Source organism: Pongo pygmaeus, chromosome 10 (genome assembly GCF_028885625.2).
Source record: "Pongo pygmaeus isolate AG05252 chromosome 10, NHGRI_mPonPyg2-v2.0_pri, whole genome shotgun sequence".
Lineage (NCBI taxonomy): Eukaryota > Metazoa > Chordata > Mammalia > Primates > Hominidae > Pongo > Pongo pygmaeus.
In genome coordinates, this window is record NC_072383.2 from 48,558,904 (window position 1) to 48,826,058 (window position 267,155).

General features: G+C 43.6%; 7 protein-coding genes and 4 non-coding genes across 50 annotated transcripts; 6 read left to right on the plus strand and 5 right to left on the minus strand.

Annotated features, from left to right (window-relative positions):
• Positions 1-958: 958 nt before the first annotated feature.
• On the plus strand, positions 959-12,515 carry TMT1A (thiol methyltransferase 1A). 4 transcript variants are annotated; one of them, XM_054442825.2, is made up of 5 exons: positions 959-1,131; positions 2,382-2,481; positions 3,439-3,938; positions 8,352-8,552; positions 12,161-12,515. In XM_054442825.2, exons 1-5 carry the CDS (start codon positions 1,111-1,113, stop codon positions 12,239-12,241), a joined length of 903 nt encoding a protein of 300 aa, XP_054298800.1. In that variant the 5' UTR covers positions 959-1,110; the 3' UTR covers positions 12,242-12,515. The 4 variants fall into 4 exon arrangements, with proteins under 4 accessions (XP_054298800.1, XP_054298802.1, XP_054298801.1 ...); XM_054442827.2 differs by lacking the exon at positions 8,352-8,552; XM_054442826.1 differs by lacking the exon at positions 12,161-12,515 and having other exon boundaries at positions 8,352-10,954.
• Positions 12,516-30,341: 17,826 nt separating this feature from the next.
• On the plus strand, positions 30,342-47,666 carry HIGD1C (HIG1 hypoxia inducible domain family member 1C). The gene is made up of 4 exons (XM_054442834.2): positions 30,342-30,523; positions 31,260-31,361; positions 37,669-37,803; positions 47,095-47,666. Exons 2-4 carry the CDS (start codon positions 31,268-31,270, stop codon positions 47,157-47,159), a joined length of 294 nt encoding a protein of 97 aa, XP_054298809.1. The 5' UTR covers positions 30,342-30,523; positions 31,260-31,267; the 3' UTR covers positions 47,160-47,666.
• An 8,759-nt stretch (positions 47,667-56,425) lies between these two features.
• SLC11A2 (solute carrier family 11 member 2) lies at positions 56,426-127,666 on the minus strand. Of its 6 annotated transcripts, XM_054442832.2 has the most exons (18): positions 102,929-102,963; positions 100,972-101,234; positions 87,314-87,385; positions 85,113-85,261; positions 81,958-82,083; positions 81,435-81,554; positions 76,944-77,050; positions 75,974-76,044; positions 75,803-75,870; positions 73,440-73,595; positions 72,249-72,407; positions 71,234-71,320; positions 69,466-69,585; positions 68,854-69,003; positions 68,265-68,338; positions 67,450-67,603; positions 65,040-65,093; positions 56,426-58,436 (listed from the first exon to the last, which is right to left on the minus strand). In XM_054442832.2, the coding sequence occupies exons 3-18, from the start codon at positions 87,345-87,347 to the stop codon at positions 58,359-58,361; spliced, it is 1,707 nt and encodes a 568-aa protein (XP_054298807.1). In that variant the 5' UTR covers positions 87,348-87,385; positions 100,972-101,234; positions 102,929-102,963; the 3' UTR covers positions 56,426-58,358. The 6 variants fall into 6 exon arrangements, with proteins under 6 accessions (XP_054298807.1, XP_054298803.1, XP_054298805.1 ...); XM_054442828.2 differs by lacking the exons at positions 100,972-101,234; positions 102,929-102,963 and adding an exon at positions 104,785-105,014; XM_054442830.2 differs by lacking the exon at positions 100,972-101,234 and having other exon boundaries at positions 102,929-103,031.
• LOC129011039 (U7 small nuclear RNA) lies at positions 87,616-87,677 on the plus strand. The gene has a single exon (XR_008493173.1). It is a non-coding gene; the product is annotated as a U7 small nuclear RNA (small nuclear RNA).
• On the minus strand, positions 90,730-90,836 carry LOC129011005 (U6 spliceosomal RNA). The gene has a single exon (XR_008493151.1). It is a non-coding gene; the product is annotated as a U6 spliceosomal RNA (small nuclear RNA).
• LOC129010985 (U6 spliceosomal RNA) lies at positions 114,894-114,997 on the plus strand. Its single transcript, XR_008493134.1, has one exon. It is a non-coding gene; the product is annotated as a U6 spliceosomal RNA (small nuclear RNA).
• A 194-nt stretch (positions 127,667-127,860) lies between the features above and the next one.
• Positions 127,861-147,554, plus strand: LETMD1 (LETM1 domain containing 1). 17 transcript variants are annotated; one of them, XM_054442844.2, is made up of 9 exons: positions 127,861-128,044; positions 128,600-128,751; positions 131,662-131,816; positions 133,338-133,420; positions 135,397-135,583; positions 135,705-135,806; positions 135,911-136,063; positions 137,595-137,691; positions 138,910-139,976. In XM_054442844.2, exons 1-9 carry the CDS (start codon positions 127,923-127,925, stop codon positions 138,978-138,980), a joined length of 1,122 nt encoding a protein of 373 aa, XP_054298819.1. In that variant the 5' UTR covers positions 127,861-127,922; the 3' UTR covers positions 138,981-139,976. The 17 variants fall into 17 exon arrangements, with proteins under 17 accessions (XP_054298819.1, XP_054298822.1, XP_054298825.1 ...); XM_054442847.2 differs by having other exon boundaries at positions 127,865-128,044; positions 131,662-131,777; XM_054442850.1 differs by having other exon boundaries at positions 127,870-127,937.
• Positions 140,764-163,462, minus strand: CSRNP2 (cysteine and serine rich nuclear protein 2). 13 transcript variants are annotated; one of them, XM_063646947.1, is made up of 8 exons: positions 163,162-163,429; positions 162,345-162,518; positions 157,482-157,653; positions 156,744-156,897; positions 156,281-156,517; positions 153,689-153,948; positions 147,550-147,846; positions 140,764-144,227 (listed from the first exon to the last, which is right to left on the minus strand). In XM_063646947.1, the coding sequence occupies exons 5-8, from the start codon at positions 156,429-156,431 to the stop codon at positions 143,304-143,306; spliced, it is 1,632 nt and encodes a 543-aa protein (XP_063503017.1). In that variant the 5' UTR covers positions 156,432-156,517; positions 156,744-156,897; positions 157,482-157,653; positions 162,345-162,518; positions 163,162-163,429; the 3' UTR covers positions 140,764-143,303. The 13 variants fall into 13 exon arrangements, with proteins under 13 accessions (XP_063503017.1, XP_063503019.1, XP_063503016.1 ...); XM_063646949.1 differs by lacking the exon at positions 162,345-162,518; XM_063646946.1 differs by lacking the exon at positions 156,744-156,897 and having other exon boundaries at positions 163,052-163,429.
• Positions 163,463-173,468: 10,006 nt separating this feature from the next.
• TFCP2 (transcription factor CP2) lies at positions 173,469-252,528 on the minus strand. 4 transcript variants are annotated; one of them, XM_063646959.1, is made up of 16 exons: positions 251,689-252,502; positions 226,081-226,125; positions 198,309-198,460; positions 197,370-197,446; positions 196,014-196,119; positions 190,606-190,712; positions 188,849-189,001; positions 186,956-187,066; positions 186,247-186,335; positions 183,890-183,938; positions 183,409-183,502; positions 181,673-181,763; positions 179,391-179,515; positions 178,500-178,642; positions 175,722-175,773; positions 173,469-174,998 (listed from the first exon to the last, which is right to left on the minus strand). In XM_063646959.1, exons 1-16 carry the CDS (start codon positions 251,808-251,810, stop codon positions 174,964-174,966), a joined length of 1,551 nt encoding a protein of 516 aa, XP_063503029.1. In that variant the 5' UTR covers positions 251,811-252,502; the 3' UTR covers positions 173,469-174,963. The 4 variants fall into 4 exon arrangements, with proteins under 4 accessions (XP_063503029.1, XP_063503028.1, XP_054298830.1 ...); XM_063646958.1 differs by having other exon boundaries at positions 173,469-175,001; XM_054442855.2 differs by lacking the exon at positions 226,081-226,125 and having other exon boundaries at positions 173,469-175,001; positions 251,689-252,528.
• Positions 202,288-205,082, minus strand: LOC129009849 (prohibitin 1-like). Its single transcript, XM_054443433.2, is given in 1 exon segment — positions 202,288-205,082. A coding segment is annotated over 1 exon segment (720 nt). The 5' UTR covers positions 204,956-205,082; the 3' UTR covers positions 202,288-204,235.
• On the plus strand, positions 242,261-242,367 carry LOC129010968 (U6 spliceosomal RNA). Its single transcript, XR_008493119.1, has one exon. It is a non-coding gene; the product is annotated as a U6 spliceosomal RNA (small nuclear RNA).
• Positions 252,529-267,155: the final 14,627 nt, after the last annotated feature.

Sequence of the window (267,155 nt, forward strand, 5' to 3'; positions counted from 1 at the left end):
GCTCTCACATGCAGGTTTCTGATAACTTTGGAAATCGTGACATGGGAGTAAAGACATACATACTACCAGTTTCGATTCTTTAATGGCTGGTAGTTTAATCAGATATTCTATGTCTTCTTGAATCAATTATGGTATTTTCAATTTTGCAGAAAATTATTTAATTTATCCAACTCTTCAAACATATTAGCATAAAGTTGTGCCTAGTATTCTCATATAAATTTTTCTATATTATCTGTACATGTGCCCTTTTATTCCTAATATTACGTCCTTTTTTTCTTGAAGTCTTATTACTTTTCATTGAGATAAATTTACATATAATTAAAGTGCAAAAACTTTAAGTGTACAGCTTGATAAATTTTTACATATGTGTGTGTATATATATATCTGTTTAACTGCCAACAAAATCAAAATATAGAACATTTCCAATATCCCTAGAAGGCACCTTTGTGGCCTCTAAGTCAATAACCCCAAAATGTCTATATAAGTAAGTTTGCTTGAATTTCATGTAAATAAAATGCTACAGTATGTACTCTTTTCTTCCTTTAATCTGTAAGATTAATTTTTGTTGTATATATCAGTAGTACATTTGTTTTGTAGGGCTTTTTGAAAATTAAGTATTCCATTATTTGATTTGACCATTCAATTTCATTTTTATTTTTTATTTTTATTTTTTTGAGACTGTCTCATCTCACTCTGTCGCCCAGACTGGAGTGCATTGGCACAATCTCACTTCACTGCAACCTCTACCTCCCAGCTTCAAGCAATTCTCACGCCTCAGCCAGGCTGGTCTCAAACTCCTGGCCTCAAGTGATCTGCCTGTTTGACCTCCCAAAGTGCTGGGATTACAGGGTGTGAGCCACGGCACCCAGCCTGACAATTCAATTTCATCTGTCTCAACTGGGCTTTGTGACCCAGGTATTGTCCTTGGCTAAGAGTTCCAGAATGCTGTTTTGTTTTCACAATTCTGAAAAACAGTTTCAGGAACAACATTCAGGCTGTTTCCCTAAACAAAAACAAAAGATAAGTGCAACAGAAAAAAGAAGAGTGTGTCACCAGAAGGAAAATGAGGTTGTCTGATTTGTAAAAGGAAATATCTACAGCTGGAAATAAATGGCAAAGTTGTCCAGCCAGGTAGGTTCCCAAAAGTATTTTAATTTTGTTAATGATTATGTCTGGGGGTTACTTTGGTACTTTTCTTACAAGCAAACTTTGTGGCCATAGGCCTCTCCATTTTAAAAAGAATAATTAAATTCTCTACAAAATTACTTTCATTCTCCTTTGCTGAGGGCTTTAGAATCTTCCAGTCCTGTGGAGTTGCTCAGTTTCTTCCCTGGATCCCGTTTTCAAAAACAGACAGAAGGGCAACCCACTCGGGTCCCCTTCCACACTGTGGAAGCTTTGTTCTTTTGCTCTTCACGATAAATCTTGCTGCTGCTCACTTAAAAAAAAAAAAAAAAAAAAAAAAGACAGAAAACAGGCCACTGATTGCCTCAGGATTAGGAATGCAGAAGGGAGGATCACAATGGAGCAAGAGTAATATTTTAGGGGTGATGGATATGTTCATTTATCTTGGCTGAAGCGATGGGTTCATGGGTATATAGATATGTCAAAACTTATCAAACTGTACACATTAAATATGTAAAGTTTATTATATGTCAATTCCACCTCAAAAAAGCTGTTAAAAATGGAATGGATACAATATGTATAAAATACATGCAGGTTATAACAAATCATGAAACAACAGAACACTCCCTGTATCCATCACCCAGCTTTTTAAAGTAAATGTTTACTATTTTTTTAAAAAATCGTTTTTTTTCTGTGTTCCCTAGCCACCCTAAAGCTCAGGCTTTTTTCTTTTCTTTTCTTTTTTTTTAAAGAGAGAGAGTCTCACTATGTTGCCCAGACAGGATTTGAATTCCTGGGCTCGAGGTATGCTTCTGTCTTAGCTCCTCAGTAGCTGAGACCATGGGCACCCACCACTGTGCCCAGATTCGGGCTTTCTTGTAAAAAGCAGATGGATGCTTGAAACTATTTTCTGAATCCCTTTGGCTCCCAAATGTGAATATTCTGGGGAATATTTTTATCCAAATTAGCTGAGTAATCGAGTAGTTAGGCACATTTTGAAGACCGAGTCTTGTCCTTTAAAAGAAGGGCAGCCCACAAACTGACTTCCTTGAGGCAAAAATTGTTTTAAAAGGGGGAGTACAGCCCAAAACAGTGATTTCAAAATAGCAACAAAAAGAGTCAAACTCTGTAAAATATTTAAAGAGATTTATTCTGAGCCAAATATGAGTGACCATGTCCTGTGACACAGCCCTCAGGAAATCCTGAGAACATGTACCCAAGGTGGTCAGGGTGCAGCTTAGTTTTCTACATTTTAGGGAGACATGAGGCTTCAATCAAATACATTTAAGAAATACATTGGTTCGGTCCAGAAAGGCAGGACAACTCGATGCGAGGCAGGGAGCTTCCAGGTTATAGGTAGGTTTTAAATTTTTCTGGTTGACAATTGGTTGAGTTTATCTAAAGACCTGGGATCAATAGAAAGGAAATGTCTGGGTTGCAATAAGAGTTGTGAAGACTGAAGTTTTATTATGCAGATGAAGCCTCCAAGTAGCAGGCTTCAGAGAGAATAGATTGTAAATGTACTTAAGGTCTGCGTTGATGTTAATGCCGGAGAGGTATAATGAGGCATCTCTCACCCCCACTTCCCCTCATGGCCTGAAACAATCTCTCAGGTTAAATTTTAAAAGCGCCCTGGCCAAGGAGAAAGTCCATTCAGATGGTTAGGGGCCTTGGAACATTATTTTTGGTTTACAAAAATGTTGAGTTGTGAACACTGAGAGCCTCTGCCCAGAACGTAAAAGAGAGAATTCTTGCTGACTGTGGCCGGGCATGCGTGTCCTTTCACTTTCTTTTTTTTTAAAAAAAAAAAAACCAAAAAAACAGGGTTTGGGCGGGAGAAGTAAGGGGGATGTGTTATGATAAAGGGGCCTTGGCAGCAGTCTTCTGGTGTGGTTTGACCAGGCTCCACCCATGAATTCTGTTTTCTTTTAGAGGTCACTGGAGAGCCCGGTGGGGTGTAAGTACACTGTGCTTAAAGAACTCTAGCAGGAAGCTAGCAGTTGTCTCCAAACCCAGCAGAGACGGGGAAACGGGAATCGATTAGGAATAAAGGATTATAATCCACTTTCCTTCTGAGGAAAAGCTGGGAACCTTCTCATTTTGCCTCATGAAAACTAAGCTGAATCGACTGCTGCCAAACATCTATTAATTAGGCAAAATTGGCCTCTTGCCCATGATTTGACTTTCCAGCACAGCCAGTTCTTTTTCTCCTCTGCAGCTGATTGGCTCTGGAGTGTGGCCAGAAGCCTCTCTCCTGCAATTAAAGGAGTCGGGTCTCTAACTGTTGATCTGTTTGTTTTTTTCCTTTCTGAGCAATGGAGCTTACCATCTTTATCCTGAGACTGGCTATCTACATCCTGGCATTTCCCATGTACCTGCTGAACTTTCTGGGCTTGTGGAGCTGGATATGCAAAAAATGGTTCCCCTACTTCTTGGTGAGGTTCACTGTGATGTACAACGAACAGATGGCAAGCAAGAAGCAGGAGCTCTTCAGCAATCTGCAGGAGTTTGCAGGCCCCTCCGGGAAGCTCTCCCTGCTGGAAGTGGGCTGTGGCACGGGGGCCAACTTCAGGTTCTACCCACCTGGGTGCAGGGTGACCTGTATTGACCCCAACCCCAACTTTGAGAAGTTTTTGATCAAGAGCATTGCAGAGAACCGACACCTGCAGTTTGAGCGCTTTGTGGTAGCTGCCGGGGAGAACATGCACCAGGTGGCCGATGGCTCTGTGGATGTGGTGGTCTGCACCCTGGTGCTGTGCTCTGTGAAGAACCAAGAGCAGATTCTCCGTGAGGTGTGCAGAGTGCTGAGACCGGTGAGTGAAAGGGTGTGAGGAGAACTGGTTAGTAGCAGCTATTATCATAGAGGGCAGGCCTGTCAATTGCAGGTGGCTGAAACATTTTAACATAAAAAGTAAACTACTAGAAAAGACTGTAGAATTTTTTTAAAATCTTAGCGTGGGAGAGAAGCTATAAAGAGAAAGATTGATAAATCTGAATATAAAAACTTAAAACTGCTATAAAGAAAAAACCTCCTGGCCGGGCACAGTGGTTCACGTCTGTAATCCCAGCATTTTGGGAGGCCGAGACAGGCGGATCGCTTGAGGTCAGGAGTTCGAGACCAGACTGGCCAATATGGTGAAACCCCATCTCTATTAAAAATACAAAAATTAGCCAGGCATGGTGGCAGGTGCCTGTAGGCAGGAGAATCGCTTGAACCTGGTAGGGCAGAGGTTGCAGTGAGCCAAGATTGCGCCACAGCGCTCCAGCCTAGGCAACAGAGTGAGACTCCATCTCAAAAAAAAAAAAAGAAAAAGCTCCCAAAAACAAAGTTAAAGTACAAAACAAGCTTGGAAAAAATATTTGCCAGGGATGATAGACAAAGGGTTAACTTCCCTCACGTTAAAAGACATTACGTGTCAATAAGATCAATATTTTTTCAATAAGAAAAACAAAAGGGAAAATGGGCAAATAATAGGAACAGAAATATAAACCAATTATAGGACAAAAATGCTCAAACTTAAAGAGTTAATTAAAGGAAGATACTAATTTTACCTATTATACTGTTAGAGACTTATTTTAAGGTCAGTATAGGGTTGGGGTGGGTTTAGGGGACTGGACACCACCATACACATTAGAAGAGGTACACTGGTTGATATCTGATAATATCAAAATTTAAAGCACACATACTCTTTTTATCTACATGCAAAAACTTATCCCACATACAAAAACTTGTCCATACACAAGAATATTAAGCAGCATTTGTAATAGCACAAACTGGAAATAACTGAAATGTCTATCAATAGGATGCTATGTAAGTGAGTTGTCATATTGTATAAAGGAACACTGTGCAGCTGTCAGAAAGAACAAGAAGAGTTACCTGTGCTGATACTTAAAAATCTCCAAGGGATAATGTTTAATGAAAACAAAAAGCAATCAAGCCACAGAATGTTAGGTAGAGCATAGGCCCACCACGTGCCCACTGTGTGAGGCGGGGAGAGGACATACATGTATGTCTATAAGTTAATGGGAATGATAGACAAGTAACTATTAACAGTGGTTACCTTTTGGGAATGGGATTGGATTCAGGGAAAGAATTACTTTTCATTTTAAACCTTTCCCTAAAATCTGTAATTCTTTATACCTGTCTGTAGTTTTCACATATTACCCTTATTATTTTTAGCTAGTTTAAAATCGCTTTATATTCTGAACAAAGTTGAAGATATGGATATCTTAACATTTGAATTTACTCTTCTGGGGGAAAGGCATGTTTTGTAATCCCCAGTTTTTATTTTTTGTTGAGACAGGGTTTCCCTCTGTCACCCAGGCTGGAGTGCAGTGGCATGATCACGGCTCACTGCAGCATTGACCTGCTGGACTCAAGCAATCTTTCCATCTCAGCCTCCCCACCCTCCCAGGGAGGGGAGGTGGGGTACAGGGAGGGGAGGAGGGTAGCTGGGACTACAGGCATGCACCACCACACCCAGCTAGTTTTTGTATTTTTGTAGAGATGAGGTTTCGCCATGTTGCCCAGGCTGGTCTCAAACTCCTGGGCTCAAGTGGTCTGCCCACTTTGGCCTCTCAAAGTGTTGGGATTACAGATGTGAGCCACCACGCCCAACCCTCAGTTTTATTTTCTAATAGAGGAAGTTCCTCAGGAAGAAAAGAATTTGGAGATCGGGTTTAGGGACAATCATACAATCCTGTCTTGGGCTCAATATCAGAGTAGTAAATAAAAAAGGACTGATTGTTATACCCAAATGCTGGGTTCTTATATGCTAAGACTGGGCACCAACTGGCACATTAGTAGATGTTTGGCTTACAGTATTACTAATCTCCCATCACTGCTGCAAGGCAGGTAATTATTATCTCAGTTTGCCAGTGCCAAAAATCGATTGAACTCTTAAAGGTATCACATTCGTGATAGTCTTCCTTAGCTCCTGCCAAGCACCCACTCTCTGCTGGATATAACAAGGGAACTTTATTACATTTTCATTTAACCCTCTCAACAGTCCTCTAAAGTACATATCTTCATGTTAGGACAAAGAAACAGACTCAGAGAGATTAAGGAATTTGCCCAAAGTTACACAGCTAGTAGACACGGCTCTCTTTAATGCAAATGCAAATATTCCTTTTTTTTTTTTTTTGAAACAGAGTCTTGCTCTGTCACCCAGGCTGGTGTACAGTGGCATGATCTTGGCTAACTGCAGTCTCCACCTGCTGGGTTCAAGTGACTCTCCATGCCTCAGCCTCCCGAGTAGCTGGGTTTACAGGCACATGTCACCACGCTTGGCCAACTTTTATATTTTTAGTAGGGATGGGGTTTCACCATGTTGGCCGGGCTGGTGTCCACCTTCTGGCCTCAAGTGATCCACCCACCTTGGCCTCCCAAAGTGGTGGGATTACAGGTGTGAGCCACCACGCCCAGCCAAATGCAAATGCAAATATTCTTACCACTGTACCACAGTGCTTGTTATTGGGGTTTTCATCTTTCTGATTTCAACATTTCTATCACTTTTGCTGGCTCTTCTTCCTCTACCCATCTCCTACCACTGGGGTTCCTTTCTTGGTGACGCAGGATTTTTGCTCCTTAGCTCAGCTAGGTCCAGGTTCTTGTTTCACAATCAGGAAGAAATAGGCACGTGAACATGGAAGAGTGAGTGGAGTAGAATTTATCAAGCAAAACAGAAAGCTCTCAGCAAAAAGAGGGGTCCTGAAAACAGGTTGCTGGTTGCCCCCTTCGCAACTGAAAAGCTGATGGAGCTGGGTTCCCTGTCTGTAAAGGCATGAATTCCAGGTGGCTCCACCCCATTCCCCCGGCGTGCATGTGGGCCCTTAGTGCGCTGCAGGCACGTTTAGGCAAGCCCCTGTGCAAGTTCCCTTATCTGCACAAAACATCTCATGTAAGCATTTGTGGGACTGGTCAGAAGTTCTTCCAGGACCCTTCCCTACTGTCTGCCTAAAGCAAGCTGGCTAACTCCTTTCATTGGTTCATTTCACTTATACACACTCCCCAGCAATCTCATATACCTCCACAGTTCTCAAATACCAGATATACACAGATGATTTCCAAATCTAAACATCTATCCCAGGTCTCTCTTCTGACCCCAAACCTGCATATCCAGCCGTCTACTCAACAGTCTCCTGGAAAGCTCAGAGGCATCTCTTAACATATGTAAACCAGAGGGCAACACTGACCTCCCCAAACCTGCCTCTCCTCCTTTATGCTGCCCTATCCTATGAAAATTTTTTTAAAAATCAGGGCCGGGCACGGTGGCTCATGCCTGTAATCCCAGCACTTTGGGAGCCCTAGACAGCAGGATCACTTGAGCTCAGGAGTTCGAGACCAGCCTGGGCAATGCGGCGAAACTCTGTCTCTATTTAAAAAAAAAAAAAAAAAATTAGCTGGGTGTAGTGGTGTGCACCTGTTGTCCCAGCTGCTTGGGGGGCTGAGGCAGGAGGATTTCTTGAGCCCAGGAGGCAGAGGTTGCAGTGAGCTGAGACTGTGCCACTGCATTCCATCCTGGGTGACAGAGCCAGGCCCTGTCTCGAGAAATAATAAATGAATAAATAAATCAGGAAATTCCAATTTTTCTATTCCTAACATAGGTCTTACACTTACTCATATAATTTGGGGGAACTCCATCACTAAACTGAATTCTCTCTCTAAACTCTGCCTGAGGAGTCAAGACTAGGATAGCTAGAGGAGGCCAAGAAGAGTGGTGCAGTTACCACGATTTTGTGAGGTGACTGTCTGGTCCCTTGCTCCCTACTCCCCTCAGAGGTAGATAGGTAGAAAACTTCTGAAGATGCCCCCGCCCATAACATGTAATAACATCTATTGTGCCTGTACTTGACCAACATTTATAAAACTCCTCAATGAAAGCAGCAGTTGCTAATTCCCACAAGCAGTCATTTACATTTAGCATCCACTGACTGAATAAAATACCTAATGACAAAATGTTACCTTGAATTCACTAATGACTTTAGATGAATCAGAATTTTCATTAATCATATCACATACATATTTGTGAAGATGGCACAAAAATTAAAAACATGGTTATTCAGTCTCAAGGGTGTGCTTAGTGTGGAGTGACTCTCCTGCTCAGAACTCTACGGTTCTCTCACAGGTTTGCAAGGCAGTGCCAGAGAACAATTTTCAAAAAATAAATTAAAAAAGCAGAAATGAAAAAATCCTTGAAATGTTTTTTTCTTTCTTTCTTTCTCAGGGAGGGGCCTTTTATTTCATGGAGCATGTGGCAGCTGAGCGTTCGACTTGGAATTCCTTCTGGCAACAAGTCCTTGATCCTGCCTGGCACCTTCTGTTTGATGGGTGCAACCTGACCAGAGAGAGCTGGAAGGCCCTGGAGCGGGCCAGCTTCTCTAAGCTGAAGCTGCAGCACATCCAGGCCCCACTGTCCTGGGAATTGGTGCGCCCTCATATCTATGGATATGCTGTGAAATAGTGTGAGCTGGCAGTTAAGAACTGAATGGCCCAAAGAATTTAAAGCTTCAGTTTTACATTTAAAATGATAAGTGGGAGAAGAGAAACCTTTTTTTTTGGGGGGGGGGGCAGTTTTTTTGGTTTGTTGTTTTTTTTTTTTTTTTTTGGCGGGAAGAAAGAGTTTTGCTCTTGTTGCCCAGGCTGGAGTGTGATGGCGTGATCTCCGCTCACTGCAACCTCCGCCTCCCGTGTTTAAGCGATTCTCCTGCCTCAGCCTCCCTAGTAGCTGGGATTATAGGTGCCCACCACCATGCCCAGCTAATTTGTATTTTTAGTTGAGACAGGGTTTCACTACGTTGGCCAGGATGGTCTTGAACTCCTGATCTCAGGCAATCCACCTCAGCCTCCCAAAGTGCTGGGATGACAGGCGTGAGCAACCGCACCCAGCTCAAGGTTTTTTTGTTTTTTGTTTTGTTTTGAGACGGAGTTTTCGCTCTTGTTGTCCAGGCTGGAGTGCAATGCTGTGATCTCGGCTTACCACAACCTCCACCTCCGGGGTTCAAGCAATTCACCTGCCTCAGCCTCCTGAGTAGCTGGTATTACAGGCATGCATCACTACACCGGCTAATTTTGTACTTTTAGTAGAGACGGGGTTTCCCCATGTTGGTCAGTCTGGTCTCAAACTCCTGACCTCAGGTGATCTGCCTGCCTCAGCCTCCCAAAGTGCTGTGATTACAGCCGTGAGCCACCATGCCCGGCCTGAAACCTTTTTTAGGTAAAGTTGAAGTCCGTCCTTAAAAGTTTCTGTTATATCCTATTTAGCCATTTTCTATTGACTCCCAAAGAATTCACATCAAAAAAAAACAGCTTTGAACTCCCCCTTCAAAGGAAACAGTCGACTTTCATAATTAGCATCTACCATTATCCCCAAATCTTCTTTTATTCATTGACTTGAAATTTTTTCCAATTGCTTTTTTTTTTTTTTTTTTTTAAGGTTAAGAGCAGAGGTTTACTAGGCAAAAGAAAGAGAGTAGCTCTCTGCTGCAGAGAGGGGTCCTGGAGAAATGGGTTACCCCAGTTGTCTTATTTAAATGGTTACCCATCAGATTTTCATTTCATCTTCTCTTTGAGAGCTTGGTGTTAAGAAGCACTTAAATCACTCAAAAGAAGACTTTAAAAAGGAAGCAGTGAAAAGGTCTTAATAATTTATTGATTGAATTAAGAAATACTAGCTAATTAAGAATCCGAGTCTAAACAGCACAGATTTTTTCTTTTTGCTTTTAAATTGTGTTTTAAAAATAGAGACAGGGGGCTGGGCGTGGTGGCTCACGCCTGTAATCCTAGCACTTTGGGAGGCCGAGGCGGGCGGATCATGAGTTCAGGAGTTCAAGACCAGCCTGGCCAACATGGCAAAACCCTACTAAAGACACACACACAAAAAAAATTAGCCAGGCGTGGTGGTGGGTGCCTGTAATCCCAGGTACTTGGAAGGCTGAGGCAGGAGAATCTCTTGAACTCAGAAGGCGGAGGTTGCAGTGAACCGAGATCATGCCATTGTACTCTAGCCTGGGCGACAAGAGCAAGACTCCATCTCAAAAAAAAAAAAAAGAAGTAGAGACAGGGTCTCACTGTGTCGCCTAGGCTGGTCTTGAACTCCTGGGCTCAAGTGATTTTCCCACCTTGACCTCCTAAATTGCTGGGATTACAGGCGTGAGACAGTGCACCTGGCCAAAATAGCTCAAGTTTCTGAAAAACAAATCTCAGTCTATTTGTTATTCTTAGCATCACTGGTCTGGCTTTCAGAATTAACACACAAGGTTGCCACACCTAGTTCTGCCCAGCTTTATGTCTTTTATTCCAGTATTCCACCAAAGTTTGTTTTCCTGCATTCCAGTTCTCAAGTCTTAAGATAAAGATTGTACTTGACAGTTTAGTATATCCATAAAACTATTTGAGGTGGTTAAAATTCTTGGGTTCATCTTCCTTATTACATTTTCCTTAATACTTTGCTGAATATTGTAGATTGTAGGCAATGAAAAAGTCCACTAAATTAGGAAAACTTTGAATAATTAGGTATCCTAGGTAAGAGCCCCTAAACATCAAGCAGTCTGTGAGTCTGTAAAGAAATAAATATTTTTTGGATTATTCTTATCTAATTCCACCCCTGTTGGAAGATGATTTCTTTGTTCTTTGCAACTATGGAAGCTGTGAAAATCATCACAAGTGCCTCTGAAAGTGAGTGTTAGGTTGGTTAGAGGGTTTAATATTTTCTGCAATGGTTTGTAGGAATTTTAATAAATGTAGTCTATTTTCTGAGATGATTTTGTAAAAGTACTATTTTAAATATCAAATCAACCAATAAATTCACATTTGTGTTAAGAACAGAAATATGGTTTATATCTTTGCTGGCTTGGTTTCCTTTTTCTTAATGTCTCTAGGAGGCTTATTCCTTCATTGTGGAAATTTTAGCTGTTTAAACATGTAAATTTTTCTTTCTACAGCCAGGTAACTATAAACACAGCTAATAGATTTTACACAAAGCAATCCTAAAAGTATCAGAATGGGCTTTGAAAAGTTCAAGTCCAGCATGTGATCATGTTTGGCTACTTTAAAAAAGCAAAAAAGGTCAAGTCTAACGATCCCATTTGTGAAACCCACAGAGCAGAAAGAAAGGAAGCTTTTACTATTTTAACTATCTCTTGAACGTGAAAAGTTATTGATGCAGTGAGGTCGAATGCACACCTACTTCTTCCTAAGCTCTGGAACATGAATCTCCTTCCTCTGTCATCTCCCCGGAATAGGAACCCCCTTAATCCACCCATCTCACTATTGGTCAGTCTAGTGATTGAGAACTAGGAAAAGCCACAGGTTGAAATGGTGAAATGTCATTACACTGAAAGATAATACCAAAGTACTAAGTCCTAGGCACAGTCTTGTCAATTCCCTCTTGTTTAAGTGGTGTGGCAAATATTATCATCACTTTTCAGAGAAAACTGAGGTGTAGAGAAATAAATAAATGAAGTTTTTTATAGTCATTTCACAAGTCACTTAGCAAGTCTTAGAAGCCCTGACTCCCCAAACCACAAAATCTCCTTTGATAATCATTGCTGCCCTAACACCTTTTACTGCTTTCCTCCTTGAGCCCAGAGAACACATATTTATAATCATTTTAAGAGCCTGAGGAAATGACTTCAGCCTGTGCAAAAGGGAGAAAGAAAAAAAGGCAAAACATGTCCAATGTCTTTTAGGTCCTCTATTGGTTAGGAATCCTTTGATTCCAAGTGACAGAATCCCAATCCAAACAGACTTAAGCAGAAAAAGGACTATCAACTCAAATTAGTGAAAATCATACACACAGAAAGCCTCAGGCACAGCCTGAACAGGGCTCAGATAATGTTACCAGGAGCCACAGAATCTCTAGAGTCATGTCTGTCCTCCCCTCTGCTCTATTAGGTAGCAAGTTGGTAGAAATGGCTCTGACCTTCATGCTTCCAGGGCACAAGCCCAGTTAGAAAGAGCAAGCCTACTTTTTGTGGCCATACCAGACCAATCTGATTTAACCTTTATGTAACAAAGTTGTGAGTTGTTTTTCAGTTGCCAATGGACCCTCAGGTCATGTGCCCTGAGCACGCCCAGATGAACCAAGCCTGCAACCACAGGGGGAACCTAAGCTAAGTGCTCAGTCCAAGGATGGGGACTGAATTAAGAAGCAGACACATGGGAGGATCCATGACCAATCAAATCAAGCTGTGGTATCACCCCGTGGCAGCATCCAGTCAGATCATGCCTCTCGGCATCACCTCATTGCAAGATCCAATCAGATCATGCCTCATTACCCTATACTTATAAAACCTGACCAAACCCCCAGCTCTGGGAGATACTGCTTTGGGAATAATCCCTGGCGTTCTCCTTACTTGTTGCAAGTAATAAAATCCCCTTGCTAAATGCTCCTTGGTTGTGGTCATTGGGTTGAATTTGGAATGGATGCTAGGAAGGCACATAACAAATATCCATTATAAACCCATTGCTGGATTTCACCGGATTTGGATCAGACCCTGTCTGTCTTCCTATGGGAGATCATATAGTACAATGCTTAGAACACTAGATTTTCAGTGGGATAACTGCTTGCAACAAAGAAAGTAAAAGACAAAATGAAACACTGGCTTTGGCATCAAAGTGACATGGTCAAGTCCTGGTTGTGTCATTGGTTGAGTCTGTGACCTTGAGCAAGTTATGTTTTTTCATCTGTAAATGGGGGTATCTACCTAAAAGGTTATGCTGAGGAGTAAATGAAGCCATGCACTTGGCACTTAATATAGGTTGACTTCATTCAACAGATATTTATTGAGTGTCTACTGTGTGCTCTGCTCTTAGTGCCTGGCTTAGAGCCCTGAATAACTAGACATATCCCTGTCTGCATGGAGCATACAATGATGATAAATGTTTTCTATAGATGAGGAAGAAGCTCAGGGTGCCCAGCGAATGTAATCTGACCTACCCAGGAGGAGAAGCTCTGAGGCTTTCTTGAGGAAGTAATATCTGAGCTGAATTCCAAAGAATGAAAAAAGAATATTTCAGACAACTAGAATAGCTCATGCCACAGCCAAGTGAAAGGAGGAAACACACTATATTCAAGGAAATGAAAGAAAGCAGACAGGGCTGGGCACCACAGCCTCAAGTGCAGATTCTAGGATGGTTACTATTTCCATCAGTTTCTTCCTAAATCTTGTTAAGACCCTGGGACAATGAGCCAAATGCTTATTTTAATGGCTGACCCACACACACACACAAAGGCACATTAAAATGTCTTATATTCTGAAACATTTTTTATTCTCAAGTGTTCTAATATTTAAATTGTTTCATCTGAATTCCTACACAGTTCAAACTTGAATAGAAAGTAAAGCAGACATTGCCTAATAGTTCCCTTTGTACTCTTGATCATACCATAAGCCTTCCCCTTTGGTCTTGGTTTAGAAAACACAGAACTTAACATAACTGAAATTCTTGTTTATCTGTTGAAGTAATTAAAAGTCTGATGAATCATAGCAAACCAGTATCAACAAAAGCAAAAAAGCAAACTGTTCAGTATCACTTTAACTCTCTCTATATTTAAAACCAGAAGCATTAGGCTACATTAAAAAATAAGAAGAATTCCCTGTTGAACTGTGGAGCCACTGGTTAACCCCAGTGCCAGAGAAACGGAGCAGAAGCCACGTGAGCAAAGGGCAAAGTAAATAATGAACCAGGCAATGTGCAAGGTATTATTTTGTTTCTAAAGGAAACTATCTTGGGAACCTGCAGAGAACTACATGGTAACACGTATATGAACTAGGAAAATTACCATTCAGAATTTACCGTTTTTTGTTTTGTTGTTTTTTGAGACACGGTCTCCCTCTGTGGCCCAGGCTATAATGAGGTGGTGTGATCAGGGCTCACTGCAGCTTCAACCTCCCAGGCCCAAGTGATCATCCTGCCTCAGCCTCCTAAGTAGCTGGGACCACAGGCTTGCACCACCACACCCGGTTAATTTTTTTATCTTTAGTAGAGATAGGGTCTCACCGTGTTGCCCAGGCTGGTCTCAAACACCTAGGCTTAAGTGATCCTCCCTCCTCAGCCTCCCAAAGTTCTGGGATTACAGGCATTAGCCACCACACCCAGCCCCAGAATTTAACATTCTTAAAAGTAAAAAGCTTGATAGTCTTACTTGAGGCTGCATGTTTCTCAGTCTTTAAACATGTATCTGACACTGCTGGGCACAGTGGCTCGTGCCTGTAATCCCTGCACTTTGGGAGGCCAAGGTGGGCAGATTGCCCGAGGTCAAGAGTTCAAGACCAGCCTGGCCAACATGTTGAAACCTCGTCTCTACTAAAAATACAAAAAGTTAGCTGGGCGTGGTGGAGGCCACCTGTAATCCCAGCTACTTGGGAGGCTGAGGCAGGAGAATCGCTTGAACCTGGGAGGCGGAGGTTGCAGTGAGCCTAGACCACACCATTGCACTCCAGCCTGGGCAACAAGAGCAAAACACCGTCTCAAAAAAAAAAAAAATGTACCTCACACTGATGTCAATCTTGTCTTTGGAATAATCCTTTTATTCCATGTCCCAAATATCTAATAATTTCCATTTCTTAAGTATCTTCTTTACGCAAGGCACTATTTATTTATAGAGACAGGATCTTGCTATGTTGCCCAGACTGGTCTCAAACTCCTGGGCTCAAGCAATTCTCAAGTCTTAGCCTCCCAAAGTGCTGTGATTACAGGCATGAGCTATCACACTCAGCTGGCACTAACTTCTTAAACAATTATTTCACATAGTACTTATAACTCTACAAGACAGGGATAATTATCCCCATTTGACAAATGAGAAAACAGATTTGCAGATTTGCATATTTCTTGTCCAAGGCCATGCGGTGAGTGGCCACACCAGTGTTCCCATGCAGTTTGCCTGACTCAGAAGCCCAGGTCTCCCCCACTACACTGTATAGCTTCCCAAGATCATCTTCTGAGTCCAAGATCTCCATATTTGTCTCTTCCCTCCTCCACCATTTCACTGTGATGGTCTCGTGAGACTCATCTGTTCTGTATTATTCTATGTTCAATCCCTTGACCCTTTCTTCCACTCTTAGGTCATGAAAAATCACCTGTGTGAAGATTCCTAAACCTCATACTTTTGCCAATCCTTTGATATTTAGAATTTACCACAGCAAAACCAGAATACACTGTCTCCTTTCCTAAATAAATAACACTTTCTAACTTCTCTACTACCTGTGATTATTTCTGTATTATTTAAGGATCAGATAAAGTGATCCCCCTTCTACAAAGCATTCTCTAGCTATTTCAAGAAACTTCCTCTTTGAGAAATCTCTTATCACTAACACCCAGGGGTGTGATTTTGCACCAGCAATTTCTTCTTTGTTTCTCCTACATGTCAGACACATTGCTTATTACATAGCAGGTGCTCAAAAAATATTTACTGATTAAATCATCATAAGTACTGCCTGTTCTTCTGACAAGGATTTTTTTGGTGCTGCTTTGCCAGTCGCAGACCTCCATGGCTAGTGACACCCCTGCCCAGGGCCTTACTCCGCCCTGGGCTTGCCGCAGGAGACACCTGACCCCCTAAGCCCAGCAGGGCTGCACTTGGCTTGTGCTGTGGCTCAGATCCTGCAACTTTCTGTGGGATCTGTATTCAGCCCGCAGCTGGGCCAGGTATGCCATGACCTGCCTCCAGCTTGGGCGCTGGCATCTGGACGAGGGGAATGCGGTGACATCACAAAAACTTGGAGGCACCATTGACCCTGAAGCCTCAAAGTGGTGTTACAGCATGTCACAGCCCTGGCTTAGGGAGCCCTTAGATCTAGACTCCCAGAAGGGCCGCAGCTTTTCTTTCCTTCTCATTGCCTGCAACGTGGCGAGCGGGAAGGGTGGCAGAAGGGTGGTGTGTGCTTCAGTCCATTTGTGTTGCAGCTCTTTCAGTCCCACCATTCGGCGGGTCCCTCGGCGGGTCCCAAGTTCTTGTTCCATGTCCTGGAAGAATGAGGTACATAGACAGCTGCAGGGTGAAGAAGGGAGAAGGGAGCTTCACTGAGCCACAGAACAGCTCTCAGGAGACCTAAAGTGGGTAGCTCCTTTCCACAGGCAGGATATCCCACCAAGTGTGCAGCCCTCAGCAGAGAGGAGACCCAGAGTGGGTAGCTGCTATCTGCAGGCAGGTTGTCTCATTGAGTGTGTGAGTCTGGCTGAGTCTGGGGTTTTTATGTGCCAGAATGGAGGAAGTGCATGCTGATGGGTCCATGGGCAGCCATGCATGGGCCTGGAAAAAGCATTATCTGATTGGCCAAATGGTCATCAATGAAATTCTCACTCTGAGTTGTGGACTCTACCTGGAACTGGCAGCCTGGCCCCCCAACCTTCTGGCCATCCTGACTTGAAGATGGGGTTTCACTGGGTACCTGCCCCTTCCAGCCTAGGAAACTGATCTGCCTCCCTCCGCCATCAATATGCCCTCCACAGCACCCAGGCTGTCTGTGCCAAGGGGTGCCTGCAGGCCCCTTCCAAGCTTCCCTCTGCACCCCCCCACCCCCCCACACACTCCTCGGTGTCCAAAGTCTGGAAGGGGCCCAGGTGGCAGGGGGCTGGCAGAAGGCTGGCATGTCAGCACCGCCCTGAGTGCATGAACCCCCTGCTAGGTTGTGACAGTGCTGGGACTTGGGGCTACAACTTTGTTCCACACCAGAGCGAGTACTGGGAGTGGGTAGAGGCCAGGGAGCAGGCACTTCCAAGCCTGTGGGGGAAGGGGGCTTCCCAGACTTCTAAGAGCACAGGGATGCCCAGGTCCAGAGCCGTGGCTGGCCAGCTGCAGCTGTGCCCAGGAGTGCAGGGCTGGTGCCCCACCAACTCTGTAGGGCACAGGGCTCCTTCCTGTTCCCAGCCCCTGTGGGCTCTACAGAGTGTGCAGCCCTGGCCATGCCTCCCCTACTGTAGCTGGCATCCTTGTAGCAGCCGCTCCAGATGGCCTGCTACAACCATCACTTCTACATACCTCTCATTTGTCCCTTCCACTCCATTTCCACAGCTATCACCATCACCTTAGTTTGAGAACTAGTGTCTGGATAACTATTTGTATAAGTTGACCAGGGATGGCTGGAATGACAAATCATTTGTGAGAACTTGCCAGTTATTGCCTAGTTACTCAAAGGATATGACAGGAAAGTAAGGAAGACACTAAGTCTAGATAAAATAGTAGAAAAACACTCCTTTTGCAACTGACTCAATCATCCTTGCCCTTCTTTGTCCAATTCACCCCACTAACATAGCATGGCAAAAAGAGAAGCTTAGCAAGCAATTTTCCTGGGGTACAAAGAAGTGGCTTCCTAGATAAGCACCAATATCTGATCTAAAGCATAGTGTCTAATACCTAGCAATGCTACGTGTTGGTCTCCATACCTCCACACCTTCACTCCTCGTGTCTTCCTACTCATCATTTCCAGAATGAGGACAATCTTTCTTAACAGTTTATTTGTATTTATTTATTTTGAGATGGAGTCTTGCTCTGTTACCCAGGGTGGAAAGCAGTGGTGCGATCTTGGCTCACTGCAACTTCCACCTCCCAAGTTGAAGCAATTCTCCTTCCTCAGCCTCCTGGGTATCTGGGTTTACAGGCACCTGCCACCACACCCAGCTAATTTTTGTATTTTTAGTAAAGATGGGGTTTTGCCATATTGGCCAGGCTGGTCTCCAAAACCTGGCCTCAAGTGATCTGCCTACCTCGGCCTCCATAAGTGCTGGGATTAGAGGAGCCACTGCGCCTAGCCCTAAGTAACAGTTTAATTTGGCTATTCTCACAACTCAAAATTATGAAAGTACCTACTAATGATAAAATCGAATTTAAGCTGCTCGTCTCTGTATTTAGGGCTGTCAGTGCTGCCTCAACACTTTTACCTGCTTTGTGGTGCAGTGGAAAACCATGAGGTTTGGAGTCAGAATATTTGAATCCAGATCTCATCATTGCATCTAATATCATTATTAACTTAGTAAAAGAGGATACCACCACCTACATCTCCCAGGATTCTTATGAGGATGAAATGAGATAAACACAAAATGTGCTTCATAAACCATAAAACTGCCAGTGCTGAGCACTGGAACTTCTCCACACAGTCTCTCACTCTGGTCAAGGCCTGCTTCCTTAAGCATTTGTAAGAGGAACAGAATGATATTTATTTTTCTATCAGAAAATATATTTTACCTCTATAAATGTAGCCTTGAAATTCCAGTGATCTGGATTTTTTTTTTTTTTTTTTTAGCCTAGTCAATTGAAGCAGTGGGAGTGACGAAGGAACAAAAATCTGTAACTGGCTGTGATCAATTCACTGTAAACACCACTGCACTCAAACCAACCCATCTGGATTATTATACATTATAATGTTTTCTGAAGATCTGGTATATTTTAAAGGCTTCTGTCATAAAAAAATAGTTTGGCAAAATTCTTATTTTTGTACCTAACAAAAAGTTCAGCACCCTCATGAGAAGCACTTGCTTCAATTGCTACAGAAAAGTTCCAGACAGACTGCTTGTGGATATAAACATGGTTTTCTAAATCTCTCTAATCTTGGCTCCCATCTTATCTGTCAAGCTAAGCAGGTAGTATTAGAACTATAAAAGAAGCACCATCTAATTAATTCTATCTTGCCTATCGGGTTATGGGAACAGGTTACTAAATCTAATCCCAGAGGAAGAGCTTCTTTGATCTTATTGTCCACTGAAGTTTAGAAATAATCTAAAATCCTTACTAAAAAAGCAAAGTCTTGGCCAGGTTTAATGGCTCACACCTGAAAACCCAGCAGTATGGGAGGTCAAGGTGAGAGGATCACATGAGCCCAGAAGATTAAGACCCAGCTGGGCAACACGGTGAGATCTCATCTCTACAAAACATTGTTTTCAAAAATTAGCCGGGTCTAGTGGCACACGTCCATAGTCTCACTACTCAGGAGGCTGAGGTGGGAGGCTTGCTTGAGCCTGGGAAGTCGAGGCTGCAGTGAGCCGTGATTGCACCACGGCACTCCAGCCTGGGTGACAGAGTGAGACCCCATCTCAAAAAAAAAAAAAAAAAAAAAGACTGCAATATTAAAATAAACAGATGTACATCTATATATCTACAAATATAAATGATGCTGTATACCAAGTTGCTTGCCAATGCATACAATCCCATTTGCCCCAATTTTTCTTTTTTTTTTTTTGGAGATGGAGTCTCGCTCTGTCACCCAGACTGGAGTGCAGTGGTACGATCACAGCTCACTGCAGCCTCAACCTCCCAGGCTCAAGTGATCCTCCCACCTTAGCTTCCCAAGTAGCTGGGACCACAGGCATGTGCCACCATGCATGGCTAATTTATTTATTTTTATTTTATTTTATTTTATTTTTTTACAAAAAACCGAGATGAGGTCTCACTGTATTGCCCAGGCTGGGCTTGAACTCCTGGCCCTCAAGCAATCCTCCCTCTCGGGCTTCCCAAAGTGCTGAGCCACCAAGCTCAGCTGAATTTTTTCATTTTTAGTAGAGATGGGGTCTCCCTACGTTACCCAGGCTGGTCTCAAACTCCTGGGCTCAAGTGACTCCCCCGCCTCGATCTCCCAAAGTGCTGAGATTATAACCATGAGCCACTGCACTCAGCCTGCCCCAATTTTTTAAATGGGAGGAAACATTGGAGAAAGTGAACTATTAATAAATTGTTAACCTGTCAGCCCACATTTTTGCCACTGTGCTTTTATTTTTTTCCTTTCATGTTCTGGGCTCCTGAGTAAAATTCTATAAACATTGGCCTTACGTTCACACAACCTTTGGATGGCAGGTATGCCTAAAAATGTGAGAATTAGGTAAAAATGGTGCCATCTAATGCCAATTCTTAACTTTTATGGTGGGAGGGGCGGTATGGTCATCAACAACCTTGAGAACCTGATGAAAGGTATAGGTCCTCTCTCTACAAAAATGCTCCTACAAATAAACGTACCATTCCAGGAGGAAACAGATAAAGCAAACACTTCTTGAAGCATCTTGTCATCACTTCCAAAGCACCACGTATGAAATTTTAAACTCAAAAGTCCCATTCTCTAAACCTAGCCTCCTAGCCTTTTACATCTCCCACTAAACCTGATCCTTAACTTAGAGACTTCCAATGCCTCCACTCTACCTGGTCTGTTTCTGGCTATCAACCCGCACTGATTCCCTTCTCCCACCAGGCTCAAGTACAGAGTAAATCAATTCATTATCATTATCACTCTCCTATTCATGCTCCCTTGTTCCTTTTTTTCTTTTTTGAGACATAGTCTCACTCTGTCACTCAGATTGGAGTGCAGTGGTGCAATCTCGGCTAACTGCAACTACCATCCTCCAGGCTCAAGTGATGCTCCCACCTTAGCCTCCAGGGACCACAGATGTGTGCCACCATGCCAGGCTAATTTTTTTGAATTTTTGGTAGAGATGGGTTTCACCACGTTGCCCAGGCTGGTGTCAAACTCCTGAGCTCAAGCAATCCGCCCACCTCAGCCTCCCAAAGTCCTGGGATTACAGGCGTGAGCCACTGCACCCGGCCCATGTTCCCTTGTTCTATTGCCATACAAATCAGCCAATTTCTGAGCGAGGGGGACCTTTTACCCCAAATCTGCTCCTTACTCTATATTTTTTAACTTAGTGAATGACAAAACCATTTTTGTTACTGGAACTCAAACTGGAAACCAGGACATCATCCTAGCTCTCTTCCCTCTCACTTACTGCCCACAACCAGTCAGATGTGGTCTCATCCTTTCTTCCTCCACTGCTTCTGCACATATCACTCTTTACTTGGCTTAACTGGCCTCCAGTCTGACCCCTTCCAATCTATTTTTTATGCTGCTACCAGAACCTAAATAAAAAATCACTTCCTGCTTGAAATCCTTTGATGGCTTCCCATAGCTTTCAGATTAATTTTTAAAATCCTTAGTTTAAAATGCAAGGCTTGGCTGGGTGTAGTGGCTCATGCCTGTAATCCCAGCACTTTGGGAGGCCAAGGCAGGAGGACTGCCTGAGTTTGGGAGTTAGAGGCCAGCCTGGGCAACATGGTGAGACCTCATCTCTACAAATAAAAAATTAGCCGGGCTTGGTGTCACGCACCTGTGGTCCCAGCTACTCAGGAGGCTGAGGTGGGTGGATCAATTGAGCCCAGGAGGTTGAGGCTGCAGTGAGCCCTGATTGTGCTACAGCACTCCATCCTAGACAGAGCCAAATGCAGTTTCTTTTTTTTTTGAGATGCAGTTTCAGTTTCACTCTTGTTGCCCAGGCTGGAGTGCAATGGCATGATCTCGGCTCACTGCAACCTCAGCCTCCCAGGTTCAAGCAATTCTCCTGTCTCAGGCTCCCAAGTAGGTGGGATTACAGGTGCCCGCCAGCACGCCCACCTAATTTTTGTATTTTTAGTAGAGACGGGGTTTCACCATGTTGGCCAGGCTGGTCTCGAACTCCTGACCTCAGGTGATCACCCACCTCAGCCTCCCAAAGTGCTGGGATTACAGACATGAGCCACCACGCCCAATCAAGATGCAGTTTCAAGTACAAAATCAAATAAAATGCAAGTATCTTGTGATCTGGCCCTGTTGGTCCTCAAGCTCTATCTTCCACATGCCTCCCTCATGCCTGGTTCTATACATGATAATATTTGTGCTGCTTGCCTCTGTGCAGTTCCACAACAGCTATGCCCTCTGCCTGGAGTACCCATATCCTCCCTTCATCTGAAACTTACTAGTTCTCAAAAACATCCATAGTCTTCTCCAAAAATGCCTTTCTTAATTCTGCAGTTTAGGCCGGGCGCGGTGGCTCACGCCTGTAATCCCAGCACTTTGGGAGGCCAAGGGAGGCGGATCACGAGGTCAGGAGATTAAGACTATCCTGGCTAACACAGTGAAACCCCGTCTCTACTAAAAATACAAAAAATTAGCCAGGCGAGGTGGCAGGCGCCTGTAGTCCCAGCTACTCAGGAGGCTGAGGCAGGAGAATGGCGTGAACCCTGGGAGTGGAGCCTGCAGTGAGCCGAGATCGTGCCACTGCACTCCAGCCTGGGTGACAGCGAGACTCTGTCTCAAAAAAAAAAAAAAGCTGCAGTTTTATTAAGTGCTCTAGGTATACTTCCATAGGCCCATGCTTCTATCCCCTCACCTTTCCAGTGGGTTCTAATGTTGGTTTACTCATTTGTCTCTCTTACTTAACTCTAAGTGTCCTGATGGCAACACACTTGTTTTATATCCTTATATCATATCTACAGCACTCAATTCATCTTTGTTAAACGTACAAATAATCCCAGGCATCTCTGTTCCTACCCTCAGGAGAAAGTAAAATACCCTAGTTAGACTTTCAACGATGCTTATAAATCTTGTCATTTACCTTTAGCAGCCACAAAAGCCAAACCTTGACACTCTCAAGTCACCCTAGTCATGTCCATACTCCTCCCTCTCAGCAGATGACTTTACTTTTCACTTCATAGAACAAAAAAATGAGCCACTGAGACTGGAAATGTAAGAACCTCACAGATCCCTTCTCCTGACCTAAGGATGAGGTCTCCTCCCAGGATCTGCAACAATACCCCTGGGCTCTTGATTCCTCTCTCCAAGGTCTGTCTTTTGCTAAGTCACACTCATTTTGTATCTTCACTGTTGCCCTCTCCAGGAATTCCTTCCCCTGTGCTCAAATATCCTAAAATCCACAACTTCCTCCAGTAAAATCAAAACAAAACAACACACCAGGCCAGACACGGTGGTTCACTCACATCTGTAATCAATCCCAGCACTTTGGGAAGACAAAGAGGGCAAATCACTTGAGGTCGGGAGTTCAAGACCAGCCTGGGCAACATGGCGAAATCACATCTCTACAAAAAATACAAAAATTAGCAGGGCGTGGTGGCATGTGCCTGTAATCCCTGCTACTTGGGAGGCTGAGGTGGTAGGATTGCTTGAGCCTGGGAGGTTGAGGCTTCAATGAGCCATGACTGCACCACTGAACTCTAGCCTGGAAGACAGAGTAATACCCTGTCTCAAAAAGGGTGGGGGGAACACCCAAAAAACAAAATAACACACCACAGAAAACTTAGTTCTACCTTCCCCTCAAGTTACTGCCTTCTCATCCTCCCTTCACTGTCAAATCTTTAAAAATGTTAAATCCGGCCAGGTGCGGTGGCTCATGCTGGTAATCCCAGCATTTTGGGAAGCCGAGACAGGTGGATCACCTGAGGTCAGGAGTTTGAGACCAGCCTGGCCAACATGGTGAAATCCCATCTCTACTGAAAATATAAAAATTAGCTGGGCATGGTGGTGCACACCTGCAGTCCCAGCTACACAGGAGGCTGAGGCAGGAGAATCGCTTGAACCTGGGAGGCAGAGGTTGCAATGAGTCGAGATTGCACCACTGCACTCCAGCCTGGGTGACAGAGCAAGACTCTGTCTCAAAATAAATAAATAATTCATCCCTGGGATGCAAGGCTGGTTCAACATATGCAAATCAATCAATGTAATCCAGCGTATAAACAGAACCAAAGACAAAAACCACATGGTTATCTCAATAGATGTAGAAAACGCCTTTGACAAAATTCAACAGCCCTTCATGCTAAAAACTCTCAAACTAGGAGTTGATGGGATGTATCTCAAAATAATAAGAGCTATTTATGTCAAACCCACAGCCAATATCATACTGAATGGGCAAAAACTGGAAGCATTCCCTTTGAAAACTGGCACAAGACAGGGATACCCTGTCTCACCACTACTATTCAACATAGTGTTGGAAGTTCTGGCCAGGGCAATCAGGCAGGAGAAAGAAATAAAGGGTATTCAGTTAGGAAAAGAGGAAGTCAAATTGTCCCTCTTTGCAGATGACATGATTGTATATTTAGAAAACCCCATCGTCTCAGTCCAAAATCCCCTTAAGCTGATAAGCAACTTCAGCAAAGTCTCAGGATACAAAAATCAATGTGCAAAAATCACAAGCATTCCTATATACCAATAACAGACAAACAGAGAGCCAAATCATGAGTGAACTCCCATTCACAATTGCTTCAAAGAGAATAAAATACCTAGGAATCCAACTTACAAGGGATGTGAAAGACCTCTTCAAGGAGAACTACAAACCACTGCTCAACGAAATAAAAGAGGACACAAACAAATGGAAGAACATTCCATGCTCATGGATAGGAAAAATCAATATCATGAAAATGGCCATACTGCCCAAGGTAATTTATAGATTCAGTGCCATCCCCATCAAGCTACCAATGACTTTCTTCACAGAATTGGGAAAAACTACTTTAAAGCTCATATGGAACTAAAAAAGAGCCCACATTGCCAAGACAATCCTAAGCCAAAAGAACAAAGCTGGAGGCATCACGCTACCTGACTTCAAACTATACTACAAGGCTACAGTAACCAAAACAGCATGGTACTGGTACCCAAACAGAGATATAGACCAATGGAACATAACAGAGCCCTCAGAAATAATACCACACATCTACAATCATCTGATCTTTGACAAACCTGGCAAAAACAAGAAATGGGGAAAGGATTCCCTATTTAACAAATGGTGCTGGGAAAACTGGCTAGCCATATGTAGAAAGCTGAAACTGGATCCCTTCCTTACACCTTATACAAAAATTAATTCAAGATGGATTAAAGACTTACATGTTAGACCTAAAACCATAAAAACCCTAGAAGAAAACCTAGGCAATACCATTCAGGACATAGGCATGGGCAAGGACGTCATGTCTAAACCACCAAAAGCAATGGCAACAAAAGCCAAAATTGACAAATGGGATCTAATTAAACTAAAGAGCTTCTGCACAGCAAAAGAAACTACCATCAGAGTGAACAGGCAACCTACAGAATGGGAGAAAATTTTTGCAATCTACCCATCTGACAAAGGGCTAATATCCAGAATCTACAAAGAACTTAAATTTACAAGAAAAAATCAAACAACCCCATCAACAAGTGGGCAAAGGATATGAACAGACACTTCTCAAAAGAAGACATTTATGTAGCCAACAGACATATGAAAAAATGCTCATCATCACTGGCCATCAGAGAAATGCAAATCAAAACCACAATGAGATACCATCTCACACCAGTTAGAATGGCGATCATTAAAAAGTCAGGAAACAACAGGTGCTGGAGAGGATGTGGAGAAATAGGAACACTTTTACACTGTTGGTGGGACTGTAAACTAGTTCAACCATTGTGGAAGTCAGTGTGGCGATTCCTCAAGGATCTAGAACTAGAAATACCATTTGACCCAGCCATCCCATTACTGGGTATATACCCAAAGGATTATAAATCATGCTGCTATAAAGACACAGGGAGGGATAGCATTAGGAGATATACCTAATGTAAATGAGAAGTTAATGGGTGCAGCACACCAGCATGGCACATGTATACATATGTAACAAAACTGCATGTTGTGCACATGTACCCTAGAACTTAAAGTATAATAAAAAATAAAAACAAAAAATAAAGCCTTCATTTTATGTCTGATCTGTGTAATATCTGATTCTCATGTTCCTTCTTAAGATGTTCTTCCATTCCTATGGCTTCTGGACACCATTCTCTCATGGGTCTTTCAACCCTCTACATCTGCTCCGCTTCTACTTCACCAGTATTCCTTCCCTAGTCCTTGTTATTCCTGCAGACTTCTTTTTGTGGGAGTTCACTGGATCTATGACACGTCCACCCTTTCCTACCCTGTGGAGCAGACTGACCACACAGAAAAATATTGGGCACCTGTTACTTGTATTAGTTTACTACTGCTGCTCTAATGCATTACCATAACCTAAGTGGCTTAAAACAACACAAACTTTTCATGTGACAGCTCTGGAAGACAGAAGTCCAAAACGGGTCTCACTAGGCTACCGTCAAGGTGTCAGCAGGTCTGTGTTTCTTCTGGAGGCTCTGGGGGAGAATCTATTTCCTTTTCCAGTTTGTAGAAGCCACCTTCACTCCTTGGCACATGGTTCCTTCCTCCTTTTTTAAAGTCAGCAGCATAACATCTTCAAATCTCTCAACCTGTTCTCATCTTGATGGAATGTTGATTCTCCTACATTCCACCTTCTTGTAAAATCCGTTGTAATTACATTGGCCCCACCCAGATAGTCCAGGACAATCTCTCAACTCAAGGTCAGTTGATTATTAGCAACCTTAATTCCATCCAGAACCTTAATTTCCCTTTGCCATGTAATGTAACACATTCCCAGGTTCTGGAAATTAGGATGTGGACATTTCTGGGAGTGGTGAAGAGGCAATATTATTCTACCTGCCACATCAGCTAAACCAGCAAATATATAAAAGATAATGGGACCTTCAGTGAGGCATCAACTGGTCTAAAATAGACAAGATGAGCTTAGCATGGTGGCGGGTGCCTGTAATCTCAGCTACTTGGGAGGGTGAGGCAGGAGAATCACATGAGCCTGAGAGGCGGAGATTGCAGTGAGCCGAGACCACGTCACTGCACTCCAGCCTGGACAACACAGTGAGACTCTGTCTCAAATAAATATGAAAGACAAGATGAGAACAGTGTGAAATGGCAGCATAGTTGCAGGAAGTACTGAATGAGGACTATGAGGGAACAAAATACTGCCCTTACACTCTAGGTTTCAAAAAGAAAATTAGGCTGCATTTTATAGAATGGTTCACATTTGTCTCTGACACATCTCCCCATGCTAAAATTATAATTTCTATTTCTGGAACCTTCCCTACATGATCACTTGACTCAGAATCCTTTGATGACTCTAAGCATATCTTCTAATCCTCCGCCAATCTCTTCACAACTTTAAAATTATGAAACCTAACAAATAAGTCATTGAATATGCAAAATGACCATTATACATATGAAAATATGTTCAATTTCACTCATAATACAAGAAATGCTCATCAAAACTGCTGTAAGGTACCATTTCTTACACATCAGATTGGTGAAAACTTCTAAAGCCTGACAACACATTCTGTTGGGCAGGCTGTGGAGAAAGAGACACTTCTGTAGATTGCTGGTGGGAATGCCAATACATTAAAACCTTGTAGGGAAATCTGGCAATATCTAAAAAACTAAACTTTATTTTCCTTTGACCCAGCAATTCCACTTCTGGGAATTTACCCTGAAAATATACCTTCAATAATATGAAAACACTGCCAGGCGCAGTGACTCATGCCTGTAATCCCAGCACTTTGGGAGGCCGAGGAGGGTGGATCACTAGGTCAAGAGATTGAGACCATCCTGACCAACATGGTGAAACCCTGTCTCTACTAAAAATACAAAAATTATCTGGGCATGGTGGCATGTGCCTGTAGTTCCAGCTACTTGGGAGGCTGAGGCAGGAGAATCGCTGGAACTCAGGAGATAGAGGTTGCAGTGAGCCGAGATTGCGTCACTGCACTCCAGCCTGGTGATAGAGCAAGGAGGAGGGGGAGGGGGAGGAGGGGAGGGGGAGGGGGGATGGGGAGAAGGGGAGGGGGAGGGGGGATGGGGAGAAGGGGAGGGGGAGGGGGGATGGGGAGAAGGGGAGGGGGAGGGGGGATGGGGAGAAGGGGAGGGGGAGGGGGGATGGGGAGAAGGGGAGGGGGAGGGGGAGGGGGGAGGGGAGGGGGAGGAGGGGGAGGGGGAGGAGAGGACAACACATATGCACAAGGTTATTCCTTGCAACATTGTTTGCTGTAATGTCTCCAGCCTACATGCTCACTCACATCTAGGAGAGCACTTAAACTATGCTATACCCACACAGTGGAGGACCATGCAGCTATAAAACAGAATGAAGAAAAGATCCCTAGAATGTGAAGTCCTCCACTCTCTGCTTGTAGATTTCGGATGCTTTCTTCAGGATCCTTTCCATTTGACACTTCTCTTGCATCTTTCTAAGGCCATCTGGGCTGGGGTCCACTTGTCCAGGCTGTGTCGCTTCTCCCCCTTGTTCTTTTTGCTCATTGCCATGGCTTTCAGGAAATTTGCCTTGTCTTTGTCCTTCTTTTTCTTCTTCTGCTTGATCACACTGAGCTCTGCGATGCCTTTCAGCTAAAGGGGTCCCTTCTGGACCTGCTTATAGGCTGTCATGGCACCCGCCCGCAGTTTGGTAGGTAGACTGCCCTGGTTATTTTAATGATCAAATTGTCCCAGATTTTGCTATTGGAAGCCCCTTTAAGCTGGCTCCTGTTGTCTATTGACATGTCTCATTATTCTTTGAATCCTTTTTTTTTTTTTTTTTTTTTTTTGAGATGGAATCTCACTCTGTCACCCAGGCTGGAAAGCAGTGGAGTGACCTTGGCTCACTGCAACTTTCGTCTCCCAGGTTCAAGCTATTCTCCTGCCTCAGCCTCCTTAGTAGCTGGGATTACAGGCATGTGCCACCTCACCTGGCTAATTTTTGTATTTTTAGTAGAGACAGGGTTTCATCATGTTGATCAGGCTGGTCTCGAACTCCTGGCCTCAAGTGATTGGCCCACCTCGGCCTCCCAAAGTGCTGGGATTAAGGCGTGGGCAGTGAGACAACACAGCCTAGGTAGCAGAACCACCACCCAAGGCAGGGATGGAACATACACCTTGTCCCTTTCTGAGCCCATTCCCCCAAAATCCCACTTCCAGACACTTCTAACGTGTATTGCCAGGGCAGGTATTGCTAATCAATCACAGTTTTCTTTGTAATGGAACCCAGACACAGTCTGCCTCATAACTCTCATCTCTGGGCTCCAAGCAGCCTCTTGTATTTACTCAGAGTTAGCCCATCACCTGGAGCCTATTTGGCATTCCAGCCTTAAGGACACCTGACGGGTGACAGGACCAAGGCACAGCCCCAGTGTAAACAGACATGGGTGCAGTCAAATGGGAGGGTCCAGGTACCAGTGCTGATGGGCCAGGGTCTTCAAGGGCCTACTTGACCTAGATGAGGATCAAACTACATGTGCTGCTGGGAGAAACAGTCTCTGCTGATACAGATATTGAATGAATAACAAAGGCAGAAGAGAAAAATCAAGTATGGAGTTTGAGGTTGGCCCATGTAAACTACAGAATAAAGCAAAAACCAGTTATTTTAAAATAAAATAAAATATAAATAATCATAGTGATGGATTATAAGCCACTGAATAAAATAGGAATGCAAGAGTCCAAACTGATAAATGATTAAATAGAGAAGAAAGAAAAGCTATTCCTCATTAGAATGCCTACTAATAAATGGTTTTTTGTTTGTTTTTGAGATGGAGTTTCCCTCTGTCACCCAGACTGAGTGCAGTGGCGCAATCTTGGCTCATTGCAACCTCTACCTCCTGAGTTCAAGCGATTCTCCTGCCTCAGCCTCCCCGAGTAGCTGGGATTACAGGCACGCACCACCACGCCCAGCTAATTTTTTTTTTTTTTTTTTTTTTGAGATGGAGTCTCATTCTGTCACCCAGGCTGGAGTGCAGTGGCGCCATCTCAGCTCAGTGCAACCTCCGCCTCCCGGATTCATGCCATTCTCCTGCCTCAGCCTCCTGAGTAGCTGGGACTATAGGCGCTTGCCACCACGCCCAGCTAATTTTTTTTGTATTTTTAGTAGAGACGAGGTTTCACCATGTTAGCCCGGCTGGTCTTGAACTCTTGACTTCAGGTGATCCACCTGTGTTGGCTTCCCAAAGTGATGGGATTACAGACATGAGCCACCGCACCCGGCCATAAGTTTTTTTTTAAGGTGATATATTTAGAAAAACCACCATTTAGCAAACCACCATTTAGCAAACTAAAATTAATGGATTCAAGCAAGGATCATCAACAGACACTGAAATTAATGGGTAAAAGTCTGACAAATAACAGGGTATTTGTATAATATTAAAGTACCTATTCAGAAACTACTTATTAATTAAAAGGGAGAAAAAAAGTAACCACAGTGGAGAACCAGGCAGACACTACGTTAATCCACATGATCAAAGCAGTGGTGTGCTAGAGCCCACACCTACCAGCCCAGGAAAGGGACATTTCCCAACCCTGTGTTCCGTGATGACAGACTCTATTTAGAAATTGGGCGTGGGGGAATATATGGGGCAATGGCAAATGCCACAGAACAGGGCAATATCTCCCCCTCCAGAGCCAGGAGTCAGGTACTAAGACTCAATAGTCACAGAGGGAAGTCAGGAGCTCCCTTGTGAAGGCAGACTTAAGCAAATGCATCTTCTTCCAAAGCCTTCATGTTTTTCTTAATGTTGGCTTCGAAAGCCTAGTTTGTGGCCCAGGCTGCTACTGGTGAGTTTCTAGCAGGGTGCTGGAAATCTTGGCCAATACCAGCCGACCACTCCCCCAGCCCCATTGGGCGTGTTTCTGGGCTTTCCCATTATCAGTTAGTTGAAAATTGCACATCATTGTGTCCTGGCCTTACAACAAACACCTGTTCTGATCTACAGCCTCTTGCTGAAGGAACAACAGGAGACAGACAGCAGGTGGCGGGGTGTGCCACAGGTATTGTGCTTCTTATGCTTATGTTTTCTGATGAAGTCTCATTCATAGGATGAAGCCGCTGTATTTGAATTCTGGGGTGAACACAGTAAGTTGCACAGGGAACAGACTCAGGTGCTGCTAAATCTGTTGTGAATATAATTGCTTTTGCAAGTTTCTTCATTCATCCTATGTAGACAAGCCAGGCTAGACAAGGAATCCATTGTCTAGCATAGCAATTGGTACACAGTAGGTGCTTGGTAAATATCTGAATGATTTTATAATGCCCTGCACATTCTGCAGAGTTGGAGTGCTCATTCTCCCGATACCTGTAAATCTGGAAGTATTTTTGCCTATGTTGGCACTGCCATACTTCTTTAAAATGATACTTTAAAAAGAAAATGTGTTCTTCAAATATAGTGCTTGTGGAAGAAGTCCCGAGGTTCCCAGTGATCTCAAATGCTGAGCAGTGGAAAGGAGACTGAATAACAGCATTATGATCTGTGTTTTTACTCTGTATTCATGAAATCTGATTATCATTTCCTCTCTCTATGTATTTTTTTCTTATCCCCTTCCCCTGCAAAATGAAAAAATTCTGTAGTGAAAAGTGTGAAGAAAAGACAATTGTTTCAGTTGAGCAGATAGGCTTATCAAACAAATGAAAACAAAAAAAACACATAATCAAGAGTATGACGGGAGAGGAAAAACAAATTATTTTTAATGATTCACGGCAACCACATTTATATCCTATTGTTACTAGAGAAAAAAATGTCTTCAGATAACCAGTGGTCAGCAGATGAGGATGAAGGCCAATTATCCCGACTAATCAGGAAATCTAGAGACTCCCCCTTTGTCCCTATAGGTAAGTACAAGCCTTGACTGGATGCGGAAAACTGTAATAACACAATGATGCCTTACCCAGTGCCTTTGAGGATTGAAATGTTTCTTATAATTGAATTTTTTCAGATAATTGAAGCTAACCTCCTCTAAGCATGTGTTGAACTTTCAGAATAGTTCCTAGTACACGGTAAGCCCCCAGTAAATGTTAGCTGTTATTTGAGGCATCAAATTTTATTCTATTCTATCCATTTTGTTAGAAGTCTACCTAAAATTATTAGTTCCTAGCCAGTCAAATGGAACAGATTGAATGAATATTAACATTTCAGCCATAACTCAGGACCATCAACAGCAGCATCAGTTTATTATATTTAAAGCCTATTAGGGACTATTGAGATGCATATGTCTCTTTGTCTTGTAAGTAATCTAAACTTTAAGTTCTTACATCTTCTGTTTATAGATTTTTCTGTTTCTTTCTTACTATTGGGCACATTAAAAACTTCTGCTTCTAGGCCAGGTACGGTGGCTCATGCCTGTAATCCCAGCGCTTTGGGAGGCCGAGGTGGGAAGATTGCTTGAGCTCAGGAGGTGCAGGTTGCAGTGAGCCAAGATCACACCACTGCACTTCAGCCTGGGTGACGTAGTGGACCCTGTCTCAAAAACAAACAAACAAAAAACCAAAAACTTCTGCATCTAATGTTTTTAATGCTCTGTGGCACCAGAAGCTAGATACCCAAGCTTGAAAGAACTGTGGGTCAATTCACAGGAAAGCTCTGAGTAAAAGCCTGGACCTATCTGAACACTTGTGAGCATGAACTTTGGAGTGGTCATTTTGGCTGCTCAGTGGCCCTCTGTGCTGGCTTCCTGGTGTGCTCCAGATATTGAGTTTTATGGCAAAATAAATTCTGGACTAAAGAAGTGATACTATAATTAGACTGGGCACAGTGGCTCACTCCTATAATCCCAGCACTTTGAGAGGCCGAGGCAGGTGGATCACTTGAGGTCAGGAATTCAAGACCAGCCTGGCCAACATGGTGAAACCCCATCTCTACTAAAAATACAAAAAATTGGCTGGGCATTGTGGCACACACCTGTAATCCCAGCTACTCAGGAGGCTGAGGCACCAGAATCACTTGAACCCGGGAGGCGGAGGTTGGGTGCAGAGCAAGACTCCATCTCAAAAAATAAAAAAGAGAGATACTATAATTAGATCACCTAATAATCTGGACCCTTAGCCTCTTTATCCTTTCCCCACACGTATTTAGTATGTTTACATTTTCAACAAGTATTATGTGTATGTGGACTTAAAAAAACCCCACAAAACCTAAGCACCAATATTATGTTTTAAAGTCTGAGCTTTCTCTTTCTTCTCCATGGATGTATACTGCAGCCATGCCTGTTTCCTTGTGTTCATTTTTTCTGGAAACTATTAAAATAATTTACTTAAATCAGACTGACATAAGTTTGCAAAAATATTAATTCCATAAAAACTTCTAAATAGGTATGTCAGATGTTCCCACTAAGTGTTACTGTGACTCTAGCAACTTCCTAAATATCATTATTCACATATCAAGAAAGAATCAAATTTTACTTTACAGTAATATTCTGTTTAGAAGTTTTATTTAAGACTTGTAATAGCACCCATAAGAAATGGAAGCAAATAATTTAATAGTGAATTATCTTCCTTAGCATTTTTAACTAAAAAAAATTTAAAAACTCAATGCTACTTGAACAGATCACTATAATGAACAGAGATTAATTAATAAACAGAGACAAAGAGACATATGCACCACTGTGCCTGTTGTATATTAAATTATTTTTCCAGAGACATTTAGGGTGATTAAAGTGGAAAGATAAAAGTGTTTCCAGCTAAATTCAATTATAAACAAACTAGAGACACTATATGGAAAACAGTAAAGGTTCTGATTTTAATCTCTAAAAGAAACAAAACCAATTTAAGTAAGAACAGAACTTTCATTTGATTAAGGGAAGACAGATAAGTTTTTGCTAAAAAATAAATAATGATAAAATTTGGTAGGCTGGGCACAGTGGCTCATGCCTGTAATCCCAACACTTTGGCAGGCCAAGGTGGGTGGATCACTTGAAATCGGGAGTTTGAGACCAGCCTGGCTGATGTGGTGAAACCCTGTCTCTACTAAAAATACAAAAATTAGCTGGGCGTGGTGGCAGGCACCTGTAGTCCCAGCTCTTTGGGAGGCTGAGGTGGGAGAATCACTTGAACTCAGGAAGTGGAGGTTGCAGTGAGCCAAGATTGTGCCACTGCACTCCAGCCTGGGCAACAGAGCGAGACTCCATCTTAGAAAAAAAAAACTGGATATATATCATTGAATAATTTGTTTAGCTATTGTCATTTTAACAATATCTACTATGTATTTTCCTGCTACAGGATGGAGGGTCCTATGCAGGTAATTTACAAAACATTTTTTATTGGTTATCTTAAGCAACTTCCATCATTATAAATACATTTACACTGTTCAAAATCATCTTACAATCACTGTTAAGGTCTCTGCATGCATTACATCTATTTAAAGTATGTGTTGACAGATTATTTGGCTTTGCTTGTTTCACTTAACAGCTCATATGTGCATTTCTGTGTATTAATACTCCCTATTCTTATTTATTTTTATAGCAATGGCAGTTTTTCTTCTGTTTGGGTTATTTAGGTTTTCCTCAAACATAGTGTAGCCCTGAACATCTTTGTGTCATTTTCTTGATTTTTCTTTTGGTTATTTCCTTGGAGTACGTTCCCAGAAGTAGAATTTCCAGAGCAGGAATCATGTGCAGTTTAATATCATTTGTTATATATTTCCAGAGTTCTTTCTAGAAGGATTTGGCCAAACTTACAGAGCTTTCAGGGTTTTACCTGTTTCCTCATGTGTCTACCATCATCATTTTGTTATTTTTTTTGCTGTTTTTATGTCTGTAGCACGTTAGTCATTTTTATTTATTGTGGATCAGCCTATAAAATATACATGTAAATATAATGATTTACTGATTCTTATTTCCATTTATTAAATGGATCATGAAAGAATAAATATATCCTTACCCACCCATAGACACACATATGCCAACATAGTTATTCCAAACATGCTATCCACATAAAAATTACTTGCATTTTTTTTTTTTTTTTTTTTAAAGACAGTTTCCCTCTGTCGCCCAGGCTGGAGCACAATGGCACAATCCTGGCTCACTACAACCTCCACCCCCTGGGCTCAAGCGATTCTCGTGCTTCAGCTTCCTGAGTAAGCATGCGCCACCACACCTGGCTAATTTTTGTATTTTTAGTAGAGACAGGGTTTTACCATGTTGACCAGGCTGGTCTCAAACTCCTGACCTCAAGTGATCCACCAGTCTCAGCCTCCCAAAGTGCTGGGATTACAGGAATGAGCCACCATGCCCAGCCTGCATTTCTTCTTTTAATCGACCGTTACATTTAGATTAAAATTTGCATTTCTATATACTAACAAGAAGCATCTGGAAACTGAAACTAAAAACATAATACCAATCAGACGTGGTGGCTCATGCCTATAATCCCAGCATTTTGAGAGGCTGAGGTGGGCAGACCACATGAGGTCAGGAGTTCGAGACCAGCCTGGCCAACATGGCAAAACCCCGTGTCTACTAAAAATACAAAAATTAGCCAGGCATGGTGGCACGCACCTGTAATCCCAGCTACTCAAGAGGCTGAGACAGGAGAATCGCTTGAACCCTGGAGGTGGGGGTTGCAGTGAGCCGAGATCATGCCACTGCACTCCAGCCTGGGCAACAGAGTGAGACCCTGTCTGAAGAAAAAAAAAAAAAAATAGAGAGACTACTGTATTCATGAATTGGAGGGGTGTGTGTGTGTGTGTGTGTGTGTAGTAGAGGCAGGGTTTTACCATTTTGGGCCGGCTGGTCCCGAACTTCTGACCTCAAGTGATATGCCTGCCTTGGCCTCCCAAAGTGCTGGCATTACAGGCATGAGCTACCATGCCTGATCCTGTGTTCCTGAATTGGAAGGCACTGTATATTGGTAAAGATGTCAATTCTCCCCAAGTTTATCTACAGGCTTAATGTAATTCCTGTCCAAACCCCAGCAAGGTTTTTGGTAGACATAGACAAACTTATTCTAAATCTTATATGGAAAGTCACAAGTCCTAGAAAAGCTAAAATAATCTTTTTTTTTTTTTTTTTTTTTGAGACGGAGTCTTGCTCTGTTGCCCAGGCTGGAGTGCAGTGGCACTATCTTGGCTCACTGCAAGCTCCGCCTCCTGGGTTCATGCCATTCTCCTGTCTCAGCCTCCCGAGTAGCTGGGACTACAGGCGCCCACCACTACACCCGGCTAATTTTTTGTATTTTTAGTAGAGACGGGGTTTCTCCGTGTTAGCCAGGATGGTCTTCATCTCCTGACCTCGTGATCCGCCCGCCTCGGCCTCCCAAAGTGCTGGGATTACAGGCGTGAGCCACCGCGCCCGGCCTAAAATAATCTTTTTTAAAAAAAGATAAAAGTGGAATCACTCTGGCTGATATTAAGGCTTACTATATTGCTACAGTAATCAACACGGTGTGGTACTGATGGAAGGTCAGATGCATAGATTAATGGGAAAGAATAGAGAACCCAAAAAATAGGCTGGGCACAGTGGCTTACGCCTGTAATCCCAGCACTTCGGGAGGCTGTGGTGGGTGGATCACCTGGGGCCAGGAGTTCAAAGCCAGCCTGGCCAACATAGCGAGACATCATCTCTACTAAAAATACAAAAGTTGGCCAGGTGTGGTGGTGCATGCCTGTAATCCCAGCTACTAGGGAGGCTGAGGCACGAGAATCACTTGAACCCGGGAGGCAGAGGTTGCAGTGAGCTGAGATCGTACCACTGCACTCCAGCCTGGGTGACAGAGCAAGACTCCGTCTCAAAAGAAAAACAAACAAAAAAAAGACGCACATTTTACTGTGCAAATGTTTTCTTACTGTGCATTTTGTCCTTGTCATATTCTATTACGTCTACCATATCCTCTTTTTTATTTTTTTCTTGAGACGGAGTTTTGCTCTTGTTGCGCAGGCGAGAGTGCAATGGTGCAATCTCAGCTCACTGCAACTTCTGCCTCCCGGGTTCAAGCGATTCTCCTGCCTCAGCCTCCTGAGTAGCTGGGATTACAGGCATGCGCCACCACGCCTGGCTAATTTTGTATTTTTAGTAGAGACAGGGGTTTCTCCATGTTGGTCAGGCTGGTCTCAAACTCCTGACCTCAAGTGATCCACCCGCCTCAACCTCCCAAAATGCTGGAATTACAGGCATAAGCCACCACACCTGGCCCAGTATCTGTTATCTGGCTATTTTTGTTTTGTCATGGATTAAGTTTTCAGTGTTTTAAATCTTTTTCTAGAATCTTTCCTATTTAGTTGATAAGTTCTTTGTTTCAGAGCCAGTTACATAGAATCTTCGTTGTCACAGCAGTATATTCACCCCTTGACATTTGTAGGAAATACAGAAATATTTGTATGGGCTTCTGAACTTTTCTAGAATCACAGTTCTTGCCAGAGTTATGCTTCTCATGCATATATTCATACCTTTTCATCTCTCACTAAAGTTTATTGTTTCACTTTATACAGAAGAACAAATTTTTTCTCACTCTACTGGGTTTACTCCTTATTTGGTAACAGGAAGAGAAGAATAAAGCCAAACACTCAAAAGCTGTGGGCACTGAGATGTTGGGTTAGTTCACTTACTGGCTAAGTGACTTGCCACAGATAATAACCTTGTAGCATGCACAGTTTGAAATCATTCCTCAGGAAATTACAAATGACTAGACAAGTCACTACACTATATGGTTCTAATTTTTCTGGGAAGAGTCAAAACTGCAAATACTGGACTCAAGAATATTAAGGACTCATTTTAAAGTCTGGTAGATCAAATCCAGCTTGGTTCTTTGAAAAATGTTCTTTGCTGGAGTCTTTCCCGCTTATCTTTCAGGTTCTTATCCTGTAGACATTCTTTCATTTAACTCTCTAAGCACTTGAAAATTCTTGCCTGCTGTGTATTTAACCCATACATTTTTTTTTTCTAGAGACAGGGTCTCACTCTGTCACCCAGGCTGTAGTGCAGTGGTGCAATCATAGCTCACTGAAGCCCTGAACTCCTAGGCTCAAGGGATCCTCCTGCCTCAGCCTCCTGAGTAGCTGGGACTACAGACGTGTATCACCATGTGTGGCTTATTTTTTATTTTTTGTAGAGATGGGGTCTTGCTATGTTGCCCAGGCTGTTTTCAAACTCCTGGTCTCACACAATGCTCCTGCCTCAGCCTTCCAAATAACCCATACTTTTAAAATTCACAGGTATAGCAGGCTTTGTGACTGTGGTGTCCTGTGGTCTTTACAAGCTAAAGTACAGAAGAGATCAGAAAATGTCAATTCATCTTATTCACATGAGAGTTGCTGCCCAAGGATTTGTTGTCGGAGCTGTGACTCTAGGTAACCTGCTTAATTTGTATCTTATGTTCAGCTGTCTTTGAGAGTACATTTATTTATTTTATTTACTCATAGTAGAAGATGAATATTGGGTCACAATGATGTAATGAGAGAGGGGGAGGAAAGACTGATCTTCCCTTAGTTGAGGTTGTGGCCCAGTTGTGCGCTTAATTTTTTATGATTGCAGCTGACAAAAACCGACAAAACCTGTGGTAGAAAACTAGCGCAATGGGCTGTTCTTCTCTTTAGTGAAGGGAGTGGTGAATAGTTCCTGTCCTATAACTCAAGAGCAGCAGTTATGGATAGACCACAGCCTGTATTGTGGCTGTGATGCCCATCTCATGGCTAAGAGCAGCGGTCGTACTTCCCAGCCTATCTGAACAGCAAATGTAGTTATTAGTTTAGGAAGAAGACGTCTTTAGTGTCGACAGATCTCATCTGCCTTCTTCTTTCCTTCCAAGTTTCAGCAGTAGGCAAATATTTTTTTATTAGTCCATAAATTAAGCAAGACCTACCAGTCAAATCCAAAGAAAAGGTATAAAATTGTCTTCATTAATTCAGGTTATACCCACAGCTAAATCAGATAGTTCTAACAAGAAGTCCATTTTAGGACCTAAATTAATCTAAATTTGTTTGGTCTACATTAATGAGAACAGGTCACAACATTCTTAAGTCCCCTTCATGATGTGCAGAGTGGAGTCATCCTGCGTAGGTTGGAGATTATAGAATGATGGGCGTGGGGCTTGCAAGGAAAGTTATGTGGTAATAATCTTATTACTGTGAGCTGTAATGTGCTCCAAATACAGGAAGCCTTACTACAAAGTTACAGTCCTCATTTTCATCATTCAGCAAGCATTTATTGAATGCCTGCTATGTGCCAGACACTGTTTAGAAATATGACCCAGTCCCTACCCTTAAACAGTTTAGTCTCCTTAGGAAGACAGACCAAGAAAGAAAGAAGACAATATAAAGTTATAGATGCCTTGACAGAAATAGCACAGGCTGGCTGGGCACAGTGGCTTACACCTGTGATCCCACCACTTTGGGAGGCCGAGGCGGGCAGATCAACTGAGGTAAGGAGTTCGATACCAGCCTGGCCAACATGGCAAAACCCCATCTCTACTAAAAAATACACACACACACACACACACACACACACACACACACAAAACAGCTGGGTGTGGTGGCACATGCCTGTAATCCCAGCTACTTGGGGGAGGCTGCGGCGGGAGAATCGCTTGAATCTGGGAGATGGAGGTTGCAGTGAGCCGAGATCATGCCATTGCACTCCAGCCTGGGCAATAAGAGTGAAACTCCATCTAAGAAAAAGCCAGGTGCGGTAGCTCATGCCTGTAATCCCAGCACTTTGGGAGGCCAACGCAGGAGGATCACTTAAGGTCAGGAGTTCAAGACCAGCCTGGCCAATGTGGTGAAACCCCATCTCTACTAAAAATACAAAAATTAGCCAGGTATGGTGGCATGCGCCTGCAGTCACAGCTACTTGGGAGGCTGAGGCAGGAGAATTGCTTGAACCTGGGAGGCAGAGGTTGCAGTGAGTCGAAATCACGCCACTGCACTCCAGCCTGGGCATCAGAGCAAGACTACATCTCAAAAAAAGAAAAAAAATATTTTTGTGCTATGGAAGCACAAACACAAGGGAGTGGTATTTAACTAGATGTAAACCATGTACTGAGCCAAGAATAAGGAGGAATTAACTAAGCAGAGAAGGACCTCAGGATTCTAGGCAGAGGAAAAAACAAAGGCACAGAAGCATGGCATGTAAGTGGAACTCTACATAGCTTGGTAGGTGAATCAGTGTTTAATGAGAAAAGCAAAACTACTAGTAGTAATGTTTAATGAGGGGTTTATTACAGGTATTTGAACTTACATAATTATGAGGCTCTTGCTTATGAATCTGGAGCTGGGGCCTGAAGTGAGCAGGAAAAGGAATTAGAAAAGAAAGGAAAGTAGGCCAGGCATGGTGGCTCACACCTGTAATCCCAGCACTTTGGGAGGCCGAGGCAGGGGTATCACTTGAGGTCAGGAGTTTGAGACAAGCCTGCCCAACATGGTGAAACCCCATCTCTACTTAAAATACAAAAATCAGCTGGGAGTAGTGGCGCATGCCTGTAATCCCAGCTACTCAGGAGGCTGAAGCAGGAGAATTGCTTGAACCTGGGAAGCAGAGGCTGCAGTGAACCAAGACCACACCACTGCACTCCAGCCTGGGTGAAAGGGCAAGACTCCATCTCAAAAAAAAAGTAAAGTAGAAGCAAGGAAAATCCAGAACCTGCAAAGATGAGCTAGAAAAATACACAGGGCAGACTGGAACCCTTGTGGGTTTTCAGCCATCTCCAAGCCTCCACATTCACTGATGGAGGTGAAATATAGAAAATGCCAATGCCTTTCATCCTGGAGCTAAACATGGAGCTGGCAAAGGGGTCAGAGAAGGTGAAGGAGAAAATTCAGCAGGAGCCATGGTGGCTGTGCTCATGATTGCTGAACCCTGCCAATAAAGTGAGCCAGCAGAGAAGCAAAACTGTACTGCAACAGTGTCTTCCAGACATAAGAAGAATTCGACTGCTGCATCATTTCCACCTTCTAAATCTCATGCAGGATGTCTCTTTTGCACTAACCCTGGTAATAAAAGGAAAGGAATTCTGGAAAATGCAGTTACAGGCTACTTCAACTGACATAATACGAGCCTACCACTGTCCAGCCCTTGTCAACTTGACATCCATATATACCTCTATTAATTACTCTTAACTTCCAAATAAAGACAGTGTCAAAATCAGCCACCCCTTGTATATCCAAAAGCATGCTAGTTCTCTCCCAAAAGAGGATACAGAATCCCTTCATACATCTTTGGATGATGATGATTCCTCTTTGAGCTGAATCATATTCCCCTTTGATATCCTATGACTTAAATCCTGAGATATAAGGTTGAATCCTATTAACACTTCTTATGTTAGATGATAGGTAAATGGAAGTGGGGAGTCGAAAAAAATTTGGCTAATCTATACATAAATGCATTCATATCAAAATAAGGAAGAAACACTCCTAAATATCACAGTCTGTTTCTGCAGCTGGTCAGATGGCTATAGCTAGTATTATATCTATATTCATCCACTACACATTTCATATCCCCTTTGCTTTCAGTAAGTACCTTGGCTACTCATGGTTATTTGACTGGTGGGGTGACCCAAACCTTCATTCCTTCATGCCTAACCTGGATTATTAGGCATCCTGCCTGTGTTGGATTTAGTTTTCCATTGTCTTTAATCACAGGACATGGGAGTACCAAGAAGTGCCCGAAAAGATATAATGCATTCCAATTTCCCCTTGATATTCAGAACAAATTAATATAATGAACTAAAGCAATGTCCTGTATAATGAAGAGATGATCAAGGTCCCAGCAGACTAGATTATGACATAGGGCTGGAGAGTTCACACAGCCCTGAGATTAGGCAGTGAAAGCATACTGTGGGCCCTGCGAGGTGAAAGCAAATGCTTCTGATTATCTTTAGTAAAAGATATACAGAAAAAAGCACTCAACCAGATTAACAGCTGCATACCAAAAAGCAAATGTTATGTTGATTTGCTCCAGCAGCAAAACCACATCTGGATAGTAGAGTGACCACCTGATTAAGTTTATAGGAATAGTATCATTCGCCAAGATCCATCTGTCTTCTGCCAAACAGGCAAATTAAATGGGGATGTTTTAGGAATCACCACTCTGCTATCTTTTTTCAAAATCTTTTTGTAGAGACAGAGTCTCACTATGTTGCCCAAGTTCAAACTCCCGACCTCAAGCAATCCTGCCTTGGCCTCCCAAAGTGTTGGGATTACAGGCATGACCCACTGCATCTAGCCACTCTGACATCTCTGAAGTCCTTGATGATGGCACTAATCTCTACAGTCCCTCTAGGAATAGAGTAATGCTTTTGTTTTACATTTGTGGGTTTTTTTGTTTTTGTTTTTTGAGACAGGGTCTTGCTCTGTCACCCAAGTTGGAGTGTAGTGGCATGATCATGGCTCACTACAGCCCCAAACTGCTGGGTTCAAGCAGTCCACCCACCTCAGCCTCTTGAGTAGCTGGGACTACACTTGTGCACCGCCATGCCTGGCTAATTTTTAATTTTTTTTTTTTTGTAGAGGTAAAGTCTTGCTACGTTACCCAGGCTGATCTTCACCTGGTGGGCTCAAGCAATCCTCCCACCTCAGCCTCCCAAAGTCTGGGATTACAGATGTCAGCCACCGGTTTACTATTTTTCCTTCCACTTGGTATTTCCTACTATAATAGCCCTTACTTTGCAGGTCAGGGGACCAGTGTAAGAATTCTGACAGTTGATGAGTTTGTCTATTCCAATTACACATTCCAGAACTGAGGAATAACAGAGAGTGGGTTCAGTGACCCACCAGGCTTGACTATGGAACAGACCCACAGCAAAACTCCATTAACCACCTGACCTCCATAAACCCCTACTTTGACTGGTAGGCTACACTAATTCTACCAAAGTATGGATTAGTGTCAATTTAGAACCAGGATTCAAAAATCCCCCATAAATGTGATTCTTTTCCCTTCCTTGGTGAACAGGTACCCTGGTAAATGAGCACAGGTCCCCTTTGGGGAAGGCTAGAAGGAAGACTTATATATATTTTTGTCTGTCGAACAGGGTCTTTCCTTAAGGGGATCTGGCTCCCTCTTCATTCAAAGGATTTCTGGGCCTGTGAAAATGACTCAATTCTAGGAATTGGTCAAGGAGCCCTGGCTCTTTATTGTGGTGATTCAAGTTACACTTTTGTTCACCAAACCTAGAGCTTTTCTGCTTCTGCCCATAAGTTTCAGTTCTAGAGATACCATAATCAGTTAGCCAATGCCAAAGATCTCTGTGGCTTACTTAGACTATTCCGATGACCACTTAGGCCTTGCTGCCCATCACAACAATCATGCTTTCCTTGTCTTTGTCAGTCAAATGCTACCACTTGACCCCCATAGCCTCAGGATCCCGTCATCCCCATAGAATTTAGGGAGCCCAGCAGTTCGCACTGTCATTTCTGGCATACAGAGAACAGTCACCACAGGACTCTTGCCAGGGCTACCCTGACAAATGTCTTTCTCACAATCTTAGTTTAGGGAGTGGGTAAGCAGGATAAATTTACTCTAACATACCAATCTCCCTAATCCTTTGGATACCTACCTCTGTGGCAGTTTCTGAACCTCAGCACTACTGACATTTTGGGCTGGATTATTCTTTGTTGTGAAGGATTGTCCCATGCATTGCAAGATGCTTAGCAGCATCCCTGGTCTCCACCCACGAGATGCCAGTAGAATTTCCTCTCACCTCCACACCCTCAGTTGTGACAACCAAAAACATCTCCAGACACTACCATATTTCCCTGGGGAACAAAACTTCCCCTGGTTGAGAACCATTACTCTACCAAGAAAGTTCTGGCATTTCAATTTCATTTAGTGGAGATTACCTTTTAGTCCAAGTTTCAGTCATTCTCAGACAGGATGGAAGGACTGCTTCTATTGGCAAAGGAGTCTCACTAAAATATAAGTGTTCAAAGACCCATTTCATTTACGTCTGCCACATCTTCCCAATTTTCAGTGTCCCATTCCTTCTAAAGCAATGGTTTAACTTTAACATAAGTGACTTTGTGAGGTTGGGGATTGAATTTGTATTGTGATGAGCCACTCACAGGATTCGGGAGGCCAAGGTGGGTAGATCACTTGAGGTCAGGAGTTCGAGACCAGCCTGGCCAACATGGTGAAACCCCATCTCTGCTAAAAATCCAAAAATTAGGCAGGCGTGGTGGCATGTGCCTGTAATCCCAGCTACTCAGGAGGCTGAGGCAGAATCACTTGAACCCAGGAGGCAGAGGTTGCAGTAAGCCAAGATCACACCACTGCACTTCAGCTTGGGTGATAGAGTGAGACTCAGTCTCAAAAAAAAAAAAAAAAAGAAAGAGAAATAGGGTCTTGCTCTGTCATCCAGGCTGGAGTGCAGTGGTGCGATCATGGCTCACTGCAGCCTCAAACTCCTGGGCTCAAGATATCCTCCTGCCTCTTCTGGGCTTAAGAGATCCTCCTGCCTGCCTCATTCCCACATAGCTGGGACTACAGGTATGCATCATCGTGTCTGGCTAATTTTAAAATTTTTTTGTAGAGGTGGGATCTCCCTATGTTGCCCAGGCAAGTCTCAAATTCCTGGGCTCAAATGGTCCACTTGCCTCAGCCTCTCAAAGTGCTGGGATTATGGGCATAAGCTACCGGGCCTGGCCTTTATTTTTTGTAGAAATGAGGGTCTCACTTCATTGCCCAAGCTGGTCTCGAACTCCTGACCTCAAGCGAACTCCCACCTCAGCTTCCCAAAGTGCTGGGATGACAGGCATAAGCCACCATGCCTGGCCTAATGGGTGATAATTTAAGAAGCTATTTTGCTACTACATGCCATGGACTGTTAGCATCCTCTTTATAACTGAAAACATGGCCATTAATGCCTTTAAATCTAAACAGATCAGAGAACCAATTCCGAATAACCCAGAACCACTTCAGAGAAACTATCATGCTGGTTCTGTTCCTCTGGAAGCACTTCTAATTCCAAACTGTATTAGTCAAGATTCAGACAAGCAAAACTACCAGTAGTGATATATAAAAAGCGATTTAGGCTGGGTGTATTGGGAGTCCGAAGCAAGAGAATCACTTGAGCCCAGGAGTTTGAGACCAGTCTGGGCAACATGGCGAATACTCTGTCTCTACAAAAAATTAAAAAGTTAGCCAGGGAAGCTGCATGCACCTGTGGACCCAGCTACTCGGGAGGCTGACATAAGAGGATGGCTTGAGCCCAGGAGGTCGAGGCTGCAGTGAGCCTTGCTCATGCCACTGCACTCCAGCCTTGGCCACAGAGCGAGGCATTGTCTCAAATAATAATAAGAAGAAGAAGGAGGAGGAGGAGGAGGAAAAAGGGGAGGAGGAGGAGAATGAGGAGGAGGAGAAGAAGGGATTTATTACAGAGATATGACCTTAAAACATTTTTGGAGTTGGCTAAACAGTTTATGCGAAGCTGTTGCTTATGTTTCTAATACTGGGGACTGAAGTCAGTAAGGCAGCAGTTGGGAAGGAAAGATAAACTGGAATCTGCAAGGATGAGCTAGAACCCAAAAAGACAGATGAGAACTTGAGTCAGACTCACTGCCTCCCAACTTACCGTAATCTCCACTCCAGTTCCACCCTTTTTTTTTTTTTTTTTTTTTTTTTTTTGGGAGACAGGGTCTTGCTCTGTCATCCGGGCTGGAGTGCAGTGGCGTGATCACGGTTCACAGCAACTTCGAACTCCTAGGCTCAAGTGATCCTCCCACCTCAGCTTCCCTAGTAGCTGGGACTACAGGTGTGTGCCACCATGCCCAGCTAATTTTTGTTTGTTTTGAGATGGAGTCTCCCTCTGTCGCCCAGGCTGGAGTGCAATCTTAGCTCACTGCAACCTCCGCCTCCCAGGTTCAAGCAATTCTCCTCACTTAGCCTCCCAAGTAGCTGGGATTACAGGCACCCGCCACCACACCTGGCTAATTTTTGTATTTTTAGTAGAGATGGGGTTTCGCCATGTTGGCCAGGCTGGTCTCAAACTCCTGACCTCAAGTGATCCACCCACCTTGGCCTCCCAAAGTGCTGGGATTACAGGCATGAGCCACCGCGCCTGGCCCTAATTTTTTTATTTTTTTGTAGAAATGGGTCTCGCTATTTTGACTAGGCTGGTCTCTAACTCCTGGCCTCAAGTGATCCTCCTCCCTTGGCCTTCCAAAGTGGTGGGATTACAGGCATGAGCCCCCACCACACACCTGCATTTATATTGTTTATAAATAAATGCACAGTTTAGCTGGGCATGATGGCTCACGCCTATAATCCTAGCACTTTGGGAGGCCGAGGCGGGTGGATCACCTGAGGTCAGGAGTTCGAGACCAGCCTGGCCAACATGGTAAAACCCCATCTCTACTAAAAATACAAAATTAGCTGGGTGTGGTGGCGCATGCCTATAGTCCCAGCTACTAGGGAGGCTGAGACAGGAGAATTGCTTGAATCTGGGAGGCGGAGGCTGCAGTGAGCCAGATCGCCCCACTGCACTCCAGCCTGGGCAAGACAGAGAGACTCCATCTCAAAAAAATGAAATAAGTAAATAAATAAATCCACATTTTGAGAGGCACGCTCAAAATATTTACTTAGGTAAATCTGGAAAGTTTGGAGACCACCTACCTGTGCCATGTAGAAATCTCATATGTAAGGCCAGGCACAGTGGCTCATGCCTGTAATCCCAGCACTTTGGGAGGCCAAGGCAGGCAGACCACCTGAGGTCAGGAGTTCAAGACCGGCCTGGCCAACATTGCGAAACCCTGTCTGTACTAAAAATACAAAAATTAGCTGGGCATGGTGGTGGGTGCCTATAATCCCAGCTACTCGGGAGGTGGAGGCAGGAGAATCGCTTGAACCTGGGAAGCAGAGGTTGCAGTGAGCTAAGATCATGCCATTGTACCACTCCAGCCTGGGTGACAAGAGCGAGACTCTGTCTCAAAAAAAAAAAAAAAAAAAGTCATATGTACAATAATGAATATATGGGTTTCACACTCAGAAGAGGGATCTAATTTCAAGATCTGATGCCTTGATAACTGAGACAGGTATGGGCTGGTGGTGGTGGTATGTGAGTTGTAGTTTAAATCTGTGACTCCCTAACTTGCTTTTGGATGTGAACATTTGCTGACATCCTTGGAACTCACTAAAGCAGCTCCCCTCTTCCTTACCCTATTCCTCCTGGCTACTTCCCCCTTTCTGCAAGCCCTAGGACTCTGTGGAAGCCATATATATCATCCATCTAAACTCACAGGCCATTCACCCACTAGATCATAAATCCCTAGAAGCAGGAATTAGATCCACTCACCATTTGTTTTCCTTGGGATACTGAGCACAAGTAGAGACTGAATAAATGCTAATTGAGATGACTACTATTTTTATCTTCACATCTGGTCAAATTCGCCCACTTTCCTAACATTTCACCAATATTTTGGTGGCACTATAACATTATAAATTTAAGTTGATATTGATTTGAAAGGGCTCCTAGAGTTTTGTTTTTTGTTTTTTTCTAGAGTTACTTGTATGATCCAAACCAAAAACTAATAAGAAGGAGGGCCTTTGTTTCTGTTTAAATTGTGGGCTAGTTTCATAAAAATACAACAAGTGGAAGAAATTCAGTGTTTTGTTTCCCATGGATACTCAATTGATATACATCCTTCTTTTTCTAGGTGTTCTCTATTCTATGTATAAGGATTACATTAGACCACGATTCTTCAGTGAGTCCAAAAAATGAAGCTTATATGCTGGAAGCAAGAAAGACAAGAAGCTTCTGAAAACTATTTATTATGAAGAGTAAAGTTTCAATATGTAGCAAATTTTACTTCACAAGTGTCACAGAATGCTCACAGCCTTTGTATTTCAGTCTCAATGTTTTAAGAAGTTGATTTCCAGATCAACAATCATAAACAGTCAACTCAAAATATCCCGTGTTGATGTCTTTCAGAACCTAGGGCATGATTTTCTGACTTAATTTTTTCAAATTTTGTAGTTAGTGGCAGAAAATAATCTGCAACTAATCTGTCAAACTAATGATAATCTGCCAAACCAATCTGAAAAATTAATAATTATATAATGGTTACAGAAGACTTCTCTTTTCTTTCTTTCTTTTTTTTTTTTGAGATGGAGTCTTACTCTGTTGCCCAGGCTGGAGAGCAGTGGTATAATCTTGGCTCACCGCAACCTCTGCCTCTCAGGTTCAAGTGATTCTCCTGACTCAGCCTCCCGAGTAGCTGGCATTACAAGCACCCACCACCACACCCAGCTAATTTTTGTATTTTTAGTAGAGATGGGGTTTTACCATGTTGGTCAGGCTGGTCTCGAACTCCTGACCTCAGGTGATTCACCCACCTTGGCCTCCCAAAGTGCTGGGATTACAGGCGTGAGCCACTGCGCCCAGCCACAGACTTTTCTATATCCATGTTAAATGTGAGACCTTATCCATGACTTAATTCTCCCCAAATAGGGCAAAGTAATTACAGTTTCATAAACTCCTTTTTAGAATGGGTAATAATTACATCAGAGGAGAATGGTCATGTTGTTATATAAAGTTGGTTCACCACTTTACATCTCATTCTTATACAGAAACTTGACTATTTTACCGCAAACACATGTTTAACATTTAATTATTTGTTTATTCATTTTTAGACTTTAAAGTAGTTCTAGGAATACAAAGGTAAACTGCAAACAAATTTCTTTTTCCTGAGATGGCAAAAAGGATTTAATCCAGAAGTGCTACTGGTAATGTGGTACGACACTGTAGAAAACACAAGAAACCAAAGCAGATGTTAAAGGTTAAGTATACCGGTGGCCTTGAACTCCTCTCTAACTGCCCTCAGGGTCTAAAAAATTAACTAGGCTTCGCTGAAGACATAACTGCCTTGACTTAAGCTTCATCCCAAAGACTCCAAGCCTAGGAGAGAAAAAAATAGTCACTGAAATAAAATCAAGAATATATGCAATGTAAGATGATTTCTGGTGGGTACTTCCTTTTCCTCAGTGTTTCCTGTAATGGAGGTTTACACTGACAAAAAGGTGAAGTCCAGCATTTGGGGACAAGAAAGATGTAAGAATATATGAAAATATGTCTGCATTCTGGATATTAACCTACTGTTCTGTGTATTATATACATTTTTCCCCATTGGGACAGATAATTATTTTAAAAGTTGTCAACTGTATCTATCATGAAGCTCTTCTAGTGCTACCAACAAGTACATATGTTGGTCAACACTGTTCTCTTTGGAAAATAGGCAAGGAAAGAATCCAACTGCTTTATTCCATTACAGTAAATATTCCAGCAGCTGGATCTAGTATGTTCCATTAAGGTCAGGAAAACTGAGGACAGCTGGCATGGAAATAAGTCATCCTTTCATGTTGGTTGTGCAATGAAAAGTATTTCTAACCAGGCTACTGTAAATATTCTACCTTCTCAGTATGTACTCAGCACTAAAAATAGATTAAGGGTTTAATTAGAAACTAGCTTTTCTTACAAAACCCAATAAGTTCCACAATTTTGTAATCTTAATCTGAGAAAGCTAAAGTAATATATTTGTTGCTTGAAAAAAGCAATGCAAAGTATTCATTTGTTAAGAGTATCCATGCATGAGAATCTACAAACTATGTTTAAATTAAAATGTAAAATCATTTCCCGGAACCAGAACAGGAGCACTTAGAAGGAAAGTGGTCACAATCGAATCACTCGGTCTTACTGGTAGCCACTGCCATGTTCTGGGGTGGTTCCAAGATGGCCGAATAGGAACAGCTCCAGTCTACAGCTCCCAGCATGAGCGACGCCAAAGACGGGTGATTTCTCCATTTCCAACTGAGGTACCAGGTTCATCTCACTGGGGATTGTTGGACAGTGGATGCACGACAGTGGGTGCAGCGCACCGAGCGTGAGCCGAAGCAGGGCGAGGCATTGCCTCACCCGGGAACCGCAAGGGGTCAGGGAATTCCCTTTCCTAGCCAAGGGAGGGGGGACAAACGGCACCTGGAAAATCGGGTCACTCCGACCCTAATACTGCACTTTTCCGACAGTCTTAGCAAACAGCACACCAGGAGATTACATCCCGCGCCTGGCTCAGAGGGTCCTACGCCCACGGAGCCTCGCTGATTGCTAGCACAGCAGTCTGAGATCAAACTGCAACGTGGCAGCGAGGCTGGGGGAGGGGCGCCCGCCATTGCTGAGGGTTGAGTAGGTAAACAAAGCGGCTGTGAAGCTTGAACTGGGTGGAGATCACCTCAGCTCAAGGAGGCCTGCCTGTCTCTGTAGACTCCACCTCTGGGGGCAGGGCATAGGCGAACAAAAGGCAGCAGAAACCTCTGCAGACTTCAATGTCCCTGTCTGACAGCTTGGAAGAGAGCAGTGGTTCTCCCAGCATGGAGCCTGAGATCTGAGAATGGACAGACTGCCTCCTCAAGTGGGTCCCTGACCCCCGAGTAGCCTAACTGGGAGGCACCCCCCAGTAGGGGCAGATTGCCACCTCACACGGCCAAGTACCCCTCTGAGATGAAACTTCCAGAGGAACGATCAGGCAGCAACATTTGCTGTTCACCAATATTCGCTGTTCTGCAGCCTCCACTGCTGATACCCAGGCAAACAGGGTCTGGAGTGGACCTCCAGCAAACTCTAACAGACCTGCAGCTGAGGGTCCTGACTGTTAGAAGGAAAACTAACAAACAGAAACGACATCAACACCAAGACCCCATCTGTACGTCACCATCATCAAAACCAAAGGTAGATAAAACCACAAAGATGGGGAAAAAACAGAGCAGAAAAACTGAAAATTCTAAAAATCAGAGCGCCTCTCCTCCTCCAAAGGAACGCAGCTCCTTACCAGCAACAGAACAAAGCTGGATGGAGAATGACTTTGATGAGTTGAGAGAAGGCTACAGATGATCAAATTTCTCTGAGCTAAAGGAGGAAGTTTGAACCCAATGCAAAGAAGTTAAAAACCTTGAAAAAAGAATAGACGAATGGCTAACTAGAATAACCAATGCAGGTAAGTCCTTAAAGGACCTGATGGAGCTGAAAACCATGGCACAAGAACTACATGACGAATGCATAAGCTTCAGTAGCCGATTCGATCAATTGGAAGAAAGGGTATCAGTGATGGAATATCAAATGAATGAAATGAAGTGAGAAGAGAAGTTTAGAGAAAAGAATAAAAAGAAACGAACAAAGCCTCCAAGAAATATGGGACTATGTGAAAAGACCAAATCTACATCTGATTGGTGTACCTGAAAGTGACAGGGAGAATGGAACCAAGTTGGAAAACACTCTGCAGGATATTATCCAGGAGAACTTCCCCAACCTAGAAAGGCAGGCCAACATTCAAATTCAGGAAATACAGAGAACGCCACAAAGATACTCCTCGAGAAGAGCAACTCCAAGACACATAATTGTCAGATTCACCAAAGTTGAAATGAAGGAAAAAATGTTAAGGGCAGCCAGAGAGAAAGGTCGGGTTACCCACAAAGGGAAGCCCATCAGACTAACAGCTGATCTCTCAGCAGAAACTCTACAAGCCAGAAGAGAGAGGGGGTCAATATTCAACATTCTTAAAGAAAAGAATTTTCAACCCAGAATTTCATATCCAGCCAAACTAAGCTTCAAAAGTGAAGGAGAAATAAAATACTTTACAGACAAGCAAATGCTGAGAGATTCTGTCACCACCAGGCCTGCCCTACAAGAGCTCCTGAAGGAAGCAATAAACATGGAAAGGAACAACTGGTACCAGCCACTGCAAAAACATGCCAAATTGTAAAGACCATTGATGCTAGGAAGAAACTGCATCAACTAACGAGCAAAATAACCAGCTAACATCATAATGACAGGATCAAATTCACACATAACAATATTAGCCTTAAATGTAAATGGGCTAAATGCTCCAATTAAAAGACACAGACTGGCAAACTGGATGAAGAGTCGAGACCCATCAGTGTGCTGTATTCAGGAAATTCATCTCATGTGCAGAGACACATAGGCTCAAAACAAAGGGATGGAGGAAGATCTACCAAGCAAATGGAAAACAAAAAAAGGCAGGGGTTGCAATCCTAGTCTCTGATAAAACAGACTTTAAACCAACAAAGATCAAAAGAGACAAAGAAGGCCATTACATAATGGTAAAGGGATCAATTCAACAAGAAGAGCTAACTGTCTTAAATATATATGCACCCAATACAGGAGCACCCAGATTCATAAAGCAGGTCCTTAGAGACCTACAAAGAGACTTAGACTCCCACACAATAATAATGGGAGACTTTAACACCCCACTGTCAACATTAGACAGATCAACGAGACAGAAAGTCAACAAGGATATCCAGGAATTGAACTCAGCTCTGCACCAAATGGACCTAATAGACATCTACAGAACTCTCCACTCCAAATTAACAGAATATACATTCTTCTCAGCACCACACCGCACTTACTCCAAACTTGGCCACATAGTTGGAAGTAAAGCACTCCTCAGCAAATGTAAAAGAACAGAAATTATAAAACTTTCTTTCAGACCACAGTGCAATCAAACTAGAACTCAGGATTAAGAAACTCACTCAAAACCGCTCAACTACATGGAAACTGAACAACCTGCTCCTGAATGACTACTGGGTACATAATGAAATGAAGGCAGAAATAAAGATGTTCTTTGAAACCAATGAGAACAAAGACACAACATACCAGAATCTCTGGGACACATTTAAAGCAGTGTGTAGAGGGAAATTTATAGCACTGAATGCCCCCAAGAGAAAGCAGGAAAGATCTAAAATTGACACCCTAACATCACAATTAAAAGAACTAGAGAAGCAAGAGCAAACACATTCAAAAGCTAGCAGAAGGCAAGAAATAACTAAGATCAAAGCAGAACTGAAGAAGATAGAGACACAAAAAACCCTTCAAAAAATCAATGAATCCAGGAGCTGGTTTTTTGAAAAGATCAACAAAATTGATAGACCGCTAGCAAGACTAATAAAGAAGAAAAGAGAGAAGAATCAAATAGATGCAATAAAAAATGATAAAGGAGATATCACCACAGATCCCACAGAAATACAAACTACCATCAGAGAATACTATAAACACCTCTATGCAAATAAACTAGAAAATCTAGAAGAAATGGATAAATTCCTTGACACCTACACTCTCCCAAGACTAAAGCAGGAAGAAGCTGAACTCTGAATAGACCAAACAGGCTCTGAAATCGAGGCAATAATTAATAGTTTACCAACCAAAAAAAGTCCAGGACCAGAGGGATTCACAGCCGAATTCTACCAAAGGTACAAGGAGGAGCTGGTACCATTCCTTCTGAAACTATTTCAATCAATAGAAAAAGAGGGAATCCTCCCTAACTCATTTTATGAGGCCAACATCATCCTGATACCAAAGCCTGGCAGAGACACAACAAAAAAAGAGAATTTTAGACCAATATCCCTGATGAACATCGATGCAAAAATCCTCAATAAAATACTGGCAAACCGAATCCAGCAGCACATCAAAAAGCTTATCCACCACGATCAAGTGGGCTTCATCCCTGGGATGCAAGGCTGGTTCAACATACGCAAATCAATAAATGTAATCCAGCATATAAACAGAACCAATGACAAAAACTACATGATTATTTCAATAGATGCAGAAAAGGCCTTTGACAAAATTCAACAGCCCTTCATGCTAAAAACTCTCAATAAATTAGGTATTGATGGGGTGTATCTCAAAACAATAAGAGCTATTTATGACAAACCCACAGCCAATATCATACTGAATGGGCAAAAACTGGAAGCACTCCCTTTGAAAACTGGCACAAGACAGGGATGCCCTCTCTCACCACTACTATTCAACATAGTGTTGGAAGTTCTGGCCAGGGCAATTAGACAGGAGAAAGAAATAAAGGGTATTCAATTAGGAAAAGAGGAAGTCAAATTGTCCCTGTTTGCAGATAACATGATTGTATATCTAGAAAACCCCATTGTCTCAGCCCAAATCTCCTTAAGCTGATAAGCAACTTCAGCAAAGTCTCAGGATACAAAAATCAATGTGCAAAAATCACAAGCATTCTTATACACCAATAACAGACAAACAGAGAGCCAAATCATGAGTGAACTCCCATTCACAATTGCTTCAAAGAGAATAAAATACCTAGGAATCCAACTTACAAGGGATGTGAAGGACCTCTTCAAGGAGAACTACAAACCACTGCTCAACGAAATAGAAGAGGATACAAACAAATGGAAGAACATTCCATGCTCATGGATAGGAAGAATCAATATCGTGAAAATGGCCATACTGCCCAAGGTAATTTATAGATCCAATGCCATCCCCATCAAGCTACCAATGACTTTCTTCGCAGAATTGAAAAAAACTACTTTAAAGTTCATATGGAACCAAAAAAGAGCCCGCATTGCCAAGTCAATCCTAAGCCAAAAGAACAAAGCTGGAGGCATCACGGTACCTGACTTCAAACTACGCTACAAGGCTACAGTAACCAAAACAGCATGGTACTGGTACCAAAACAGAGATATAGACCAATGGAACCGAACAGAGCCCTCAGAAATAATACCACACATCTACAACCATCTGATCTTTGACAAACCTGGCAAAAACAAGAAATGGGGAAAGGATTCCCTATTTAACAAATGGTGCTGGGAAAACTGGCTAGCCATATGTAGAAAGCTGAAACTGGATCCCTTCCTTACACCTTATACAAAAATTAATTCAAGATGGATTAAAGACTTAAATGTTAGACCTAAAACCATAAAAACCCTAGAAGAAAACCTAGGCAATACCAGTCAGGACATAGGCATGGGCAAGGACTTCATGTCTAAACCACCTAAAGCAATGGCAACAAAAGCCAAAATTGACAAATGGGATCTAATTAAACTAAAGAGCTTCTGCACAGCAAAAGAAACTACCATCAGAGTGAACAGGCAACCTACAGAATGGGAGAAAATTTTTGCAATCTACTCATCTGACAAAGGGCTAATATCCAGAATCTACAAAGAACTCAAACAATTTCACAAGAAAAAAACAACCCCATCAACAAGTGGGCAAAGGATATGAACAGACACTTTTCAAAGGAAGACATTTATGCAGCCAACAGACACATGAAAAAATGCTCATCATCACTGGCCATCAGAGAAATGCAAATCAAAACCACAATGAGATACCATCTCACACCAGTTAGAATGGCAATCATTAGAAAGTCAGGAAACAACAGGTGCTGCAGAGGATGCGGAGAAATAGGAACACTTTTACACTGTTGGTGGGACTGTAAACTGGTTCAACCATTGTGGAAGACAGTGTGGTGATTCCTCAGGGATCTAGAACTAGAAATACCATTTGACCCAGCCATCTCATTACTGGGTATATACCCAGAGGATTATAAATCATGCTGCTATAAAGACACATGCACATGTATGTTTACTGCGGCAGTATTCACAATAGCAAAGACCTGGAACCAACCCAAATGTCCAACAATGATAGACTGGATTAAGAAAATGTGGCACATATACACCATGGAATACTATGCAGCCATAAAAAATGATAAGTTCATGTCCTTTGTAGGGACATGGATGAAGCTGGAAACCATCATTCTCAGCAAACTATCACAAGGACAAAAAACCAAACGTCACATGTTCCCACTCATAGGTAGGAATTGAACAATGAGAACATTTGGACACAGGAAGGGGGACATCACACACTGGGGCCTGTTTTGGGGTAGGGGGAGGGGGGAGGGATAGCATTAGGAGATATACCTAATGTAAATGAGGAGTTAATGGGTGCAGCACACCAACATGGCACATGTATACATATGTAACAAACCTGCACGTTGTACACATGTACCCTAGAACTTAAAGTATAATAATTAAAAAAATAAAAATGTAAAATCACATTTGGAGAAAAGTTAGGAAGTATGCAGGATGTGAATTTACCCACTTCAGCTTGGGTAAAGTGGGAGGGTCATTGCATGAAGACCCTATAGACAGATAACATAACAGTACTTGAATTTGCAAAAGACTTCCTGGGCGAAGTTTTAGTGGCGTCATGTTGTAATGTCTGAAATTGAGAAGGCTGTTTATATTAGCTACTAAAACCCCTGCCTCTGTTACTAATGAAACTACTTCATATACCTGGATACATTCTACCTGCCTTTTATATTAGGCTGGCACACAGTTATGTAGCAGTGACTGCTCAGTAACAATTAGTTAATTGCACTTTTTCTGACATTCTGTGTATACGTTGTCAGAGCATCCTTTTACAGATTGACTCCATAGTGTTGAACCCCAGGAATTAAGTGAACGCACTCAGGTTATTCTTAAGATTGAATATATTAATATATGCATAAGTACACTTATAGTAATCCAGATTTATATACCACAAATTGGAGTGATTAAATATTCTGAACTTAGAAAAAAGCTTACCCAAGACTCACTCTTAGTTATCAACCTCCTCTACTGGCTTTGACATGATTCAGTTTGCTTTATTATGACATTTTCTGATTACAGGACTTCTGTGACCTGAAGGGTACACTTGTAAACCTGTATTCTCTGTTCCTAGTAACATATAGTTAAGGACTGGAAAAGAGCTATAGAAATTCCATAAGTACTTAACCAACCACCTCACCTTTCTATGAGTTTCACAACAGGATGTTTTTATTTTTTACTTTCCTTTCCCCAACACTCTCTGGTAATGAAACAACTGAGAAATAAAACCACCCAGGGAGGCGGGGAAAATGCAACACACTGGTTCATCTAGAGTTGTTGTCCTGTATAAAGAAACCAAAACACTAAAACTTAAGAGCCTCTTGTTCAAGTAAAAGCGTAGAACTGATGTTAATTCAGTCTCAGTTTTAAGATCAGAAGGACTCTATAACCTGAGTTGCAGGGTTGGCTGCTCTCATTATCCGAAGTTTCAAGAGGCCCTGAAGTGGAAATGAGGAAATTTTAAAGTGTCATTTTAGAAAAATCCCTGCCTCTTTAAGGGCCAAACAATTATAAATGAAGATAGGCAATGTCTGGATTTTTAAAAAAGTTTTATTGAAAGGTAATAAGTTCTCAAATAAGGCAGAGAGGTCATATATTTAATGCTGAAAGGGGAAAGTAATGCTCAAAGTCACACAAAGGCTGCAGGATTTGCTGACTCAACACCTTTGGGGCTAGAAAGAAATGAGGAGTGGGCTGGATGCAGTGGCTCACGCCTATAATCTCAGCACTTTGGGAGGCCAAGGCCAGCAGATTACTTGAGCTCACGAGTTCAAGACCAGCCTGGGCAACGTGGTGAAATCCCGTCTCTACAAAAAATACAAAAATTAGCTTGGTGTGGTGGTGTGTGCCTGCAGTCCCAGCTATTTGGGATGCTGAAGTGGGAGGATGGCTTAAGCCCAGGAGGCAGAAGTTGCAGCAAGCTGAGATCACGCCACTGCACTCCAGCCTGGGTGACAGAGCAAGACCCTGTCTTAACAACAAAAAAAGGCTGGGTGCAGTGGCTCACACCTGTAATCCCAGCACTTTGGGAGGCTGAGGCAGGCAGATCACTTGAGGTCAAGAGTTTGAGACCAGCCTGGCCAACATGGTGAAACCCCGTCTCTACTAAAAATGTGGTGCCTGTAATCCCACCTATTCAGGAGGCTGAAGGAGGAGAATCGATTAAACCCGGGAGGTAGAGGTTACAGTGAACTGAGATCACGTCAATGCACTCCCGCCTCGGCGACAGGGCAAGACTCTTCTCAAAAAAATAACAACAAACAACAACAACAACAACAACAAAAAATTTAAGGAAACAAATTCCTGGTTAGGAAGGTGAGTGAAAAAAAAAAAATCTATACATGTAGGCGAGCAGTTTGTGATATGTGGACTAATCTTCCAAATCTCACTCTAGTACTAATCTCATGCTACTTGGTATAAATAGGTATTTTAAAGTGAAACATTTAGCATTCCCTAGGAGATTCAACAATACAAATATTGGCCACTCCTAGAAATAGACTTTGGACCTAGAAACGGTGTTTGGTATGTTAATGGGAATAGTGGGAAGAAAATACATTGGTAGACTATACAAATATTAGAAAGAAGATAAATATCTTCACTATCTTATGTCAGGACTTACAAGTTAAATGTTAGAAGTTTCCTCTTTTTCTGCCTAAAACTTGAATGCCAGAATGAGCTGAGTTACAATGCAGCAAGGAAAACTGATCACTGGTCAAAGTGTGGTTTCTGGATCTTGTTACTGGGTATTAAAGCTCTTTGGCAAATGCCTTCCTATCTGTTTAATGACTAGAAAACAATTCAAGAAAAGTGACGACAAAGACAATAATTACAAAATAGGCTGATAACCAGAGTTAATTATGATTGCCAAATAGAAGAAAATTTTTTTAAGAAATGATGTGTTAATATCAGTAGATACAAAGGATATAATCTGGTTGATTAAAATCAAACTGAAATTTCACTGACATAGTAAAGTATTACTTTACAAGATAGAAAATTTGACCGGTTCATTGTGAAAAAGAGCATTATTCTCTTTTCTTTCTCATTTGTGATCCAGACAAAACAAATATCTGATATATCGAAACAATATTTTAAAAAAATACAAAAGTTCTATCAGTTTCATATAACCTTAAAACTGTACCCAAACTGAGATGCTCAGGTTTACATAAATATATATACATATATATCTTTTAAATCCCAGAGTCCAAGACACAAGCCCATAGGGGTGTGTGGCCATCAGAGGCCAATCGTTTAACTCTGGGAGTGTATGACTGTTGTGAGGTGGGTGGGTCTCTGACCTACATTTATAGCTGTCAGTTTTGAACACCCTTCCCATGAGGAAATCTTTGCCTTTTGTTCAAAACGTCTGAACAAAACTCACCTCTGAACTAACAGAGATGTTAACAGGACACCTGGCACAAAAAGTGCTTAGAAAAACATGTTCTCATAGAGTCTCTCGGGCTGTCAGTCATCTAGACACAAGTGAGTCAGCATCCATGGTGTTCAGAAGATAGAGTTCAGGCTGAGCTGTCAATCCCAGATGGCACTAAGGAAAAAAAGATGGGAGAGGGTTAGACTGATTTTCACATATTTATTAAAATCAGCATTTAAGTACCTATAATTAGCACATCAATTTAGGCCTTTTTTTCTGTACTGCTATATTGATTTTTATTTCAGAAAAGAAATGGCTTACAGATACATACATGAATGGTTTCTGATATGCAAAATAACAGGTAAGAGCTGAAATAGTTAAGGACTGAGATGGTACCAAATGTCCTCAGCAAAATTAGCACTCTGACTGTTCTTGTGACACACTCTGCCTCAGGATGGGCGCTTCAAATCAGGATAAGAACAAACAAGCAGAATGCTTTTGTATTTTACTACTGTGGGAATTAGAAATCAAATTTCCAACGGTTTCAATCCTGAGCCCTATTATCCTTTGGCACTGGAGCAGAGAAAAGCCTTTCATTTAAAAAACAAAAACATGAAATGGCATATACTAAGAGGGAGAAAGATGACCTATGGGTCCCAAATGTTTGTCAGGCTGAATCAGAATCACCGAAGCTGCTTTTAAAACACAATTCCCAGCTGGGTGCGGTGGCTCACGCCTGTAATCCCAGCACTTTGGAAGGCCAAGGCAGGCAGATCATGAAGTCAGGAGATCGAGACCATCCTGGCCAATATGATGAAACTCCGTCTCTACTAAAAATACAAAAACATTAGCTGGGTGTGGTGGCGCACGCCTGTAATCCCAGCTACTTGGGAGGCTGAGGCAGGAGAATCACTTGAACCCAGGAGGCAGAGATTGCAGTGAGCCGAGATCGCACCACTGCACTCCAGCCTGGCGACAGAGCCAGACTCCGTCTCAAAAAACAAAACAGCAAACAAACAAAAAACACAATTCCTGCTGGGCACGGTGTCTCATGCCTGTAATCCCAGCACTGTGGGAGGCCGAGGCGCATGGATCACCTCAGGTCAGAAGTTCAAGACCAGCCTGACCAACATGGCGAAACCCCTCGACTAAAAATACAAAAATTAGCAGGACATGATGGCGCATGCCTGTAATCCCAGCTACTCATGAGGCTGAGGCAGGAGAATCACTTGAACCCGGGAGGCAGAGGTTGCAGTGAGCTGAGACCATGCCACTGCACTCCAGCCTGGGCGACACAGAGAGACTCCGTCTCAAAAAAAAAAAAAACCCACAATTGCAGACTCCACTCCTAAAGAACTGAGTCTAGATGGTTTGTGTTGGGACCTGTGAAGTTGTTATTTTTTTTTGTAGAGACAAGGCCTCACTATGTCACCCATGCTGGAGTGCCAATGACACGATCTTGGCTCACTGCCACCTCTACCTCCTGGGCTTCAGCCATCCTCCCATCTCAGCCTCCCAAGTAGCTGGGACTATAGGCGTGTGCCACCACACTCAGCTAATTTTTTTGTAGACGGGGTTTTGCCATGTTTCCTAGGCTGGCTATGAAGTTCTTTCTTTTTCTCTCCTCGAATACACCTTGAGACAACTTTGAGTCTCATTTTAGCCCTACTATTATTACGCAGAGCTTTTATTGTTATCCTTTGGCACCAACAGCCTCTGAGTTAATGCAGAATGCAGACTATAAATTTATTGGTAGCAACTATCCCTATTTTATTATAATAGAAAGGCACTGGAGTTGGGTTCAAGCCCTTAACTCTGCCACTTCCTATGGCCTTCAGCATGTCACATATACTTTTGGAGCCTTATTCTACTCATTTGTAAAATGTGAATAAATGCTACATTTGAAAATGCCAAGTACAGCCAGGCACAGTGGCTCACACCTGTAATCCCAGAACTTTGGGAGGCCGAGGCAGGCAGATCCACTTGAGGTCAGGAGTTCGAAAGCAGCCTGACCAACATGGTAAAACCCTGGCTCTACTGAAAATACAAAAATTAGCCAGGTGCAGTGGCTCATGCTTGTAATCCCAGCACTTAGGGAGGCTGAGGTGGGTGGATCACGAGGTCAGGAGTTCGAGACCAGCCTGGCCAACATGGTGAATCCCCATCTCTAAAAATACAAAAATTAGCTAGGCTTAGTGGTGTGTGCCTGTAGTCTCAGTTTCTTGGGAGGCAGAGGCAGGAGAATCGCTTGAACCTGGGAAGGGAAGGTTGCAGTGAGCTGAGATCACGCCACTGCACTCCAGCCTGGGCAACAGAGTGAGACTCCGTCTTAAAAAAAAAAAAAATTAGCCAGGCATGGTGGTGGGCACCTGTAATCCCAGCTACTCGGGAGGCTGAGGCAGGAGAATTGCTTGAACCTGGGAGGCAGAGGTGGAGTGAGCCGAGATCACACCACTGCACTCCAGCCTGGGTGACAAAGCTAGACTCCATCTCAGAAAAAAAAAAAAAAAAAAAAAAAAAGAAAATGCCAAGTACGCCAATATACTATCTGATGTGAGTCTTCAACACATATATTTAACACATGACAAACTGCCGTGTATAACCTCACAGGCTTGCTGTGATGACTGTGTGAAGACAGATTAGACCAAATGATGCCCAGGATAAAACTATTTCCAACTAGTGGGCTAGGAAAACACTGTATTACACTGGCTTTAGGACATGGAAACAGCTCCTCAGACATCAGCTTGCTTAATTTAGGCTTAAGTAAATAACAGCAATTAAATATACTGACAATTCATTGAAGCCTTTCCCAAGTGAGCAACGGTGGTAGACTTCTTCAATACGTAGTAAGCAAGGGTTGCAGTATTAGTCCTGTGATGCCCACAGAGTGTCACTTAGATGACTTAGTTGATAGACCACCTTCATTGGAGATGTTTGTTATATTGTTCTGAGACATTGAGAAATGAGACTAAATGGCCTGGAAATAGGCTAAAATACTTCCAGGGGCAGAGAGCTAATGCAAATGAGTGAACTTATTAACTAGTAACTCTTGGCTATTGCTGGGATAGGACCACAGAGGGCCCTGTCCATTCTCTACACTTGCCAAAAGCATTCAACCTTACTTTTAAAAATTCTGCACAGGGACCAAAATCTACCAGTTGGCAACTTCTGCCTAATGCATATTCTAGCACTAATCAGAGTATGAAACAAATGTTTCAGTGTGTTATGTTCCTTGTGCTGCTAAACAACAAAGCTTGGTGACAACCCTACATGAAGGGTATACTATATATTACACAGGATAGTCTGGGAATGAAAACGTGGGTTCTGGAGTTAAGCTATGCAAGTTCAAATGCCAACTGCACATTTCATTAGTAACGTAAATGTGGGCAAGTTACTTTTGGCCTTCCAGTTGACTCATCTACATAGAGGCTGGTCCTCTTGTTGTTACAAGAATTGAATGAGATAATACAAGTGTTCAGGCTAGGCCTTAGAATACAGTACTGAGTTAGCCATTTTTACATTCATAAGCTAAGGGGCTGAGAGAAGCTGACAGATTTAGATTCATTGGTCCTACCAATGAAGGAGCAGAAGGTATTCCAGAGGGCAGAGCTAAAGGAAATGTTTCAAAACAGGATCCTCACATTGTTTTGAATCCTATTTTAGTTCTGAAATTAAATCCAAAGTAGAGAGAGAGCACTAAATGAGGAAGGACAACATGGAGAACAAAATTCTTCCTAGATGAATTCCACTGTGTTACTTACAGGGAAGGCTTCCAACAGAGAAAGGGAAAATGAAGTTCTGGTGACACTCCTGGGACAAATCAAGTGCTGACTCAAGTTTTCCTGTCATGTGTCTAGTAAAGTTCACTGTGCCTGAGCTCTGCCTTTGTTTTTAATAAACGGTGTCAATATTTCCATTTATATCAGGTCTGCCAAAATGCTCCTTGGTCTTTAAGCTAAATGAGTTTGGTTTCTCTTCAAATACTAATTTTTCATTGGCAGCACATATAGAATGTAAAAGTGAAACAGTGAAATAAACTACAGGTAGAAAATATTCAGCTTAGAGAAAAGCAGAATAACATTTTTTTTCCCAAGTTTAAACATGGTAATGATGTGACCTTTAGCTATGGTAAAACTATTTGACTAAGTGGGTAAATGGAAATTAATGTCCTGGTATCTGCAATTAATCCAAGCCTTCTGAAGATTAAATCCATTTCTTTCTCTATCCTTTCTAAGGAGAAAATCCTAACAGTGTGGATTCAGTATGCCATTCCAGGTGGTAGTTGCTGTTTCAGTATTTTTGTATCAAAGTTGTTGTAACCCTATTAATAAATTATTTCAAGGTTAAAAAAATACCCAGGAAACCAAATTGGAAAAAGAAATTTTTTTTTAATTAGAAACCAAGTTTACATATGGTTAAATGGTTACTAAAAGCTCAGTTGTAACCACTCCTAACACCACTAGCAGAACCTCAAGGGAGCCAAGAGCTCTTCCCTTTTCCCCTGTTAATTTCCAGTATAATGTAGCAGCACAATTATTTCATATCACATTTAAGGAGAACAAGAACCAATTTATATAAAGTACAATTGTATATCCTTAAACATTCCACATAAACACACTGCCAAAACTCACTGGATATGCTGGAATTGGAGGACTTAAATTTCTACGTATTATTTATTGCACCCAGAGTACTGGTTAAAATGCACTTTCTCTCTGTGAGGATCAAATGCAATAAGGTATAAGGGTATTTTTAACACTGTGAAGTACACACATAATATTATAAAATGCCATTTAATTGGAAGGAGTTTTCCATCTTTGCAAGTCATAAACATAACTTTTAAAAGAATACTAGCAGCTTTTACCTAGGCTCCTAAATGTTTGTAAATCTGAGACTGACTGGACCCACCTAGACCCAGGGCAAAGACACATGTTACCATATCATCTTTATAAAGAATTTTTTTTTTTTTTGTCAGTTTGGCCTTTCCTACTGCAGCCAGGTGACAGCTTAAGATGTCAGTCCCCAATATCTTCACAGAGTGCCTTTATGACCAGTTTGGAGAATTACGATGGTAAGGGGAAGAGGCAGATATGAAGAGGAATGATTAGGGGAATTGTCATTCATGACTCTGTGCTATATTACTTGAGGGGCTAAGAAAAATGTATGGTCAGTGAAACACAGTAGTGTACCGTTAAATGCCTTATAAAAGACCATCCATCCAGTCTGCGCTTTTGACTGTGTGCAAGTATCAGTAATAATGCTTTTGGGGGCTCAGATGAACAGAGAACACCAATCAACCAGGACTCTGGAAGGAAAGCTCCAAAAATGAGAAGTCCTTCAACACCATTTTCCATTACTGTTCTCACCAAATCAACGGCTATAAAACAGTTTTGATTATTTATCTCCATCAAAGTGATTTGATTTAAGATAATTACACAATCTCAGGCTCGGTATGTAAAAATGTCAGAAGTGGCTGAAGTAAAAGCAGCAGCTTCGTGCTGAAGACACCCATTTCCTCTGACTCCAGAGCTCCACCATCTGGTCTCAAGATTTTTCCCTCTGAGGAAACAGCTGTAGAGAGGTAGCCCAGTTCAACCTTGCTGAGACAGTGAACTTTGCAACCATACTGACACCTACTGACTTGCGGAGAATGCTGAGAAAGACAGTGTGCTTTGCAATGGTTAAGTTCACAGCTGCTGAGATTGCCTCACAAGTCATCTCGGGCATGAAGCAGAGCGGTGCATCAGAAAAACATGACGATTCTGGTAAGAGGTGGCTTTTAGGAACAAAAGAGATGGCTCTCCTTCTCCCTTAAAGTCTTTTCTCCCCACCCTCAACATTTCATGAGAACATCAGTTCATAAATACTACCATCTTTTTCTATCACCACCCTCCTGAAGAAGGAAAGTTAAGGTTTTACAACCATATGTGCTCAAGAGTAAATATCATCAGGAAAGCTCTGTACCAACAAGCAGGTTATTAAGACTCCCAAGAAATCCTCATAAGCTTTTCAATCTGAGGAAAATCCTGAGAAGGTAATTAGTAAGCACCACCTAGCGATGTGGTGCTGGTTTTGCTAGTTGTCAGTTTTTCCCCTTCTTTGTTTTCTCACCCCTCTTAACTTCCACTGAGAAATTAAAGTGGAAATAAGTTCAAAGAATCCTAAGCCTGATAGAGCTAGGTGTCTCTTAATTTTATATTTCATATGGATGAAGCTATTCTAGTTGAGAATTTGGTATAATTAAAATAATTGAAAAGGTATATATAAGGAAAATTTCTCAGCCTTTAAAAATCCATTACATTTTGATAAATAAAACTTGCATACTCATTCTGTAGTTTGTATAATAAAAAATGTATTGCATTTTCCAATTTTTTTTTTTTAACATATAGCCTGGTTAAGAATCATGCATATCCTTGTCTCTCCGAAGGATAAACTGAGCTGGCCCTTGGGCAACTACTTAAGAATTTAGTGTTGGAATGATAGCAGCAAATGTCAGCTTTTCAAAGATCCCACCCTAATCCAGTTCCAAGGTTAGGAGGTCAGGAAGAAAAAAATAATTCCATCTTTCAAACACACATGAAACAAACGGTTTCTTTTCCAACCAATGGTTGAGTCATAAATGCAGTCTGTGCAACAGCACATACTTTTGGCTATGTTCACACAGTAAACCATAGAAACACACTGGCTCTGATGGCTACCTGCAGAAGACAGACTAATCCAGTGTTATTTAGTGTAGCCACGGGTGGCTTCTTCTGTCAGCAGGCCTTTAGAGATGCTTACCGTATGCCCACAGTCTAGGAAGGACATGCCCAGTGCAATCAGACATTGCCAACCCTGAAAGACAAAACACGGTCATCACTCACCAGGCTCTTTGAAGAGCCATGACTGCTCACACAGCACTTCTCAAATGCAAACCTGCTCCCTTCCTTGAACATCCAGCTGTGCCCATCTTCTACCACCAAGGGTTGCACAAGTTATTCCCCACTCCCCCTTCAAAAAATCATCTGCCTTCCTCAACCAAGTTTGTCCATACTATTTTTAATATTGAATTTCTCTGTTCTTACTGCTTTGTGTCTGTGGTTTTCCTTTTTTTTTTTAATCTTTATTATTATTTTATATTTTAGAGACAAGGTCTCCCTCTATTGTTCAGGCTGGAGTACAGTGGTGCAATCATAGCTCACTGAAGCCTCTAATTCCTGGGCTCAAGCAATCCTCCCTCCTCAGCCTCCTGAGTTGCCAGGATTACAGACGCACACCGCCATGCCCAGCTAATTTAATTTTTTTTGTAGAGACAGGGTGTCTTGCTATATTTCTCAAGCTGGTCTGCAACTCCTAACCTCAAGTAATCCTCCTGGCTCGGCCTCCCAAAGCACTGAAATTACAAACGTGAGCCACCTCATCCAGCCTGTTGTTTGTTTCTTTTATCTAACTGTAAGTTCTTGGAAGTCCACTTTTCCTCAGTCCTCCCCACGATGAGGAGAATGACTAACAGACTAATACAATTGGTATAGTCTCCTAAGCTGCTCTATGAAGTTCCTGTTTTGAAGCTAAACAGCAGTAACCCACTCTAGAATCAGCCCTCTCCTCTAAAAATGGGTCCTCAGGCCAGACGCAGTGGCTCAAGCCTGTAATCCCAACACTTTGGGAGGCTGAGGCAGGTGGATCACCTGAGGTCAAGAGTTTGAGACCAGCCTGGCCAACATGGCAAAACCCCATCTCTGCTAAAAATACAAAAATTAGCCAGGCATGGTAGCACATGGCTGTAGTCCCAACTACTCAGGAGGCTAAGACAGGAGAATCACTTGAACCCAGGAGGCAGAGGTTGCAGTGAGCTAAGATCGTGCCACTATACTCCAGCTTGGGCAACAGAGAAAAACTGTGTCTCAAAAACAATAATAAAAATGGGTCTTCGACAAGCTCATTAGCCTTAGGCTGACTGAAGACAAACTGGCACCTTCATATCCAATTTGCATTCTGCAAGGATCCCCCTAACTTCTATAGTGAATTTTTAAAAACAATTCCTGTCAAGGGCATATTCAGTTACTTGGTTTTCCTTGAAGTTAAGTTCCTAGATTATAGGGTCAGTAGTCTTTGTGTGCCCAAAGTTTATTGGGAAGAAAAAAAGAAGAGATCTATCAATCTAGGAAATAATTTTTCAACATTTACTGAAGTGATTTTCTCAATAAAGTATCTAATGTGTGGCACACTGGTGTGGGGAAGTGTTCTAGAGATTAATAGCAGGTTTCTAGCCTCCATCTTTAGCCATTCTCTGCAGCAAAAATGGTGTAAATTCTACTATTCCTTATCCCTAACCCCTGTGTCTTTTCAAAGAAACCTGTACAGAATAGGGAAATGGATCTGTTGTTATTTTGGCTGTTTTTCATTAATATAAGCAATGTTAAAGAAGATTTGGAAAATAGAGAAGAATATATCTATAATCCTAGTTTCCTACAACAACTATACTGCCATTTTTATATAATTCTAGACTTTTAAAAAATTTTTATAATTGGAATATAAATTTTACATACCTTTTTCATGTAGCCACAGTTTTATAACCATGATTTTTAAAAAATGACTCTAGAATGAGAGTCAAGGGGAGACTATCACTATTTACTTATTTCCTTGGACAGCTAGTAAGTGATGGAGCTGAGCAGGTTGTGCGCCACATGTGTCCCACCACGAATCTCTAAATCACACTGCATGCCCCATTCTCCACCTCTGTTTTGTACCATTCTCCACTCTCTGTACTGCTACCCTTCTTTTAGTTCCTCAAACATACTATACTCTCTTGTTAGGAATTACTAAGAATGGAAACTACAGAAGTGACAGAAATTGAAAAATGACAAATCTTAGTAACCAAAGTGAATTTTATGGTTAGAAATATTATTTTGTAAACAGCTGATTTGACAATTCCATATAAATTGTCTCAATCACCTGGAGGTAGATTGTTATGTGCTCTTTTGGGTCTGTTCATTTCTCTTTTTTTGTAGAGATGGAGTCTTACTATGTTGCCCAGATTGGTCTCTAACTCCTGGACTCAAGCAATCCTCCCGCCTCAGCCTCCCAAAGTACTGGGATTATAGGCATGAGCCACTGTGCCCGGCCTGGGTCTGTTCATTTCTGAATGTCAGTGAACCCCACCTCTACCATCCCTGATACCTATGCCCCTGCTCTTCCAGGCTGGACTTACCAAGTAGAACACAAAGCCCAGATAAGCCACGCTGACCACAGCAGCCACCACATATAATGCCACATGCCCTAGGTCCCGGACATAAACCACTACAAAGTACATATTGATGGAACAGATGATAAGGACCAAGATTCCTCCTGCAATCCGCCAGCCTCTGTAAAAGAAATCAGCACAGTCACTGGTGGAATAATCCAACTTGGCCACAGACAGAAAAGGAAACTGCATTCTGTGAGGTAAACAGGACGGGAATTAGAGGCAGTTCAAAATGAATGGAAAAATTATTCTTAATTTGAAAAAAAAAGTAAGTCTAAGTTAAATCATCCAAGGTTAGATACCGACAGACAGGGAGAAAGAGGTGGGAAAAGACACCAACAAATAATCCCTAATATTTAAGTCCCTAGAGACGCAACAAGGCCTAGAAATGCAATGAGCCATTTTATTAATGTTCCCAGAAATGCAACAAGTCACTTCAGATACCTCATATCCTTTAAATATATATATAAAAGGTACTAACTTATGCCTTTCTTGTTAAGATCATTTAACAAAGAATTAAGGTGCCTCAAACTTCAGTGGCTGAAGCTGAAGAGTTATGCCATAAAAGCTGAACTTTCTCTCCCCTCCAAATGAAAGACGTGCTTTCTCTTCCTTTACTATACTCACAGTTTCCATTCTCTAAGCCAAAGAGGAAGCAGCTAGCAATCACCTCTCAAAGCATATCGCTTCCCTCTGTGTCTCACGTCTGACTGGCCTACTGCATGAAGATACCCTTTCCCCATATCGGCATCCCCTTTGGGAACATAGGGGAGTACACTCACAGTCCATTGGCAAAGTCACTCATTACTGGCCGCAAGCTCGTAAATGTGAGGATAGGTATGAGAGCAAAGGGAAGCTGGAAAAGAAAGATCAGTGGGATTACTATGGGTCCTTGCATCACCCTAGAGAACAGCACAATTAATGAAAGGGAAACATAAATGCTGCCTCAACTACTCCATGAGAAATAATTATTCCTATTACCCCAACATGCTTGGGCATTATGCTGAATTCTACAGAGCTGTCATTAGCCTAGCATACAAACCTTTGTATGTGACTTGTCTCCTTAACCTCCACAGGACCTAGCACAGTGTCCTATATGTTCATTTAATGTTTGCTTGCATTAATGAACTATAATTTTGTGTTCCATATGTAAGTAAAGCTCATAGTTCCCATTCAACAGGTTTAAAAAACCAACCATTTCTAAAATCCTTTTAGATGCCAAGAATTTCATATACATTTACTGCAGACCACAACCATGCCTCTGTCTTCCTCTCAATATCCCCCCAGCACCCAACTAGCCTTGGTACCCAAGGGCAGTACATAATGCTACCTGAATAACTAGGATGTGAATTTCCTCAGCTTCCGCCTCACCTGTAAGCTCTGTAGAACATTCAGAAAGTCATTCATCCCTGTTAGATGCTCTACATCTTGGAACACAGCAACAAGCAGAGTGGGGATAATGGCAATAGAGCGCGTCAGAACCACTCGGGCAAAGCGTGACCACTTTAGGTTCAGGAATCCCTGGAAGAAAACACAGGAGCAGATGACTGTCTGCAACAAGAAACAAAAAAAAAGTTTTGGGGAGGTTCAGGAGAGACCTCAGAAGAATGGGATTAAGAAGTGACAAAAGGAGCCAGGCGCAGTGGCTCATGCCTGTAATCCCAGCACTTTGAGAGGCCAAGGCAGGTTGATCACTTGAGGTCAGGAGTTCAAGACCTGCCTGGCCAACAATGGTGAAACCCCATCTCTACTAAAAATACAAAAAATTAGCTGAGTGTGGTGGCCAGAGCCTGTAATCCTAGCTACTCGGGAGGCTGAGGCAGGAGAATCACTTGAACCTGGGAGGTGGAGGTTGCAGTGAGCCGAGATCGTGCCATTACACTCCAGCCTGGGCGACAAGAGTGAGACTCCATCTCAAAAAAAAAAAAAGAAGAAGTAACAAAAGGGTTGTGTTATATCCCTCTATCCTATACCAGCACATACCTCCATGACAAACTGGCCAGAATAGGTTCCTGTCATGGTGGAGCTCTGTCCTGCAGCCAGGATCCCCACTGCCCAAATGTAGAGTGCAGCAGGCCCAAAGTAACATCCCAGCACAACACCCTGTGAGAGGCCAAGAAGAAGGATATGATTGTGTCAATAATCTGCTCAGACAATATCCAAAACAGCAGTTCCCTGTGGCATTTCTCCCTTCTTTGCTATGCACCACCAACACCAAGTGCTGTGCTGGGCACTGTGCCAGAAGCTAGGCTCAAGCTCTGACCTCATTCTAGAAGCTTTCAATCTAAACCTTACTGGATGCTCCTTCGTTTCTCTGCCTAGTCCTTTCTCTTCTCCAAGCTCCTAAACCTCCATCTTAAAATATTTAAAAAAAAAAAAAAAAAGAAGAAGAGGTCTACACCACATTCCCTAAATTATACTCCTTTACACACTATTCTGGAAAATGGCAATAGAAGTACAGGAAAATATCAAATAAATTTGCGAAATGCTACACACTATATATTCTACTGTTGGAGGATCACAATGTAACCAGCATAAAAGAACTGAGATATTCCAGCAAAAACACTTTACTAAGAACACTTTCTTGGGGCTGGGTGGGGTGGCTCACACTTGTAATCCCAGCACTTTGGGAGGCCAGGATTGGAGAATCCCTTGAGCCCAGGAGTTCGAGACAAGCCTGGGCAAGATGGCAAACACCCCGATTCTACAAAAAAAAAAAAAAAAAAAAAAATACAAGGCCAGGCATGGTGGCTCACACCTGTAATCCCAGCACTTTGGGAGGGTGAGCAGGGGGGTGGATCACCTGAGGTCAGAAGTTCGAGACCAGCCTGACCAACATGGAGAAACCCCATCTCTACTAAAAATACAAAATTAGCTGGGTGTGGTGGCGCACACCTGTAATCCTAGCTACTTGGGAGGCTGAGGCAGGAGAACCGCTTGAACCCGGGAGGCAGAGATTGCAGTGAGCCAAGATCACGCCACTGCACTCCAGCCTGGACAACAAGAACAAAACTCCGTCTCAAAAAAAAAAAAAAAATTAGCCAAGCGTGGTGGTACTTGCCTGTAGTCCCACTACCCAAAAGACTGAGATGGGAAAATCACTTGGACCAGGTAGGTGGAGGCTGCAGTGAGCCGTGATCGAGCCACTGTACCCCAGCCTGGGCAACAGAGCAAGACCTTGTCTCAAAAAAAAAAAAAAAAAAAAAAAAAAAAAAAGCTGGGGTGTATACTGCATTTTTTTTTCTTTTCTTTTCTTTTTTTTTTTAAAGACAGAGTCTTACTCTGTCACCCAGGCTGGAGTGCAGTGGCCCAATCTCAGCTCACTGCAACCTCTGCCTTCCAGGTTCAAGCGATTCTTGTGTCTCAGCCTCCTGAGTAGCTGAGATTACAGGTGCCCACCACCACACCCAGCTAATTTTTGTATTTTTGTTCTTAGTAGAGACAGGGTTTCACCATGTTGGTCAGGCTGGTCTTGAACTCCTGAGCTCAATTGATCCACCCGCCTCAGCCTCCCAAAGTGCTGGGATTACAGGTGTGAACCACCGCACCCAGCCTGTATTATGTATCTTTTCAACTGATCCTCTATTCCTTCCCATTTAATCCAAAATGCTTGTCAGGTGTCCGGAACTCTGAAATAAATGACACTCCAGAGGAGATATGCTCATATCTGAAGTGAAGTCACAAAAAAGACCACAAACTATGCTAAAAATATTGATTCAGGAATAAAGATCACAAATCCAAACATGCTTACCCCTTTGTAGATGTCCACAGCCAGTGTTGAGTTATCTTTAGGAAAGAGGCCAGCATGAGGACTGCTGGTATTTGTACAGACTTCAACCTAGAACCCAAAGCAATTCAAGAGCAACTTTTGTTTCAGAAGCAAGGACCAAATAAGAGCTCTCCTACATATCATACACAATCATCTATGAGAGGTAGGCTGGAGGGAAAACACTGGATATATGCTGTGATGTGGGCAGAGACTGGCAGCAATGTCATCTAGGATTTTCCTCTATAATCCTTCTACACCCACAGGTCATCAAAAATCTTTACTGAGTTACAGTGTGCATGGTAATAATGTACAAACGCTGGGGTACTTTAAATGATGACAGGAGGAGAGGCTCTGAAGAAGGCTTCAGACATGAGAGAACACCCAGAATAGAATCTTCAGTCAAAGCAGACAGAGGAGTCAGAGGTTCCATAGATGGGAAACAAATGGTGATCAAAACTACATAGGCAGGCCAGGCACAGGAGCTCACGCCTGTAATCCCTGTACTTTGAGAGGCCGAGGTGGGCGGATCACTTGAGGTCAGGAGTTTGAGACCAGCCTGGCCAACATGGTGAAACCCCATCTCCACTAAAATTACAAAAAATTAGCTGGGTGTGTTGCAGTGAGCCAAGATTGTGCCACTGCAGTCCAGCTTGGATGACAGTGCAAGACTCCGTCTCAAAAAAAACACTACATAGGTAATCAGAAATCAAGACTGATACAGAATTCAAAATGACAAGACAAAGTCTGTCATCATCACAGTTTCTGTTTTCTGTTTGTTGACTACTCCCAAACAAAAGCTGAGAAAGAGGGTCTAGGCTTGGTCAGCCCCATACTGTAGACTCTGACTGGTGCACGGTGATTTCGGGGGGCAGAGGAGAAGCTAGAGATTATTTCTCCTGAACATTAACACTAGAATGAGGTATTTTCCTTCCCCATCCCATTGCAGTCTTCACTTTACCCTCATATTCACTACCACCCATAACCCTGGCTTACTCACCACCTGCTCGTTGGTTTTCCCAAAAAATGCTTCAGCAAAGACTGAGACAACAAAGACATTGATGATGAAGGAAACAAAGAGTGCAATGCAGGATTCAATGAAAAAGTACTTATTGGCTTCTCGAACTTCCTGCTTATTGTTCCGGTTTACCTGTCTAGACTAGAAAGATAACAACAGCAGTCACTTTTTGACCAGTTAGAACAAGTTTCCTTGTGACATTTCAGGAGTTTGGAGTCAGCTGAGAGATTTAGGGGACAAACAGTTGACCAGACGAAAAGTGAGAGCTCCAACACTCACCTACATCCTATTTCACTGAGGAATTAAGAACTTCATATGGGGAGAGAAAAAGAACTTCATGCCCTTTCGTTGAACTGTACATTCCCCAAATAGGGAACAGAGACTAAATGACTACTGAGCTCTCAGTTACTCTCAGTGGCTGGAAGGACCACTGACCTATAAAAATGACCTGATTTCAGTCCTAAGGTGCGCATACACCTATTTATAAAGGTTTCTGAAATCTCCCAGCAAACTATTACATAATACTGATGGTAAAAGCCTGTTTGGGCTCCTTTACTCCTGACCTCCATAAGGCCACTCGAGCTTTTGAAATTTAAACACAAGAGACTTGATGCACTTCCAACCTTTTATGAAGAACTTTAGTCCCAGCTGGGTGCAGTAGCTCACGCCTGTAATCCCAGCACTTTGGGAGGCCAACGTGAGTGGATTGCTTGAGCTCAGGAGTTCGAGACCAGCTTGGCCAACATCGTGAAACCACACCTCTACTAAAAATAGAAAAATTAGCCAGGCGTGGTGGTGCACGCCTGTAATCCCAGGTACTCGGGAGGCTGAGGCACGAGAAGTGCTTGAACCCGGGAGGCAGAGGTTTGCAGTGAGTAGAGATCACACCACTGCACTCCAGCCTGGGCAACAGAGTGAGATTCCATCTCAATTAAAAAAAAAAAAAAAAAAAAAGAACTTTAGCCCCACCTGCTTTATGCAGTTAGTAATCTCTGGTCAATTTGGTGATAAAAACAGCATCTAAGTATATGGAGTTTATAAATGTCCAGGCTTGGAAAATACCTTGCTCCTTCATGGTCCTAATAATTGTAAACTAACTTTGTGTCCCTTGCAATTGAAGGAAAAGATTCCATGAACTGTCTAGGAGGTGAAGGAGATAAGGGCCTTGCTCACCTTGACTAAGGCAGAATGCAGGTACATGTTGTGTGGCATGATGACAGCTCCCACGATGCCCACAGCCTGTTCAATCTGTGGAGTGCGACAGCCTGAACAGGATGGTACGAACATGCCCTTGAGTACCTGGCTCTGGCTGGGTTTCACTGTAACATACTACATACCAACATAACAATGATTAGCCTTTACAGGAACGTGAAACAGGGGAGTAACATAGTACTAGGGAACAGTTAGCATCCTTTATCCCTTACAATCCCTTCTTCTTTCTTTATTTTTATATTTTTTGAGATAGGATCTTGCTCTGTCACCCAGGCTGGAATGCAGTGGCGTGATCACAGCTCACTGAAACCTCAATCTCCCAAGTTCAAGCAATCTTCCCACCTCAGCCACCCAAAGTGCTGGGATTACAGGCCACCACACCTGGCCACAATCTTTTCTTCTGCCACTACCTAAGATAATGAGGAATATAGAATCATCATAGGACCAAGCAACATAAGGGGCTTACTACCAGGGGCCAGAGGATTCAAGACTGAGTATCCGGATAGTTTACAACACATCTTAGATATATGAAACAGATGTGCATGATACATAATTTCTAAAGAAAGGGCTGGGTGCGGTGGCTCACGCCTATAATCCCAGCACTTTGGGAGACCAAGGCAGGTGGATTGTTTGAGCCCAGGAATTCAAGAACAGCCTGGCAACACAACAAAACCTTATCTCTACAAAAATTACCTCGGTGTGGTGGTGCATACCTATAGTACTAGCTACTAGGGAGGCTGAGGTGGAAGGATCACTTGAGCCCAGGAGGTGAGCTGAGATCATGCCACTGAACTCCAGCATAGGCAATAGTGTGAGACTGTCTCAAAAAAAAAAAAAAAAAAAGGCCAGGCACGGTGGCTCACGCCTGTAATCCTAGCACTTCCGCAGGCCAAGGTGGGTTGATCACCTGAGGTCAGGAGTTCAAGACCAGCCTGGCAAACATAGTGAAACCTCATCTCTATGAAAAATACAAAAATTAACCAGGCATGGTGGTGGGCACCTGTAATCCCAGCTACGTGGGAGGCTGAGGCAGGAGAATCGCTTGAACCTGGGGGTGAAGTTGCAGTGACCCGAGATCGCGCCACTGCACTCCAGCCTGGGCGAAAGAGAGAGACTCCATCTCAAAAAAAAAAAAAAAAAAAGAAAAGAAAAGAAAAAAGAAAAAGCTGCTAAGGGACTTGTGGTTATTAGTAATTCCTATGAGATAGGCTCAAAAATATGCAACCAGGGCCAGGCACGGTGGCTCACATCTGAAATCCTAGCAATTTGGGAGGCCAAGATGGGCAGATCACTTGAGGTCAGCAGTTCAAGACCAGCCTGGCCAACATAGAGAAACCCCATCTCTACTAAAAATACAAAAAGTTAGCCAGGCATGGTGGTACACGCCAATAATCCCAGCTACTTGGGAGGCTGAGGCACAAGAACCACTTGAACCTGGGAGGTGGAGGTTGCAGTGAGCCAAGATCATACCCACTGCACTCTAGCCTGCATGACAGAGCAACACTCTGGCTCAAAAATAAATAAATAAAAATCTAAAAATTAAAAAATATAGAATCAATTTTTATTATCCATACTTACCATACTTCTGTTCACCCATGTTCATTTAAAAATCACTTGCTGTTTGCCACTAGTATGTGTGTAATGAGAGACTCATCCTTAAACACTCTCATATCTACTCTTCCCCGGTTCAGTATTTCTCTTGGAAGCCTTAGGCCAAGAGGCATAATTGACCCATAGATTACATATATTTTTTAAAGTTCAGCCAGACCAGTAAGCAGAAATCAGTTTATAAGAATTGTACAAAGAAAGGTGCTAGTACTGCAAATAATGTTAGTGACTCTAAGGAGTTTCCGGGTTGGGGCACAAACCAGGAAATATCCAGTATATTTCATATAATTCATTAACTGTTTTAATATTGGGAAAGTTCAAGCTGCAATTAATATAAACCAGGATGAGCAAAAGCAGAACTCCTCTAAGTTAACAGCCAAGAATAACCCTGCAACCCCCTCCTTAATTAACCCTATCCATGGCTGTTCTGTTGTCAGATGGTCAACTTGGGACCAAGGAATCTAGTCCGGAAAGTCCTAAAATATCTAGTCATTTTAAACCTGGGAGTCCCTGCAGGCCTTTCTGCATGCTAATCTTTGCTATGGATCATATTCCTTTAAAATTGGCCCAGGAAAAAATTGGCTTTTTGTTGATACACCCACTATAAGTGAACCATACTAGCATTATTACTGTCTTTTATAATAAAAGGCTAAAAAAAAAAAAAAAAACCACAAAAACTTATTTTAAGAAGCTAATGAATACCCTGTACCACTTGCCTCATATCCAAATGTTAGGGCCATAATAGTGATGAGAAAGCCAAAAAATGCTTCTAGCTTCCGCAAGCCTAAAGGAAAAAAGGCAGCAGTGAGCTCAGAGAAGGTAGACTTCCCCATCTGCCACATGACACAGAGCAGCTCCTTTGACCCTCCCATTCCCACTCTCCTTACCATATTTGTCCAAGAAGAGAAATACAAAAGTATCTGCAATGGTGATGAGAACGCCACCCCACAGAGGAACCCTAGGTCAGAGATGAGATATGGAAGTCACAGAGACGGAAAGGAAACATTGAAAAACACTCTCTTCCCAACAGCTCTCCAGATAAAGAACACTTGGAGAAGCTAGGACTTGAGGGAGGAGGGACAATGGCAGAAAACCAGGCCTTGGGTAAAGTAGGGTAACAGCATCAACTTAATTACATTCATTTAAACTTTGATTGAGAGTCCACTATGTCACTCTTAGGATACAAAGCTGAAAAGTTTGGGTCTTACCCTCATGGAGTTAGACAGACAGAATTTTATAGGATTAGACAGATAGTATCCAGTGGGGGCTGGGTGTAGTGGCTCACACCTGTAATACCAGCACTTTGGGAGGCTGAGGCAGGCATTCCTAGACCTGAGGTCAGGAGTTAGAGACCAGCCTGGCCAACATGGTGAAACCCCGTCTCTACTAAAAATACAAAAATTAGCTGGACATGGTGGCAGGTGCCTGTAATCCCAGCTACTCAGGAGACTGAGGCACAAGAATTGCTTGAACCTGGGAGGCGGAGGTTGCAGTGAGCCGAGATCATACCACTGCACTCCAGCCTGGGTGACAGAGAAAGACTCTGTCTCAAAAAATAAATAAATAAATAAAATTTAAAAAAAAAGATAATATCTAGTGGGATAAAACGACATACAAATCAATAATTGCGATATAAAACACCACATATTCTAATAAAGGTAAGCATAACCCACCATGGGAAATGGAAGATGTAGAGTCTACATCTACCAGGGGAGAAGAAATTGTTTCCAGAAAGGTTCCACAGAAGAAATAACAATTGAGTTGAGTCTTCAAAATTAAAAATGAATTGGGTTTTTGTTTTATCTCTGCTTGGAAATCCAGCAAACACTGATTAATTTCTAGAGGAAAACCCCTCACCTTCCTACAGACAGAAGATTGATGGCAATGGCTGAGCCAATGACTTCTTGCATATCTGAGCCGATGATAGCCAACTCCACCATCAGCCACAGGATGACTCGTGGGACCTAAACACCAAACAGTAGAAAGACATGGTTCTGATTAATCATTTCTAAAAAATTCCTCCACAATTTGGCATTCACATTTTGGCACTAAACCATAAACGGTCCTTTATAAGCCTCCAGACTAGAGAAGAAATACCAGAACGTGCCTCCACTTGGCCGATCACTGCACTGTGGCTCTCACTTGGAGAAGGAAAAGTGTGCTACCATGTGGTAGAGCCTGTGAACGAAGGTCAAGGCAGTAATTGATCTTACTTTTTTCTTTTTCCTTTCTACTTGAGAAGAATATAATTACCATTTACTAATTTCCACTTAATTTCCTAAAAACAATCCTAAAAATTTTAGAGGAGAATAAGGATGCTAATACGGTCCAAATATGGGTCAAGAAAGAATATTAAATGATTGCAGAAGAACATATCTATCCTGACCATAGCTGGGAAGACAAAACAAACATGAAAAGGTTGGGGTCAGGCCAGGCACGGTGGCTCACACCTGCAATCCCAGCACTTTGGGAGGCTGAGGCAGGTGGATCACCTGAGGTCAGGGTTCAAGATCAGCCTGGCCAACATGGCGAAACCCCGTCTCTACTAAAAATACAAAAATTAGCTGGGCATGGTGGCACATGCCTGTAATCCCAGCTACTCGGGGGGCTGAGGCAGGAGAACCGCTTGAACCTGGGAGGCAAAGGTTGCAGTGAGCCGAGATTGCGCCACTGCACTCCAGCCTGGACAACAAAGCGAGACTCCATCTCAAAAAAAAAAAAAAAAAAAAAGGTTGGGGTGGACCAGGCACAGTGGCTCATGCCTGTAATCTCAGCACTTTGGGATGCCAAGGTAGATCCCTTAAGCCCAGGAGTTTGAGACCAGCCTGGGCAACATGGCAAAACCCCATCTCTACAAAAAGTATAAAAATTGGGAGCAAAATGATAAGAACTTATGAACACACAGACAGAAACAACAGACACTGGGGTCTACTTGATGGGGGAGGGTGGAAGGAGAGAGAGAAGCAGAAAAGGTAACTATTGTGTATTGGGCTTAATATCGGGGTGATGTAATAATATGTAGAACAAACCCCCATGACACGTGTTTATCTATGTAACAAACCTTCACATGTGACTGCTCTGCCTACAGAATAGCCTTTCTTTATTCCTTTACGTTCTTAATAAACTTGCTTTCACAAAAAAAAAAAAGAAAGAAAAAAAAACCTTCACATGTATCCATCTCCAAACTTAAAATAAAAATTAAAGGAAAAAAAAAAGTACAAAAGTATTCAGGCCTGATGGCATATGCCTGTAGTCCCAACTACTTGGGAGGCTGAGGCAGGAGGACAGCCTGAGCCCCAGTGGTCAAGGCTGCAGTGAGCTATGATCATGCCACTGCACTCCAGAGTGGGCAACAGACAGAGCAAGACTGTCTCAACAAACCACCACCACAACAACAGAAAAGGTTGGAGTCACCTTTAATGTAATAATAATGCCCAGGTATGCAAAAGGACTCAAGGGAAGATGGTTGGAACTGGGTGGCATATAACAAAGTCAGAAACTTACCTGGCCAAACAATACAGCTGAAAATCAAATTTAGTTATGCTGACTCACTGAAGCCAGAAAAAAACACCTCCAGATAGCTAGCATCCAAAAACTTTGTCAGGTCACCCATGGTAGCTCCCACCTATAATCCCTGAACTTTGGGAGGCAGAGGTGGGAGGATTACTTGAGCCCAGGAGTTCAAGCCCAGCCTGGGCAACATGGCAAAACCCTGTCTCTACAAAAAATTTTAAAAATAGCTGGGTATCATGGTGCACGCCTGTGGTCCCAGCTATTCAAGACACAGAGGTAGCAAGGCTGCTTGCGCCTGGGAGGTCAAGGGTATAGTGAGCCATGATTGTGCCACTGAACTCTAGTCTGGGTAATAGAGCAAGATCCTATCTCAAAAAAACAACAGGCCAGGCACAGTATCTCACATCTGTAATCCCAGCACTTTGAGAGGCTGAGGCAAGTGGATCACTTGAGGTCTGGAGTTTGAGATCAGCCTGGCCAACATGGTAAAACCCTGTCTCTACTAAAAATACAAAAATTAGCTGGGTATGGTGGTGCGCACCTGTAATCCCAGCTACTCAGGAAGCTGAGACAGGAGAATCGCTTGAACCTGGGAGGTTGAGGTTACAGTAAGCCAAGATCACACCACTGTACCCGAGCCTGGGTGACAAAGTGAGACTTGGTCTCAAAAAAAAAAAAAAAAAAAGCAGGGCCAGGCGCAGTAGCTCACGCCTGTAATCCCAGCATTTTGGGAGGCCAAGACGGGCAGATCACAAGGTCAGGAGTTTGAGACCAGCCTGGCCAACATAGTGAAACCTCATCTCTACTAAAAATACAAAAATTGGCCAGGCGTGGTGGTGCACGCCTGTAGTCCCAGCTACTCAGGAGGCTGAGGCAGGAGAATAGCTTGAACCCGAGAGGCAGATGTTGTGGTGAGCTGAGATCACGCCACTGCACTCCAGGCTGGGCAACAGAGCGAGACTCCATCTCAAAAATACCAAAACAAGGCCAAGCGCAGTGGCTCACGTCTGTAATCCCAGCACTTTGGAAGGCTGAGGTGGGCGGATCACAAGGTCAGGAGTCCGAGACCAGCCTGGCCAACATGGTGAAACCCCGTCTCTACTAAAAATACAAAAATTAGCCAGGCATGGTGGCAGGCACCTGTAATCCCAGCTACTCGGGACGCTGAGGCAGGAGAATCGCTTGAAACCGAAGGCAGAAGTTGCAGTGAGCTGAGATCACGCCACTGCACTCCAGCCTGGGTGAAAGAGTGAAACTCCATCTCAAAAAAACAAACAAACAAACAAACAAAAAAGCAGGCTAGGCACGGTGGCTCATGCCTGTAATCCCAGCACTTTGGGAGGCCAAGGCTGGCAGATCACCTAAGGCCAGGAGTTCAAGACCAGCCTGACCAACATGGTGAAACCTCATCTCTACTAAAAATACAAAAATTAGCCAGGCATGGTGGCATGTGCCTGTAATCCAAGCTAGTCAGGAGGCTGAGGCAGGAGAATCACTGGAATTGCTTCACTGCAAGAGGCAGAGGCTGCAGTGAGCCGAGATCACACCACTGAACTCCAGCCTGGGCAACAGAGTGAGATTCTGTCTCAAAAAAAAAAAAAAAAAAAAAAATATATATATATATATATATATATATATATATATATATAAAATTATTATTACAAAATAAGTAACTATTAACAGGTATGAAGAAAGAGAAGCTAGGCTTGGTGCAGTGGCTCATGCCTGTTGTCCCAGAACTTTGAGAAGCTGTGGTGGGAGGACTGCCTGAGCCCAGGAGTTTGAGACCAGCCTAGACAACATAGCAATACCTCATCTCCACAAAAAAAAAAAAAAAAAATTTTAATTAGCTGGGTGTGGTCATGCTCGCCTGCAGTCCCAGCTACTTGGGAGGCTGAGGTAGAAGAATCGCTTGAGCCTGGGAGGTCAAGGCTGCAGTGAGCCACGATCACATCACTGTCGCCATGGGTGACAGAGTGAAACTCCATCTCAAAAAATAAAAAGAAAGAAAGAAAAAGAAGCTAGAAGGATTATAAATTACCAAGGTTTTGTTTTTTAAAAATTTTATGGGTACATAGTAGGTGTATATATTATGGGGCATATGGGATATTTTGATGTAGGCATAAAATGTGTAATAATCACATCAGAGTAAATGGGGATATTATCAAGATTTTTTTATTTTTTTGAAAAGCAGATAAGGATACTTTTTGCTCACACCCAGGAAAAGAAACAAAACAAAAGACAAAGGTAAGTTAAAAATATCTTCCAGACATAGTGTTCATTCTTGCCTTAGGCAACGGTAAGAAAGGCCCAAAATGTCCAGAAGAAGCTGCAGAGGACAGTGTAGCTCCCGGGGGGAGGGGAAACTGAAAAATAATTATTAGCAAATCCAAAGATCCTGCTACATATAGTTTGTAGTAAAAGGAAAAAAAATTACTTTTTCAAAGTGATGGCAAAGTGAAACAAAAAAAGAACATATATAAAATGCAAACTGATGGAGTAACGTGGAGGTATGAATAAAAGTGCTCAGAGAGAGTATCCTCCTCCCCTTGGGCTGGGCATTGCTAGACACTGGAAGCCAGAGTGAATGGTAACACAGTTTTTCTAAGAAAACCTTCTAGGAAATGCGAGTCTCAAGTTAGATTTTGAAGGAGGGGGAAAACATGGACTGGCAGCAGGAGGAGCTACAGTATTTCCGTTGGTACCATCCGTCTTCAGGGCCACTGACCCCCAAGTCCTTGACTGTCTCACTACAGAATGAGGCCAGCACATACTGCCAGACACACAGATTCCTATGGCATGGGTGAGAGACAAACAGGACAATACATTGCTCACCTTGGGATACTGACGGTGACATACTTCAGCAAGATGCAGCCCAGTGACCACTCCCAGTCTAGCTGCAAGCCGCTGGAGCAGCAGCCCCACAAGGGTGGCCAACAGAAGGATCCAGAGCAACTAAGAAGAACAAAATCTCCTGTAACACTCATTGAACAACTGAGTTTTTGTTTGTTTGTTTGTTCAGTTGTTTGGCAACATGAGTGGTAAATGCTGAATTCAGAAAAGAGCCCAGGTCAAGAATCAAATGACTTGAGTTCTATAACAGATTTTGCACATGACCTGCTAAGTCACCTTGTACCTTTCTGAGCCTCAGTTTCTCCTATATGTAGTTTCTCCTTTGTTCAAGGAAACTATGTGGATAAAAATAAGACCAAATGGAAAGTACTTTACACATAAGAGCCACTGCCAATGAAGTATCTGCATGTAGCCCCTGAGGCTACTATCCAACATGCAGGGCGGAGAAAAGGATGTGAGAGTGTATTGTGTGCTTAAAAGGACAGGGGTAGGACTAGATGTTCACCTTAAATCCAGCCACTGCTCCAGACTGCAAATCGGATTCAATATTTCCTGGATCCAGGTAGGCAATGCTCATTAGAAAGCCTGGTCCGGTGAAAGCCCAGAGTTTACGAAAGCTAAAACAAGAGTACTGTACAAGAGAGGAAAAGAGATTAAACTGAACATCACCATTGAACTACTGATATAATTGATCTGTTATCACATATGAAGCAACAAAATCCAGCCTCACAAGAAAAAAGGATTTACTATGTCAGATATTGCATGTGTCCAAGTTTCACTTCCATCTTACCCACTTTTTATTAAGAAGCCGGCCACTGCTCTGTCCAAGTCAAAGCCCTTCCCTTACCCGCAGGTTCCATCAGCCTCTTATTCTAAAACCAGAATAACAGTATCAGTACCTCTGTGCCCAAACACTTCCCAAAAAGGACAAGAGCCACCATTTTAAAAAGGAAACAAGCCAGGTGTGGTGCTGTGTGGTGTGTGCCTATAGTCCAACTACTCGGGACACTGAGGAGAGCAAACAAAAATAAAATTCTAAGCTCCCCCAACCAACTGAATGGATCCTCTTGTTGACCAAGGGCATTCCAAAGAAAACCTGAAAAACTAGTTCAGGCCATGATGGGAGGAAGGGGTCAGACAAACCTCATTATACCCCCTTCCCTTTGGAATTCAGACAAAAATGACCAGCATTAAAACAGAGATCTTGGCCAGGCACAGTGGTTCACACATGTAATCCCAGCACTTTGGGAGGCCGAGGCGGGCGGATCACCTGAGGTTGGGAGTTCGAGGCCAGTCTGACCAACATGGAGAAACCCTGTCTCTACTAAAAATACAAAATTAGGTGGGCGTAATGGCACATGCCTGTAATCCCAGCTACTCGGGAGGCTGAGGCAGGAGAATCACTTGCACGCGGGAGGAGGAGGTTGTGGTGAGCCAGGATTGCACCATTGTACTCTAGCCTGGGTGACAAGAGTGAAACTCCATCTCAAAAACAAACAAACAAACAAAAACCAGAGATCTTAAAACTGACAAAACAGATTCCTTGTAGCAATAACATGCCAAATTCCAACCTGACTCTAGCATAGCATCACATGACAGATAACAGGCCCTGAAAGAAATCAAAGTATTTTACTCCAAGATGTATTTATTTGTATATTTTGAAATGACCCTGCAAAGCTGTCTCTTATGAGCAAAACCTAGAATATGTAGAGAATCTCCTTCCCTTTTCAGGTCTTTTCCTGATCCAGGAGAGAATTAACTAGGAGTCTGGTACCTTTTTAAGTCTGATAAAAGACATTTACATCTATTTTCTCTGAAGCTTGTTACCTAGAGGCTTCACCTACATAATAAAAATCTTGGTCTTCACAACCCCTCATTTTAGACACTCCATAGCCCCTCATTTTAGACCTGGTCTTTAGAAAATAACTCTTTCAACCAATTTCTTTTTTTATTTATTTTTATTTTTGTAGAGACGGGGTTTTGCCATGTTGCCCAGGCTGGTCTTGAACTCCTGGGCTTAAGCAATCCTCCCACTTCAGCCTCCAAAGTACCTGGGACCACAGGTGTGCACCACCACACCCAACTAATTTTATTTTATTTTTTCACTTGGAGACAAGGTCTCATCACGTTGCCCAAGCTGGTTGGTCTCGAACTCCTGGGCTCAAGTAATCCACCCGCCTCAGCCTCCCAAAGTGCTGGGATTACATGCATGATCCACTGCACCCAGCCTCAATCAATTTCCAATCAGAAAATCTTTAAATCCACCTTTGACCTGAAAGGTGCCCCCTCCCCACTTCAAGTTGTCCCACCTTTCCTGATGGAACCAATATACATCTTACATATATTGGCTGATGTCTGCCTGTAACTTCTGACTCCTAAAACGTATAAAATCAAGCTGTATCCCAACCACCTTGGGCACATGTTCTCGGGACTTCCTGGGGCTGTGTCACGGGCCTTGGTCACTCATATTTGGCTCAGAATAAACCTCTTTAAACATTTTACAGAGTTTGACTCTTTTTTGTTTGTTTGTTTGTTTTGAGACAGAGTCTCACTCTGTCGCTCAGGCCGGAGTGCAGTGGCGCGATCTTGGCTCACTGCAGCCTCTGCCTCCCAGGTTCAAGTGATTCTCCTGCCTCAGTCTCCCAAGTAGCTGGGATTACAGGCACCCACCACTACGCCCAGCTAACTTTTGTATCTTTAGTAAAGACAGGGTTTCACCATGTTAATCAAGCTGGTCTTGAACTCCTAACCTCAGGTGATCTGCCCGTCTCGGCCTCCCAAAGTGCTGGGATTACAGGTGTGAGCCACTGCGCCCAGCCTGTTTTGTTTTGGTTTTCGTTTTTGTGAGGAGGTCTCATTCTGTTACCCAAAGTGGAGTGCCATCGCATGATCTTGGCTCACTGCAACTTCTGCCTCCTGGGCTCAAGTGATCCTCCCACCTCAGCCTCCCGAGTAGCTGGGACTACAGGTGCATACCACCATGCCCAGCTAATTTTTGTATTTGTTGTAGAGACAGGGTTTCGCCATATTGGCCAGGCTGGTCTTGAACTCCTGGGCTCAAGTGATCCTCCTGCCTTAGCCTCCCAAAGTGCTGGGGTTACAGGTGTGAGCCTGGGCAGCCAGAGTTTGACTCTTTTTCATCAACAAACAAGAGGAAGGACAGCTTGAGGCCAGGAGTTCAAGACCAGCCTGGGCAACATAGTGAGGCCCTGTCTCTAAAAATAAAAATAAAAATAATGAGCCTGGCATGGTGGCATGCCATCTATAGTCCCAGCTACTGGGGAGGCTGAAGTGGGAGAATCACTTGACCCCAGGAATTCAAGGCTACAGTGGGCTATGGTTGTGCACTGGAGCCTAGATGACAGAGCAAGACCCTGTCTGTAAAAAAGATAGATAGATAGACAGATAGATAGATAGATAGATAGATAGATAGATAGATAGATGGATAGACAGACAGACAGATAGACAGAGATAGATAGATATAGATAGGTGTGTGTGTGTGTGTGTGTGTGTGTATGTGTATATATATATATATACAGTCTTCAGAGATTGCCAGCCAAAATTAGACCTGAGGCTGCTGAACTTGAGCCATCCAGCAGATCTTTCACTCACAGGTTTTCCCCAGACAATAGTGTTCTCCTCCAAGGACCTGATACTAACCTCCTCCTCAGGAATGGAGATCTTCTCATTAAAGTAAGTGGCGAAGTACTCCTCTGAGTCCCCAGGGGACTGTGGAAGAGAGGGATTACTATAGGCAGGGTTGATGGTACCAAGACTGGCAGACTCCCCATGATCTCCAGAAACACTGTCTGAATTAACAGATTTGAAAATAAATTAGTAAAAAATGAACAAAATACACTAACAATTCATCCTTAGTATACTGAAATTAAAGTTTAATATCTAAATGCACAAGAGACCAACCTGACTCTAGCTCAATTTATTTTGAATAGTTTATTTTTAATGTACATTTTAGAATAAGTAATACATTCACATGGTTAAAAATTCAGGAAGTAAAAAACTTAGCCTACACTAAAAAAGTTATCTCCCTCCCCCTCCCCCCGTCACTCAATTCTCTAGATCAGTTTTAACTCACAATGGTTTTCCTACTTCCACACTTCTACTCCTACTTGGGAATTTTTAGAGCCATTTCATTTTCCTCTAAAAACACTGACATATGGGCTCAAAATATTACATTCCCAGACCAGCTCCTGGTAACCTAAAATCCTAGCTTTTAAAAGAAAAGAACTAGGCCCGTCTAGCGAAATGTCCTCCCCACCTCCTATATTTGGTAGGACTTACTCAAAGAATCGACCTTGGACATTATACCTCCGTCAGACTTTTCAAAAAATGTGCAAGTTACAAAATCCTGCCACAGTTCAGGCTAAACTCTGAAGCTGCAGCAAAACTGCCAAGCAGGAACCCTTTGTACTCTGACTAAGGCTTGCAGTAAAGTGCCGCTGGTCACGGGGTACTGGCACCCTCGTGATGGCAGGGCTCATCTCAGACTGATATCAGCGTTTCCCTGAGTTCTGCATTTTGCAGTCAATCTTAAATACTGGGAAGCAGAAGGTCTGGGAGAAAAGGGATACCCTGCCAGAAATACACAGAGCCTAGTTTGCTTCAGCCATCAAATGGCTATTTTGAATCACAAAGCTCTAATCTCTGTGTTTCCAATAAATCCTTACAACCTCTAATTTAAACAAATAAGAGCTTTCTTTCCATAGGGAGCTGACTCATATCATCTTAATTAAGCAAATTTGAATTACTGAAGAAATTTATAGAAAAGGAACAGGAATTCCAAAGAAGCTCAGATTTAGGAAGGAATAGTCAAAGCACTCAAGAAGCTCCAATCAAATACAGAGCGTAAGGTACTCGCCCTGTGTTTTACTGCTCCATACACATCTGAAACACCAGGAAGCATCATGAGCAGCCAAAACACTCCAGAGGTTTTTATCCTGGGTCTGGGAATAACATTGCCCTTGCAAGCATTACTGCCAGAAACCAAATTTCAGCTAACCTTGGCTCAACTCAGAATTGTAAAAAAGATATGAAGCAGGTCTCTGGTTAAAAATCTGTTTTCAGGGCCGGGCACAGTGGCTCACACCTGTAATCCCAGCATTTTGGGAGGCCGAGACGGGTGGATCACCTGAGGTCAGGAGTTCAAGACCAGCATGACCAACATAGCAAAACCCCATCTCTACTAAAAATACAAAAACATTAGCCGGGTGTGGTGGCAGGTGCCTGTAATTCCAGGTGCTTGTGATGCTGAGGCAGAAGAATCCCTTGAACCTGGGAGGCGGAGGTTGCAGTGAGCCGAGACCATGCCACTGAACACTAGCCTAGGCAACTACAGCAAAACTCCGCCTCGAAAAAAAAAAAAAAAAACCATTCTGTTTTCAGGATGGGCGCGGTAGCTCATGCTTGTAATCCCAGCACTTTGGGAGGCTGAGACGGGCAGATCACTTGAGGTCAGGCATTTGAAAACAGCCTGGCCAACATGGCGAAATCCTGTCTCTACTAAAAATACAAAAATTAGCCGGGCATCGTGGCGTGTGCCTTTAGTCCCAGCTACTCGGGAGGCTGAAGCAGGAGAATCACTTGAACCCAGGAGGCGGAGGTTGCAGTGAGCCGAGATTGTGCCACTGTACTCCAACCTGGGCGACAGAATGAGACTCCACCTCAAAAAAAAAAAAAAATCCATTTTCATTTACAGCCTAAGTCACCAGATGGTGACTTTTGAATGGAGTTGTTAGAATAGATGATGATAGATGATGACAAGAGGAAAAATATGATAAATTTCTGTTACCAACATCAACCTAATTACAAATAAAATTAGACAATAACACAAAGCGGTAAATTACCATCTGACATCTTCTGTTCAGGACCCAGCACCATGGTGGATACCTGAGTGGCTGAGTTCTTAGAATATGATTCTGGAAAGGAGAAAAGTGAGGGAGAAGAATTAGCAAGAACAAACTAACAAGTTCAGAACCAGCAGTTTGTTACTCTGTATGACTGAATCCTTACTATGAAAAGAGTAATTCTTCTACTGAATTAGGTAACCTTGAAAATAATTAGTTTTCAGAATATGACTGACAGATATTTAACAAAAAAAGAAAAGTCTTAGTCAAGATTTTGCTGGCAAGACTTCAAAACCAAATTGAAGTGTTACAGCTCTTTTAGAATGTGTCTAGCAGGCTTTCTGGTTTTCACTGTGAAACCCTTCACGGATGGCAGGGAGTGGTGGACAAATTGAACAGGAGGTATTTTAGTGAGACGGCAAATACCTTTTTTTTTTTTTTTTTGCATCTTTGAGTCGGAGTCTTGCTCTGTCGCCCAGGCTGGAGTGCAGTGATGCAATCTCAGCTCACTGCAACCTCTGCCTCCTGGGTTCAAGTGATTCTCCTGCCTCAGCCTCCCGAGTAGCTGGGATTACAGGTGCCCGCCACCACGCCCAGCTAATTTTTTGTATTTTTAGTAGAGACAGGGTTTCGCCGTGTTAGCCAGGATGGTCTCAATCTGCTGACCTCATGATCCACCCGCCTCAGCCTCCCATAGTGCTGGGATTATAGGCATGAGCCAACGCACCTGGCCAGGCAAATACTTTTTTAATAAGCATCTACACAGAGGCTGCTAGGCAAGTATCCATTCTCTGCATTTGCCTCCAAATTATCCCAAGTGTCTGAAGCCAGACACATTTCCCCCTATTTTATGAGTTGTTTTTTTTTTTTTTTTTTTGAGATGGAGTCTCACTCTGTTGTCCAGGCTGGAGTGCAGTGGCACGATCTCAGCTCGTTGCAACCTCCGCCTCCCGGGTTCAAGCAATTCCCCTGCCTCAGCCTCCAGAGTAGCTGAGATTACAGGCGTGTGCCACCATGCCCAGCTAATTTTTGTATTTTTAGTAGAGACAGGGTTTCACCATGTTGGCCAGGCTGGTCTCAAAGTCCTGACCTCATGATCCGCCCACCCCACTTCCCAAAGTGCTGGGATTACAGGCATGAGCCACCACGCCCAGCCTATTTTATGAGTTTTTAAGGACAGAAATCTGTAATTCTCTTTGGTCTAAAATATGTAATTTAAGCTCATGGTTCAATTTTCTAGAAAGGGTGGGAAAAAGCACCATACAAGCATACTGGTAGTGGAGGGCCACTATTTGGCAGCCTCAAATCTTCCTAAGAAAGTAAAGTCTACAGCCATAATGTTCTAGACCTCATTCCTCAACCCTCTGACAACTAGAAGAAAGTAGTCACCCGTGGCCCAGCCCCTCCCAAGCTCTCCAAGAGAGCTGAAGCACTAGCAGGATTAAGCATAGCGTGTGGGATGCCAGCCTTTGTCTACAGGTCCTGTACTAAGCAACCTGCAGTGGGGTGGGTGGAGTCGGGGGTGGGGTGGAAGTTCCAGATGTCCATCATCCTGTTAAGTTTAATTGGGAGGGAGGATTTTAGCAAGCTCACTTGGGCACAGATCTATGGCATATTCTCCATTGAGCCTCACCAATAAGGCTATTAAAAAAAAAAGTTTCAATCTTCTTCTTATCTACTTCTCAGTTGATTTCAAAGTTAGAAGGGGAAGGACAACATAGTATTCATTGATAAGCCCCTCTTTGAATCCCAATAATAACTATCCTACTGAAGAAGTGATGAAGCCTCGCTTAATGATCTTTTACTGCTTAAATCTAGTCTTTTTTCCACCCTTGTCCCTTATATGTTGTTCCTACATGAACAATCTTCTACTTGCTTTTTCGGGTTTTGGGTAATCTTTCTATCTACCAACATATTCTGTACTTATAGAATTACAGAATTCAGACCAGAAAGGAGCTTTTCTTTTCTTTTTAGGTTTCATCTGTCTTCTGGGGGATATATACCACCACCTGCTAATTTGGAAAACATAATCCTTCCTCTCTAGAGTCACCAATGCCAAGTATTATATTATAACGGACAACTAGCCATGTCTCTCCTGTCAGGTTTTAAGCCACCAGATGACTAAACATCAGCGAACAGCCCCCAATAATACTGACTAAATTCAACCCCTCTTTCAATCAATTACAATAGCACCTCACCTAAATGGGATTTAAATATTTGACCACTCAGAGTAGCAGTACTCACTTGGATTCCAATCACAGCACAGCCCCTTCATTCCCGGCAAAGCCTTTTTACTTTTGTTTTACATATAATTCTAACAAACTAATGTTATCAGATTGTCTTAACCCACAATAAATTGTAAACCACAAATCAGATCTGGAACTATGCATAGCTCTTCCAGGAAAAGAGGAACTTGGCACACTGAGGAATCAAAAAACTCAAGTACATCAATTAGTCTTGGGCTATTTGGTATGAGGCAAACAGTTCTTCCTTATGCGTCAATCAGTTCTGAGAATATTACTACAAGTATAATAACTCAAGTTTCCAATTGTAGCCCTGATCAAAATGAGGTGAATGAATTAAATTGCTTTTTTTTTTGAGACAGAGTTTCACTCTTGTCACCTAGGCTGGAGTGCAATGGCACGATCTCGGCTCGCTACAACCTCTGCTTCCCGGGTTCAAGTGATTCTCCTGCTTGAACTCCTTCGGGTTCAGCCTCCGAAGTAGCTAAGATTACAGGCGTCCACCACCGAGCCCGGCTAATTTTTGTATTTTTTTTTTTTTCAGTAGAGACAGGGTTTCATCATGTTGGCCAGGCTGTAAATCACTTTTGTAATGATGATTAATATCCTGTTTAAGGCACTGGAAAATCAGCTGGGCGTGGTAATGCATGTCTGTGGTGCCAGCTACTTGGGAGACTGAACTAGGAGAACTGCTTGAGCCCGGGGGTTAAGGCTGCGGTGAGCCATGATCACACCACTGCACTCCAGCTTGGGTGACACAGCGAGGCCTTGTCTAAAAAAGAAGAAGAAAAAGAAGACACAGAAATGTCTCGTCTACATCTGAGGAAGATTTTTATCCAAAATAGGCAAAACAGGCCTTAAAAGTTTTTATTTTTTTTTGAGATGGAGTCTCACTGTCACTCAGGCTGGAGTGCAGTGGTGCGCGATCTTGGCTCACTGCAACCTCCGCCTCCTGGGTTCAAGCGATTCTCCTACCTCAGCCTCCCAAGTAGCTGGGATTACAGGCACGTGCCACCACACCCAGCTAATTTTTCTATTTTTAGTAGAGATGGGGTTTTGCCACGTTGGCCAGGCTGGTCTCAAACTCCTGACCTCAGGTGATCCACCCACCACGGCCTCCCAAAGTGCTGGGATTATAGGCATGAGCCACTGCCCCTGGCCAAAAATTTTTCTTTTAATATGGAACACTTCACAAATTTGCATGTCATCCATGTGCAGAGAGGCCATGCTAATCTTCTCTTGATTGTTCCAATTTAGTATACGTGCTGCCGAAGCAAGCATCAAAATAGGCTTTTAAGTTATATTTTAAAAGCTAACAATTAAGGTAATAGTGTGATCTTCCCAAGATTGTAGTCTGCAAATATTTTTAGACAGAAATATTTCATGATAAAATTTTAAATAATTATTAGTGATATTCTAAGTTCATTCCTATACCAAGTACATACAGAGCCGTTCAAATACAAAAAGTTTCATCTTCTATCTGAAATCTCAAGAATGAATTATTTCAAGAAAGAAAACAAATTCTAGATTCCAGTCTCCAGCCTTTTCAACAAAGTTTTTAGTCAACAAACTACCTGTTTCATTACAGTTTCTACAGAATAAAACTTGGGGTCAGACAAGGTGGCTCACATATCTAATCCCACCACTTTGGGAGGCTGAAGTGGGCGGATCACCTGAGGTCAGAAATTCAAGACCAGCCTGGCCAACGTGGGTGAAACCCCGTCTCTACTAAAAATACAAACATTAGCCTGGCGTGGTGGCAGGTGCCTGTAATTCCAACTACTAGGGTGGCAGAAGCAGGAGAATCGTTTGAACCCAGGAGGTGGAGGTTGCAGTGAGCCGAGATCGTGCCACTGCACTCCAGCCTGGGTGACAGAGTAAAACTCCGTCTCAAAAATAAAATAAAATAAAATAAAAGAGGTCAGCCACGGTGGCTCACACCTGTAATCTCATCACTTCGGGAGGCTGAGGCAGGCAGATCACCTGAGGTCAGGAGTTCGAGACCAGCCTGGTCAACATGGTGAAACCCCGTCTCTACTAAAAATTCAAAAGTTAGCCAGCGTGGTGGCACATGCCTGTAATCCCAGCTACTCGGAAAGCTGAGGCAGGAGAATCACTTGAACCCGGGAGGCGGAGGTTGCAGTGAGCCAATATTGCACCACTGCACTCCAGCCTGGGCAACAGAGCAAGACTCCGTCTCATTAAAAAAGTAATAAGAATAATAAAACTAGGGAGGGGCCGGGCGCAGTGGCTCACACCTGTAATCCCAGCACTTTGGGAGGCTGAGGCAGGCGGATCACCTGAGGTCGGGAGTTGAAGACCAGCCTGACCAACATGGAGAAACCCCGCCTCTACTAAAAATACAAAATTAGTCAGGCATAGTGGTGCATGCCTGTAATCCCAGCTACTCAGGAGGCTGAGGCGGGAGAATCGCTTAAACCTGGGAGGTGGAGGTTGCAGTGAGCCGAGATTGCGCCACTGCACTCCAGCCTGGGCAACAGAGCAAGACTCCATCTCATAAAAAATAAATAATTAAATAATTAAAAAAAAAAAAAAAACCACTAGGGAGGCAATAGAAAGGGCCAGGCCGGTTATGCATAGCATTTAAGTCTCCATGAAAATTTATGACCCATATGGAAGCAGTAAGTTAATATTAAGACAGTTTTGCTCTCCAGGGCTGTAGCACCAGGGTGTTTCAGTTACTTCGTCACATTAAGGAAAAGATCCAGAGTTAGGACACAAGCAACTAGAATCAACCCAGCAATACTTTGATAAATAATCATCACAATTACGATTAATACTGCTTTGGTATTCTAGCTCACCCCTAACCATAAAGTGTCACCTTTTCTTAAACCCATTAAGTTTCTTCCTATCGAACAGCAATTGACAGAAAAAAAAATGGCACTCATGGTTAAATGTAATATGATTATTTTATCCCATTATCCTGCCTCAGCCTCCCTAGTAGCTGGGATTACAGGCGCATGCCACCACGCCTGGCTAATTTTTGTATTTTTAGTAAAGACGGGGTTTTACCGTGTTGGCCAGGATGGTCTCGATCTCCTGACCTCATGATCCGCCCGCCTCAGCCTCCCAAAGTGCTGGGATTACAGGCGTGAGCCACCATTCCCAGCCTATTTTATCCCATTCTCTAACAAAAGTTGTAAGACTGGCTGGCTGTAGTGGCTCATGCCTGTAATCCTAACACTTTGGGAGGCCAAGGCAAGCAGACTGCTTAAGCCCACGAGTTCAAGACCAGCCTGGGCAACATAGCGAAACCCCATCTCTACAAAATATACAAAAATTAGCTAGGTAGAGGCCGGACACGGTGGCTCACACCTGTAATCCCAGCACTTTCGGAGGCTGAGGCAGGTGGATCACCTGAGGTCAGGAGTTCGAGACCAGCCTGGCCAATATTGTGAAACCCCATCTCTACTAATAATACAAAAATTAAAGCTAGGTGCAGTGGCTCACGCCTGTAATCCCAGCACTTTGGGAGGCTGAGGCGGGTGGATCATGAGGGCGAGAGCTCGAGACCAGCCTGGCCAACATGGTGAAACCCCATCTCTACTAAAGATACAAAAAATTAGCCGGCGTAGTGGCGCATGCCTGTAATCCCAGCTACTCAGGAGACTGAGGCAGGAGATTCACTGGAACCTGGGAGGCAGAGGTTGCAGTGGGTTGAGATCGCACCATTGCACTCCAGCCTGGGTGGAAGGGCGAGACTCCGTCTCAAAAAAAAAAAAAAAAATTAGCTGGGTGTGGTGGTGAACACCTGTAATCCCAGCTACTCGGGAGGCTGAGGCAGGAGAATCGCTTGAACCCAGGAGGCGGAGGTTGCAGTAAGCTGAGATCGTGCCACTGCACTCCAGCCTGGGTGACAAGAGCAAAACTCTGTCTCAAAAAAAAAAAAAAAATTAGTTGGGTGTGGTGGTGGGTGTCTGTAGTCCCGGGAGGCTAAGGTAGGAGGATCACCTGAGTCTGGGAGGTCAAGGCTGCAGTGAGTGTTGATCAGGCCACTGCATTCCAGCCTGGGTGACAAAGCAAGACCCTGTCTCAAAAAAAAAATGTTGTAAGACTGTTTTACCAGATACAAATGCTAACAAAATTTTATTTTCTGTCTAAAATTTCAAAAGTCTACATATTCTTTGATCTAGCAATTTTACTCCTAAAAATGTATTCTTTAAAAAAAAAAGCAAAAAGTACTCATCAAGGAAATATGTACAAAGATATTTCCCACAGCATTGTTTGTAGTATGAAAAGACTGTAAACAACCTTGATATTAGCAGAGGACTGGTTGAATAAACTGTGCACATTCATTGGACAGAATACCATGCAACCACTATAAATAAGACGATCTATCATGTATTGATAGGAAACAATCTCTAAAATATTACATGTTGTCAAGTCAAAAAACCAATTTGTTGAGCAGCATGCTATCATGTATATAGGAAAAAGAAAAAAGAGAAAACACACACATGTACACATACAATCTCCAAAGGACACACCAAAAACTGGTAATAAAGGCCATCCCTGAGAGAAGGAAGGAGAGCCCAAATGAGGTAATGTGAAAGGAAAACCTCTCACTGAATATACACTGTAGACCTTTTGCACATAAAAAGAAGTTTTACCAGATACATGTATTATTTGCCTTATTAAAAATGTCAAGGTCATACACATTCACTCAGCTTCTCAACAAACATTTTAGGGATGTTCAGTTGAACTCTCTGTTAAAGCTTTTGGAATAGATAATCAGAAGTCTACAGCTGTCTAGTTGGCAGGTATTTATTGCCTTCAGCCTAACTTACTACTAGTTTGTCTTAGTGCCACCTAAATGCAAAATATTAAAAACCCCCTCTCAGGAAAGCATTCCTGACTCCCTAATTTGGCTTAAGTGGCTCCTCCGTGTTCCCTCAAGGCACCCACTGCTTACCACTGTCATTACTCTTACCACATTTTCTTGAAATCATCCATTCCCTGGTAGTACTCTTATAACTTTTCTGCAAGTTTGAAATTATATGAAAATTAAGTTATCCCCCAAAACACATACTAGCTATAATAAATTCTAATTTATGTTAAAAACATCTAATTAACAGTAATTCTGTATATTCTCTTAGCATTTATAAGAACTCTGGAAGAACGATTTGGATAGCCCAAACCTGTTTTAAAAACTGCCCCTGGCTGGGTGGGGTGGTTCACACCTGTAATCCCAGCACTTTGGGAAGCCAAAGTGGGTGGATCACTTGAGGTCAGGAGTTCGAGACCAGCCTGGCCAACATGACGAAACCCCGTCTCTACTAAAAATACAAAAATTAGCCGGGTGTGGTAGTGGGTGCCTGTAATCCCGGCTATTGGGAGGCTGAGGCAGGAGAAACGCTTGAACCTGGGAAGTGGAGGTTGCAGTGAGCCGAGATCATGCCACTGCACTCCAGCCTGGGCAACAGAGCAAGACTCCATCTCAAAAAAAAAAAACAAACAAACAAAAAAAACTGCCCCTAAGAAAGTTTGAAATACTGAGTATTAATATATACAACTTCAACATTTTTTTTTAATCTACGGTTAAAACAAAAGTTTGGGCCAAGTGCGGTGGCTCAAGCCTGTAATCCTAGCATTTTGGAAGGCCGAGGCGAGCAGAGTTCGATGCCAGCCTGGGCAACAGAGCAAAACCCCATCCCTACAAAAAAAATACAAAAATTAGCTGGATGTGGTAGTGCGTGCTACTTGGGAGACTGAGGTGGGCAGACTGCTTGAGCCTGGGAGGTTGTGGCTGCAGTGAGCCGTGATCAGGGCACCCCAGCCTGGGCTACAGAGCAAGACCCTGTCTGTCATAAATAAATAAATAAATAAATAGTTCGGGTTTGAAATCATTCATTTTCATATAAAATTCCCCTATAGAGAATAAAGGTACTCAAAACCATTTCACTAGTCTTACAGCTGAAAAGGTCTCCCTAAAATTAATTGTAAGGTTTAGAGAGGAATGTTTTTAAATACAGTCCCTTAATTCTTTCCTCCTTTTTTCATCACCTTCCTCATCTCAATAAAATCAAAGACAACATTAAATAGGAAGAAACTTTCATAGAAGCAGCCAGAAAGGTATCTGCATGGAGGTAATTGATGAACTAAATGCTAGCAAGAATGTGCTCAAGCTACATGGCAAAGCCACCTCTTCCTCTTGACACTGTTCAGTTCATTCTTCCTCAGGCACTGTTCAGTGCCAGAGACATGCTAGTGACAAAAGAGAAACTGCTAGGTGCACAGATCAAGGCTTAGCGACACCCAAGTGTTATTAGAGAATAACAAAGAATTCTGATTTTTTAAAAAAATTCTATTTGTCCTAAAGAAAATGAAAAGGTTACTAGATTCTTCTAAAATTCTCTTTTCCCTAATGGTCTACTTCAAGGCCAAAGTACTTGACAGTTCTACTAAACCATTACTGTATTATTAACACAACGCCTTGTTGTACCAGGCGCTCTTCATGAAGGTGGGCTCCTGCCATTTGGATGACTGACAGTCAACAAAACTTTCTGAAATATTCTAGCAGCTCAAACAGAGCTAATTATTTTCTGAACCCTGTGTATTTTAATGAGGAAGGTTATTAATCACTTTTTTAAAATAAGAGATTATTACTCTTCCTCTATTTTTCCATTCTAGGTCATGAAGAAGCAGCATTTTCTGAGTCTATCAAAAATATCCATCCAATTAGCTTTTTTTTTTTTTTTTTGAGATAGGGTCTTGCTCTGTCACCCAGGCTGGAGTGCAGTGGCGTGGTCTCAGCTCACTGTAGCTTCAACCTCCTAGGCTCAAGTGATCCTCCCGCCTCAGCCTCCGAAGTAGCTGGGACTAGAGGCGTGTGCCATGCCCTGCCAATTTTTGTATTTGTTGCAGAGACATGGTTTCACCATGTTGCCCAGGCTGGTTGTGAACTCCTGGGGTCAAAGGATCCATCCACCTCAGCCTTCCAAAGTGTTGAGATTACAGGTATGAGCTACCGTGCCCAGCTCAATTAGTTCTAAAACTCAATCTGCTCCCATTCGAGGTGTGGGGAAAGAAACAGCTTAGAATAGACATGTGAATTTCCAAATTGTTTTTGAAGGTGTAAAGTCTGGTATTGTTTTTTATTTTATTTTTTGAGACAGGGTCTTACAGAACAATTATTTACATATTTCTAGCCTCCCAGGCTAGAGTGCAGTTGCACAATCCCAGGCTCAAGTGATCCTCCCACCTCAGCCTCCCAAGTTCCCAAGTAGCTGAGACTACTGGCATGTACCACCACAGCTGGCTTTCTATTTTTTTTTGTAAAGGTGGGGTCTTGCTATGTTACCCAGGCTGGTCTCAAACTCCTGGGCTCAAGTGAGGTATTATTTTTCACACTGGAGTAAGTTTATCCTGTTTTTCTCTTATCAAAATGAATTTGATATAAAATGATACATAGAAAAAAAAGTCAGGTTGAAGACTGATTATGTGTACTTCATGGTAAACAGTGAAAAGCCCCTGTGGTAAGTATTCGTTTTAGAAAAAGGCCTCAAAACTCTAATCCCCTCTACTCAAGTGGGTAATATTAGAATGTCTTCAACCAAAAGCCACACAAACACACTCAGTTTATAAAGTACAAACAGAGCTGCTATTATACAATGCGCTTAACATGAACCAGTCTCTCTCTCTCTCTGGCATAATGGCCACTGAGATACAGTTAGGCCTCTGTAACCCTGGGTTCCACATTTGTGGTTTCAAACAAATGCAGATCAAAAAGATTTGGGGGAAAAAAACGGTTGCTTGTGCCTGCACTGAACATATACACCATTTTTTCTTGGTATTATTCCCTAAACAATACAGAACAATTATTTACATAGCAATTACATTGTATTAAGTATTATAGACCCAGCGCAGTTGCTCACACATGTAATCCCAGCACTTTGGGAGGCTGAGGCAGTCCAGAAATTTGAGACCAGCCTGGGCGACATAGTGAGACATTGTCTCTACAAAAAATTTAAGAATTAGCCATGTGTGATGGCCACACGCCTGTAGTCCCAACTACTCACGAGGCTAAGGTGGGAGGATCCCTTAAGCCCAGGAAGTCAAAGCTGCAGCGAACCATGATTGCACCACTACACTCCAGTCTGGATGACAAAGAGAGACCCTGTCTAGAAGAAAAAGAGGGGGATCATAATTGATACAACTAATCTAGAGGTGATTTTAAGTATACGGGATGATGTACATAAGTTAAATGCAAATACTACGCCATTTTATAGGGACTTAAGCATCATCCCAGGATTTTGGTATGCATGTGAGTGAGGTCCTGGAACCAATCCCCTACAGATACCAAACCATACTTTGCGTGTCCTAGTAATAATCTCAAAATTGGAGACATCCTATTTAACTTACAAAACCACAATTTCGGGCCAGGCGCAGTGGCTCACACCCACAATGCCAGCACTTTGGGAGGCTGAGGCAGGTGGATCATTTGAGGTCAGGAGTTCAAGACCAGCCTTGCCAACATGGCAAAACCCCATCTCTACTAAAAATACAATAATTAGCCAGGCAGTAGTGGCACACGCCTGTAATCCCAGCTACTTGGGAGGCTGAGGCAGGAGAATCGCTAGAGCCTGGGAGGCAGAGGTTGCGGTGAGCTGAGATCACACCACTGCTCTCTAGCTTGGGTGACATAGTGAGACCCTGTCTCAAAAAAAAAAAAAAGACAACCACAACTTCAACTTAACACCAAGTTTGCTGTTTCTCACCTGAGCTGGACTTTTAAGTCTGTTTTGTAGTTGAATGAAAAACCTGACATTGAGACCATCTTAAGATAAAGAAAAAAGAAAAAGAGAAAGTGGAGAAAATGTTAGGAAGCAAGAAGAGGAGGGGGGAGGAAGATGTAGGGAGGAAGAGTACAGCTGATAATGAAACCAGCTGCCTGGGTGTCAAAAACGATAACAGTTGGGAGAAATGTGGCCAGGCTGTCAAGGAGTACTTATCTTTTAAACAAAAATATCACACATCAACCAGAGACATCAGAATTAAAAGGGGCTGGTATCCATTAAATACAACTCTTCACCTTCTCCCATCAGCGCTCTTGAGGCTTAACCAGCTTCCAAATCTCCCTGAATGCTCACAAGTCAGGGTCACTAAAGTCTTACTTCCAGTGACTATAGCTTCGTCTTTGTTCTTTCCAACTCTCAGTGTGAGCTTCCTCTAAACTTCCTCCTAACCAGAAGTTTACAGCAGTGTGTTTCCTTTTGGGGGACAAACCTGGCCTCCTGATCTGACACCTCTATCATGGAACACAATGCCAAGCTCTGTGAACAATTTCAAAGACCCCTTTCTATTGGAATAAGAAAATTCCCTATTAGACTGGCTATGGTGGCTCACATCTGTAATCCCTTAGCACTTTGGGAGGCCGAGGCAGGAGGATTGCGTGAGCCCAAAAGCTTGAGACCAGCCTGGGCAACATAGCAAGAAACCCAGTCTCCATTAAAAAAAAAAAAAAAAAAATTACCTTTTTCAAAAAAAAAAAAAAAATCCCCTATTAAACCAGCCTATACCTACTTCTTGCGTCAGAAAATATGTTTTGCCCTCACACTTAAGTAGCTTTTCTCTGGCAAATATGAAGAATTTTCACTAGATTACATTCAACCCATTTTTCCTAATGATGGATATTGACTCCCAAATGATGTAGATTTACCTTAACAACTTTAAGTAAATATTGTCCTCCAAGTTTCTATTCCTAAAAGCAAAGAAAAATTAAGACACTATATACTACAAGATTCTCCAGCCTTTAACAAGCCTCTTTCTGCTCTTTGAAACCTGGTAAAGTTTTAATAATTAACTTGTAGCTTTCTTCTTTCATTTCCTAGGAGTTTTAACAGCTATCAGCTTAGTACAGATGAGACCAAAACAAACACAAACCTGATACAAAATGACTTATCGGCAATAAGCACCAAAACAAGACTAAAAACCCTAATTTGTTCCTTATGCCAAAAAATATAAATTACTTTAACCTGAAATTAAAAGTGGAACAGAAGTTAGGCAATAAATATATTTTGGTCATTCCTGGCCAATTGTTTTATATTCCATTATGATTTCATTAAAATATACTTTATTATATACATGTCATTTTATTGTATCTAGAATATTCCTGATGATGCCTTGAAGGCTCTTCTTTGTGTCTCAAGGGGCCAATTAATGTAAATTGCTCCATAAATGTTTGTTAAATTATAAAAATAATACATGGCAAGGCTGGGCGCAGTGGCTCATACCTGTAATCCCAGCACTTTGGGAGGCCAAGGCAGGAGGATTGCTTGAACCTAGGAGTTCAAGACCAGCCTGGGCAATATAGTGAGAACTCAACTCTACAAAAAAATTAAAAATTAGCTGAGCATGGTGGTGCAAGCCTGTAGTCCCAGCAATTCAGGAGGCTCTAGTGGGAGGATCGCTTAAGCCTGGAATGTGGAGGTTGCAGTGAACCAAGACTGAACCACTGTACTCCAGCCTGGGCAAGAGAGCGAGACCCTGTCTCAAAAAAATAAAAATAAAGAATAAATGGCAGCCAGTAAGTGAGACATGGTCTGCATCTTCTAATTCATTATATTCCGCTCATTCAAATGCCCCTACCTTTTTCCCAGAATGTTTTACTCAAACTACAGCGCCTCAGAGAGATGATAATAATGACAATATTAGGGCAGCAGACTTCCCTTTCTGCCTCAAATACACTCAGTTCTTTAAAGGTGTCATTCCCATGCCTCTCAGACAAAAACAAATTTCAAAGACATTGTCCTTCACTCTTACCAGGCCAACTTCCAACTTTAAATCCTAAAGAAGTATTAAACTGGTTGGGCACGGTGGCTGGCACCCAGGGGCTCAAGACAGCCTGGGCAACCTAGTGAGACTCCATCTCCACAAAAAAAATTTTAAAAATTAGGGGTGGTGGCATGCACTTGCACTCCCAGCTACTAGGGAGGCTGTGGCAAGAGGATCACTTGAGCCTGGGAGGTCAACCCTGCAGTGAGCTGTGATCATGCCACTGCACTCCAACCTGGGTTACAGAGCCAGACCTTGTCTTGTCGGCGGGGGAGTCTTGAACTCTCTTATTCCAAAACTAAACAACTAAACTTATACCATCTGCACTTCAACTAAATTTGGCCAGCATGCAGCTGAAGTAAGCAATGTTTTTTTCATAAACTTAAAGTTTCTCATTTTCTGACTAGTTCCTAATAATGCTATGTGTATAAATAGCAGCTTCCTTGAAGGGAAGAATTAGAAAACAAAGCAGTCTTCCACTGGAGTATCCCAGATAGCACCACGAGAATATGAGAGGGCTTTTTAAGGCCATAGGAAGGGCAGATATCTGTCAGCAAACATTTGTAAGTACGTGCATGGCGAGGAGGCAGAGAATAAAGATGTCTTTGACTCAACAACACTCACCCAAATTCTTAGCACTGAAAGTCAAACAAGAAAGATCCGGCAGGGCGCGGTGGCTCACGCCATCCCAGCACTTCGGAAGGCCGATGCAGGTGGATCACTTGAGGTCAGGAGTTCCAGACCAGCCTGGCCAACATGGTGAAACCCCGTCACTACTAAAAATACAAAAAAAATTAGCCGGGCATCAAGAGGCTGAGGCAGGAGAATCGCTTGAACCCGGGAGGCAGAGGTTGCAGTGAGCCGTGATCGCGCCATTACATTCCAGCCTGGGCAACAAGAGCGAAACTCCGTATCAAAAAACGAAAGAAAGAAAGAAAGAAAAAGATCCTACTTTGTAGATATAATTCTCTAACCTTCACTGAGTCATAACTGAACCAAAGCTGTCTACTAGCTTTGTAGAGTAATCCAAGGGACCACTGCTGATTTCCTAACATTAGAGTAAGATTAGATTCATAAGAAGCTTCCCCATTCCTTAACAAGAAGTGCTGCCAGGCTACCCAGAAATTCCCCTCCCGAGTCCCACTGCCATTCCGGAAACATGAGAAACCAAGTATGCTGCAATCATGGCCTTTTTAGTACTGGCTCCAAAATAAACTGCGTGGGCCAAGCAAGACTGTCAATGAAATACTGTCCAATGAAAAAATAAACAGCCGAAGGTTTCAGGTTTCATTTACCCAACACAGGCATCACAATAAATGACCTAGTATAATGATAGTTTCCAACCGTATTTAATAAAACAAACACGCAGCAGAAATCCTCTAGTCACATATAACTACACTATACCCTCAGATCAAAGTTAATGATGTCAATGGAAAGTATAGACCGGCGGGTTCACTGGTGATAGGTCATGAGACTCTGAGCTAAGAATAAGTAATAAGGTTAGAATTCTTTAGAAGTGTTAAGGGGAAAGAAGGTAACAACAACAAAAACTCCTCCACATCAAGAGTTCTAAGTACTTCGTTGTTTATTAACTAATTTCATATCAACAACTCTGTAAGATTGATATTATCAATCCCCATTTTAAGTACGTGGAACAAAAGAAGAAAGAGGCAAACAACTTGCTCAAAGATTTACAAAGCCAAGAAATCATGCGAACTGGTGGGGCTTCGGGTTCCAGAAGTCGATGTAAACATAGCTTCTCCATTTTTCACCAACAGTCACTAAAATTGAGGCCAGCAAGTTTTTAGAAGCCTATCTCCCCTTGCAAACTCTCCTTCCATATAATTTTTGTTTTTGCAAGAGATGTCACATTTAAGCGGTAGCTTTAAAAGTGGGGACATATGAAACGAACAGCTGGGAGAGCCATCCAGCCCACTTACATATGTGCAATATCCCCCTGCAGAAAAACCCTGCTCATTGGAGCCTGGAATCCAGAGGGTCCCTGAGAGCTGCACAAACAGCCTTAAAACCAATCTACGCACAACTACTGAGCCGCGTATGCAGGCTATTCACACAGAAAGCGCTCCCTGAAGTCGGTTAGGCTATAATGTGTCTTTGTTGAAGCGGGGCGACTGGAGGCCCCGAAGAGCAGCCCGGCCCCCGGAGGCGCCGACGAAGAGGCCGCGAGAGACCTTGCCCTGTGCCCGTCGGCCTCTTTCGCGGCGTCGAAGCAGGTCAGCGCACCCCAACACGGGCCCGGCGCGCCACCCGGTGCAGCTGGGAGTTGGGCCATCTGTCCTAGGCCGCGGCGGGGAAGGGGCAAGATCCCCGCGACCTCCGGCGTTCCCTCCCTGCCCCCATCTTTGGGTCTTTCTCTGAATGGCGCGACTCCATCAGTCCTGGACTCTGGGCCTGAGGCCCTCCCTGCCCACACCTCCCCTCACAGCCCCGCACGGAGAGCCGGTGTCGCATCCTAGCCCCGGAGCCTGACCCCCGACACAGGCCCTCGAGCCGCCCCGCGCCCCTCCCTGCCAGCGAGCGGAATGCCGTGACCCCTGATCTTGCCTTCCCCTCACCTTACCAGCTCCGTAACCACCTGACACGCCACCCCCGCGCCGAGGGCTCCATATTCCGGGAGCCAGCGCCAAGCTGGCCAACGCCCTCCCCTCCCCGCGATTGGCCGACAGGACGTCAGCCGCACATCCCTATTGGCTGGAGTCCCCGCAGCGGCCGGGATGCGTGGCCCGCCGACGGAGACCGAGACTCCGCCCACGCGGAGTCTGGATGCCGCGGCCCCTGGGGCCCGCGGCGGGAGCTGCATGCTGCATAGTTGCCGCTTGCGCTGGCCAGACCCACACAGCCCCTGGACTGGGGAGCTCCAGTCCGCTAGCAATCTGGGGACAGATAAGATTCCTGCTCTAGTTCGCCGTGGCGCCACGTTAGGTACTGACAATCAAGCTACGAGGTATAGCTCTATCCTGTAACGGGTAGCCAGGCCAGGCGCGGAGGCTCACACTTGTAATGCCCAGCACTTTGAGAGACCGAGGCGGGAGGATCACTTGAGTCCAAGAGTTCGAGACCAGCCTGGGCAACATAGTGAGACCCGGTCTCTACAAAAAATTTTAAAATTAGCCAAGCAAAGGCCGGGCGCGGTGGCTCACGCCTGTACTCCCAGCACTTTGGAAGGCCCAGGTGGGCGGATCACCTGAGGTCGGGAGTTTGAGACCAGCCTGACGAACATGGAGAAACACCGTCTCTACTAAAAATACAAAATTAGCCGGGCGTGGTGGCGCGTGCCTGTAATCCCAGCTACTCGGGAGGCTGAGGCAGGAGAATCGCTTGAACCCGGGAGGCGGAGGTGCGGTGAGCCGAGATCGCGCCATTGCACTCCAGCCTTGGAAACAAGAGCGAAAACTCCGTCTCAAAAAAAGAAAAAAAAAATTAGCCAGGCATCAGGGCGCCCGCCTGTGGTCCCAGCTACTCGGGAGCTGAGGTGGGAGGATCACTTGGGCCTGGGAGGTGGAGGCTGCGGTGAGACAAGATCGTGCCACTTCACTCCAGCCTGGGTGACAGAGCAAAACCCTGTCTCAAAAAAAAAGGATAGCCACCTGGCAGGAACATTTCCTCGCGCCCCCAGAGCCACATCATAGTATCTGCTGCCCCACCAAGAGCACCCCACACCTGGGAGGAACCACGAAACATCAGCTAGTGCAGCCAGTTCGACCGCCTTAGGTGTCCTCCCAAGCCTCCGTAGTGAATTGTTTTCCTCCTTCTCGCCCAGCTGCCTCGATTCTCCCCAGACTTTATCCTACCTACCCAAAAGCAATCCCACTCTATCGCCAGTTTCAGCCTCCCACCGTATCTTTTGCTCTGAAGATGAGACTGCTAGACTGGTGAAGAGGGAATAAATGGCCTAACAAATTACCGTAATTTTCTACAATGTCGTTTACGGCCACCAAAAACATTAGATCCTCCCGCCAACCTCACTCCCCGACCCCTCGCACTGCTTACAGCATTAAAGGTAATCGAGCTTCTTTATTCACGTAAAAACAGCTAGGAGAAAATTTCATTAGTAAGAGAGACCGAGCAATGAGGAAAGGAGCGTGAACTGCAAAGAGAAAAATCCAAATAAAGTGCAAAGTAAAAACAAACTCGGGGACCAAAAAAAAAAGGACGGGGGGGCCGGGGGCTTGGCTTCCTGGAGCAGGTTGGTTTTCTTAAAGAATTTCTCCTGGAGAAAAAAGAAAATGCACAAATTAGTTCTGAGATTCTCGCTACAAATACATCTGTGGAGTTTCAGAAAGGTTTGATGAAGTTCCTCCAGACCAGAACCTTTCCTTTGGGAACTTCTATTATAATTAGAAAATAAAATTTTTAGAGCTGTACTTGTCACCCTTTCAGGTATGCTCAGCTGGGTAGCTTCCCCGGGCTACTTACTTAGCTCACAGTGTGGCGCTGCCTCCGTCTTAAGCTGCTTCTTCCTCATGGTGCAGAACTAGTTTGAGTTTCCCAAAGCCAGCTCCTGCCTCTATATATGAAGACAAGTGCGCCTCCCTCAGTTAGATAAAGGGCACTTTTGGGTGCTCTAAGCAACACAGCTTTCTAAAGACGGGCAAGGAATTTCAAGAGGCAAACCACGCCCTCCAAAGCCTAATCAGATTTCATCTTTGACCTGTCGTGAAAAGAGAAGCATTATATATCTGCCACTCCTAGATATTAATTAACAATTTATTGAGTTCAAAAATTTCATTCTAAGATTTCATCTCTGTACCATTTGGCAGGAGCAAGAGCAGGTGGCAAGCCTGTGAGTGCCAGTGGTTGAAAGGGGTGGAGTAAGAAATTGCTTCCCTTCTCTGCTCCTCTTGGAGTACAGCTGGTTCAGGCTCCACAGGTGCACTAGGACTCTGCTCCTCTGAGACGTGAGGTGAAACCATTAACCCCAAGCCTGACAGTGCACTTGTATTTTCCATATAGGTACGTGCAGCACTGAGACAATTATGAGGAGTCTCAGAGCATGGGTGGAAATGCTGCCTGCTCTATTATCCCTCAGGATCTAAAGGACCCGCTGGCTTCAGCCTGGTCAATCAGTGATCCACGAGCAGACATCAGAGCCCTGCAAACTCCGGACTTGGTGCCTGATGGAAAAGAAAAAGAAAGGAAAAAAACCCAGAGACTACAAGAGAGAAGTCCAGGGCAAGCCTAGAATTTCTCAATCTGGGAGGAGGGGAGCTGAAAGAATGGGGAAATTTTGCCTCAGGGAAATAACTTAGATGACAAAGCTGCATAGGAGAAGCATTGGGGTGGCGTAAAATATAGGAGAGAAGAAAAGAGTTGCTGCTTTCAGGTAGCAGGCAGTTTTCTAGTAGTTTTCAAGAAAATCTGCTTAGTACCATAAAAACATAATAGCTTAGAATGGAAAAGAAAGAAAAGCAGTAATCGATTCAAATAAGTCAAGGCAGGCTTCCAGCAAGTGGTTCTGGTTCCTACCTAGAACAACCATTGAGTCAGGAGAAAGAATTATGGATCTCCTGACCAGGGACCCAGATGAAAGGTCTCTTTGCTTCAGGGCTCTCTTAATCACGAAAGTCAAATAACTACAACTTGACCTATCTCCTGTCCTTGTTCTACATCAGGTAACTTCCCCAAGGCAAAGCTGTCTCTGCAGACTGGGCTGGGGGCCAATTTGTTCCACTTGAAGGGAAAATAGAAGCACCTGTAAAATCACCCACGAACTAAAGTCTTGGAAGGAAAAGGCCTATTTGAGTTTAGGAATTCTTACCCTGGGCAACATAGGGAGACCCCCTCTCTACAAAAAATTTAAAAATTAGCTGGGTGTAGTGGAATGTGCCTGTGGAACATCCCAGCTTCTTGGGAGGCTGAGGTGGGAGGATCATTTGAGCCCAGGAGGTCAAGGCTGCAGTGCGTCGTGATCATGCCAGAGCACTCCAGCCTCTGCGACAGAGCAAGACCCTGTCTCAAAAAAGTGGGAGTGGAGAAGGGACAAAGAAATCTGTAACTGTTATGAGTGTCAGGTTTAGACAACGCCAAAGGTCATGTTGAGGTCCGGAGGTAGTGGGTGGATGAGCAGAAAGAACACTTGGGGAGCCGTAGACAGGTGAAAGATGATTTTATTCAGCAGCAGCTCTCATCAACAGCTTTCTCACCCTGTCTGCCCTGTCTTGGCTGCTTAGTCCGGCTCCCACACACAGTTGTGTGTCCCCTGCCTTCAGGGTCAGCAGCTTAACTCTCTGAGCATGAGCAAGCTGAGCTGTGTCCTGGCTCCCCTCTGTCCATCTGCAAAAAACACACTCCATTTTTGCCTTCCTTGTCCCCATTTTATACTTAAGAGTAACTGACAACATTAATTGAATTTTTATTGTGTACCAAACACTATATTTAACATTTCACAAGCATTAATCCTCATAGTAGGCTGGCACAAAAATTCACGCCTGCAATCCCAGCACTTTGGGAGGCGGAGGCAGGCAGATCACTTGAGGCCAGGAGTTTGAGAACAGCCTGGGCAACATAGCGAGACCATGTCTCTACCAAAAAAACAATCCTTATAATAAACTAATGGGGCAGGAACTATTATTTATTATTATTCTCATTTTGCAAATTAGGAATCTGAGACTTAGAGTATAATTTGCCTAAGGACACAGCTAGTTAGTGGCAAAGCCAGGCTTTGAACACAAATCTGTTAGACCCACGAGCCAAGACTCAACCACCACACCATATTGCCTCCATTTGTACACCTTAAACAATTCCCTTCCATTCAAAAATTGAGACAAGAATAACACGGGGTAGTCACAGAAGAAAAGAAAATTCCAGGAGTTCAAGACTGCAGTGAACTGTGATCATGCTAATGCACCCCAACTTGGGCAACAGAGCAAGACCCTGTCTCTAAAAAAAAAACAATTAAAAAAAAAACCAAAACCTGTGGATTGCGGCCAGGCACAGTGGTTCATGCCTGTAATCCCAGCACTTTGGGAGGCCAAGGCGGGAAGATCCCTTGAGCTCAGGAGTTTGGGACCAGCCTGGCCAACATGGTGAAACCCTGTGTCTACTAAAAATACAAAAGTTAGCTGGGTGTGGTGGTAGGCGCCTGTAGTCCCAGCTACTTGGGAGGCTCAGGCAGGAGAATCGCTTGAACCCGGCAGGGAGAGGTTGCAGTGAGCTGAGATGGCACCACTTCATTCCAGCAAAAAAAAAAAAAAAAAAAAAAACTGTAGGTTGCAACCAGAATATTTTTTCTTTTCTTTTCTTTTCTTTTCTTTTCTTTTTTTTTTTTTAAGAAAGCCCTGAAGCAAAGAGGCCTTTCATCTGGGCAGGATATCCATAATTCTTTCTCCTGACTCAATGGTTGTTCTAGGTAGTTGGACACAGCAAGAAAACAGGGTCTCCCTATATTGCCTAGGCTGGTTTCAAACTTCAGGACTCAAGGGATCCACCTGCCTTGGCCTTCCAAAGTGCTGAAATAAAACATATATATATTTTTTTTTTTCCGAGACAGAGTCTTGCTCTGTCACCCAGGCTAAAATGCAGTGGTGCAATCTCGGCTCACTGCAACCTCCGCCTCCCAGGTTCAAGCAATTCTCCTGCCTCAGCCTCCCAAGTAGCTGGGATTACAGACATCCGCCACCACACCCAGCTAATTTCTGTATTATTAGTAGAGTCGGGGGTTTCACCATGTTGGCCAGGCTGGTCTCGAACTCCTGACCTTGTGATCTGCCCGCCTCAGCCTCCCAAAGTGCTGGGATGACAGGCGTGAGCCACTGCGCCCAGCCAGAATTTTTAAAAAATAGAATTGAAAATATCAGAGAATGTCACAGGCACTAAGATAGGTATTGTTTTGTGCAACTTTAAGAGTGTGTGCGTGTCTGTACAGGGTTACTGTAACATATATTTCTTGGCTGGACACGGTGGCTCTCACCTATAATCTTAGCACTTTGGGAGGCCAAGGCAGAAGGATCACTTGAGCCCAGGAGTTCAAAACCAGCCAGGGCAACATAATGAGATCCTATCTTTACAAAAAATAAAATATTAGGCCAGATGCGGTGGCTCACACCTGTAATTCCAGCACTTTGGGAGGCTGAGGTGGGCCAATCACTTGAGCTCAGGAGTTTGAGACCAAGTGGGCAACATGGCAAGACCTCATCTCTAAAAAAATACAAAAATTAGCTGGGAGCAGTGACACATGCCTATAGTCCCAGCTACTAGGGAGGCTGAGGCAGGATAATCACTTGAGCCCAGAAGGCAGAGGTTGCAATGAGCTGAGATCACACCACTGCACTCTAGCCTGGGCAACAGGAGTGAAACCCTGTCTCAAAAAAGAAATAAATAAAAATAAAACTTAGCCAGGCATGGTGGTGCAAGACTGTAATCCCAGCTACTCAGGAGGCTGAGGAAGGAAAATCACTTGAACCCAGGAGGTGGGGGTTGCAGTGAGCCGAGATCATACCACTGCACTCCAGCCTGGGCGACAGAGCGAGACTCCATCTCAAAAAAAAAAAAAAAATTCAGCCAGGCATGGGTAGCCTGCTCCTGTAGTCCCAGCTACTCTGGAGGCTGAGGCAGGAGGATCCCTTGAGCCCAGGAGTTCAAGGCTGCAGTGTGCTATGATTGCATACTTCACTCCAGCCTGGGTGACAGGGTGAGACCACATCTCTTTTTTTTTTTTTTTTTGAGACAGAGTCTCACTCTGTCACCCAGGCTGGGGTGCAGTGGCGCGATCTTGGCTCACTGCAACCTCCACCTCCCGGATTCAAGCGATTCTCCTGCCTCAGCCTCCTAAGTAGCTGGGACTACAGTCTTGCACCACCACGCCTGGCTAATTTTTGTATTTTTAGTAGAGATGGGATTTCACCATATTGGCCAGGCTGGTCTCAAACTCCTGACCTTGTGATCCACCCCTCCTTGGCCTCCCAAAGTGCTGGGATTATAGGCGTGAGCCACCGCGCCCGGACTGAGACCCCATCTCTTAAAAAAAAAAAACAAATTAGCCAGGCTCAGTGGCTCACACCAATAATCCAAGCACTTTGGGAAGCTGAGGCAGGAGGATCCTTTGAGCCCAGGAATTCAAGGTTGCAGTGAGCTATGATTATACCTCTGCACTCCAGCCTGGGTAACAGAGTGAGACTGTGTTTCAAAAAAAAAAAAAAAAAAAAAATTACTAAATAAAAAAAATATGCCCTACCTTACATAATTGTGTTAAAATTAAGTGATATGTAAATACAAGATTATTTTATAAACTATAAAAATGTTCATAAGTCTTAGGTAAAAACCTGTATATAATATTAAGTAAACAAGTGAAATTCGATGTAGTAGAAATTATACAGCTAAATGTGCATTAGGTATGATTTTGTTTTGTTGTGTTTTGTGATTGTCAATGACAGAAACCCAATTCAAACTGCTTGTGCTCAAAAGGAGCTGAATCACTCACATAAACTGGGAAACCCAACAACACAGCTCACTGTAGGCAGGACTGAAACTGGGGACCCAGATATCACCAAGTCACTGTCCACCTGTCCCTTTCCTTTTTTTCCCTCCCCCACCCCTCCTCCGCCTCCTCCTTTTTTTTTTTTTTTTTTTTTGTAATAGGGACAGGGTCTCATTTTGTTGCCCAGGCTGATCTCACACTTCTGGTTTCAAGTGATCCTCCTGCCTCAACATCCCAAAATTCTGGGATTACAGGCTAGGGCCACTGCACCAGGCCCTGTCTCTTTCTTTCTATTTTTCACTCTCTAGTCTCTGCTTTAGAATCAGTGTGGTTTTGTTCTCAGGCAGGTTTCCCTGCATGATAGAACAGTGACCACCATCTGCACTGGGATGACTTGGTCCTTTTTCCTTTAGTTCCAGCAAAAGTCCCAGGGAAACTTACTCGGGAGGCTGAGGCAGGAGGAACACATGGGCCCAGGAAGCAGAGGCTGCAGTGAGATTGCACCACTGCACTCCAGCCTGGGCAACAGAGCAAGACTCTGTCTCAAAACAAAAACAAAAACAAAACAAAACAAAAAAGATGTGTAGTGTCTTAGCCTAGACTCCAAGTAGTCTTTCCAGACTAACACAGAAAGCTCTGCCTGCTACCTAGCTTGGGTCATGAGCCAGTCCCAAACCAAAAACAGTGGCCACGTGCCTGGGACACAAGCTGATCCTTGGAGGCAGGGGGTGGTGTCAGCCCTGCTTGAGTCACCTGAACTGAAAAAGAGGTTGGTGGGGGAGTCTTCTCAAGGGGTAGAGTGAGAGACTCAGAATGATTGCGCTTTTTTTTTTTTTTGAGACAGAGTCTCGTTCTATCACCCAGGCTGGAATGCAATGGCACGACCTAGGCTCACTGCAACCTCCACCTCCCAGATTCAAGCAATTCTCCTGCCTCAGCCTCCCAAGTAGCTGGGATTATAGGTGCCCGCCATCACGCCTGGCTAATTTTTGTTTTTTGTTTTGTTTTGTTTTGTTTTGTTTTTTGAGACGGAGTTTCACTCTTTCGCCCAGGCTGGAGTGCCGTGGCACAATCTTGGCTCACTGCAACCTCTGCCTTCTGGTTTCAAGTGATTCTCCTGCCTCAGCCTCCCAAGAAGCTGGGATTACAGGTGCCCACCACCACGCCCGTCTAATTTTTGTATTTTTAAGAGAGACAGGGCTTCACCATGTTGGCCAGGCTGGTCTCAAACTTCTGACCTCGTGATCCACCCGCCTTAACCTCCCAAAGTGCTGGGATGACAGGCGTGAGCCACCGTGCCGGGCCTAATTTTTGTATTTTTTTAGTAGAGACAGGGTTTTCGCCATGTTGGCCAGGCTGGTCTCGAACTCCTGACCTCAGGTGATCCGCCCACCTTGGCCTCCCAAAGTGCAGGCGAGAGCCACCCTGTCCGGGCTATGACTGTACTTCTAATGCTGAATAGGATTAGTCTGGAAAGACTTCTTGGAGTCTAGGACACTACTTATCTTGCTGTTAGTTTCTTCTGTTTAATTTTCTCATATGCCAATCAATGCAGTAAGGATACACAACATATATGTTCATTTAATTTAGTTTCATTCATTTAATAAGTGCACTATTTGTAGAGAATCTACTATGTTCCAAGCACTGATTCTGGGCAGTGGGATATAGCAATGATAAAGACATCAAAAGTTCCTGTTCTCTGAAAACCTGTATTCTGTGGGGCAGACAGATAACAACCAGTCAATAAATATACATCAATAAGTACAGATCATTAAATTTTATTAAAAAAAAATTTAAAAATCAGGAAATGGAGCAGCAAGAGCTGGGAGATCAGGACTATTTCAGAAGAGATGGTTAAAGACCTCGCTCAGTGACTTTTGCTTTTTTTTAAATTTATTTACCTTATTTTTTGAGACAGAGTTTAGCTCTGTCACCCAGGCTGGAGTGCAGGGGCGCCATCTTGGCTCACTGCAACCTCCGCCTTCTAGGTTCAAGCGATTCTCCTGCCTCAGCCTCCTGAGTAGCTGGGATTACAGGTGTGGGCCACCACACCAGACTAATTTTTATATATTTTTTATTTTAGAAGAGATGCGGTTTCACCATGTTGGCCAGGCTGGTCTCGAACTCCTGACCTCATGATCCGCCTGCCTCAGCCTCCCAAAGTGCTGGGATTACAGGCGTGAGCCACCGCGCCCGGCCACTTTTCGTTTCGTTTTTTTGAGACAGAGTCTCACTCTGTCACCCAGGCTGGAGGGCAGCGGTGCGATCTCAGCTCACTGCAACCTCTGCCTCCTGGGTTCAAGCAATTCTCCTGCCTCCCTGAGTAGCTGGGATTACAGGCACATGCCACCACGCCTGGGTAACTTTTGTATTTTTAGTAGAGATGGGGTTTCACCATGCTGCCCAGGGTGAGCCACTGCATCCAGCCCATGTACATTTCTTAATGATATGTATGAAATATGTTAACCTTTTTTTCTACATTGAAACAACTTTTATGACGGTGATATCAAACTGCAAAATCCTTGAGGCCTTTCTGATATTGATTCAGCTAGGTAAGACATTTATGAGTCTTGCTGAATGTGCAAATGCATTTAAATTGAGAGCACAGCCGGGTGCAGTAGCTCACGCCTGTAATCCCAGCACTTTGGAAGGCCGAGGTGGGGGATCACCTGAGGTCAGGAGTTGGAGACCAGCCTGACCAACATAGTGAAACCCCATCTCTACTAAAAATACAAAAATTAGCTGGGCGTGATGGCAGGCCCCTGTAATCCCGGCTTCTAGGGAGGCTGAGGCAGGAGAATCTCTTGAACCTGGGAGGTGGAGGTTGCAGTGAGCCGAGATCACACCATTGCACTCCAGCCTGGGGGACAGAGTGAGACTCCATCTCAAAAATTAAAAAATAGTAAAAATAAATAAATAAATTGAGAGCACTTTGAGGCAAGGGCTTCCTTTCTTTTATAGGAACTGAACACAGAGGAAGCTCAGTAAATGGTGCTAGTGGAACAAAGCGGGTACCACAGTGAATATCAATACTGATGAGAGGGCTCCCAGGTGACCCTGCCAAAGCTGGGTGGGGAAAATTTTCCTCAAAGAGTTTCCTTAACTCTGTCCTTTTGCTCTAATTGCTGTGGACGTGCCAGGCAGCACAAAGTGGCTCCTGAGGGTGGTTCCTGCTGATGCTGGGTAAAGGTCCACTTATTGAGAACTAAGTACTAACACAAAGTAAAAACTCCTCTGATTTCAAGCATTAGTGAGGCTTATGTTGCTTGGAAGAGAAAAAGCCTGGAGTGGGGCACATGTGTGGAGGATGGAAAAGGAGAGGATGAGAGAAGTCAGAAGAGACCCACCCTCCCTAGTTGACCGATGACAGTTTCCCTGAACTTGGAACCCCTATAACAAATACATACTAGGCACTGCTCGTCACCCAGTGATGCCTTTATCCTTGAATTGCACTGACTTTGATGTGTTTGATGTTAATTCTTTACTATATACAGTAGTTCTAGATTGCTCTTTTCTATTGTTATATGGTTTGTCCTTTGCTTATCTGTTTTATTAATTTTCAGAGTATAAATTCTTAGACTGAAGTTGTGAATAATACATTCTAAATTTAGTTCAGTGTCTACCTTAATTGCCCGTTGCAAGCAATCACTGATAAAAACTTTTCTGTTTTTTGTTTGTTTGTTTTTGAGACAGAGTCTCACTCTGTCACCCAGGATGGAATACAGCGGCATGATCTCGGCTAACTGCAACCTCCCGAGTTCAAGCAATTCTCCTGCCTCAGCCTCCCGAGTAGCTGGGATTACAGGTGCATGCCACCATGCCTGGCTAATTTTTGTATTTTTAGTAGAGACAGGCTTTCACCATGTTGGCCAGGCTGGTCTCGAACTTCTGACCTCAGGTGATCCGTCCGCCTTGGCCTCCCAAAGGGCTGGAATTACAGGCATGAGCCACCACACCCGGCCTGATAAAAGTTCTTTGATGATGCTTTTCGATGACTGCAATTACAAAAATCAAAGGCTACTTCTTGGCTAGGCGCGGTGACTCACGCCTGTAATCCCAACACTTTGGGAGGCCGAGGAGGGCGTATCCCCTGAGCCCAGGAGTTTGAGACCAGCCTGGGCAACATGGCGAAACTCCATCTCTACTAAAAATACAAAAATTAGCTGGGCATGGTGGTACACTCCTGTACTCTGTCTCTTAAAAAAAAAAAAGCTACTTCTTGTAAGTTTAGAATACTGCTCCTCCTCTGGAGATACTAGTCTCCTCTTCAAGTCGTCTCTCACAAACTGGTTTCAGGTGGACTCTCCTGAAACCTTTCAGTTTGATGGTCAGGAGACCTGGGTACTAATCTTAGATTCACCAACAACTTATGTGTAACTCTGCTTCAGTTTCACAATCTTCTGGAAAAAGATAGGGAAAAAAAGCACATAGGATTCTCTTTACCTCCTCTTTCCCACTTGCTTCTTTTTTGTTTGTTTCTTTGTTTTTTGAGATGGAGTCTCACTCTATCACCCAGGATGGAGTGCAGTGGCTCGATCTCCGGTCACTGCAACATCTGCCACCCAGGTTTAAGCAATTCTCCTGTCTCAGCCTCCCAAGTAGCTGGGATTCCAGGGGCCTGCCACCATGCCCGGCTAATTTTTCTATTTTTAGTAGAGACGGGAGTTTCACCATGTTGGCCAGGCTGGTCTTGAACTCCTGACCTCGTAATCCACCTGCCTCGGCCTCCCAAAGTGCTGGGATTACAGGCATGAGCCACTGTGCCCGGCCCTCCCACTTGCTTCTTTAAAGGCCTTCAGTGAGCCAAGATCGCCACTGTACTCCAGCCTGGTGACAGAGCGAGACTGTCTCAAAAAAAAAAAAAGGGCTTTGAAGAGCTATTCTAAGCCTGGGGCCTTTTATATTCCCATTCTCTTCAAGAAAAAGACTCTGAGGGAGGAGATGAGAAGCAGAGGGTCCCAAAGATGGTGAAGAATCATATAATGAGGCGCTGAAGTATCAGAAGACAGAAAAGGAACAGGCAAAAATAAACTCCAGGGCAATTAAATATCTAAAGTTGTAAAAACAAAACAAAACGAAACAAAACACCAACCAACTTCAAAATTATCTAGTGCTCACTTTGGGAGCACATATACTACAACTGGAATGATACAGAGATTAGCATGGACCCTGTGCAAGGATGACATGCAAATTCATGAAGCATTCCATATATATATTTTTTTAAATTTATTTTTAAAGCCTGAGCACAGTGGTTCACACCTGTAATCCCAGCACTTTGGGAGGCTGAGGCAGGCAGATCACTTGAGTCCAGGAGTGCGAGACCAGCCTGGGCAACATGGTGAAACCCCGTCTCTACAAAAAATACAGAAATTAGCCAGGCATGGTGGCGCATGCCTGTAGTCCCGGCTACCTGGGAGGCTGAGGCAGGAGGGCCGTTTGAGCCCAGGATGTGGAGGTTGCAGTGGGCTGAGATTGCACCATTGCAGTCCAGCTTAGGTGACAGAGTGAGACCTTGTCTCAAAAACAACAACAACAACAAAATTATTTGAAAAAATATATAGTATTTTTATACTCAAGATAAAATTTTAACAATAAAATTATGAAAAAGCAGAATAAAAATGGACCATTTTGATTAAATTGACTATCATAAATATTTAAAACTCCCATCTAAAAAACTTTTTTTCTTTTTTTTTTTGACACAAAGTCTCACTCTGTCGCCCAGGCTGGAGTGCAGTGGCCCAATTACAGCTCACTGCAGCCTTGACCTCCTGGGCTCAGGTGATCCTCCCACCTCAGCCTCCCAAGTAGCTGGGACTACAGGCACATGCCACCATGCCTGGCTAATTTTTTCCAAATTAAACTGACAATGATATTTGTTTCACATCTACAGGACCATCAATAATCTAAAATTCTGACCATTTTAAGTGTCAGTGAGGATACGGAAAAACTAGGACTCTGATATCTTGTAAACTGATACACCCACTTTGGAGAGCAACTTGATAATATCTACTCAAGTTGAAAATGCACTTATTCTTTGATCTAGAAAGTCTACTTACAGATAAATGCCTTAGAGCATTGTTTTTCAATCCATTAGTGAGTCATAAAATCAATGTAGTGAGTCATGTCCAGCATTTTACAAAAATGAAATAGGACAGAATGCAATACAGTAGGAAACAGAGTGCATATAGCAAGGGCAGGTATTATTTTGTTAAATTTTTATTTCATCTATGAACTGGGTCTTAATATAAAACATATTTCCATAGTGGTTTCAAAAAAAACTCTCATCCATTAGCACTAGGAGACCTGTTGGAGGATATTCCCTGAAATGTAGTGTTTGTAATAATGAAACACTAAAAACAATGTAAATGTCAATCAGTAGCAAATGGATAAGCAAATTGGGGTGTATTCATGTGATGGAACACCATTCAGCAAGCTAAATGAATGAACTTGCTGGGCCAGTGCTCACACACATAATCCCAGCACTTTGGGAGGCTGAGGTGGGTGGATCACCTGAGGTCAGGAGTTTGAGACCAGCCAGGTCAACATGGCAAAATCCTGTCTCTAATAAAAATACAAAAATTAGCCTGGTGTGGTGGCATGCGCCACCAGGAGGCTGAGGCAGAAGAATCGCTTGAACCCGGGAGGTGGAGGTTGCAGTGAGTGAAGATCGTGCCACTGCACTCCAGCCTGGGTGACAGAGCAAGACTCCATCTCAAAAAAAAAAGAATAAAAATTTTAAAAATTAAGAAAATAAATCAATGAACTTAATCTAGATGAACAAATTATGAAAACAAAGTTAAGGAAACAAAACAAGATACACGAAAATAAGTGCCACATGAAACAAATTACATGAATTTTTAAAACATTAAGAAATACCATATATAAATGTTCATATGTATGTATATGTATGTGTGTATAGATGTATGTATGTATATACGTATGTGTGTGTAAATACATCATAGATAGATAGATAGTCAAAGAATTAAAAGCAGACGAGGCTGGGCACAGTGGCTCATGCTTGTAATCCCAGCACTTTGAGAGGCCGAGGTGGGCGGACCACTTGAGGTCAGGAGTTTGAGACCAGCTTGGCCAACATGGCGAAACCCCGTCTCTACTAAAAATACAAAAATTAGCCAGGCATTGTGGCACGGGCCTGTAGTCCCAGCTACTCAGAGGCTGAGGCAGGAAAATCGCTGAAACCCAGGAGGCGGAGGTTGCAGTTAGCCGAGATTGCGCCACTGCACTCCAGCCTGAGAGACAGAGTGAGACTCTGTCTCAAAAAATAAAACAATTAAAAATTTAAAAAAAATGAAAGCAGGCTAATATAAAAGTGATGCCTAAAGGGAAGGAGAAAAGGAGGAGAATTGGATTTGGAAGGCGAAAATAGGTATGATGCTATTTATTCATTTTGGTTAGTGGATACATAGACGAATGTTACAGTATTCTTTGTTATTATCCTTTTAAAACATTTTTAATACATACAAAAGAAATAGGATTAGGTGGGTTTTTGGGAATTAGGTTTTACTCTTGCTCAGAGAGTATCATAAAACTGTATTAACCATTGGTTATTAAGACCCTTTGCCAGGGCTGGGTGCGGTGGCTCATGCCTGTAATCCCTGCAATTTGGGAGGCCAAGGTGGGTGGCTCACCTGAGGTCAGAAGTTCGAAACCAGCCTGGCCAACATGATGAAACACCATCTCTACTAAAAATACAAAAAATTAGCTGGGTGTGGTGGTGGGTGCCTGTAATCCCAGCTACTCCAGAGACTGAGGCAGAAGAATTGCTTGAACCCAGAGGGCGGAAGTTGCAGTGAGCCAAGATTGTGTCACTGCACCCAGCCTGGGCAACAAGAGTGAAACTCTGTCTCAAACAAAACAAAACAAAACCCTTGGCAGGGCTGGGCACAGCGGCTCAAGCCTGTAATCCCAGCACTTTGGGAGGCCAAGGCAGGTGGATCGCTTGAGGCCAGGAGTTCAACACCAGCCTGGACAACAGGCCAGGCTAGAAACCCTGTCTCTACTGAAACAAAATTAGCCAGTCAGGCACGGTGGTACATGACCTGTAGTCCTAGCTACTTGGGAGACTGAGGCACCAGAATCACTTGAACTCAGGAAGCGCAGGTTACAGTGAGCTGATATTCAGACACTGCACTCCAGCCTGAGCAACAGAGCGAGATGCTGTCTCAATAAATAAATAAATAAAACCCTTGGCCGGGTTTGGTGTGGTTCATGCCTGTAATCCTGGCAATTTGGGAGACTGAGGTAGGAGGGTTGCTTGAGGCCAGGAGTTTGAGACTGACCTGGGTAACATAGTGAGGCCCTGTCTCTACAAAAATATTAAAACTAACTTAAAAAAAAAAACCCTCTTTAAGGCTGGGCCCAGTGGTTCACACCTGTAATCCTAGTCCTCTGGGAGATCAAGGTGGAAGAATCCCTTGAGGCCAGGAGTTTAAGACCAACCTGGGCAACATGGCAAGACCTCCACTCTATAAACAGATTAAAATACAAACAAAAACTCTTTCATTCTGGTATTCTCCCCCCAGTTCCTTGGGAAGAATAACTGTCCCGAATCAGCTTGTCAAATTTAGTGAATTAGTAACTAAAAGTGGCAAATCACCGCAGTTATTACCTCGGCTACAAAAAGAAACTTTACCTTTCCCTAAGGTTTCATTCTTCCATATCTTTGCACATATTGTTCCTTCTTTCTTCCTAGAAATGATAATCCCAGTGATACTTGGGTTTGGGGGCTCCAATCTTGTGCCATTTATTCCTACTACTTGTCTGCCAAGCAATCTCCAATTGACTCTCCACAATCTACTTCAAATCTGACTTTTCTTCACCTGGAAGCACCACTACTGCCACCACCATCAGAATTTATAAATTTACAGCCAGGCACAGTGGCTCACACCTGTCATCCCAGCTACTCGAGAGGCTGAGGCAGGGAGAAGTGCTTGAACCCAGGAGGCAGAGGTTGCAGTGAGCCGAGATCACGTCACTGCACTCAAGCCTGGGTGACAGAGTGAGACTCTGTCTAAAAAAAAAAAAAAATTTATGAATTTACTACTCCTTCAACTTTTTTTTTTTTCGAGAAGAGTCTCACTCTGTTGCCCAGGCTGGAGTGAAGTGGTGTCATCTTGGCTCACTATAATCTCCACCTCCCGGGTTCAAGCGATCCTCCCACCTCAGCCTCTAGGGTAGCTGGGATTATGGGCAAGCACCACCACGCCTGGCTAATATTTGTATTTTTGGTAGAGACAGGGTTTCACCATGTTGGTCAGGCTGGTCTCGAAGTCCTGACCTCAAAAGATCTTCCCGCCTTGGCCTCCCAAAATGCCGAGATTACAGGTGTGAACCACGGCACCCAGCTGCACATTTTAATATGTAAGGCAATGCCTTATGTTTCCCAAGGAGAAGAACTAAAATATAGTTTTTGGCCAACCTTATATGAAGTAGTCAGATGTCTACTTTAAACATCTACTTAGTAGAAAATGTAAGTCTAATATTATTTAGCAACACATAGTTTAAATCACATATAAAACATTTATTTAGAAATAATGCTTTTTCAGTCAAATTTTATATCATAATTTTATTCAAATCATCAATGTCATCATCATTCACGCCACTTTTGTTGTTAACTAGCCCAATTTGCAGAGCAAGACATCCTTACATATATCTAAGTTGAAGACAGTTTTTTTTTTTTTAGTTCATGCTATGTTTGTATGTTCTTGGCTTATACAATATAATTTCTGTTTGTTTCTTTGTTTTTAAGATGGAGTTTTGCTCTTGTTGCCCAGGCTGGAGTGCAATGGCGTGATCTCGGCTCACTGCAACCTCCACCTCCCGGGTACAAGTGATTCTCCTGCCTCAGCCTACTGAGTAGCTGGGATTACAGGCATGCACCACCATGCCTGGCTAATTTTGTATTTTTAGTAGAGACAGGGGTTTCTCCATGTTGGTCAGGCTCGTCCCAAACTCCTGATCTCAGGTGATCCACCTGCCTCAGCCTCCCAAAGTGCTGAGATTACAGGCATGAGCCACCGCACCTGGCAAGATTTTTGTTTTTTGGGTTTTACTGAAATGGATTCTGGGTTTGTCACCCAGGCTGGAGTGCAGTGGTGCGATCTCAGCTCACTGCAACCTCCGTCTCCCGGGTTCAAGCGATTCTCCTGCCTCAGCCTCCCGAGTAGCCAGGATTACAGGTGCCTGCCACCTCACCCAGCTAATTTTTGTATTTTTAGTAGAGACGGGGTTTCACCATATTGGCCAGGCTGGTCTCGATCCACCCGCCTTGGCTTTTCAAAGTGCTGGTATTACAGCATGATCCACTGTGCCTAACCCTTTCTGGTTTTTTGTTTTGTTTTGTTTTGTTGAGATGGAGTCTCCCTCTGTCACCCAGGCTGGAGTGCAGTGGCGTGATCTCGGCTTACTGCAACCTCCCCTTCCCGGGTTCAAGTGATTCTCCTGCCTCAGCCTCCTGAGCAGCTGGGATTACAGGTGCACACCACCACGCCTGGCTAATTTTTGTATTTTTAGTAGAGATGGGATTTCACCATGTTGGTCAGGTCTCAAACTCCTGACCTCGTGATCTGCCCACCTTGGCCTCCCAAAGTGCTGGGATTACAGGCATGAGCCACTGTGCTCAGCCTCTGTAGTTTTTATTTTATTTTTGAGATGAAGTCTCACTCTGTCATCCAGGCTGGAGTACAGTGGCATGATCTCAGCTCACTGCAACCTCTGCCTCCCGGGTTCAAGCGATTCTCCTGCCTCAGCCTCCTAAATAGCTGGGATTACAGGCGTGTACCACCATGCCCAGCTAATTTTTGTATTTTTGGTAGAGACGTGGTTTCACTATCTTGCCCAGGCTGGTCTCGAACCCCCGACCTCAAGTGATCATCCTCCTCAGCCTCCCAAAGTGCTGGGATTACAAATGTGAGCCACCGCGCTTGGCCATATTCATTTAATAAATATTTAATGAGCCCCCTTGTGTGCCAGGGACTGGAATACAGTGAGCTTAGACTCCTGTGGGGAAGATAGCCATGAAATGTGTAATGACACAGCTAATTAGTTATGATAATGTTAAGTACTATGAAAAATAAGTATAGCTAGCTACAAAGTGAGTAACAGGAACCTCAGTCTGCGGGGTTAAGAGTTTCCTGTAACAGAGCTGTTTATATACAGTACAGCACTAACTCATATGCCCAGCCTGCCTAGGTTCAAATTCTGACTCAATCTTCAGCAGATTATTGAACTTCATTTTCCTCATGTATAAAGTGGAGATAGGTCTGGCTTAGTGACTCACACCTATGTGAACCCAAAATATCTGAGATAGGTCTCAATCAATTTAGAAAGTTTATTTTGCAAAGGTCAAGGACGTGACACAGCCTTAGGAGGTCCTGATGACATGTGCCCAAGGTGGTTGTGGCACAGCTTGGTTTTTCTTTTTTTTTTTTTGAGACAGAGTTTCGCTCTTGTTGCCCAGGCTGGAGTGCAATGGCGTGATCTCAGCTCACCACAACCTCTGCCTCCCGGGTTCAAGCAATTTTCCTGTCTCAGCCTCCTGAGTAGCTGGGATTACAGGTGTATGTCACCATGCCCAGCTAATTTTTGTATTTTTTTTTCCTTTTTGAGATGGAGTTCCATTCTCGTTGCCCAGGCTGGAGTGCAGTGGCGCAATCTCAGCTCACCACAACCTCCGCCTCCCAGGTTCAAGCAATTCTTCTGCCTCGGCCTCCTGAGTAGCTGGGATTACCGGCATATGCCACCAAGCCTGGCTAATTTTGTATTTTTAGTAGAAACGGGGTTTCTCCATGTTGGTCAGGCTGGTCTTGAACTCCCGACCTCAGGTGATCCACCTGCCTTGGCCTCCCAAAGTGCTGGGATTACAGGCATGGACCACTGCGCCCAGCCTAAGTTTTGTATTTTTAGTAGAGATGGGGTTTCATCATATTGGTCAGGCTGGTCTCGAACTCCTGACCTCAGGTGATTTGCCTGCCTCAGCTTCCCAAAGTGCTGGGATTACAGGTGTGAGCCACTGTGCCTGGCCCGCAGCTTTTTGTTTGTTTGTTTGTTTGTTTTTTGAGACACAGTCTCGCTCTGTTGCCCAGGCTGGAGTGCAATGGTGTGATCTCAGCTCACTGCAACCTCCGCCTCCCGAGTTAAAGCGATTCTCCTGCCTCAGCCTCCTGAGTAGCTGGGATTACCGGCACGCACCACCATGCCTGGCTAATTTTTGTATTTTTAGTAGAGACGGGGTTTCACCATGTTGGCCAGACTGGTCTCAAACTCCCGACCCTGTGATCTGCCCACCTCTGTCTCCCAACATGCTGGGATTAACAGCGTGAGCCACTGCACCCGGCCCACAGCTTGGTTTTATACATTTTAGGGAGACATAAGACATCAATATTTGTAAGATGTACATTGGCTCAGTCTGGAAAGGTGGAACAACTCGAGATGGGGGAGAAGGCTTCCATGTCATAGTTAAATAAGAGACAAACGGTTGCATTCTTTGGGGTCTCTGAATTAGCCTTCACTGAATACACATGTGAGAGGAGGGTGGAGGAAAGACTCACTTATGCTTTGGTCGGACATGGTGGCTCATGCCTATGATACCAACACTTTGGGAGGCCGAGGTGGGCAGATCACTTGAGGTCAGGAGTTTGAAACCAGCCTGGCAAACAAGGTGAAACCCCATCTCTACTAAAAATACAAAAACTAGCCAGGCATGGTGGTGAGCACCTGTAATCCCAGCTACTCAGGAGGCTGAGGTAGGAGAACTGCTTGAACCTGTGAGGTAGAGGTTGCAGTGAGCCAAGATTGGGCCACTGCACTCCAGCCTGGGTGACAGAGTGAGACTGTGTCTCGGGGAAAAAAAAAAAAAGAATCTCTTATGCCTTAATCTGGCTTGGTGAAGCAATAGGGCAAAGGAAGCAGTCAGATATGCATTTGTCTCATGCAAGCCTCAGAGGGATGATTTTGAGTTCTGTCTATTCTTTATGCACAAGGAATTTCCTTGTGGGCAGTTGCGAGGGAGCTTTTTAAAAATCTTTGTAGCTTTTTTAATCTTTGTAGCTAGCTTATTTAGGAATAAAATGGGAGGCAAGTTTGCCTGACATAGTCCCCAGCTTGACTTTCCCCTTGGTTTAGTGACTCTGGGGTCCTGAGATTTTTTTCACACCTATAATCTCAGCGCTTTGGGAGGCCAAGACACAAGAATCACTTGAAGCCAGGAGTTCGACACTAGCCTGAGCAACATAGTGAGACCCTGTCTTTACGAAAAATACAAAAATTTCAAGGGGCAGGAGTTGAAAAACTAACTATTGGGTACTATGCTCACCACCTGGGTAATGGGATCATTTGTACCCCAAACTTCAGCATTATGCAATATACCCATGTAACAAACCTGCACATGTACCCCGAATCTAAAATAAAAGTTGTAGTTATTTTATTTTATTTTAGTTTTGAGACAGAGTCTTGCTCTGTTGCCCAGGCTGGAGTGCAGTGGCACAATTTCAGCTCACTGCAACCTCTACCTCCCAGGTTCAAGCGATTCTCCTGCCTCAGCCTCCCAAGTAGCTGGTATTACAGGCATGTACCACCACACCCAGCTAATTTTTGTATTTTTAGTGGAGACAGGGTTTCTCCATGTTGGTCAGGCTTGTCTCAAACTCCCAACCTCAGGTGATCCAACTGCCTCAGCCTCCCAAAGTGCTAGGATTACAGGCGTGAGCCACCGTGCCCAGCCCGAAGTTATTTTTTAAAAATACAAAAATTAGCTTGGCAAGTGGCAACACATACCTGTAGTCCCAGCTACTCAGGAGGCTGAGGCAGGAGAATCACTTGGCCCAGGAGTTTGAGGCTGTAGTGTGCCACTGCACTCCAGCCTGGGTGACAGAGCAAGACCCTCTTAAAAAAAAAAAAAAAAAAAAAAGATAACAGAATTTACCTCAAGAAGTTATAATGGGGAATAAATGAGTTAACATACATAAAGCACTAAAACTAATGATGGCACAGAGTACCTGTTCAATAAATGTTATTATTCTCATTTCAGCTGGAACATAAAAAACAAGTAGGAGTAACCTGGGGGAAGGAAAATGGGAAAAAACTTGAAGCAGAGAGAGCAGCAGGTGTGCAAGCCTACCGGAAGAACTGCCTGGCCTACAGAACGGAAAGGTTAATGTTTCTTAGTATAGAAAGCTCAATGGAGATACCATACAATGAGGTTGGCAAGGTAGGCCAAAGTCAGTAATGAAGGGCCTTGTAGATCATATTAAGGAAACTGAACTTGATCCTAGGAGTCTGAGGAAACCTGAAAGGTTTTTTTTTTTTTTTTCCCAGATGGAGTCTTGCTCTGTCACCAAACTGGAATGCAGTGGCACAATCTTGGCTCACCGCAGCCTCCGCCTCCCGGATTCAAGCAATTCTCCTGCCTCAGCCTCCGAGTAGCTGGGACTACAGGAGCACGCTGCCACGCACGGCTAATTTTTTTGTATTTTTAGTAGAGATGGGGTTTCACCATGTTGGCCAGGATGGTCTTGATCTCCTGACCTCGTGATTCGCCCGCCTCAGCCTCCCAAAGTGCTGGGATTACAGGCGTGAGCCACCACACCCAGCCGGAAACCTGAAAGGTTTCATAAAGAGAAATGACAAGCTTAGATTTGCAATTTTAAAAGCTCTCTCTGGCTACATACAACATGGAGAACTGGTTGGAGGGAAGACAAAACATATGGCAGGGAAACCAGTAAAGAGGCTGCTGTAGAAGTCGGGACCAGAGGCTTGCAGCTTAGCCTAGGGTGGTGGCAGAGAAGATAGAAGGAAGCTGGCTGATTGAAGAACAGCTAGAAGACAGAACCAACAAGACGCATGGTGGCATGTGTGTGTGTGCGCGAGTGTGTGTGTGTGTGTGTGTGTGTGTGTGTGTGTGTGTGTGTGTGTGTAGGGAGGGAAAGGGGGAAGAGGCCTAAACACTAAATAAATATCTCAGGAAAGGGCTGGGTGCAGTGGCTCAAGTCTGTAATCCCAGCACTTTGGGAGATCAAGGCAGGTGAATTGCTTGAGTCTAGGAGTTCAAGACCAGCCTGGCTAACATGGCAAATCTCTATCTCCACTAAAAATACAAAAATTAGCTGGGCGTGGCGGCATGCGCCTGTAATTCCAGCTACTTGGGAGGCTGAGGTGAGAGGACCACTTGAGCCCAGGAGATCAAGGCTGCAGTGAGCCATGATGGGGCCACTGCACTCTAGCCTGGGCAATACAGCGAGACCCTATGAAAGAAAGAAAGAGAGAACAAGAAAGAAAGGAAGTAAAGAAAGAAAAGGAAGGAAAGGAAGGAAGAGAAAGAAAAAAGTCTGAGGAATGACCTGTGTTCCTGCCACATTCTTTCATTGCATGAAATGCCTTCCCCTCTACTGCATCCTTTCAGACACAGTTCCTTCCTATTTTCTCCACAAAACTCTGATTTTGTATCCTTCTTTCCAAGAGAGTTCCAGAATTTTAGAGCTGAACATTCTTGAGTAGTTGACATGACTCAGAAGCTACCTGAAGATGGCTGGGCACGGTGGCTCACGCCTGTAATCCCAGCACTTTGCGAAGCTGAGGTGGGCAGATCACCTGAGGTCAGGAGTTCGAGACTAGCCTGGCCAACATGGTGAAACCGCATCTCTACTAAGAATACAAAAATTGGACTGGGTGTGGTGGCTCACACCTCTAATCCCAGCACTTTGGGAGGCTGAGGTGGGAGGATCACGAGGTCAGGAGATCAGGACCATCCTGGCTAACATGGTGAAACCCCGTTTCTACTAAAAATACAAAAAATTAGCCAGGTGTGGCAGTGGGCACCTGTAGTCCCAGCTACTCGGGAGGCTGAGGCAGGAGAATGGTGTGAACCCGGGAGGCGGAGGTTGCAGTGAGCAGAGATTGTGCCACTGCACTACAGCCTGGGCAACAGAGCGAGACTCTGTGTCAAAAAAAAAAAAAAGAATACAAAAGTTGTCTGAGCATGGTGGCGGGCGCCTGTAAACCCAGCTACTCGGGAGGCTGAGGCAGGAGAATCACTTGAATCCGGGAGATGGAGGTTTCAGTGAGCTGAAATTGCGCCACTGCACTCCAGCCTGGGTGACAGAGTGAGACTCTGTCTCCAAAAAAAAAAAAAAAAAAAAAAAAACTACCTGAATATGAAGACCACGTCTTAGTCAACTTTGTTTGAGACAGTCTCACTCTGTTGCCCAGGCTGGAGTGTAGTGGTGCGATCTTGGCTCACCTCAACCTCCGCCTCCTGGGTTAAAGCGATTCTCCTGCCTCAGCCTCCCGAGTAGCTGGGATTACAGGCGCCCACCACCACATCCGGCTAATTTTTGTATTCTTAGTAGAGACGAGGTTTCACCATGTTGTCCAGGCTGGTCTCGAACTCCTGACCTCGGGTAATCCTCCCGCTTCGGCCTCCCAAAGTGCTGGGATTACAGGAGTGAGCCACGGCGACCAGCCGTCTTAAGTCAACTTTCTATCCCATCCACCCCATCTACCCAACACTTGTGAAGATCCAGGGCCATCTTTTAAAACTTTTCCTCTGACTGCACAAGTGGTACAGTCATTAATAACCTGTGCTAATATAAAGCTCTGTGACCCATAAAGCATTATACAGATATGGGAGCTTTCACAGCTGTATTCTCTTTGGATCCTCACAGAATTCTTATAAAATAGGTACTATTATAAGGGAAATAAACTCAGAGCTAAAGTGACATATCCAAGGTAACATTCACTAAAACAAATGTCAATGCCAAGATTAAACCTATATCCAGGGAAGCCACATGGGATGCTCTACCACCTTCTATGAAGAATAAATATTCATATATATCCAAGAGCACTGTTAATTCTTGGAGGCAGTTAAGTACCACTTCTGGGAATCCTTAGTTTCAAGTATTAATTTATTCAAACATGTTTACTGAGCACCTACTTACTATGTGCTAAGTACGGCACCTAGTGTTGGAGGTGCAGCAATGAACAAGGCAGAGAAGATGCTTACCCTCATTCTAGTTCAGGGAGCTGTCAAACAAGGACACAAATACATAAACACTATAAGTGATAGATGCTATAAAGAAAATAAAAGGCCGGGTGCAGTGGCTCACGCCTGTAATCCCAGCACTTTGGGAGGCCAAGGCTGGCGGATCACTTGAGGCCAGGAGTTGAAGACCAGCCTGATCAACATAGTGAGACCCCGTCTCTACTAAAAATACAAAAATTAGCCGGGGGCGGTGGCGGGCGCCTGTAATCCCAGATACTCGGGAGGCTGAGGCAGGAGAATCGCTTGAAGCCGGGAGGCGGAGGCTGCAGTGAGCCGAGATTGCGCCACTGCACTCCAGACTGGGCGACAGAGCAAGACTCTGTCTCAAAAAAAAAAAAAAAAAAAAAAGAGTAACATGAGAATAAGTGTGAAGTGTGTCCTTTTCGCCGGCACTACTTCAGATACGGTGGTCACAGAAATCCTCTCAGAATAGTAACATTTAAATTGAGACAGAGCTTGGTCTTCGGTAGGTGCTTAACGAAAACCATTTTCCCACAAACTTGGTTCTGGAAACGACAAAGCAAAGAAAAAGTGTACTTAGTCCGCACAGGGGCCGCTCCCAGGCCTCCACCTTCGCCGCCAGACTGACTGGAGAGTGGACAGTTCCCGGCCTATCCACGCCGCCACCATTAGAGGGCGCCGCGGGTCCTTCCATCCCCAGGCACTGGCAAACTGACATCTGCTACCTAACAGTCGAGGCCCCGACGCCCCGAGTCCAGGCAGAGGGCAAGGGCGGCGCTGGGAAGCCCTGAGGCCCTAGGGAATCGCGGAGGGTCACTGGGCGCCTCAAGGAGAGGGTACCCTCCGCATCGCAAACCCACACCAGTGGCATAAGAACTCGCTCCCTCTGGGACACCCTGTTTCCGGCGCCTTTAAACCGGGAAGTACTGCTGTGTCCAATCCTGACCCTCCTTCCGCACTTAGTCTTTGAGTCCTTCCCTCTCCTGGCTTGTGCTGGAGCCAAGCAGGCTATGGCTACCAATCAACGCTCAGAAAAGACGCATGCGTCTTCGAACGAACGCGACGTACGGTTAACTTTGACCCAAAGACAACCTCTTCTCTCCCGCTTCTCTCGCTGTGAAGATGGCGCTCTCCAGGGTTTGCTGGGCTCGGTTGGCTGTGTGGGGCTCGGCAGTCACCCCTGGACATTTTGTCACCCGGAGGCTGCAACTTGGTCGCTCTGGCCTGGCTTGGGGGGCCCCTCGGTGAGGGACCTGTAGCGAGAAAAGCATTTTTGACGTCCAGGCTCTTTCAGTGTCTCAACCTTGCTTGCATTCTGTCTCTTAATTCTCAGAGTTCCACGCCTTGGCCCTGGAATTTTTATTCTTCTGCTCAGGATTCAAACTCCGATCCCCACTAGTGACCCGGCTTCCTGACCCTCTGTACTCTCAGTGCCCCATATTGTCTGGTTTCCCCGCGTGTCCTGAGCTCATCTTTCAGCCTCACTTTTTCGGCTCAGGTTTTACCGCTGCTGTCTCGATTCCACCTCTTTCTGACTTAGCCTGCAGTTCAAATTGTCCCACAGGCATTGCGCTCTCTCCAGAGGCATACCCTGAGTTCCTTTCCTGCCTGGCCTTTGCCTGATTTGTGTTTCACAGTCTGATTGCCTATCTCTTCTTGACCCCAAGACCTTCCTTGGATTTCAGAAGTGTCAAGCCTTGGGATACAATCTCCGAGACTCCTGCTTTACATTAGGGACTCAAGGCGTGAGGGAGCTTCTAGGACTGATTCCCAGATAGTCTCTTTGATCTTCCTTGTAGGTCTTCAAAGCTTCACCTTTCTCCAAAGGCAGATGTGAAGAACTTGATGTCTTATGTGGTAACCAAGACAAAAGCCATTAATGGGAAATACCATCGTTTCTTGGGTCGTCATTTCCCCCGCTTCTATGTCCTGTACACAATCTTCATGAAAGGTAAAAACGAAACTACAATAGAAATTCCGGAATCAGCTCTTGGGCAGGGTCAAAGAGTTAGCATAAATAAGATCATTTGCAGGTTCTGCTATGGGGATGTGAGCCGAGATATCTTATATTTCATAAACGCCTGCGCCTTAAACTAATTCTTATAAATTAGCACTTCTTGAGAATGTTTCTAGAAAGATGTTATGAGAAACAACTTATGACAGCAACATGAGGGAGGGAGAATATAGGTATGTTCTCGTACTTTCTTAACCACACACCTGGCTATAGTAGAAATTTTTTGCCTTGCACAGGGCAGGGATCTGTGGCTGTATAGACCTGCCGTGTGATTTATCTGTTTTCTTACCCATAGGAAAATGAGGTCTAACCCTTGTTACGAATCTATATTAGGTAGTATCTTGTAGTGGCAATAGCGCTACATAATACTCGGTTTCTAAATGTTTTCGTTCAAATCAGAGATCCTTAGTTACTAGGAGAAGATATGTATCGTGTCAAGTGTCTACTCTGGAGCCAGATTGCCTGATTCAAATCCCAGTTCGTCACTGTGTGATTGGACTAATTAATTAACCCCTCTTTCCTTGGTTTTCTTGTGTGTAAAATGGGAGTAATGGAACCTACCTATTTATCACATGGTTGTGAAGATTTTAAAAATTGCTACGTGTAAAGTACCTAGAACAGGTCCTGATCCCTAGTAAGTGCCAAATAAATGTTAAGTTATTTTCATCTAAATGTTACCTAACAATATTATAGGTTGGTGCAAAAGTAATTGCGGCTTTTGGCTTTCAGTGGCAAAAACCACAATTGCTTTTGCACCAAATCTATAATATGCTCTATGCTTTTATCATAACACTATAATAAACTACATTGTCAAATCTGAACATTATCGTAATTATTACTAGCTTCATGGACTTGAAAAATTACTTATCCTTAATCTGTAGAGATAAAATTGGCTGCTTTTTCTGTTTTCATGTAGATAAATAGGATCAAATGAGAGAAAGGGATGAAAGCATTTGTGTTTGTTTTTAAACCTTTTATTATGTTTTTGTTTTTTTTTTGAGAGTCTCACCCTGTCGCCCAGGCTGGAGTGCAATGGCATGATCTCGGTTCACTGCAACCTCTGCTTCCCGGGTTCAAGCAATTCTCCTGCCTTAGCCTCCCAAGTAGCTGGGAATACAGGCGCCTGCCACCACACCAGGCTAATTTTTTTATTTTTAGTAGAGACGGGGTTTCACCATATTGGCCAGGGTGGTCTCGAACTCCTGACCTCGTGATCCGCCTGCCTCGGCTTCCCGAAGTGCTGGGATTACAGGCGTGAGCCACCGCACCCGGCCTACTATTATGGAAATTTTTAAACACACACAAATGTAGAGAGAATAGTGTAACAAACTTCCATGTATTCACCTCACTTCATTATCATAACTCATGGCTGCCAATCCTGTTTATATACTTGCCTTATGTATTATTTTGAAGACAATCGAGACATCATATAATGACATGTAAATCATTGATAAATATGAAAACATTAAAAAAATAGATGCAAGAAGCTGGGTGTGGTGGCTCCTGCCTGTAATCCCAGCAATTTGGGAGGCTGAGGCGGGTGGATCACCTGAGGTCGGGCGTTTGAAACCAGCTGACCAACATGGAGAAACACCGTCTCTACTAAAAATACAAAATCAGCCAGGTATAGTGGCACATGCCTGTAATCCCAGCTACTAGGGAGGCTGAGGCAGGAGAATCGCTTGAACCTGGGTGACGGAGGTTGCGGTGAGCCGAGATCGCACCATTGCACTCCAGCCTGGGCAACAACAGCGAAACTCCATCTCAAAAAAAAAAAAAAAAAAAAAAAAAAAATTAGATGCAAGAATTTTCATAGAATGAAAATTCAAAATGTAATCATAAAAATATATTGAACTAAACTACTTTAAAAAGTGTTCCAGGCCGAGCACAGTGGCTCACGCCTGTAATCCCAGCACTTTGGGAGGCCAAGGCGGGCGGATCTTGAGATCAGGAGTTTGAGACCAGCCTGGCCAACATGGTGAAACCCAGTCTCTACTAAAAATACAAAAATTAGCCAGGTATGGTGACGGGCACCTATAATCCCAGCTACTCAGAAGGCTGAGGCAGAAGAATTGCTTGAACTCAAGAGGTGGAGGTTGCAGTGAGCCGAGATTGTGCTACTGCACTCCAGCCTGGGCGACAGAGCAAAACTCCGTCTCAAAAAAAAAAATAAGTGTTCCAGGCCGGGCGCAGTGACTCACACCTGTAATTCCAGCACTTTGGGAGGCCGAGGCAGGTGGATTGCTTGAGGTCAGGAGTTCAAGACCAGCCTGTCCACATGGTGAAACCCCATCTCTACTAAAAATGCAAAAATTAGCCAGGCGTGGTGGCACACGCCTGTAATCCCAGCTACTTGGGAAGCTGAGGTGGGACAATTGCATAAACCTGGGAGGTGGAGGTTGCAGTGAGCCAAAATTGCACCACTGCACTCCAGCCTGGGCAACAGAGTGAGGTTGCATCTCAAAAAAAAGAAAAAAAAAGTTCCAGAAAGGAGATTAAATTAATATCTGGCTGGGGAATACATAGGGTTAATTTAGCAAGACTTTCTGAAGTTAGGGAGCTTGATTTTTAAAAAGGAGTGACCAGTGAAACAGAAGAGGGAGACCATTCCATAGCAGATTACAGAAGCCAAACTTAGCTAGAAGAGAGGCGATGTGCTAGGGGAAAAAAGGTTGAAAAAAGAGATTCGGGTTGACCTCAAGAGTTTCAAGTTACCTAGTTTAAAGCTTTGAGTATTGTTGGGGAGGGGTGAGAGTGTTTGCATGTGATTGAACATGGAGTAGGAAGCTGTGGTTAAGATTTAAACTGGGATAACATCACACTCTGTCCTCTACTTTAATGAGGCAGGATTGCAGATGTTATGGGCTGATGCCAAAAAGGCTAGAAGAATAAAGACAAATATGTGGAAGCACAATATAAAGTTTCATCAACTTCCATACCGGGAGATGGAGCATTTGAGACAGGTATGGGCCAGGGGCAGACATCCAGAAGTTCATGGTGAGGTAATTACATTTAATCAAGATCTCAAGGTTTTTTCTTTCATTTGTTGTTTACCATTGATCAAGCTTTTGCCCTTTGCCATGAGAACAAAATATTGAACTGAATGAGGCATCAGATTATTTGTAAGAATTGGGTTCATCCAGAGTTGTAGTCCTCCACAGCAAGAGCTCCATAGAATTTCTGGCACACTTTCTGAATGAAAGTTGTAAACACTAAAATCTAATTAGTTTCTGAACATACAAAAGTCTGCAAGGGGGCCAGGCACGGTGGCTCACGCCTGTAATCCCAGCACTTTGGGAGGCCGAAGCAGGCAGATCACGAAGTCAGGAGTTCGAGACCAGCCTGGCCAACAAGGTGAAACCCCGTCTCTACTAAAAATACAAAAATTAGCTGGGTGTGGTGGTGGGCGCCTGTAATCCCAGCTACTCGGGAGGCTGAGGCAGGAGAATCGTTTGAACCAGGGAGGCAGACGTTGCAGTGAGCCAAAATCACGCCGTTGCACTCCAGCCTGGGCAACAGGGCAAGACTCCATCTCAAAAAAAATAATAAAATGAAAATAAAAGTCTGCAAGGGCAGCCAGGCGCAGTGGCTCTCGCCTGTAATCTCAGCACTTTGGGAGACCGAGGTGGGCAGATCACCTGAGGTCAGGAGCTTGAGACTAGCCTGGCCAACATGGTGAAACCCCGTCTCTACTAAAAATAGAAAAATTAGCTGGGCATGGTGGCGGGCGCCTGTAGTCCCAGCTACTTGGGAGGCTGAGGCAGGAGAATTGCTTGAACCTGGGAGGCGGAGGTTGCAGTGAGCGAAGGTCGCGCCATTGCACTCCAGCCTGGGTGATAAGAGCGAAACTCTGTCTCAAAAAAAAAAAAGTCTGCAAGGATCCAAAGGGCAGCATCAAAGTAGTATTTGGTGGTGACTTGATGGGTCATTTTGAACCCGAGAGTAAGAATGTAGGACCCATTCCGCAGATCAGGAAGAGTTCACTGAAGGATTTGGTATAATGTCAGGCTCTGTACTAGACATTAATTTGGGATACAAAAGTAAATAAGTCAGAGGTTTTGTCCTCAAGGAACTAACCATCCAGAAGTAAATAGAAATAAACTTGGGGACCACATGCAGTGCTCATGCCTGTAATCCTAGCACTTTGGGAAGCCAAGGCGGGCAGATCACTGGAGGTCAGGAGATTGATACCAGCTTGTCCAACATGGTGAAACCCTGTCTCGACTAAAAATACAAAAGTTAGCCTGGAGTGGTGGCTCATGCCAATAATCCCAGCTACTTGGGTGGCTCAGGCAGGAGGATCACTTGAACCCAGGAGGCAGAGGTTGCAGTGAGCTGGGATCGCACCACTGCACTCCAGCCTGGGTGACAGAGCGAGACTCCATCTCAAAAAGAAAAAGAAAGAAATTTGGTCCTTTTTCTGGGCTGTAATAGAAGTTTACTGTACAGTGGGGTGGATGGATTTTCTATTGTATTAACAACTTATTTGGGTTAAAACTGCATCTGTGTTTATTTCTGCTTAGTTCCGCCAAGACGTCACCAAGTGTCTTTTCCTAGGTATTATTTCCATTCCACCTTTTGCCAACTACCTGGTCTTCTTGCTAATGTGAGTACAGACTTCCATCTCCCCAACATCTTGAAGATGTATCAATTTTTTAAAATTAAGAATTACTTTAAACAGAACTCATTTCAGAAGATAGGCAGAGGTTATCAAACTTCTGCTCCAATCTTCTCATTATTCCAAGGTTCATAAAAGCCACTTAGGAAGACCTTGGTTACTGTGACACATCACAGCTAGAAGTGTAGGTGGCCTAGACTCTCCCTATCTCTTAGCTGCCCTGAGTCATGTGAAATAAGATAGTGACCTTTTCCATCATGCCTAGAGGTAACAACTCGCTCCCCGAGAGAGAGTACTTTTAGATTAATTTCTTTAGGAAAAAAAAAGGACATTTCGTATTCTGATAACATTTTTATTACTTCATATCCAAAAATGACATTTCTAAACTGTGATCTTGCATGTCATTCATTATCTATTGCTGTATAACAAATAACTTCAAAGCTTAATAGCATAAAACCATCGTATAAATCATTTTCATGATTTTGTAGGTCAAGAATTAGGGCAGTGCTCAGGTGGGCGGTTGATTTCTCTCTTCCATGTAGGGTTGACAGAGGTCCCTTAGTGATATTTAGCTGCTGAATGGACTAGTCTGGACGGTCCAAGATCACTCTTACGTCTGGTGCCCTGGCAGGGATGGCTACATGGCTAGAACTGTCAACCAGAGTGCCCAGATGTGGCTTCTTCAGTATGGCAGCCTCAAGATAGTGGGACTTCTAACTTGGGAGCTCAGGGCTCCAAGAGTGAGGGGTCCTAGTAAGAATCTACGTGACTTTATAACCTTGCCTTGAAGGTCACATAGACTCACTGCTGCTCTGTCCTATTGATTGAATCAGTCACCTAGAATGAAAAAAGGGGAGGATGTAGACCTCAGCTCTCCATAAGACAAGTGCCAGAGAATTTGAGGTCATGTTTTAAAACCACCAAACACGTAGATAAATAAATTAAAAAACAAATCGTGGCCAGGTGCTGTGGCTCACGCCTGTAATCCCAGCACTTTGGGAGGCCAAGGCGGGCAGATCACAAGGTCAGGAGATTGAGACCATCCTGGCTAACACAGTGAAACCCTGTCTCTACTAAAAATACAAAATACTAGCTAGGCATGGTGGCAGGTGCCTGTAATCGCAGCTATTCGGGAGGCTGAGGCAGTAGAATTGCATGAACCCAGGAGGCAGAGGTTGCAGTGAGCCGAGATCGCGCCACTGCAGTCCAGCTTGGGTGACAGAGCGAGACTCTGTCTCAAAAAAACAACAACAAATCAATTGCCTTTTACATACTGGGTCCACATAAGGACTGTGCTATAGTTAGATTGTCAGCATCACATATAGTGTCCAGGTCAGTTTGCAAACCTCTCCAAAGCATGTCTTTAGTTCAAAATGAGTCATTATATCTGATTGCTGCGTGGCAGGCTATTCTGCTAGTCCTTCCTTTCACATCACATTTCAGTAATGGTGCTTGAAATTGTGCTTCAGTGTGTCTTATAAACTTTGGTCTGAGAGTCACTTAAGAGAAAGGGCTGACTGTAGTGGCTCTCACCAGTAATCCCAGCACTGGAGGAGACTGAAGCAGAAAGATTGCTTGAGACCAGGAGTTCGAGACCACCCTGGGCAATATAGCAAGACCTCGTCTCTGCAAAAAAATTAAAAATTTAGCCAGGCATAGTGGCCTGTGCCTGTAGTTCCAGCAACTCAGTAGGCTGTGGTGGGAGGATTGCTTGAGCCTGGGAGGTCGAGGCTGCAGTGAGCTATGATCATGCCACTGTACTCCAGCCTGGGTGAGAGAGGGGACCCTGTCTCTTAAAAAAAAAAAAAAAAAAAAAAAAACTGAAAAAGAAAAAGAACACTGAGGTAGGGAAATAGTGTCTCCATCTCTTCTTCCTAGTATTCATGTCTACCAAATGCTTTCTTTGGCTTCCTCAGAAAGAAGCCAGTTTCAGCAAGTGAGTTTGTGATTCTTTCTCCTTTCAGGTACCTGTTTCCCAGGCAACTACTGATCAGGCATTTCTGGACCCCAAAACAACAAACTGATTTCTTAGATATCTATCATGCTTTCCGGAAGCAGTCCCACCCAGAAATTATTAGTTATTTAGAAAAGGTCATCCCTCTCATTTCTGATGCAGGACTCCGGTGGCATCTGACAGATCTGTGCACCAAGGTATTCCTGCAGTTAACCCTTCCTACAAATGTGGAATCTTGTTAGATTCAGTGTGCACTAAAACTAGGTAAGAGGGGTAGTCAGGACTTTCCTAACATCTACAAATCTCTTACCTTCCAAGATACAGCGTGGTACCCACCCAGCAATACATGATATCTTGGCTCTGAGAGAGTGTTTCTCTAACCATCCTCTGGGCATGAACCAACTCCAGGCTTTGCACGTGGTGAGCACTTTGAGGGCTTCTCTTTTCCATAGCATCACCATGTTTCAAGTGTTTGCTTGAGCTCATACTATTTGCCTTTCCCCTCCTATGTGGTTGTGTTACAGAAAGCCTTGAGCCGGGCCATGCTTCTCACATCTTACCTGCCTCCTCCCTTGTTGAGACATCGTTTGAAGACTCATACAACTGTGATTCACCAACTGGACAAGGCTTTGGCAAAGCTGGGGATTGGCCAGCTGACTGCTCAGGAAGTAAAATCGGTAAGAGCTTGATTGCAACATCAACCCTCAACCCTTGGTGCGCTTTTGAGCCTACAGCAGGCTGGAGGTTTACAGGGGCTCCTTGTCTTGTTTGTTATATAGAACCCAGCTTCTTTATTCTCTCACTTCATTTCATTTATTTATTTATGATTTATTTTTATTTATTTATTTATTTTGAGACAGAGTCTCATTCTGTTGCCCAGGCTAGAGTACAGTGGCACAGTCTTGGCTCATTGCAACCTCTGCCTCCCAGTTCAAGTGATCCTCCTACCTGAGCCTCCCAAGTAGCTGGATTACAGGTGTGCACCACCACACCCAGCTAATTTTTTGTATTTTTAGTAGAGATGGTTTCACCATGTTTGCCAGGCTGATCTCAAACCCCTGGCCTCAAGTGATCCATCCACCCAAAGTGCTGAGACTATAGGTGTGAGCTACCGCACCCAGCATATTTATTTATTTTTCAGTCTCACTATTTTGACCAAGCTGGTCTTGAACTCCTGGCCTCAAGCAATCCTCCCATCTTGGCCTCCTAAAGTGCTGGGAATACAGTCGTGAACCACTGTGCCCGGCCTTTTTAAAAATTATTTTTTAATTAGCCAGGAGTGGTGGCACACGCCTGTAATCCCAGGTGCTTGGGAGGCTGAGACATGAGAATTGCTTGAACCCAGGAGGTGGATTGCAGTGAGCCAAGATCACACCACTGCACTCCAGCCTGGGTGATAGAGTGAGACTCTGTCTCAAAAAAATCCCCCCAAAAAATAAAATTATTTTTTATTTTTGTAGAAACAGGGTCTCACTATGTTGCCCAGGCTGGTCTTGAACTCCTGGGCTCAAGTGATCCTCCCGCCTTGGCCTTTCAAAGTGTTGGGATTACAGGCATGAGCCACTGCGCCCAGCTCCTCACCTCATTTCTGTGTCTTTTTTCTCAATAAACTTAGGTAGGGGGAAGGAATTGCCCACAGAAATTTTGGTTTGTATTTCTTTTCTTCTGGCACTTCAGAAAGCAAGGATACTGCAGTTTAGACCTACCATTTTAGATTATATAGGACTCTTTGCTTGTCATCTTGTCCATCACTAGTTTTCAAATTGCCATGAGGAAAGGCTTCATGTGGGAATGAGATTGATACTTTTTTTTTTTTTTTTGAGACAGAGTCTCGCTCTGTTGCCCAGGCTGGAGTGCAGTGGCATGATCTTGGCTCACTGCAACCTCCACCTCCCGGGTTCCAGTGATTCTTCTGCCTCAGCCTCCCAAGTAGCTGGGACTGCAGGTGCATGCCACCACGCCTGGCTAATTTTTGTATTTTTTAGTAGAGATGGCGTTTCACCATATTGGCCAGGCTGGTCTCCAACTCCTGACCTCGTGATCTGCCTACCTCGGCCTCCCAAAGTGCTGGGATTACAGGCATGAGCCACTGTGCCCGGTGAGATTGTAACTTATTTAAAGGAGATTTAGGATTGTTTGTGGATTTCCATTTCCTTGGCATAATCACTCTATGATTATTAAGGACCATTTCTCTTCTGAGTGGTATAGGCTTGTTATCTCCGTGGCCTGAATTCTACGCATATTGGTGAAGATAGGTGTCGAACTTGGCTGGGAGAATGGCTGCAGATTTCCTGCAGCCTGAAAGGTAAAACACATTTCTGTGGTTATACCACTAAAATCCAAGTCACTTTTATATTTTATTCTGAGATCATTTTGGAGTTAATTATTGAGTACTGTGAGACATATATATATATACATCTAATTGAAAGGGCACAAACTCACTCACATGCCTACTGCATGCCTGGCAGGTAACGAAGTAGGCCATAAGACAAGAGGGAGTAGTGGGGACTGTGGGAACATAAGACTGAATGCGTGCTAGTGTAAATTTTCCAACCTTGGCACTTTTTTATGGGGGGATATCCTGTGCTTTTTTTTTTGAGACAGAGTTTCGCTCTTGTTGCCCAGGCTGGAGTGCAATGGTGCGATCTTGGTTTACCGTAACCTCTGCCTCCTGGGTTCAAGTGATTCTCCTGTGTCAGCCTCCCGAGTAGCTGGGATTACAGGCATGCACCACCACGCCCAGCTAATTTCGTATTTTTTTTTAGTAGAGACCAGGTTTCTCCATGTTGGTCAGGCTGATCTCAAACTCCCGACCTCAGGTGATCCGCTGGCCTCGGCCTCCCAAAGTTTTGGGATCACTGGCGTGAGCCACCATGCCCAGCCTATCCTGTTCTTTATAGGTATTTATTATAGCAGTATCCCTGGCCTCTACCCACTAGATGCCAGTAGCACCCCTTCACCCGCAGTTGTCACAGCCAAAAATGTCTCCAGACATTGCCAAATGTCCTAGGGGTGGGGAGGAGAGAGGCAGGATTGTCCCCATTGAGAAGTACTGGTCTAAAGGCATTCAAACTCGAAACAACAGTCTGCTGACCAAACACAAAGCATCTGAGGGTATGTATTAGGCTTGTTGGCCCCCTGTTTAGGCTAGGTCTTGATGTTTTCTGGGCCTTTGGATGTTAGGGTAGGCCTGCTAATCTTGAAGCTGAGAAATGTCCCTAGAGCACCAACTTCTAGCAGAAGAATCCCAAGGCAACTGGTGTTTAGTACCATTACCATCTCTGAGTTTTCTACTGCAATCACATGAGAAATAGAGGATGAGTTGATAACGAATATATAGTAGAAGGAAAGGAAGGCATGCATGCAGGGGCTGAAACAAAGGAGGGGAACTTTGAGAAAGACGGCTTCTTCATTCCACCCCTCCCTGCACTTGGCTTCCTGCCTCCAGGCTTAAGCCATATATAACAAGGCAGTTAGAAGGCAGTGTTCCCAAGCCAAACCACTAACACTGTGGTGTTTTCAGAAGCTGAGCTGTCTCTCTTGCTGCACAACGTGGTCCTGCTCTCCACCAACTACCTTGGGACAAGGCGCTGAATGAACCGTGGAGCGGATGGCATTGTCCTGCAGTTGCATAATATAGCAGTGCGGGAACAGACAGCACTTGCCAGCAAAGTCTGTGTGTACTGTTAAGTGTGTGGGAGGCGGAGAGAGGAGCAGGGGCCATGGGCTTCACAGCATGGCACACATGTGGGAACTGCAGACATTCCCCTCACAGCTAGAACTGAAACAAACCCTCTTGCCAGGGGTGGCCCGTGTGAGATGTCATCCTGTCCCCCTCATAATTAATAATAGCTGGAACTGGCAGCAGCCTCTACTGGGCTTTTACTGTGATGTGTTCAGTTCATGTCCTAGGAAGTCAGCTTTTGCCCCAGGTGGGAATCCTTATTTGGCTTAGGACTGATCCACTTCCATGTTACTTACATCTGTGGGTTTTTGTTGTTGCTGTTAGAAAATTTGTGGCTGGCGAAAACAGCACTCCTTTGGCTGGAGCACTCGTGGCCGTGCATGTACTTCAGTGTTTCCCTCCATCCTTTCTGATATGACCAAAAATCAAGTTGTTTTGTTTTTTGTCCCCTTCACTGGCATGGTCTAACCACTTCCTTTCTTTTTCAAACCCTCTGAACACCTTTTTTTGATGGGTAACTTGCAGGAATATTCTATTGGAAAAGATAACAGGAAGTACAAGTGCTTCTTGACCCCTTCCTCAATGTTTCTAGCCTTCACTCTCCATTGTCTTTTCTGGGCTGTATTACAGCCCCCTGTGGATCTTCAACTCTGCTGCCTCCACTGTGATGCAGCAGTCCAACTGTAACTGACAGTGGCTGCCTTCTCTGGGCCATGGATCACACCTGTAAGGTACTAATTCCTGCCCAGCCTGGGGAGATCAGGAGAGGTCTGCATAGAGTAAGTTGGGTTTAGCTTTTGTGTGTGCATCAGTGACTTATAGTTCTGTAATAACTTATTGTAAATGCATGAAGCACCGTTTTTAAACCCAAGTAAAGACTGCTTGAAACCTGTTGATGGAAATGACTTATGCATACTCTAATCATTTTGCTGTCTCCTTTTCCAAGACTGACATAACCTAACAAATGGGGATTTAATTGGTTGGAATAGAACCTTCTGATGGGTTGGAAGTTTTGCAGAAACTGATTTGAAGTTGATCTCCTTGCTGGACACTTTAAGGTGTAACAAGGAAAAGAGAATTTCATAAAGTTAATGGAATGAGGCCAGGCGCGGCGGCTCACGCCTGTAATCCCAGCACTTTGGGAGGCTGAGGCGAGCGGATCACAAGGTCAGGAGATCGAGACCATCCTGGCTAACACAGTGAAACCCCATCTCTACCAAAATAGCAAAAAATTAGCCAGGCATGGTGGTGGGCGCCTGTAGTCCCAGCTACTCAGGAGGCTGAGGCAGGAGAATGGCATGAACCCGGGAGGCGGAGCTTGCAGTGAGCCAAGATCACGACACTGCACTCCAGTCTGGGCGACGGAGTGAGACTCTCAAAAAAAAAAAAAAAAAAAAAAAAAAAAAAAAAAGTTAATGGAATGAGAAAATGGGAGCCCAGAGTAGGGACAGGGCTAAGCTCCAACAGAGCAGGAGCAAGGTCTGCTTCAGCTGAACAGGTACACAAGGGCATATGAACCAAGTCCAGCTCTTGGTACTCCAAAGAGAATATTCTATTTTTCCATCACAAAATGTTTCTATTGTTAACATTAATTCCTAACTGACCTAATTAGTTTTATAACGAAGCTGGAGAAGCATCCTTTTCTAACAAGTAACTGAATTGTGGCCTGCCGAGACAAAGAGTAACACACCATTCTTTTGAATATTTCTTTAATATTACATTTAAATATTCTCTTTAAATACAGCATTATCACAATGTAAAGAACCTAAAGGGGAAAAAATTATTTTCAGAGAACCAGACAAGCTTTGGATTCACATTGAAAATACTACCTGTGTACAGTATGCGAGAAAGGAAATTGGAAAATAATAAGGGTTGTGGAAATAAGAGTCATTTATCTAGGCCTAGACTGGGACTGAAGCTATCTGCTTCTATGATCAGAGGCCTAGCTTTCCTAGCAACCATGAGCTAGAATTCTGTCCAACTCAGGTAGCACCAGAAGTGAGATGGACTAGGTTGTAGAGAAGGCCTTTTGCTTGACAAGACAGTTAATGCTAAATGTTAATATTTAGCACTCAAAAGTTTGGGATCAGTGTGAGTCACAACGGTAGAGTTAATGAAGGGGATGGACTTAAGAAACTACAGGTTTTCAGAAACATCAAATATCTTGTGGGTTGGCAATGAGCTTAATAATTATAGATTCATATTCCTGGTTTGATCCCAAAAGCTAATGTGTTCCTCATCGTGCAGCTGGAATCTACTTCCTAGATTAAGCTGGAGCATTCCTGCAGAGACAGTGTGCAAACCTCACTCTCCCCTTCCGACACAAACTTTGAAAAAGATTCTTTTCTCCATAAAGCCAAATCCCAATTAAGCTTCAGTCCTGTGGTTGAGGGTACCAGTCTAAGGTAGGGGAGTCTAGTTCAGTTCTGGGTAGCTTCGAGATCTCAGGTACTTAAGACTCTCAACTGTGTTTTGTGAGGCTAGGGGATGGGGAGAGATAAGGATCTATGTACTTAAGTTCCCCTCCAAACTAAAACCAAGCAAAAACTGGAACAAATAGGAAAGGCAGAATGAACTAAAAAATGTTATGTGTATTAAATACAAATCCTTTCAGGCTCAGAGTTTAGAGACTTCAGGGGTGAAATGCTGCTGTGACATATATGATGGTTTCTGTAAGACACCAGGGCCTTAATATCCCACCAGAAAAAGCTTTATGAGCAAGATTAAGTAGGAGTAGTGTCTCCCCGCCAACAGTTTTTCACTTTTGTGTGTGTGTGTGGTTAATAAACCATACCAGAAGTAAAGTATGGTGTAAAGGATGCTTGAGAAGAATAGTTTTGCTCCCTACTGCCTCCATTTTAGAACAGAGACAAAGATCATTTTGCTAATGAAAGAAAATCAGTGCTGTTCAATGGAGGAGATCTTAGAACACAGGATGAACAGGAACTGTATTCCTCCTGACAGAGGTAAGAACTGAATCAAACTGAATGAGTTCCATTCTATACGCTTCAAAGGTTATAATTAGAACTTGAATCCTTTGGAATCTGGGAGTTGCATGTGGCATTTAAGAACTGGCTTGGCTTCCAATTTTTATATATCATCAAGATGGAGGGGTCCAATAAACATTTGCATTCTTGGAATTGAACTGGAACAGTATAAGAACTCTAACCCGCTATGTTGAAAACGACCATGAGGGTAGATCCAGGAAAAAAGAACAAAAACTGGTTGGTGACCTTAAGATTGCCACATCCTACATTCCACTAAAGCCCAGATCTCACAAAGAGGGAAAAACCTGGATGAAAAAACAAGCACTCCACAAATATGTCATCTTTCCAGATAGCAAGCAGCCTGTTCCTGCTGCCTCCTTTGGCCAGTTAATGCTCCACATAGGCCTCCTGTGGGATGGGTGAGCCCCAGCCGAAAGCTGCCTGACAGTGCTAGTGTCAGACACGTACAGAAGGCTCAGGCTCGTTATACCACATCCCCAGCCAATCCAGCTCTTTTTCTCCGAAGGAAAAAGGATGGAGAGAAAAAAAGACACATAGACAAGTTTAACTCTAGTACTTAAGAACATGTGGAAGAAACAATTCAAGTTACAGACCAGGAATCCCCAGTGTGGGGAACAGGTCAGAGAACACCAAACATGTCAAATATTAACTTATTTACCAAATATGGGATTGAAGGAAGGCAGGTTACATTTTTGTAAATCCTGGAGATTTTGTACAGAAGCAGAGACCCTTCCACTCCCTCCTCCCTAGACTCGACCAGGTGACTTTCCAGTTTGAAGTATTATGACACACCAAAATGGGATATCAGAATAACCACCGAGAAAAATGAGCTTGTACTCTGCCTGGGGCTTGGGAGAGAAAGGGCTTTGCCATGCTCTTCAAATTCTCGTGTTCTGGTCCCTACAGAAAGAATAGCTGCTTGAGTTACCCAGCTTTTCCTGTGAGATCCTAGTTCTTTGTTCCAGTGGCCCAGAAAGCTTAATGTTCAGCACTACGCAGCTTTCTTTGCCCCAAGACTATCCCCAGATCAAGGTAGGGCTGGTCTCCTTGGTACTGTTTCCCTTTTAAAAAATACTCAAACAATCCTTTCCCACCCATTCCCCAAAGACCCCAATAAAATAACATGGGAGCAGCAGCTGCTTCTACAGTTTTGTTTTGAAATGGTGTTAGATAAAATAAGGGAATAAATAGAGAATGGGTAAGAGGCAGGACCTCTAGCGCCTGTCACACTGCCAGAGGGAGTTCTAAGGAAGAATCTTCAGGGGGCCGATCCTCATTCTGCTGGGAGGTCTTCACCATCCCACAGCCCTCTTCATTGTCCGTGCGGAAGGGGAGGCTTGAGGGGGACCAGGAAGGGCGGAAGTCTTCATTTTCAGGCTCCTCAGGGTTACAATCTTCGGGCAATAGAGCTTCTAGGGTGGGTGCTTTCCCCACCTCTGATTTACAGAGGGCAGCTGGGTCTGTGGAGCTACAAGCCACGAGTGAGGTAACAGGGAGAGAGAAGACATTCAGATCCTTCTCCTTTGGGAAAGAGGCTGAGCCTTCTTCTGTACCAGGCTCTCCTTTCACTCCCAAGACTGGCCTCTGCTCCACTTGATAATAGACCAGGGGCCCACTGTTCAAGTAGGATGGGCTGTTCACCGTTGAGGCAGTTGGGTGATCTGAGTTCTCGGTAAAACACAGGACAGAGGAGCCTGGGGGCAGCTGAGCCTGGATGAGAATGGGGGCTGTAAGGCCTGGGCACAGCTCTTCGGGGACAGCCAGGGGCTCCTCCAGGATGCACACACCCAGGCTCTCGATGCTCGAGTCCAGGCTGGCACTAGAGCCGCTGGAATCTTCTTCTGCCTTGAGCCGCTCCAGTTCCTCTGCACTCTGCAGGTGCATCACTGCTGTCTCATTCTCAGCAATGAACTCCTGGAAGTCCTGGGTCTCAGAGCCCTGTGCTCCTGTCAGGCTGCAACTGGCAGTCGGGGAGGGCTCCTCATCTGGGGCTGCCGGGCGGCTCACCTGCCGCTTGCTCTCCAGCTCCAGCTTCATAATGGTGTGGAGGTAATGAGTCCGGACCCGGATTGGATTAAATTCAATGCGCCCTGCCATGTTCCCACAGCCATCCCGGGAGCAGCCACATGGAAAGGACATGCGATCCACCTGAGCGGGGACAAGAAGGTTGGGGCAAGATGAGACCTACAATCCTAACAATGGAGATAGGAGACATGAGCTGGCAAACAGGCAGTTGGGATTTGAGGTCTCCTTATAAGAAGAAAAGCAACCAATTCAAAGCATAGCATGCAGTGTGAGCTAACAGAACACTAGATGGTAGTTATCAGACCACTTGCATTTCAATCCCAGCTCAGCCATTAATTAGTGGTGTGACCTCAAGAGAATCATTTATCTCTCTAGGGCTTTGTTTCCTCTTCTAAATAGTAAGTAGACAAAAATCACAGCACAGGGTCCTTCCAGTTAAGAGTCCAGCGATACTTCTCTGAATGCTGATAGTTTTCACAGAGGAAATTTACGAGCCTCAGAGACTTTTTCAGAACTTACCTGGTTCACTGAGACAACAAAAGGCTGGACCCAAGCCTATGGCCTGCAATGACAGGCATGGGAGAGTGACTGGAAGATCTTGCTACTTCAAAAAAAATACATTCTGGGGAAACTAAGCAAATGTGCCTTAGTTTGCTAAGGTGCTAGAATGCAGGTTCACACAGTGGCCAATTTTTTAGCTACCTGCTTTATTTTCCCTGAGGGTTGACTAGTTTAGTTCTGAAGCAGTTGCCAAGATAATTAACTTACAGACCAAGGATATCTGGAAAGGAGATGCTTTCTACCTCCTTATCACTTTCGTATTCCAACAGGAAAAACACATAAACCAAAAATAAAAGGAAAAATTAAAACCACAAGTAAGCAAATAAGCATGTACAAATCACAATGTCTTTCTATGATACTGACTTATAGAAATCTCCACTCCAGTTATACCATTTTTTTTTCCTTTGGAGATAGGGTCTTGCTCTGTCGTCCAGGCTGGAGTGCAGTGGCGCCATCATGGCTCACTGCAGCCTGGAGCCACCCTGGGCTCAAGCAACCCTCCCACCTCAGCCTCCTGAGTAGCTAGGACTACAGGCATGCAGCACTACATCTAGCTAATTAAAAAAAAAATTTTTTTTTTGAGACGGAGTCTCACTCCGTCACCCAGGCTGGAGTGCAGTAGCACAATCTCAGCTCACTGCAACCTCTGCCTTCTGGGTTCAAGCAATTCTCCTGCCTCAGCCTCCCGAGTAGCTGGGATTACAGGTGCCCACTATAGCGCCCAGCTAATTTTTTTGTATTTTTTTAGTAGAGACGGGTTCACCACGTTGGCCAGGCTGGTCTCAAACTCCTGACCTCGTGATCCGCCCACCTCGGCCTCCCAAAGTGCTGGGAGCCGTGAGCCACCGCGCCCGGCCCTAATTTTAAAATTTTTTGTAGAGATAGGGTCTCGCTATGTTGCCCAGGCTGGCCTCAAACTCCTGGGCTCAAGCAATCCTTCCACCCCAGCCTCCCAAAGTGCTAGTTACAGGTGTGAGCCAACTTGCCAGGCCCAGCTACATCAATTCTTAGGACTGTTCTCAGGTGTGTGTGTAACAGAATAACTCATTATGGGACTTTGGTCTGAAAAGCAGTATTTGGCCAGATCTACCACAGTTATTTGTTACCCAGCTAAAAATAAAGAAAGGGTGAGTTAGGAGAAAGCCAACCACAAGGACTCAGCATCTACACCCTCAGTAATTAAGTTCCAGATAAATTTCATTCTTAGGGATGGTATTGCTGTTTTCAACTGAAATGTGTCTTAAACTGTCCCCCATCAGAGGGCCAACAAGGGGCCAGGCACGGTGGCTCATGCCTGTAATCCCAGTACTTCGGGAGGCTGAGGCAGGCAGAGCACCTGAGGTCAGGAGTTTAAGACCAGCCTGGCCAACACGACGAAACCCTGTCTCTACTAAAAACACAAAAGCTGGCTGGGCATGGTGGCTCACGCCTGTAATCCCAGCACTTTGGGAGGCTGAGGCAGGCGGATCATGAGGTCAAGAGATCGAGACCATCCTGGCCTACATGGTGAAACCCTATCTCTACTAAAAATACAAAAATTAGCTGGGTGTGGTGGTGCGTGCTTATAGTCCCAGCTACTCGGGAGGCTGAGGCAGGAGAATTGCTTGAACCCGGGAGGCAGAAGTTGCAGCGAGCCGAGATCACGTGCTACTGCACTCCAGCCTGGCAACAGAGTGAGACTGCGTCTCAAAAAAAAAAAAAAAAAAAAGAATTACAACAATACAACAATTAGCCGGGCATAGTGGTGCACACCTGTAATCCCAGCTACTTGGGAGGCTGAGGCGGAGGTAGCAGTGAGCCAAGGTCGCGCCACAGCACTCCAGCCTGGGCAACAGAATGAGACTCCGTCTCAAAAAAAAAAAAAGGGCAGCCAACAAGAGATGATACTTTCTCTTTCAGGTAACTATGGTTTTAAGCTCTGCTAGGCCAGGTCTGATCCTGAATTATAAAGCTCTGAATACTATTTTGATTTTTTCAAAATTGGAGTAAAGGTACTGAAGAATAAGTGTTTGCAGATAGAATCTATAGGCCCACACTATTCTTCCGCTAACTTTTTGAGACAGGGTCTTGCTCTGTCGCCCAGGCTGGAGTGCAGTGCCACAATCATAGCTTACTGCAACCTATGCCTCCCAGGCTCAAGTGATCCTCCTCCCATCTCAGCCTCTTGAGTACCTGGGACTACAGGCCCATGCTACCACGCCCAGCTAATTTTTGTATTTTTTGTAGAGATGGGGTTTAGCCATGTTGCCCGGGCTGGTCTCGAACTCCTGGGAAGCAATCTGCCTCCCTGCCTTGGCCTCCCAAAGTGCTGGGATTACAGATGTGAGCCACCGCGCCCAGTCCTGCTTCCTTTTATCTCAAGGAATCAGTATTTAGGAAACAGTATTTAGGAAATACTGTTTAGGAATCAGTATTTAGGAAACATTTACTAAATGTTAAATGTACTAACTCCTCTTCATCCCTTTCCTAACAGCTGCTTCTTATCACCTCTGAGAAATGAAACAAAAAAAGATGAGATACCTCCACAGCCTAAGAATCCTGTCATGCTTGTTTTCTTTGCAAAAATTTTAAGAGACAGGGTCTCACTCTGTGACCCAGGCTGGAGTGCACTGGTGTGAACTCAGCTCATTGCAGCCTCGACCTCCTGGACTCAAGAGATCCTCCTACCTCAGCCTCCCAAGTAGCTAGGATTAGAGGTGTGAGCCACCGTGCCTGGCCGTGTGCTCTTTGCTTACTCTGTTGATGGTGGAAGGTTGTGGAACTGGAGAGTGTTCAAAACCATAGGGAATCCACCCCTGAATGGGCCTCCCATGTTCAGTGGCACCCACACCTCACCCTGCTGACCCTGGTGTAGATATACTATCTCAGGCCAACTTGGACTGACCTGGCATTTAATCCCAGCCTGGCTGCAGGCACATGCTTCTGGGTCACAATACAGTCGGCAGTCACAACCACATTCTTCCCGTGACAGGCGGATGGCTCGAAGTTCTTGCTTCTCTTCAGCATCAATGCGGTGGACCCCAGAAGCCCTCAGCAGGGCCCGTCGCCGTTTGGTGGGCAGAGGCTGCAGGAAGAAGTAATCATCCACCTCCACATTTTCCACATCAATATCTTCATCTGACACATCATCCAGCGTCAGGCCATCGGCCTCCACCGACTCCACTGTCCCATTCTTGGTCAGCTGCCAAGAGACAGGAAAGGTTAGCCTCATAGACATGAGCGGCATGCACCTCCTCAGTGACCATCCCAGAGCAGCACTGTCCCTTGAACTTTCTGCAATCATGGGAATATCTGTGCTGTCCAAAATGATGGCAGCTACTTGCACATGTGGCTACTGAGCACTAGAAATGCGGCAATTGGGAAACTGTCATTTTATTTGTTTATTTTTTTGAGACAAAAGTCTCATTCTGTAGTCCAGGTGGGAGTGCAGTGGTGCAATCTCAGCTCATTACAACCTCTGCCTCCTGGGTTCAAGTGATTCTCCTGCCTCCCAGGTAGTTGGGATTACAGGCGTGAGTCACCATGCCTGGCTAATTTTTTCTATTTTCAGTAAAGACAGGGTTTCACTGTGTTGGCCAGGCTAGTCTTGAACTTCTGGCCTCAAGTGATCCACACACCTCGGCCTCCCAAAGTGCTGGGGTCCACTGTGCCAGCCCAATTTACATAATTTTAATTGAACAGCCATATGTGACTACTGGCTGCTATATTCACTAGCACAGGTCAAAAGAATAAATCCAGAGTGGGAAGATGGGAAATCTTACGTACCATCACCTTTCTGGGTCCAAGCTTCTCAAAAACCCGTCTCATCTTCCCTCCTACACGAAAATCTATTTCCACAAACATACCCTCCATTTCCAGACACGTGTCCCCTAATTTACACTCACTTGCCTTCTAACACAGAGAGGAAAAGGTATGTGAATGACTGGATGATCCTTGGATATACAGAAAAATGTTAAACACCCTTCAACTTGCACCCACTGAATGCAAAACTACCTTCTTGAAAAAAAAAGGGCAAATTAAAGTGTAGTAAAAGGCTACCAGGTCTTAGTCAATGAACCCAAATCCCCACAGTGTGAACAATTATCTGTGCATGCACTAAAGAGCTTCATTTTACTCTAAGGAGAAAAAGCAAATATATTAACAGGTATTAAAGAAAGCCCTTAGCCGATAAAAAATGTATTTCTTCTCCTTTCTTTTTTCTTTTTTTTTTTTTTGAGACGGAGTCTCGCTCTGTTGCCCAGGCTGGAGTGCAGTGGCGCGATCTCGGCTCACTGCAACCTCCGCCTCCTGGGTTCACGCCATTCTCCTGCCTCAGCCTCCCGAGTAGCTGGGACTACAGGCACCCACCACCACGCCTGGCTGATTTTTTGTATTTTTAGTAGACACGGGGTTTCACCGTGTTAGCCAGGATGGTCTCAGTCTCCTGACCTCGTAGTCTGCCCACCTCGGCCTCCCAAAGTGATGGGATTACAGGCATGAGCCACCGCGCCCGGCCTCCTTCTCCTTTCTAACTTTTTTTTTTTTTTTTGAGACAGGGTCTCACTGTCGCTCAGGATGGAATGCAGTGCATGATCTCGGCTCACTGCAATCTCTGCATCCTGGGTTCAAGTGATTCTCCTGCCTCAGCCTCCCAAGTAGCTGGGATTACAGGCTCCTGCCACCATGCCCAGCTAATTTTTGTATTTTTAGTAGAGACAGGGTTTCACAATGTTGGCCAGGCTGGTCTCAAACTCCCGACCTCAACTGATCCACCCAACTCCGCCTCCCAAAGTGCTATAATTACAGGCGTGAGCCACTGCACCGGGCCTAATCCTTTTTTATTTGACTTCAAAGAAAAGTTGTATGTGAGGAAAGGTGGTATCAATAATTCTGAGCGTACTATGTACAGGCAGAAATCTGGGGTTGTTTTTTTTTTTTTTTGAGACGGAGTCTCACTCTGTCACCCAGGCTGGAGTGCAGTGGCACAATCTTGGCTCACTGCAAGCTCCGCCTCCTGGGTTCACGCCATTCTCCTGCCTCAGCCTCCCGAGTAGCTAGGACTACAGGTGCCCGCCACCATGCCTGGCTAATTTTTTGTATTTTTAATAGAGACGGGGTTTCACTCTGTTAGCCAGGATGGTCTCGATCTCCTGTCCTCATGATCCGCCCGCCTCGGCCTCCCAAAGTGCTGGGATTACAGGCGTGAGCCACCGAGAAATCTGGGTTTTCTGGGCTGAGATGGATAGAGAGCCAAGAAAGGGAGTCTTGGTGGAAGGACAGATTGAAGACAAGCCATGGCTGAAAGAGTTCTGCAAACTCACTAGAGAACTCAAGAAAATGAGGCCTCATAATCCCTGGAGCTCTGGAAGCTGCTAGCAGGATGAAAGCCACGTGACTGGAGCCTTTGGTTGATTTCATCAGACAACCACAGAGTAGAGCTGGTAAAGGAACAACTCCTGGGAGAGACGTGATGCAATGGACTTGGGTAATCAGCTACACACCTGGTTTTCTTGTTTGTGGGGGGAGGCGGTAGAGAAATGAAGAGAAGTAAAGTGGGGCTTCTGGAGGTTTCCTAGTCAGTGATTTTGGTACTAGGCAGGCCAACTACAAAGGGCCTTTCTGTTTATCTCAGGATTGCTCCTGTCTACATCTCCAGGGTTGACCTCCCCCTAAGCATACCCCCTCCTACTGTCCTCTCATAGGCAAGGGATTAGAGATGTAACACGAGGACACTCATGTAGATGTGAGAATTTAAATATCGAGATAGAAGTGGCATTTCAAATCAGTGAGAAAAGAGTCTTCTAGTTATTAAATGGTATTGGAACAACTGGATATTTTCTGGGGGAAAAAAGACTCCCAATGTATACTATTCATGATAATGAGTTCCATATGGATAACAGGCCAAAATACAAAAAACGAAATAAAAATATTAGAAAAATTATAGTTAACTACAGTTGCGAAACACCAAGCAGCTGCTGGAACAACCCCAAAGGAAGACAAACATTAGATGGTACATGAGAGATGCAGAATGTACATTTTTTGAAACCAACTGCCTCCCTTATAGAGGGCTAAAAAACAGGCCTGGTGCAGTGGCGCATGACTGTTATCCCAGCACCTCTGAGAGACTAAGGTGGAAGAATCGCTTAAGGCCAGGATTTCGAGACCAGCTTGGGCAACAGAACAAAACCCCGTCTCTACAAAAATTGGCTGGACGCGGTGGCTCACTCTGTAATCCCAGCACTTTGGGAGGCCAAGGCGGGTGGATCACTTGAGTCCAGGACTTCGAGACTAGCCTGGCCAACGTGGCAAAACTTCGTCTCTACTAAAAATAAAAAAATTAGCCGAGCATGGTGGTACATGCCTATAATCTCAGTTGAGGGAGGCTGAGGCACAAGAATCGCTTGAACCTGGGAGGCAGAGGTTGCAGTTAACCGAGATTGCGCCACTGCACTCCAGCCTGGGCAACGGAGTGAGACCCTGTATCAAAAAAAAAAAACAAAAAACTACAAAAATTAACCAGGCATGGTGGTGGGTGCAGCTGCAGTCCCAGCTATTTGGAAGGCTAAGGCAGGAGGATCGCTTGAGGATTTCCTCTGCGCTCCAGCCTGGGTGACAGAGTGAGACCCTGTTTCAAGAGAAAAAAAAAAAAATCTAAGCAAAGAATAAACTAGGTAAGGTAAAGCAAGGGATTCCTCTTGACATATAAAGATAAGCCTGGTGCAGTGGCCCACACCTGTAGTCCCAACTACTTGGGAGGCTGAGGTGGGAGGATCACTTGAGTCCAGGAGTTTGAGACTAGCCTGGGCAACAAAATGAGACCCCATCTTTAAAAAAACAAAGTGCTGTATTAGATGTCATCACTGCTGGTGCTCACTAAACATCCTGCTAACAAGTAGAGCTCCCGTATCTGTCTTGGGTTTGCCTGGCTTTGTCCCTACAATTCCTGTAAGTGGAGAACACAGAACAGGATGGTATACTGTTTTGACAGATCATTCCTCTGCCAGATTTAGGAGAGTAGAGTTTTCTTCTAGGGAAAGGAAGGAATGCCTTCACTGCAATAGATGAGAACAGTGTTTATTTGCCCAGCTGTTGCTACGGCAGCTGGAAGGTGACAGGGTCAGTGATGGAATTCCTCAGACAGAGGAAAGGGAAGCCTGAATGTCATTCTAGAGTGAGAAAAACAGGTGTAGGGCTTTAGGAATAGTCTGAGGGAAGTAGACATAGAGCTCTCAGAGAAAGAAAGGAATGAGATGCTCTGGTTAGCCTACATCCTCTGCCACCAGTTCTCCAACTCCACCACATTCTAATGTGTCTCTCTCAGGACTCTGGAAATAATGGAGCTACCTGTTTTAATATGGGTCAGCTTTGGGCTTCAAAGAAACCTGGCCAGGCTTAAACTGGTGTTCTTCAAATTTGGAATCAGGATCTCTGGGGGAAATTTTTGAGAACTAGTAGAAACTATGGCTGTGGGAATACCAAACAGTGCTAAGATGAAAAATGGGTGGCCAAGTGCGGTGGCTCACGCCTATAATCCCAGCACTTTGCGAGGCCGAGGCGGGCAGATCACGAGGTCAGGAGATCGAACCCATTCTGGCTAACATGGTGTAACCCTGTCTCCGTTAAAAATACAAAAAAAAAAAAAAAAAAAAATTAGCCGGGTATAGTGGTGGGTGCCTGTAGTCCCAGCTACTCAGGAGGCTGAGGCAGGAGAATGGTGTGAACCCAGGAGGCGGAGCTTGCAGTGAGCTGAGATCACGCCACTGCACTCCAGCCTGGGCAACAGAGCTAGACTCCGTCTCAAAAAAAAAAAAAAAAAAAAGAAAATGAGTGGCTATGAAGAGCCATCTAAGGTGGGTCTTTTCCCAGCCTCTCTCTCTCTTGAAGAGCTGGTGTTGTATCAGGTGGCAGGCACAGTATTATACAAATCTAAATAACTATTTGATAATGCTGTTTGTATCTACAAGATTATCACGTAAGGGTGATGGGGATTATAGAAACAGCAGGATCCTTTCAGAGACTGTGAAATATCCAAAACCTGTTCTGTGCATCCAGCCAAGGGACAATCATTTGACCAGAAATTGAAAACTGTGCTTCCTTGAGTTCCAGGGTGACACACCTGAATGTCTTCACGTATTCATATTTTAAACATAAAAAAAAATTGGGGGTGGGTGTTGGGCATGGTGGCTCATGCCTGTAATCCCAGCACTTTGGGAGGTCAAGAGGGAAGGACCACTTGAGGCCAGGAATTGAGACCAACCTGGGCAACGTTGCAAGACCCCATTACTATTAAAAAAAATACTAGCCAGGCATGGTGGCATGAGCCTGTGGTTCCCAGATACTTGGGAGGCTGAGATGGGCAGATGGCTTGAGGCCAGGAGTTCAAGGCTGCAATGAGCTGTGATTGAGCCACTGCACTCCAGCCTGGGTGACAGAGAGAGACCCTGTCTCAAAAGAAAACATACATACATACATACATACATACATACATACATAAAATTGAGAGAGGCAGTGGGGGTTTGGGAGGGGGAAATTCTAGGGAAGCCATTTTGCTATATCTGGTAGACTCCCCTGCCAGATAAAAAGAAGGGAGTCTTGGACTGAGATTTGATTTCAAATCTGAGATTTTTCATTAGAAAGAGTTGAAATCTCTATACCCCAAGGACAATAGTCAAATAAAAAAAAAAATCAGCTGGGTGCAGTGGCTCACACCTGTAGTCTCAGCACTTTGGGAGGCCGAGGCAGTTAGATCACTTGAGACCAGGAGACCAGCCTGGGCAACATGGCAAAACCCTGTCTCTACTAAAAATACAAAAACTAGACGGATGCACACCTGTAATCCCAACTACTCGGGAGGCTAAGGCACAAGAAATCGCTTGAACCCGGGGAGGCCGAGGTTGCAGTGAGCTGAGATCATGCCAGCGCACTCCAGCCTGGGCAACAGAGCAAGACTCTGTCCCAGAAAAAAAAAAAAAATCAACCAACCAACCAATGAACCTAAATGGTTTCCTACATGGACAGCAGCAGATCCCAGAACCCTTAGGCACCTTCATTTTCTTGGCATGGAGTTTCTCCTCCTTCAGGTGCTCACGCAGAATCTCTCGATGGTTCACCTCCTGTTCCTGGGCAAACTCACAGAGTGTGTAGCTCCGTACAGAGTTATGGCGCTGGGCCATGCCCAGAGAGCTACCACCCTGGCTGGGCACACTGGTAAAACCCTGGCGCCGGGCAAAGTAGTATACAGTCACCTGGTCAAAGCGTACATTCTTCCTCCGCAGCTGCTTCTGCCGCTTCAGGATGGATGTGGCTGAGAAGGGAGCACAGAGAGATGTTTTATTTATTTTTCTATTTATTTATTTAGAGACGGAGTCTCGCTCTGTTGCCCAGGCTGGAGTGCTGTGGCACTGTCTCGGCTCACTGTAGCCTCCACCTCTCGGGTTCAAGCAATTCTCCTGCCTCAGCTTCCTGAGAAGCTGGGATTACAGGCGTGTGTCACCACGCCCAGCTAATTTTTATATTTTAGTAGAGACGGGGTTTCGCCATGTTGACCAGGCTGGTCTTGAACTCCTGACCTCAGGTGATCCGCCCGCCTCAGCCTCCCAAAGTGCTGGGATTACAGGCGTGAGCCACCATGCCTGGCTGAGAGATGTTTTATTAACTCAGGGATGACCTGTTTGGGGAGCTTGCTCTTTCTCATCCATCTAGGGTCTCAACTCTTCTTCTCTAAACGTGCTCTCTATATCTAGAGAACTGTCTAATATCTTCAAATCCTAAATGCTCTGTCAGAAGGGACCTTGAACTTCAGTTGGTTCATACAACTGCCTCCAGACTGACTATACCTAAACAGATGACCACAAAATCCATTTTTAGACATCAGCTGGGAAGAGGATCTCTAGGTAATCTTTTCTGGATATAACAACCTATAGCTTTACTGTCCAACACAGCAGCTACTAGCCACATGTGGCAATTTAAGCTAATTAAAATTAAATAAAATTTAAAATTCAGCTCAGGCCGGGCATGATGGCTCATGCCTGTAATCCCAGCACTTTGGGAAGCCAAGGCAGGCGGATCATGAGGTCAAAAGATCAAGACCATCCTGGCCAACATGATGAAACCCCATCTCTACTAAAAATACAAAAATTAGCTGGGCGTGGTGGCACACGCCTGTAGTCCCAGCTACTCGGGCGGCTGAGGCAGGAGAATTACTTGAACCTGGGAGACGGAGGTTGCAGCAAGCCGAGATTGTGCCACTGCACTTCAGCCTGACGACAGAGCAAGACTCCATCTCAAAAACAAACAAACAAAAAATTCAGCTCAATTATAATAACCATATTTCTTTATTTTCTTTTTTCCTTTGAGACAGGCTCTTGCTCTGTCACCCAGGCTAGAGTGCAGTGGCACAATCACCGCTCACTGCAGCCTCAACCTCCCAGGCCCAAGTAATCCTCCCACCTCAGCCTCCAGAGTAGCTGGGAGTACAGGTGCACGCCACCACACCCAGCTAATTTTTGTATTTTTTGTAGAGACGAGGTTTCGCCATGTTGCCCAGGCTGGTCTCGAACTCCTGAGTTCAAGTGATCCACCCACCTCAGCCTCCCAAAGTGCTGAGATGACAGGCGTGAGCCACTGCGCCCAGCCACTAACCACATTTCAAGTGCTCAATAGCCACATATGGCAACTGGCTACTGTTGGACAATGCAGATACAGAACATTTCTAGCATAACAGAAAATTCCATTGGATAGCATTGATCTGTAGCAGGGGACCGCAAACTATCAAGGGCCAGACAGTAACTATTTTAGGCTCTACAGGCCATGAGGCCTCTGTTGCAATAATTCAACTCTGCCACTGTAGCATGAAAGCAATCATACACAATGGGTATAACTGTGTTCCAACAAAACTTTATTTACAAAACAGGCATTGGGCCAGATTTGGCCTATGGGCAACCCCTCATATATAGTATCAGTTCTTTCCAAGAACTAATAGAGCCGTAAGAATTAAGAAATCTTGGCCAGGCACGGTGGCTCACGCCTGTAATCCCTGCACTTTGGGAGGCCGAGGCGGGTGGATCACCTGAGGTCAGGAGTTCAAGACCAACCTGGCCAACATGATGAAACCTTGCCTCTACTAAAAACACAAAAAATTAGCCAGGCATGGTGGCGGGCGCCTATAATCCCAGCTACTGGGGAGGCCTGAAGCAGGAGAATCACTTGAACCCGGCAGGCAGAGGTTGCAGTGAGCTGAGATCACGCCACTGCACTCCAGCCTGGGCAACAAGAGCGAAACGAGAAAAAAAAGAATTAAGAAATCTGGATTTGCCCCAGTTGTCCAAGCAGCAAGCATTTATATCCTGCTACAGCTACAATTTCCTGGAACTCTCTGGGACTCTGGTGGGGGCAGGGTAGACCTTTTCAATCTAATTTAACCCATTCTGGGAACCAGCAACCCACAACACAAGTAAAATCAGCTAGAATAAATCAGACTTTAGTCTACGGTATTAGAGAAATGAGGTCCTCCAAAGAGCAAGGAAAGATGATGATTAAGGACAAATCCCCAAGCCACATAGACGCTGTCTCGAGCTGCCATGGGTTCTGCTGCTTGGGGAATGTGGGTATAGGCAGGGACGGAGCAGCTTACTCACGTGTGAAGCTGGCAGTGGTAGGCGGATTGAGGCTGTCGCAGCTGTCAGCACTATCACTGCTGGAGATCTCATCATCTGAGTTGGAAACTGATGAGCCCACATCCACATCATCAAACTTCCTCTTGAGACCCGAGCCCGTGAATGCATCCATTGGTTTCAAAGGGGTTTCCTTGGGGAGCCCACCAAGTTGGCCCCAAAGCCCCTACTCACCACCAGCTAGCCAGGTACATTAGGATTCTGCCCAGGGAAAAAAAGGAATCAGCATTCCTGTCCCCAGACAGACCCCTCCCCAGTCTATACACACAGCTCTCTAAAGAAAGCACCTCACCTAGCACTGATGTCTGCTTTCTCAATATTAAGTTCTTTCTCTACTAGCTCTGGCCAACATTCTCCTACTTTCGTTTCCCTTCAGCCCCTCCATTCTCAATCACTCTTAGAATAATGAGATGGGTAGCAGCAGCACCTTTCCCAGTGGAGGAAAGGCCTTTGCTTCCAATCCAGCTGGGGTCTAGGCTTCATTAGCCCAGGAATCACAGTAGCTGCTCTTCTGATCATATAGAAAAGCTCTCCAAGGGACCAGTGAGAAGAACTTGAGATCAAAAACACAATTATCACTGCTGCTTGTTTGGTTGGCAAAAAAAAAAAAAAAAAAAAGGAAAAAAAGAAAAGCAGAATTAGGCTTTGCCTAAACCAAGACTAGACCCAACTATTTATCTGTTTTAGAAACAGGGTCTCACTATGTTGCCCAGGCTGGTCTTGAACACCTGGGCTCGAGCAATCCTCCTGCCTCAGCCTCCAGAGTAGCTGGGACTACAACGCATGCACCACTGAACCCGGCTAGACCCACTTATTTTTCCTAGTGATAATACAGCCCGGCATTTCCCAAAGTGCGTGTCTTATGGTATTAATAGCTTTTACATAGAAATAGGACTGCTGTGTCAAAAGGGTTTAAAAAATTGCCTATAGCGGAACCTCTTAGAGGCTTTTAATATACTAATAAGGATGGTGAAGGCTGAGAGAACATAGAATGCAATGTTTCTACAAACGTGATTAAGGAACCCACTGTTTCCAAGGTATTTTAGAGTGCAAATAATGCTTGGAATACACTTTGGGAAATACTGCTCCAGGCACTCAATTTTGAAGGACATTAGCAGTCAGGAAAACCCTTTACCCAGATCTTCACAAGTGTAAAGTGTCTCACCAGGCTTCTATAAAGGTCAAATTTGGTACCAAATAATGGACCCAAGATTAGAATCTGCATGGCTTCAAAACCCAAAATCTTCCCCAATCTCATACTGCTCCATAAAATAGGGCTCATCTGGTCTGTCACCATCCTCTGTGCAAGGACATCGTAGCTTTACAATCTTTGCCCTCTATAAAGAAATCAGCAAGGGGAAAACAAATAGCAAGAGAAGTAACTATTTATTCTGGTTATATCAATATGGCAAGCAGTGTTGTTTTCAACACGCTTTCATACAACCAAGGAGTTCTGAGATAGTCCATTTCCTAGGTACCAATCTTTTTCCTCCATCTTTGGATTTAAGTTCCAGAAGGACACGAATCTGCTCAGCAGAAATGCTGTCAAAGCGGGAGCCATGTGTGATGAGACAGGAACCCTCCCTTGCCTCAGTAATGCCAGAATCTCCCCAGACTATGATCTCACTAGTTGCTAATTATGCAGCAGGAATAACAACACTGCCCAGAACGACAGGGCTGCATTACTGCGGAGCAGCTACCCAGAATATACTGTGGTGTCAAAAGATGCCTGCTACAGAGCTGTTTTTCTGGACTGTGTCTGTTGCAAGCAATTTGCCTGCTCTTGGATCAGCTCTACAAAGTCAACCAGACCTAATAAGTACCTTAGAGAAGGTATTTCCTAAGCTATCCAGATTGCATCAAATTCTGCATTCAAGTCACAAGATGTACCTAAGAAACCTCAGCCATCAGAAGTCTCAGACAAGCACATTCCTGAAATAAATTTGGCCAGGGAGGAAAAAAAAAAATCAAGTATTTGATAAAAATTATAATTAAATTAAAAAACGAGCCCAAAGTATCAGTTCAGTTCTGCAGGTTACTGACCTTATCAGAGGTCACATTCTTAGGGCATGGTAAGAAAGGAACGAGCCAAGGGCTTTTTATGGGTTAAGATTTTAGCTAGGTTTAAAGATACCTATCAACAAGAAGACATTTATGCATCCAACAGACACATGAAAAAATGCTCACCATCACTGGCCATCAGAGAAATGCAAATCAAAACCACAATGAGATACCATCTCACACCAGTTAGAATGGCAATCATTAGAAAGTCAGGAAACAACAGGTGCTGGAGAGGATGTGGAGAAATAGGAACACTTTTACACTGTTGGTGGGACTGTAAACTAGTTCAACCATTGTGGAAGACAGTGTGGCAATTCCTCAAGGATCTAGAACTAGAAATACCATTTGACCCAGCCATCCCATTACTGGGTATATACCCAGAGGATTATAAATCACGCTGCTATAAAGACACATGCACACGTATGTTTATTGCAGCACTATTCACAATAGCAAAGACCTGGAACCAACCCAAATGTCCAACAATGATAGACTGGATTAAGATAATATGGCACATGTACACCATGGAATACTATGCAGCCATAAAAAATGATGAGTTCATGTCCTTTGTAGGGACATGGATGAAGCTGGAAACCATCATTCTGAGCAAACTATCGCAAGGACAGAAAACCAAACACCGCATGTCCTCACTCATAGGTGGGAATTGAACAATGAGAACACATGGACACAGGATGGGGAACATCATACACCTGGGCCTGTCGTGGGGTGGGGGGAGGGGGGAGGGATTATATCTAATGTAAATGACAAGTTAACAGGTGCAGCACACCAACATGGCACATGTATACATATGTAACAAACCTGCATGTTGTGTACATGTACCCTAGAACCTAAAGTATTAAAAAAAAAAAAGATACCGATTAACAAACAAATTTCTCATTCCATTTTATTGTAGCGGGGAGGGGGAGCCCCTTGTGATTGAATACTTATGTGGGTGGGATTTTTTAAAGAGACAGAATAAAGCCGGGCACGGTGGCTCACATCTGTCATCCCAGCACTTTGGGAGGCCGAGGCGGGTGGATCACCTGAGGCTGGAGTTCGAGACCAGCCTGACCAACATGGAGAAACCCCATCTCCACTAAAAATCAAAAAAAAAAAAAAAAAAAAAAAAAAAATTAGCCAGGCGTGGTGGCGCATGCCTGTAATCCAGCTACTCGGGAGGCTGCGGCAGGAGAATCGCTTGAACCCGGGAGGCGGAGGTTGTGGTGAGCCAAGATCATGCCATTGTACTCCAGCCTGGGCAACAGAGGGAGACCTTGTCAAAAAAAAAAAGCCGGGTACGGTGGCTCACGCCTCTAATCCCAGCACTTTGGGAGGCCAAGGCGGGTGGATCACAAGGTCAAGAGATCGAGACCATCCTGGCCAATATGGTAAAACCCTGTCTCTACTAAAAACACAAAAATTAGCCAGGTGTGGTGGCGCGTGCCTGTAATCTCAACTACTCAGGAGGCTGAGGCAGGAGAATCGCTTGAACCCGGGAGGCGGAAGTTGCAGTGAGCTGGGATTACGCCACTGCACTGCAGCCTGGGCGGCAGAGCAAGACTCCATCTCAAAAAAAAAAAAAAAAAGGAGGGAGGGAGGGAAGAGAAGAAGGCAAGCAGCAGGCAGGCAGGCAGGCTTTTTCCTTAGCCTGGAAACACTCAAGGATTTATGACTGGAAGTAAATGTCCACTCCTGTTCTTTCCTCAGGTGTCCCCAGGCTTCTGGTAGTATCTCCTGCGAATATTTCTCTTTAAGCCCCATATGAACTTGGGTCTGCTCCAAAATCATCTTTATTACTAGAATTCTCCCCGGTCTTAACCCAGTTGCCCTCAGGAGTATCAGTTATCTTTAGGTTACTTTTTGTGAACTTGGATGCAGCAAGGATTGCTGGCTGCTTGTTCTATTCTCCTCCTCTTTTTCTGTGTTTTCTCTACTTCTGGAATAGTGGTTTCTGGGCAATGATAGGAGATAGGTAAGAAAGAAGAAAAAAGATGTGACACCTAGGAGAAAAGTATTTTCCTTAAGCTGTCTGAGAGTAACTGGAACCTATGGCTATGTGTGTAAATAACATGTATACTGACTTATGGTCAAACTCTTCCATTCACGTGGATGGCACTCAGGGAAATCCTCAAGGATTCCTCTCTTCACCCTACCCAGGCTCTGTCAGTAGCATTTTCTCTGACATTAGCTCCATTATTTTTTTAAAAAGAAAAAAAGATTATGTCCCAACAACCAATATAAGATTAAATTTCAACCCAGCTCCCCTTGTCTAACTCTCTGATGTGAACTTGACTTTTAGATGAAGATGTTCACTGGGCACCAAGAACAAACCTCCTGTTCACTTCCATAGTGCCCTAAAGAAATCCTTCTTTGGGAGGCTGAGGCAGGAGGATTGTTTGAGGCCAGGAGTGCAAAACCAACTTGGCCAACATAGCAAGACCCTGTCTCTGTATTTTCAAAAAACTGGCCCAGCATGGTGGCACATGCCTGTAATCCCAGCACTTTAGGAGGCCAAGGTGGGCAGATCCCTTGAGGCCAGGAGTTCAAGACCAGCCTGGCCAACATGGCAAAACCCCACCTCTATTAAAAATACAAAAACTAGCTGGGCATGGTGGTGTGTGCCTGTCGTCCCAGCTACTTGGGAGGCTAAGGCGGGAGGATTGCTTGACCCCAGGAGGCAGAGGTTGCAGTGAGCTGAGATTGTGCCACTGAACTCCAGCCGGGGTAACAGAGCCAGACCCTGTCTCAAAAAATAAAATAAATAAAAATAAATTTTTTTAAAAAAGAAATCTTTCTTTGCAATAGTAACAGAATAGTTTCCATACTTTCCAATTCATCAAATTAATCTTTCAAACTACAACTAGAAAAATCAGTCATTCCTACCTCTCTCAATTATTCATTGGTAGAGGATAAATGCCTGTGTTCAAGAGATACACTTGTAAGTTTTAGCACCTGGGAATGCAGGTCAAAACTGACAGTTAACTGTCAAAATGACCAACTCAACAAATGCTTTTGGAGAAAATAACGCAACTCTCTTTAAAGCTTTTAAATGCCAGTGAAATGAAAGGTCAGCTGACACTTTCTGGCTACATGCCTAATGGTCTTTTCTCAAGAGTTTCTAGCTGAACATTTCCCAATGGTATATGAAATAGTTAAGATCCAGAGCACAGAAGACATCAGGCTAGCACCTAATAAACAGTTCTACCAGCATATGTATATTTTAGTACTAGATCTAAGTTTTTTTCAGGCCTATAAGGATTCCTATAACCACCAAAACAAACAAACAACAACAACAACAAAAAAAAACCCAGCATATGTGAGACCAGCAAGAGGGACTGCCCAGGCAAAATTTTCTGGAAGAATCTATTTGCAAAGTTTAGGTAATATAAGTCTCTGTCTTAAATGAGTCCAAAGTAATAAGCTACATCTCACAGGAGAAAGCCTCTTCACTTGACTGGAACCCAATCTTCCGCTAAAGGTCAAGGAATCAAAATCTCCAGTAAGATGGTCAGGGCTACCATCTGTAGCTGGGCTGGAAGGAAGGCTTGCTGCTGTGTTACCATAAACCTGAATAAAATGACCTGCCCTGTTTCTCCTTTTACAAGATACTGTGGTTGTTTCTCAAATACTATGAATTTCATGGATCCATGTGTCTTTGTGATCACCAGGATCATGAACTTACAAAGCACTCAAGTGAAAACCCCCCGCTTAAGCTAGGTGTTTAAAGAAAGCCGTGCACTCACCACCCCCACTCCCCGATTTTTACCCATTCACTAACACAAGGTTAGAATTTTCCATGCCTAAACTACCATCGTGTGGAAGACAGATCTTTGTGGGAACTGGAACATGATGCTGCATTAACTCTCAAGGATATCCAGTCATTTATAACACCGGCACAACCAACATCCTGGCTTTGTGGATTTGCAAGACAGAAAGCCAGTGAAGAAAAAAATCTGAACTATGGATTTACCTTGAACTGAAAACTGCAGGACAAGGGGACAGTGTCGTCTTGTGGGGATAACTTCTAGCATTTCATTCTGAAGAACAGTTTGTGTGTCACACTGCCACTCTCAACCCCTTTAAAAGGATGAATCAAGACCACAGCACTAAAAGGGACGGGTGGCAGTTGGCTGCGTATTTGGGCCTATGAAAAAAGATCAAGCTAGCAACCAGGGCAAATGATGCTTTCATTTTCCCACACGACGCCAGAAATATGGGAGACATCAGGAACCGGAGCGAAGGGACATGTCAAGTCACCAGTTCCTTTTAATGAACACTCCTGCCGAACCCTTCAGCTCTCGGCCCACTTCCCTCTGATTCCTGCTAACCTTCCCGCTCATTCCAATCCTCTGCAGCCCCTACCCAGCCTTCCTCATCCCTTCCTGCCTGCTACTCACAAATTCCCAACCACTCCTCCCACATTTTCCTCTGTTCCCCCTCCCCTTCCTTCACTTTCCTCCATCCTACATCATTCTCCACTCCATTCCGAACTCAATCCTCATCCGCAATCCTGCAGGCTTCCAAGCCGCCCATCGGTCTCCGCGAGCTGCCCCCGCAGTCCGGGCCAGCGTCCTCGGTGCCCCTCGCTCCTACGCCTCTTCCCGACTCGGTTCCTTCCCAACGGCACCCGACCTCCCCGCCCCCCGACCGCTCCCGTCCGAGCCTCTCATTTCTGACCCCTCCATCCGCACGGCTCTGGGCTTGACCACTCCTCCACGGCCGCCCGAGGGCCGATCCCGAGAAAGGACGAGGCGGCACCCTCCGCCCCGCACCCCTAGGCCCATTACCGGCCCCGCCGCAGCTGCCTCCTCCCGTGATGGTCTCTGCCGCCCCCGCTGCCGCCGCCGCCCTAACCCGGGTGGGAAGTAGGGAGGAGCGAGCGAGCCCCGGGCCCCGCGGCGACGGCCGGGGAGCTCCCAGGGCGGCAGGGCGGGGAGGGAGGGCGGTGGGCAGCCCAGCCGGCAGGCAGAGAGGGCCGGGCGGCTCCGGCAACTCGGGCGCCCCCGGCAGCAGATGCCCAGAACCGCCCCGGCTCCGGCTAACAATAGGCTCCGGCCGCAGCGCACTGGCTCTTATAGGCGCCGGCACGTCCTGACCGAGACCCGGGGCTGGCTGGGAAATGGAGTCTACGTGCCGGCCCCACACCCAGCAGCATGCCGGGAGTTGTAGGCGGTGACTGTTGCAAAGCCGAAGCCGGCGGGCAAACCGGCTCCCGAGGCGGCAGTTCTGCTGCAACCTTTTAATGGGGGAAGAGAGGAGACTCAGCTACAGATCTTAAATAAACGAATTCTCCTCCAAAGCTCCCTTTTTCTTTCGCCAGGACCACACGCCATTAGGAACATGATCCCCCCCTTCTCCTCGCTCATGGGGTCTTAGTCTTCAGCAATATGACTTATTGCAGCCTGCGCAAGTTATAAAGAATACAAGCAATATTTTGAGTTATCTACTTATATGAGGGACTGCTTTGAGTGTTTTCTTTAAAAAAAAAAAAATTGCTGCCGGGCGCGGTGGCTCATGCCTGTAATCCCAGCACTTTGGGAGGCCGAGGCGGGCGGATCACGAGGTCAGGAGATCGAGGCCATCCTGGCTAACAGAGTGAAACCCCGTCTCTACTAAAAAATAAAAAAATTAGCCGGGCGTGGTGGCGGGGGCCTGTAGTCCCAGCTACTCGGGAGGCTGAGGCAGGAGAATGGCGTGAACCCGGGAGGCGGAGCTTGCTGTGAGCCGAGATCGCGCCACTGCACTCCCGACTGGGCGAAAGAGCGAAGACTCCGTCTCAAAAAAAAAAATTATCTTCTCAACTTTGCAAACTAATTTATTTCTTTAAATAGAAAAGGGGTTTTCGCCATGTTGCCCAGGCTAGTCTTGCACTCCTGGGCCCAAGCGATCCGCCCGCCTCGGCCTCCCAAAGTGCTGGGATTATATGCATGAGCCACCGCGCCCTTCCGCAACCTATTTTTAAGAAAGGGCGCCGGGCGCGGTGGCTCATGCCTGTAATCCCAGCACTTTGGGAGGCCGAGGCGGGCGGGTCAAGAGGTCAGGAGTTCGAGACCAGCGTGACCAACATGGTGAAACCCTGTCTCTACTAAAAATACAAAAATTAGCCGAGGGTGGTGGCGCGTGCCTTTAATCCCAGCTCCTCGGGAGGCCGAGCCAGGAGAATGGCTTGAACCAGGGAGGCGGAGGTTGCAGTGAGCCAAGACTGCACCATTGCCCTCCAGCATGGTCAACAAGAGCGAAACTCCGTCTCAAAAAAAAAAAGAAAAGAAAAAAAGGGGAAAACCAAGATTAAGAAGTCAAAAGTTGTATGTGATTTGCCAAGGACACATAGCCTTGGTTTCTTCTCTGTTGTCTTTCCCTTGAACTATAAGGCTCAGCAAGCTCGAGCTGCATTCTCTTGTCCCCCGCCCCCCACCACGCCCCCTCATTTTGTTCTGTCATCTTGTTTGCTTCTACTTTCCCCCTTCCATACTCTGCTTGAATACACTGGCCTCATTGCAGCTCCTTCAACAGGGCAATCATTCTCTTACCTCAGGGCCTTTTGTGTGGCTTCCACCAGCTAGCCACATACTTACTCCCTCACATATCTACTCAAATGTCCCCATATCCGAGATCTTCCCTAACCATATTTCTTTTTCCCTGCATTAAGAGACAGGATTTCACTCTGTCACCCAGGCTGGAGTGCAGTGGCGCAATCATGGCTCACAGCAGCCTCAAACTCCCGGGCACAAATGCCTAACCATATTTCTAAAATGGTGCTTCTCCTTAGTTTCTATCCCTGTGCCTTATATTTCTTCTTAGCATCCACGTATTTGTTTTTGTCTTGTCTCACTCGACTAAATTCGGTGAGAGCAAGGAATTGTTTTGTTTACTGTATCCTCAACACACAGTACAAAGCCTAGTAGTTGACATTTAAGAGCATGATAGATATTTATTGGATAGATGGATGGACAGCAGGATTTAAACTCACGCTTAAATCCTGGTTCCAAAACCTGGTACATTTTTCACTGCAACCAAGAAACTATGAAGCCAGATCCACTAGCTACCAAGCCATCTCAGCTTTAGAATTGAGAGGCTGGATGGCCTGGAAAAAAATGCTAAGAATTTCAGTTCTCTCCCCTAGGTGACATCAGAGACTCCAAGAAGCTAGGAGACTACACTGCAAAATAAAAAAGCAGCAGATCAGAAAAAAGCAATCTTTTGGTAACATGCACTTATCATCTCCCTCTTTGCTGAAATTTAGAGGCAATATAACGAGTGATCGAGAGCATGGATCCTGGAGTGATCGAGAGCATTGATCCTGGAGCCAGACTGCCTGAATATAAACCCCACTTCCTCTACTTACTAGTGGCACGACCCCGGGTAAGGGACATAAGTTTTCTGCCTTAGCTTCCTCATTTGCAAGACAGGGATAACGATGTCTATCTCGTTGGGTTTTGTGAAGATTAAACAGCTGATATATTGGAAAATGTTTACAACAGTCAGTGCTGTGTAAATGTTAGCTATTTTTCATCATAAGCTTTCTATTCAGTTGTGTAGAAGGTTTGGTTCATGATCCCATTCTTCCTGTACATACAGAAGACAAAAGGGAAGAGAAAACTATCCTAGACCACTCTATAGAATCAGTAGGCTGAGTAACAAAAAACCAGCCTGATGCCCATGTTGAGGATGCTAAAAAAGTGTCTCATATGCCTACACATCCAGTGTTCCAGCAGTCATGGAAATTCATCAGGGTACCATCAGCCCCAGTGCCCAATGCATTAACCTCAATTGGTTAATGCCACCAAACTAGAAGATAGCCAAACCAATGTTAGTACATCTTTTAAGAAGATGGCAGAATTCAATTTGGCAATAAGCTCTTGATCAGTCAGAAGATCATCTGGGCCAGGCATGGTGGCTCACACCTGTAATCCCAGCACTTTAGGAGGCTGAGGAGAGAAGATTGCTTGAGCCCAGGAGTTTGAGACCAGCCTGGGCAACATGGAGGGAGACCCTGTCTCACAAGAAATTTTTAAAATTAGCCAGGTGCAGTGGCATGCACCTGTGATCCCAGTTACTTGGGAGGCTGAGGTGGGAGAATCACTTGAGCACAGGAGGTCAAGGCTGCAGTGACAGCTGTGTTCATGCCACTGCACTCCAGCCTGAGTAACAGAACAAGACCCTCTCTCTCTCTCTCTCTCTCTTTTTTAATTAAAAATAATAATAAAATAGAGATGGGGGGTTCTCCCTGTGTTGCCCAGGCTGGTCACAAACTCCTGTGCTCAAGCAATCCACCAGCCACAGCCTCCCCAAGTGCTGGGATTACAGGCCTGAGCCACCACACCCGGCAGAGACTCTGTCTCTAAAAATAAAAATAATAGGCTGGGTGCGGTGGCTCAGGCCTGTAATCCCAGCACTTGGGGAGGCCAAGGTGGGTGGATCACTTGACGCCAGGAGTTCAAGACCAGCCCAGCCAACATGGCGAAACCCCGTCTCTACTAAAAATAGCTGGGAATGATGGCACGAGCCTGTAATCCCAGCTACTTGGAAGGTTGAGGCATGAGAATCCGCTCACAGGAAGGTGGAGGTTGCAGTGAGCCGGGATCGCACGACTGAACTCCAGCCTGGACAACAGAACGAGACTCTGTCTAAAACAAAAAACAACAACAACAACGAAAAAAATCATGTCCTGAGCAGTGTTTTCTTTTCTTTCTTCCTTTTTTTTTTTTTTCTTTTCTAATAGAGACAGGGGTCTCACGTTGCCCAGGCTGGCCTTGGACTCCTGGGTTCAAACAATCCTCCTGCCTTTGCCTCCCAAAGTACAAGGATTACAGGCATGAGCCACCACGCCTGGCCCTGGGAAGTGTTTTATACTTTGGTCTTGCAGCTATGTCTGTGTGTGAAGGTGATCTTATAGTCAGTAGTATCCTTAGATTATTGAACTAATGAACAGGTGTATAGTATTGAGTATAAACTGTTTTACACTCATAATCCCTTTAAAACTCCCAAATAACTCTATGAATTAAGTATTACCTCCTTTTTAATTCTTAATTCATAGGGTTAAGATGATAAAATTGAGGCTTGAAAGATTACTCTGTCCAAAGTCATATCCAGGAAGAGAAGGATCTGGGATTTGAATGCAGGCCTATCTGACACCAAAATATATAATGTATCAACTACCTCTTACCACCAAAAGATAAACGAGAACACACTCCCCAGAGAGGTGAAAATAAATAGGACAGAGGATATAATATGTTGAAATTCTTAGAGAAAAAGAGTTAAAATAAAAATCTAAGGCATTGTGTTTGTTTTTCTGAAAAGGAATCTGTAGACTTAGCCCTAAAGTTGTTATGCTACTTCACTAATTGACATTTAATTATATTCCAGATCTAGAGAGACAGGCACCTCTTTGTGACTAATTCCACACTAACAAAAAGAGAACAGTATGTGTAAATCTGAGAAAAAGAGTGCCACAGCAAACTGAAAGCACAAACACCAAAGAAGTCATATGCGCCATTGCACTCCACCCTGGGCGACAAAAGTGAAACTCTGTCCTCCCCCCACACAAAAAAAGGAAAAGAAAACAAGAATCTACATTAATTAAAATGTGCACCTCATCTTAAACAAATCTAATATATGAAAACAGAGATTCGCATAATAGGTAAACCAGTTATAACTCATGTCCCAAAATACCATATCAGTAAAAAATAGTAGAATAAGACAACAAATAATACAATAATATTAGTTTAAATAGCAAGTTCCCTTATAATTTATATTAATCTAACTGAAAACTTTAATTCATATAAACTTTTCAGTGTCTGAATTTGAAAATGCAAATGCTAGACTTACTTAAAACTTTTGGCCAGGTGCGGTGGCTCACGCCTGTAATCCCAGCACTTTGGGGGGCGAAGGTGGGTGAATCACAAGGTCAGGAGTTCGAGACCAGCCTGGCCAATATGGTGAAACCCTGTCTCTACTAAAAATACAAAAATCAGCCGGGCATGGTGGCAGGCGCCTGTAATCTCAGCTACTTGGGAGTCTGAGGCAGGAGAATCACTTGAACTCGGGAGGTGGAGCTTGCAGTGAGCCGAGATAGCACCATTGCACTCCAGTCTGAGCGACAGAGCAAGGCCCCACCTCAAGAAAAATAAATAAATAAATAAATTTTCAAGCAAGATAGATTTTAGCTTAGGCCTATGTTCACAAGGAACACTACAGGGGAAATGCTGTAGAGAATGTGTGAAGAAAGACGTGAAAAGAAGGAAGAAGTGGAAATAGATGAAAATTGCAGGTTGAAGATAAAATACAAGGTCACTAAAAAACCAGGAAGGAGAAATAAAGTATGCAGAAAAAACAGTGGTGGTGGCATTGCTCCCCCGTCACAAAGGGCATCTTTCCCAACTCACTCCAGTTTACAGTGGTAGGATATTCTTCCTCATTTAAGTTTTGGAGTTGGTATAATGAAACAAAAATTAATCACAAACTACAAGCAAGCATTCTAGCAGGGAAAGCTTTAACTCACAACTAAGCAAATAGAACATTTACAGGAGAAGCAGAATGATGTAGGATTACTCCTAATGACACAGTATATAGGCTGGGTGTGGTGGTGGCTCACGCCTATAATCCCAGCACTTTGGAAGGCTAAGGTGGGAGGCTCACCTGAAGCCAGGAGTTCAGATCAGCAAGGACCACATGGCAAGATCCTGTCTCTACGAAAAATAAAAATTAGGGCTGGGCACAGTGGCACATACCTGTAATCCCAGCACTTTGGATGGCTGAGGTGGGAGAATCGCTTGAGCCCAGGAGGTCAAGGCTGCAATGAGCTGTGATGGTGCCACTGCCCTCCAGCCTAGGCAACAAAGCGAGATCCTGCCTCAAACAAAACAAAACAAATTTGTTAGGTGTGGTGGCACGTGCCTGTAGTCCTACCTACTCAGGAGACTGAGGCGAGAGGATCACTTGAGCCTAGGAGTTCAAGGCTACAGTGCGCTATGATCACACCACAGCCTGGGCAACAGAGCAGGACCCTGTCTCTTAAAAACAAAAAAAGAAGCTAAGAAAGAAAGAAATAGGCTGCGTGCAGTGGCTCATGCCTGTAATCCCAACACTTTGGGAGGTCAAGGCTGGTGGATCACTTGAGGTCAGAAGTTTGAGACCAGCTTGGCCAACCCAGTGAAACCCCGTCTCTACTAAAAATATAAAAATTAGCTGGGCGTGGTGGCACATACCTGTAATCCCAGCTACTGAGGAGGCTGAGGCAAGAGGATCGCTTGAACCCAGGAGGCAGAGGTTGCAGTGAGCCGAGGTCGTGCCACTGCACTCCAGCCTGGATGACAGAGACTCTGTCTCAAAAAAAAAAAAAGGAAAAAAAGAAAAAAAAAAGAAATATATATATAAATGAGGCAGCTAGGTGGGACAATTGTGCCATTCCTACTGAGACTGGAGTTCTCATAAGACCCATGGGGGCCGTAACAGATCAAATTCCTGTAGAGGAACCATCCGTGACCAAGGAAGCAGACCAATGATTGAGTAAAATGATAAAATGGTTCCTCAATTTCAGTTCTCCTGTCCCCCCAAATCTGGAATTGTTAGGTTTGGCCAGAGAAAAAATCTACAAAAGGGAGAAGCTCAATCCTGACTTCAAATATTTGGACTCTAAATTGCTTTCAAGACTGAATACTGAAGCTCTGTTCAGCCCTTCATGGTGATTTGCAAGACAGTTCAAATCTCTGCAGTAACCCTATACGAAACACTTTCTCAGAATATGTGGGGATACACAGGGTTTTGAGAACACTCCTCCATTATGCGTACATTAGAAATGGTTGGTGCCATTATCCCACACCTTCTTTACTTGCCAAGCTTCCCCCAGAACCTCCAGCTCGGAGATCATACTCTGCCCTCACAACATACCCAGTACCTGGACTTCCAGGAATCAGAACTTCAGCCCCTTCATGTGTTCCTTACTTTTTTGTCACGTCTTGGGGTGTCTTTTAAAATTTTTTTTGTAGATAGAGTCAGTTTCTTTTCCTCTCTCTCTCGTGCAGGCTGGAGTGCAGTGGCGCAACCTCGGCTCACTGCAACCTCCACCTCCTGGGCTCAAGCAATTCTTGTGCCTCAGCCTCCTGAGTAGCTGGGATTACAGGCACCCACCACCACGCCCGGCTAATTTTGTATTTTTTTGTAGAGACAGGGTCTCCTTATATTGCCCATACTGGTCTTGACCTCCTGACCTCAGGTGATCTGTCCGCCTCAGCCTCCCAAAGCACTAGGATTACAGGCGTGAGCCACCACGCCCAGCCATGTTTCCTCCCTTTATATGACTTCTTAAATAAATCATTTACGTGGGCAAACATTCTCATTGGGCCATAACATTGAACAGTCAATCTTATTACTCAACAGCCACATTTCACGTACTGACTACTCAATCCTTAGAGTCCTGCAACGACTTCCCTCCCCTTTTATTAATATTTCCCAATAACTCCCTTTTAATTATCAAGTCTTTATACAGCAGATTTTTCTACATGGAACCTATTATACTTCAAGGGAGTACAGGCAATGGTAAGTCAAATAGGATGCTACGCCTCTTCTCTAAAGGGCCTAGGCCGGTACGGTGGGTGGCTCACACTTGTAATCCCAGCATTTTGGGAGGCTGAGGCAGGAGGATGCTTGAGCCCAGGAGGTCAAGACCAGTATGGGCAATATAAGGAGACCCTGTCTCTACAAAAAAATACAAAATTAGCCAAGTGTGGTGGCACACACCTGTAGCCCCAGCTACTTGGGAGGCTGAGGTGGGAGGATCGCTTGAGCCTGGGAGGCAGAGGCTGCAGTGAGCTGAGATGGTGCCACTGTGCTCCAGCCTGGGTGACATTCACACACAAAAAAAGATGCATGTTCAAATATATGTGACCTAAATGGCATCCATACAGAATAACCAGTTTTTAAAAAGAATGATGTAGAACTAAAAATTCTAATATAGTAAGATATTCAAGATATGCTAAATACAAAAATCAAATTGCAAGTCATTAGTATAACATGAGCCCGTCTGAGTGTGTGTGTGTGTCCATGTGTGATGGGGGAAATTCTTTGCAACGATTACCTCTACAGAGTGGGACTAAGAGGTAAGGGGGAAAGTTATATGATACCCTTCTTTATTGTTTGAATTTATCATTTTTTGTATTACTTTCATAATGAAAAAGCTAGTATAAAATTTTCACTTAACTGAAAGGATTATTAGTGAACATATGCAATGTTTTAAAGCAAACTGAATAATTACAGTGTTCTATCACTATGCCAATTCTTACCAATCATACATCACTGGCACAATAAAAATTTTTCGTAGCTAAAGAAAGCCTAAGAGATTTTCTGGCAAATTTAAGGATCTATAATTTCAAAGTTGTATAAGTTCATTTCCATAAATTTGAAGACTACTCTAAAAAACCCTGACTTCAGGTAAAAATAGTTAAGTGTAATTTATAGTCAATATATTAATAAAGGCCAGGCATGGTGGCTCATGCCTGTAATCTCAACACTTTGGGAGGCCAAGGCAGGAGGACTGCTTGAGGCCAGGAGTTCAAGACCAGCTTGGGCAACATCGTAAGATCCTGTCTCTACAAAAAAACATGAGCAGGGCTTCGTGGTGTGTGCCTGTAGTCCTAGCTACTTGAGAGGCTGAGGTAGGAGGATCACTTGAGCCTGGGAGTTTGAGGCTGCAGTGAGCTATAACTGTGGCACTGCACTCCAGCCTGGGTGACAGAGGGAGATATAATTCTTGTTTTGTTTTCTTTGAGATGGGGGTCTCACTTCGTCACTTAGGCTACAGTGCAGTGACATAATCACAGCTCACTGCAGCCTCCAACCCTGGGCTCAAGTAATCACTGCCATGCCTGGCTAATTTTTTTAACTTTTTGTAGAGATGGGGGGGTCTCACTTTGTTGCCCAGGCTGGTCTTGAACTCCTGACCTGGCCTAAAGTGATCCTCCCATTTTGGCCTCCTAAAGTGCTGGGCTTACAGGCACGAGCCACTGTGCCTCATCTATGTATTTAATTTTATGCATCATTTGCAGTAAGAATCACAAATGCACAGATTTGGAAGAAACCTTAAAAGTTACCTAGCCTTGGGCCAGGTGTGGTGGCTCACGCCTATAATCCCAGCACTTTGGGATGCCGAGGTGGATGGATCACAAGGTCAGGAGTTCAAGACCAGCCTGGCCAACATAGTAAAACCCCATCTCTACTAAAAATAGAAAAATTAGCATGGCAGGGTGGTCCGCGCCCGTAGTCCCAGCTACTCAGGAGGCTGAGGCAGGAGAACAGCTTGAACCTGGGAGGTGGAGGTTGCAGTGAGCCGAGATCAGGCCATTTAACTCCAGCCTGGGCAACAGAGTGAGACTCCGTCTCAAAACAAAAAAGTCACCTAGTCTTGGCCAGGCACGGTGGCTCACACCTGTACTCCCAGCACTTTAGAAGATGAGACAGGAAGATCACTTGAGCCCAGGAGTTCAAGGTCAGCCTGGCAGGCAACATAGTGAGACCTCATTTCTATATTTTATTTAAAAAAAATTTTTTTTGAGACAGTTTTGCTCTGTCACCCAGGCTGGAGTGCAGCAGCCTGATCTCAGCTCATTGCAACCCCGCCTCCCAGGTTTAAGCAATTCTCATATCTTAGACTCCCAAGTAGCTGGGATTACAGGTGTGTGCCACCATGCCCAGCTAATTTTGTATTTTTAATAGAGACGGGGTTTCACCATGTTGGCCAGGCTGGTCTCAATCTCCTGGCCTCAAGTGATCTGCTTGCCTCAGCCTCCCAAATTGTTGGGATTACAGGCGTGAGCCACTGTGCCCAGACTCATTTCTATATTAAAAAAAAAAAAAAGGCATCTAGTCCAACTTTCCTACCCAAACACCTAGATATTAAAAAAAAAAAAAAAAAAGAGAACCAGTACTAAGAATATAAGACAACCAGAAAATGTCTCCTCCTCAAAATGGAGACATCTGGTAATCATTCACTAAAAAGCATTTTGGTGTAATATAACAAGTTGCTCAGGTCAGTTTTAAACAAGTCATTGACTTAATTTTCTGGTTTCAAAGTTTTCAATTTGTTTCAAACCAAGAGAAATTAGACCATGATGCAGATTGAGTTTAATGAACAAAAATCTCTGTATAAAAAACATTTAAACCTTATCAAATGCTTTAAACACACACACACACACACACATACACACACACACAAATTCAAATCCAATACACAATCTTAGAACATTATCTTTGTGTACCTCAACATAACCTGTAAAAGTATTTCTAGATAAAACTTTACAAGTGAAGAAAGAAAACCCATGATGTTACACTTACACACACACACACACACACACACACACAATCATTCTTAAGGAAGAACAAAAACATGGTAAGAGTGTGAACAGGAAGGGAATGCATCTTTTTTTGTAAAGCTTATATTAAAAAACACAGCATGAGTAAAATAACTTCCTATACCAAGAGAAGATGTAGAGAGAGGAAACAGAAAGCAGGGATGAGACTAACTCATTAATAGTTTGAGAATGTCATTCAAGAACAGTAAATTTGGGGAGTTACAGATAATCCCCAGTTGTCACCACCTCAGATTCTTTTGATTCCAATAACTAATGACACTTAAAAAAGCATCTATGTGTTCATTTTTTGTAGGTCTTGATTTGTTCATCATTATTTAGGTGTGCTTTGTCTCTTTCAGTGGTTAATTCCTCAGTTCATACTCAGTGTTATGTCATAGTCACCAGAAGGGCCACAGTAATCAGCGAAGTGAACACAGGTTATAATGGGTGGCACTGGTGGTATGAGAGGGTGAATAAGGAGGGCCAGATTGCCTGGTTTGGATTTCAGCATCACTGCCTGTCAGCTCCTGGCACCTAGCAAGCTACTTAGCCACTGTGTGTCTCCATTTCCTCATCCTCGGTTGGGGGTCACTATAGCACCTACTTCAGATAGTGTGATTAGGGGGTTAAACAAGATGGTCATTAAAAAAATTTATCAAACTGCCTGGTCAATAAATGTTAACTGAAAATACTATTAGTTGTGGTATTACAGGGGAACCAAAAGGAAAATTCTGTCTCTGTATTTCTCCTCACTGATAAAGTTTTCAGGGACAAACTGTGGCAAAAAGCAGAGATACCAGTACATTTGAGACCAGTACAAAGAGATTGAAGACCTAGTCTTATGAATATAGATACCCATTTTTATATAAGAAAAAAATTACAGGGCTCCATATCACAAAATTTAAGATCTTCCTGTTAAACATCACACAATTCCCATCATCATTATGCCCTACATACACTCTAAATTATGTAGAGTTTCTACTGATATTCAACAACAACAAGGTCCAGAAATTTTAACTAAAACAGCTGCAGAACTGCATGTTGGGCAATAATCTGTGTGTGCCACAAGAGCTTGGGCCAACACAGAGGGCCAGGATTCTGCCTCCATGGCCTGGACTCCTCCACACACAGTCAGATGAGTCAGGTTCTTGCAGACCTTCAAATCTCCATTCATATCCCCCCTTCAAGAGGGCCATCTTCAGAGGTGAAGGAAGCAGCAGCCACTGGGCACGAAACGCCGCACTCCTACTTCAGTATGATATGATAGCTATCATTGGTTTCTGCTGTTAAAAAAAAGAGAGAGAGAGAGAATCATCTTTAGTCACCTCTAAAACACAGCAGGAGAAACAAAGTATAGTAAGATTCTCGTGAGAAGGGGAAAAAAGGGAGGTGGAGGTTGCAGTGAGCTGAGATCACGCCACCAGCTTGGGCAACAAGACTCCAGCTTGGGCAACAAGAGCGAAATTCCATCTCAAAAAAAAAATGCATTATAAAAACAACATGCCTCAATTTCCTCATCTGTAATGGAAGATGGAAGAGAATGGCAAAAAGCCGGGCCGGGCACGGTGGCTCATGTCTGTAATCCCAGCACTTTGGGAGGCGGAGGTGGGTAGATCGCTTGAGGTCAGGAGTTCGAGACCAGCCTGGCCAACAAGGTGAAACCCGTCTCTACTAAAAATACAAAAATCAGCCAGACATGGTGGCACGTGTCTGTAATCCCATCTACTTGGGAGGCTGAGGGAGGAGAATCACTTGAACTCAGGAGGCAAAGGTTGCAGTGAGCCGAGATCGTGCCACTGCACTCCAGCCTGGGCAACAGATCGAGACTCTGTCTCAAAAAAAAAAAAAAAGCTGACTTAAAAAAAGTAACAATCTCTAATATTGTCACTTTCTTTACCCAAATATGGTTACTTTTCGTCTCTCTCCTCAAAGAACTATGTACTTTGCCTAGTAGTAGTAAAGCAGTTAAACTGCTTAGGGAAAGATGTTTGTCTTACTATTACCTTTCATTGTGTCCAGAATAAAACATGCTTCTTCCTGAAAGTTCTGTATCATCTGAAAAAAGCAAGAAAATTTGTGATTATTTAAATGAAAAATAACCCCTTTATATTCCTGTGTCCCTAAGGACTACCCTACATCCAGAGGGATTTAGATGGGAGGCTTTACAGGTCACAAATAATGTATTTCTTGAATATCTAGGATCATAAAAGTTTTTTCCTCCCCTCCCGTTTGGCTTTTAAATATTAAAAAACTAAGCAGATTAGAAGAGTTGTCTTAAAGCCTGGTATGCATTTCCCTGGGTTAACCCCAAGACCCTCCAAGGAGCACACAGACACTAATATGTGCATACAGGAGAATTGACTTCCGTGTCTTCAACTCCCATATGTGCTCTTTCCTAAAACCTCTTTAATTTTCCTTCCCCACTTTCCCTTCTCAAACCCCCTTCTCCCATTTTACAAGATAAAGGCATGAGTTTCATCCTCCCAGGATCCTAGTAAGGTGGCCCATGATGTGAAAGCTTCAGGTGGCAAAGTGGAATGGCAAAGGTGAACTCTAATAACTGGGCAACAGACCCTTTTATGAGCCACATGGTTTCTAACTCTTTCCTTTCACCAGAATTAAAGAGTAACCTAATCACAAATTGTCCTAAGATAGAGGATTCAAAATGATTTTTGGATAATATCACTATGTAATTTCTGGTATATAATTCTGAAGTATAATCTAATGACATTGTCATTACAAAATTCCATCCATTGCTATCAATTTATGGGAATCAAGTCCCTCAGCATTTATATCTAGAGGAAAAAAACAGAATGGAATTGATGCTGAAATCCTATGTCATTCCAGCAATCAATAGGCAGTATTCATCTACAAAGGAAATAATTATGTGCAAGGGTACGGGTAGGGAATGAAACAATTTCATCGAACTCATTCATAGATATACCTGTAATAATTTTTTTCTTAATTTTTTTTTTTTTTTTCTGAGACGGAGTTTTGCTCTTGTTGCCCAGGCTGGAGTGCAATGCCCCCATCTCAGCTCACCGCAACCTCCGCCTCCTGGGTTCAAGGGATTCTCCCGCCTCAGCCAGGCAGGTGCCTGGCACGTGCCACCACACCCAGCTAATTTTGTATTTTTAGTAGAGACAGGGTTTCTCCATGTTGATCAGGCTGGTCTCAAACTCCCGACCTCAGGTGATCCACCTGCCTCAGCCTCCCAAAGTGCTGAGATTACAGGTGTGAGCCACTGAGCCTGGCCTTCTTTTTTTCTTTTTTTGGATGGAGTCTCGCTCTGTTGCCTAGGCTGGAGTGCGGTGGCGCAATTTCAGCTCACCGCAACCTCTGCCTCTCGGGTTCAAGCAATTCTCTGCCTCAGCCTCCCAAGTAGCTGGGATTATAGGCACCTGCCATCATGCCCAGCTAATTTTTGTATTTTTAGTAGAGATGGGGTTTCACCATCTTGGCCACGATGGTCTTGAACTTCTGACCTCACGATCCACCCGTCTCAGCCTCCCAAAGTGCTGGGATTATAGGCATGAGCCATTGAGCCTGGCCAGCCTTCTTAATCTTTAATAATTACTTATTAAAACATGTAGCATATTTACATTATTTTAATCAATTGTATAATTATGATAATTCCATTATAATAATTTTTACATTTTTATTTTAAAACTTTGTTTCAAACAAATATAGTAGGATAATCAATAAAAGATGTTTGTGCATAAAAATATGTTATGGTAAGATGGCCAGGCGTGGTGGTTCACATCTGTAAACCCAGCACTTTGGGAGCCTGAGGTGGGTTGATCACTTGAGGCCAGGAGTTCGAGACCAGACTGGCCACATGGTGAAACCCAGCCTCTACTAAAAATACAAAAATTAGCCGGGCATGGTGGTGGGTGCCTGTAATACTAGCTACTTGGAAGGCTGAGGCTGGAGAATCGCTTGAACCTAGGAGGCAGGGTTGCAGTGAGCCGAGATCACACCACCGCACAACAGCCTGGGCGACAGAGTGAGACTGTCTCAAAAAAAAAAAAGTTACAGTAAGATAAAATTCAATGGGGGAAGTAAATGAAAATAAGAGTTCAAGGAAACAGCGGAATAGTATAAGAATTCTAACTGTTAAAGAAAAGCACAATCATGTATTTGTTTTTTTAATGGATGGTGGTGGTATTAAATCATTTTTGTATTGGTTACATGGGATGCAATTAGAATAATGATGTAACCATTTCACTTAAAAATGTCATTATATATGCCCAGAAATGACATCTTTTACAACTATTTAAACTTTAACAAAACATTTTAAGTCAACCTAAAAATGTGCATGGGAATATGTGGTTTTTAAAATATTTTAGGACCAGGCACAGTGGCTCACATCTGTAATCCCACCACTTTGGGAGGCCGAGGCGGGTGGATCACTTGAGGCCAGGAGTTTGAGAACAACCTGGCCAACATGGCAAAACCCCATCTCTACTAAAAATACAAAAATTAGCCAGGCGTGGTGGCACACGCCTGTAATTCCCACTATTCGGGAGGCTGAGACAGGAGAATCACTTGAACCCAGGAGGAGGAGGTTGCAGTGAGCTGAGATTGGGCCACTGCACTCCAGCCTGGGAAACAGAGAGAGACTGTTTCAAAAAAAAAAAAAATTAGGAGGAAAGCAAGCAAAAAAGTATGAAACCCTCTGATCTAGAAAACAGAACACTCTGCCCCAGGAGAACTGCTCTTGCTCCATGCGCTGACAAATTAATCATCATCTGGTAATTCAACTGTACTGAAAAATCTACCTCATCACTGATGAGCACATGAATTCCTGTTGGCCCCTGCTTGTAAATCTGGCTGATCTGGCAAGGGGAAATGCTGAAAAGCTGAGCAATTTTTTCTGTCAATTCAACAGCTGTCAGTTCTTCCAGATAGATAGCATGGTAAACTGCGAAAGGGAGAGAGCAACAGCAGTCAGTACAAAGTTTGTCCACTCTTACAGGTAACTTGATCACTAGGAATGCCCACTTTTCTAAAGGACTCAGAAATCACACTGCCTAAGTTCAAATCCTGGCTCAACCACTTGCAGCTGTGTGACCTAGGACAAATTATTTAACATCCCTAGGCCTCATTTTTCTCACGTAAATACTGGAGATAACAGTAAAATCCTCCGCAAAGAGGAGATATTAGTTGTAAATATTAAAGCATATAAAAAGTGTTAAGAATAGCACCTGGCTGGGCGTGGTGGTTTACACCTATAGTCCCAGCAATTTGGGAGGCTGAGGCAGGGAGATCACTTGAGCCCAGGAGTTCAAGACCAGCCTGGGCAACATAGGGAGATCCCATCTCTACAATAAATAAAACAATTAGGCAAACGTGGGGTGCACACCTATAGTTCTAGCTACTTGGTAGGCTGAGGGGAGAGAATCACTTGAGCCCAGGTGGTCAAGGCTGCAATGAGTCATGATTGCGCCACTGTACTTCAGCCTGGGTAACTGAGTGAGACTCTGTCTCAAAAAAAAAAAAAAAAAAAAGAATGGCACCTGCCATGTATTAGGAACTTAATAAATGCTAGTGATTATTGTTACTTCTAGCAAATACTAAATCTGCTGTTTGATAGTTTCCCATCACACATGCCCATAAGTTATCTCTTAACCTTTCTTCATATCTGTCCTGGTGCGTCCAGAACAACCTACCGAAGAAAGTACCATTTGAGTCTCCATCCTCATGCTTCTGCTGCTGTTGCTGCTGCTGTTGTTGCTGCTCCCTCAATTGCAGTGATTCCTGACAAACATAAATGGTTAACCTTGGACGCACCATCCTAAGGGGGAGGAAAAAGGCTAATTAGTCTTACATTCTTTATGGTAAGCACAATAAAAAGAAGGGAGAAATTGTGTTTCTACATTAATCGTATAGAGCAGATGAAAATTGAAAGCTCGTTGGCCAAATGCAATTAATTTGCTATGTTTTATTAGTTCCCCAGTAGTAGGGTTTTTTTTTCCTTAAGTGGAATTAGTTCCAATATGAGACATCATATAAACCTCTGAACTTTTGGCTTTTCCTGAAGACTCAGATCTAGCAATCTTAGGCCCGCATTCTCACATGAAAACAATCAGCTGTTCTTCTTACATGATGCATATATTCTTCACTATACCCCAGTCTTGACTGCCATTCATTTCCATTACCTGTATGTACTCTATAGTCATTTGAGTTTGTGGCCTTTGGTGTAAAAGTTAGAAATAGTCAAAATATAAAAGCCACTGTCTAATAGGTCAGGTTCAAGACATACTTTTTACTAAAAAATGCCAACACAGTAAACTAGATCATCTTATTTCTCTCATTATCTTCTCCTAACTAGCCTAAGTCCTTTTTCTGTTCTTCTTAGAGAAAGATATTCAACTACCTCTTGATCTGATCATCTTACTCCTTCCAATTTCTAAACACCCTTTAGATAATATGCTTGAAAAAATGAAAGATCAATTATTTTTCCCCAAGTCATCAACCTCTGATTTCACTTCTTTCCTTAAAATTTTCCAAGATTCAACATCCCTTATGACGTAGACAAAAACAAATATGACCAGGCACGGTGGCTCACACCTGTAATCCCAGCACTTTAGGAAGGTGAGTCGTAAGGATTGCTTGAGCTCAGGAGTTTGAGACCAGCCAGGGGAACATGGCAAAACCCCGCCTCTACAAAAAGTACAAAATTAGGCGGGCGTGGTGGTGCGTGCCTGTAGCCCCAGCTGCTCAGGGATCTAGGCAGGAGGATGGCTTGAGCCCAGGAAATCGAAGCTGCAGTGAGCCATGATTGCATTGCGGCACTCCAGGCTGGGTGACAGAGCAAGACCCTGTCTCAAGAAAAAAACCCCAAAACAAAAGCAAACCAAAAATAAATACTGCGCAATCTGTTTTACTGTGTAGTCACTGATTTGGTTCTGTTGCCATTGACCTAAATGCTTTTTTCATCAATGTTACTACAACCTATTTAAAATTGTAAATCCCAAAAAAGGACCACAAATTACTATGTATTTTAACAATTACAGGCAGATACTTCCTACCCACATTTGCCGGGTGCGGTGGCTCACGCCTGTAATCCCAGTACTTTGGGAGGCCAAGGCGGGCGGATCATGAGAACAAGAGATCAAGACCATCCTGGCTAACATGGTGAAACCCCGTCTCTACTAAAAAATACAAAAAATTAGCTGGGCATGGTGGCGGGCACCTGTAGTCCCAGCTACTTGGGAGGCTGAGGCAGGAGAATGGTGTGAACCCGGGAGGTGGAGCTTGCAGTGAGCCGAGACTGCTCCACTGCACTCCAGCCTGGGCGAAAGAGTGAGACTCTGTTTCAAAAAAAATTTTTAAAAAGTAATTCCCACCCACATTTAAGAATGACCACTTCTCCAGTTAAAACCAACTTGGGACCTTTGCACCTGTTGTTCCTTCTGCCTAGAACAGTCTGCCTTCCTGTGACTCCAGAGCTGCATCCTTCTCAGAACTCAGCTTAAATATCCCCTCCTTGGAGAGGCCGTTCCTGACCATATTCTGGGCACCCTATAGCCCACAACCTTGTTTTTTGCTTATTTGTTTTGTTTTCCTTCAAAGCTCTTATCACTATCCACAATATTTATTTATCTTACTCCCCATTAGAAAGTAAACTCCCTAACAATGGGCACCCTGTTTTGCTCACCAATATATTAATATTCCCAGAGCCTACAATAGTACCTGGCTCATGAAAAGGATGATGAATTTTCATTGGAAAATTCATTCACCTGGAAATGATAAATGGAATATCATGGGGAATTCCTTGGACAAAGTGCAAGAAAACATTTTTTAAAAATCTTTATTTGGTACATAGCTGACATTTAAAAGAAATGTTTTGAGAAGGTGTATTTAGCTGTGTAGAGTATTGTGAAGAATTCCTGAATCCAAATCCATTTGGAATCCCAACCTCATTGATATTTTAACACTAATTACATACCGGCCTTTTAATGCATTAAAAAGTCTGATTCCATCTGCAGGGCCACAGATTTGGATCACATCATCTCTAGTTAATTTCAATAAATCTGCCCCTGGAATAAATATAAGAAAATGGATGATAAAGGCAAAGATTCTCTTTGTTAATGACTATTAAAATGGGCTCTATTATAAGGACACCTCATTACCAGAATGCTACAATCCATAATTTTCTTCATGGCATATAAGGCCCATCATGACCTGGCTCCTACCTCCTCTCCCGTCTCAATTCCCCTCAATTAACCTCCCCACTTAATCCTATGCTTTCATCATACTGATGATGTCTAATGAGCAAGTTGTTCTTTCTGCCTGAAATAACCTTCCACTCTCTAAGCTGGGCACAACATGCCTGTAGTCCCAGCTACTCGAGAAGCTGAGGTAGGAGGATTGCTAGAGGCCAATCGACTGTTAGGAGTTTAAGACGGTTAGGCATGGGCAACATAGCAAGACCCCATCTCTTAAAAAAAAAAATCCTGGGCCAGGAGCAGTGACTCACACCTGTAATCCCAGCACTTTGAGATGTCGAGGAGGGTGGATCATTTGAGGTCAGGAGTTCGAGACCAGCCTGGCCAACATGGTGAGACCCTGTCTCTACTAAAAATACAAAAATTAGCCGGGTGTGGTGGTGGGTGCCTGTAGTCCCAGCTACTCGGGGGCTGAGGCAGGAGAATCGCTTGAACCCAGGAGGTAGAGGTTGCAGTGAGCTAAGATTGTGCTTCTGCACTCTAGCCTGGGTGACAGTGAGACTCCGTCTCAAAAAATAAATAAGTAAAAAAATCCTGGATTCGCCTCATGTGTCACACATGCTCCCTAACACCAGATCCTCCCATGAGCATCTTACTGTCACTATCAGAATACTTATCTACAGCATCAAAACTATTTATCATTTTTTCAGAGTTTTATTTTGATTGGATTAGTTGTGTTTTGTTTCGGTGCTTTTTTTTTTTGGATACCAGATGATTAATGGGCTATTTGATCAGGAAGTATGCCTCATCCATTTGTGTATTCCTACTACATCAAAAAGTGCTAAATAGGCCAGGTGCCGCAGCTCATACCTGTAATCCCAGCACTTTGGGAGGCCAAGAAGGGCGGATCACTTGAGGTCAGGAGTTTGAGACCAGCCTGGCCAATATGGTGAAACCCTGTCTCTACTAAAAATACATAAATTAGCTGGGTGTGATGGTAGGCACCTATAATCCCAGCTAATCAGGAGGCTAAGGCAGGAGAATCGCTTGAACCTGGGAGACGGAGGTTGCAGTGAGCCGAGATCATGCAACTGCATTCCAGCCTGGGTGACAGAGTGAGACTCCATCTCAAAGAAAAAGAAAAAAATGCTAAATAAAAGTGTATTTTGTAAATGAAATAAATTATAGTGATATCAAGGGGAAAATTTCAGACTACCTGCAAATGCCCCCTTGATAAAACTCTACAAAATATACATTTTAAAAAGTGTTGTATGAAATAAGCATTTTTAAATTAAATTGAATTTAAACTAAAAGGTGTTTGTTTTTAAGTATTTCACAGCACAGCTGCAGCTAGTGAGAAAGTCTTAAGGGTTCTATGAAATTCATTTCATCAGAAAAATGCAGTAAGATCTCTCATACACATATACACACACAACTCTCCCATGGATACCAGGAGGCCCTAGAACGCAAAGGAAAATCTCATGCTAGGGAAAACAAAAGAAAAAGAAAATTTAACCTGAGAAGTTTGTGAAAAGCCTTGTGAATGTAGAAAAACGATTTCGATGCAACCACTGCTGAGCTTCCTGAGGTGTGGTTGTTGGTAAGAGGTTCTGAAAGGGAGAGCACATTTTTTAGGTAACCAAATAGATTTGTCTGTTACCCCATTAGGTAACACATAGCCAAACACCCACACAACCCATACTCAGGCCTAGTTTGTGAAAGTTATTTTCTCTTTCTCCAACCATGCAAGATGCTCAGAGTTCCATCCTTTTCTTCCCCACTAGACTGTAAGCTGCTCAAATGTAAGGGTCCTGCATTACTTGTTTCATATCTTTAGTCCCTAGCACAGTATCTGGTTCATAGTCAAAATTCAATAAATGTTTGTTTAATGAATGAATGAATAATACTCCCTAAACGTTGGGCATTTCTACTGAATTGGACAGTCATCAAAGTATTACCAGACATTGCGAGTAACTGACATTCAACTTTAGACTTACATCTGTGACTGGAGGGGGTGGCTCTGGCTGGTGGTTTGGTGAACCATTTCTAAAGAAACATTTAAAATGAAAGGATGAGTCCATGATACATGCTGGGGCTCATTATTTCATTCCTCAGCTTCACAATAAATCTTACGCTAGAGATTAGAAAAAAAATCTGTGCTCTCTCATAACACATTCTTATTCTTCGACTCAATACTTTAATTTTCTATTAGTTTAACCTAAAGACTTTATGGGGAGGGGGAGAAACTATGTCATTAGCAACATTTTCTTATTATTGAGGAAACTGAAGAAAATATCGACATTTCAATAAATTGGAACTGATGAGATAAATTATGGCATAAAAATATTTAACCATAAATTTACTAAGATGAAAAATTATGAAAGAATAATTATCAAGAAAAAAATTTAAAAATAAAATGAAAAATATCAGGATACAAAATTTTATCAATACATTACTACTGTAGGAAATACATAAATATGCACACATATACAAGAAAAATATTGGAAGAAAATTTATGCAATGCAATATCATCACATTTAGAATAAAAAACAATTTTTTTTTTTTTTGAGACGGAGTCTCGCTCTCTCGCCCAGGCTGGAGCGTAGTGGCACGATCTCGGCTCACTGCAAGCTCTGCCTCCCAGGTTCATGCCATTCTCCTGCCTCAGCCTCCCGAGTAGCTGGGACTACAGGCGCCCGCCACTACACCCGGCTAATTTTTTTGTATTTTTAGTAGAGACAGAGTTTCACGGTGTTAGCCAGGATGGTCTCGATCTCTTGACCTTGTGATCCGCCTGCCTCCGCCTCCCAGAGTGCTGGGATTACAGGCGTGAGCCACCGCGCCCGGCAAAAAAAATTATTTTTAAAGCAGCCTCAAAAATTAGTGCTGCCTAATTTATGATCCAAGGGTTATCTCCACACTCGTTTTTCTTTTTCTTTTTTTGAGACAGAGTTTCACTCCTTTGCCCAGGCTGGAGTGCAGTGGCATGATGTCAGCTCACTGCAACCTCTGCCCTCTGGTTTCAAGCGATTCTCCTGCCTCAGCCTCCCAAGTAGCTGGGATTACAAGGCGCCCACCGCCACACCCGGCTAATTTTTTTTATTTTTAGTAGAGACGGGGTTTCACCATGTTGGCCAGGCTGGTCTCGAACTCCTGACATCGTAATCTGCCCACCTCGGCCTCCCAAAGTGCTGGGATTGCAGGTGTGAGCCACCGCGCCCAGCCTGTTTTTCTTTATATGTTCTTTGTCTATGAATTGTCCCTCTTCCCTAATGCCTACTTTTATGGAAGAAGTTTAACTAGTATGAAGTACATGACAAAGAGAAGAGAAAAATTTTTAAACACAGCTCTTAAACCCTATATCATATTTGGAATTACCTATAAGTAGAATGTATCATCTATGTGGATGTTAGGATTTTTTTTTCTTTTAAAAAAAGATCTTTTTCCTTTTTTAGCCTTAACTGCAAAATTCAAATTTGGTATTCAAACTTAGTAATTAACTTATCTTAGGGCCCTAGTTATATGTATTCCTTCTACAACTAATACCTACTTTTATTCTTAATTGTTATGTTTTAAATATTTAAGCTACCTTAATTAAATCCTTTAAAAAGTAGGTCAGACATAGAGCCTAAATAAATCCAAAACCACAAACATTGCAACCAAACAATATGCTCACACATTTGGTAGCCTAACTATTTCAAGTTTCAATATGGTTATGTGAAATACATGTTAAATGCTCGGACTATAATACAGCTACTTTTTAAAATTGGAGTAGGCGTCTATACCAACTTTCAATTATCTCTTATGGTAAAATATAATAAGGCAAGATTAAATGTATCCCATAAATAATTCCAAAACTTCATTTTAGCCATCATCTTCAAACTTATTTCCCCAATTATCAAAGATTCATAATAATTAGGTGTTAGAAGTATTCCTAACAAGTAACAAAACAAATTTTAGTGTTTGTACAATTGTTTCCAGTTCCCAAAGACCACGGTCTGGTGCAAGTATGATCAGGAAGTGAAATAACCACAAGATGTGCAGTAATAGGGAGAGGCAAAAAGCCCAGATCATCAGTCCCTGAACCACTAAAAATTGACCATAAATGCTACTTTCTAGTGGGGGGAAAAAAGAAGAGGAGGAGGGAGAGGGGAGAACACAAAGAGAAGAAAGGGCTATATAAAACTCTTTCAATCTCTTTTGAAGCTACTCCAAATCTCAGTTAATATATAAATCCATCAGAGAACGACCAAATAGATGTACTTATTGATTTAAAAAGATCTTGTTTATGAACAGGTAATGAAAGAATATATATTTTGGACAAATACAAGCCAATTTTATTTCCCAGACTTACCCTTCCCCAAGAGAAAAACTGCTATGGGAACTGTTGAAGCCAGGTGATGGGGAGTTATTGACATATGTGATCTCGGGCCATGGAGAACACTAAAAACAAAGGATAAGTTAGATAATGAACAAGCACATTTGACCCTATGATTTGACTAAAACATTGTTACTTGAATGGCACATCTTGATTAGTAAATCTTAATTCCTCAGAGACTCCCATAAGCAATAGAGAACACTGCTTCTCTTTCTGCCATCTTGGAGCCTGTGGAGGCCTGCTGGGAATAGGACTTCTAAAAGGAAATATGTCTAGAAAACTGTGGTCCTGGGCCATTTTTGTTGGTTATAAGTGGGTTCCAGAACCAAAGGCAGCACACAGCTCTTCTTAAAATTGAAGGTGGTTTATGCCCAAGATGAAACTGAATTCTATTTGGGCAAGAGATGTGCTTATGTATACAAAGCAAAGAACACCACAATAGCTCCTGCAGCAAACCAAACAAAACCAGAGTAATTTGGGGAAAGATAACTTGGACACAGAGGCAGTGGCATGGTTCATGCCAAATTCTAAAGCAATCTTCCTGTTAAGGCCACTGGATACAGAATCCATGTGATACTGTGTCCCTCAAGGCTTAGGAGAAGTAAATTCTGACCAGTTTGGAAGTGATAAATTTTTAAGATTAAAAATTATGAACTGAAATTGTCACCAAAAGAAATCTTTTTACCTCTGTGAGTATGGTTGTCTCATAGGAAGGCTGATATTTCTCCTTTTCATGAGGTGTTCGTTTCTCCATTTTTTCCCTATCCGTTTTTTGCTTTCTGTCTGCACCTTTGGGCTGAAATGAGAAATATTTTGTTTTAAATTCAGGTACTCACCTTTTAACCCAAAATATGGCTTCCAAAAACTTAAATATTCATGTATGAAACAAAGTTGTATGTGCAGTGATATAAAGGCAAGACACATCACTTTAAGTTTGAAAATAGGAAATTTAAATGTTTATATTCGATGGAGTTGAAAAGAATCAGATCTATAGCTACTGACATGGAAAGATCTCTAAAGCACATAGTTCACTGAAAAAAATCAAGTCTCAAAACATTTCTTTTTCTTTTTTTTTTTTTTTGAGACAGAGTCTCACCCTGTCACCCAGGCTGGAATGCAGTGGCGTGATCTCGGCTCACTGCAACCTCCGCCTCCAGGGTTCAAATGATTCTCCTGACTCAGCCTCCTCAGTAGCTGGGACTACAGGCGCCCGCCACCACACCCAGCTAATTTTTTATCTTTAGTAGAGACGGGGTTTCACCATTTTGGTCAGGCTGGTCTTGAACTCCTGACCTTGTGATCCGCCCACCTCAGCCTCCCAAAGTGCTGGGATTACAGGCATGAGCCACCGTGCCTAGCCTCAAAACATTTCAAATAGTATAATCCCATTTATGTGTCAAAGAAAATATGTATATAGCTATGTATGTGTATAAAAGCATAGAAAGGAACTAGAAGAGCTGGGCGCAGTGGCTCATGCCTGTAATCCCAGCACTTTGGGAGGCCGAGGCAGGCACATTGCCTGAGGTCAGGAGTTCGAGACCAGCCTGGCCAACATGGCGAAACCCTGTCTCTACTAAAAATACAAAAAATTAGCTGGGCATGGTGGTGTGTGCCTGTAGTCCTAGGTACTGGGGAGGCTGAGGCATGAGAACAGCTTGAACCTAGGAGACGGAGGTTGCAGTGAGCTGGGACTGCACCACCGCATTCCAGCCTGGGTGACAGAGTGAAACTCCGACTCAAAAAAAAAAAGAAGAGGGAACTAGAAGAACACATACGAAATTATGAAATTATGACAGTGGTTTCCTCTGGGAAGAGGTTGTGGAGGGGGTCAGTGTAAGAGTAGTAAAGGGAGATTTTCAGTGTTGCTCTGAATACTTCTGTATTACTCAATCTCTTACAATGAGAACATATTTACTCATGTGATAAAAATAAACAGGACCCTGGCTGGGGCACAGTGGCTCACACCTATAATCCCAGTACTTTGGGAGGCCAAGGAGGGCAGATAACTTAAGCCCGGGAGTTCAAGGCCAGCCTGGGCAACATGGCAAGACCCCCTCTCTACAAAAAATACAAAAATTAGCCCGGTGTGGTGGCACATGCCTGTAGTCCCACTTACTGGGGAAGCTGAGGCAGGAAGATCGATTGAGCCCAGGAGGTTGAACTATGATTGCGCCACTGCACTCCAGCCTGGGTGACAAAATAAGACCCAGTCTCAAAAATAAATAAATAAATAAGACCAAATAAGAAAAGATCAAGTATGAAAATAACCAAAGCTAGTCAATTTTTGTGAGCTTTACAAGAGCTTGTAACTTCAATAGGCTTTAAGAGCTTTCAATGAGAATCCATGTTCTTGCCTCTAGCCCTCTTTTCCAAGTTCCTATTATCCTATGACCATGTAAATTTCTTTACCAGGCATCTTGGTAATTATTTCAATGACTCTAGCTTAGACTTTTTTTTTTTTTTTTTTGTGAGTTTTCAAAAAAAAATAAGACAAGTTGATTTTCTGACTTGGTAACTAATGTTAAAATAGAATGATAAGGTAAAAGAATCCAAGGGCCAGCACATTGCCCAGGAATACCTTGAAAACTTTGATCTGGCAGCTGGCCGAGTGTAAGTGCTCAGTATATTCCCCGTTTTCATTCTCCTTGAAGGTATCTATTTGTACTCGGAATGGCACCCCCTTTTCTCCACCATGTTTCCTCATAGTGAACTCTGTGCTAATACAGTGCACCTGAAAAGAATACAACAGCAAGGCTTCAGTACCGCTAGCTAGTCAAACCAGTTGGCAGTATTTTTTTTAGCAACTATTAACAGCAAAACCTTTACCAGGCATTATGAATACCTACAGAAAACATTTTTCCTCTTTTTGATCTTGAAGAACTTACAATCTGATAGAGGAAATAGAAAAATGCTTTACAAATGCAAACAAAAGTACAGATCTAATGCTAACAAAAGCTACTGTGAGGAACTAAATATATTAACTGCTTCAAAGAACACAGAGCTAGCAAAAGAGAAATGATTTATGTTAGTTAAAGTTTCCTCAATTTTAAGGAAGACTGTAGAAAGAGGAGTCACTACCCAGTCTGGGAACATAGTAAATATGAAAGTTCACAGCAATAGTGGAGAAAAAGGTTTGCTTGGCTACTGCATAAAGTCTAAGATCAGTGAATTTTTTTTTTTTTTTTTTTTTTGAGACTAAGTTTCGCTCTTGTCACCCAGGCTGGAATGCAATGGCACAATCTCGGCTCACCGCAACCTCCACCTCCCCGGTTCAAGCAATTCTCCTGCCTCAGCCTCCCAAATAGCTGGGATTACAGGCACACACCACCACGCCCTGCTAATTTTTGCATTTTTAGTAGAGACAGGTTTTCGCCATGTTGGCCAGGCTGGTCTCGAACTCCTGACCTCAGGTGATCTGCCTGCCTCGGCCTCCCAAAGTGCTGGGATTACAGGTGTGAGCCATGGCACCCAGCCTGGTGAATCTTAATAGAAGAACCTTGTCTGATTGACTACTCCACAAGATTATAGCTGAAAGTCTTAAAATCATATATATAAAGTGTTTACTTAACATAGTGACTATCTCATGTGAAGTACTCAGTAAACTAGTGGTTATTATAATTACTACAAATAAGGATTTTCAAGGACTCTACCCAAAGAACATAATCAGATACGCAAATCAAATTTTAAGTATAAAGATGTTCAAAATAACATCACAGATAATAGTAAAAAATCAGGCCAATCAAGGCCGGGCATGGTGGCTCACACCTATAATCCCAGCACTTTGGGAGGCCAAGGTGGGCGGATCACCTGAGGTCAGGAGTTCAAGACCAGCCTGGCTAGCATGGCAAAACCCCACCTCTACCAAAAATACAAAAATTAGCCAGGAATGGTAACATGCGCCTCTAGTCCCAGCTACTGGTGAGGCTGAGGCAAAAGAATCGCTTTAACTGGGAGGCGGAGGTTGTAGCGAGCCGAGATTGCACCACTGCACTCCAGATTGGGAGACAAAGCCGAGACCCTGTCCCCCCAAAAAAAAAAAAATTATGCCAATCTAACTGCCAAATAATTGTTATGTAAATTATGGTACAACCAAGGAATGAAATATTATGCAGCCATTACCAAGCAATTTTGGGAGACACAAATAAATAAACTGGGGTATTAGAAGAGCAATTCAGAAACTCCTCAATGCTCTCAGGCACAAGTTAAAGAGCCTGGGCTTGACAGTCAGGCTAGAACCCTGTAAAGATTTCAAAGTTAACATGTTTTATCCTTTAAGAAATAAACTGGTAGTAAGAGATGCTCTTCAAAACTGGAACCCTATCTGCAACGCCTTACCTGAATAAACACAGATGTCCTCTTTGCAGGGTCCCACAGGAACTCCACTGTATTCAGTTGAGTTGGATTAGCCCTAGGATCGATTATACCCACAGACATTGGGATATCTGAGAAACAAAATGGTGATCATTGAACAATTCTGAGGGCTACTCAGTTTTAAATAAGAAAGCATTGATTCTTATATTACTCAGTGTAGCTACCAAGATTTTTGTGTACCACATCCTAAATTTCTTTGTTTTGTTGTTGTTGTTGTTGTTGTTGTTTTTTATGGAGTCTTGTTCTGTTGCCCAAGCTGGAGTGTAGTGGTAACAGGTCTGGAGTGCAGTGGCACCATCTCAGCTCACTGCAACCTCCGCCTCCTGGGTTCAAGCGATCCTCCTGCCTCTGCCTCCTGAGTAGCTGGGATTACAGGCCCGTGCCACCACGCCCAGCTAATTTTTTTTGTATCTTTAGTAGAGATGGGGTTTCACCATGTTGGCCATGCTGCTCTCAAACTCCTGACCTCAGGTTATCCACCCACCTTGGCCTCCTAAAGTGCTGGGATTACAGGCTTGAGCCACTATGCCCAGCCCACACCTTAAATTTCTTTTTTGTCAATGAAAATATTTGATTAGAGTAAAATTGACTTAAGTACTTTGCTTCTGAGCACGCTTTTTCCTCTTTAAAAAGTTTTTAAAATACAGCAATTAAAAAAATTATTTGGCCAGGCACGGTGGCTCACACCTGTAATCCCAGCACTTTGGGAGCCCAAGGCAGGCGGATCACGATGTCAGGAGTTTGAGACCAGCCTGACAGATGAAACCTCATCTCTACTAAAAATACAAAAATAGCCGGCCGTGGTGGCACACGCCTGTAATCCCAGCTACTCAGGAGGCTGAAGCAGGAGAATTGCTTGAACCTGGGAGGTGGAGGTTGCAGTGAGCCAAGATCGAGCCACTGCATTCCAGCCTGGGTGACAAAGCAAGACTTCATCTCAAAAAAAAAAAAAAAAAAAAAATTTTTAGGCCAGGTGTCGTGGCTTACACCTGTTATCCCAGCACTTTGGGAGGCCAAGGTGGGTGGATCACCTGAAGTCAAGAGTTCAAGACCAGACTGGCCAACATGGTGAAACCCCGTCTCTACTAAAAAATACAAAAATTAGCCAGGCATGGTAGTGGGCATCTGTAATCCCAGTTACTTGAGAGGCTGAGGCAGAGAGAACTGCTTGAACCAGGAAGGCGGAGGTTGCAGTGAGCCAATATTGCACCATTGCACTCTAGCCTGGGTGACAGAGCAAGACTGTCTCAAAAAACAAAAAAATCATTTTTAAATTGACAAATAATAATTGTACATATTCATGGGCTATATAGTGATGTTTCAATACATACAATGCATAGTGATCAGATCAGGGTAATCAGCATATTCATTGTCTCAAACATCTGTCATTACTTTGTGTTGGGAATGTTCAGTATCGTCCTTCTAGCTTAAAATATGGCAATTTAAAGGCAGTTTCCTTTTAATTTGCTAAAATCCTATTTAAGGTGGATTAAGTCTACACTATCATGAAAACTGTAATTTATAATCTACTTCAACTACAGTTTTAAAATTAGTTTCATTGCCAAAAGCATATTAAGAGGACTGCTATTGAAGGGGTGCAGCAGAGTGTCTATATGAAGGTAGAAAGCATTATATCATGAATGGAAGTGGGAAAATTTTAACATAAAGATTCACGCAGGCCAAGCGTGGTGGCTCACGCCTGCAATCCCAGTACTTTGGGAGGCCAAGGCAGGTGGATCATTTGAGGTCAGGAGTTCGAGACCAGCCTGGCCAACATGGTGAAAACTTGTCTCTACTAAAAATATAAAAATTAGCTGGGCGTGGTGGCGGATGCCTATAATCCCAGCTACTCAGGAGTCTGAGGCACGAGAATGGCTTGAACCCGGGAGACAGAGGTTGCAGTGAGCCGAGATCATGCCATTGCACTCCAGCCTGGACGACAGAGCGAGACTCTGTCTCAAAAAAAAAAAAAAAAAGATGGTTGATGCTGACTTACCAAGTCATCAAATAATCCTATAACAGAGTGACAAATCTTTACTTAAAAGGGAAGCAAGAATTAACGGGTTTGAGTAGAACCTTTCTTTCCATTCCACACAGCAGATATTCAAATAGCATTCCCTGAATTCTCCTATAAATGATCAAACTGGGGAGTTAAGGCCAGGTAATATGTATTATCAGAACTGTGGTATAACTATACTACTGTTTTGGTATCAATGATTCAAACAATAAAGCATCAAGTGGGTCCCACTCCACAATATTTTTTGTGTTAGATTCATCTTAAGGTCAATTTATCATACAGATATCAGGATCACTGCATGAGAACCAATGTTTTCTCAGGTAAAATTAGTAGCAGTTAAATTTTTTTTAACAACTATGTTTACCAAAAGGAAATTTTAACCAATTAGAAATCAGAGATGCAGATACCAGGAAAAGTGACTGCATGTGTATTTGTGAAGATCTTTCCTTTATACCCTATGACTTAGGAAAAACAAATTCTACTCTGTGTAGCAACGTGGGAAGACACAACTTAACTGCAAACCAAGCGACATAGCTTCTAATACCAGAACTCCCACTTTAGTGCCTGGTTCTCAGCCACTAGTAAAATGAAGGAACTTTCAGCATGCTGGGGAAAAAAGTCTGCTCCTCTTCACAAACACAAAACAAAATATCAGATCCTGAGCAGCCAAAACAATGGTGAAAAAGAACAAAGTTGGAGGTCTCATGCTTCACAACTTCCAAACTGACTATAAAGCTACACTTAGCAAAATAGTGAGGTATAGGCATAAAGACAGACATTTAAACAAATGGAATAGAGAGCCTACAAATAAGTATTCAAATATACGGTCAAATGAGTTTTGACAAGGGTGCAAGACCATTCAGTGGGGGAAAGAACACTCTTTTCAACAAACGGTGTGGAGAAAACTGGGTATCCACATGCAAAAGAATGAAGTTGGGCCCTTACCTTGTACCATATACAAACATGAACTCAAAATGGACCTATGACCTGAATATAAGACCTAAAACTATAAAACTCTTAGGAGAAAACATATGGGAAAAGCTTCTTGGCACTGAATTTGGCAATGATTTCTTGGATGTGGCACCAAAAGCATAGGCAATTAAAAAAAATTAGATAAATTGGACCACCTCAATGTAAAACTTTAGTGCATCAAAGGATAGTATCAACATAGTAAAAAAGCAACCCACAGAATAACAGAAAATATTTGCATGTGTTGATATATCTGCTATGGGGTTAATATCCAGAATATTTAAAAAATTCCTTCAACTCAATAACAAAAAAACAAAACAATCCAATTCGATAATGGGTAAAAGACTTGAATAGACATTTCTCCACAGAAAATATATAAATGACAGGCCAGGAGCCCTGGCTCACACCTGTAATCCCAGCGCTTTGGGAGGCCAAGGCGGGTGGATCACCTGAGGTCAGGAGTTCAAGACCAGCCTGGCCAACGTGGCGAAACACCGTCTCTACTAAAACACAAAAATCAGCTGGGTGTGGTGGCGGGCATCTGTAATCCCAGCTACTCGGGAGGCTGAGGCAGGAAAATCGCTTGAACCCGGGAGGTGGAAGTTGTAGTAAGCCAAGATCGTGCCACTGCACTCCAGCCTGGGCGACAGAGGGAGACTCCATCTCAAAACTAACTAAATAAATAAATAAAAATAAATAAAGAAAGAAAATATATAAATGGCCAATAAGCACATACAAAGATGCTTGACATCACTAATCACCAGGGAAATGCAAATCAAAACCACAATGAGACACTACTTCACAACCATCAGGATGGATATTATCAAAAAATAGAAAGCAACAGGCCAGGTGCGGTGGCTCACGCTTGTAATCCCAGCACTTTGGGAGGCTGAGGCGGGCAGATCAAGAGGTCAAGAGATTGAGACTACCCTGGCCAACATGGTGAAACCCCGTCTCTACCAAAAATACAAAAATTAGCTGGGTGTGGTGGTGCATGCCTGTAATCCCAGCTACTCGGAGGCTGAGGCAGGAGAATCACTTGAACCTGGGGGGCAGAGGTTGTGGTGAGTTGATATCACGCCATTGTACTCCAGCCTGGGCAACAAGAGCGAAACTCCGTCTCAGGAAAAAAAAAAAAAAAAGGAAAGCAACAAGTGTTGGCAAGGATTGGAGAAATTGGAACCTTTTTTTTTTTTTTCTTTGAGACAGAGTCTCGCTCTGTCACCCAGGCTGGAGTGCAGTGGCGTGGTCTTGGCTCACTGCAAGCTCCGCCTCCCGGGTTCACACCATTCTCCTGCCTCAGCCTCCCGGGTAGCTGGGACTACAGGCGCCCGCCACCACGCCTGGCTAATTTTTTTGTATTTTTAGTGGAGACGGGGTTTTACCGTGTTAGCCAGGATGGTCTCGATTTCCTGACCTCATGTTCTGCCCGCCTTGGCCTCCCAAAGTTTTGGGATTACAGGCGTGAGCCATCGCGCCCAGCCGAAGTTGGAACCTTTGAGTACTGCTGGTAGAAATGTAAAATGTGTAGTCACTGTGGAAAACAATATAGTGGTTTCTAAAAAAAATTTAAAATTTAAGATAGAGTTACCATAGGACCCAGCAATTCCATTTCTGGATATGTATCCAAAAGAATTAAAAGCAGAGACTCAAACACATATTTGTACATCCATGTTCACAGCAGCGTTATTCACAATAGCCAAGAAATTGAATCAAATTAAGTGCTTATCATGGGATGAATGGATAAACAAAGTGTGCTATATACACACAATGGAATATTATTCAGCCTTACATGGGAAGGAAATGCTAATGTATGCTACACCATGAACCTTGAAAACATTATGCTAAGTGAAAAATGCCAGTCACAAAAGGATGAATACTGTATGATTTCATTTATGCAGTACTTAGTAGTCCAATTCATAGAGACAGAAAGGAGAATAGTGGTTACCAGGGGCTGTGAAGAAGAGAGAATGGGGAGTTGTTGTTTAACAGGTACAGACTTCCAGTTTTGCAGATGAGAAAAGTTCTGGAGATGGATAATAGTGATGGTTACACAATAATGTGAATGTACTTAATGTTACTGAACTATTCACTTAAAAATGGTTAAAATGATAACTTTTATGTAATGTATATCTTACCACAACTTAAAAAACAACAAAATCACCCTGTAGTTGCTATGGAACTAAAGTGTTTACACTTCCAACTTCAATTTTGATATCATTTTAACTTGTATTACTTAAAATTTTTTATGCTTAGTAAATAATTTCAAGGTTTATACTAATTGAGCCTCTCAAGCATATGAATCAAGGTAAATGTCAAATAAAGAAAACCAACTCTGGGTCCATAGCTGAAGGCATTTCCTAGGCAATAGATTCTCTTAACTCACCTATGTCAAGAATTCTGTCTCCGGGTCGGTTCCACCTCCAGCCCTCTAGCTGCTGATGCTCAGTGTACTGAAGCCTTCTGTCATGGAACACCACACGGAATATACTCTAAAAGGATACAACAAGATCAGATGATAACAAGACCTCTTGATAATCAGTGCTGACAAAGAAAAACTAGCAGGACTCACTGCCAGTTGGTTTCTAAACACAATCTAAAATTATTTTTCTTAAGATCTGTTTCACTCTAAAACCCATACCATACTAAGTGCTATTTCAGGGTAAAATTTTATAATTTCTCAGATATAATCTTTTATTTTTTTTTGAAACAGATTTCGCTCTTGTTGCCCAGGCCGGAGTGCAATGGTGTGATCTCGGCTCACCGCAACCTCCGCCTCCCGGGTTCAAGGAATTCTCCTGCCTCAGTCTCCTGAGTAGCTGGGATTACAGGCATGTGCTACCATGCCTGACTAATTTTGTATTTTTTGTACAGACAGGGTTTCTCCATGTTGGTCAGGCTGGTCTCAAACTCCCAACCTCAGGCGATCCGCCCGCCTCAGCCTCTCAAAGTGCTGGGACTATAGGCGTGAGCCATCGCGCCCAGCCAATTTCTCAGATAGAATCTTTATAGTTAACTGGTACTACATTTAAAACTTGGCTTAAACTTCAGTCCGATGGTAACTAGGAATAAAGTACTCCTGTCTGAAGCATTTCTGCATGCCTCTTCTGTTATACCACGAGCCTATCTGGCTTCGCTCTTCAGATGTAGATGAAAAACTCACCAAGTCCCCCGCTTGCTAACCCACCATACAACCTGTAAACACTGAGGGTAGGTAAAGCCTGTTTCTATCAACTTTCCTTTTGTTACCCTTACTTTGTAGAAGTGCCTATTAATTCCTCCCACCACCTTTTGACAAAACTCCTCTGTTTCAATTGTGCTGTGAATTATCAAAATCCTAACTGTTAATCTAGACTAAGAGAACTGCTCTTCATCAAAGTAGCTTCTGTTTTCCTCGCTATAAGACTAAGTATCAAAAAAGACACTGAGGCTTCTCTAAAGATCTCAAGGAGGTTACTTTACTCCACCCGAAAGAACTTCACTGAGCCAGGGGTGATCACCCTGGACAGGGAGTGGTAAGCGTTCTATTTCTATAGCTCTGAAAAATTCATGTGAATACTGGGGCTTACTCTGACCCCAAAGAAATAACACATCAGCTTACTACTCTGCCAACAAATTACTGCAGGCAAGAGATACCAGTAAGCCACTGGAAGCAAAAGAACATTAACAACAACAACAAAATTTAAAATCCCAAAAGGATTAGTAAACAATATTGTACAGAAGAATGATTTATTCGTTTTACCTTCACCAATTTGCCATTAATTTCTGGAAGTTCTCCAAGTTTCCTATTGTCTAGCATTCGAATTTCATAAGACTGTCCTAGAAGAAAAAGTAATTACATATTATATTCACCATAAATTAACTTTGCTAGATTCGGAAAGAATAAAATTCAGTTGGTTGAATATACAACAGTATAATAATATTATTAATATTAGTAACAACAACCAGGAGCCTTTACTAGATGCTCAGCACTGTGCTAAGTATTGTCACACATTATCTCATTTAACCGATATACCTTTCTAAGGTATTATCAATCCCATTTTACAGACAAAGAAATTGAAACTTAAAAGAGTTTTAGCCACTTGTCCAAGGCCACACAATTGGTAAATAATAGAGCCAGGTAGAGTAATACTTCTCAGACAGTAACCAATGGGAGTGTCCAGGGAACATGATTAGGAAGAGGAAGCTGGACACTAAAAATGGACAGCTAAACAAAAGAAGCTACTAACAGATATCAAGTATGACATTAGAACTCAAATCTCTGAAGTAGGACTTCTAGTTTGATAGGCCACACTAGAAAGATCTAAGTTTTTACATATAAGTGTACCTAATAAAACATCATAAATGGCCGGGCACGGTGGCTCACGCCTGTAATCCCAGCACTTTGGGAGGCTGAGGCAGGTGGATCATGAGGTCAGGAGATCAAGATCATCCTGGCTAACATGGTGAAACCCTGTCTCTACTAAAAATACAAAAAAATTAGCCGGGTGTGGTGGTGGGTGCCTGTGGTCCCAGCTACTCGGGAGGCTGAGGCAGGAGAATGGTGTGAACCCGGGAGGCGGAGCTTGCAGTGAGCCAAGATGGCACCACTACACTCCAGCCTGGGCGACGCTGTCTCAAAAAAAAAAATCATAAATACAGTAGGCCAGCAATAGTACTAATGAATGAGGAAGCATCTAACCTTGATTGAGATACGTTAGGGTTTCATCATGGAGTTTCACTGCTGGAGAGGTAGCAGCACAAAGCACATATTGAAAAGGCAGGATTTTATTCTCATTATCAGGAGGCAAACTCGACTCTTCTTGCTTAAAAATGGGCAATGCGAGGACATCACTAAAATAAAACAAATGACTCACATTAATACCTGGCAATGGTGCAGAGGCAGGTTTATTGCTGAATAATTTAACTGCAATGCTTTGGAAAGCCATAAACATTACTCACCTTGGTGGAGTTACATCCCAACAATTCCATTTAGATTACCTGCTGTGATATCCCCCTGACCACAATAGTGTGGGTGATGAGAGATATTCACTGCTAAAACCACTAAGTGTTAAAGAGAATGTTTCTAGGAATCATAGACAGGGGTTCCCAAAAGGACTCTGGAAATTATAAACAGAGTTCTAAAATGTATAAATCTAGGACACTCAGTAATGTCTTCATTCTCAGAAAGGCAACAACTATACTATCTATATAACCATATCAGCTGATTTACTATAAGGACTAAAATAACTTCTACAATTCCTTAGAAGCCACATGAAAAGGACAAATCAATAACAAGTATATATTTCAAGGTCATCTTACATTCTGTGGAATAACAACTAATATTGAGATGTTCCTACAAGCCATTTCCTCTAAGAAAAAGCTTTTTGTATCATTCAGTTTATCTAAACTTGCAAACCAAAGACACATACCCATCCTTTGTCAGTGGGAATATAAAACCACACTCTCATCCTTTTGTCAGTAGCAATGTACAATGACATAAAACACTTTAGGAAAAGGTTTGGCAGTTTTTTATAAAATTAAACATGCAGCCAGGCACAGTGGCTCACGCCTGTAATCCCAGCAATTTGGGAGGCCAAGGCGGGCAGATCACCTGAGGTCTGGAGGTGGAAACCCGCCTGACCAACATGGCAAAACCCTGTCTCTACTAAAAACACAAAATTAGCTGGGAGTGGTGGCGCATGCCTGTAATCCCAGCTACTCGAGAGGCTGAGGAAGGAGAATTGCTTGAACCTGGGAGGTGGAGGTTGCAGTGAGCTGAGATGGTGCCATTGCACTCCAGCCTGGGCAACAAAAGCGAAACTCCGTCTCAAAAAAAAAAATTAATTAAAAAAATTAAATTAAATTAACCATGCATCTATTGACCCAGCAATTCCACTCACTGGTACTTATCCAAGAAAAATGAAAACGTAAGTCCACCCAAGACTTGTTATAAATGTTCACAGCATAAAAGCAAAAACTAGGCCAGGTGTTCGCGCCTGTAATCCCAGTACTTCGGGAGGCCAAGGCGGGTGGATCACCTGAGGTCAGGAGTTTGAGACCAGCCTGGCCAACAGGGTGAAACCCCGTCTCTACCAAAAATACAAAAATTAGCTGGGTGTGGTGGCACATGCCTGTGGTCCCAGATACTTGGGAGGCTGAGGCAGGAGAATCACTTGACCTCAGGAGGCAGAGGTGCAGTGAGCTGAGATCGCGGCACTGCACTCCAGCCTGGGCAACAAAGCAAGACTCTGTCTCAAAAACAACAACAACAACAACAAAAAAAAACTGGAAAGAACCTAAATGTTCATGAGTAAGAGAACGGATGTACAAACCATGGTATATCCATACAATGGACTACTTAGTGAAACAAAGGAATGCAACACGGATGAATCTCACAGATATAATGCTCGACAAAAAAAGCTGGACACAAAGAATGCGTAATGCATGGTTCTGTCTATATGACAGTCTAAAACAGGCAGAGCCATAGAGAACAATGGTTTCCTGGTGGGGCAGGGGATGACTTGGAAGGTATATAAGGGAACTTTGTAGGGAGATAAAAATGTATTATACTATGATAGGTCTGCTACACAGTTGTAACTGTAACAGCTTATTTTTGCATCTCATTGTATATGAATTTTACCTTAAAAAAATTATTGAGTAGAGGATGGGGAATAGGTAGAAGTAAAAATAATAAAACAGGGCTAGGTGTGGTGGCTCATGGCTGTAATTCCAGCACTTTGGGAGGCCAAGGCAGGTGGATCACTTGAGGCCAGGAGTTCAAGACCAGCCTGGCCAACATGGTGAAACCCCATCTCTACTATTAATAAAAATACAAAAATTAGATGGGTGTGGAGACACACATCTGTAATCCCTGCTATGTCGGAGGCTGAGGCACGAGAATCGCTTGAGCCAAGATTGTGCCACTGCACTCCAGCCTGGGCGACATAGCGAGATTGTGTCTCCAAAAAAAAAGGTAAAAAGAGTAGTAACATGTTAAAGCAAGGTGATGATGAGTACAAGAGGGTTCATCATATTATACTGTTTACTTTGTATATGTTTGAAATTTTCCACAGTAAAGTTTTTTTAAAATAAGAAAAAATATACATAGGCCACAGAGTACTTCTGGGTACAAAAGAAAAGGAAGAGGGTACATGAAATAAAAGAAACAATTAAGATTCCCTTGGCTAGGCACGGTATGGCTCATGCCTGTAATCCCAGCACTTTGGGAGGCCAAGGGGGGCAGATCACTTGAGGTCAGGAGTTTGAGACCAGCCTGGCTAGCATAGTAAAACCCCGTCTCCACTACAAGCACAAAAATTAGCCGGGCGCGTTGGTGCACGCCTAGTCCCAGCTACTTGGGAGGCTGAGGCAGGAGAATTGCTTGAACCTGGGAGGTGGAGGTTGCAGTGAGCCGAGATCGTACCACTGCACTGAAGCCCGGGAGACAGAGCGAGACTCCATCTCAAAAGAAAAAAAATATTCCCCCAAAAGATGAGAAGTCAGGAATCCAATGATTTTTTTTTTTTTTTTTTTAGACAGTCTCGCTCTGTCTCCCAGGCTTGAGTGCAGTGGCACGATCTCGGCTCACTGCAACCTCCACCTCCCGGGTTCAAGTGATTCTCCTGCCTCAGACTCCCAAGTAGCTGGGACTACAGGCGCACGCCACCACACCCGGCAAACTTTTTTATTTTTAGTAGAGATGAGGTTTCACCATGTTGACCCGGCTGGTCTCAAACTCCTGACCTCAAGTGATCTGCCCGCCTCAGCCTCCCAAAGTGCTGTGATTATAGGCATGAGCCACCACACCCAGCCCAGTGATTCTTGTTAACATTCCCCATGTTCAAAATGGAATACATTGAAATCTTTACCTATAATTTAAATAGTAAGCTTCTAAAGAGACAAAAATGCTTTTTTTTTTTTTAACCATTCACAGATGAAAAAGCAATTCTTTATATGTACCTATATCCCTCACCTATATACACATTTTCCCCAACACATCAGATTACAGGGTCACTACCTTCAGGCAAAGACACTATTGACAGAAAGTTGACTACACTCTTGTGAATTTTACAGACAATATTATAAATTGTTACTGGACAATAAAACAAGTAGCAAATGTTCTGATTATTGACTTCACACACAGGTATAATAAAAATTTACTGGCATGAACACTAAAAAACGGAGGGGTGGAAGAGAAGAAAATTTTTCTTTCTGTTGATGTCTGAATAACAATGTTATTATTTGAATCCAGAAAGACTAGATGCAAACCAGTTTTCATGAAACAGTTTTATTTTTTTTCTTTTCTTTTTTTTTTTTTTGAGACAGAGTCTCCCTCTGTCACCCAGGCTGGAGTGCAGTGACACCATCTCGGCTCACTGCAACCTCTGCCTCCTGGGTTCAAGTGATTCTCCTGCCTCAGCTTCCCGGGTAGCTGGGATTACAGGCACCTGCTACCACGCTCAGCTAATTTTTATATATTTAGTAGAGACAGGGTTTCACCATGTTGGCCATGCTGGTCTCGAACTCCTGACCTCAGGTAATCTGCCCACCTCGGCCTCCCAAAGTGCTGGGATTACAGGTGTGAGCCACCATACCCGGCCTATGAAACAATTTTCTAATCGTTAAAAAATATTTCAAAGGCCAGAAACACAAAAGGCACTTTCTTTTGCTTAGGCTTTGCTCATATGAGTTAAGAGTGGAGAATGTTGAGGGAATCCTTCTTCCTGTCCATATTAATTTTTTTCCACATGAAACATATTATTGTTCCCTTGAGACTATTTACAACTGTAGAAACAGAGTTTTCTAAAAAATTACTCTGTTCTAGTTCTTTTATTTGTCAAGATCAGGAAGTTACCAGTGCTCTCATAACAAAAAGTATAGAAAATAAAGTAAAACACCACAAAACTTAACACAGTGTTAGCATTTCTAAGCCTTTACTGCCTTATCATTCTCAAATACATCACATCTGATGATTCCTTAAAAGATTAGTAAAGATTACCAGATTTCAAGGCAAACAGAATTTTGAAACACAGCAACAGTTCAACCTTTATGAATGTAGCGTGGTTATTTTTTCTTCTCAAGTATCACTACCAACCAAGGTTAATAAACAGCAACCATTCCTAGTCTTCTCAGGATCATGTGGCACTACACCTAACCCATGACTAAGCAAAGGACTGTCATCTGGGGCTGGAATTTTAAAACTGATTCTCAAAGTTACCCCTAAAATTAACTCAAAACAGTACAGCCAAACCAAATACACAAGACTGTATTTCCTCATCAAAGAGTTTAAGATCTATAAACCCCAAACATATTTCAATTATTCATATTCTTGCTACACCGCATTTCTTTTAGTCTGCTGCGGGAGCAAAAGTATCATTCAGTTCCACATTCCTAGAGACAGAGGTTAAAGGTCACTGTAAATATAATTCTAGGCCCCTATTTATACCAAAACAAAAACAAGTGCATCCAGAAAGAAACAATTTTGGAAATACAAAAGTCTGCTCTTCCTCAGAGGTGAGTTTAGAAAAGGAAAACCCAAGCCCATTCTGGTAGATTCTAAGTAGTTGCTGCCAATGTATAATTTAACATTTTATTATATTTTCTAATTGCTTTATGCATTTAATTCATTATTTTTATTTTTATTTTTTGTAGAAATGGAGGTCTTGCTATGTTGCCCAGAGTGGTCTCAAACTCCAAGCCTCAAGTAATCCTCCCACCTCTTCTCCCAAAGTGTTGGGATCACAGGCATGAGCCACTGTGCCTAGATTAATTCATTTCAATGAACCACAAGCTATTTGAAAAGAAGACTTCTCTTTCCTGTTCTTAGCAAATATTCACTGATATGATGTATACTTTTGTTTTGTGAAATAAAAATTATAGGAGGCCACTAAACTCCTATACTAGGCCCCAACAAGGCAGACTAAAAATAAAAATGGAGTCATTCACCTTAAGGTCTACATCGCTAAGCCTAAACTAAGCTATGTTATCTTCTAAGAAATCAGGAGAGAGAGAACACCTAATTTCCCGAACAGGACAGTATAAATCTTCAAACAGCATGATAATGAAGTTCCCTCTGCTTTAATCCTCACACAAAAACAGTAGCCTGAAGTAACCTGATGTTAACCAACCAGCTACTTTTCTTTTTTTTTTCTTTTTTGAGGGAGTCTCACTCTGTCACCCAGGATGGGGTACAGTGGCGTGATCAAAGCTCACTGCTGCCTTCAATTCCTGGGTTCAAGGGATCCTCCAGCCTCAGCCTCCCAAGGAGCTGGGACTACAGGTGTGCACCACCATGTCTGGCTAATTCTTAAATTTTTTGTAGAGATGGGGTCTCATCACATTGCTCAGACTGGTCTTGAACTCCTGAGCTCAAGATCTTCTCTCTTAGCCTCCCAAAGTGCTAGAATTACAGGCATGAGCCACCTGGCCTAACAAATTGGTTATTTTTTTCTTTTCTTCTTTTTTTTTTTTTTTTTTAAGAGTTCTGAAGTGATTTTACTTTTATTTCCTTCACTTTAAGCCAATTATGAAATTTCAGTGATTTCTGGGGTGGGGGGGTAAGGCAGTGTTAAGAATCATTGGGGCTGTGGCTCAGTCAGCCTGCGGAGGTGCAGGCAGGGTAGGCCCTCATGGGGCAGCCGGAGGAGCGGACTGCCCCGCCGGCAGGTAGGTCATGTTCCGAGAGCGTGAGGGCTATTACGCAATGTCCTCCGTGGCTTCCAACTTGCACAGCTCGATCAGGCCGTCCCCCGAGGTGGCCAGTGAGTTGGCAATCAGCTCGGTTGCCTTGGAGTTGCCCTCAGCAGAGATCATGGCCGCCTTTTTCTGCTGCTCAGCCTTTTCCTTCACAAATCTGGCCCTCTCTGCTTCCTGCTGAGCCACCTGTTTGGCTTCCACTGCTTCTGTGAATTCCTTCCCAAAGGTCAGATATGTCAAGAACACGTCGTCCAGGATGAGCCCAAATGTGGCTGCTTGCTCTGTAAGGTCGTTGCTCACCTGCCTGGAGACCAGCTCTCTCTGAGTGATTACTTCTCCAGCATCAAAGCGAGCCACCACTGACTTGAGGATCTTGGTCATGATGTACGTCAGCACAGGCTCATCATAGTCCTCTCCGATGCTGGTGAAGATGTGAGGAAGCTGGCTAGCAACAGGCTGGAAGATGACGCGCAGTGTGATGTTGACATTCTGTAAATCTTTGCTACCAGTGATGACTGGTACATTACGTGGTGGAGAAAGGCAAAGATACCCATTTATTTCCTTCCTTCCTTCCTTCCTTCTTTCCTTCCTTCCTTCCCAGTGTGATGTTGACATTCTGTAAATCTTTGCTACCAGTGATGACCGGTACATTACGTGGTGGAGAAAGGCAAAGATAATTGGTTTCTGTACCCATGGGATGAGAAAGTGAGTCCCCTACCACAATGTCCTGTCATTTTTGTCCTGGAATCAGTCAAAGATGACAGCTCTGTGCCCAACATCCACATTATATATAAGGCAGAGTTCACAGGCCTCCTGCAACAGCTAAGGCCAAGCCAAACTTACCGTGGACTCAAACACTTTGGCTGCCACGTTTTCTTCTGTGGGACCCTCTCACACCTGCTTCCACTCTGACCTCCATATGAATCAATCAGTTATTTTTCTATTGTTCTGTCTCCCTCTCCCAGCCTTATAAGAAACTAAGTAACTATTGTTCTGTCTCCCTCTGGCAGCCTTATAAGAAACTAAGTAACTATTGTTCTGTCTCCCTCTCCCAGCCTTATAAGAAAAAGTAACTAATTGAAAAGTAACTAATATACTGTGTTCTTTGCTTTTGCTTTCTTTAGCCCTTCTGTCTAACCTCTTCTGCTCAGCTCACGGGAACGATTACTGTATTTTACAGAATAATGTCTTGCTCAATTCCAGAATCACAAAGAAAGCCAATTGAGATCTTTTAAATTTGCTGTAATTCTGTCCTTTGACAGGTTGTTTGCATTCACCAGAATACTCAGCACTATATACACTATGATCATTTTGGAATTTTTGATCTTACCCTATCTCTGGTCAAAATATAAAGATATAGAAATCACAGGCTGGGCGTGGTGGCTCATGCCTGTAATCCCAGCACTTTGGGAGGCTGAGGTGGGCGGATCATGAGGTCAGCAGATCAAGACCATCCTGGCCAACATGGTGAAACCCCGCCTCTACTAAAAATGCAAAAACTGGCCAGACACAGTGGCTCACGCCTGTAATCCCAGCACTTTGGGAGGCTGAGGCGTGTGGATCACGAGGTCAGGAGATCGAGACCATCCTGGCTAACATGGTGAAACCCCGTCTCTACTAAAAAAGACAACAAAAATTAGCCGGGCGTGGTGTTGGGTGCCTGTAGTCCCAGCTACTCGGGAAGCTGAGGCAGGAGAATGGCGTGAACCCGGGAGGCGGAGCTTGTACTGAGCCGAGATTGTGCTACTGCACTCCAGCCTGGGCGACAGAGCGAGACTCTGTCTCAAAAAAAAAAAAAAAAAAAAAAAAAGAAAGAAAAGATATAGAAATCATACCTGTTAAAAGGATAAGTTGAGTGTATGTTAAAAATGTACACCTCTAAATGGAAATCCACACCTGAGCATGGAGGCATAGCAGAAAGCAATTGAGTGAAAGTAAGAGGAACAGAAGCAATATCAGGAGTGATCTTTCTTAAATGTAACTAGGATTCCACAAAGAGCTGCTTCATGGTCCCCTGAGGTATAAATTACCCTTTTGAGAAAAGGCAGCCCTGAATGGTCTCTACTAATTCATAACTGTGGTTTAGCTTTCTTCCTTCAGGCCTACCACCTGTTCGAGATGCTCTGTTCTAGAAAGAGCCTAGAAAAGGGAGAAGGAGAGGGTTGAAGAGTGTTACCTTGAGTAAGAAAGGCAGTAGATAGCATCTAAGGAACTTAGAAACTAACTTGGGACAATAAGATGTCATGAACTTCAACTTTCCTATTTGTAACCCTCATTTAGCCTCCACTAAATGAGAATAAGGCATTTGAAACAAAAGCATGCTAACATCCCTATGTTAGCTACAGCATGAAAGGGCAACAGCTGAAGAGACTACACTCTACTCTGAGGCCAGCTTCAAAAGAAAAAAAATCTCCAGCAAACAATTGGCCATAACAACTTTAAGAAAATAGATTGATTTTCTGGGATTTGTGGGAAGGATGTAAGGTCAGATCAGGGAGAAGACCTGGCAAGAAGAGATGGCCCTGTGGTTTTACCATAAAGCCAGTGATGATAAAAGATTTCTGCTACTGAAAAATCTCATTCAACTAAAAAGCAGCATATATGATTTTTAAAATTTGCCTCGCTAATTATTCTATCATCCAGAAGGGAGAAAAAATGAGTAGAATTATAATTTGGAACCTAATCTGAATAAGAAGAAATTGATCAGAAAAGAAGTAGCGGATGCCTCAAAAGAAAACAACCAAGACAGATAGGCAGGCAGAAGGGCAAGGGGCACAGCCAGATGTAGCAACTAGACTCTGAAAACAGTCTTCAACCAAACCTAAGGCTGAGGTGCTAAAGATAGGACCTAAGTCTGAGGTGCTAAAAGGGAAGACAACAGGATTGAGGTTCTCAAAAATGAAATTCTGGCAATCTCACATTATTTAACATAGAGGGGGAAAAAAGAGGGGGCTTATCTAAAGAGACTAGCTGGAAAGCTCACCAATCAACTCAGAATTAGACAGACATACACAATATATATAAAAAGAAAGAAACTATTTTTAAAAATTGCACTGATGTGTCATCAAGAAGGAAACTGAAGCTGAAGCCCAGAATGTGCTGAGACTTGCAAAAAAGGTAAGGAAGGCACAGGCCCACTCTTTGATGTAAAAGGCATATTACTAATTAATATAAAGCAGAGACAGAACATCTCAATTCCTGTTTTTCTTCTATCTTTTCTGTCAAGAAAAATCATCTTGAAAGTAGAAAGAAAAGAAGAAATATTAGGAAAAGTGGATTAGTGACCAAGATAAATAAGGAGACTGTCAAAGGGTGCCTATCTCTCTAAATGAATAAAAAATTCCTGGATGAATTCTACACCAGAGAACTTGAAGAATCTGCAGATGAGACCCATGAGTGACACTTTGGAAACCCAGACAAATCTCATGATTCTAATAATCCCAAATATCACATTAGCTTTGTGTGTCTGCAGAAGCAATTTTATTTTATTTTCTTTTTTTTTTTTGAGACGGAGTTTCACTGTTGTCCAGGAGGGAGTGCAGTGGTGCGATCTCGGCTCACCGCAACCTCTGCCTCCTGGGTTCAAGCAATTCTCCTGCCTCAGCCTCCTGAGTAGCTGGGATTACATGTGCGCACCACCATGCCCAGCTAATTTTTGTATTTTAGTAGAGATGGGGTTTCACCATGTTGGCCAGGCTGGTCTCAAACTCCTGACCTCAAGTGATCCACCCAACTCAGCCTCCCAAAGTGCTGGAATTACAGGCGTGAGCTACCATGCCCAGCCTGCAGAAACAATTTTCAAAAAGAAGGGAGAATATATTCCCCGTACCTTATACCAGAGTTGATGTGACGTGTAGCACAAGCAAGACTGAAGAATAGGTTACTAAAAGAATAGTTCATTAAAAAAACTAGTATCAGGAACATCTAGAAACCATAACCAAACTCCATTTTCCTTTTTTTATATGGTTAGGCCAGCAAATGCTAGAGGCATAAATATAGTATCTGGATTTCAGCAAGGCATAAAATAAAGTCTCTCTTGATATCACTGTGCAAGGTGAAAAAATATGAATTTTTAAACTTAAAAGTTAAGTGGCTTCACAGACAACTATACAACTGTACCTAAAGATTGCAGATAAATCTGGAAGAAGGCTCAGTAGTATGCAACAGGGGCCCAGAGCAACCTGTCCTTTGTAACATTTTTTATAAATGACTTGGATGAGAATATGGAAAGGAGGACGATCAAATGTGCAAATGACAGGTATCTGGGATGGGAAAGTAAATACCCTGTATGACATAATCAACTTTTTAAGTAATTCTAAGTGGCTGGAACAGGAGGCTAAATCTAAGGGGATCATATTTAATAAGGATAAATATAAAGTCATAAGCTTAGAACAAAAAAATCAACAATAACAACAAAATGGCACAGGACAGTGAGAAACAACTAGGCTTTTAAAAAAGTCTATTTCAAAGAGACAAACAGTGTGTTACAGCTGCCAAAATCACTGATATCAGGTTTCATTAAAAACAAAGTCTGAATGAAGAAAATGTCATTCTCTATGCAAATCAGACTACATTTGAATATACTTAGTTCTGAGTGTACAAATTTGAGAGGACTTAAAAAATCTAAGGAGAGTCCAGGCCCGGTAGCTCATGCCTGTAATCCCAGCACTTTGGGAGGCTGAGGTGGGCGGATCACGAGGTCAGGAGTTCGAGACCAGCCTGGCCAACATGGTGAAACCCCATCTCTACTAAAAATACAAAAAATTAGCTGGTGATTGTGGCAGGCGCCTGTAATCCCAGCTACTCGGGAGGCCCAGGCAGGAGAATCTCTTGAACCCGGGAGGAGGAGGTTGCCGTGAGCCGAGATCGTGCCACTGCACTCCAGCTCAGGCGACAGTGAAAGACTCCATCTCAAAAAAAAAAAAATCTAAGGAGAGAGATAAGAGTAAGTGAGGTGACCTAAAGTCATGTCACATGTAGAGTAACTGAAGGGAAAGAGGATCGCTGAAGCAAAGAAGTCTTTTTAGTTCTGTTCTGTAAAGAGATTTAAATAGCTCAGGGTTGGATGAGTTGACCTCTTTAAAAGGGCCTCCCAATCAGTTCTATGATTTTAGTATTCTAAAAAGACTAAATGTTGTGAGACTGTTCGGGTATTAGAAGCTGCACTGCAAGGAAAATGGGCACTGGGAATCTTTTTGGCAGGATAAAAATGTTCTAAAACTGGGAAAAAAAAAAAAAAAAAAGCAGCAGCTTCATTGGGGCCAGGCACAGTGGCTCACACCTATAATCCCAGCAATTTGGGAGGCTGAGGCAGGAGGACTGCTTGAGACCAGTAGTTTGAGACCAGCATGGGTAAAAAATAAGACCCCATCTCTACAAAAAAAATTGTTAAATTAGCTGGGCATGGTTCTGTGCATCTGTAATCCCAGTTAATTGGGAGGCTGAGGTAGGAGGATTGCTTGAGCCTGAAGGTCACAGTGAGCCATGACTGTGCCACTGCACTCCAGCCTGGGCAACAGAATGAGACCCCATCACAAAAAACCTACAAACACAAAAATAACATTAAAAAAAGAAGCTGTTGGCCGGGCGCAGTGGCTCACACCTGTAATCCCAGGACTTTGGGAGAATGAGGCGGGTGGATCACCTGAGGTCAGGAGTTCAAGTCCAGCCTGGCCAACATGGTGAAACCCTGTCTCTACTAAAAATACAAAAATTAGCTGGGCATAGTGGTGTGCGTCTGTGATCTCAGCTACTCAGGAGGCTGAGGCAGGAGAATCGCTTGAACCTGGGAGGCAGAGGCTGCAGCGAGCCAAGATCATGCTACTACATTCCCGCCTGGGTGACAGAACAAGACTCCGTATCAAAAAAAAAGAAGCTGCATTGGACTGTGTTTAGGGATCCTATTTATTCTTAGAAAATGCTAACTGGCATATAGTGTCCTCTGATAGGAAATATCACCAGTTCACTGCTATTACAAAGTCCAAAGCATATTCTCCATCTGCTATAGAAGGCAGAGCCAAATGATAACTGTAAAAGCCTATATACTGGCTAAACTAACTGGCTAGAAATCTGTCTGTACTTAAAAAAAAAAAAACTGGCCAGGCACGATGGCTCACGCCTGTATTCCTAGTACTTTGGGAGGCCGAGGCAGGTGAATCACCTGAGGTCAGGAGTTTAAGACCAGCCTGGCCAACATGGCGAAACCCCATCTCTACTGAAAATATAAAAACTAGCTGGGCATGGTGGCAGGTGCCTGTAATCCCAGCTACTCGAGAGGCTGAGGCAGGAGAATCATTTGAACCCTGGGAGGCAGGGGTTGCAGTGAGCCGAGATCGCGCCGCTGCACTCCAGCCTGGGTGATAGAGTGAGACTCCATCTCAAAAAAAAAAAAAAATTATTTGTACATTTGTGTACTTGCCATGACAAAACAAGGACTAGACACAGGCTGGGCGCAGTGGCTCATGCCTGTAATCCCAGCACTTTGAGAGGCCGAGGCGGGCAGATCACGAGGTGAGGAGATCAAGACCATCCTGGTCAACACGGTGAAACCCCGTCTCTACTAAAAAAAAATACAAAAAATTAGCTGGGCATGGTGGCGGGCGCCTGTAGTCCCAGCTACTAGGGAGACTGAGGCAGGAGAATGGCGTGAACCCGGGAGGCGGAGCTTGCAGTGAGCTGAGATCGCGCCACTGCACTCCAGCCCGGGGGACAGAGCAAGACTCTGTTTCAAAAAAAAAAAAACAAGGACTAGACAAATTGACAAATTATAATAAAGGTATAGATAACATCTAAGGCATACTAAATCTTCTATATACCAAATGTAACAGGCCCATCGGTATAGTTTTTTTCTATCACAAACAATTCCTAAAAATGGTATTCTTGGTTGAAGTTAAGATATAAAAGGTTTTCAGTTCTCAGAGAATGTCTACATCTTATGAACATCTACTTGGCCAAAGATGAACTATGCTCTCAGTATAATGAATGATACTCTCAGATCTTCTAAACTGTCTATGAACAAGCTGAGTAAAGTATGTATTTTCTGAAATACCAATAACTCCCTTTAAAAATAATTTTTTTCACTCAAGGTGGCCTTGAATAACTCCTCTTTTGAAAAGAAAACTTTAGTCATTCAAAGATTTATTACCTACTAATACCAGCTACTATTCTAAGTTTGAAAAACCACACACTGATTTTTAAAAATAAAATTATTTTATTTTCCTTCTTTCCTCTCCTTTTTCTGTTCTTTTGGTCTTCAGTGTTTCAGCAGCAGTAAATAATTGGTATATCTTTTTAAGTTCTTACTACTTATTTAAACACAAAGTTTATGACATCATCTATTCTCTATTTTGTACTCACTTCTCCCTAACGAATTTACAACTAAGTTCTTTTTCATTTATGCCTAACTTTCAGCTAAAAACACTTGCTAGATAGTTCCTATCTAACTGTAATAGAACAAATGCTAAAATAGAGGAACAACTGGTTGTGGGGGAAATGAATATAAATGAAGCCTAAATAATCCAAATGTAGTCTTAAGTTTTAAACATCACAAAAACCACCCGAGATTTCATCACTAGGCTGCTAAATGTGCCTTTGGCAGCTAATCTCCAAAGATGGTCTCAGATGACCACAGTTCTTTGTATTCACACCCTTTCGCAGCACTCCTTCCACACTGGATCTGGGCTGGTAACTTGCTTTAACAACAAGAATGTGAAAGAATTAGCAGTGTGCAAGTTCTGGTTTAGGGATTAGTCTTTTTTTTTTTTTTTTTTTTTTTTAGACAGAGTCTCGCTTTATCACCCAGGCTAGAGTACAGTGGTGCCATCTCGGCCCACTGCAACCTCCATCTCCTGGGTTCAAGTGATTCTCCTGCTTCAGTCTCCCGAGTAGCTGGGATTACAGGCATGTACCACCATGTCCGGCTAATTTTTTGTATTTTTAGTAGAGATGGGGGTTTCACCATGCTGGCCAGGCTGGTCTCGAACTCCTGACCTCGTGATCCACCTGCCTCTGCCTCCCAAAGTGCTGGGATTACAGGCATGAGCCACCATGCCTGGCCGGGTCTAGTCTTTAAGAAGGATTGCTAGCTTTTACCTTTGCACTTTTGGGAACCCTGAACTGCTAGTAAGAAGTCTGGCTACTCTGTTGAAGCAACCACATGGAGTGGCTCAGTGGAGAGGGGGAGACCCTGAGGCTACATGGAAAGAGAGTGAGCTCCAGCCAACCCAGTGTCCCAGCAGAGCCCAGCATCAAACATGTAAGTGAGCCATCTTGAATGTCCCAGCCTAGGCCTCAGAATGACTGCAGCCTCAGCCTGCTGATACTACATGAAGGAGAACTGCACCGTCAATCCAGAGATTGATGAGATGTCATTGTTGTTTGAGCCACTAAGTTTTTGTGCGTGGTTTGTTATGCAATAAGATAACAAAGCTTCTAAAAAATTTCTTTGTTCTAAAACAAAACTTAATAGTAATGGTGAATATGCAAAGGAAAATATTGAGTCAACCTTACTTAGAACAGTTCTACTAAAAAAAAAAAAAAAAAAAAAGGTACATTCCAAAAGCCACTGTATGACATTTAAGAAAAAATAACAAAGCACCAAAACCACCTCAGATTACAATATAACTCATCTGAACTTAAATACCTTTTAAAATAAGTTAATGCTATAAAACCTTGAACTACACTGCCAATAAAATATAACTATTTTCACTCTCTCTCTTTTTTTTTTTGAGACAGTCTTGCTCTGTTGCTCAGGTGGGGTACAGTGGCGCAATCACCACTCACTATAGCCTCAGCCTCTTGGGCTCAAGCCATCCTCCCACCTCAGCCTCCCAAAAAGCTGGAACTACAGGTGTGTGCCACCATGCCCAGCTAATTTTTGTATTTTTTTGTAGAGACGAGACTTTGTGATGCTGCCCAGACTGAGACTGGTCTCAAATTCCTGGGCTCAGGCAATCTGCTGCCTTAGCCCCACAAAGTGCTGGGATTACAGGCGTGAGTCATCATGCCCGGCCTTTGTTTTCACTCTTTGGGTAAAGAAACAGTGTTGGCTGGACACAGTGGCTCATGCCTGTAATCCCAGCACTTTGGGAGGCTGAGGCGGGCAGATCACTTGAGGTCAGGAGTTTGAGACCAGCCTGGCCAACACGGTAAAACCCTGTCTCTACTAAAAATACAAAAGTTAGCCAGGTGTGGTGGCAGGTGCCTGTAGTCCCCGTTACTTGTGAGGTTGAGGCACGAGAATCACTTGAACTCGGGAGATGGAGGTTGCAGTGACCTGTGATTGCACCACTGCACTCCAGCCTAGGCGACAGGGCGAGACCCTGTCTCAAAAAAAAAAAAGAAAGAAAGAAAGAAAGAAAGAAACAGTGTTAAAGAATTTGAACAATATGGCCAGATCCAAAAATTAAGCAACTGGATAAGAAAACAAACAAAAATGTATAAGAAACAGAGAAAAAAGGAGAAAATAAATGTGTGTAACAATCAGTGTAGCCCCATTAAAGGAATGATGGGATGACTATCTTCCTTCCTCCATCTTGTCACATATTCTTTAGTTTTGTGGTTTTCAACATCTTGAAATACCATTTGTATTAGGTAAGCCATTTTATATTCAGACCCAGTACACACGTACATATGTTTGTGCGTCTACAGAACTGAAAAGTTTCACAAAACAATACTTACTAATTTTGTTTTTTTTTCTTTTTTTCTTTTTTGAGACAAGGTCTGGCTCTATTGCCCAGGCTGGAGTCTGGTGGTGCGATCTTGGCTGACTGCAACCTTCACCTCCCGGGCTGAAGCCATTCTCCCACCTCAGCCTCCTGAGTAGCTGGGACTACAGGCATGCACCACCATGCCCACCTATTTTTTTTGTATTCTTAGTAGAAATGGGATCTCACCATGTTGCCCACGCTCGTCTGAAACTTATGAGCTCAAGCAATCCGCCAGCCTCAGCCTCCCAAACTCCTGGAATTATAGGCATGAGCCACTCCGCCTGGCCTTGGTATTTTCTATTTGACTTCATTTTAAATTTTTACTACAACCTGAAGTTTGGAAAAAATACTGCTCTAGTCTTTTGTGTCCCTTAGAACTTTGTACCAAATTAAATCAAGTTTATTTACACTTCCTTTAACAGTATTTTTAAAACAAACATAATAAAAGACAAGTCTAAAAGATCATACTGTAATTCAGCTACTTAAATACAGGAATAATATCTACCTAAATAGATAATCAAACAAACACAGGTTGGGCACTGTGCCTCATGCCTATAATCCCAGCACTTGGGAGGCCAAGGCAGGAGGATCACTTGAGCCCTGGGGTTCAAAACCAGCCTGGGCAACATAGTGGGACCTTGTCTCTAAAAAAAATTTTTAAAAATTAGCCAGGCGTAGTGGCGTGCACCTGTAGTCCCAGCTACTCAGGAGGCTGAGGTGGGAGGATCACTTGAGCCCTGGAGGTTGAGGCTGCAGTGAGCCGTGACTGTGCAGTGAGACTCTATCTCAAAAAGAAAAAAAAAACAACAACCTACAATTCAGGGCCGGGCGTAGTGGCTCACACCTGTAATCCCAGCACTTTGGGAGGCCGAGGCAGGCGGATCACTTGAGGCCAGGAGTTCGAGACCAGCCTGACCAACATAGTGAAACCCCATCTCTACTAAAAATACAAAAATTAGCCAGGGGTTGTGGTGGGCACCTGTAGTCCCAGCTACTCGGGAGGCTGAAGCAGGAGAACTGCTTGAACCTGGGAGGCAGAGGCTGCAGTGAGCTGAGATTGTGCCACTCCACTCCAGCCTGGGCAACAGAGCGAGACTGTCACACACACACACACACAAAAACAACTATGATCAGATCCTGCTTTTCAAGTCAGAAAGTATTTAGAAATAAGACAGTTTTCAAGTCATCTTCTGCTGTATTTGTATATTATATTACTAAATTCAAGTCAGGTCTGTATGAAAGGCATATAAATAGCAGTGGCCCTCAATCTTAGCAGCTGCACATTAGAATCACCTGGGGAGCTTTAAAAAATCCCTTCCAGGCCATATCCCATGTCAACTAAATCCAAATGGGGAAGAGGGATTGGTGAGCTTAATTACTCAGTGCTATGTATTAATAAACTAAGATAATGAATGGGTTTGATCTCTATGTCATCTAGGATGACCATCTTTTTATATCAAGACTTGACTTTACAGAGGTCCTCAGTGAGCTATCTTGAAACATTACCACAAAGGGTGAGGGGATTTGTTCAGGTCTACACATACTCATCACCACTACTGGGGTAAAAACACTCAGTCTGACACTGTCTCAGTAAATCCCTTCAAAACGTTTTTTTCTTTTTTGAATTCATCAAATAGTCTTTGAGCACTTGCTATGTTCTAGGCCCTGTTTTAGGTGGCAGGAATATAGCAATAAACAAGTTAAAAAAGGTTCCCTAGCCGGGCACGGTGGCTCATGCCTGTAATCTCAACACTTTGGGAGGCCCAGGTGGGCGGATCACGTGGTCAGGAGTTCAAGACCAGCCTGGCCAACAGAGTGAAACCCCATCTCTACTAAAAATACAAAAAAAAATTAGCCAGGTGTGGCGGCAGGTGCCTGTAGTCCCAGCTACTCAGGAAGCTAAGGCAGGAGAACCTCTTGAACCTGGGAGGTGGAGGTTGCAGTGAGCTGAGATCGCGCCATTGCACTCCAGCCCAGACAACAGTGCGAGACTCTAAAAAAAAGAAAAAGAAAAAGAAGGTTCCCTGACAGAGCATAACATCACTGTCATCTAAATTTCTATCTCTTCACAGCAATACCACACTAAATTATTCTGCAAACCCCTCATGTTTTCCTCTCCAGTTCACTGTCTTTACAGTATTACTGATAATAAAAGAAGCAGTATTACTAATAATAAAAGAATTATTTTAAAATATATAGTAAAAATGATGTAACTTGAAAGGGCCTAGTATGTTTATAGTATGTTTTATGCAACTGCCCTGAGTAGCTTACCTCTATTCCCCTCCAGTTTCAAAGCAGGAACATGGAAACACAAGTGAGCAGTAGATAAAAACTACACCATAGGCTGGGCACAGTGGTTCATGCCTATAATCCCAGCACTTTGGGAGGCCAAGGCAAGTCGATCACTTGAGGTCAGGAGTTTGAAACTAGCCTAGCTAACGTGGTGAAACTCCATCTCTACCAAAAGTATAAAAAATAATTAGCCGGCATGGTGGCACGCGCCTGTAGCCCGTAGTCTCAGCTAGTTGAGAGGCTGAGGCAGGAGAATTGCTTGAACCCGGGAGAGGAGGTTGCAGTGAGCAGACACTGTGCCACTGCACTGCATCTCAGCCTGGACGACAGAGGAGACTCTGTCTCAAAAACAAACAGCAACAAAAAAACTACACCATATCTGGATTTTATGCTGTCCCTGAGAGAGATACCTGTCATTTGATAGTCTTTCTCTGGGAATACTGGTTCTAGAACTGTTTCCCAGATGTCAAAACTGGGCTTAATGTTCTTTAAGCACTTTAAGAAGTGCTTCTGGAGTACAAATCTTTCTATTTCTTCAGCATTATTATGAGATCAGTTTAGACCATTTGCGAGATACCAGATGTACATTTCATTATGTACATCTCAAAGTTTACCAAAAAAATGGAGCTGATTTCCCTTTTTTTGCCTCAAGTCTTTCAGTCTCTCGCATTTCTACTCTGCTGAATTATTTGCCAACTACCAATTATTTATACCTACCAGAAATGTGCTTTTATTTTCCTTTAGCTTATTAAGTCACTAAACACATCTAATTTTTGCTAACCTTATTTATTTTTGAAGCTGAAAAGTATCTGTGTCAGATACAAATTTACTTCCAGGGAGCTTGTAAGATATTAAAAGTTTAATCAAAGAAATCTCAATCAGCAAAGCCCTACCTCAGGAGATTTACCAGATATAGGCCTACATTCTTAGTTTTTTTCCATACATTACAGGATTAGCATTTACCAGCCTACAAATCTCATTAAAACACTGCTAATTGAAAACATCACCTGTGGCATCATTAGTACTAGGCTCTTTTATTAAATTTCTGAAATCACTGACTCTTTCCAGTTAGGCAAAAAATGGCAACTCACAGCAATATTCACAGGCCATATTTTGAAGGGAATCTGACTATTTTGATATAGAAAATAGAACTCCCATTTCAGTATTCAAAGATCAAATGTATATCATCATAGTATGGCATAACTGGGAAAACACCAACAGTTTTTGTTTTGTTTTGTTTTCTTGTGACTAAGGGAATCCACACTTAGCCCTTTATAGTGCTGAGCCTCAAAGCTTCTTTTCCGATCCAAAATGTCTACCAGCTCATGCTTTTCTTCCCCCTTGCAGTTAGGTTTCCATCTTCACTGGTGAGCATCACTACTACCTCTCTATACTTGAGAGTTCTTATGTCTTGCTCATCCTGTACTCCCTACCATGCCTGGCTTCAAAGTAGGACAATCTCTCTAGTCCCTCATTCCTCCCCATACTGAAAGGCAAGCACAGACACTTTTCTGTGTATTTATTTATTTTCTATTTTTCTGTGTGTGTGTGTGTTTTGTTTGTTTTTTGAGATGGAGTAGCACTCTGTCGCCCAGGCTGTAGTGCAGTGGTGCTATCTCAGCTCACTACAACCTACGCCTTCCACGTTCAAGTGATTCTCCCGCCTCAGCCTGCCAAGTAGCTGGGATTACAGGCGCACTCCTATAATCCCATGTAAACCATGCCTGGCTAATTTTTTTATTTTTAGTAGAGATGGAGTTTCACCACATTGGCCAAGCTGGTCTCAAACTCCTGGCCTTAAGTGATCCAACCGCCTCGGCCTCCCAAAGTGTTGGGATTACAGGTGTGAGCCACTGTGCCTGGCCTAGTTTTCTGTGTTTTAAGGCTTTAATTGCTGATGACTTTCAGGAAAATCCTGAAAATACCAGAATAGTTAGTCCTATGAAATGGTAAATAGGCTCTAACCATCTCTTCTCTTTTATGCTGAAAGTGATAGGACTTATGAACATTTCTCCTCCTTCAGACCACATTTCTTTTTTCTTTTGAGACCAAGTTTTGCTCTTGTTGCCCAGGCTGGAGTGCAACGGTGAGAGGCTGGAGTGCAATGGCGTGATCTTGGCTCACCACAACCTCCGCCTCCTGGGTTCAAGCGATTCTCCTGCCTCAGCCTCCTGAGTAGCTGGGATTACAGGTGTGCGCCACCACACCTGGCTAACTTTCTGTTTTCACTAGAGACGGGGTTTCTCCACATTGGTAAGGCTGGTCTCGAACTCCCAACCTCAGGTGATCCACCAGCCTTGGCCTCCCAAAGTGCTGGGATTACAGGTGTGAGCCACCGTGCCCAGCCAGACCACATTTCTGATGAAGGAAGGCCTTTTCTTCTAAAATGGCCAGCAAATTCCCTAGAGATGTAACCAGTTAGACCTGATGATGCAATAAAAGCAGAAATGTTATTTGCCCCTTGTCTTTTATAGATAGAGAGTAAATTTGTTATTTCTAAGGATATGCAGAGCAGAAGACACCCAGTTTACTAAGCTTCAACCCTCCTCAGGCATGATAACTAGCTTTTTATCATTATCCTCCAATCTGCAGCCAGAGTAAATTTTTAAAAATGTAAATCTAGAAATGTCCCTTCTCTGTTAATAAAGCTTCAGTGGTTTCCCAATGCAATCATGATACCGTGCTAACTCTTCAACATGGTTCCCAAAACCCTTCAAAACTGGGCCCAGTTTACCTTTTCAGTCTCATCTCTCACCATACTTCCCATCTCTCTTTTCCCTTTATCTACATATGTATAGTGAGACGGCGTCTTGCTCTGTTGCCCAGGCTGGAGAGCAGTGGCGTGATCATAGCTCACTGCAAGCCTCAAACTCCTGGGCCCAATCAATCCTCCCACCTCAGCCTCAGCCTCCCAAGTAGCTAGGACTATACGCACACACCACCACGCCTGGCTCATCTTTTAATTTTTTGTACAGACAGGGCCTCACTATGTTGCCCAGACTGGTGTTGAACTCCTGGCCTCTCCGGATCCTCCTGCCTCAGCCTCCTAAAGTGCTGACATTACAGACAGGAGACACTGCACCTGGCCTCTCTGCCCTTTTTAAAAGATTCAGCAGACAAACTGCAGTTCCTTCCCTTGCCCCCAGGCCTTGGGGTCCATCTGCTCTGTTCTACCTCAACTCAATTGCTATGATTCATTTTTTGCACATAAATTTCCATCTAATTCATACAATAATGCTGTGAGGTAGGAGGAACTGTCTCCTCCTCACCATGTTCCAACTGAAGGAACCGAGGCTACCGTAATTAGAAATGTTAAATGATGTGCCCAAGGTTACACAGCTATTAAATACTGGATTTACAAATGAGTTTATTCATTCATTCAATAAATACATTATGAACACTGATATGCCTGGAACTATTTCAGGCAGTAGGGAAATAGTAAGCAAATAAACCATTTTATCCAAGTTTTATCCTTGTTTATCAACACTCAATGCCTCATATTAAGTAGCAACTGTTCAAAACATTCCTGAGGGGAAAAATATATAATCAAAAGCTCCCACTGAGTGCTCCAAAGATATTTCTAAAGGTGTTGCACTCTAACACTTATGCATGGATATTTGCACAACTCATACTAATGAAATGATAGTATCGATTAACTATGATTTCACTAAAAGAACCTGAAAAGGACTCAAAGGCCAGGCATGGTGGCTCCCATTTATAATCCCAATACTTTGGGAGGCTGAGGCGGAGGATCAATTGAGCCCAGGAATTCAACACCAGCCTGAGTAATATAGTGAGACTCTGTCTTTCTTCCTTTTTTCTTCCTTCCTTCTTTTCTGTCTTTCTTTTCTTTTCTTTTTTTTTTTTTTTTTGGTAGAGGTGGGGTCTCAAAATGTTGCCCAGGCTAGTCTCAAAATCCTGGGCCAAGTGATCCTCCCACCTCAGCCTCCCAAAGTGCTGGGATTATAGGCGCGAGCCACTGCACCTAGGCCCTCCCTTCTTTCCTTCATTTTTTAGAGACAGGGTCTCACACTGTCACCCAGGCTGGAGTGTAGTGGCACTATCATAGCTCACTGCCGCCTCAAACTCCTAGGCTCAAGGGATCCTCCTGCCGTAGCCTCCTGAATAGCTGGGACCACAGAGGTACACTACTGCAACCATCTAATTTTTAAAGTTTTTGGTTGGGTGCGGTGGCTCACACCTGTAATCGCAGCATTTTGGGAGGCCAAGGCAGGTGAATCATCTGAGGTCAGGAGTTTGAGACCAGCCTGGCCAGCATGGTGAAACGCTGTCTCTACTAAAAATACAAACATTAGCCAGGCGTGGTGGCAGGCGCCTGTAATTCCAGCTACTTGGGAGGCTGAGGCAGATGAATCGCTTGAACCTGGGAGGCAGAGGTTGCAGTGAGCTGAGATCACACCACTGGACTCCAGCCTGGGCGACAGAGTGAGACTCTGTCTAAAAAATACAAATAATAATAATAATAATAAAATAATATTTTTTACAATTTTTTTTGTAGAGATGGGGTCTCACCATCTTGCCCAGGACGGTCTTGAACTTCTGGGTCTAAGCAATCCTCTCACCTCAGCCTCCTGAGTAGCTGGGACCAAAAAAACAAAAAAAAAGCAGGGGGAGGTGGGGGAAGAACTAAAAGATTCTGCAATATAGCTGATCTTTCTGCCCAGAAGGTTAAATAAATTTCCAGATTTCTGTGTGGTTCTTTTTATTATTTAGGTCTGTGTTCAAGTGTGTACCTCTGCAGAGAGACATTCACTTGTCATTCTACCTAAAGAAGACTCCATATATTTTCTTTATGGCACTTCTTTCTGAAATTTCCTTATCTATCTGTTTATAGTTTCTTCTCTGTACTTCTCCCATAGGAATGCAAGCTCTATTCTTGCAAGGATCTTCTTTGTCTTGTCACCCTATTATCAACAAGACCTGGCCATCCTAGGTACTCAATAAACACTATTTTTTTAAATGACTAAAATAATAAGAATATGCCCATATAAAAAATAGGGGTCTTTAGCTGGGCAGGGTGGCTCACACTTGTAATCCCAGCACTTTGGGAGGCCGATGCGGGCAGATCACTTGAGGCCAGGAGCTAGAGACAAGCCTGGACAACATAGTGAAACCTTATCTCTACTAAAAATACAAAAAAAAAAAAAAAATAGCTGGGCATGGTGGCGCATGCCTGTAATCACACCTACTCAGGAGGATGAGGTACAAGAATCGTTTGAACCTGGGGGGCAGAGGTTGCAGTGAGCCGAGATGGCGCCACTGCACTCTAGCCTGAGTGACAGAGTGAGACTCTGTCTCAAAAAAAAAAAGCCAGGCATGGTGGCTCAGGCCTGTAATCCCAGCAGTTTGGGAGGCCGTGGCGGGTGGATCACAAGGTCAGGAGTTTGAGACGAGCCTGACCGACACAGTGAAACCCCGTCTCTACTAAAAATACAAAAATTAGCCGGGCGTGGTGGCGCACACCTGTAATCCCAGCTACTCAGGAGGCTGAAGCAGAAGAACTGCTTGAATCCCTGAGGCGGAGATTGCAGTGAGCCACGGCACTCCAGCTTGGGTGACAGAGCAAGACTCTGTCGCAAAAAAAAAAAAAAAAAAGTCTTTATAATTAGGCTACTCGGCAAACATGATTGGGTTATACTGTGGATGAATAGTCAAGACAATGCTGCTACCATTTATTATCAAATCTGTATTGAGTACCTGGCTGTCTACCATCCCTGTGAAGATCTCCTGAATATTCTTCTTTACGGGTCTGCATGTTACTGCAATTACTTCTTCGTGTACAATTTAATTAATTAAATCTCTCATACATTTTTAAGCATCTTCTTTCCCTATCAAACCTACAAACCTATCTGCCCTTGAAACCATCTTCTCTTTTGCTCCTGATGCAATGAGGGCTAAGTTCCTCCTCCTGGGAAAGGCTAATCCTTACCCACAGACTTGGATCCCATCCCTTCTCAATTCTTAAGAACTTTTTCCTCTGATTATCCCAATACATGTACCATCAATCTTCCTCCATGGATCATTCCCATTAGCATACCATCACATTTGAGTATTTCCCATCTTTTAAAAAGAAAGTCTTCCCACATCCGCCTTCAACTACTGCTGTACTTCTCTGTACCTTTCAAAACTAAAAGTCTTTATACACAGAATCTCTATTTCCTCACTTCCAATTCATTCCTTCAACCAAGACAGTTCAGCTTTCACTACAACACACCATGGCAAGTACTTGTCATGGTCAGCAATGACTTCCATGTAGCCAAACTCAATGGTCACTTCTCAGGGCTCATCTTACTTCTGTTTTCAGGAGCACTCAACACAACTGTAACTCCTAAATTTACCACTCTCTTCTCTGGATCCTGAATACTCTTACCTAATTTTCTTCCTACCTCACTGGCAACATCTTCTCAACTCCCTTGTGGCAACCCTCCTCCTCTACAAAATCTCTGGACTTGATTTTTGGCTCTTCTCTTTCTACATTTTCAGAAGATCTCATTAACTCCCATACATTTAAGTATCTCTTTATTCTGATGACTCCCAAATGTGTCTACTAGGTCTAGACTTGTATATTGATTTGCATATTTAATACCTACCTAACACTGCCTTTTTGATGTCTCTCAGAGATACCAAATGGACCAAGTCCAATATAAAACTCTTGATCTTATTCCAAACATAACTAGCCTATCCCCCTTTCTCAGCAAATGGCAACACCATCCAACAAAATATTCAACCAGAACTCTTGAAAGCATCCTAGATTGATCCTTTCCTCTTATCCTCATGTCCCTTAGTAAGTCCTATACATTTTTATCTATAAAATATATCTTGAGTTCACGTTCTCTTCAGTAGAGAATAGAAATTTGAGGACAGGCTCTGGAGGTAAGCTACTAGAATTTATATGACAGTAATAATTGCTAGCATTTATTGAGCACTTACTAGTTGCCTGACACTACCCTAATTATTTTACATATATAAACTCATTTAATCTTCATAACAATCTCACAAAGTAAGTACTATTATTATTATCTCCATTTTAAAGAGAAGCATGGAGGTGTTAAGTAATTTGCCCAATCCTGGTGGGGCCAGAATTCAAACCCCTAAGTTTGGTTTCAGATGTCACTATGCTAGGCTGTCTCTTGGAAAAGATAGACCAAAGATGGGGAGTTGAAAGCTATTCAACAGTCCAGGTAAGAAACAACGAGAATTTGACCCAGCAACGAAAGTACAGATACAAAGCAGACAAATTCAAGAAATATTCAGATAAGACCTAAATAGAGAGTTACATTATGTTCAAGGATTGAAAGGCTGGATACATATGCCAATGATGTCAATTTATCCCAAATTCATCTATAGGTTCAATTCCAATAAATATCGCAATAGATTCAACTTGACAAGATGATTCTAAAAAAAAAAATTTTTTTGAGACAGGGTCTCATTGCTGCCCAGGCCAAGTGCAGTGGCATAATCATGGCTCACGGCAGCTTCAACTGCCGAGGCTCAAGCAATCCTCCCCCGACCTCACCCTCTTGAGCAGCTGGGACTACAGGTGTGCACCACCACACCTGGCTAATTTTTCAATTTTTTTGTAGAGATTATGTTGCCCAGGCTGGTCTCAAACTCCTGGGCTCAAGCAATCCTTCCACCTTAGCCTTCCAAAATGCTGAGATTACAGGTGTGTGCCACTGCACCCAGCCATTCTAAAATTTCTATCAATAAGCAGAACCAAGAAAGGCCAAATACTCCTGAAAAAGAATGAGATGAGGGCTACGCCCTGCCAGATACCAACAATTACTTAAAAACTTTAGTAATTAAGACAGCATGGTATTGACACAGATAGACAAATTAACCTATAGAAGAGAACACTGAACCCATAAACTGACCCCACATATATAGAAATTTGATTTATGACAGCTGGTATAGTTGATCAGTGGCAAAAGATGGAGTTTTCAAGAAATTATGCTGGAAAAATTAGACATTTGTAGGTGAAAAAAACGGAATTGGAGCCTTAGCAACACCCAATACAAAATCAACTTTAAGTAGATTAAAGACTAAAGTGTGAAAAGCAAACATAGAAAACTTTAAAAAGACAATACAGGAGAATATCTTTACGGCCTCAGCATAAGCAAGAATTTCTTAGACAACACTGGACACGGTGACTCATGCCTGCAATCCCAACACTTTGGGAGGCTGAGGCGGGAGAATCACTTGAGGTCAAGGGTTTGAGACCAGCCTGGCCAACATGGCAAAATGCCGTCTGTACTAAAAATACATAAATTAGGCCAGGTGCAGTGGCTCACACCTATAATAATCCTAACATTTTGGGAGGCCGAGGTGGGTGGATCACTTGAGGTCAGGAGTTCGAGACCAGCCTGGCTAACATGGTGAAACCCTGTCTCTACTAAAAATACAAAAATTAGCTGGGCATGGTGGTGGGCGCCTGTATTCCTAGCTACTTGGGAGGATGAGGCAGGAGAATCGCTTGAACCTGGGAGGCAGAGGTTGCAGTGAGCTGAGATTGTGCCACTGCACTCCAGCCTCAGGGACAGAGTGAGACTTCGTCTCAAAAAAAAATACTAAATACAAAAATTAGCTGGGTACGGTGGTGCACACCTGTAATTCCAGCTACCTGGGAGGCTGAAGCAGGAGAATCACTTGAACCTGGGGGGTGGAGGTTGCAGTGAGCTGAGATCACATCACTGGACTCCAGCCTGGGGTACAGAGTGAGACTCTGTCTCGGAAAAAAAAAATACAAATACAAATACAAAAATTAGCCGGGTGTGGTGGTACACACCTGTAATTCCAGCTACTTGGGAGGCTGAGGCAGGAGAATTGCTTGAACCCAGAAGGTGAAGGTTGCAGTGAGCCAAGATCACACCACTCACTGCACTCCAGCCTGGGTGATGGAGTAAGACTATCTCAAAAAAAAAAAAAAAAAAAAGATTTTCTTAGACAAGACTCAAAAATCATATACCATAAAAGATTCATAAGTTATACTAAGTTAAGAACTTTAGGCCAGGCATGGTGGCTAATGCCTGTAATCCCAACACTTTGAGGTAGGTCAAGGTGGGAGAACTGCCTGAGCCCAGGAGTTTGAGACTAGCCTCAGCAACATAGGGAGACCGCCGTCTCCACAAAAAATACAAAAAATTAGCCAGGCATGGTGGTGCATGCCTGTGGTCCCAGCTCCTTGACAGGCAGAGGCAGGAGGATCACCTGAGCCCAGGAGTTCGAGGCTGCAGTGAGCTGTGATTGCCACTGCACTCCAGCCTGGTCGAGAGAGCAAGACCCTGTCCCTTCACCCTCCCCACCAAAAAAAGAACCTTAGAACCAAAGACACATAAAGAGAGGGAAATGACAAGCCACAAACTGGCAGAATATACTGACTACATACAAAACTGACAAAAGATGAGTATCTAAAATATATCTGAGGCTGGCCATAATGGCTCACACCTGTAATCTCAACACTTTTGTAGATTACTCCATCTCTACAAAAATAAAAAATTAGCCAGGCATAGTGGCATGCCCAGCTGTTGTCTCACCTACTCGGGAGGCTAAGGTAGGAGGATTGCCTGAGCCCAGTAGTTTGAGGCTGCAGTGAGTCAAGCTTGTGCCACTACACTCCAGCCTGGGTGACACAGCGAGATCCTATCTCAAAAAAAAAAAAAAAATTAATAAAATATATTTAAGATTCCTATAAATTAATATGAAAAAGGCCAAACCTCCCTCCCCCACCCCATACCCCCAAAAAACTCAAATACTTACTTCTTAGGAGAAAACATCAGTGGCCCACAAACATATGAAAAGGTGCTGGCCTCATAAGAAATTAGGAAAATACAAATTAAAACCACAATAAAATACTATTCCACACAAAAATTACAACAGTGAACAATTAAAATAATGGCTAGGATGCAGAACCAAAACACCTGAACTCTAAGTATACTAGAACAACAATTTAGCATTATCTTGTAGGAAGATATAGCAAGCTCATAATCCAACAATTCCATTGTTCCTATAATCCCTCTGCCTGGAATATCTTTCTCTTCCACCTTTGCATGGCCAAATCTTACCCTTCTTTCAGGTACCACCTTAGGAGGTAGAAGTAGTATTTCTATGTTCTGAATTCCTATAGCACTTCAAGTGCTTTTAGCATATTTATTTCCAGCCTGTATCACATTTATTTATATACATGTCTTATCTTCTCCATCAAATTGTAAGCAAATGAAAGACAGAAACCTGTTTATTTAGATTCAGCACCTGCATATGGGCGCATATAGTGAAGACAAAGCTACAGAATCAAGCTGCACAAAACCAAGTACATAGTAGGCACTCGAGTGTTTGCTGAATGATAGAGTAAAAATCTGCTTAGTGACTGAGGGAATAAACCAGGATTTGCTGTGCATATAAAACATTAGGCCGGGCACAGTGGCTCACACCTGTAATCCCAGCACTTTGGGAGCCCAAACCAGGCAGATCACCTGAGGTCGGGAGTTCGAGACCAGCCTGGTCAATATAGTGAAACTCCATCTCTACTAAAAATACAAAAATTAGCCGGGTGTGGTGACACACGCCTGTAATCCCAGCTACTCGGGAGGCTGAGGCAGGAGAATCACTTGAACCCAGGAGGCAGAGGTTGCAGTGAGCCGAGATTGCGCCACTGCACTCCAGCCTCAGCAACAGAGTGAGACTTCATCTCAAAAAAAAAAAAACAAAGAAAGAAAATTAAACCATTGGTGAAAGGAAAACTGGAACACCAATTTGTGTACCCAAAGTCCCAAGTTTATTCTGTTAGGTTCTACTGAGGCGTAGTGAGAGTAGACTATCAGCAACAAATGGAAACTACTATGAACAAGGCGGATAAAGGAGACCAGGATAGGAAGAGGTGGGGGGGAAGAAAGAGAGAAGGTGACAAAGTAGAGGGAAGGCTGGGATAACTGGCAAGCCACATGTAGGAGAATGAAACTGGATCCTCATCTCTCACCTTGTACAAAAATCAGCTCAAGGTGGAGCAAAGCCTTAAATCTAAGACTTGAAACCATAAAAATTCTAGAGGATAACATTGGAAAAACCCTTCTAGACAATGACTTAGGCAAAGACTTCATGACCAAGAACCCAAAAACAAACGCAACAAAAACAAAGATAAACAGATGAGACTTAATTAAACTAAAAATCTTCTGCACAGCAGAAATAATCAGCAGAGTAAACAGACAACCGGGAGAAAATCACAATCTATACATCCGACAAAGGACTAATATCCAGAATCCACAAGGAGCTCAAACAAATCAGCTAGAAAAAAAACAAACAATCCCATCAAAAAGTGGCTAAGGACATGAATAGACAATTCTCAAAAGAAGACATACAAATGGCCAACAAGCATATGGAAAAATGCTCAACATCACTAACTATCAGGGAAATGAAAATCAAAACCTCCATGCAATACCACCTTACTTCTGCAAGAATAGACATAATCAAAAAATTTTAAAAAAAATAGATGTTGGCATGGATGTGGTGAAAAGGGAACACTTTTATACTGTTGGTGGGAATGTAAATAGTACAACCACTATGAAAAACAGTGTGGAGATTCCTTAAAAAACTAAAAGTTTATCTACCATTTGATCCAGCAATCCCACTGCTGGGTATCTACCCAGAGGAAAAGAAGTCATTATATAAAAAAAGATACTTGCACACACATGTTTATAGCAGGACAATTTGCAATTGCAAAAATATGGAACCAGCCCAAATGCCCATCAACAAGTGGATAAAGAAAAATGTGGTGGCTGGGCGTGGTGGCCCACACCTGTAATTCCAGCACTTTGGGAGGCGAGGCAGGTGGATCACAAGGTCAGGAGTTCAAGACTAGCCTAGCCAATATGGTGAAACTCCATTTCTACTAAAAATACAAAAATTAGCCAGGCATGGTGGCAGGCACCTGTAGTCCAGGCTACTCGGGAGGCTGAGGCAGGAGAATCACTTGAACCCGGCAGGAAGAGGTTGCAGTGAGCCGAGATTGCACCACTGCACTCCAGCCTGGGCAACAGAGTGAGACTCTGTCTCAAAAAAAAAAAAAAAGAAAAAGAAAAAGAAAAAATGTGGTATACAGGCCAGGTGCAGTGGCTCACATCTGTAATCCCAGCACTTTGGGAAGCTGAGGTGGGCAGATCACCTGAGGTCAGGACTTCGAGGCCAGCCTGACCAATATGGCGAAACCCTGTCTCTAATAAAAATACAAAAATTAGCCTGGCGTGGTGTCAGGCGCCTGTAATTCCAGCTACTCAGGAGGCTGAGGCAGGAGACTCTCTTGAACCCAGGAGGTGACGGTTGCAGTGTGCCAAGACTGCACTGCTGCACTCCAGCCTGAGCAACAGAGCAAAACTCCATCTCAAAAAAAAAAAAAAACAGAAAGAAAATGTGGTATATATACACCATAGAATATTACTCAGCCATAAAAAGAACGAAACAACAATGTCATTTGCAGCAACCTGGATGGAACTAGAGCCCATTACTCTAAGTGAAGTAACTCAGGAATGGAAAACCAAACATCGTATGTTTTCACTCATAAGTGGGAGCTAAGCTATGAGGTCACAAATGTTTAAGTATAATACAATGGACTTTGGGGACTCGAGGGGAAAGGATGGGAAGAGGTGAGGGATAAAAGACTATACATTGTGTACACTGTACACTGCTCAGGTGATGGGTGCACCACAATCTCAGAAATCACCACTAAAGAACTTATTAATGTAACCAAACACCATCTGTTCCCCAAAAACCTTAAAAAAAAAGTAGAAGGAAGGAATGGCAGCACTGTTGCTTTGTATGTTGTTTTCCATAATAAGAGGAGGGCAAGAAAAATGTAGGAAAGCAAAGAAAATTTATGAACTTACAGTAAAAAGGAGTAACAGCATAACTTAAAAGAATGAAGAAATAGATTACGTGTTAGATAATTTTTTTCTTAATTTTTTTTCTTTTTTTTTTTTGAGATGGAGGCTCGCTCTGTCACCCAGGCCGGAGTGCAGTGGCACGATCTTTGCTCACTGCAATCTCCACCTCCCAGGTTCAAGCAATTCTCGTGCCACATCCTCCTGAGTAGCTGGGGCTACAGGCATGCATCACCACACTCAGCTAATTTTTTGCATTTTTAGTAGTGATGGGGTTTCGCCATGTCGGCCAGGCTGGTCTAGAACTCCTGGCCTCAGGTGATCCACCTGCCTCAGCTTCCCAAAGTGCTGGGATTACAGGGTGAGCCACCGTGCCTAGCCTTTAATTTGTTATAAGCTATTTTAGACATAAAAAAGATAAAACAGTGTAACAAATGACTGTGTACACTCTAGGCAGCGTAAGATACAGCATTAACAGTTGAAGCCCCCTATATTTTTCCTCAGTTATATCCCCTCCAACTCCCAGAGGCAACATTATCCTGAATTTGCACTTAATCATTCTCAGCATGTCTTTATATTTTTACAGCAGTGCCATCTTTTAAAAAGTAGTGAAGTATGGCTGAGTGCAGTGGCTCACACCTGTAATCCTAGCATTTTGAGAGGCCAAGGCAGGTGGATCACCTGAGGTCAGGAGTTTGAGACCAGCCTGGCCAACATGGCGAAACCCCTTCTCTACTGAAAATACAAAAATTAGCTGGGCGTGGTGGCAGGCGCCTGGAATCCCAGCTACTTGGGAGGCTGAGGCATGAGAATCGCTTGAACTCGGGAGGCAGAGGTTGCAGTGAGCCGAGATTACACCACTGCACTCCAGCCTGGGCAACAGAGTGAGCCTCCATCTTGAAAAAAAAGAAAAAAAAAATTTAAAAAAAAAGTAATGAATTAAAAATTCTTTTTAATTTTAAAATTTAAAAAGTAATGGATAACCTTTGCAGTAAAACAGGGCAAATCTCATCTAAATACACTGTCCATCATAAGAGACTTAGAATGAAAGGGAAAGTAAAGAACAGTAACAAGTGACCAACTCTGAGACAAAGAGAGAAGATCTGGAAGATGGATAGGTGATCATTGAAGTGGGGAGAAATGAAGAAAAAAAGTACTGAGAAAGCACAGCAAACAACAACAACAAAAGGGCAAAAATCAGTCTCAATAAAGAGACTTAGGTCTCAATGAAGAGACTTAGGTCTCAAGGAAGAGAGATCGTTGCCTCAGGAACTGCTATAGTACTTGCCTTTTTTAACAAAATGGAGAGATACTGAATTCATTCATTCAACAAATCAGCGCAAACTACTTATTAGGCACTATTCTAACAGTAGGCAGAGGGTAGAGAACAAAAGAAAAACCCTTCTTTTATGAAGCATGAAGTTGGGGAGAGAAGCCAACAAATGAATTACACATCAGATGTTAGGGAAGAAATAAAGCAGAGAGGGTAAAGAAAGCAAGGAGTGCTGGTGAGGGGACGGAGGCTCTTGCTATTTTACGTGAAGGACATTAGAAGGCCTCTCTGATGTCTGTGAGCAGAAACCTAAAGGAAGTAAGGAACATACAGGAATGTTTCAGGAACAGTAACTGCAAATGCAAAGACACTGAGGTGAAACTGGAGCCTTAAGACCAGGTGCGGCTGCAGCAGAGCAAGCCAGGGGAAGAGTATATTAAATGGCTGGAGGAGCAGACCATATGGATCCTTGACAGACCTGTGGCTTTTATGCAAAGTGAGATGTGAAGCCACTGGACAGTTTTCAGGAGAAAAGTAGCACAATCTGATGAACATTTTAAAGAAAGTGATCATATAATTTATCACTTAAACAGGTACACCTTAGTGAGTGAAGAAGGGTGATATTAATAGTTACCTTAGGACAGTATTAATAAGACCTAATTTTAAAAGGCTTCTCTGTGTGCAAGTCATTTTGAAGGGATTCCTCCTGGCCAAACCTGGAACACTGTCTTCAAAATATATAGTGATAGAAGATTACATTGTATTCAATAAAGTAAGAATCTATGAGTCTACACTGATAAAAAATAATAGGAACAGAAAGCTCTTTCTTACAGTAGAAAGCCAACTAATAAATGTAGAGGGAAGGCAAAAAGAGAAAATCACTTGGCAACGATCATAAAGATAACTGATTAGGGCAAGAATCATCTGAATGCTAAAATTAACAGGTGAAAGTTTGAGAACAGGATATTTGCATAGTCTCGAAACATCTCCCAAGACATTATTACAAAAGGCAAATGAATAACTTTATGATGGAGAAAACTGGACCCTACCACTCAAGTAACACTGCCAGTAATAGGAGCAATAAATAGCATGTGCATCCTAATATGACACGCAGAGAACTCAGCATCACTTCTTAGGTATTAATGCCCAACGTGCATAACCTGAATCTAACCATGAGGAAACAATAGACAAAAACAAATTGAAGGATGCTCTACAAAATAACTACCCTGCACTTATCAAATTGTCAGTGTCATAAAAATACAAAGACTCAAGAACTGTTCCAGATTAAAGGAGATGAAAGAGACAGGGTCACTGAATCAACACATGATATTGGATATTCTTTTACTATAATGGATGTTATTAGGACAACTGACAAAATCTGGATAAGGTCTATAGATTATAGCATTGTGTCAGCGTTAAGTTCCCGATTTTGAACATTATACCATATTTATGTAAGAGAATTTGTTTTTAAAAAATACAAACTGAAGTATTTAGGTGTTTAGGGCATTACATCTGCCTTTTACCTTTAAATCATTCAGAAAAAAATAATTCTGAGTGTGTGAGAAATTCTGAGAAAGAGAAGGATAAAGCAAATATATTAAAATATTATCCTTTGGGGAATCTAGGTGAAGGGTTTTCACAAATTCTTTGTAGTATTCATGCAAATATTATACAAGTCTGAAATTATTTTTTCCCAACTGCTTTTTATTGTGATAAAATACACACAACAAAATTTACTATCTTAATCACTTTTAAGTGGACAGTTCAGTGGTATTAAGTACAATCATATTGTTGTACAACCATCACCATCATCCATCTCCAGAACTCTTTTCATCTTGAAAGGCTGAAACTCTTATAGCCACTGAACAGTAACTAGCCCCTGGCAACCATCATTGGTGGTGATACTTTCGCAGCTAGCTGAGGGATCAGGACTTGGGCAAAGGAGAACTATTTGCATTCTTTTTGTTTTCCATTTTTAAAATCTGTAGTAAAATATACATAATACAATGTTGGCTGGGCACAGCAGTTCATGTTTGTAATTCCAGCACTTTGGCAGGCCAAGGCAGGGGGATGGCTTAAGGCCAGTTCTAGACCAGCCTGGGCAACATAGCAAGACCCCATCTCTCTAAAATTTTTAAAAAATTAGCTAGGTGTGGTGGTGCACACCTGTAGTCCCAGCTACTCAGGAGGCTAAGGCAGGGGAGTAACTTGGGCCCAGGAGTTTGAGGTTGCAGTGAACTGTGATTGTGCCACTGCACTGCAGCCTGGGTGACAGAGCAAAACCCTGTATCAAAAAAAAAAAAAAAAAGTTATCATTTAACCTTTTTTTTTGTTTTTTTGTTGTCTATATCAATGCTTCAATCTGTAATATTTTAACCATTTTTAAGTGTACATGTCAGTGCTGTTAAGTACGTTCACAGTGTACTTAACCATCACCACTATCCATTTTCAGAACTTTTCATCATCCCAATCTAAAATTCTGTGCCCATTAAACAAGAACTACTCACTCTCCGCTCTCCTGGTTAACCACTATTCAACATTCTATCATTATGAATTTGACTACTTGAGGTATTTCATGGCAGTGGAATCATATATTTATCATTTTGTGTCTGACATTTCACACACCATAATGTCCCAAGGTTTATCCATATTATATTACACATCAGAATCTCCTTCCTTTTCAAGCCTGAATAATATTCCATCATATGTATATATTATATACATTTTGTTTATCTAGGTTGCTTTCACCCTTCTGGCTGTTGTGAATAATGTTGCTAAACATGGGTGTACAAATAGCTGTCAAGTCGCTGCTTTCAATTGTCTTGAATATATACTCAGAAGTGAAACAGCTGTATCATAATTCTACATTTAATTTTTTTGAGGAACCACCATAGTGTTTTCCACAGTGAATGCACCATTTTACATTGCCACCAGCAATACATAAAGGTTCCAATTCCTCTACATTCTTGCCAACACCTGTTACTTTGATTTTTTTACTAGCAGCCATCTTAAAGGCTGAATAATATTTCATTGTATGTACTTACAACATTTTGCTTATCCATTCATCCCTCGATCAATGGGCTATACCTATGAACATTAAGTACACAAATATCTCTTAGAGACCCTGCTTTCAATTATTTTGAGTATACATTAGGTCATCCTTATCTGATGGGGGGATCCAAGACTCCCACGGATGTCTGAAACCAAGGAGAGTATCAAACCCCACGTATAGTGTGTTTTTTCCTATACATATATATCCATGGTAAAGTTAATTTATAAATTAGGCGGAGTAAGAGATTAACAACAACTAATAATAAAACAACTATAACAACATATGGTAATAAATTATATAAATGTGGCTGGGCACAGTGGCTCATGCCGGTAATCCCAGCATTTTGGGAGGCCGAGGCGGGTGGATCACTTGAGATCAGGAGTTCGAGACCAGCCTGGCCAATATGATAAAATCTCGTCTCTATTAAAAATACAAAAATTAGCCAAGCGTGGTGGCAGGTGCCTGTAATCTCAGCTACTCAGGAGGCTGAGGCACAAGAATTGCTTGAACCTGGGAGGTGGAGGTTGCAGTGAGCTGAGATGGTGCCACTGCACTCCAGCCTAGGTGACACAGTGAGAGTCCATCTCTAAATAAATAAATAAAAGTGGTCTCTCTCTTTCTCTCAAAATATCTTATTGCACTATACTCACCTATTTTTTTTACAGGTCACAGTTGACCTTGGGTAACTGATATCTCAGAAAGTGAAACCTAGGATAAGAGGGAACTACTAAACCTCCACAAGTAGAATTACAGGATTATATGGTGTGAGGATTTTTAGGTGTCAACTTGACCGGATTAAAGGATACTTAAAAAGTGGGTAAAGCATGATTTCTGACTGTATCTGTGAGGGTGTTTCCAGAGGAGACTGGTGTGTGAGTAGGTTGACTGAGGGAGTAAGATCCATCCTCAATGTGGGAGGGCAACATCCAAAGGGCTGGGTGCCCAGATAGAACAAAAAGGCAGAGTAAAGGTAAATTCATTTTTTCTCCTGGGGCTGAGACACCCTTCTCCCGTCCTTTGATATCAGTATTCCAAGTTCTCCAGCCTTTGGACCCCAGGACTTACACCAGTAGCCTCTCAGGTTTTCAGGCCTTCAGCCTCGGTCTGAGAGTTATGCCATTGGTTTCCCTGGTTCTGAGGCTTTGAGACTTAGATTGAGCCATGCTATTGGCATCCCTGGTTCTCTAGTTTGCAGATGGCCTATCACAACCTTCTTGGTTTCCATAATTGAGTAAGCCAATTCCTCTAATAAATCCCCTCTCATTCACCCATCCATCCATCTATATCCTATTGGTTTTGTCTCTCTGGAAAATCCTGATACATATGGTAACTTTAATTTTTGGAAGAACCACCAGTTTTTCACATAGGCTATGCCATTTGACACGACTACCAACAGTGTACAATGGTTCCAATTTTTCCATGTCCTTCCCAACAATTATTTTCTGCTGTTCTTCATAGCAGCCATCCTAATGGGTGTGAGGTTAGTATCTTGGAGTTTTGACTTGCATTTCCCTAATTAGCAATGTTGAGTATTTTTTCATGTGCTTATTGGTCAAGGTGTATAATCATTTTAATATGCTGCTAAATCTGGTTTGCTGGTATTTTGTTGATGATTTTTACATCAATGTTCTTAAGAAATGTTAGTCTATAGGCCAGGCGCAGTGGCTCACGCCTGTAAAGCCAGCACTTTGGGAGGCCAAGGTGGGTGGATCACTTGAGGCCAGGAGTTTGAGACCAGCCTGGCCAACATGGCAAAGCCCTGTCTCCACTAAAAATTTAAAAATTAGCTGGGCGTGGTGGCACATGCCTGTAATCCCAGCTACTTGGGAGGCTTTGGCATGAGATTCATTTGAACCCAGGAGGCCCAGGCTGCAGTGAGCCAAGATTGCACCACTGCACTACAGCCTCAGTGATAGAGTGAGACTCTTTTTTTGTCTCAAAAAAAAAAAAAAAAAAAAGAAAGAACTATTAGTCTATAGATTTCTTATAGCATCTTTGTAGGGCTTTGGCATCAAGACTATTCATCCATTTTGCATTGCTATAAAGGAATACCTGAGGCTGGGTAATTTACAAAGTAAAGAGATTTATTTGGCTTATGGTTCTGCAGGCTGTACAAGAAGCATGGTGCCAGTATCAGCTTCTGATAAGTACCTCAGGAAACTTTCAATCATGGCAGAAGGTGAAGGAAGAGCAGGTATGTCACATGGCAAGAGAGGAAGCAAGGGAGGGGGAGGTGCCACACTTAAACAACCAGCTCTTGAGTAAACTAATAGAGCAGAAATGCACTCATTACCATAGGGACCACACCAAGCCATTCCTGAGGCATAAACCCCCATGACCCAAACACTTCCCACTAGGCCCCACCCACCTCCAACACTGCAGATCAAATCTCAACTTGCGATTTGGAGGGACACATATCCAAACTGTCAAAGATAATGCTGAGTTCACAGAATGGATTAGTGAGTGTTCTTTCCTCTTCAATGTTTTGAAAAGTCTGAGATGGATTGGTGTTAGTTCTTCTTGAAATGTTGATAGAATTCACCAGTGAAGTCATCAGGTCCAGAGATTTCTTTGTTGGGACATTTTCGATTACAAATGCAATCTCCCTATGAGTTATGAGACTATTTACATTTTCTATTTCTTAGTAGTTTAGTCTTGGTAGGTTTTGTGTTTCTAGGATGTGACCATTTCATCTAGGTTACCCAATTTGTTGGCGTACAATTGGTTTATTAATCTTTTTCCCCAAAAAACTAGTCAAGTGCAGTAGTAAAGATGGGGGAAAGAGTAGAACAAGTTCTATCTGTAACTGACTGTCAACAATCAATTAAGACAATTCACTATCTCCAGACCAGCCTACAATTGCTTATCGTACTCTATTATAATCTCTTTTTTTCTTTTTTTTTTGAGATAGAGTTTCACTCTTGTTGCCCAGGCTGGAGTGCAATGGTGCAATCTCAGCTCACTACAACCTCTACCCCCCAGGTTCAAGTGATTCTCCTGCCTCAGCCTCCTAAGTAGCTGAGATTACAGGCATGTGCCACTACGGCCAGCTAATTTTCTTATTTGTATTTTTAGTAGAGACTGGGTTTCACTATGTTGGCCAGGCTGGTCTCAAACTCCTGACCTCAAGTGATCCGCCCACCTCAGCCTCCCAAAGTGCTGGGATTACAGGTGTGAGCCACTGCGTCCGGCCCATGATCTCTTTAAGAGACAGGCTCTGTCACCCTAGCTAGAATGCCGTGGAACAATCATGGTTAACTGCAGCCTTGAATTCCTGGACTAAAGCAATCCTTCTGCCTCAGCCTTCCGAGTAGCTAGGACTACAGGTATGTGTTATTTTTTTGTATAGACAGGGTCTCAGTATGTTTTCCAGGCTGGTTTGAGCTCCTGGGCTCAAGTGATACTCCCATTTCAGCCTTCAAAAGCATAGAGATTACACATGTGAGCTGCCATGCCCAGCCTACCCTTTCCATTTCTGTGGAATTGAGGGTAATATTCCCACTTTCATTTTTATCTTTAGTATTTCAGTAATTTGAGGTTTTTTTTCTTTTCTTTTTTTTTTTTGAGATGGAGTCTCGCTCTACTGCCCAGGCTGGAGTACAGTGGCGTGATCTTGGCTCACTGCAAGCACCGCCTGCCTCCTGGGTTCAGGCGATTCTCCTGCCTCAGCCTCCCAAGTAGCTGGGATCATAAGTGTGCACTAATTTTTGTATTTTTAGTACAGACAGGATTTTGCCATGTTGGCCACGCTGGTCTCGAACTCCTGATCTCAGGTGATCCTCCCACTTTGAACTCCCAAAGTGCTAGGATTACAGGCATAACCACTGCACCTGACCCATTTTAATTTTTTTTTCCACTATAATCTTAATTTTTTTTTAGAAACAGAGTCTTGTTCTGTCACCAAGGCTGGAGTGATGTGGCATAATCATAGCTCACTGCAGCCTCAAACTCCTGGGCTCAAGCAATCCTCTCACCTCAGCCTCCTGAGTAGCTAGGACTACAGGCATATACCACCATGTCCAGCTAATTTTTCTTCTTTTGTTATTTTTTGTAGAGATGAGGTCTTGCTATGTTGCCCAGGCCGGCTGGTCTTGAACTCCTGACCTCAAGAGAGACCCCCATTCCTAAAGCACTGGTATTACAGGTATAAACCACCATGCCTGGCCTCCATTATAATCTTCTAGGACCATTGTTATCTATGCAGCCTGTCACTGACCAAAACATCATTATGCAGTACATGACTTTACTGAGCCTTCCGCCCACCCCTGGGATGCACAATGACTTCTTAATCTCTCCCATCTATTTGGTTCCTTTTGATCATCCTAGTCATCAGTATCTGTTTTGTCGTTTGTTTGTTTTTTAAGATAGAGTCTTGCTCTGTCGCCCAGGCTGGAGTGCAGTGGCACGATCTCGGCTCACTGCAACCTCTGCCTCCCAGGTTCATGTGATTCTCCTGCCTCGGCCTCCCGAGTAGCTGGGACTACAGGCATAAGCCACCATGCCCAGCTAATTTTTATATTTTTAGTAAAGACAGGGTCTCACCATGTTAGCCAGGCTGGTCTCAAACTCCTGACCTCAAGTGATCCGCCAGCCTTGGCCTCCCAAAGTGCTGAGATTACAGGCGTGACCCACCACACCCAGCTCCTAGTCATCAATATCTGGCTCTCAAAAGGGAAAAAAGAAAAAAAAAAAAGGAAACAGAGAGTATGGTGCCAGCCCTTTAAATCTCCTGGACATCGGCCAGGCGCGGTGGCTCAAGCCTGTAATCACAGCACTTTGGGAGGCCGAGGCAGGCGAATCACAATGTCAGGAGTTCGAGACCAGCCTGGCCAACATGGTGGAACCCTGTCTCTACTAAAAATACAAAAAAAAAAAAAAAAAAAATTAGCCAGGCGTGGTGGTGGGTGCCTTTAATCCCAGCTACTCGGGAGGCTGAGGCAGGGGAACCGCTTGAACTCAGGAGGCGGAGGTTGCAGTGAGCCAAGATCGTGCCACTGCACTCCAGCCTGGGCATCATTGTGAGACTCTGTCTCAAAAAAAAAAAAAAAAAAAAAAGAAAAAGAAAAAGAAATCTACTGGACATCGCTTCAGTGGTGGTAGTGGGGGGACTTGCAACAAAGTGGTGAGATGCAACATAACCATGGCCTCTTTGCAACTCTGTGATCAAAACCAGCAATTCTTTCTTTTATTTTTAATTAATTAATTTATTTTTTTTGAGACGGAGTCTCGCTCTGTCACCCAGGCTGGAGTGCAATGGCGTGATCTTGGCTCACTGCAAACTCTGCCTCCCAGGTTCAAGCTATTCTCATGACTCAGCCTCCCAAGTAGGTGGGATTACAGGCACCCACCACCATGCCCAGCTAATTTTTGTATTTTTAGTAGAGACGGGGTTTCATCACATTGGCCAGGCTGGTCTTGAACTCCTGACCTTAGGTGATCCACCCACCTCAGCCTCCCAAAGCGCTGGGATTGCAGGCGTGAGCCACCGCGCCTGGCCAGAAGCAGCAATTCCGACTGGAGCACAGATTTCTGAAATTTGGGTTTTTGTTTTTAGAGACAGGGTACCACTATGTTGCCCAGGCTGGTCTCAAACTCCCAGGCTCAAGCAATCCTCTCGCCTCAGCCTCCCAAAGTGCTGGGATTACAGGCACCAGCCACTGCACTTGATCCAGATTCCTGATATTTGGAAGAGATGGTCCTTTCTGCCCACCTTGGGTTCCACAAACTACGTGCAAGCTGCTCCAGGAACATGTGCACAGCTGCCTGTCATGGGGCTGAGGGATGTGGATGGGCAGCCGCTATTGTGCTAAGCGCTGAAACTGACTGAAATTAACCAAAATTTACCATCCAGGATTGGATGGTAAATTGCAGTTAATTCCTCACAGTTGTAAGATTTCAATAAATTCCAGAGTTCCAAAGCAGATACATCAGACAGATTCTGCCAGAGCAACTGTCATCTTGGTGGTGGGGAGACAGATTTCTGGTACCTCCTACTTTATCAACTTCCCAGAATCCTCTCTGATTTTTTTTTTTTTTTTTTTTTTTTTTTTGAGACGGAGCCTCGCCCTGTCACCCAGGCTGGAGTGCATTGGCACAATTTACACTCACTGCAACCTCCGCCTCCAGGGTTCAAGAGATTCTCCTGCCTCAGCCTCCCGAGTGGCTGGGATTACAGATGCCCACCACCATGCCCAGCCCAGCTAATTTTTTGTATCTTTAGCAGAGATGAGGTTTCACCCTGTTGGCCAGGCTGGTTTCAAACTCCTGACCTCGTGATCCACCTGCCTTGGCCTCCCAAAGCGCTGGGATTATAGGGGTGAGCCACCGCGCCCGGCTGTGAATTTTTTTTTACTCCACTTTTTCCATGTTGAGAATGAAATTATCTTTTAAGTGAAAAAAAACATAGGCACTGGCACTTACAAAGGGTTCTTTCTGTGTAGAGAACAGATTGGATGAGTGTGTGTGTGCGCATACACTGAGAAGGAGGGTTGGATCAACTAAATGGGTGCTGAAAATTAGGGACATAGGTCATGGAAAATGACAGAGTAGGAACTCCAGGAGTTAGTACCTTCACCAAAATAACTATTGAGATGGCAAGAACTGCTTGAGGTGACTATTTTAGGACTCTGGGGTCTAATGAAACACTTGCAGTGTCCAGAAGAGTGCTTGATGAAGAAAAAAGTTGGTAAATTTTAGTGAATTTTGGCATTTGGAATAGCATCTATCATTCTCTAGCTCCCATCCCTGTGGTACGCAACTGTTGGGATGGAGTTCCTGCTGCAGCTTGCTGGTGCTCGGGTGGGAAATAGGGGCTCTGTCCTCCAAAAATTGAAGTTATGTGTTTCGTTCACTACTTTTGATTGCTGAGGAGCTGCCAGAGCGCTGACCACTGTTTCACACATGCACACCCCCGACTGAAGTTGCCTCCCTAGTGGCACTAGACAAGTGAACTTAAAGGGAGAGAACACTCTTTTTTTCTTTCTGTTTTCTTTTCTTATTGGATCTAAGCATTTAAGGAAATCTCTGTCAAGTCACTGAAAGACCACAGAGATAAAAGAACAGAGACTTCAGTGACCGCATGCAACCAGATATACGCTCTTTGCAAAGACAGTTTGGAAAAGTCACTAAACAAATGCAGCTTTCATAAGTAACAACAGTAATCCCTAGAAAGGCAGTGGAATCTGACTTTCAGAGTTACCATATTACAACACACAAAATATCCACTTTCCAACAAAAATTTGCAAAGCAAACAAAGAAACAGGACTATATGGCCCATTCACAGGAAAAAAAAAGAAATTGGCTGGGCACAGTGGCTCACGCCTGTGATCCCAGCACTTTGGGAGGCCGAAGCGGGCAGATCACGAGGTCAGCAGATCGAGACCATCCTGGCTAACATGATGAAACCCCATGTCTACTAAAAATACAAAAAATTAGCCAGGCGTGGTGGTGCATGCCTGTAATCCCAGCTATTCAGGAGACTGAGACAGGAGAATAGCTTGAACCCAGGAGGCAGAGGTTGCGGTGAGCCAAGATCATGCCATTGTACTCCAGCCTAGGCAACAGAGCGAGACTCTGTCTCAAAAAATAAATAAATAATAATAATAATAATTTTTTTTATTCGCACCAGCCTGGGAGACGGCGAGACTCCATATCAAAAAAAAAAAAAAGAAATTGACAGAAACCACCCCATAGCAAGCCCAGACAATGGACCTACTAGACAAAGATTTTAACTGTCTTAAATATGCTCAGAAAGTTGAAGGAAACCATGAAAAACAAAAACTAAAGGAAATCAGGAGAACAATGTATAAACAAGTAAGGAATATCAATAAAAATATTTTAAAAATATAAAAATGAATGAAATAGCAATTCTGGACATAAAGATATAAGAGCCAAAATAAAGATTGCACTAAACGATTCAACAGCAGAGTTGAACAGGCAGAAGAAAGAATCAATGAACATGAAGATAGAACTGAAATTACTTAAGCTAAGGAGCAGGAAAAAAAAATGAACAAAGAAAAAGGAACAGAGGCTGGGCACAGTGGCTCACACCTGTAATCCCAGCACTTTGGGAGACTGAGGCGGGTGGATCACCTGAGGTTAGGAGTTCAAGACCAGCCTGGCCAACATGGCAAATCCCCATTTGTACTAAAAATACAAAAATTAGCCAGGCGTGGTAGCCCATGGCTGTAGTCTCTGCTACGCAGGAGGCTGACACAGGAGACTTGCCTGAACCCAGGAGGTGGAGGTTGCAGTGAGGCGCCACTGCACTCGAGCCTGGGTGACAGAGCTAGACTCCATCTCAAAAAAAAAGAAAAAGGAAAGAGCCATGGGGCCTACTGGGGTACCATCAAATGTATCAATGGCTAAACCAACCTAATTAATACATGCATTACCTCATATACTTCTCTTTTTTGTGGTGAAAACACTTAAAATCAACTCTACTCTCTTAGCAATGTTCAAGTATACAATATATTGTATTAACTATAGTCCCCATGATGTACAAGAGCTCTTGAACTAAATCCTGATTTTTTTTGTGGTTGAGTCTCACTCTGTCACCCTGGCTGGAGTGCAGTGGCACAATCACAGTTCACTGAAGCATTTACAACCCTAAATTTCCCTCTGAGTTTTTACTGCATCCCATGAGTTTTGGTATGTATGTTTTCCTTTTAATTTGTCTCAATGTATTTTCTTATCTCCCTAATGATTTCCTCTTTTTATTCATTTGGTGTTTAAGTGTGTTGTTTAATGCTCACTTCAGCAGCACATATACTAAAGTTGGAATGATTCAGAGAAGATTAGCATGGCCTCTGAGCAAGGATGACATGCAAATTTGTGAAGCATTCCATATTTTAAACATTTCAGGGCTGGGTATGGTTGCTCATGCTTGTAATCGCAGCACTTTGAGAGGCCAAGGCAGGAGGATCACTTGATCCCAGGAATTTGAGACCAGCCTGAGCAACATGATGAAACCCTGTCTCTTCAAAAAATACAAAAATTAGCTAGGCATGGTGGCAAGAGCCTATGGTCCCAGCTACTTGGGAGACTGAGGTGGGAGGATTGCCTGAATCTGGAAAGTTGAGGCTACAGTGAGCTGTGATGGTGCCACTGCAACCCAGCCTGGGCAACAGAGCAAGACCCTGTCTCAAAAAATAATAGTAATAAGGCCAGGCGCGGTCGCTCACACCTATAATCCCAGCACTTTGGGAGGCCAAGGCGGACAGATCACCTGAAGTTGGGAGTTCAAGACCAGCCTGACCAACGTGGCAAAACCCTGTCTCTACTAAAAATACAAAAATTAGCTGGGCGTGGTGGTGTATGTCTGTAATCCCAGCTACTTGGAAGGCTGAGGCAGGAGAATCGCTTGAACCTGGGAGGCAGAGGTTGCAGTGAGCCAAGATCATGCCACTGTACTCCAGCCCAGGCAACAGAGCAAGACTCTGTCTCAAAAAATAAATAAATAAATAATAATAATAATAATAAAATTTTAGAAAGAAGGCAGGGTATGGTGGCTCATGCCTTTAATCCCAACACTATGGGAGGCTGAGGTGGGAGGATCACCCGAGCCCATGAGCTCAAGACAAGCCTGGGCACCATAGTGAAACCCTCATCTCTACAAAAAATAAAAATAAAAACAGAGAGAAAAAAAAGAAAGCCTTTAAGTCAATACTCTAACTTCAGACCTTAAGGAACTAGAAAAAGAAGCACAAACTGGACCCAACCAAAGGGAGGGAATAATAATGTTTAGAGCAGAGCTAAGTGAAATAAAGAATAAAAATAACGCAGTGTAGTACCTCACACCTGTAATCCCAGCACTTTGGGAGGCTGAGGCAGGAGGATCGCTTGAGGCCAGGAGTTCAAGGCCTGGGCAAGACAGTGAGACTCCATCTCTATGAAATAAAAAAAAAAATTAGCTGGGTTTGGTGATGCATGCCTGTAGTCTCAGTTACTCAGGAGGCTGAGGTAGGAGGATCACTTGAGCCCAGCAGTTTGAGGTTGCAATGCATATGATCACACCACTGCATCATTCCAGCCTGGGTAACAGAGCACGGCCCCATCTCTCAAAAACAAACAAACAACAACAAAAACCAAGAAGAATAAAAATAGTAGAATCAACAAAACCAAAAATCTGTTATTTAAAAAGATCAACAGAATTTACAAACTCTTGGCCGGGCATGGTGGCTCATGCCTGTAATCCCAGCACTTTGGGAGGCCGAGGAGGGCAGATCACAAGGTCAGGAGTTCAAGACCAGCCTGGTCAACATGGTGAAACCCTGTCTCTACTAAAAATACAAAAATTAGCTGGGCACGGTGGCAGGCACCTGTAATCCCAGCTACTGGAGAGGCTGAGGCAGGAGAATTGCTTGAACCTGGGAGGCAGAGGTTGCAGTGAGCTGAGATCATGCCACTGCACTCCAGCCTGGGTGACACAGCAAGACTCCATCTCAAAAAAAAAAAAAAAAAAAAAAAAGAATTTACAAACTCTTGCTAGACTGACTGGGAGAAAAAGAAAGAAGATGAAAATAAATAAAATCAGAAATGAAACTGGGGATATTACTACTAATTTTACATAAATGAAAGGATTATAAGAGAATACTGTGAATGACTATAAACCAGCATATTAGATAATTTAGACAAAACAGAAAAATTTTTAGAAACATTAAAATATCAAAACTGACTCAGAAAAAATTAAAAGTCACAACAAACCTATAATAAGAGATTGAATTAATAAACAAAAACCTCCCAACAAAGAAAAGTCCAGTATTACATGGCTGCATTGGCAAATTCTACCAAATATTCAAAGAATTAACACCAATCCTACTCGAACTCCTTCAAAAAACAGAAAAGAATGGAACACTTCCTAACATTCTATGAGGCCAACATCACCCCGACGCCAAAGCCAGAAAAAGATACAATAAAATTCAGGCTGGGCATGGTGGCTCACACTTGTAATCCTAGCACTTTGGGAGGCTGAGGCAGGAAGATCCCTTGAGTCCAGGAGTTCAAGACCAGCCTGGGCAACATAGGGAGATTTGGTCTCTTAAAAAAAAGATATAAGAAAACTATAAACCAATATCCCGTATGAATATAGAAACAAAAATCCTCAAGAAAATAACAGCAAACTGCAAACTGGATCCAACAGTACATTAAAAAGATTATATACCATGACCAACATTTATCCCAGGAATGCAAGAGTGGTTCAACATAACGAAATCAATCAATGTGATACACCACATTATCATCTCAATAGACACAGAAAAGATACTTGAAAAAATTCAATACCCTTTCATGGTTAAAAAAAAAAACACTCAGCAAAAGTTCAAAGACATTATGCTAAGTGAATAAGTCAGTCACAAAAGGACAAATATATGATCCCACATATATGAGGTTTTTAGAGTAGTCAAATTCATAGACACAGAAAGTAGAATGGTGGTTGCCAGAGGCTGGAGTGGGGGGAGATGGGAAGTTAGTGTTTAATAGGTACAGCATTTCACTTTGGGATGAAAAAGTTCTGGAGACAGATCACGGTGACGGTTGTACAACAACGTGAATGTACTTAATTACACTGACCTGGACATTTTTAAAGGGTTAAAATGATAGAATTTTATGTTATATGTATTTTACCACAATAAACACACACATACACACATATTCAGCAAACTAGGAATAGAAGGAAACTTATTTAACACTAAAACGGCATTTATGAAAAACTCTGAGTAGGGCATGGTGGCACATGCCTGTAGTCCCAGCTACTCAGGAGGCTGAGGCAGAACTGCTTGAGCCCCGGGAGTTCAAAGCTGCAGTGAGCCATGAACATGCCACTGCACTCCAGCCTGGGCAACAGAGTGAGACCCCATCTCAAACAAACAAACAAAAAAAGTTGGCCGGGCATGGTGGCTCACATCTGTAATCTCAGCACTTTGGGAGGCCAAGGCAGGTGGATCACCTGAGGTCAGGAGTTTGAGACCAGCCTGGCTAACATGGCGAAACCCCGTCTCTACTAAAAATACAAAAATTAGCTGGGCAGGGTGGTATGCGCCTGTAATCCCAGCTACTTGGGAGGCTGAGACAGCAGAATCGCTTGAAGCCGGGAGGCAGAGTTGCAGTGAGCCGAGACCATGCCATTGCACTCCAGCCTGGGCAACAAGACCAAAAACTCTATCTCAAAAAATAATAATAATAATAAATAATAAGTAAATAAAAGTTAACATCTGTGAACAGCCTGGGCAACATAGCATGACCCTGCCTCGAAAGAAAAAAAAAGGAAAGAAAAAAAGATAACATCTCTGACTATGGGTCACTATATTAACAGATGCTTAAAGCTGTTTTTCAGGAATTAGGGGACAGCTCTTACCCAGTTGAGACCACCAATCCTTCAACTGGACCTGCATGAGTGCCCAAAAAGTGACCTTTTCATGTCAGAGGGACAAAAACTCCACACTTAGATCATGTTAACACTGCCATTTTCTGCATGTGTCCTATGAAGAGCAATGTAGCTCAATTATGCTTGTGCAGAAACCTTGATTACCTCACCTTTCCTACCTGCTAATCACTTTTCCCCATGCTTTAGACCACCCTGCGTCCTACCCCACAAACACTGCCAAGCCCTATTTTCAGGGTGCCAGATTTGGTATTTGCTCTCCTGTCTCCTCATTCAGCAGCCCTATGATTAAAATCTTGTCTCTTTTGCAAAACCCATCATCATAGTGATTGGCTTGCTGCACGTGGGCAGGATGAACCTAGTTTGATATCACAACCATCATCACAAACAATTTTAGAACATTTTTAACACCCTAAAAAGAAACTCCATTCCTACTAGTAGTCCCTCTCCATTCCCTCCTCCTCCATAGTTCTAGTCAACCACTAATCTATTTTCTCTACAGATCTGCCCATTCTAGAAATGTCATAGAAATGGAATCATATGTTATGTGGTCTTTTGTGACTGGCTCCTTCACTTATCATGTATTCACAATGAATCTCCTTTCCTTTTAGTATAAAGTTTGTGCCACAATAAAAATATAAGAAAAAATAATAATAAAAGGACCACTGATAAGGATTAAATCCAATTAAGATGACTCTTTATAAAATACAAATTAATAGATTTGAAGATGAAACCATTATAAGATGCAACAGAAAATAAACTAGAGTAAAACAAATGTGTCAAAGAAGATATTTTATAAAACAAATTGCTTGTCAAAGAGAGTATATTCCCTAATAAAGATGTAGAAAGTCAGACTGATTGACTTTTTTTCTTTTTTTTGAGATAGTCTCGCTTTTGTCCCCTAGGCTGGAGTGCAGTGGCTCAATCTTGGCTCACTGCAACCTCTGCCTCCCAGGTTCAAGTCATTCTCCTGCCTCAGCCTCCTGAGTAGCTGAGATTACAGGCGTGTGCCATCATGCCCAGCTAATTTTTGTATTTTCAGTAGAGACACGGTTTTACCATATTGGCCAGGCTGGTCTTGAACTCCTGACCTCAAGGTGATCTGCCCGCCCTCAGCCTCCCAAAGTGCTGGGATTACAGGTGTGCACCACCATGCCTGGCCTGATTGACTCTTAGAACCAGTTGGCAAAGATTATTGCTGGAGGGTGGCACACTAAGATCCAAGGTCTTATTAAAAGGAGAAACAGGCCTGGGAACCATGGCTGACATGTGTAATTACAGCAATTTGGGAGGCCAAGGTGGAAGGATCTCTTAAGGTCGGGAGTTAGAGATCAGCCTGAGCAACACAGCAAGATCTAGTCTCTACAAAAAGTAGAAAAACTGGCTAGGTGTGGTGGTGTGACCCTGTAGTCCTAGCTAGTCAGGAGGCTGCAGCAGGAAGATCACTTGAGCCCAGGAGTTTGAGGCTGCAATGAGCTACAATCACGCCACTGCACTCTAGCTTGGGTGACAAGAGTGAGATGTCACCTCTAAAAACATAAATAATAAGACAAAATTAAAATTAAAAAAATAAAAATCAGGGCTGGGCACAGTGGCTCACACCTATAATCCCGGCACTTTGGGAGGCCAAGGGGGAAGGACTGCTTGAGCCCAGGAGTTCCAGAACAGCCTGGTCAACATAGGGAGACTCTGTCTCTGCAAAAAATTTAAAAATCAGCCAGACATGGTATCTCGTGACTGTACCCCCAGCTGCACTCCAGCCTAGGGAACAGCTACTTGGGAGGACTGCTTGAGCTCTGGAATTCGAGGCAGCAGTGAGCTGTGATTGAGCCACTACACTCCAGCCTTGGCGACAAAGCAAGACCCCAACTCTAATGAATAAATAATCAGATTTCTAGTCTGTGCCCCAATCACTGGAGATGGGACCCTGTAAACTGGTGTTTTGTTTTGGTTTGGTTTTTGTTTTTTTGCGACAAGGTCTCACCCTGTCACCCAAGCTAGAGTGCAAAGGCACAATCACAGCTCACTGCAGCCTTGACCTCCTGGGCTCAAACGATCCTCCCATCTCAGCCTCTGGAGTAGCTGGGACTGGGGCAGGCACCACCATACTCAGCTAATTTTTTTATTTTTAGTAGAGAGAGGGTCTCCCTATGTTGCCCAGGCTGATGAAAATTCCTGAGCTCAAGCAGTCCTCCCACCTTGGCCTCCCAAAGTGCTGGGATTACAGGCACGAGCCACCATGCCTATCCCCAACTGTATTTTTATTTTTATTTCATTTTTTTTGAGACAGAGTCTGGCTCTGTTGCCCAGGCTGTAGTGCAGTGGCACAGTCTTGGCTCACTGCAACCTCCGCCTCCCGGGTTCATGCGAGTCTCCTGCCTCAGCCTCCCAAGTAGCTGGGATTACAGGCATGCGCCACCACGCCCGACTAATTTTTGTATTGTTAGTAGAGACAGGGTTTCACCATGTTGGCCAGGCTGGCCTCAAACTCCTGACCTCAGGTGATCTACCCGCCTCAGTCTCCCAAAGTGTTTGGATTACAGGCGTGAGCCACCGCACCTGGCCCCCAAGTGTATTTTTAATAAGCTGTCCAGGTGACTCTTATGAATACTAAAATTTGAAGACCAATATCTAATTAACACAAATTAATAGAATAGATCAAATGTGTATAAAAGTCAAGAGAGCTGGGTGCAGTGGCTCATGCCTGTAATCCCAGCACTTTGGGAGGCTGAGATGGGTGGATCACCTGAGGTCAGGAGTTTGAGACCAGCCTGGCCAATATGGTGAAACCCCATCTCTACTAAAATTACAAAAATTAGCCGGGCATGTTGGCGTGCGCCTGTAGTCCCAGCTACTCAGGAGGCTGAGGCAGGAGAATCGCTTGAACCCGGGAGACAGAGGTTGCAGTGAGCTGAGATCGCACCACTGAACTCCAGCCTGGGCAACAGAGCAAGACTCCATCTCAAAAAAAAAAAAAAAAAAAAAAAAGTCAAGAGAATAGTAACAAGTACCTAACACATGAAAAAAAGGATGAAAAAAACAAAAAAGCCAGGTGTAGTGTTATGTGCCTATATCTCAGCTACTCGGAAGGCTGAAGTGAGAGGATCACTTGAGCCCGGGAGATGGAAGTTGTACTGAGCCGAGATGGTGCCACTGCACCCCAGCCTGGGTGACAGAACAGGACCCGTCTCAAAAAAAGAAAAGAAAAGAAAAGAAGAAAAGTACTTAAAGTGTTGGCACACTATGCTCTCAAGAACTCAAAGTGATGTTTGAAAACTTGTGCATTTGATTTTGATGTTGAAAAAAACTAAATGTGTAAGTATGCAAGCCATTCTAATGTCTGTGAAAACCACACAGGGTATGATTTGTAAAGCACTCTTAATTAAATGTAAGATGGCATAGTATCAAGAGCATATGGTATTGCACCTAGTAGATTAACAAATGTTTGCTGGTGATGTTAACTATTTTTATAATGAGTACAGTTATATTTAATTATTTCCAGCCTAACCTCTGGTAACCTAAACAAAATCAAACTCCTTGCTGTGAATATCTTTACACAAGTAACAGCATAAAAAATTGTCAAATATTATGTCAGATGCTCATGTGTAAGTTCAGGGTCAGGGCACTTACTTTCAGACCAAATTAACCTCTATTTTTATGTTCAGACTTACATAAACAAGGATAGGTAAAATCACAGTTAAATTTCTCATGACTAAGAGCACTGCAAGATAGAATATATAGAACTCAAGTTTCCCTGAAAATCACTAAAATATTTATATAACGATAGTTTTTTCCAATTTTTCTTAATTTTTAAAATCTTTTCTTTTTTTCTTTTTTTTTTTTTTTAATTTTAAGAGATGAGGTCTTACTCTGTCACCAGGCTGAAGTACAGTGGTGCAATCACAACTCAGTGCAGACTCAAACTCCTGGGCTCAAGCCATCCTCCCACCTCAGTCTCCTTAGTAGCTGGGGCTACAGGAACATGCCACCAGGCCTGGGTAATTTATCTGTTGATTTATTTGTGGAGAGCAGGTCTTGAACTCCTGGCTTCAAGAGATCCTCCAGTCTCCACCCCCCAAAGTGCTGGGATTACAGGCATGATTATTATTTAGAATAATAGTCTTTATTATTCTAAGTAAAGATTCCTGAAGATGCTGAAGTATTAAATTCTCTCCCCTGCTTTTTTTTTTTTTTGAGCAAAACAAGTTTTGCTCTTGTTGCCTAAGCTGGAGTGCAATGGTGCGATCTCTGCTCACTGCAACCTCCGCCTCCCGGTTCAAGCAATTCTCTTGCCTCAGCCTCCCAAGTAGCTGGGATTACAGGCGCGCCACCATACCCGTCTAATTTTTTGAATTTTTAGTAGAGACGGGGTTTCACCATGTTGGCCAGGCTGGTCTCGAACTCCTGACCTCGTGATCCGCCCACCTCAGCCTAACAAAGTGCTGGGATTACAGGCGTGAGCCACCATGCCCGGCCTGAAGTATTAAATTCTAACTCATAATTTTACTTCAGTGAGGAAAGTCCACTTTGAATTGGCAGGAATAAAGGAACTTTATATAACTCTTAGAAGATCTCATTATCAGAATGAAAAATGCATCTACTTTCCCCCTAAAAAGCATCTTTCCCCTATGAAATCATAAACCCAATGAAAATGTTAAGTTCTAGTCTCTTGACTCACTTATTTAGATTAAGTCTTATAATGCATTAGGAAACCCAGTTATATATAGTCCATCTACCCCTAAGATGCAGCTGTTTCAACATTTCCATACAGGATTCTTACACGTCTATAAATGAAATAAACTATATTGGAGGAATGAAGTAGCCAATGCATGCAAAAAGTTATATAGGCAATAATGTTGCTTTCAAAGGAGTTTTTGTTTTGTTTTTCAAATGGAGTCTCACTTTGCTGCCCAGGCTGGAGTGCAGTGGCACCATCTCTGCTCACTGCAACCTCCGCCTCCCGGGTTCAAGCGATTCTCCTGCCTCAGCCTCCCGAGTGGCTGGGATTACAGGCCCGCGCCACCACACCCGGCTAATTTTTGTATTTTTAGTAGAGACGGGGTTTCATCACGTTGGCCACGATGGTCTCGAACTCCTGAGCTCAAGTGATCCGCCTGCCTCAGCCTCCCAAAGCGCTGGGATTAGAGGCGTGAGCCACCGCATCCGGCCGAAAGGAGATTTTTCATCTGTTATCAACAACTGGCTTGATACATAAAGATCCAGAAGCATCTTAAGTTTTCTTCGTCACTTTTTCATTTCACAGCTTATGCTTTAGAAGTCAGAAATCCCAGAATTAAGTAAAGTCTTAAAGGAAGCTAGTGGTAAGATATAGCTGTATGGACTTCTTCATCAAGGACTTCCATATCTCTCCAACAAGAAACGAACCAATATTCATCATTAAGCACCAGCTCCCAATTTCCCAACTTCCTAGATACCCTTCCTATGCTATATGTAACCCTTCTTCACACAACGTCAGACTTACCCACACATACACCATCAGTCCCCAAGTCTCCCACATTGGCACAAAAGCCTCTCAACATTCATCTGGTTGCTAATCAGGGACCACTCTTCCTTCTTCCACTGATCTTGCACAGGCTTCATATCGCCTACAATCGCTTTTTCCATTTCTTCCACAACACTAACTACTCAAAGCGACAAAAGAACAAGTCCCTTTTCCCCAATCGTAAACAGCTTTTTAAAACTCTATACACCTCCTTCCCACTCAACCCCTTTTCTTAGTGTCTATCCGCCTTTGTTATTCAGAAGGTGTAGGGTCTGGGAAAATCTCACTCACCTCATGCTATAGGCACCAGCACCCAGTTCCTGGCCGATCCCGGACAGGCTAGCATCAAAGTCCTGCACCAACCCGGATTCAATCACTTCGTCGGCCAGAGGCAGCTTCAGAGCCCAGGCCATCCTGGCTCCTTCCTTGCCCCAGGAGACACCGTGTCTTGTACAAAGGCGCGGAGGGTAATTCTACCCAACAGGAGTAACACAAACCAAGAAAACTACAAACCAAGGTTTCCCACGCAGTGCGCACCAGCCACCCCCAAGCCCGATCAGAACTGCTCGTACAACTAATCTCCCGTACCCTTGGCTGCTCGTTCTTGGCTGCCCCAGGTTCCAAAATCCCCCCTGCCCAGCTCTCAGGAACGTGAGGACCCCTTTGCTCAACTACTGCAGACTTCCCAGAGGCAGCTCTGGACTCCCGCACTCCCACTCCTCTTGAGAGTTCGTAGTGGTGGCTTGCTGCTTCCCAGTCAGACCAGCAGCAGCCGCAGGAAGCCAGCCCGGCGCTCCCACGCTGCTTTTGCACCTTTTCCCCCGCCCCTTTCTGCTGGAGGCCCCCTCCCTCCCAGGGCTCGCTCTCTCTTTCCCCTCCAGGCCTCGCTTCCGGTCAGTCCCACGATCACTTCCGGTCACCCGTTCTCAACCCCACAGCTTAGAACCAAATCCAGGTTTCCGCTGAGCCGACTCCTGGCCCTCTGTAGCCCCCCACGGCCTGGAAACATGGAAGGAGAAAGTCCAGCACAGGCGTGAAACCTAGACTCGCCAGGCCCTTCCACCGCCCGCCGCCCCAGCGCCAACCAATCATGGCGTCCTCTTTCTTCGCCTGCCCGGCAAACATGACGTCACGCTGTCGTTCGCCTATAAAGAAGAGACCTCGTCAGTCTCGGCAGCGATGATAGGCGGGCTGCTCCACGGCTCTGCCCCCGAGATGCGCTGGGCGATCACGGGGAGGACCCGGCGTGCAAGTGTCCGGGTTTAAACGTCTATCCGTGTAGTTACCAGAGTTCTGGTATCCGCTACCCATCAAGTCGTCACCCGGAGCCATGGAAGGAGCCCTTCTTCTAGCCTTATGAACCCACTCCACCCCTGGCGGACTCTTGACGGCTTCCCAAACGCTCCTTGCGTGTGCGCGCTTGCTCCTGCCCATACTCCTGTCTCCTTAAACTCACCTCTCCGGAGGTCAAGACCCTGCATAAGTCCCGCTTCCCTGTATATTCATTTTATCTTCGGCATCCTCTCTAATGCATTTGAACAGAAAAGCATGAGATCAGTAAAAATGTGGTTTTTAGGTCGGGCGCGGTGGCTCACGCCTGAAATCCCAGCACTCTGGGAGGCCGAGTTGGGCGGATCACCTGAGGTCGGGAGTTCAAGACCAGCCTGACCAACATGGAGAAACCCCGTCTCTACTAAAAATACAAAAATTAGCCAGGTGTGGTGGCGCGGGCCTGTAATCCCAGCTACTCGGGAGGCCGAGGCAGGAGAATCTCTTGAACCCAGGAGGCGGAGGTTGCAGTGAGTCGAGATCGCGCCGTTGCACTCCAGCCTGGGCAACAAGAGTGAAATTCCATCTCAAAAAAAAAAAAAAAAAAAAGGGAGGGGGTTTAAAAGGTTGTTGTGCTGGTATGGGGTGTTGGAATTTAAAAGATCTGAATATCAGAGTTTAGGCTGGCGTCTTCATTTACTACTTTGGTGTCTTCAGAATAATTGCTTAATCTCACAGATTTAGCTTCCTCGTTTGTAAACGGGAGTGGGAGTAACTTCTTCTGCTCCACCTTCCTCCTTTGAGGATTGAGTAATAATGGCCATTGTTTATTAAGTATCAACTATTGCTAGGAACTTTATTACACTATGAGTAGTCCTCAAAGCAATCTTGGAATTAGAATTATAAAGCTAAGTATAATGACTCTTATTTTATCAGTAAGAAACCAAGGCTAAGCGCTTAAATTGGCCAGAGCTAAATTGACATGCCAGCTTCAGAGCTGATTCCAAAGCCTGGCATTATTCGTTACAAGACATTGCCTTTATGTGAAAGTATTGGTTCATTGTTGTATTCCATTGCTGAATTTTTTAAAATCTGCCTTGACTTATACTTTTGTATATATCTGCCTCTCTCACTAGATTGATCTAAAGAATAAGGAATAGCTCTTTTTCAGGCTTGTGTTCTAAATATCTCCTACTATAGTTCCTGCTTTCAACAGGACTTTTAAACATGTTTATTGAATTTAAAAAGGAATGAAAAAGGAATAAGAAAATCAAGAAAAAAAAGAGAAGTTGACATGAAGTTGGCAACATGTTGTGCTGGTATGGGGTGTTTCAGCCACAGGCATCTCTGTGAGGGCTCCGGGCTTAAACCTGCCGTCTTACCTTGGTAAGCCCTAGGATCAAAGTCTTAGCTCATTCTGGAGATATTCAGTATCTCTTTAAGCCATCTTTTCTTCCCATGAGCCAGTTCGATCTCAAAATGTGTGACTGTGGGTAAAGGAATGGGTCCTGGGCTCATAGACAAAAAGAGAGATGTCACATGGAGATCTGAGGGCTCAAAGTTTTTGGATTTTGTTTTTGTTTTTGAGACAGAGTCTTGGTCTCTCGAACAGGCTGGAGTGCAGTGGTGCAATCTCAGCTCACTGCAACCTCCGCCTCCCAGGTTCAAGCAATTCTCCTGCCTCAGCCTCCCGAGTAGCTGGGATTACACGTGTGTACCACCACACCTGGCTAATTTTTGTATTTTTAGTAGCAACAGGGTTTCTATGTTGGCCAGGCTGGTCTCGAACTCCTGACCTCAAATGATCCACCTGGCGCAGCCTCCCAAAGTGCTGGGATTATAGGCGTGGGCCACCGTGCCCGGTGGTCAAAATCCTTTGTAAACCAGCATTGTACTTAGGGTATTTTTAAACCTCTCTTAGATAGAGCCATGCCTTGTTTGACCAACAGCTCCACCTCTAGCTGTATAATCTCAGGCAAGTAACTTTACATCTCTGAGCCTCAGTATTTTAATGCATAAATTAGTGAAAATAATACCTCCCCCTAAAATTGTTGTGAGTATTAAATGAGGTACCAAAATGCCACAAAAATAGTAATGATTCAATAAATGTTAGCTCCAGTCTCCCACTGGTAGTACACTTCTGCTTCTCTGTTAAGATTGGGTTGATTTTGTTATCCTATTTTAATAACATTAATTTACATTGTATAGTATGTTATGGGCTTGGGATTTTTTTGTTTCATTTAGAGACAGGGTCTCACTCTGTCACCCAGACTGGAGTGCAGTGGCCTGATCATAGCTCACTGTAACCTTAAACTCCTGGGCTCAAGCAATCCTCTTGCCTCTGCCTCTCAAGTAGCTGGGACTACAGGTGCACACCACTATGCCCTTTGAGACAGAGTCGCGCTGTGTTGCCAGGCTTAGTCAGTGGTGTGATCTCGGCTCACTGCAACCTCTGCCTCCTGGATTCAAGCGATTCTCATGCCTCAGCCTCCCAAGTAGCTGGGACTACAGGCGCGTGCCACTACGCCCAGCTAATTTTTGTATTTTTAGTAGAGACGGGGTTTCACCATGTTGGCCAGGATGGTCTCGATCTCTTGATCTGCCCGCCTTGGTCTCCCAAAGTACTGGGATTACAGGCATGAGCCACCGTGCCCAGCCATGTTTTCTTTTTTTAAGTTTTGGTTTTGGTTTTTTTGAGACAGGGTCTCACTCTGTTGCCCAGGCTGGAATGCAGTGGCATGATCACAGCTCATTGCAGCTTCCACCTCCCAGGCTCAAGCAATTCTCCTACCTAAGCCTTCCGAGTAGCTGGGACTAAAGGCATACACCACCACACTCAGCTAATTTTTTATTTTTAGTAGAAATGGAATCTTACTATGTTGCCCAAGTGAGTGTCAAACTCCTGGGCTCAAGTGATCCTCCCACCTCAGCCCCCCAAAGTACTGGGATTACCGTGGCATGAGCCACGGTACCCAGACTGTTATGGTTTTAATAGCATTTATTTATTTATTTATTTATTTATTTATTTATTTATTTATGAGACAGAGTCTCCCTCTGTCGCCCAGGCTGCAGTGCAGTGACGCGATCTCGGCTCACTGCAACCTCCACCTTCTGGGTTCAAGCAATTTTCCTGCCTCAGCCTCCCAAGTAGCTGGGACTACAGGCACACGCCACCATGCCTGGCTAATTTTTATGTTTTTAGTTGAGACGGGGTTTCACCATGTTGGCCAGGCTGGTCTTGAACTCCTGACCTTATGTGATCTGCCTGCCTTTGCCTCTCAAAGTGCTGGAATTACAGGTATGAGCCACCGTGTCAACCACCGTGTCCGGCCTTAATAGCACTTTAAAATATATTGTCTTGGCCTGGCACCATGGCTCATACCTGTAATCTCAGCATTTTGGGAGGCTGAGGCAGGAGGATCACTTGAGCCCAGGAGTTAAAGATCAGCCTAGGCAATATAATGAGACCCCCTTCTCTACAAGAAATTTAAAAATTAGGCATGGTGGTGTGCACCTGTAGTCCCAGCTACTCAGGAGGCTGAGGTGGGAGGATGGTTTGAGCCCAGGAGTTCGAGGCTACAGTGAGCCATGATTGGGCCGTTGCACCCAGCCTGGACAACAGAGCAAGACACTGTCTCTATTAAAAATAAATAAATACATCATATCATTTAGTCTTCGTAGAAGTTTTTGTTTTGTTTTTCAATATGAGGAAGCTGAGACTTAGGACAGAGTGGTCAGGATCAAGCAGAACTCTTTAAAAATTATCCTGAAAATTATTTTGTGATTCAGCAACTCCTTTCTACATATATACCCTAGAGAAACTCTTCTACATACATACCAGGAGACTTGTATGAGAATGTTGATGGCAGTACTGTTTATGGTAACAAAATGGAATAAAACAATTCTCCACCAGCAAAAGAATGGATAAATTAGACTGGAATATAATATTATTGAGCAGTGAAAACGAATAAAGCTATACTGAACTGCGTGAATAAATCAATCTTAGAATTGAGGGGGAAATTCAGAAGTCCTCATACTGTGTAATATCACCTTGTAAAGCTCAAAAGCCAGTAAAATTAAGCAATTATCATTTAGGAAAGTATACAGTTGACCTTTCAACAACACAGGTTTGAACTGCACAGGTCTACTTATTTGTGGGTTTTCTTTTTTTTTTAATTTTTCATTTTTGTTGTTTGTTGATATCTTCTAATATTCATGGATTGTCTTTCACCTCTGACACTCCTGAGACATTAAGACCAACCCCTCCTCTTCCTCCTCCTCCTCAGCCTACTCAATGTGAAGATGAGGAGGAAAGACCTTTATGATGATCCATTTCCATTTAATGAATAGTAAATATATTTTCTCTTCCTTCTGATTTTTAAAATATTTTCTTTTCTCTAGCCTACTTTATTGTAAGAATACAATATATAATACATAAAACATAAAATATATGTCCATTGACTATGTTATCAGTAAGGTTTCGGATCAACAGTAGGCTGTTAGTAATTAAGTTTTAGGTGAGTCAGAAGTTACACTTGAATCTTCAGCTGTGTGGGGATCACCCTCACATTGTTTAAGGGTCAACTTTACATACAGTCCTTTCAAAAGGAATGAAATAAATACAATTATAGTGATGGCCACATCTAAGGAGAGGCAGGAGAATAGGTGAGGGAAGGAACTAGAAAATAGCTTCAGCGTGGCCAGGCATGGTGGCTCACACCTGTAATCTCAGCACTTTGGGAGGCTGAGGTGGGTGGATCACATGAGGTCAGGAGTTCGAGACCAGCCTGACCAACATGGAGAAACCCAGTCTCTACTAAAAATACAAAACTTAGCCGGAGTGGTGGTGCACGCCTATAATCCCAGCTACTTGGGAGGCTGAGGCAGGAGAATCTCTTGAATCCAGCAGACAGAGGTCACAGTGAGCTGAGATCAGGCCACTACACTGCAGTCTGGAAGACAGAGTGAGACTCCATAACAAAGAAAAAAAAAAAAAAGAAAAGAAAATAGCTTCAGGCTAGGCATGGTGGCTCATGCCTGTAATCCCAGAACTTTGGGAGGCCAAGGAGGGCAGATCACCTGAGGTCGGGAGTTTGAGACCAGCCTGACCAACATGGAGAAACCCCATCTCTATTAAAAATACAAAATTAGCCGGGTGTGGTGGCATGTGGCTATAATCCCAGCTACTCGGGAGGCTGAGGCAGGAGAATAGCTTAAACCCAGGAGGCAGAGGTTGCAGTGAGCTGAAATCACGCCATTGCACTTCTGCCTGGATAACAAGAGCGATACTCCGTCTCAAAAAAAAAAAAAAAAAAAAAAAAAAAACAGATAAAAAGAAAAAGAAAAAAGATAGCTTCAACAGTTTTTTTGTTTGTTTGTTTGTTTGTTTGCTTGTTTGTTTTTGAGACAGAGTCTCGCTCTGTCTCCCAGGCTGGAGTACAGTGGCGCAGTCTTGGCTCACTGCAAGCTCTGCCTCCTGGGTTCACACCATTCTCCTGTCTCAGCCTCCCGAGTAGCTGGGACTACAGGCACCCGCCACCATGCCTGGCTAATTTTTTGTATTTTTAGTAGAGACAGGGTTTCACCATGTTAGCCAGGATGGTCTCGATCTCCTGACCTTGTGATCTGCACGCCCTGGCCTCCCAAAGTGCTGGGATTACAGGCGTGAGCCACCACGCCCAGCCTCAACAGTTCTTAATAGTTTACATAAGTGGAGTAATGGGTGCGTGAGTGATTGTTTCATCATTATGCTTCATAAATTACCAAAAAATTGTACTCTTGAATAAGTAACAAATATATATAAATTAGCAGCTTGTTCCTGATTCTCTTAGCTGGGATTTGCCTATAGTGATGCCTCCCTGCCAGTGGAAACTGCACACACACACAGCAAAAGATAATAGCTAATATGGCTGGATGTGGTGGCTCACGCCTCTACTCCCAGCACTCTGGGAGGCTGAGGCAGGTGGACTGCTTGAACCAAGGAGTTCAAGACCAACCTGGGCAACATGGCAAAACCTCATCTCTACAAAAAAATTAGCTGACTGTGGTGGTGTGCCCCTGTAGTCCCAGCTACTGGGGAGGCTGAGGCAAGAGGATCCATTGAGCCTAGAAGGTAGAGGATGCAGTGAGCCAAGATCGCGTCACTGCACTCCAGCCTGAGCAATAGAGTGAGATCCTGTTTCAAAAAATAAATAAATAAATAAATAAAAATTAATAATAATGATAGGCTCATATTTACTGAGCTCTTCCTAAGTGCCAGGGCCTGAGTAGGTGCATTAGGTTAATTATCTCATTTCGTCTTCACTCAGCCCTACAAGAAAGGTATCCTTATTCGATTCAGCTCATAGATAAGGAAACTGAGGCTTAGCAAAATTAAATGGCTTGTCCAGGGTCACCCAGCATGACAGCGGTAACCCCACAGTCTAGGCATCTAACCTTCATGTTACACTCTCTCTGTGAGTGGTTATAACTTTAAAAACGGCCAGGTGCGATGGCTCATGCCTGTAATCCCAGCACTTTGGGAGACAGAGGTGGGTGGATAACCTGAGGTCAGGAGTTTGAGACCAGCCTGGCCAACATGGCGAAACCCTATCTCTACTGAAAATACAAAAATTAGTCGAGTGTGGTGGTGGGCACCTGTAGTCCCAGTTACTTGGGAGGCTGAGGCAGTAGAACCGCTTGAACCTGCGAGGCAGAGATTTCAGTGAGCCGAGATTACGCCACTGCACTCCAGCCTGGGCCATAGAGTTAGGCTCCGTCTCAAAAATAAATAAATAAATAGCTGGGCACGGTGGCTTATGCCTATAATCCCAGTACTTTGGGAGGCCAAGGCGGGTGGATCACTTGAGGTCAGGAGTTCGAGACCAGCCTGGCCAACATGGTGAAACCCCGTCTCTACTAAAAATACAAAATTAGCCATGTAATCCCAGCTACTTGGGAGGTTGAGGCAGGAGAATCGCTTGAACCCGAGAGGTGGAGGTTATAGTGAGCCGAGATCATGCCATTGCATTACAGCCTGGGCAACAAGAGCGAAACTCCATCGCAAAAAAAATAATAATAATAAATTAAATAAATAAATAAATAAACTTTAAAAAGATCTGCTTTGCCGGGCACAGTGACTAACGCCTGTAATCCCAGCACTTTGGGAGGCCTACGCGGGTGGATCACCTGAGGTCAGGAGTTCAAGACCAGCCTGGCCAACATGGTGAAACCCCATCTCTACTAAAAATACAAAAATTAGCCAGGCGTGGTGGCAGGTGCCTATAATCCCAGCTACTCAGGAGGCTAAGGCAGGAGAATCCCTTGAACCCGGGAGGTGGAAGTTGGAGTGAGCCAAGTTCACACCATTGCACTCCAGCTTGGGCGACAGAGCGAGACTCCATCTCAAAAAAAATAATAATAATTAAAAGTTAAAAATAAATAAATAAAAAGATCTGCTTCTTACCTATTTTTCCTTTCAGAGATGAGTTTTGAAACTTGTGGAGGTGAGAATGTTGAATTTTTAGAACACTGTGCCCATGAAGGAATATTGGATGAAGCATGTTTTCTCATTCACAGAAGAATAGTTCAAAGGGAATGGACTTTTAAAAAAACAAAGAGTAATCATATTAGATGTTTTGAAGAGATGACTGTGCCACATCCAGGAATATTAGGGAGCCCTGTGCCCTGGAAAATATTTAGGAAAAGACACACATGTACTTCTTGGAAATGTTTGAGACTAAGTTTAATATCTGAACCGAAATAAACACTGCACAGACGTCCTCCTTGCCACTTATTAATTCTGAAACACACTGAGGTGAAATAAGAGGAGACTCCTAAGCCTCAGCCCCTCCCAAGTGGAGTATAGGTCAGCCTGGAGAATTATGCCCTTGACTGCAGTTCCCCCTTGGGAAAGAAGACGTCACACACTGTTTACCCCTGGAATTATGTGACTCGGAAAGTGAACTTTTCCCATACGCTCCCCTCCCCAACGTAACTAAGAGTGAAATTGGAGTGCCAGGATGGGAGAGATTCCAGGAGCAGCCCAGAAGGCTCTGCCTCCAAGAAAAGATCACTAGATGTTCCCTTAGAAATCCGGCAACACTGGGCTGGGTGAGGGGCTTCACGCCTGTAATCCCAGCACTTTGGGAGGCAGAGGCAGGTGGATCACCTGAGGTCAAGAGTTCAAGACCAGCCGGGCCAACATGGTGAAACCACGTCTCTACTAAAAATACACCAGCTGGGCCTGGTGGCGTGCATCTGTAATCCCAGCTACTTGGGAGGCTGAGAGAGGGGAATCACTTGAACCTGGGAGGTAGAGGTTGCAATGAGCCAAGATTGTGCCATTGCACTCCAGCCTGGGCAACAAGAGCGAAACTCCTTTTCAAAGGAGAAGAAAGGAATCCAGCAACACCTATCAATAGATCAAATTTTTGTACCCATAAATTAATCCCACAATAAAAATCCTGGCTTCTATTACACATAATAAATCAGAGTACTGGCCGGGCGCAGTGGCTCAAGCCTGTAATCCCAGCACTTTGGGAGGCCGAGGCAGGCAGATCACGAGGTCAGGAGATCAAGACCATCCTGGCTAACACGGTGAAACCCCATCTCTACTAAAAATATTTTAAAAATTAGCCGGACTTGGTGGTGGGCACCTGTAGTCCCAGCTACTCGGGAGGCTGAGGCAGGAGAATGGCATGAACCCGGGAGGTGGAGATTGCAGTGAGCCAAGATCGAGCCACTGCACTCCCGCCTGGGTGACACAGCGAGACTTCGTCTCAAAATAAAAATAAAAATAAAAATAAATCAGAGTACCTGTGGCACAGAGCTCCAAATTCAGTATTCTGGATTGTTTAAGTTAAGGCTCATCATGGAGGGTTTATTTCTCAAGATTGGATCCTAAAACTGGACACCATCAATATGGGACATAGCAGGGTCTACCCTGGTAGGTAGAAGCATGTGGAAACTCTACCAAAAAGATCAGTTTGGGCATGGTGGTTCACACCTGTAATCCCAGCACTTTGGGAGGCCGAGGTGGGCAGATCATGAGGTTAGGAGTTTGAGACCAGCCTGGCCAACATAGTGAAACCCCGTTTCTACTACAAATACAAAAAATTAGCTGGGTGTGGTGGTGGGCACCTGTAATCCCAGCTACTGGGAGGCTGAGGCAGGAGAATCATTTGCACCTGGGAGGCAGAGGTTGCAGTGAGCCGAGATTGTGCCGCTGTACTCCAGCCTGGGTGACAGTGTGAGACTCCGTCTTAAAAAAAAAAAAAAAAAAAAAGATCAGAACACACAAACACACCGCAACCTCAAGGTCCCACCCACCTCTCAGAGCCTGTATGAGGTAGTTAAGCACAAAAGCTTTACAGACAGCCTACCTGGGTTCAAATCCTGGTTTTGCTGTTCACAAAGCAGCCCTGAGTAGATTCCTCATGCTCCAAGTACCTCAATTCCCTATCTGCAAAGTGGACATAATAATATTTCTTACTTTATGGAATTATTGTGACAATTAACTGAGATGGTGCATGTTAAGTGCTTACAAGAGTGCCTAGCATTCTGACTAGTGGTCAGTAAAGGCTAGCTATTATTATTATTGACAAGAAGGGCACCCTAGCAGCTGTGTTGCCTATTTCTTAAGACAAATCAGTTCTCTCAGAGGCTTGAGGGTTTGCATGCCTTGGGTCGGTACCCATTCATCCCCTAGCCTTCTCTTTTCACTCGAGTACTCAAGTCAGTCAATGTCATTGGGTTTCCCAGCTAATCAGTGGACATTTTCCTCCAGGTACAAGAAGAAACCATTCCCCAGGCAGGCTTTTTTAGGGACTGACCATCTCGTTTTAACTCTTCACCTCTTCCTGCCACCCACCTGTGAGACCTGTGGCTTCTCTGAAGGATCCTGCAATTGAAAGGAAAGGAAATCAGAAGTTTTCACAGCCCCACGGTTCTACCTCAGGCTCTTCTCCTCTAGAGAAGACTAGAGAAGTCCAGAAACCAGCCCATATCCATAAAACATCAGTTCCCCCGTCAGAGCCATCCACAACACAATAGACTTCCCAGGCCTGGGAATAAAGACTGCAGTCCCTTCATCCTCTAAATCCTTCCTGGGCCAAATGCCAAGAGCCACCCTCAACTGGTCTGAGCCAGAGCTATCAGCTCCAACCGACCTTGCTGGTGGGAGCTGCTGGGAGCTGTCTCTCTCAGGTCACAGCCAGCTGCTGCCCAGATTCTAGTCACTCTCACATTTCACACACCCAACCCGACATAGCTAAGCTGAATCTCATAGTCCTTCTTTCTCCCAGGAACCTGAAGTCAGGGACTCAGCTGTCATTATTTCCGTGAAGGAGAGGGTATGAAATGCATTCAGTCAATCATCTGCCATTTATCAAGCACCTACTGTAGGCCCCTAGCCTGTGTAATGAGGAGTCACAGCCCAGTGTGGATAGCTAATATCTATGTAAGATCTATGTAATATCTATGTAAGATCTATGCAAAAGGTAAGTGCTGGCTTCTGTTTGAATTTTTGCCCCGTTATTTCAGAGTACTGTAAAGCTCCTCTGATTCCGAAGCTTTGCATCAGAGGCTTAGGCATTCATTATCTCCCTGGGTAGGGGTGGAGAGGTGAGGCATGGTCCAGAATCCAGCACAGTGCCCGGCTCAGGAATGTTGGTTGGGTAGAATCAAAGGTGCTGTCTTGCTCTCACCAGTTTATTTTATTTTTTTTATTTGTTTGTTTATTTTTTTTGAGACAGGGTCTCACTCTGTCATCCAGGCTGGAGTGCAGTGGCTCTATCTCAGTTCACTGCAGCCTCTGCCTCCCAGGCTCAAGCGATTCTCATGCCTCAGCCACCCAAGTAGTTGGGATTACAGGCATGTGCCCCCACGCCTGGCCAATTTTTGTATTTTTAGTAGAGACAGGGTTTTGCCACGTTGGCCAGGCTGGTCTCAAACTCCTGACCTCAGGTGAACCACCCGCCTCAGCCTCCCAAAGTGCTGGGATTACAGTCATGAGCCACTGTTCCCGGCTGCTCTCACCAGTTTAGATTAGGTAGCCCAGACGTCATCAATACCAGCTGAGTGTCAGGGGAGAGGGACCTGAGAGACAGATGTCATGAACCCTGCTCCTAGGAAGTAGACAAGCCAAGAGAGACCCTCATGACAGGTGTGCTCTCAGCGCTAATCTCAGGTGACAGTCCTGGGGAATAATACAAAGTGTTGCTTACCATATAGTCACCTTTTTATAAAGTATAAGTCAAACTAATTATTAATGTTCTGGCTTCCTGTCCCGATAAGTATACCTTTATAGTGACCTGGGAGGCCAGGTTTGGATTTAGAACTCCTCGAAGTCCCATGCTAGAATGTGCCCCAGTCCTGGCCCTCAGCCCATTGGCTGCCTTCTTTTCCCTCTCCCCATCTTGCACTGCAAAGAGCCTGACGTACATGTGTAGACACCCTAGTCTACATATCCAAGCTCTGTCATCCTACTGTCTGACAAACAGCTGCCCTTTGGCCACGGCTGGGCTGAATGTTTGTGTTTCCCAAAAATTCCTATAATGAAACTGAATCCCCGATGTGATAGTACAGTTGTCCTTCCATATCTGTCGGGGATTGGTTTCAGGATGCCTGAGGATACCGAAATCCACAGGTGCTCAAGTCTCTCATATAAAATGGTGTACTCCAGCCTGGGCAACATAGTGAGACCCCATCTCTAAAAGTAAAAATAAAAAAATTAGCCAGGTGTGGTGGCACGTGCCTGTAGACCCAGCCATTCGGGAGGCTGAGGTGGGAGGATCACTTGAGCCAGGGAAATCTGGTGAGCTGTGATCGCGCCACTGCACTCCAGCCTGGGCCAACAAGTGAGACTCTGTCTCTAGAAACAAAACAAAAACCACCAAAAACAGTGTAGTATTTCCACATAACCTCCTATGCACATCCTCTTGCATAAAATTATCTCTAGGTTACTTATAATACCTACTAATATAATGTAAATGCTATGTAAATAGTTGTTATACGATATTGACATTTTTTGTTTGTTTTGTTTTTTACTGTTGTATTAGGGGGGTTGGGTTGTTTGTTTGCTTGGAGGCAGAGTCTTGCTCTGTTACCCAGGCTGGAGTGCAGTGGTACGATCTCAGCTCACTGCAACCTCCATCTCCTGGGTTCAAGCAATTCTTGTGCCTCACCCTCCCGAATGGCTGGGATTACAGGCATGTACCACCACATCTGGTTAATTTTTGTATTTTTAGTAGAGATGGGGTTTTACCATGTTGCGCAGGCTGGTTGTGAACTCCTGAGCTCAGGCAATCTGCCTGCCTTGGCCTCCCAAAGTGCTGGGATTACAGGCAATAGCCACCATACCCAGCCTGTTGTTGTTTTTGAATATTGTATTTTCCATCTGAGGTTGTATCTGAGGACACAGACCCCAGGGATATGGAGGGCTGACTGGATTAAGGTGGGGCCTTTTGGGGTGCGATTAGTCAAGTAAGATTAATGGGATTAGCTCCCTTATAAAAGAGGCCAAGGGAGCTTGCTTGCTCTTCCACCATGTGAGGTTACAGTGAGAAGATACCTGTCTATGAGGAAGAGGGCTCTCATCAGACATCAACCTTGATCTTGACCTTGATCTTGGACTTTCCAGTCTCCAAAACTGTAAGCAATAAATTTCTCTTGTCTGTAAGGCACTGAGTCTAAGGTACTTTGTTGTAGCAACCAGAGCAGACTAAGGCAGGCACCTCTTAGACCTACAAGTGTGCACAGCAACGGCACAGCTCCTGGAACCCAGAGAGGAGGGGTCCAGGAAATGGGCTTCGCAGAGAATTCTGGGGCTCTGGGTATAAGAAGGGTGGTCTAAAAGGAGACCCTGTGCCCTATAGGGAGGGTCGTGATGGCAGGAGGGCCCAAGCAGGGACTTCTGAAGTGGGAATCCAGAGTACTGACCCCTGCTTTCTTGCAATGGGATTTTCCAGGCTGCAAGCTGACAGCAAAGACTGTCACTTCCCTGTCCTCTGACACTGTTTCACTAATATTTCTACCCTGAAGAGTGAACAGGAAACAAGCAGCCCAGTACAAAAGAAAAAATACTGTTTATTCCACACAACTACATCAAGCGCTTCTTCCCCATTCTCCTCTCCCCTTGCTGCCCCTCCAGCCCTCAGGAAGCTTTGTCTGTGTTGGGAACAGTGAGAACCTCAGTGCCAGAGCCTGGTCCATGAGGCAGGAAGGAAATCTGGGCATGGGAAGGTAACTTGATTTCCAAGAACACAAAAATGTCAGAGTCTCGCATTCCAAACTCGTGTGTTCCTTAGTCCATTTGGCTGAGTTCTTTCCCTGGGTTTCACCTGGATAAAATGCCATGGTTAGTGCAGGGTCAAAGGCCCTAGCTGATCCACCAGGAAAGTTTTGGTCTTTCTTCCATTTAAAACAAAACAAACAAAACTCCACACAGTTAAACCATTTCTGTCCATTCTCCTCTCTTTCCATAGTAAAGACGACACTAAGCTCTGGTGTAAGTCCAGAAGATGTTTTCAAAACAAAATGTATACCAACTCCTTTCAGAGCCTGATGCTAACAAAAAATAAAATAAACCTACCTCCTAGGTGAGAGGTTCAGGCCCCAGCTGCTTCCTGGGGGGCTCTTACACTGTGGGAGCAAGGGCAGAGGTCATAGGCCAGGGAGCTGTGCTTTGGGTAAACTTCAGGGACACCCTGCACCCCCATGCCTGGGGAACTCAGCCTGCAAACCTCCCACCCCTGGTATTGTTCCCCTGAATGACCAATCCATCATTCCAGCAGAGGAGAAATGGTTTAGTTTTAGTTCAGCTTTGGGAAGACAGATTTAAATGAGGGAGGGGCTGAGAAAGCATGGCCAGGCCTAATTTAGACCAGTGGCTCATGATGGTTTTCCCATCATGACACAGGACAGATGGTGTCCTCCTGCATGTCCACCACCACAGACACACCCTGGATTATGTGCTATTCCCAGGGTGCCAGCTGTGACCCATTTGTCTCTCTCAAAAAAGAAAGCATACCTGAATGCAAGCATCTGAGCATGAAAACCTGCATCACTGTAAGTTTTTGTTTGTTTGAGACAGAGTCTTGCTCTGTCACCCAGGCTGGAGTGAAGTAGTGTGATCTCAGCTCATTGCAACCTCCCGGGTTCAAGCAATTCTCCTGCCTCAACCTTCCAAGTAGCTGGGATTACAGGTGTGTGACACCACACCTGGCTAATTTTTGTATTTTTAGTAGAGACAGGGTTTCACCATGTTGGTCAGGCTGGTCTCGAACTCCTGACCCCAAATGATCCGCCCACCTCAGCCTCCCAAAGTGTTGGAATTACAGGCGTAAGCCAACATGCCTGGTCTAATTTACTGAAGTGTAAGTCACTGAATCCTTTACAAGCTCTGGAACTTAACTATTCTCACTGAAAACTTGTTTGCAACACCCCTCCCAAATGAGTCTGTCATCTCATTGAGGCAGGTAGATAACCCTGAACTACAGTGTGGAGACTCT

Excerpts from the sequence above, each read along its gene's own strand:
- TMT1A (XM_054442825.2), top strand. The coding sequence starts at position 1,111 with ATGGCAAAGTTGTCCAGCCAG. Across the intron at positions 1,132-2,381 it reads TGGCAAAGTTGTCCAGCCAG|GGAGACATGAGGCTTCAATC; the intron begins GTAGGTTCCCAA and ends TCTACATTTTAG. Across the intron at positions 8,553-12,160 it reads CCCCACTGTCCTGGGAATTG|TTGCCAATGGACCCTCAGGT; the intron begins GTGCGCCCTCAT and ends GTTGTTTTTCAG.
- TFCP2 (XM_063646958.1), bottom strand. The coding sequence starts at position 251,810 with ATGGCCTGGGCTCTGAAGCTGCCTCTGGCCGACGAAGTGATTGAATCC. Across the intron at positions 183,939-186,246 it reads AGTTTTTCTCTTGGGGAAGG|AAATGGTTCACCAAACCACC; the intron begins GTAAGTCTGGGA and ends ATGTTTCTTTAG. Across the intron at positions 175,002-175,721 it reads TATTCTGGACACAATGAAAG|CAGAAACCAATGATAGCTAT; the intron begins GTAATAGTAAGA and ends TTTTTTTAACAG.
- SLC11A2 (XM_054442828.2), bottom strand. The coding sequence starts at position 104,833 with ATGAGGAAGAAGCAGCTTAAGACGGAGGCAGCGCCACACTGTGAGCTA. Across the intron at positions 65,094-67,449 it reads TGGGCTTTGTGTTCTACTTG|GGTTGGCAATGTCTGATTGC; the intron begins GTAAGTCCAGCC and ends TTTGTCTTTCAG. Across the intron at positions 58,437-65,039 it reads TCCTAGACTGTGGGCATACG|TGCCATCTGGGATTGACAGC; the intron begins GTAAGCATCTCT and ends TTTTTTCCTTAG.
- LETMD1 (XM_054442842.2), top strand. The coding sequence starts at position 127,923 with ATGGCGCTCTCCAGGGTTTGCTGGGCTCGGTTGGCTGTGTGGGGCTCG. Across the intron at positions 128,752-131,661 it reads GTACACAATCTTCATGAAAG|GATTGCAGATGTTATGGGCT; the intron begins GTAAAAACGAAA and ends TTAATGAGGCAG. Across the intron at positions 133,421-135,396 it reads TACCTGGTCTTCTTGCTAAT|GTACCTGTTTCCCAGGCAAC; the intron begins GTGAGTACAGAC and ends TTCTCCTTTCAG.
- CSRNP2 (XM_054442841.1), bottom strand. The coding sequence starts at position 156,431 with ATGGATGCATTCACGGGCTCGGGTCTCAAGAGGAAGTTTGATGATGTG. Across the intron at positions 153,949-156,280 it reads TACCACTGCCAGCTTCACAC|CCACATCCATCCTGAAGCGG; the intron begins GTGAGTAAGCTG and ends CTCCCTTCTCAG. Across the intron at positions 147,847-153,688 it reads TCCATGCCAAGAAAATGAAG|CTGACCAAGAATGGGACAGT; the intron begins GTGCCTAAGGGT and ends GTCTCTTGGCAG.
- HIGD1C (XM_054442834.2), top strand. The coding sequence starts at position 31,268 with ATGTCTTCAGATAACCAGTGGTCAGCAGATGAGGATGAAGGCCAATTA. Across the intron at positions 31,362-37,668 it reads CTCCCCCTTTGTCCCTATAG|GTATAGCAGGCTTTGTGACT; the intron begins GTAAGTACAAGC and ends TAAAATTCACAG. Across the intron at positions 37,804-47,094 it reads TGTCGGAGCTGTGACTCTAG|GTGTTCTCTATTCTATGTAT; the intron begins GTAACCTGCTTA and ends TTCTTTTTCTAG.